This window comes from Lethenteron reissneri, chromosome 54 (assembly GCF_015708825.2).
Source record: "Lethenteron reissneri isolate LAM-NWPU_2019-01 chromosome 54, ASM1570882v1, whole genome shotgun sequence".
In the NCBI taxonomy this organism is placed as follows: domain Eukaryota; kingdom Metazoa; phylum Chordata; class Hyperoartia; order Petromyzontiformes; family Petromyzontidae; genus Lethenteron; species Lethenteron reissneri.
The window spans coordinates 9,863,412-10,131,682 of record NC_083832.1 but is presented as its reverse complement, the minus strand read 5'-3'; the positions used below and the strand labels follow the sequence as shown (position 1 = coordinate 10,131,682).

Below are 268,271 nucleotides of genomic sequence, written 5' to 3'. Positions count from 1 at the left end.
CTCGTCCCCCCCCTCGCCCCCCCCTCGCCCCTCCCACGCACCCCCCCCCCTTCTCCCCTTTGAACGCGTTGCTCCGTCACCCCCCTCGGCCCCCCCTGCCCGTCAGCCACCCCGCGCGACCCCGCCCACTTTTCTCGCGCTCGGCCAATAGGCGCGCGGGTTCGGGGGTGACGTCAAGCCCGTTGCCACGGTAACGTGGGGGGGTGTTGGGGTGGTAAGGGGGTGAGGAATTGGGGACTTGTTTTTTTTCGACATTTTTTAAAAAAAATTCCTCCCCCTCCACTAAATCCGGAAACTGTTTCGTTCTCAAATCGCAAAACGCCTCCGAGGCACCGAACGCGGCTTGTTATGTAACTCGACGGTGCCAGGGTAGCCGCCCTGCGGACGTTTAGTGAAAGTTGTGTGGCGCGCGTGGGTTTCTTGCGGTTCTAAGGAATGGGGGCGCGTGGGCGTTAGATTCTTGTGAATGGGACTTTCATCCTCAGCAGCAGCAGGCATTTGAGTGCTTAGTTTTAACTCTTGCACCGCACTTTATGTATTGTATAAATGTATTTACCCCCCTCCCATCCTCCTATGCCTCGTGTGTGTCCTGTCACCTCCTCCCGTACGGTAGACACGACACGGGAGAGAGGACAGTGCATGAATGGAGCGCGCCATTGTCAACAAAGTGGCCTTCAATGGGCGCTCAATGGCACGGTTATAGTAGAACGCATAGAAAGTACTGCACACAAAATGTACATTTAAGGTTGCCACTTAATGGTTAGAGACGAGGATGGAGCGTGTATGTGCATTGTTATCCCCAGGTCTTATTAAAATGTATCTGTGGTTTGTAATAGAATAAATAAATTAGCATAAATTGCATCTCTTATAATCTTGATTTGAAGCTTTCGTGACTGCAGGAACTCTGGTTCTTCGTGACTTTACCGAAAGAACCAAAGAATATGCATCTCTTATGTATATAAAACAACACACTCGACAACAACACTGCCTTGAAATAACAGATTCGACGTTTCAGGTACAACGGCAGCACTAGCAAATAAAATGTCCTATATATTAAAATCTCAGGTGGTCTTGATACTGTTAAACAAATCGATGCCCTCTTAGTGCAAACGGTCTAATTTTCGATTTCAAACAATAAAATATAATTATTATGTTATATTTTTAATTATTAATAAAATTATGTTTTATTTTTATGATTTTATTATTTCCCTTCTACGTGACTTTACCGAAACAACCAAGAAAATGTCTAATTTGGTCATGAAGTGGTTAAATAGGGTAATGACGTGAATACATTACACTCAACATTCCGTGTCAAATGCGTGGTGTAGGTGAACGTATAAAATGTGTACGTTTCCATTACAGTACTGTACACGTATTTGATCACCGTTCCAAGCTTACCTTTGTTATACATATCCCTGTTCAAATGTTACTGCCCGATCATTATATAAATCCATTCATTAATCCCATTCTTTAAACGAGGCGATAGCCCATTCATGAAATGTCAGTCAAACCGCGGGCGGTACTGTAATTGCCCACTGGTTCATATGTACCAAACACAAATAAAACCAACAAAGCCAGCTTTGGTACCACAATATTGCCCTTCTTCCTCATTTATTGTTCGTCATGTTTGTACAGACTGTGTGGCTTTATTTCCTCTTTAAAAGCAAACGCAGTTTAACCGGCGTTCAGAAAACCCACGTAAACGTATACAACGGCACTGGTGTTTTTTTATTTTAAATAAACATAACATAATGAGTACATTCGTGAATGCAACACCAAGGAAAACTCACGTAGGAAAGGAAGGCATACAAGCTTTACAGCGCTTGTGTGTGTGTGATAGCGCATGGCTGGAAAACCAAACAAAAGCACTGCGTCTCAAACAAGCTCAAGGGTATGAATGAAAATCAACAAATATCCAACTGGCCTAACATTGCATTAGGTCAGTGAAGGCTACAGCATGACTCCAGCGAAGAACATTTCATAGCTGTTACTGATCGCTGCTTTCAGTTAAACCTTGAGAAAGTTTATTTTATTTTATTTCAAAACGCTTTTATGAATGAAACACGTATTGACAAGAGGCCAGAATTCACACTCTCGAATGGATACATTACTTTTAGTATATATATACGCATACAGTAATTTCTGATTAATTATATGCTAGCACGTCAGCCAAATAAACAATGTACACGCAAGATCGGAAATTGCTGCAATCCTCAAAAGCGCTAAGACACCTATTAGCAACAGCAAGGATGAGCACCTTGAGCTTTTTCAACTAAAAAAATAGAAATGACAAAGTCATCCTTTCATCCGACAAGGGCAATGCCACTGTCATCATGGACAAAACCACTTACAATACAATTCAGGACCTACTTAATGATGGCAGCTATACCAAATTTAATAGAGATCCTATCAACCGCCTGGTTACGAAAACCAACATCACTGATTCGACATCTTTAATCGAACCAACCAAGCGGCTTTCCTTAAAACCCTCTGCTACTAGACCACCCTGATTTTATGGCTTACCAAAAATCCGTAAAAAAGGTACACCACTCCGTCCTATCGTCTCCACCATTAGCTCATCCACCGACAAACTGGCCCGATTTCTGTCTGAGACCTTGCAACCATTCACTTTTATCATTGTTTACCAAAGTTCCTGCGCCTGACACCATTGCAATAATTGAAGATTTGGTCCAACAAGGACTGAATGCTGGTGTACTGGCCCTGGTTAGACACTGCCTCACCAACACTTCACTTGGAATGGAACATTCTACAAACAAGTTGAAGGTACCCCAATGGGTTCTCCGTTATCTCCAGTTGTAGCCAATGTTTTTTACATGGAGAAATTCGAGACATATGCCATCCAGGCATCCACCCTATGTCCTTCCTTGTGGAAGAGATACGTAGATGATATGTTCGTCATCTGGCCACATGGCCTACCAGCTCTGGACCAATTCTTCAACCACATCAATTCCATACACCCAGCCATCAAATTCACCATGGAGGTGGAAAAGGATGGCAAGTTACCATTCTTGGATGTTGTCATCGAAAAGAGACCTGATGGCTCCATGGGACACTGTCTACTGGAAAGTCACCCATACGGATGCCTACCTAAAACCTGACTCTCACCACCATCCATCCCAGAAGAATTCCCTCATCAAAACGCTATACCATAGAGCTCGTATTTCCGACCATCACCACCGAGCCAGTGAACTGGAGCACGTACACCAAGCCCTCAAGAAGAATGGATATTCAGACTACACAATCCATAAAGATATCACCCCAACCGTTGGGAAAGAACCATCTGAGGACCCAATCAAAACCATCACCTTGCCATACATAGCAGGGGTCACCAAAATTATTTCCAAAATCATGAGCAAACACAAGATCCAGGTCCGATTCACACAGTACGTAAAATTCGTGATTTGATCCCATCTGTGAAGGATGTGATCCCTGACATGCAATACCCCGGCGTCTACAAACTACGCTGTGCCTATGTCTCGGACCGGGTTCGTGAACATTAGGCAGATCTGAAACACGGTAGGACCAATAACTCAGCTGTCGCTGATCATTATTTTAATGCGGTGGGAACACACAAAATGTATTTTGCCAAGACGAAGATACTCTGCAAAAACACTGGCAATCAGCAAAGATTCGTTCATGAAGCCATCCAGATGTATAAACACAGACACAATTTCAACTGAGTAATCATTGGAAGGACGTTATTAACCAGTTTAGGTCATAACTGGCTGTGATGTTCCCTCCCTCCCTACCCATGTTAGCAGTTATTTTCCACTCTCTGAGTTACATTCACTAACAGCCACCATTAGCTGTGTTAGTAAATGGCGGCTTGCCATCCTTTTCCACCTCTATGTGGTGATGGCTCTTTCCTAACTATATTCCAAGCTTACATTTACAAGCATCTCAAACCTTTGTCAACAGCTCTTTGATTGGGGTAGACCTACTGCCGGGTATGGAGACCTCTCCCACATTAACATTAGCTGCCCCGCCCATCTCTAAACCTTTATAAACAGCCTGCCTCAGCAGCTTTCCCCCTCTTTTTCACCTGATGACGATTGCTTGTGTTGCGATCGAAACGTCGTGACATTGTTATTATTTTTATTATTTTTTCTATCTACGTGGCTTTACCGAAAGACCCAAAGAATTAGAAAATGCACGCGCGTTATAGCATCATGTTGTACATTCCTGATACTTTATTGTTTAATGTATATTAGTAAGGTGATGCTGCAATAATTTTAACCAGTTTGTCGACTGGTAAAGCATACAAAAACGGCCACGCAAAAGACCATATGGTATCGAAGTCATCAAAACTGAAGGACATTTTCTGATATTTGTCAACTGCCTGATGATTTTGGCTGTAACTACCAGCGAAACGTCATATCAAAATGTTGTGAATTGTTCCAACACACCTGTGTGCTGAAGCAGTCGTATATTGGCGCGTGTGCTTACGTGATAACTTTATTCATTGGCTGTGTCGGCTTGAGAAGGGTAAACACAACTCAACATTTACATTTCACGATCTGACCCAAAAATCAGTTATGAATCATAAAATCGGTCGCGAAATCTTGTATGTTAAATACTGTAATATGTGATGCTTGCCCTGGTCACTAACTGCTGGAAGGGCCTCAACAATAGAGAGCTCTGGAGCGCAACCTTGGGTACACTTTACCCCACCATACGAGATACACATCGACCTAAACTGTGGTTGTACCTATTTGTACTGTTTGAAATTCTGTAATTATTTTTGGCTTCATTATTCTCATGATTTATAAACACCACTTGTTAAAGAAAAAAGATTTGTACACATGATGGTGTTCTAATGTTTTCAATCCATGGATACCACGCACCATGTATACCACTCACTGCTAATGTTTGCCAGGAATTTAACAGCCAATTGTCACTCTACTGCTGGATAAAAACCTGCCCACACCAGGGAGGTCTTCAACACACTGGTGGGCTAAAGTAGTGAACCATTTGTCTTTTGTCAACGTGACACTTTTTTGCTGATTGACCGTGTCGGGTGGTGGAGGGTTACGACACATTTATAAATAACACGATCAAACCCAAAAACGTTTATTATGAAGACACCATCTGTCACAAGTGTTAACCGCTGCATCACCACTGTTACCTCCCAAATCACAGAAGAACATATATCAATACAGGTGAACGCCTCTTTCCCATCTTCCGTCGTGTCGTTTGCTGCAGAATAGCAGACTTATTGTAGGGAAGCAGCAATTTAATACGTAAGTGGAAAGTGTATTCTTATGTCAATGGCTCTATTCAATTGATCTATTCTTTATATCTATATCCGTGATTATCCACTAGTTTCCCCCCAAAAAAAATAAGTGGAGTAAAATTGCGGATGATATGATCTCTGATAATGGTCCACCGCATCACTACTGATACGAGAAGCTATCCCTGTATTCCACCTCGGGTGCAACTTAATCTCCGTGAGCGTGACAGTGACACACGTATAACAAGAGGACAGGCTTTCAAGCCATCGAGGACAGTTAATCACGGATCAAGATCAATCAATTTGTCTTCCAAGAGAACGCTTGACAATTTTGATCAAGAGAACATCACTGCAGCTGAGTAGCCCATCAAATTGTAAAAGTATCTTCATTTAATAGCGTACAGCGATCCGCATATATATATAGATACATCTCTGAGTCAGAGACATTGTGAGTGGATCATGGATGGGGAGTTAATGGCCAAATTAAATAAGAAAGTATAAAGGCTTCCTGGGTTCAGGCTTGATAATGCCACTCCAGTGTTGATGCACGTGAGTCTGAGTGGATGTGCAGCCACCACTTTGTGGCATGAGACAACATTATTTTGAGACTACATTATTACATGGTATGACCAAAGAAGACTTGTCTCTTAAATACAATAAATTTAGAGTGATCTGTACAATAAGCATTACATTGTGTGCGTTTTAGCATATGACTCGTCGGTGTTTCTGTATTTTAAGAGTTCGATTCCCCAACCAAGGTTTACATCAGTGGCAAACGATATATAAATTGATCCTTGTCCCACCACACCCACCAACCAGCACTGAACTTTATTAGCCTGAATGTAACACCAGCAAAGCATTCGCATAAATACTTTCGCGAATTGTCAAATGATCAATTGTCACACGTTGAATCGTGCATCGCGAGCATACGATTGCGACGGATCGATGACTCCGTGTATCTTTAGATGCCTACGATTCTGTAGCACTTTAACATGACGCTTAAGTGAGTTCATCCATGTCATCTTGTTAGCTGCGTCACGATAACATCAATAATCTGACTCATGTTTGAGTCAGCAAAGAGATACGTGCAGTCTCATGGTTCCCAGAAAGTGAGCTTCAGGCAACTCAAACTAAGGTGCCTTCTTTTTGGCACATTTCAATTCCTTATGGACGAAATGAAAGTGTTTATTTGCCACATATCTCTCACAGGAATGCTAAGATTCCTGTGAGAGATATATGTTAAGATTCTGTTGTCAAGACACCATTGTCAATCCAATGAGTGTTCATTAAAAAAAAACATGCTGTGACGAATGTGATTTTTGTGTCTAAAATGTCTTTCATTATTTTCCAGAATTCAAACACAGAACGGGCAGCAGACCAGCAGGTATTTTTTTTTAATGAAACACAACTACAATAAACAGTGATTGTATAATATGTAAATTAATTTGCCCAGAGGTAACTGAAAAGAACACGGTGTTATTTTTTCATTAGGTAAAATTATATTATTCCCTTTCTCTCGAGCATAATATGTATGACGTCTTACTGCTTATGCAATCAGACCTGTTCATTTAACACGCAGTCAAGGCAGGTCTGCTTGACATAACTGCGATGGTTGCGTTCTGTTAATTTATTGGTAACTTAAACTGAGATGTTAATTGAATTGGTTTGGCAGTGCTTCATTTCTCACTCGATATTTTCTGGGATACTGCGAGGCTGGCTTTGAAAAATCGATTTTGGCGTAATGCAATGCCACTAGATAGGCATACAAGGTATGCAAGGTATGAACACGTTTTTTTCATGACAACAAGATGAGGTGTATATAGTGTGCCAATATAATTCACGGAACTGCGTTCTGAACTATTCTGGCTGCAATGATTAAGTTTATAACCCTAACTCCTTTGTAAGAGTGAATCTTCTATGCATCATTATTGGAGGCTTATTTACATATGCACACCACACGGCCATATATATATAAATAATGTGGGGAGGTGACATCGCCCAGAGGTAGCCCGTTCAAATTCAGCAGGCGGCCCTGGTTATTACTGCGAGTGTATTAACCGTAAACATATGATGCCTGCTTCGTTGCTAAACGAATGTATTATACTCGTAGGAACCTCCTGGTTACACCAGCCCACAGGGGATTATTGTGTCGGTCCGTCGTGCAGGGAGGGGCTGGGTGGGGAGGGGAGGGTCGGGAGGGGCTGGGTGGGGAGGGTGGGGCTGGGTGGGGAGGGGCTGGGTGGGGAGGGTGGGGAGGGGCTGGGTGGGGAGGGTGGGGCTGGGTGGGGGGTGGGAGGGATGGGACTGGGTGGGGAGGGGCTGGTCACCCCGTGGTGCCCTTATTAAACTCAACATTTAACCTACTCACGCCGGCTTGTGCCCGCCCTCACAGTCGGACATATTTGCGGAATACACCACGCCACTGTTGACCCTGGCCATTGACCGAGCAACCCAACGTTCCTACCAGCTCCCTCCGCAGGAATATGTTAAGGTCGCACATATTACACACAAAGTGCTTGCCACAAATGAACCAAGGAACATAAACCATGATGAGAACTCTGGTCATCCTTGCAGCAGCTGTTGGCTAGTAATCAAACAAAGACGGTCACTGCATCGCACACTTTCAAACGTGCTTCTGCGGCCGTCTGGAACACTCTTCCTTCCGATATTAGGAAGCCACTGGAGCTATGTACGTTTAAATATAGATTGAAAACTAATTTCTTCAAAACTGCTTTGTTTGCTTAGTTTTTAGTATTTCCCCTGCACCTCCAATTAGCACGGTTGGTTATGTACGGTGTGAAATAAGTTCAACATACACATATACATAGTGGACGTTATAGACCCCACTGACTGTCATTCGAATTTGAAAAATTACCTGCAATTACTCAGTTGGGATTACAGAGCACTATTCACCCTCCTACTGGCATGCTAATGCCTGTTTGTAGGCCAGGTGCTGAGTCACTGAAGCAGCGGTGCTGAGAGACACTGAACTACCCTAATTCAAATCAGGGTGTCAACTGCCCCATGATTAATCTGAGTTTTGAGGTGTGTTGAGTTGGTAACCATAGCTCACTCCAATATGACCAAAAACATCTCAGCACTTAAGTTATTGTAACTCAAGTTGGTTTATTACAACCTTACGTTCATGGGTTAATTGATGTGCATAAAAAATGTTTCGGTCATTTAATTGTGTGCCCCTATTGTGGTTAAAGAAGCCACATTAATGATTTCACAAGTATTTCTATATAATTATCCCCCGGAACAATTCTTCCGACACAATTTGACGTCCTGCCAGCTGAAAAGTTTAACACGAACATTAATTAGTCTCGAGGCTTAAGTTAAAACATCTGAAACAAAGGAACGGTTTGAGAAAATTGTTTTGGAATGATCACTGTACGATTTTATCTTGGAAGTTAAAGTCTCTAGAACATTCAGGAGGTCATCACAGCCAACAACGCCATCAAACCTCACCATCACTTCCTTTCTTCCGCAAGCTTCCCGCAGCTGTTGCAAAAGTCACCACCGAACTCCTTAGGTGTGGTCTTAGAATCTCATCAACAGCACTATTTAGCTATTGGCCCCCTTCCCCATGTTGCACAGTCAACACGTCCTTTATAGACTGCTCTTAGTCTGGTCATCACCATCACCAACACCATCTGCTTTTAGGTCTTCCCCTTGGCCGTTTGCCTCTGAATGCCACTTGAATACTGCATCGGTGACCTGCCTTCCTCCATCCTGCACGCGTGCCCCTTCCCGTCGATGTTTTTCTTGCCGCAAACTGTAACATCTATGAAAACAAATAAAACAAAATCCCATCTTTATGTGCACCATTCAAATTGCTAAATGCGATTCGTGGATCCTCCTGTACAGTCGTATGTACAGGTGCCTTGAGTTAATCTGAACAAATACACCGAATGAATTAATAGCGCCCTCCAGTAACATTTTAATTAGTGAAACAGATGCTCGTGACAGGCTCCCCCCCCGCCCCCCCCAGTTCCTTGCTGGTGTTTCATTAAAAAAAACCGTGAGCACTACATGCACATAGTGAGCAGAGAGGTATGCATAAAGTACTAAACAAAACCACGTCATTCATATTTTAAATATTAGAGGAATACTATTTGCTTCTAAAGCTCACAGCGCGTGCACCGAAGCATGCGTGTACAAATCAACATGTTTACCATTAAATCCACACAGATGGATTAGTTGAAGCGTCACCCACTGGTCACTTCGCCTGCCAGGAGGCTGAGAGACGCACGGAGAATGATAATCACTGCGTGAGCCACCAACTCCACTACCGTAGAGCTAGATTACATTCAAACGATGGACAACCGAAACTAAGTGTCATTCCGTTGTGCTGTAATATATGAAGTCAAATATCTATTTCGATAAATAAATAATAAATAAAAGCGGTGCTTCGTTTCCGTCGCGCCTTATCACGTCCTTCACGATGCCTCGTGGCCTGTGGTGGGGTGATTGTGCGAGGTGGCGCGCAATAAACCTTCGCAAACACTGCAGTGCTCCGGGTTACTAGATAATCACTTGAGGATTATTATTTTTGACGTGGGGTACGGTATATCGGGGCGACTGCCCTGGGCCCCGCTATTGGGGGGGGGTGGGGGCACGCTTTGACGTCACGGCGTCAGATGTAATATTGTAATTCCGTTTTCAGGCGTCCGGGGGCCCATGTACGGCCCTGGTTCTAGTGGTAGTGCCTTACGCCGATAACTTCAAGCCAGCCGAGCGCCGTTTCGGAAATTGCCGAGTGAGATTTGAAGCACCGAAAACGACGCGCGCATAAATTTGTGTGGTGGCCATCGCGCCGCCTTCAAATGCTACGCTTTTTTTATCATCGTTATTGAGGACGTCCTTGACCTTCTTGCGAATGCAAACAGTCGCGCTCTGTGTGTGTACCCAGTACAGTGCACCTGCCTTTAATGAGGCGAGACTAAGTGAGACTTTGGAACCATAGGCAACGACTATGGGTTCTCACCCTGCCCTAGATATCGCCTTAATGCCACAGCGGTGTGTCACTGGGGAGAGGTGACCCCAATAGTGAATGCGTTGTAAAGTAAGAGGCACGCTTTGCATGCACGCACGCACGGTGGGAGCAGGGGAGGCAGGCAGGCAGGCACACGTACAATCATCGACCACTGCCCAAGGGTTTGTAATTAGGGCCGCTGGAAATTGACTTAAAGAAGTTTTAGCTCAGGCTGGGGGGGGGAGGGAGGAACGGGGGAGATGCAATCAACTGGTGGCTCAGTGGTCGAGCGAGTGGCCCGAAATTCGGAAGGGAGCTGGGTTAGGGGCGACACGGTGGAGTGATGTGAATTACCTCGCCTGGTAAACAGGTCGTAGGTTCAATCTCGACGCTGAGGCCTGTATATTAGGAGGTTTAGATGTTTTCCCTGTGGTCTCGTCGAATTTTCTCTGAGTCGTCCGTTTTGTTCCCCCGTCTACATTTTAGAATCAACGTGCGTTTTGAATATTTGGCCGCTGTACATTTCCACGTGATAAGCCACTTCGTTGAGCTTATTTGTGGCCAGCTCGCTTCTGAAAAAGAGATATGTAGCTCAGTGAGCTTTACCTGGTAAAATAAATAGTTCATAGTTTAATTGTTAAGTTTAAAATGTGACCCGGTGGGGTTGACTTGGCAACGCTTTTTGTTGTTGTCAAAATCTCGCTGGCTCTTTAACATTTAGGTTTACTGAAGAACCCAAATCAATTCGCATTTTTGCCCACGTGACAACTTGAATTTCATTGGCTCTGTCGACTGGTGGAGGCTTACAGTAAAAAAAATGACATTATATCGACACAAGAAGCCAATTGTGAATAAAACGTCCGTATATTCTTGGTTCTTTCAGTAAAGTCACGTAGAAGGGAAAGAACCAAGAATATGAATCCCTGCAGTCACGAAAGCTTTAAATCGAAAACGTCCGTAACAAAGTATCAATCAACGAATCAGGTGTTTTTTATGTTTTTGTAAAAAAAAAACATTCTGAAACAATGATGCACGTTTATTTATTAACCGCCTGCCACCCCCCTCGCTCCCCGTTCTGTCCATCCAGCAGTACAAATGTGTACGCCAGAGTCAATCTGCAGATCGCGTGTGGTGGGGTAAAGTGTGGGTACTGCTCTATTTTGGTGATTTCGAAAAGTTTACTGGTTTGGCCATGTTTGTTTGTTGTAGTACGGAGTAAGACTGATGGCCTTAATTTAAGTTGTCTTGTGGTTGTTGTCGTTGTTTTGACTTGCATCCCACTGGGATTTTTGCACACAGCGTTGGTGTACGGTGTTTTTTCTGCAATATTTTGCTGTCTTTTCTTGGATTTTCTGTTTGCACTTAGTCACATATTCCCTTTAAGATGTTTTCTTGTTCATGTTTTTTGTTTTGTTTGTTGCGGTTGCACCCGATTCAAGAGCCGAATAGCTCACAGGGCTATACCTAATAAATGAACTTGAACTTCTTTCAAGATGCCGAGCCTGTGTGGAAGAGTGGGTCAAATGCCCACTTCATTGCAAGGGCCGCAGACCGCTGGCGGCCCCTGGTGGCCTTTGATGTGGCCCCCTGACGTGCGGCTCCCGACAGAACACAAATATGAAAACCTTCACACTGATTTTTAATGCGCGGGAAATGTGGCCCACCTCTAAAAATAATCGTGAATAACGCTGCTCTAGAGGGACTCCCTTGAGCTATCTCGAGCGGAGGTCCTTCTGCAAGCAGCGACGTGAGCAAGCAGTTGCAGGGCTGCGTCTTTATCTTTGTACATAGTGTAGATAATTCTACTCAAAATATAATTCTAGACAATATATATATATTTTCTATCTACGTGACTTTACCGAAAGAACCAAAGAGTATGAATTCCTGCAGTCACGAAAGCTTCAAATCAAGATGAGATAATTCTAGTTATCAAGTGCTTTGGAGGCAAGGGTTGGTGGATCAAGTTGAGATTTGTGAGGCTTCCAAACGTGGCAGGCTGCAAGGTGACCAGTAGATGGTAGTTCAGCAAGTGGACTTGTGTACAGGACATGTCTGTCTTGATCTTCGAGAGTTATTTTATTCTATTAAGTGGCTTTTCTCCGGGTTCTCCGGTTTCCTCCCTAGTGCCAACACTCCCAACAAAGGAATGGGCAAATATCCAAAAGAAGAATCCTCCTGAAAGTGATCCTTGCAACTCGAGCTCTGTCTAGAAAACTAACATTGCAGTAGTTTCACTGATGTCACCCATTCTTTACGCATTCTACAAACCGTTCCACATTCGTGCCCCGCTTTAAATTGTCACGAACCACCATTTATAAAAGGCTAAAGGAGGGATCAGCGTGTTTGGGATTTTTGCACGTTTATATTGTTGGATTTAAAAAGAAAACCTTAGCAACTATGAGGAGGCATTTTTTAGTTATATGTACATGCTTGTTCAGTCCCGGTTGCTGTAGAAATTGAGGTGCCTTCCTTATTATCTCTGCACAGATTCCCGTGTTTCATGCCACACACGTGGCAGAGAGCTTTTACGTAACGCACAGCACTGATGCAATTAGGGTACAAACTAGAAAAAAACCCTACTCCATTGTCCTTTATTTAACCAGGTTAGGGGTGCCCATTGAGATTCATTGCCCAGTTTTAAAGAGGGAACTGCGAGAAGGGCTGCGTGCAGAACGAGAGAGTGAGCGAGAGAGTGAGCGAGAGGTGGGGGTTTACATAAAGCAAAGTTTAAAAAAAATTACGAAATGATGAACGAAGCAAAGTGCCGACTATACCGAGCATTTTCTTGTTTCCACTGATCGTAAAAAAAGAGGGAGCTCTGACTCATCGTGCTCATGCTGCGGCAAGTGTTACGCGTTTAGCGATTCGTGGGGCAGTGTATAAGTTTGCGATCTGTACCCATGGCACTGTATGTTGAACTTCTTTGGCGCCGTACGGAGCCATCCGTGCTAATCGGAGTTGCGATTTGACGTTTAGACCAGGCGCAGGATAACCGAGTCATCATGCCAACTCACCACGTAATTTTTATTTTTTCATTTGAACACGGAGACACTTCGGCTCCAACTTCATAGCCCATCATCGCAACAGGGTAGATAAAATTTGACAATAACAATGGCTGTGTAACGGAGAGCCTGGCCTCGGAAAGTTTATTTTCTTTAAACCAATGTAAGGCATCATCAACACACGTGTCGTAACAAACCCGGACAACTCTATGCAGGCACATAGCAAATTAACTTAAACGTGTAACCAAGTGTTAATTGGAACGTTGCCGGGATATGACAAGTGCGGTGAAAGTGTGTAGGTGTGTTGAGCGTTTAGACGATTATTTATTTTTAATCTCAGTCATAAGTCACGAAACAATCTTCTTTGCCCGCAAGCGGTAGCAATGTAATCCAGATTCTCTGTGTGTGTGTGTCTCTCTCTGTCTCTCTGTGTCTAATGCACTCGGGTTCTGCTGACGGCCTAGCGAGGGGTATGTATTTGTTTTTGTTCCCGTGAAGGTGGTGTGCGTACGGCGACCCAAGACTGAGCTTGTGGTGAAAAACTTCAGAGTGGCTTTTAAGGGGCGTAATCCCCTCTCCCCTACCCAGTGAATAATCGTGATTCAAAGTCACATTCTCATTCAAGATTTTTTTATTTTAACACCGCGGTAAATGGTAGCAACATCTGAACAAGAAAATATTTTTTTGTTCGAATTCGATAAGAGACTCAATATTTGCAGAGCCGCGATGCATGTGAATACGAGACCGTGATCATTGATCAATGACGTCACGAAGCAGTCCTTTAAAGAGCCACAGGCTGCTCAGGAGCCGCAGCTTGCCAACTCCTGCCCGTGGTGAACTGGACTCCCATGGTAAACTGGACTCCCATGGTAAACTGGACTCCCACAGTGAACTGGACTCCCATGGTAAACTGGACTCCCATGGTAAACTGGACTCCCATGGTGAACTGGACTCCCATGGTAAACTGGACTCCCATGGTGAACTGGACTCCCATGGTAAACTGGACTCCCATGGTGAACTGGACTCCCATGGTAAACTGGACTCCCATGGTGAACTGGACTCCCATGGTAAACTGGACTCCCATGGTGAACTGGACTCCCATGGTAAACTGGACTCCCATGGTGAACTGGACTCCCACAGTGAACTGGACTCCCATGGTGAACTGGACTCCCATGGTAAACTGGACTCCCATGGTAAACTGGACTCCCACAGTAAACTGGACTCCCATAGTAAACTGGACTCCCACAGTGAACTGGACTCCCACAGTGAACTGGACTCCCATGGTAAACTGGACTCTCACAGTAAATTGGTCTCCCATGGTGAGCTGGACTCCCACAGTGAACTGGACTCCCACGGTAAATTGGTCTCCCATGGTGAACTGGATTCCCAAAGTAAACTGGACTTTCATGGTGAACTAGACTCCCACAGTAAACTGAACTCCCATGGTAAACTGGATCCCCACAGTAAACTGGACTCCCATGGTAAACTGGATTCCCACAGTAAACTGGACTCCCATGGTGAACTGGATTCCCACAGTAAACTGGACTCCCATGGTGAACTGGACTCCCACAGTAAACTGGACTCCCATGGTGAACTGGACTCCCACATACTCTTAGGTTTTTTCGGTAAAGTCACGTAGGTTAAAAATAAAATTAAAATTTATAAAAGTAAAATAAAAAAATTGGACTCCCACAGTAAACTGGACGTCCACGGACCGAATTGAATCGACGAATCAATGGGTGGTCACGTGCCCTGCGGTACGTTACATTCATTTGAATTCGTTTCATGTGTAATGCGGGCGTAAATGGGCGGGGCGGATATGACGATCCGAGAGGGAGGAGTCAGGGTGACGTGGGGGAGAAGTTATAGCGGGGAGACAGGAAGCTATCTGGGTCAGTCGGAGGAGTGAAGGGTGGTGAACACGTTGGGTGGTCGCCGTGCCTCAGCCTGGTGGCTGAGGGGCTCATGACGGCGCCAGCCAGCGGGGTGGAAGAGAGAGTGGAGGATTGAGGTAGGAAGTGGCGAGATAGCCACAGAGGCCACGAAGGGCTGAGGTAGGAAATGGCGAGATAGCCACAGAGGCCACGAAGGGCTGAGGTAGGAAATGGCGAGATAGCCATAGAGGCCACGAAGGGCTGACATTGGGAGGTGGCGAGATCGCCACGCACGGAGGAACAGGGAGCAGAGATGGAGCTGCTGGGGGAGCAGCCAGAGGGCTGTACCAAGAGCCTGCAGCGGAGCTGCAGGAGCGTGGAAGGCTACGGGAGCGAAGGCAGATGTGGGGCTGCCAGGGAGAGAGTCTCAGGAGGAGTGCCGGGTGGGAAGGAGAACGCGAACCCCAAATAAAGGACACGGAGTCAGAGAGAAGTGTCTGAGTCCTTTTATTACACTGGAGTCAGAAGTGAAACGGCATCTCCAAACAACTGAGAGAAAGAAGAAAAAAGAATATTCCTGCTACATCATCCGACGACGACGACCTTCCTCAGACGGTGGACCTGCCTGCGATGGAAGAGGAGATCCGTTCTGGAACGAGTACGGGTCCGGGTGAGCAAGGTGTCGCCGCGTCGGTGGACCTGTCTGTGCCGGAGGACGCCAACTTACGATGGAGACAGATGGTGATGCAGATGGGGACCTTGAAAATCGTGCTGGCGCGACTTTGTGAGTTCACCACGCCGAGGACGACGTCGGGGAGGCCCGGTGGTGATCCGCAGGCCTCTGCCTTTCCTGCGCTGCCAGCGCCATTGCCACGTGGCACGAAGACGCCATCTTGGGCGTGGCAGGGGAGAAACGGCGGGAAGCCGCCATCTTGTCTTCACCGCGGCGGGAGGACGCCGCCATCTTCAACATCGCGGCGGAGAGGCAGCCTTGCGCTGCCATCTGGAGGTGCCGCGGGGTGAGCAGCCTGTTGTGAGCTGCTGTTTTTCGAGGGGGTGCTGCGAGGAGAAGACGCCGATGCTGCAGCTGCTGGGGCGGGAGCTTCCCGTCCTGGTTCGGGTGCGTGACAACGGAGCCGTCAAGTCGCCGAACGAGTTCTGCGAGGCGTCTCAAGTTGCCACCCTGCCGTCCTCTTCTTGCTGCAGCCCCGGGCGAGTCATAACGATACGCACCCGGCCTTAACACACACCTCACTCATCTTTCGAGGGCCGGGGGGCTATTTTGGTTTTCTCTTATGACTCGATTGTGCGGAGCGCGGTTCGGACTGTGTGTATGTGTGTGTAATAACGATGAACGCGCTATCTGCTTGTTGCTTGGTGTCAATATAAGTGTGTGCGTGTGTTGAGAATGGACGGAGAGTCTGCTGTATTTGCTGAGTGTCAAATTGTGTGTGTGCGCTGCTGCGTGGAGATGTTATCTTGATGGTGAAGTTAATTATTAACTTGGGAGCGTCGGGTATCTTGCGCTGTTTTATTTGTGGGTTACCTTGTGTGATGGGCTTAATTGAAAAAAAAATTTTTTTTGGTGTATTGTGCTGCGAGGTGCTGTGTGCGATGCGATTGTTGCAAGAGAGAGAATAATTGTGGTGTTGCTGCAAAGTTACGACAGGATTAATGGTGTGTTGGTTGCCTGCAGATCTGCTTGCTATTGTGCTTAAATGTACGCGTGTGATCGCGATATGCTGATTGCATGTGCTGTTATACCGTTCTGTATGGTTATGGGGTGCGATGCAGTGGTTGACTATTGGAATTGAGATTGTTATTATATTGTGTGTACTTGTTGGAAATTGGTAACAAATTCGAGGGGGACCCAAATATTTGGTTGTATGGTTGTTGTGCACACGAGATTGCGCGTATATTATAGAGGGGGACCCAAAAATTTGGTTGTATGGGTGTTGTGCACACGAGATTGCGTGTATATTATAGGGGTAATTGAGCTTTTTGAGAATGAGGGTGCGCGATGACGCCGTTGTGGGTGGCTTAGATGTTAATGCTAATGGAATCGTAAATTGGCGCCAAGTGGCATCGCGTATTCGGTTGATCGCATGCAGCCACGAGTTGCTTTGCGAGTTGGGTTGTGTAACCAATGTGGTTGGTAAAATATTGGTTAAAAATTCCACGATATGACAGCTGTGCGCAGCAAGCTGGGGCTGTGCGTCTATCGTTGGTGGGGTTGTTATAACGTGACGGGGGATGCGTCTTGTGACCCCCAGCTAAGGGAAGCTGGGGTGCACTAATGGAGAAAACTGGCCACGTGTTCGCACGTTGGCCCGCCATTTTCTGGCCACGTGTTCGCACGTTGGGCCGCCATTTTGCGCGCACGCGGGGTATGGCGACGATGCGCTTTGCGGAAAGGGCCGCCATTTTGAGTGCGCGCGAGAGATTGCGCGAACGCGCTGGGCGAAGGGGGACGCCATTTTGAGCGCGCGGGAAAAACCGGGTGGGGCAAATATTCCATCTGTTATGCCTGCCATTGTTGATTGGGTGATGCACGAGTTGTGGTCACATCGGGCTATGGCTGATGGCTGACCTGACAGCCCGGAGGCGAAACCTCCGTGGTATGTCTTAAACTAATGGGCCATGTGCTCATATGGCTCGGGGAGTCATGGTTCAGTTGTGCGGTGGCAGACTGAACCTGGTGTGCCGGGGGCTCACGGGATCTGGGTTAGGGTGTTATTGTCTCTATAAGAGAACATTGCCCCGTGGGGGGAGTACATGGGGTCTGGCATTGCTGGGGGATGAACCTTCCCTGGGCTATAAAGCATCGGACTATACGAGGCTGGTGTGTGTCCATCTCTGATGGGATAGTAAGGGAGGAGCGTGGCCGAGTTGCTGCTCATCCCCGAAATTGCACTAGCTGAGAGTATGGTCAGTGGATGTTGCTGTGGGTTGACGACCACGGTGGGGGTTAGGGCGAGTTAAACATTACCGCTGGGGAGCGTGGCTCTCTCCACGCGAGGGTGTGCGATTAGGCGTTTTGTTGGGTTGCTGAGAGTGACCGTGGGTACATGCTGTGTACGTGCGATGTCTGTGCTGGTCCTCAAGGGAGGACTGCTGGTGGGTAAGAGCAGAACATTTTGTTGTTGTTGTTGTTGTCACGTGTAAATAATATTGTTGTTAAAATGTAAATACTGGGGCATCCATTGCGTTATTTTGGGTATTTATGGGGAGTTTTTTTTTTAAGCGGGCTGGATTTACATCATCTCCACTACCCTGAGGCCGGGTGGCTGTCGTGTACGACATGCGGATGTGCGTTGTTGTGCTGTGCCTCAGGGGATTGGATTCTCCTTCTCGTCACAGATTCTTCAGCTCCCGTCGCACTGGGTGTTACCTGGTGTGCTAGCTGGATGAGGACTTGAAGGAGCAATTGAGCGCCGTTCGTCATTCTGCTCTACCACTTGCTCTTTGACGTTGGACTTGAGCCGAGCGGATGGAACTGCAACATGGACACGCACTAAAACATCACATTTCTGGGTTGTGCGCGTTGGCCGTTCTTGCGTGTCAGTTGCCGTTTTTGTTCATTGTGCCATTCTTATTCTTGTTGTTGTTGTGCGGAGGACAGGCTGGTGTTCTGTTCCAGTTCCTGATACCTCCCCTTTCGTTGCTTGTGTTGTTGTTGTTATAATCTCCGTTGTGTCTGGGGGACTCCTGATTGTGATGCCTTCGCCCGCATTATTTTGTTCTGTTTCAGCCGAGGACGGCTGGGATTTTCTCTACGGGGGAGGGTAGTGTAATGCGGGCGTAAATGGGCGGGGCGGATATGACGATCCGAGAGGGAGGAGTCAGGGTGACGTGGGGGAGAAGTTATAGCGGGGAGACAGGAAGCTATCTGGGTCAGTCGGGGGAGTGAAGGGTGGTGAACACGTTGGGTGGTCGCCGTGCCTCAGCCTGGTGGCTGAGGGGCTCATGACGGCGCCAGCCAGCGGGGTGGAAGAGAGAGTGGAGGATTGAGGTTGGAGATGGCGAGATAGCCACAGAGGCCACGAAGGGCTGAGGTAGGAAATGGCGAGATAGCCACAGAGGCCACGAAGGGCTGAGGTAGGAAATGGCGAGATAGCCATAGAGGCCACGAAGGGCTGACATTGGGAGGTGGCGAGATCGCCACGCACGGAGGAACAGGGAGCAGAGATGGAGCTGCTGGGGGAGCAGCCAGAGGGCTGTACCAAGAGCCTGCAGCGGAGCTGCAGGAGCGTGGAAGGCTACGGGAGCGAAGGCAGATGTGGGGCTGCCAGGGAGAGAGTCTCAGGAGGAGTGCCGGGTGGGAAGGAGAACGCGAACCCCAAATAAAGGACACGGAGTCAGAGAGAAGTGTCTGAGTCCTTTTATTACACATGTATAATCACCAATCGCTTCCCACACGTGCTGCCATGGGTTTGTGCAGCGTCGAATGTTAGAAGCGTCTTGCTGAAGATGACGCCACAGAACTACTTGAGGAGCGGTCTCAATTGGCCTTCACTCAACCGACGCAATCCAACGATCCTTCACGCCGTATAAAAAGTGGTTCGCTGACAAAACAAGACCCAATAAGCACAACACACATTCATTACAGACAACGATGGACGATGCTGACATTTCGGGCAATGGGCCTTCAGGACAGCAGTGAGAAAGAAAAGGCAGTTTAACATTAATCTAGTATATAATTACAATAACCCCCCCCCCTCAAATCTTTGCAACTGATGAGTTAATGAGTTAATGATGACGTCACCCTGCTGCTGCTCTATATAAGAACGGGAGACACAGCAGAGCCTCACCATTCTGGCGAATTGCCCGATAATGCTTGATGCAATTACCAGCGAAACGTCGCACTCAAATTGTAAATGTTGTGGTTTCACGCTTCAACACACCGGTGGGCTAAAGCAGTGAACTATTTGTCTTTTTTCAACGTGACACTTTTTTACTGATTGGCCGTGTCGGGTGGTGGAGGGTTACGACACATTTACGACACATTTATAAATAACGCGATCTAAACCCAAAAACGTTGATTATGATTATGAAAGGAAAGGCAGATGCACTGCCTTGTAGTTGGAGATGGACATTTGTACTGAGGGACACTGAGAAAACAAACAATAAAGAAGCTAAGGATTTTTGGCAAATGAGCAGTTTTTAATGGACGTGCCAGCAGACTTCTACGACGGTGGGAGATATGAAATTTGAGACAAACGTTTCGCGAGTGAAACGTATGAAGACAAAGACGGTGATTGTGTTTTTGAGTTGTGCGTATGCACCAATTCGAACCCAGTTCCCGTACCTTCTCGTTGAATGAGCAGTGGCGCTGTGGTGGCATTAGAAATGGTGGCATTAGGGGGAACGTTCTGGCCTGGATCCCACTATAAAAAATAAACAACTTAACAATACCTATATTCACGTTTTTTTATTGTATGAAATGCACATTATGAAACGTTTTGCACCATACAAAGTACAATTTCGCACCTCCGATTAGTGAAGCTTTTTTTTTTTTTACAAATGTCCAGCATCGGCAGGTCGGCAAAGTTACAACAGCAAACAATAAAAAACGATAGAAGTGAAAAATAGAGAAGACGTATTCTTAGGTTTTTTCGGTAAAGTCACGTAGGTAAAACATTGATACAGCTATCGTGCTGTGACGGTTCCACCTGAAGACGGAAGCTTGTGTTGCCTCCGAAACGTCGTGATTTTTATTTAATTTTTATTTTACTTTTATACATTTTAATTTTTTACCTACGTGACTTTACCGAAAAAACCTAAGAATATGAATCCTTGCAGTCACGAAAGCTTCAAATCTAGAATAGAGAAGACGGTAAGGAAGTCACTACATATAAATACATTACTTAAGTCCGATTTATCAAGATTGCGCAAGGCAGCAAAAACGACAAGAACACAGTCCCAGACCAGACATTTGACGAAGCTGGCTGCTCCCAACCGGAATGCACACACAGTGACACTGCGTGTCAAACGCACAGCGCCGTTGGGCGTTAAGCTACAACAACAACAGATCCTGACTTAAAGCTTTCGTGACTGCAGGAATTCATATTCTGTGGGTCTTTCGGTAAAGTCACATATATGGGTTGTTATTTTCATTGAACTTTACCGAATGTCCCAAAGAATACCAACAACAACAACGATAATTGTTTTTTTTTGCATAGACCACAATACCTGCAGTAGAATTGCAATTCATGCGCAAGACGAACAAAAATCGCACATTATAAAAATAAAAACTATTCTGCAAATCTTCTTGGTTCTTTCGGTAAAGTCACGTAGAAGGGAAATAATAAAATAATACAAATTAAACATAATAAAATAATTCTCACGACGTTTCGGGAAAAACAGCTGTCTATCCGACAGCTCTGTTCTTCACCTGAGGACGGCTGCTTGCGTTGTGGCCGAAACGTCGTGATAATTATTTTATTATGTTTTATTTGTATTATTTTATTATTTCCCTTCTACGTGACTTTACCGAAAGAACCAAGCAGATGAATCCCTGCAGTCACGAAAGCTTTAAATCGAAATTTATTCTGCAAATTTTCTGCTCCGTCGCTTGTACTGCACGGTAACAGCGTCGTTAAACGGTGCGAGTTCATGATTTAACAGTAGTTGCATCTCTATTTATTTAATTCTGAGCGACCTCATTTCGTGAAGTGAAACCACACGTTATTCCGTGCCACCAAATCTCGCCCGCAACGGGCGAGATTAGGGGGGGGGAGTGGTTTGAAAGGGTATGAGTAATGCTACGATAAACACAATTCCACCCGGTAACAATGTACCCGCGCCGCTCATGAGCTCACCAACTCACGCCGCACCCATTGAGTGCAATTGCCCGAGGCTCGCAGCGCGAAAACCACGAATCTCAATAACAAACGACGACAACGAGAAACTTGTTATCATGCAGTCGATGTCAAAGTGTTTTTCGTTCTCCCGAGATGGTTACAGGTGGAAATCGTGCGGCTGGGACCAGTGGCTCCGTCACGTAACACCCACCGAGCTGTGCAAGAACACGTTGCTAGTCGGGATGATTGCCGGTGGTCGAGGCTAATGAGGGAGTGGCAGCCAAAGGAGAGAATGCGCTTGAGAGGAGGTCCACCGGAGTGACACATGGAGTGGTAAAATCGGCTCGTGTGCCGGTGCGAGAAGGATTGTGGCTTCCCGGGACCACGGGAGAATGGTGACGTCCTTGGGGGAAGGAGGCCTTCATCCAGCTGTGGATGTTGGTGCATGTGCAATTCCACGCAGCTGAGCAAGTGGTGGAAATTCCACATTTCTATGGGTCGTCACCGTTTACTACGTAGGACAAAGAAGTTGCGATTTTATTGACCTCGGAGGAAGGATGATAATGATGATGAGCCAATTCAACACTTTGGCCGGGATTTGAACTCGCGAACCCTCTAATTAGCAGTGTGGCTATCCACAACAGCACCACCCAGATAGATCGATAGATCGTGTAGATACATTGACGGATGGATATACTGTTTGTCTTTCAAAATGATGTTTTGATTGATTAAACTGCTATACACACACATTAAATTAACACACAGAAGCTCTGGTAGATGACAATGAGCAGGGAATTATAGACAGTGTTTATAAATATTTTAAGCGGGGAGTTCCTGCAGCCTCAATCATACACTCTAAGACATATAGATGCATTTAATTGGCAATTCCCTATGTGCGTGAATAGATTTTTTTGTTAAACAAAGCAATGAGGTTTTGCATAATGTAGCTGGAAATGTGGTCAGTTTAGTTAATTGGAACACACTCTAATATAATCCCATTATTATTGGCATGGGACTCATGGTAGACGGATAGGAATGCAAGGTACATGATTAATATTAATCCTAATTATTTTCCCAGGAAAGCCTCAATGAGTATCCAAACTCCGATTGGACAATTCCGTTAATGAGTGTTTGGCTTTGTGTGGGGATGAAACTGGACAATCCATGGGAGAAAACCCGCCGTGCATCCGAGGGGGTATCACTCAACACTGCCATCTCAGCCGCACGCCTACAACACCTGGCAAGCCCTGTTAGCGGTCATTCTTCCAAGCACTAGGCAGGCTCACACCTGCTTAGCTTTCCAGATACAATGAGACCAAGTGTGTTTGAGGATGATTTGGCCATTGATTAACCTGTTTGAAAGCGCAATTTGGTATTTACTGCCGCATTATTGATGAAGTTGTTGCTTGGAGTACACATTTAATGAATTACTCGACTTTACCTTAATAATTAATAAATATTTTTACATAATTATTTTACATTATATGGTATCTCAAGACCCACCACTACAAAGCAATTCACGGAAACATAAATGAAATGTAACTCAAAGTAATAAACAAAATAACTCTTTGCAGGTTACCACGGTTGTACTGCTTTGTAGCTCTTTCGGGTTGTGATGCACTTTGTTCGACACGATGTCCGACGTTTCGCTCCAACTACTGCAAGCTTCTTCAGGAACTACACAGTTTTGTGCTGCTATTTTAATTTCGCCCGCCCCTCCCCCAAAACAAGTGCTTGCAAAGCCTAGGACCGGTTCAGATATCAAATCGCCTTTAGTGTTAGCCATGCCCAGAAATCAATCTCACATGACCACATCCATAGTGCAATGGGATGACTAGTCTGTGCTACTGCAGCCCGAAATGTTAAGCCATGAAACAGGAACAAATATTGTTACGCTCTGCATGCTTATGCCATTGACGAACCTGGTGGCAAGCATTAAGCTCGCCGTCATTTCAGCTATTCCACTCTATCTAGCCGTCCAACAGCTGGCAAGTGTAAAAACCCCCCGCTTCCAGAAATGAATTGGACAGTTTCGCACTCAAGGCATTTAACACCGTCTCACAGTGAAGTTATTGCGTCGTAACGCGCACGGTACGGTTGCTGTTGGGAATAACAGGCAGGCCCGTTGGCAGGCGCTGTCTCATGTTCCTCCTCGAAGCATTCTCCCGTCACGTCAAGCCAGTGCCCCTGGAGCGTTCTCGACTTCTTCACTCGTGTGTAGTGACACAGCACCGTCTGCTGTCCAGCAGCGGCAACCACGGTGGACAGTTCGTGCACACGACGTCGACAATACACACGGTGGGCGTGCCGGCAGGGCGGAGGAACTGGGGCAAGGGTCATGGAAGACCTCATCGGGAAGCCGCTGGACGGAGCCAGGGCGGAGCCAGGGAGGAGCCAGGCCGCGCCGAGGAGGATAAAAGCAGGGGAGAGCGAGAGCTCCCGGCTGCCGATTCTGGGGAGTGGACTCGTCTAGTCTTCGCCGCCTTCGTGGCTGCCGCCTTCACTGGATCATTGCGCAGCCGGAGAGTTGTTGGCTGTCTCGGTCGACGCCGTCGGTGCTGCACGGTCAGGGTTGTGTCTAGGCTAGGCGACACGACTTGGGAGGAGCGAGGGCGAACCTGTGAACACCTGGAGGTGTTGAATAAAGAAGGTGCCTCCTCAAGAATCCTGTCTCCCGCCCCGTTGATACTACACATGTATAATTTTGCGTGGTTATGTAACAGCCTGCCACTCGTTTTCCAACGCCCGTCATTTCCCGAACTCTGCTTGGCCGTTGACTCTGACCAGTGGTTATTATGTGATGTTGGTCAAGCAATCGAAAAGTTCAGCGCTGAGCTGGCACCACCGAGATATTGGGTTCATGGTCACAGTTTCGGCCCACTTGTGGTTAAACCATAATAGACGTGGACATCGACGGAACGAGATGGAATAACAACGCGTAAGTGCACAAGGAGGCATGGAGATATACACGTGCTTGTTATTGCACTGAGTGACAGGCAGAGGATCACATGGATTAGAGAACACGTGTGTCTTGCGACCGAGAATTTAAAACTGTGGGTTTCGTCAGAGTCAGGGCTGGAGATAGAAACGTCTGGGCATTGATTGTTGTTGCTGTGTGTTTCTGGCAAGCTGCGTGGGGGGGGGGGGTGTGTTTTGTTGTTGCAGAGACTTGCCGTGGTCACAAAGCACCTCTTTATTTCATCTGTCTGTTTCTGCAAAGGCGCAACAACAACGCTCAGCCCCTCACGCTGGTTTTTTTGCCAAGACGCGGTTGGAATTCCGCTGGCGTGTCTTGCGGAATGTCAGCGGTTTTCTGTTTCTTTCTAAGTGCATCATTATTATTATTATTGTTGTTGTTGTTCATACTATTGGTACCACCAATCGGTGGCATTTATAATTTGTCACTCACTCCTTAATTCATGAGTCTTAAGCGCAAATCGCTACCTTCCGGCAGCGATTCACGTTGTGTGATTCCTTCATGAATTTCCCTACAGCCTTTGCCCGTTCCTGACTGACTGAATGGGGAGTTTGCCACCAGTTATGCAGGCCTTGATCATCTAACACCCAACACAGATCGTGTTCCTGCATCCTTGTATTCTCTTGTCAGAAAAAAAAACAATTGGCACATTCCCTCGGTCGTCTTGGACAGAATCAAGGCACCGATTGCCTCGCTCGTTGTGTCTCTACCTTTCCTTATCATTGCTGGCCTCACACATATATGTCACGCGTTGTTTAGGTGACAACTATTCACCGATTGAAATAGATGCTAACATCCATGACACATGCGTAGAATTGTTCATGATAGAATACTTGATGAATGTATGTTTATACTATCATACATTGCATATATATGCCACTTCAGATTCGTAAGTGCACTTCAGCAGGACATGTTACTCAAAGGGATGACGACCAGTGCTGGAGACTAATGAGAGATTGGCAAGCTGATGGTGTCCAACTACAGAGACAGACCGATAACAATCGGCTGACGTGCTGGAGGTAGATAGATGAGCTAGATTATGTAGCTGCTCTACATTTACAACGCGATAAGCCACTTCGTTAAGCTATCATTTGTGGCCAGGTCGCTTCTGAAAAATAAGTCAATACCTCGGCGGTCTTCACCTGGTAAGATAAATTAATTTAGTTTTGTTTGTATATATTGTTTTAAGTGATTTGTTTACCTTTCCTCGACTTTGCACTCCTGTCGTATTTTTGTATCGTTTGCTGTTGTAACGTTCTGACCCGCCCCGACTGGACATCTGTGGAAAAAGCGCTTTACAGCTCATCGGATTCCTCCTGTCAAAATAAATATTCTGATTCTGCGACAGTCGAATGGTGAGACGGCGACAGCTTTGGTAGGCCTTAATCCACCAGTGGATAGATCATGGCTACTGCCGGTGAGATGCTCCCTCCAACCGCGTGTGTCCTTGAGACCCACCGCGAAAGCGTTACATTACTTTGTACCAACCCTCCACGTGCGTGCAGCATGCAAATGGCGTCTCGGGTCACGGGGGAGCGATTGGTGAAAGTGAGATGTGCCCCATGTTGGGTGGGCTCTAAAAGCATTGAGTTTGAGTAAAAGCTTTCATTGAAGCACCACGGAGGCCCTTTGCCATAATACAGCAATACGTTTTTTCGCCCCTTGATAATAAATTAAATAGCGTCTCACTTTTTCAATGACGAACTCGTCTGTCTCGTCTCAGCGATTTTTCATTGTCTTCGCAATGCCTCTGCAAGCTCCCATGTTGATCGTGCGAGCCGGTCTCTCTCTCCCGTTTGCTTGTGCCCTCCGCAATCCTTTAATGACCCCTTTGGACACACGGCCATTCCCTTGGCCTCCCCGTCCCAGACCACCCATCCCCCCATCTCGAACGGCCCTCATTTCCCACTGTTGTGTTCATACTTTTGGTTGTTATGCCACAAATGAACCACAATACCTCGCTGATGTCGTCAAGGAGCATGAACCGTCACGTGAACGCCGGTCATCCTCGCAGCGGCTTTAGGATCAGCCATCGAACAAAGACTGTCACCGTATTGCGTTCTTTCAGATGCGCTTCTGTGGCCGTCTGGAACGCTCTTCCTTGCGATCTTCGGAAGCCACTGGAGCTATGCACTTTTAAATCTCGATTGAACACTCGTTTCTCTAGAACTGATTTTTGTGTTTAGTTTGTTGTCCTTCCCCAACTCCGATTAGCGCGGTTGGCTACGTACGGTGCAGTTGAACATACATGCATATAAATGGTTTCTATTCTCACATAGGAGATGAATCGAGCTCTATTTGTTTAAGCAAGCTAACTCTGGACGGAGTTTAACCCTCAGGGTATCATCAGCAGCATTGGGCTTGTTAGGCAAATACCAGACGTTATTGGCAAGAGGACTCCATGTAAACTATAGGATCCGATACAGCGCACAAAGAAACAACACAGCAACGCTTTGATATGCTGCTTGGTAATGAGCCAACAGGTCGATATACTATTATTATTACTACGTGTATGCGTACTCAAATTGTAAATGTTGTGGTTTCACGCTTCAACACACCGGTGGGCTAAAGCATTGAACTATTTGTCTTTTGTCAACGTGACACTTTTTTACTGATTGGCCGGTGTTGGGTGGTGTAGGGTTACGACACATTTATAAATAACGCGATCTAAACCCAAAAACGTTGATTATGGAGACACACACAACGGACTTTGCTTAAATGTGAATTGATCCGCAATGCTTCGCAGTCCGCTCTGTCTGCACTGTTGACCCTCCATCCTCCTGTTCAAGGCAAATGCTCAAGGCTAGCCTTGTCTCCTCCGCTTGTGATCGACAGCATCTCCAACGTCTGTTCGTACTTCCCTGCGGCCCTGCAATCATCTCTGTGGCAAACCTCCCAACGCAGTGCCTCGATCCTTACCTGCGTATCCATAAATTTCGATTTAAAGCTTTCGCGACTGCAGGGATTCATCTTCTTGGTTCTTTCGGTAAAGTCACGTAGAAGGGAAATAATAAAATAATACAAATAAAACATACTAAAATAATTCTCACTATTATTTTATTAATTTTATTGTTGTCTATTTTTATTATTTTATTATTTCCCTTCTACGTGACTTTACCGAAAGAACCAATAAGATGTGTATCCATAGTTCAATGTTCACGTGCCATTTTATTGAGGGACTCCGACTGTGTAGAGTTATCTTGGAGTGGTCTGGGGCTGATTTGTTGTCGTTTTGCTGCCTTGCCCAAGCTTGATACATCGGGCTGATATAGTTATAGTAACATGCATTTATTTAGTGACTTGCTTATCCCTTTCTCAATGTTGTACTCCGATCGCCTTGTTTTATATTGTTTGCTGTTGTAAACTTGCTGACCCGCCCTTACTGAACATCTGTGAAAAATAGAGCTTCATGGATCATCGGATTCCAGCAGTGCTAAATAAAGATTCTGATTTACCCACGGCCGGAGACCCCCATCTCCTGTGCGACGTCTTCGAGAAAGTTGTTCGCATTTAGACGGACGCTTTAGAAAATTAAAGCCGTGTTGCCTTTTCCTTGCCCAGGTTCCCTGGCAAATGCGAGCAGGAAATACGTGCGTGAAAAAACAAGGAGTTTCCAGAACAGGGCCACCTTATGCGGCTGGCATGGTGGCAACATCTGTTCCTTATTTCACGAGGCCCTGGGGTCCGAGAGAATGGGGCGGCTAAGAAAGGCGGCAGGAAAGGGAGTGAACGAGGGGAATGATTTAAGAGGCAGACTCGTGTGCGGACGGACAAATAAACGCGGATAAGTGAACTCGCAGGCGGACAGACAAAGGGATTTTGAAAAGACAAATGCATGCAGATTGGATTCTAGAGTTGCAGATGTACATGTGTAACAATTGTGCAATGTATTTCGTTCTAGATTTGAAGTTTAGTTATTTTCATTTTTTTTTCATCTACGTGACTTTACCGAAAGAACCAAGAAGATAAATGCATCATAAACAAATACAAAAAAGTTGACTGGCTAAGTTTAGAAAAGGCAGAACTTGCGTGTTTATGTTCATGTTTATTTATACACGTAGACAACATCATCATTGTCATCATAGTCAACCATTTTTTGTAAAGGATCTCATTCATTATAAGAATAATAATTTACAGGCCTTTTTTTATTCCATTGCTGGATGAAGGCCTTGCCGCGCCATATCGGTCATGGGTATTTGAACCATACTTCACCATCCTGGTCAGTATAGGCTGGTTTGGGGTTGGAGGTTGGGAGAGAACGTAACAGGAACAGTAGTTTCGAGAGCAGTCTCCACTGATTTTGTGCAATGAAGGGCCATTTATAGTTTTAGTTTGAAGGCCACACGATTATTGACGAATTTGTAGAGCTTTTTTCTATTTATTTACTTCCACCGATAACATTTGTTGCTGTAGCTGCGAATCAAACTCAGGCAGCATATAGCAAGGGGCACTCCACATCTGTGCTGGCGGTCTTCTGATATTCATGAAAGGATAATATAAGCGTTGACTGTAGATTAACACGGTGTTTTCCAAGGCACACATCTTGTGAAACTCGATGCACGATATGGCAGTGAATGTATTTCTCATTTATTTATATGGTTACACAAAATATTTACGTCTACGTGTTGGATTCTTTTTTTTTGTTACGTTGTCATGGGTAACCTGGCTGAGAAATGAATTCACTGCACATGAAAACTTGGCTTTAATTCAAGTGTGCATCTGGGATTTGAACCCAGGATCTCAGCAGTGGTGGGCTCAATGTTCTAACAAAGGCAAAGCATTAGTGCCATGATGTTACGCACGAGTTTCCTTCCTGATTTACTCAGTCCAGTGTCACTGTTGAGCTGCTAAGTGGATAGGGCGAAAGTCTCATTGAAGAAATCCATCCCGATATTTCAGTTTGCCATAGAAGCCACGAAAAAATATCTCCCTGCTGCTCAAGTGAGCAATGGAATTGGCTCATTCGTCTCTGTTGGAGACTCTGAACCACCATTGGAACCTCCTTTGCCAGTAACAAAATATGATAATTGGTTTTTTACCCTTTTATCTGGCAACAAAACTGACACCTCTGAACCAGTGTTGGAATTCCACATTCCCAAGGCGGGAGCCAGTCTACTCTTTAAAATGACTGCTGGTGGCTTCATGCAAAGGTATACTCACTTTATAATATTAATCATGGAGTGATGATAATGATGATTTGAACAAAATCATCAGGAGAGGATGCAAACGTGGCGTGACAGCCATATTTTAAGTATCAACAAAGTTGAGGCCTAGTGGCCCCCGGGGACCAGGCCTGCCTCTCTCCGTTTCCTGCCCGGTTCCCCGTGCCTCCCTGGGCAAGGGAATTGTAGGCGAGAATGGGTTTCGCAAGTTACTCATCATCAGCGAGTCACGCACGTGGCGTCAGTGGTCCTTATCACAATGATCCAAAAGGCCAGTCGATGTAATTCACAATGGGTAGGGTTTTTTTGTGCATAATTTTGCCAACACTTTGACATACCTTATCAGTGCCCTCCCTTATTACAGACCAATTCAGACATTATTGGTCACCCCGTGCCCCTTATACATCTCAACGTTCATCCTCCCGTCACAAGGGAGAAACACAAATAGACAAAAACATACTTTGTTTACCCGCATTGAAACGGCTGTATGCCCGTATGGACCTGAAACGTAAATTTCCCTGACACGAATACGGGTAAACCGTATGGGTTCACATGGTATTCTTTGACAAGTTTTACAGTTTTGGCTATTGGGGTGAGTCCCTTAAAAATGCGTTACCTTATGATGCACATTTTGTTCATGCTGAATGATATTTTACACGAGTTAGACCTGCTTTAAACACATAAGTGCAGAAGTCAATGCACGGACTCTTTCAGCCTTAATTCTAGATTTGAAGCTTTCGTGACTGCAAGGATTCATACTCTTAGTCTTTTTTTCAGTAAAGTCACATAGGTAAAAATAAAAATAAATAATACAAATAATAGAAATAATAATCGAAATAAAATAATAAATCACGACGTTTCGGAGGCAACACAAGCTTCCTTCATCAGGTGTAAAAAAGGCACAGCAAAATTACTGTAGTGGGCGTTATTTGTGATGGGGCATTAATATAATTGAAACGAGAACACACCGCGGTTAACTTCACGTTCTGGCATTGTGAGAAGGGATCTTAAGAAGGCGTTGAGTGTGGACGTGCGCCGTCCATGCAAACAGCAACTGATCCACACAGCACAACCATCTGTTTGGAATTAATGGTTGTGGCAAAAAAAACCCCTGCCCCGTACAACGGCAATGTCCTTTAAATAAGCCCCCCCCCGCCCCCACTCCTTCTATCCCAGCTCCATAGGGCTTAGGCAAGAGATAGCTTACATCCGGCCGAGGGTCATAATTGATCACAAATTGTTAAGGGGAGATAATTGTGGGTGGTGGCGGTGATGGGGGCGGCGGTGGATGTACGTTGAGAGCGGTGGTGCAGCGGTTAGCGTGCTGCGCTGTGAACCCCAGGAGGCATGAATTCGATTCCCGCTATGAACCGGTCCTGGGCATCCTCCTCTAGGTCGACTCAGCCTCAATTGAGTAACTGGTGCAGTGTGTTAACATCGCTATTAGGGGAGACAAAGTGCGGCCGTGGGTGGTGTTGGCCACCCACCCCCTCGTGTGCTGTGCCGGCCTTCATAGGTGCTCGCTAACAGCACTTGCCCCTACAGTCTGTTAAGGTTACACGGGGGATCTTCGTCTCTGTCCTTTTTTGTATGTTTAGAGCTTTGTTGTTGAGAGAGTCTGGTGATGGTAGCTGAGCTCACCACAAGTGTTTACCACCTCGCAGTTGTGTCAGCACCTGGTAACACTGGTAACAACAAATAACAAGATAACAATATACAACAACAAGAAGAAAAGTCAGTGATGTTATCTGAAGCAAAAACACGTTGGGCAATAACACCATGTGGCCGGGCCTAGAAGGAAAGACGTAATAGGCGACGTTTCGGGCAATGGTCCTCGTTCACAGCACATTAATGAAGACGGGAGATTGCCCAAAACATTTTGTTTTCCTTTTAAAGCCGCAGTGTTAATGACGAACGTATTGATTTTTGTTTGTTTCTTACGTGCGCTTGTTTGCCACTGATGCTATCCGGCCACCTCTGAACAGTGCATTTCTGTCGGGGTGTATTTGATAAGTAAATATGTAACTCCAACAGTAGGTTCGTGTGTCTGTGTAAGGGCATATTCGTTATTCAGAGGGGGTGGGTGGAATGATTCACTCTCACACCGGGGATTTCAGGCTCGCAATACAATTCAACATTGCCCTGCATGATCGCAAACATGAAATAGTAGTGGCTGCGAGCGTGGCAGGAACCCATTACATACAACAAATACCAATCGAAAAAAACCCCATTGATTCCCCCCATACACACAATAGGATGGATGATCATGAACTTAGGCATGGATCGAAAGAAATTGATGAATCGATGCTTCCTTGTTTTACCACGATTACTCGTTACATGTTTCTGGTAGCATCAAACCTTTTGTACGTCGTCCCAAATATTCCCGCAACCTCGCTAAAATTCACAATGTTATGAAGCCACCGCACTTAAAAGTTCAACCAAATTATCATAAGTTGGTGTTCTCTCACTGCTCTGAAGAAGGACCATTGGTTTGTTCGAAACATTATAGTTTATATATGTTATTTATTAATTTGTATTAATTTATTATTTCCCTTCTACGTGACTTTACCGAAAGAACCAAGAAGCTGAATCCCTGCAGTCACGAAAGCTTTAAATCTAAATATATATAATAGTTTATTAGATTTTATACAGTGTGGGGTAGCAGTTGTTAGCATGCTGCGCTTTGAACCCAGCGGACCTGAGCTGAATTCCCTGTGCACGGCAAACGTCAGTTACGAGTGGCCTACGGTAATCCCAGTCACCAACCTGTACTCGCCAGAGAGGTGAAGATGCACTTCTGCGGCCGTCTGGAATGTTCTTCTGTCTGATATTATGGAGCCACGGGAGCTAGGCACTATTAAATCTCGTTTGAAAATTCACCTCTTGTTTTTGTGTTTAGTTTGTTGTCCTTACACCCACACATCCGATTAGCATGGTTAGCTACGTACGGTGCGAAAGAAGTTCTACATACATACAACCCTCCAAGACTCACGGCACGGGGAGGCCTATTTCCGGTGGTGGATCCACGTAGGGCTGTGCATTCCACACAATAGGCTCAGGTTTCAAGTTGATTTAGTTTAACCAGGTGAGAACACAAGAGACCAGAATGAGTCTCTTTAGTAAGAGGGATCTGGGTCACCAAAAGCTAACTTGCTATCTAACATTTGTCGATACACTAAAACTAAACTATGTTCTTTTTACCAGCTAAGAGTTATAAAGCTCTATTTCAGAAGCGACCTGGCTATCACAAATGATATCTCAACAAAGTGGCTTATCACGTGGACATTTATAGGAGCCGAATACGCTATAAACACATGTTTCTAAATGTGGAGGGGAAAACCGGAGGCCCCGGAGAAAAATCCACGCGACCATGGGGAGAGAGCCATACACACTTCAAATATACAGTGGGCGTCAGGGTTGAGATCGAACTCACGACCTTCTGTATACCAGGCGAGGTAGTTAACATCTCGCCACTGTGGCCCCCCGTGACACAGCGAAACATACCCTGTTTAACATTCATTCTTTAACCTTTTTTTAAGAAATAACATCGGTTTTATATGGCTTTTTTATATACAGAATTTAAACCCACGCAAACCTAAGACGCACCACGACATTCCGAAGTCACGTGCTGAGAGTTAGCAACTCGAATTAGAGAATGTTCTCATCAAAGTCTTGACACTTCACGAGCCCAGAACAATACGACACCAACCCCTTACGTCTCAAACGGCTTTCTAACCATGAAATGGATGCAATGCACGGACAATCTGGAAAAAATTAGTTTTTATCATTGCCTTTGTACTTAATTTTCGTCGTATTTTTGCCTATGTTGTATACTGAAGTTGTGGTAAACATTTCTGTTGCGAAATATTCGCACTTCCGATTACCAGAGGTCGCCCCGGTTCCATTCAATCGCCCGTTCAATCCCCCACGACTCTGTCCACCCATCGGTGTCAATGAGTACCGCCACAATTAGTCGATCGGAAGTTTGCATGTGGTGGGGTGAAGTGTGGGTAACTCCCAACTCTTCTAAGATGTCTGGCCAGCGTAGAAGAGTAGGCCCAGAATACTGTCCAAGGCTAACTCAGTGGCAAGGTGCTAGCTACTTCGCCTGGTATACAGGAGGCCTTGGGTTCGATCCCGGCCCTGACACTTAGGCCTCGGCAAGGTAAGGTAAGAGTGTAAAAACAACGAGCCTACCTTTACCCTACCTTTTACCTTACCACAATACAATCACTCTACCCTACCTTTTACCCTTTAGCAGGTAAGGTGAAAGGTAAAAAGCAACGAGCCTACCTTTTACCCTACCCTTTACCCTTATCCCTTGGCATGTCGACACATTTACCTTTTACCCTTTTACCCGATAAAAAGGGTACAATTACCTTATCTTGCCGAGGCCTACTGACAATGCCTGTATATTCGGAGTCTGCAAGTTCTGTCTCTCCCCGTGGTCGCGTAGATTATCCCTCCCCGAGTCCTCCTGTTTTTCCCTTCACATTCAGAAACGCGCATTCAGAGTGTTTGGCTACTGCTATACATTTCCACGTCACGATAAGCCACTTCGTTGAGCAATCATTCGTGATAGCCAAGTCGCTTCTGCAAAAAGAGCTACATAGCTCAGTGGGGCGTTACCTGGTTGAAACAAAAAATAGCAGAGGCCCTCTCGCCACACTGCTGTGTTGTGAGCGAACACGTGCAGGGTGTCACTGTCACCTATTCACCTTTTTACTGATAAAAGCAATGGAAGGATGACGATGAGTATGGTGGTGGTGGTGGTGGTGCTGGGTATGTTCTATACACCGGGGGGCAAGTGATGTCAGGCTGAAGTGGAAACTGGAGATGAGTTTGTTATGTTTGCCTGGAAGGCTGCTCTCAGCCTGAGAATTGATTGTTTGTGGGGCGTGGTGGTGGTGGTGTGAGCTCGCGATCCATCGCTCTGGAGGTGGGGTTAGAGGATTACACAGATATAATTATTTCTAGATTTGAAGCTTTCGTGACTGCAAGAATTCATATTCTTAGGTTTTTTCGGTAAAGTCACGTAGGTAAAAAATTAAAATTAAAATTAATAAAAGTAAAATAAATAAAAAAAATCACGACGTTTCGGAGGCAACCTGAAGACGGAAGCTTGTGTTGCCTCCGAAACGTCGTGATTTTAATTTTATTTTATTTTACTTTTATTAATTTTATTTTTTTTACCTACATGACTTTACCGAAAAAACCTAAGAATATAGATATAATTATTGTTCGTTTCGGGCCTCCCAACCTTGCATGGTGGCTACGATTTGGTCAGTATGCGGCAGCACAGAGAGTAGGTCTCTCACTTAACTGTATGAACATTGGAGCTGTATCCCCTTGACGTCTCTTTCGGTACACTCTGAAATGCTCAGTAAGCAGATGTGGTAAAGCATCGGAGGCAGCACTTTCCTGTCTCCTCTAAAAAAAACTCTCAAGACCCGAGGAGGCTTTCTTCGATAACATAAACACACATGAGAAAAGTCAAAGGTGCAGCCCGTGCAATATCTTGCTCACACTACAACTCGGGGAAGCGCCCCGACTAGAGAGAGTTCTAGACAGCCACATTTAGACGGTATCTGACCTACTCTGTCGTGCCGGTCAGATGTCTTGGAAGAGGTGTGAGTATCCACACTATACTCCACCACAAAAAAGACTTTCCGATCGGCTGTGTTGTGTTCATTTATGCTGCTCGGTAGGCAGAGGCAGGGGAATCTAAGAAAATAGCACCATTGTTTCAGTTACCATGCCGGGATATGAAACCATCGTGCTCTGCACTGCGAGTCCAGCGTGATAACCATTACAGCAGCATGGTGGAACGATTTTTGTGTTTAGTTTCTTGTCCTTCCACCACACGCTTTGCTATGTGCGGTGCGAAAGAAGTTCAACATACATACATCAACAATATTAAAGGAACAAACAACTTATCAGCGATCCCCACCACCACCAAAACACCCAGGCTTCCATCTTCCATGGAAATAATGGGAAGCACTTTGACCGGATCCGCACGAATCACCAAAGATGCAGGAGACCTGATGCACAAGTGGAGAATCGGAGACTCCCTCCGTGCCTGTCACAGCGGCTACGAAGACCAAACCATGGACCACATAATGTCGCACTGCCCCAAGTATAAATTTGGCCGCCATACAGTTCACAAATTCTCAGATCAAGCAATTTAATGGCCATGTATGTATGTATGTTGGAATTCTTTTGCCAACCATGATAATCGGAGGTTCATTGCGTAATGCTGTAGTTGTTCTTCATTAGCCACACAACATAGTTGTGAAGAACATCATAATCGACAGGAAATTAATGACCGAGTAATGCGTCAACAAAGTCGGCGTGTCGACATTTTGCAATAAGCCATGCGGTGGCGCTTATCTCGATTGCAAGACGACGATTTAGTGGTGGAAATTCCACATCCCCATGGCTGGGGCTTTGTACTATAACATACAAATAACAACTAAAGCACCGCAGATTTTCACATGGGTGCTGTGTGGTTTTTAATTGCGCCCATTAGCCACTCATATTGTCAGATGCCTCCATCTCCTTCGCGACCTCTGGCGTGACCTCACCGTGACCTACGCCATATAGGTCAAACTATCCCCACTCCCTCCCCCGGCTGCTCTAACCCCCAACCCCGACCCCAGTCTCCTTTTGCCCCTCCTCCTCTTGCCCATCCTCCTCCTAACCCCCTTCACCACAATTCCGGGCTCCAAAAAAATACGGGGTGACCTTTGCTTCACCTCTCCAACCACCCCGTCGCACTCCCCGCTGGAAATGTGTCTGGTGGACGGAGCCAGCTGTTGTATTTCAGGAAGCTCTTTATTGCAGCCGGAGCCTGAAGTGCGGCTCAAGTGATCGCTGCCTTGGCCCTTAGGGGGCAGGCGGCGGGGGGGAGCAAATGCCATGTGACCACAATAGCATTCTTGCACTCAAATATAACGGGGGTGGGGGGGTGGGTGGGAGGCAAAGGCGGTGGCTTTCTCTCGTCTGCTGAAAAAGAACTGCTTAGCTGTATTAGCACAATTCAGAGCGTCTCCACGCTCAAACGGGAGCCCTAAATGGTAAAAGATGCGGCGCTCTGTGTGCTTGCCCACTCACGCCACGGCCGGTGCAAGGGCTTCAATTAGAGGGAACCCTAAGAGAGCCCCATCCGGAGGCTATTTTGGCCTACTTTTTTCACGCTGACCAGATGTCTATCGACGGGTCGCGCTGGCGAGATGTTAGCTAGATCGCCATGGCGTGCAAGGAGGTCGTGGGTTTCATCCCGACACTGACGCCTGCTGTATATTTGGCGTTTGCGTGTGCACCCGTTGGTCACGTGGGTTTTTCTACAGATAGTTCCTGTTTTTCCCCTCCACATTTAGTATCAACGTGCGCTTAGAGTATTTGTCTGCTATACATTTCTACGTGATTAGCCACTTCGTTGAGCTATCATTTGTGGCCAGATCACTTTGAAAAAGAGCTACATAGCTCAGAGGGCCTGGTAAAATAAAATAAAAATTGTAAATTTTTAGTCTTAGTTAATAGTGACGGTGGCGAATCCAATTACACCTCTGCTGGGTGAACAAAGGTGGCGTAGTGGAGATTTGATAAACTTGCCAAGTCGTTTCAACTGCCGCGCCGGGTGATAGAATCGACCCGCTGACCTTTTTACGGCAAAGCCAGCATGCCAACCACCACGCAGGTGAAGATGTCACTCGTACAAGGAGTTACAAAGAAGCCCGCAATACATTTTTAAATCCTTTATATTAAGTTCGCTTGCTTGCTTGCTTGCGTGCTTGCTTGCTTGCTTGCTTACGACCGTGCAAATCTTTCGGTCGTTTTGTAACCCACTTCCCGTGATCCAATCGAGCTGACATTTTCCACACAGACTCGTTGTGCGTGACAATTAATTTTCGTGAAAATTTTTTTCCAAAATTTTACACTGTATAGGGAAATTGTTTTCAATATTTAATTACCAATTGCTTAATGCTGGCAGACAATCATCTGACCCATAGGTGGCAGCCATCTCAAGCCAGAGGACGAGAGGACTCTAGCCGCCACGTATATAAAGGATTTAGAGTGAAAAACTTTGTTTTCACGGGTTAATTTTTTTTACCCTGAAACTAGGAGCCTCATCCACGTGATTATCTCCGTGTGATCATCAACCCCTACATTCAAAGCAACGAATTACAAACATCTAAAGCAGAACCCTAATGAAACATAGTCTTGAGTCTCATTAGGCTTTCCAGGGTAGATCAAAGACAACGTCGTGATGATGATGATGATAATTACTATAACTGTGTCCAGCTGAGTAGCAATGTACGTATACGAGTGCTTGACGCACAGTCGGAAAGGTTCCCCATTCAAAGCACGGTCGAGGGTCAACTCACACCGCCATCATCCGTCTGATAATGAACACCACTTTGCGAATATTATTTAAAAAAAAGCAGTCTTCCTCTGGTTCGGCTGGCCACCGCCAGTATGAATGTGGAATTTCCAACAATTGCTAAGGGCCGCCTATGGACAGCACAGTTGACTTGCAATCCACAGGTCGCCAGTTTGATCTCCTGGTGCAGTAGTTGTAACAATGGTGCAAGCTTCTTAAATCGTCCAGGCCTCTATCCACCCGCCAGTTTGAATGGGTACAACCGCAGTCGATCAACAGGTTGCGTGTGTAGATATTAATTGCGGGTACTGCGAACAATTCCACGACATCTAAACTGAACTAAACTTTTTTAATTTTACGAGGCAAGGCCCACTGAGCCTTGCCTATATAGCTCAGCGGGCCTTCCCTCATAGAATAAAAATAGTTTATAGTTTTTTTCGATTTAAAGCTTTCGTGACTGCAGGGATTCATCTTCTTGATTCTTTCGGTAAAGTCACGTAGAAGGGAAATAATAAAATTAAAATAATAATAAAAAATAAAACATAATAAAATAATATAATAATATATTTTTTATTATGTTTTATTTTTATTATTTTATTATTTCCCTTCTACGTGACTTTACCGAAAGAACCAAGAAGATTTATAGTTTTGTTTATATAGAGTGGTATCTGCACCAGTCCGAGGCCACCACCCGTTGCTAACCCACGCTGACGATTACGGTGAAGCATGACCAAGCAACATTCAGGACCGACGCTGCATGGGGAGGCCTTTATTAACCAGCGGATTGACATAGGGCCGCATGTTGTCGATGTATTAACCTCACGTTTTATTGACTTATCAATTGCAGCACACAGTAGCAATTGCAAGCAGCACGCAGAGGTCAATTCTTGCTAATGATTCCACAGGATCTTCAAAGTCCACTGTTAAGACGTGCCGCCCTCCGCAATGTACGTCCTTACGTAGAACTTCTTTCGCACCGTGGCCAAGCGTGCTAATCGGAGGTTCGGGGGAAGGACAACAAACTCAACACACAAAAGATGTTCTATTAACCCTTTCGTTTGCAGGGCCTCCCGCCACACCAGTCAATTTGGACCTCTGTGAAATCTCTGGATGCCCCAGGTCCTGTGGATCTCAACGTGGAACCCACGCGTTGTTTGTCACGTGCCCGCACACCGCAGCAAGCTCTGTCTGCACAGTGGCCACGGGCGTACGTGTGAGCGATCCGGCAACGCTCTTACAGCCTCCTTTTTTTGAACGCATTCCCAGCAACAGGTGTGCAGCAGCAGCAGCAGAGATGGTTTAGTGTTTCAGAGCACATTCCTAGCTCACCACTACCACCCCCCCACCGACCCCCCCCCTCCAATTCTGCCCACACCAACACAGACGCCCCGCCACCCCCAGCGTTCGGTTGGATTCTCCCAAATTAAACAATCCGCGCACCTGGTTGCCACGTCTGGGATGATTGAATTTTATATGGGGAAGAGAAAATGGTCGGCTGGCTCGCTCGTTTGGTTGGTTGGTTCCAGTGTGACCTCTGTCTAGAGGTCGCAAACGGGTTTTGATTCCTTACCCGTACCCGTACCCGGCCGCACCAGGGTCGAAAATGGGTACCCGTTCCCTAACCGTACCCATACCCTACCCGAAATGAGTGACAAACGGTTACTCACCAGTGACTCACGGCCTACCCGTACCCGTACCCGGCCGCACCAGGGTCGCAAACGGGTACCCGTACCCGTACCTGGCCGGGTACGGGTAGCCGGGTATCGGGTAGGGTACGGGTATCGGGTAGGGTACGGGTATCGGGTAGGGGTAGCCGGGTATCGGGTAGGGTACGGGTATCGGGTAGGGTACGGGTATCGGGTACCCGGTTGCGACCTCTGCCTCTGTCTGACCACTGGAAAACAACGTGACGCGGGGAGGTGGGGGGAACGTTTCACGAGATCATCGTGCCGATGGGGTAGTCTGTGTGAACGCAGTGAATTGTGTGATGTGTGCGAGTGTAAGTGACATTGTTTAACATAATTATCAATGTGTCTCGATTTAAAGCTTTCGTGACTGCAGGGATTCATCTTCTTGGATCTTTCGGTAAAGTCACGTAGAAGGGAAGTAATAAAATAATAAAAATATTATTACTTCCCTTCTACGTGACTTTACCGAAAGAACCAAGAAGATATCAACGTGTCATTACCCTATCAGCATTATCATCATCAACATCAACATTGTCGGTTTGGCATCATCATCATCATCCTACATCATCACGTAATCGTATCATCATCAACTGCGAATGAATGACATTATAAGCATCATAATCATGGTTTCATTATTTTAATACAGGGTGGTCGAAATGTCTTGTAACGTCCATTTACTTCTCTAAAACTTAATATTATTTTAAGTAAGGTTTATTTTAAACAGAAATGAATATGCAAATGAAAACAAATGTTAGGGGTCAACAAGTTTGGGGTCACAAGACATCTGCATATATATAACTATCAAATCATCGATCACTGTGAATAAGGACATCTTGTGTCAACATCATCAATCACTGATAATATCATCCTTGCATTGCCATCATCATCATTATCATCAATGATATTTATTCAGATATCTTGCATCATCTTCATCATCGCCAGTCACTGATGAACGACGACTTCCCTGTGTGATCATCATACGATAATCATGACATTATTATATCAAAACATCATCAACATTAGCCAGCGAAGAACAATCACTTCTTTATCATCAACATCAACATCATTATCATCATTTACCATCTCTCGCCACCAACAAGAAAAATTCTACCCCCCCCCCCACCCGTTGCCAGACACTGCCTGACCGCGATCCATCACACTCCAACACGCTCCGTTCTCTACTTTGATTTGTATCGTTTTACACACAGCCCCCCCCCCTCTCTCTCACGTTCTGCCCTCTACGGGGGGGAGGGGTGGCGATGCCAACGGCGGGGATGGAAATTGAACGGCGACTCTAATCTGTTGCCGTGTGCGAGGTGGGGGGGGGTCACACAGAGATTACAGTTTACGATGAGTCTTCCAACATTCTGAGCGCTGACAGAATTGATTTCAATGCTGCCAGGCGCGTGGTGCAGTGGTTCGGAGTGTGTGACTCGCGATCTGAAGGTTGTGAGTTCAAGTCCTGGTGATGATGATCGCCCCAGTCTGTTTTATTTGTTGTTAGCATTTGGTGGCCGATAAATTGAGCACTACTTTGTCAGGAAGTGAACACTTCTGTGCAGTCACTGGCTTCTGCTACACGAATGTGGAATTTCCATCAGCTGGCCTATCGGTCCAAGATTTTCACAGGGTGATGGACTTAGATCGTTTCTTTGGTGGTGGAACACACTCGTCCATTTTTACAAATTATTGGCCAAACTTCACCAAGATAGCACGTAATCAACTTCGTACAAACACTCCAGGAATAATTTAATTCGTAATAGATTTCAAATGAAACTATACCTTTATATTGTTTATGCAAACTCTGTGCACAGTACTTTTTAAAAATGATTTATCCATGAAAGTCTTGCCGAGTCTAAATAAGTATTTTTGTATTATCCAGGAAAGTCTTGCTCGGAACGTTTCGCTCATTGCCTTTCACAGAGGTTTTGATTTTCTTCCTTCAAATTTCCTTTCGTCCCTGAACCCTTAATTTTCTAACGTTCTCTTAATTTCTCTCCCCGTATTTGTAAGCAGCGGTTAAGCGCTGCACCGCACTATCAACCGAGGTTACCAGCGCTCGATATCGCAGCCAGCGCTAACCTCAACCGGTCCCGGGCCACCTCCTTCACCAACCCGTACTGCCCAGCGGTGGTGAGTCAGGAACAAACCACCCCCCATGACCGACGTGGCATGGGAAGGACTTCACCCAGCTGTGCATTGATTTAGGACTGTACATTTTTCCCCAGGTATTTAGACCAAAAAAATTATTTATAAACCAGCTAGAGTAAAAACTTAAAATTTCCTTTCACCATTCGAGAGCTTGCACAAACACAGTTTGTGCTTGAGTAAAAAAGAAAACTTGGAAGTCAGAGTTAAATAGTTACACTGATGGCGACAAAAAAACTGATTTTAACGAAACATCTCAGCGGTATTCCATTTGAACACATGTGGAGCAGTGCTCAATTTCTGCTCAGAGCTTTTAAGCTCGTGGTTAAAATTCCACATTCCCACGGCAGGGGCGGTTCGATCTTTTGAAAGGAAAAATCTACGGTCGACTTCCCGCAAAATGCTACGAATTTTCTCAACCCGTACGGACCGAGTGTAACCCCCAACTGGGTCTTGAACTCGCCACTTTCCGACTGCAAGCAAACCGCAGTCTGCCAATCGGCAAGACGATGACTTCTAGTGGCGTGTTAGATTAATCTCAGAAGGTCTTCTTGGCTGCCACAATCATAATAACAATACATTCAACAAGTCCCCTTTAAAAAAAATGAAGCAAGCTACAGCTGCCATGCAGTGGCTTGCGTTGCTTGGCAACTGCCACAATATTTTGGGAAAGAATTGGGGGGTCTGCAAGGGGCGGTGTGCTGGTGGAGGTATTGGTGGTGGTGGTGGAGGCAGTGGTTAGTGTAGCGGTTAGCGCGCTGCGCTACAAATCCGCCCACTTCAGTTCCATTCCCACTCACGATTATCTGAACCGGTCCTGGGCCTTCCACTAGGTCAACTCAGCCTCAAATAAGAGTACCTGGCGCGGTGTGTAAACAGCGCCACTGGGGAGACAAAGGCGGCCGGGCGTCATGCTGGCCACCTCACCCCCTCGTGTGCTGTTGCCTGGCCGTCATAGGTGCTCGCTAACAGCACTTGCCCCAACAGTCTATTGAGGCTATACACGGGGGAGGGAATCTTTGTCTTTGGTGGAGGGAGCTCTGCGCGTTGCCTGTTGCGTGAGTGAGTGAGCGCACGTGCTCGCGCGCGTGTCGTGACGCGCGCGTTTGTGCGGCGAGATGCGATCGGGAGTCTTGGGGAGGAGGCAGCAATCCAAGGCTCCGTATTACGCGCAGCCCTCATTATCCCACACCAAAAAATAAGTATAACCCGTAAAAACAAAGTTTTTCACTATACATCCTTTATATGCGTGGCGTCTAGAGTCCTCTCGTCCTCTGGGTCAGATGATTGTCTGCCAGTATTAAGCAATTGGTAATTAAATATTTAATTAGTTTTCCATAAACAGTGTAAAATTTTGGAATTTTTTTTTTCACGAACATTAATTGTCTCGCACAACGAGTCTGTGTGCAAAATGTCAGCTCGATTGGATCACGGGAAGTGGGTTAAAAAACGACCGAAAGATTTGCACGGTCCTAAGCAAGCAAGCAAGCACGCAAGCAAGCAAGCAAGCGAACTTAATATAAAGGATTTAAAAACCGGTCGCTTGAGCGTCGTCACACGTGCGAACGGCGCCGACAGATCGTGAATATTCCAAGTGGCAAGGCTGTCGCGGTTGCTTGCTGTCGATGTAGAGCCTGTGATTCCTACTCTTCCGTTCTTTCGGTAAAGTCACGGAGGTAGAAAAATGAAATAAAACAACAAAAAATAATATATCAGTGATTCCGAACGTGCGCTGTTCTTAAGGTGTGCTTCACTCCTTCGCTTCTCAATCGCTAGTAAAAAAAACAAATGCAAATCTGTCAACCCACACGGTTTGCACCCCGTATTCTTGTACAGGCAAATTGAGTTTTGCGGGTCCATACGGCGTGCAGCTGTTTCAATGCGGGCTTTGTCGTATGAGCGTCGAGATTTACAAAGGCTCGGGGATGACCACTGATGTCTGAATTGGTCTGTAAGAAGGTAGGCACCGATAATGGTTTGACAGTTATGAAAATACTCTTAGGTTTTTTCGGTAAAGTCACGTAGGAAAAAAATAAATAATAAAATTTATAATGAACAATAAAATATTTATATTAATTTATCATTTATTATAAAAATTTTACCTACGTGACTTTACCCAAAAAACCTAAGAGTATGAATCCTTGCAGTCACGAAAGCTTCAAATCTAGAAGTTATGAAAATGTAAAATGTTAATAGATACACACAGGGGTTTGATGAAACAAAGTAGTTGTCCTGACGTGCCCGTTCTTCATTTCTGTTCCGATGATTTACCTTCTAAAACAAACGAGAAGAACACAAATCCTGCACGTCTCGCAACCCCCACGGAAGGGCGTCTCGCACCCCGAGTGGGTGGCGTGCACCCGCAGGTGAAGAACCGCCTCTGTCGAGATGACTCCCGCGTGCCTTTGGGGTTATGGCGCTTTGCTTGCTGCTGTTGGACGGGGGGGGGGGGGGGTGTTCGTAGCCTCGTTCGAAAACTAAAGGAGCTCCGATGTCTTCTTGGTTCTTTCGGTAAAGGCACGTAGAAGGGAAATAATAAAATAATAAAACATAATAAAATAATTCTCACGACGTTTCGGCCACAACGCAAGCAGCCGTCCTCAGGTGAAGAACAGATCTGTCGAAAAGACAGCGTCTGAATGAACACCACCAAGCTTGGCAGCGTATATTTAAGCTGGGTCGGAGGGGGAAGAGCGCCTTGACAAAATAATTTACATATCAAGAGGAATTTAGCATATTTATGGGAAAAGCAGATATGGGATTAGTCACTACTTGTGGAATGCGTATTATGTTTTATTATTTTATTATTTCCCTTCTACGTGACTTTACCGAAAGAACCAAGAAGATGAATCCCTACAGTCACGAAAGCTTTAAATCGAAAGAGCTCCGGTGTGTTACACTCCACGTGCGTCATCTTGGACAACGCGCAGCCCGAAAACAGGTCGGGGAGAGGCGGATTTCGATGTTGATGAAAGTCGCGAGTGACACAAGCCCCCGTAGAGGCTTACAACAGACTGTTGGGGCAAGTGCTGTTAGCGAGCACCTATGAAGGCCGGCACAGCACGCGAGGGGGTGGGTGGCCAGCACCACGCCCGACCGCCTTCGTCTCCCCAGTGGCGATGTTTACACACCGCAGTGGATACTCGCTTGAGGCTTAGTCGACCTAGGGGAGGCCCAGAACCGGTTCAGATAACCGTCATTGGTATTGATGGCCGTGATCGGGAATCGAACTCGGTCGCCGGGGTTCGTAGCGTTGCGCGCGACCCTCTGCACCATCGCGAGCCGTGCACATGCAGACCGGCACTTTTTTGCCTGGGCAAACGCACGCGCCTACGAGACAGATTCCACACGTGCACACGAATGATCGCTGCCGCTCCGTCGCACACAGACGCACACAGTCGACCCAAGGACAAACAAGTCCGCTTGCGTAAAGCACACAGCAATGCAACATGCTCACATTGCTCATACACAGATGTGCTCAGTTGCAGCTCTCGCACAAAGACAAAAGACAAAAATACCCCATATAGCCTGTAACAGCCTGTTGGAGCTGGTGCTGTAAGCGAGCAGCACCTATGAACACCACGCCCGGCCGCCTTTGTCTCCCTCGTGGCAATGTTTATACGTTCGCCCCAAATACTAATTTGAGGCTGAGCCGACCTAGGGGATGAAGCCCCGGACCGGTTCAGATAATCGTCAGTGGTGTTGGCCGTGAGCGGGAATACGAACCCGGGTGGGTCAGGTTTGTAGAGCAGCGCGCTAACCGCTACACCACCGCTCCCCACACCCCAAGGCGCACACGCACACACATGGCATCATCATCATCATCATCGCCACACACAGCTTCCTCTGAGTCGTCTGTTTTGAGTTATCTGTCAATATAACTGAATGTTAAGCCTCCTGTTATTGTAGCAGCCACTGACTATATCCCCTTTCGTTAAGGCGTGTATGGATGGTCTCACTCACGAGCACAAACACACACACACATGCAAATACACAGGCGTGCTCGCACGTGTATTAAATACACTCGCACATTCAAACAAAAGACCAACACTCCCGTATAGCCTTCAAATGACTGTTGGGGCAAGTGCTGTTACCCAACATCTGTGAATGTCGGCACAGCACACGGGCGCAGTGGGGGTGGTTATCTAGCACCTCGGCCGGCCGCCTTTGTCTCCCAGAGTTCTCATGTTTACACACCGCACCAGGTACTCATTTCATACTGAGTCGACCTAAGGGGAGGCCCGGGTCCGGTTCAAACATAGGCACACTCACGCGTATGTACTCAAACAGAGGTGACTATTTGCTCCTCAGTTGGGGATGTCACCATCGCTTTCTTGTGCCAGGCGAGCTGCAGCACTTGGAGGGCATGTTAAGTGATGGCACAAGGTCACGGGGTACACACCGAGGGCTTCTGGGTTGACCCCCAGTGACGAGCGGCAAGATGCACCAACGGTGGTCCTCTCGGTGCCGCCTTGCTGCTCCCAGGTCTTCAGTCACCCTGATCTCAGCTCGCTGTTGTGAGCGTCGCTGCTCTGCCCTCTATTGATTCTGGAGCGCGACTGCCTCCGGACACTCGACAGGCTGTTGGGGCGAGTGCTGTTAGCGGGCATCTATTGATGCCGGTGCGGCACACGAGGGGGTGGGTGGCCAACAAAACGCGCGGTCGCCTTTGTCTCCCCAGTGCTGATTGTTTACAGACCGCACGAGGCACTTATTTTAGCTCACTCACACGTACGTACGCACACCCAAGCGCGGATATTCACCACTGAGCGGTGGTGATGTCACCGGTTCAGACATTCGCCACTGATGTTGGCCGTGAGTGGGAATCGAACTCTGGTCACGCTGGTTCTTTCGAGCAGGACGCAAACCCTGAAACGATCACACACGCATGGACACGCAGCCAGCGGACGCAAGTGACACCAAAGGTCCCCCGTATAACCTAGACAGACTGTTGTGGCAAGTGCTGGTCGCGAAAAAAATATTTTGAAGGCTCGACACAAGCACTGACACACATACACACACACACACGCAGAACCATTAATCTCTGTAGACAAACACTTGTTGCATTCGTAGAAAGGTATCGAAGACAAATATTTTCTTTTTGGCTTCGGATTTAATGGGTGGGGGTGGGTGCTGTTCGTGAACACCTTTTAAGGCTGCAGCAACAGCCACACAAACCAGGGGTTGAGGGCCTATGTGGGCCATGCGTAGCGTGGGTACTCGGGTCTTTAACCGCACGGGATATGGGGACGAATCTACGGGGGGGGGGGGGGGGGTAACGCGGATAACAGGGTGAATACAACTAGATGCGAAGCTTTCGTGACTGCAGGAATTACTCTTTGGTTCTTTCGGTAAAGTCACGTATAGAAAATAAAATAAAAAAATAATAGAATACGACGTTTCGGTTGCAACGCAAGCAACCATCATTATGTGTTATCACTCATTCTTACCTGATGATGGTTGCTTGTGTTGCAACCGAAACGTCGCATTCTATTGTTATTATTGATTTTATTTTCTACGTGACTTTACCGAAAGAAACAACGAGTAGGGTGAATTAACCTCCACTTCAGGGCGACTCTTGATTATCCACGAAAAATACGCAAGTCGGCCAAACATCCCATCGACCAATCATGAGTAAAAAGTCAAAATGACTTCCAAGTCAGATGATGATGAGCTCTGAGGAGGCGGTGCTCACCTCCTGTTTACATCACTGAGCCAGTGAAGGAAATTCCACATTCCTGTGGCAGAAGCGAGTCTATCCACAGGAAAAATCATTGTAAACAACCGCACGCTAATGGTACCTGTTTTACCGACCTCGGAGATATGATGGTGTAAAGTCAACCCCCAACCAGGATTTGAAGAGAGAGAGGAAACAGAGCATTCATAGGAAAGGTATTGCTATAATAATCATCATCATGTCAATAATAACCTGTACTGTCACATAATCACAGCATAATATTGGATCGTCATTGTCATTATCGAAAATTAAATGATCGTAGAATAACAACAATCGGAGTTTAATTTCTCACTCGATATTTTCTGGAATGCTGCTGGCTAGCTCGGAGCTTGTATTACAGACACAAGACGCTACTGCCACGAGAGAACAAGGTGTGGGTAGTCATTATCATATTTAATTGTATCCTGCAATCATATGAACTGCTTTAAAAAGTTCCATTGGGACAAAATAAGCCGAGATGGATGTGGCGTGGCAAAAATCATTTCCGCAACAATGTTCTGGGCTGATCCGGTTTAAATGACTCACTGTCATCATCCTGTCATTTCATCATATTTATCATCATAACATATCCATAAAATCACAATAATAATGATGATAATCACCAGGTAATATCACACCTTCACTTATAATCAAATGGAATCATGATGATCATCATAATGAGAGCCTTATGATGACGACGACGACGATGATGATTATAATGGCAACAGTGTTACTCGGCTCATTAAATTTGAGCGGGATACCAAATAGCAATTACAATACATTACAAAATCATCCTTGTCAGCATCACACATTTAAACAAATCAAAATATGATGCTGCGTTAAGCCCTAGCGCTCTAACGGGACATCACGAATCTCGCGACGGAATGAACGATCAATTAGGTAACATTTTCATGGCCATACAACGGAGTAATTGGGGAATGGCTTTGCCCCAAAACACATTATATTCGATGCATCATTTCCCGTAACGGCGGCACACGGCTTTCTGCTCCTCCACACCTGCACATCGCACGCCTCGGTACAGCAGCGACACGGGGACTGGGAGCGTAAATGATCAATTACGTGGAGCACTTGATGTGTCCTGAACCATCCGAGGGCGCCTCTCTCGGTCGACCAGCCCCCCCCCCAAACCACTCTCCCCAACACGAGCTTTTGTCACGGCTCTGCAAGTCCTAAGATGTGCTCTCAGAGAGGGAGGACACTTGCCAATTAGGCACCATTGAAACGGCTCCTTGGGTTCAAAGCAAAACAGCCGCTTGGTTCCCTGAAGCAGCAACGCAGCACATACACAAATATAATGTATATTAAAAGCCGCGTGCAATCTTTAAGAATTAAAATATTTTTTATTAAAATTGTGTTGTTATAATTCAAATATTGATTTCGCCGTTGTACTGCGCGCCTCACTCCCGCGTGTGTGTGTGTGGACCACGTAGCCTGTGTGCTCAGCCACCGCATGCCCGAGCAACTTCCGAGCAAACAGACGCAAGGCTAGCGAAGGGATGGGATCTGGATCTGAGTGGACTTGCTGACCGACTGGTAAACCAGCGGTGTCAAGACCGGCCTCTACGGAAGGGACCCGTGTAGGACGCCGCTACTGGGCAGTTTGGAGGCAGTCGCCCTCCAGCAACAACAGAGGGCAGAGGAGCGACGCTCACAACAAAGAGCGGAGCGGGCAAGGCACCCTACACGCCCCGAAGTGGAACGGTTCAGGGGGCACACGGCTGGGGCGTCTGTCAGTCATCTCAGCCGGTCGACCCACTACATGGCACGCGCTGGGTCTGTCATGTGACCTTTTGCCATGCGCGGTTCTTCGACACTTCACGCGTCCTCGTGGTGCACCTTGCCTGCGGTGACGTCACCGCCACTTAGTGGCGTTCGTTCGTTGTTATTGCGAACCAGAAGTCGCTTGTGAAAAGCGGTCTCGAGGGTAGATCTGTGGATTCCGCTTCACGTCACCACAGGCAAGTTGCACCACAAGGACGCGTGAAGTGTCGAATAACCGCGCATGGCAAAAGGTCACGGGACAGACCCAGCGCGTGCCATGTAGTGGGTCGACCGGCTAAGATGACTGACAGACGCCACCTCGTATAGCCTGAACAGACTGTTGGGGCAAGTGCCGTTAGCGAGCACCTATTAAGGCCGGCACGGCACACGAGGGGGTGGGTGTCCAACACCACGCCCGGCCGCCTTTGTCTCCATAGTGGCGATGTTTTACACACCGCACCAGGTACTCATTCGAGGCTAAGTCGACCTAGGGGAGGCCCAGGACCGGTTCAGATAATCTTGATTGGTGTTGGCCGTGAGCGGAAGTCGAACTCGGGCCGCCGGGTTCGTAGCGCAGCGCGCTAACCGCTACACCACCGCTCCCCACCACCACCACCACCACCAACAACAACAGCGGCTGTCATTTGTTTGCTAATTGTCACTTGTGCCAGGCTAGGTGCGCGCGCAGCCTCCTCGGAGCAGACGTTTGATGGCAGGAGGTCGTGGCGAGGAGAGGCGTTAGGCACGGAAAGTGGCACGTCACCTGTGCCACCCACTGCTGTCAACACAACGAAGGGTTGCCACCTCTCAGGGACAACCTGGACGGGACGTATCATGGGGAAGGAAAAAACGTTCTCACGACGCCACAAGAGGCGAAGCACTGCGCGTGCCCGTCACGGCATTGTCTCGCGCGGTGCATTAATGCGCAACTGACGAACGCGGGACTTTGAATGTCTCGGGTAGACTGACAGATTTCCCAGAACAGCTGCCTCACCCAGATGATGATGACGCCAGGAAAATAGGGGGCAGGTGGCAACCGTGAACACGACAGCTTTGCGCACCGCGGCAACTCATCGTGCTTTATCCGCCTGGCGTGCTGCGCTCATTGTTGTGGGTCTCGTTCGTCCGGCTGTCTGTCCGTTGTTGCTTGACCAGAGGTTGTGCTATCAGCCAAAGCCATGTATTATCGTTCACGAGCTTCCTCTGTAAACACACGGAGCTGAATGGCCTCCGTCTGGCTTCACAGATCATACGCGCTGTCAGCGAGCGCCTATTAGTGCCGAACAAATCGTTTGGTGGCATTGCATTGACAGGGATGGCACAGAAATAACAAAAAAAAAACTCAACAAGTTCCCCAAAAACAACACCGTGGCTTTTAAAAAAAGGATAAATATATCATAGGCAAACGTTTATTTGCTCATTTGGCTAACTCCCGAAACGTACACGTATATATATCTTTCCTTTCAAGGAAGTGTTTTTTGACCTTGGTAAGCCTCTGCTGCTGCTGCTGCACACGAGGGAGTGGTGTGGAGCAGAGGGTCGGCGAAATCTGCGGCTCGGGAACGGCGTCTCGGCTCTTGAAGGGGGACTGCTTCGTTGCGTTATTTATCAAGGGAACGCCGTCGCGACGTAAGTGGCCACATTGCATTGCGGCTCTTGAAATATTCAGTTGTTTTTTGGTTCTATTACTCAACAAAAATAAGAATCGTTTCATTTGAGAGAGCGCCATTCATGCAATTGCATCCCGCGACGCTGCGGCATAAATTAGCCTGTCCCTTACACAGACGATACAAAAAACAAAACCCCCACTTAGCAAATAAGAAAACTAAAGATTAATACGTAAAAAACAAAAAAAAATGTCTCTTCTTGTCATTTTGGTTGCCGAGCCCTGCGTGTGGCCGGGCCTGGCCAGCGCCGATGTTCCATGCACGACTGCAGGTGCTCATTGAACGTTGAGTGGACGTAGGACAAGACCCAGGACATTTTCATATGCCACTTGAGTACCACAGGCGGAGTTGGGGGGCGGGGGGGGTCGCTTTGTCCCTCACATTAGAAATGGCGGTTGCATCGAATAAATACATAAAACATCTCAATTATAAACTACTTAAAATAAATGAATAAATGTGTTCGCCCATGCACTGCTGGGAATCTACGATCAGTCGAAACATTAATCTACCCGAGCCGACTTACGTGACGAGAGAAATACGTTACTTATGTATTGGCAATAGAGCCTGCGGTGTGAGGGGACTAGTGGCCACGGGAGGTAATGACAGGGGAGTCAGTTGTGAGTGTGAAGGGACTGGTGGCCACGGGAGGTAATGGCAGGGGTATCAATGGTGAGTGTGAAGGGATTGGTGTCCACGGGAGGTAATGACACGGGAGTCAGTTGTGAGTGTGAAGGGACTGGTGGCCACGGGAGGTAATGACAGGGGTATCAATGGTGAGTGTGAAGGGATTGGTGGCCACGGGAGGTAATGACAGGGGAATCAGTTGTGAGTGTGAAGGGACTGGTGGCCACGGGAGGTAATGGCAGGGGTATCAATGGTGAGTGTGAAGGGATTGGTGGCCACGGGAGGTAATGACACGGGAGTCAGTTGTGAGTGTGAAGGGACTGGTGGCCACGGGAGGTAATGACAGGGGCATCAGCTGTAGGAGAGAGAGGGAGAGATGTCAGTGCAGTTTAGCTGTCCCTCTGTTTAAGGAGCGCAGACGATGGCGGTTTACTGTCGGGATCCATCGTTTGGGTTGCCTGGTCACATCTTCACTCATCAGACGTGTCTATTGCAGTATTGCTGCAACAACTTGTGGCTGTACATTTGTTTTAAGCAAATTAATCGGTAAGCGTCTTGAGTCGAGGTAACATTTAGATGCGAAAAATATATAATTTGAAATTGATTCAGGGACAGCGGTGGTGGTGTTTCAGAGCCGCTTCAACACCCCAATTATTACCGTGTGTTTTCTGGTCTCTGAATGAGCGGTCTCTTTGTCTTCTAAGTTTTTCCTCCTCTTGGCCCAATTGTATAATTTTGTTGATATACCGAGCCCTTGACTACCGTTTATAAATGTGCTTTATAAACGCAGAAGTGTGGTCGCCACATCTCCAAAAATCTGGCTGTCGCCTGATGAAGCTAGTCGTAATTACTGGCGAAACGTCGTTCTCAGATTGTAAATGTTGTGGCTTGGCTCTCCAACACACCGGTGTGTTGTACTAGTGACGAATTGGCACATTCTGTTTACGTGACAACCCTTACTAGTTGGCTGTGTCGGGTGGTGGAGGGTTTAACGACACATTTATATATTTATGCGATCTAACCCAAAAACAACCTCTATTATAAACGTGATTTATTATCATTGCATTGTGTTTTATGATATCACACTTCACGATAAGTATTTTAAGCATAAATTTAACCGCCTCTACGGAGAGGGTTTCCACATAACTTTGAGATCCTTCAACAAATTCCGGGATAAGAAGGCTCAGCTAATCGAGTCTCTCACCTTTCTGAAGAGATGCCGCGACTCTAAGCTTAAAATACGCTGCCAAGCTTAGTGGTTTTCTTTCGGACGCTGTCTTTCCGACAGCCCTGTTCTTCACCTGAAGACGGCTGCTTGCGTTGTGGCCGAAACGTCGTGAGAATTGCATTTTATTATGTTTTATTTTTTTATGTCCCTTCTACGTGACTTTACCGAAAGAACCAAGAAGATGAATCCCTGCAGTCACGAAAGCTTTAAATCGAAATAGAAAATTAGTTTTCAGCCTAGATTGAAAAGTGTATCTTAGCTCGCAGTGGCTTCCTCATATCGGAAGGGAGAGCGTTCCAGACGGCCGCAGGAGCGCACCTGCAAGCGCGCACGTGTCTTTATTTACCATTCACGTGAGCCAAGAGTAATGCGAGATGTTGTCCTTATCTTTGTCGTAGGTGGCTGAGACACGGCCCGCGGTGTCTTAATGTGCGACTAATTCCCCTGCGAGAATTTCTGATGTATCCGTTCTCATCCACTGCTTTGTTTCCACGATGCCCATTCCGGCGGCAGTCCCCGACTCGGCCTGTCAGCGAGCAATTCAGAAAAGGGAAGTTCTTTGCTCGATGTAATTGGAGACACACACCTCCCTCCGATACGTGTGTTGTGCGTGCACGCGTGGGGAGCGGTGGCGCAGCGGTTGACACTCTGCACGACGCTACGAACCTGGCCACCCGAGTTCGATTTCCGCTCACGGCCAACGCCAGTGACGAGTTTCTGAACCGGTCTTGGGCCTCCCCTAGGTCGACTCGACCTCAAATTAGTACCCAATGCGGTGTGTAAACATCGCCACTAGGGAGACAAAGGCGGTCGGGCGTGGTACTGGCCACCCACCCCCTCGTGCGCCGTACCGGATTTCATAGGTGCTGCTCGCTATCAGCACTTGCCCCTACAGCCTGCTAAGGCGATACGGGGGATCTTTGTCTTTGTGTATAATAAGCCAATTAAATTATTTACGGTGAATGAGGTGAGAGCCAATTATGAATGTGTTTCTCACACGACGACGCCGTCACATCGACCGTGTACGATGCGAGAGCGGGGGGATGGCTTCTTTGCTAACGGCTGGAACCTGTCCTGCGCGACACAGTTCAGCGGCCTCGTCCGATACTCTTCGTTAAAATCCATTCACAGCACCCAGCCTCATTCATTCAGAGACATGTTCGCTTCTCAATGGGCCAGATTTGCGTCTTGACACAAATGTGTTTTTTAAGCCGATTTCTGCCAATAAGCTCCCCCGCCCGCGACTCTGTTCATCGCTATTATTGGTGGGGGGGGGGGGGATTGTGTAGAGACGACGCATTTTGTTCATTTTGTTAACGTCCTAATCCAGCCCAATATGTGGCCCACATGGGAAACTCTTCACGTACCTTCAAAGCCGCTCAATTGTCACCTTCCTGCGAACATTCAAGTGCGTTCACACACACACCACACACACATGCTATGCCAGTCCTTTTGTCGCTATAATCTGAAGTAGGCCGATCGAGTGGAACATCAGCCCAGACACATTCGTCATTTGACGTTCCAAAGGCAGCGCTAATGATGAGCGTGATTTGAGTTGGTGAGATTCGTGCCTGCGGGGTTGGTTAAAGGAAGATGCTCACGATCGCGTACGATGCAACTCGCCACTGGAGTTCGCTGTGGCCAGCAAATGAATGCAGGACACCTGGTTCATCGGGCGGGGTACAAATCCACTGAACCACTGCTAAAATACAAGCAAAAAAAACCCATGAAGAACATAAAACAACATCATCCTGTTAATTTATAGGATTTTTATTCGATGGTTTTTCTGCTACACAATTCCACGTGATACGCCACTTTCGATTTAAAGCTTTTGTGACTGCAGGGATTCATCTTCTTGGTTCTTTCGGTAAAGTCAAGTGACTTTACCGAAAGAAACAAGAAGATAAGCCACTTTTGTTGAGCTATCATTTGTGGCCAGGTGATTTGTTTACTCAGAGACACCCCTGGCGGATACGTTTCGTGGGTTTTTGTCGTTTTTTCTCACTTCCTATTCGATGGATTCAGATTATTTCGTGGCTTCTTTCTCGATAAAACAAAATAATAACATAAAAACCCGACAAAGCTGGAAACAGCGTGTGCTCAGCTCACGCCGAAGCGCCGACTCATCCGTGGATTCCCCATCGGACGCTCGCACATTCAGAAAGAAATACATAATAACATCTCCAATAATGAAATGACACCCCGAGACTCACGTCCACGCGCCAGTAGCCCTCATTCGTCGCAAGCACGCGCGGTCAGCAAAATGCAGAGGCCCTGTTTGCTCGCTTCTTGTGTCTATTTATTGTCACGGGGGATTATTTTCAATCGATGCCCCGTCCTTTTATACGTCCGCGCCGTAGCCCACGTAGCGTGATGTGCGCTCGTTGCATGTAGCGGCTCGTGTGGGTGGAGAGAGGGAGGAAATAGATAGCACAGCGATTCATAAGTTTGGCGCATTGCTCGTAACGTCAATATTGGATTGATATGTACTGACCCGACATTCGGTCAGCGGGTAAAGACAAATGTAAAAGTGCGACCCTGCAATTCCTTGCTCGCAACACTGCCGGCGTAATGGCCGCAGCTACATGGCAGCTCGCTCGAGAGAATCCCTTCCAATGAGACATTGGCCGACTCATATACACTGGACAGATGTGGATCGGAAGAGCTGGGAGTGCACACCCGCGCTCCAATCCACGACGCCCAACCTGCTGATCGACTCGCTGTGGTCAACCCATTAATACCGCTGGGGATGTAGAGAGGTAGGGGTGTGTGGGTGGGTGGGTGGGGGAGGCGATTTTAGGTAACTCGCCACGTCGTTTCAACTGCAGCGCAGGGAGATAGAAGCGGCGACCTCTGTGGGCTAAGGTGACGTCACCGGGGCAGCTAGGGGTCAGTAGACTTGGCACATGAATATTCATAGGGGGGGATAGGGGGGCATCAGCCGCTGATTAGTTGATGTTACTGGACATCTGTGAACAAGAGCTTCATAGCTCATCGGATTTCCTCCAGTATCACCATCGCATGCCGCCACCGTCTCCTCCCGTTCGTGAACGTTCCGCAGCTGTTTGTGCAAAACGACGACCACCTGACCTCGACGTTACCCAGTTTTGTCGTCTCATCGATCGCCACCGCCGACGTCTGGACGCAGCTCTTCCCAATGACCCCCCCTGCCACCCCCCCCCCCCCCTGGTGAATCTGTCAGTCCTGTCAGGTCGCGAGATGATCTTGTGATTATGTTTGGTCAGGGATTGAACTTGGGGGGGTTTGAGGTTGTAGGACAGTGTCCTTGCCAGTGCTCAACACACGGCATACTGCAGTTGCTCTGTTCGCCACGAAGTGATGGTGATGTCACCGCAGCACTCGTGACAGGCTACGTGCACCACTGACAAACCACAAAGACATACACACAAACTAATGTCTTTTTATCGAACTGGGAAAGACTTACATTCGTGAGTCTAGTAGGTCACATTCTAAAACAATCATCTGCAAGCCAATGTGTTTACATACATACACACAAATACAAAGATCCCCCCGTGTAGCTTAAACAGACTGTAGGGGCAAGTGCTGTTAGCGAGCACCTATGAAGAGGGGCACGGCACACGAGGGGGTGGGTGGCCAGCACCACGCCCGGCCGCCTTTGCCTCCCCAGTGGCGATGTTTACACACTGCACTAGGTACTCATTTGAGACTGAGTCGACCTAGGGGAGGCCCAGGACCGGTTCAGATAATCGTCACTGGTATTGGTGGCCGTGAGCGGGAATCGAACAGCGACATTACCGCTCCCTGCAGTAACACTGGATCTCACACACACACACTTCAAACGCCCATCTTTTAACCTTAAAGTTCACCTTTCCAATCTTCAAAAGTGGTTCACGATGTGGATCCTTAAGCCCAGCCTGCCAACACTGTAATGTTAACTGGAGGAATGGATCGATAAGCGTGACATAATTTTTTTACAGTTGTGGAACTTCTAAATAAGGAACGAAACAGGTGGACTTCTCCACAATTCTGCCTGTCGCCTGATGAAGCTGGTTGAAATTGCTGGCGTAACGTCGTACTCAGTTCTAAATGTTGTGGCTTGGCTCTCCAACACACCGGTGTTGCTGTACTCGTAAATAATTGGCCACAGTTCGATTTACGTGACAACCCTTGCTAGTTGGCTGTGTCGGGTGGTGGTGGGTTTAACGACACATTTATAAATGTACGCGATCTAACCCCAACAACCTGTATTGTTGTGCGACTTCTATGTTCCTATGGTAGGAACAATTTCAACTACATGGTAAGAATGCTTGAAGTAATTGGGTTTGCAATTTATACTTATGTAGTTTATTTGTATTTATTTATGCATTTTTTTAGTGACTTGCTTACCTTTTCTCTATTTTGCACTCTTATCGTTAGGTATACTGTTTGTTGGTGTAACTCCCTGATCCCCCCCCCCCCCCTCTACGGGAAATCTGTGGGGAAGAGAGCTTCATGGCTCATCGGATTCCTCCTGTCTTGATAAGGAATTTGATTCCGATTCATGGGCTGGTTGAACCATTGCCTCCACGCAGGCCGTCAGCGGCGAGCCCTATAGAACTACCGGGCAACCCGCCCGATTGTACAAATACGGGGGTTGCGTAATTGGATCAGTGTCTCCCTGCTAGTGCTGTAATTCGGCGGCGCCGAGCCTCTTTGGACATCCGTGACGCTAAACAGAACGGGCGTTGAAAATGCCCTGCTCGTTCGTAGCAGCCACAATCACTTGTGACAAAAGCCAGACCGTCGTGCGCAATTTGTGTGTGTGTGTGCGCGTAATTACGTCGTACGTGTCAACAGACAAAGCTCCCCCATTCAATCGGAGAGGCTATTGGGGCAAGTGGTGCTAGCGAGCACCTATTGAGGCCGAAATGGCACAGGGGTGGGTGAGTGGTGTGGGCCACTGCGACTCCAACAAGCCCAGATGTTGGTTAACAGACGACGGGCTACAGAGATGTCCATGGCCAGGAATTGTACCCAGGTAATCGAGGATCATAGCACAGTGTATTAACTACTGTAACACCATTCCCCTATTACACACCAACACACACTAACACAATCGCACACGCATATTGCATCTCACTGTAGTATTTTATATTCTTAGGTTTTTTCGGTAAAGTCACGTAGGTAAAAAAATACAATTAAATGTATAAAAGTAAAATAAAAATAAAATATTTAATTTTTATTTTACTTAAGTCACGTAGGTAAAGATTTAATATAAAAATTAAGAAAAAAAATTACCTAATTGACTTTACCGAAAAAACCTAAGAATATGAATCCTTGCAGTCACGAAAGCTTCAAATCTAGAATGTAGTATTTTAGTCTGTTTGGGACAAGCGCTGTTTGCGAGCACCTGTTCAAGCTCACAAGGAGCAAAGCGCTGGTCTTGCCAACACCACGTCTGGCCAGCTTCGCCTGCCCAGTGCTGATGTCTCCTCACGGCACCAGGGCACATATTTGATGAAGAGTCAGCTCGGAGTAGGGCCACGGGACCGGTTCAGATAATCGTGACCGCTTTGGGGATTATGGGCTGTGATCGGGAATGGAACTCGGATCGGTGCGTTAACCACTGCACTACCGCTCCCAACTAAAGTATATATAAAACCAGATACTACAGTATGCGTAGATGTGTTTGATTGGTCACTGCTTTTCGTTGGTGAATGCGTGCAAAGGCAAAGACGTTGGCACGGAGCCAATGGGGCTGTTAAGAGGTTCATTGCTGGTCATGAACGTACAGAAGGCACACTCACACACATACACACTCACACACAAAGATCCTTGTTGTAGTCTGGGCAGACTTTGAGGGAAGCCCCTGTTAGCAAGCACCTATTAAGGCTGGCAAGGCACACGTGATTGGTGGGGCCACCACGACCACCATTCAGTTACATTGGCATTCCCCGTGCTGATGCTGACCATAGAACTGCTGAGTTAACCTAGGGGGGGTACAAGGCATGCTCATATTTCTTGTGATTATGTGTGGTCAGAGATTGAAGGTGGGGGTTTTTGAGGTTGTAGGACAATGTCCTTAACAGTGCTCCACACACGGCAAACAGCAGTTGCTCTGTTCGCCACGAAGTGATGGTGATGTCACCACAGCGCTCGTGACAGGCTACGTGCACCGCTGACAAGCCACAAAATTCTAGATTTGAAGCTTTCGTGACTGCAAGGATTCATACTCTTTGGTTTTTTCGGTAAAGTCACGTAGGTAAAAAAATAAAATAAAATAATGAATACAACTAAATTAAATGACGCGCCCGAAACGTCGTGATTTAATTTAGTTGTTTTCATTTATTTTTTTACGTGACTTTACTGAAAAAACCAAAGAGTTTGAAGCCACAAAGACATACACACAAACGAATGCCTTTTATTGCACTGTGAAATACTCACTTGTAGTCTCAAGACGTTTTCAGGAGGCCCCTGCTATCAATTGGTTGGCGAATTCCATTCGTGAGTCTAGTAGGCCACATACTAAAACAGTCATCTGCAAGCCAATGTCTTTACATACATACACACAAATACAAAGATCCCCCATATAGCCTTAATATACTGTTGGGGCAATTGCTGTTCGCGAGCACTTATGAAGGCCGGCACGGCACACGAGCAGGAGGGTTGGCGAACACCACGCCCGGCCGTCTTTATCTCCCTAGTGTCAATGTTTACACATCGTACCACAGGTACTAATTTGAGTCTGAGTCAACCTAGTGGAGACCCAGGTGTTGGCCGTGAGCGGGAATCGAACCCGGGTTGCCAGGTTCGTCGCTCAGCGCGGCGCTCATCGCTACACTACGTGCGTAACGAGCAAACCTCCATACATAAACATCCGCACACGAGGACGTAATAACACACGCATTATACATACACACACACACACCAGACACACACACACATATACACGCAAGCACAAACGATTGTACACATGAGTGCCCAAGCATGCAAACGCCCACACACGCGCGCAGGGAGAATATTGCATTGGGTCCAAAGCTCCGTAGCTCGGAGCTGATTTAATTCAGCAAGAATGTAAGCGTCAACACTCGGCACTTAGGCAGGCAAGTTTCGTATTTGCTCTCCTGCCTTCAGTCAAATCTTTCACCGTGTGCACGACGTATACATAGCATGCCCCGTGTACCTACTGAGTCTACGGAATTCGCAGCTTTGCACCGTGCGTATATTGTTTGGCGCTTGAGCCAGCCGTGGGGTGGCACTTGCTGGAAAGACGTTCGGCTTCACAGTCTGAAGGTCTTCTTGGTTCTTTCGGTAAAGTCACGTAGCAGGGAAGTAATAAAATAATAAAAATAAAACATTAAAAAATAAAATAATTCTACTTCCCTTCTACGTGACTTTACCGAAAGAACCAAGAAGATGAATCCCTGCAGTCACAAAAGATTTAAATCGAAATTTAAGTTCGAACGTCGTGAGTTCAAATCCCTCAAGTTTGGCGGCCCTCTTGGCCAATCGTCATCTCAATTCCACTCGGGTTGATACAATTAGTTCCACTTTGGAAGGAGTTCACAGCGGTTATCCTATCGATGAACTTGGCCCCGTCATGTGAACGTGTGCAAGTTTCGCCAGGGGCAGGTGCTATTCTTTTGTGGCTGTTGATGACCGTTGTTATTGTTGTTGTCGGGTTACCGGTGATTACGTTTAAAGGTGCGTTATGCCTAAGATGTTCATCCAGCGCGACAAATCCATGAAAATACCCTCGAGTTGAGGCTCTTCTATCAGTAGTAGCATTACCATTCATACGATGGTAAAATTCTGTAAAATGTAACTAAAATTATTTAAAAGCGATAATTGGCAAGTCCCCGTGTGTAACCTCACAAGGTGGAGATGTGTTGGTGGATCATGGTGAGATGGAGCCAGTGCGAGACATCTACCTGCAGAGCAAAGCAGTGATGCCTGCAGAAAGACAGTACAGCAAGTAGTTGTTGAGAGATGTATCCTTGCCGTCCGCGTGCTTTCTCCGGGCGCTTCGGTCCACTGATTGCATTTATTTCTTTTTACTGCAAAAAAAACATTGGTTGAAACAAAATTACCACGTAGGAACTTCCTGAGAATGAATCTTTAGCCGTAGGATAACAAACACATCGCCGCAAATTAGGCCAGGGCTGTGGACCTGTTTCCAAGAGTTCAAAACATCTGAATGTCGGACGGCCTATAGCAGTTGGTACGTTCGCTTTTGAAACGGAGGTTTCGTCGGCTCAAACCCCACTGTGTTCTCAATAAAAATGCACCACTTTGAGAACATGATGAAACGTCGACACAAAAGGATGCCACGTGGCTAAATTTTGAAAATTACCAGAAATTGCACGAAAATTGTCATGTCCCCTCAATGCTTTCCAGATTTAGTCCGCGTTGTGTTTATCTGACCCGTTCCGGTCAAAAAGCACCGCCAAAGGCAATGCTTGCGGACGGACAAAGAGAGAGATGATGACGATAATGGGCGTATCGAGTACACGTGTGTTTAAAAAAAAAGCACGTGTGTTATAGACGACAGAGCAACGCGTTATGTTTCCTCCGAATCGAATCATCCGTGGTTGCGGCACCGATCTGGCCGGATCGAGGGAGGCTGAAGCGAAGGGTTCACATCCGTGCTGCCCTACCCCGATGGGTGACCGCCACCCCAGGGGATTGTCATCACGCGCGGCGGGCGTTTTTGAGATACGAGTCGTGGCCAGCCGATGGCAATGCCGAATGTCACCGCTGTCGTCTGCGCGAGCATTGCCTTTGGAATATCTTTCTGGGGTTTCCATGTTTCCCCTCTCCCCCCACCTGCAAAGCACTCGTGGACCATATTGGACTAAACCAGTGGTTCTAAACCTTTACTGCAGCCTTGCACCCCTTTGGTTCTCGATCGTAAAAAAAATACAATGTTAATAAACACACAGGGTTTGATGAAACAAGGTCATTAAGCCCGTGCTTCATTTGTGTTTCGATGATTTACCTTCTTAAAAGAATGTGGCTGTGTCTCACACACCCAGAAAGGCCATCTCGCAACTCCAGGGGGTACAGCGTGTACCCCAGGTCAAGAACCACTGGCCTCGACTTAAGAACCACTGGCTTATACTTAAGAACCACTGGCTTAAACTTAAGAACCACTGGCCTCGACTTAAGAACGAAGTTTTCGTGCTCGATGAGGATTTCCGTGGCAGAATAATACTAAAGTGGTATTTATACGTCCGACTGATTTCCTACACATTTAGAAGTGTGCGTTTAGACGATTTAAATGCCGCTGCTATAAATGTCCAAGTCACCAGCCACTTTGTTGAACTGTCATTTGTAGTCAGGTTCGCTTTTGAAAAATAAGTAAATTCCTCTGTGGGCTTTGCCTGGTAGGATGTGTTTAGTTTTATTTGTCAGTGATTTGTTTACCTTTCTTGTACATGGCACTCTTAGAATGTTTTGTCTTGTTTGTTGTCGTAACATTCTTACCCCGTGCCCCGACAGGACATCTGTGAAAAATAGCTTCCCAGCTCATCGGATTCGTCCTCCAGTAGAAATATTCTGATTCTGATAGTCGTAACGTGACAGTTTCCAAAGCGGCAGCTCGCTTGTTATCTTTCTGGAACTCCTTCAGCCAGCAAAGCATCGACTCACGACATTTTTTGGGGAATGGAGCGAGAAGACAAAATGACAGCTGAACCACTCCAATAACAGCGACTTACATAGCTCAGTGGGCCTCTCAGGCGACAATGATACAGCGCTCCCTCAGGCTCTGAGTAAAGTGGCTTGCCATGTGTCCGCCATGTGATATGACGGTAGCCATTGTATCTTGGATACGTTGAATTAAATTGCAAGCTCATGTTCACGGTCTTTCTTTGTCGTGCAGTTATTGGTTACTGGGCTGAGACGAGAATAATTGCCTACATCTGAGAACCTAGATACAAGTAGCTGTTATCGGACTCTGCACAACACGTTCGCTATGTATATATATATCTGTTGGAACATCACAACTGGAAAACACAGCAAAATGTGTAGCTATGGCAGTTATTAAAGGCGGATCCGATATCAAAATTACGACATAAAACAGGCGTTTGAGAGCGGGTTCGGGAGCGCTTTTTGAAAAGCTGAGCCTAATAATGAAAGGTAAAAGCGGCGTTGTGTCTGAATGAGGATGTGTTTAATGAGCGCGCCGTTATCCGCTTTGACGTTTCGCATAAAACAAAAAACACGTGCGGACACCAAAGAACTAGAATGGAACACAAAGGTCACAAGTGCGCAAGGGAGGCAGGGAGGAGATGCACGCGTGGGATTTCACCGAGATGAAAAATAGGAGCACAGATTGCAGGAACGTATGCGAGTTAAATGCATTGCTGTTGATTGCTTAAGGACAGCCGGCTTGGGCAGGACACGTTTTTGGCAAGGACGACGACGATGATGATAATAACAACGATTTAAAGTTGTGACGCGCCACGCAGTGATCGCTCACTCGCGTCTAAAGAGGACGACTCCAAAGGCGCCACGAGGAGTGAACGACAGACGAGCGGGAACGGTAGCAGCCACGCGATGAGCCGACACCAATAATGAATTACTCAAGCTCTGCGGTCCTCTATATATCAGGGTGGTATCGGCCAATTAATGAGTGTTTACATGTGGGAGTATCACCGGAGCAGCCGGAGAAGACCCACGCGTGGAAAGGGGACAACGCGCTATCCCACACACGGGAAGCAGGTGGCGTTCATGTTTTTGTTGTTGTTGCTGTACTGCCTTCTCCTGGCAGAGCCAGGGTAGGGCACCTCCTGGGCGCTCACGGGCAGGGAGTGTTCACAACATCTGCGTGCACTCCGTCAACCCTCGCTGCTGCCTCCACGGGACTGCACTGACAGTCGTGCCTCGCCACCGATGACCAACGGGCGAAAGTAGCTTCTGACTGGCAGCCCAAGGAGAGAACGAGTCCGAGACGAGGTCCGGCACGCAGATGGAGTGTCCAGGGCACCGCGGTGGCTAGGAGATGTTAACTACCTCGCCCGGTATACAGGAGGTCGTCGGTTCGATCCCAACCCTGACGCCTGCTGTATATTGGGAGTTTACGGTGTCTCTCTCTCTCTGCAGTCGCATGGATTTTTCCTCCGGAATCAACATGCTTTTAGAGTGTTTGGCTGCTGTACAATTCTACGTGAGGATAAGCCACTTCGTTGAGCTATCATTTATGGACCAGATCGCTTCTGAGAAAGAGCTGTATAGCTCAGTGGGCATTACCTGGTAAAAAAAAAAAGTTTAGTTATAGTTTATAGATCGGCTCCTGTGCCGGTTCTTGGTGGATCATTATATCGCGCGATCCCGACGGATGGCACCGGCTGGGCTATCTGTTCATCCAGCAGTGGATTGCTCGTGGCCGATTATGAATGGAATAATAAATAATACACACGGCCTGATAATTGTTTTTTTTTACCCTTTTATCTGGCAACAAAACTGACACCTTTTTTTACAAGGAGTCATGTTGGCATTGACCACAATACCTGCAGTCGGAATGCAAACAAAAAACATAACTCTGATAATTTATGCACTGTCCTTGAAATTGATTGGTCCACACCCGAGACAGCTTTTCTTAGAGCCTAGTCTCACATGGTGTTGGACCAGATGACGCCAAAAGGCGCACAACTCAAGGACAATGCACCATCATAGTATGAGAGCTCATTTGCCAATAGCAAAATATGATAATTGTTGTTTTTACCCTTTTATCTGGCAACAAAACTGACACCTTTTTACAAGGAGTCATGATTACACAGGGCCCTTTGTCAATCCTCTGCTGGATGAGGTTGGTCAATAAGTGGTGACCCAGGATCGGTTCAGAAAGCAATTGCCGCTGCTGTTATCCCTGGTTTTGGGTCGAACTCAGCTCGCCATGTTCGCAGTGGCATTCGCTCACCACTCCACTATAATAATAATTATAATAAAAAAATAACATTTTCCTACGAAAGCGTCCCTAAGTGCGAATACTATTTTTTCAGGAGATGTTTAGTCTATTTCATATATGAGTGTTTGGCTCGGTGCCTCTGACATTATGAGTTCTATTCGCCAGCTGACCACTGATATTCAGCCTGTGTTTGACAGCGCCTAATGGTGGCATTGCAATAAGCCTGCAGTGATGGCAATGGGCTCTTCAGAATAACATTCCCAAATGCCGCTGCCACTCTGCCCTCTGCTGGTGAGCGGTAGTTTCAACGGTTCGTGCGTTGCCCTACGAACCCGGCCAACCGAGTTCGATTCCCGATCACGGCCAACACTGGTGACGATTATCTCAACCGGTCCTGGGCCTCTCCTAGGTTGACTCAGCCTTGAAAAGAGTACCTGTGCGATGTGTAAACATCGCCACTCAGGAGACAAAGGCGGTCGGGCGTGGTGCTGTTCACCTATTGCTCGTGTGCCGTGCCGGCCTTCATAGGTGCTGCTCGCTAACAGCACTTGCCCCAACATTTCGTTGAAGCTATCCGGGGGATCTTTGTCTTTGATGATATCAACCACAATCACAGCGATGTGTCCCAGTGCACTGAGTGTGTTTGTGCGGGCGCGCTAATGACAGGAAATACATAACACACATCGAGTTTAGACTTTCAAACACACAAGCTGAACTTTGTATTCCAAAGTACATATGGAACCCGCGTAGTCTGCAGATTCAGTGAGCTACAATTTGATCAAATTCTGAGTCTCCTTGCCCAGAATTTTGGGCGCCACGGTGGCGAGAAGTTAACTACCTCGCCTGGTATACAGGAGGCCGTGGGTTCGATCCAGACCCTGACGCCTGCTGCTGTATATTTGGAATTTGTGTGTCTCTCCCACCGTCGTCGCGTGAATTTTTCTCCCGGTTTTCCGGTTTTTTCCTCCACATTTAGAATCAACGTGCGTTCAGAGTATTTGGTTGATATACATGGACACATGATAAGCCACCTCGTTGAGCTATCATTCATGATAGCCAGGTCGCATCTGAAAAAGAGCTACATAGCTCAGTGGGCCTTAGTTGGTAAAAAAAAAAGAAACGTTTCAAACCAACAAGGCGTAGCACTCATCTCCATTGGCAAACGTAAACCATTGGTGGAATTCCACATTGCTTTAGCAATTCCACTCCATCCATAGGACACCCACCGCCGATTTACCATCATGCGCCTGAAGGAAGTCTGGCTTAGCTGACCTCAAGCCCAGTTTTGGAACTCACAACGTTCCATTTTGACCTCTACTATATCCTCCCCCTTCTCATTCTTTCCTCTTGGCAGTCCATCGAATGCCGATGATGACACTGCTCCTCTTGCGGATGGGGGGGGGGTCAGCGCTTTTGGCGATGGTTGCCTCCTCGTGTGGCCGTGGAGGCCGAGGGAGTATTCTTTCTCGCAGGGCTGATGTTGATGCAGAGCGGAAACTCTGATTTTACGATGAAATGGACGAGCCATCAGGGTGTAATAAGAATAATTCTAATGTATCATTCTCTCCCATGATCCCAATGCGGAATGTATGAAAAGCAGGAAACAAAAACAGAACCGGGGCAACCGACGAAACAGAAGACGGAACGCCACTTAAAAGAGATGGGTTTACAAAGCAGACTTCAATACATCTCATCGACTCTGCCTGACATCAAGTGGCAAGGCTTTCCATAGCTTGGGTGCCACGCAAACAAAAGCCGCGATCACCAAAAGAGCACAACCTCGACCTTGGGAGTGCTGAGCAGGTGGAGATGAGAAGATCTGAAGGACCTTGATGGACGAGCGTAATGGAGAGATAAGAGGACCGGTGTGATCTGCTTACGGAACGGTGCACGTGATGTGAGCACTCTAGCAGCCGCATTCGGAACTAGCTGGAGCCTGCCCAGTACTTTGCTCGGATATCCAAATAGCGTAGCGGAACGTATCGCTGTGATGGCGTCTACATCGTATTTGTGACTCGGGAATTAAGTCATTAGGAGGTGCGGGTATAGCAGTGGATGGAATCCATGTGCGTGGAGCTTTCGGTGATATCCCGTCATATGCGTGCGTTTTCTCCGTGTATTCCGGTTTCCTGTATGCACGTATGTTGAACTTCTTTCGTACCCTACGTAGTCAACCGTGCTAATCGGAGGTGCACGCACTAAACACGCATTACAAAAAAAGTTGCCATTCAATGGGGTTTTCCCGCGGAGATAAAATGCTTTATTATGACCCCCACAGGTTCAAAATCTGTATGGGGCTGCTGTGTTGACCACTGCCTCTTGGGTTGACGTGCTGAAGATTACGACACACACACACACACGCGAGTCCAAATAGCCAGGTGCGCTTGTCGAGAATAATCAAGAATTCATGTCCACGTTTCCCATGACAATAGCATTGTTGGCTATGATCAAGTCGACGGGAATGCTGCCCGTGTCCGCGGCGGCTTCGCGAGGCCCTTCGCTCTCGCCCACGTGGTCAGCGGGCGGCCAAAACGGGAGCCATCGGGCCCATGACCTGGGCAGACGGGCGTCCAAGCGGAACGGGAGGCCGTAGAACTTCTGCTCGCGCGCGAGGCGCTCGGCCCTGCTGGGCCCCACGTCGCCACCGTCTGCGGTCGAGTGGCCGGCGCTCCGCCACTTGAGCAGCCCTCGCTCCTCCTCGGTGCCTGCGGGAAACCACACATGCCTCGGCCATCTCGTCAGGGAGCGGAAACCACTATCATCATCGATTTAAAGCTTTCGTTACTGCAGGGATTCATCTTCTTGGTTCTTTCGGTAAAGTCACGTAGAATGGAAACAATAAAAATAATAAAAATAAAACATAATAAAATAATTCTCACGACGTTTCGGCCACAACGCAAGCAGCCATCATCAGGTGAAGAACAGGTCTGTCGGGAAGACAGCTACGTGACTTTACCGAAAGAACCAAGAAGATCATCATCATCATCATCACGCAAACTCCGGTCATCCTCACAGCAGCAGCAGCAGCAACAGCAGCGGCTTTTGGCTAGGTGCCGGATTAAGTTCGTGTGGGGCCTGTAGCATATGTTATAAAGTGGCCCTAACGTTTTAATAACGCAAAAATATAAAAACACTAATTTTTTACTTGCATAGTAAAGTTATTGTATTTTTTCATTTGCTATACAGCCAGATAATACGACAAATCGCTCACCTTAAACACCCAGTCGTTCATAAAAGTTGAAGGCGGTGTGGTACTATAGTAATAGAGCAAGTGCAGAATCACTGAACCGAAATTGATACTTTGGAAGCATTTAGCGCGGGGCCCTTGAAAGTGCGGGGCCCGTAGCTACAACATATGTAGCTACTACACATGAAGCTATTACATATGTAGCTACTACTACATATGTAGCTACTATATATGTAGCTACGACTACAGTGGATCGGTGGTGGAGTGACGAGCGAATGGCACCGTGAACACGGCGAGCCGAGCTCGACCCCGGCCAGAGATAACATCAACGGCGCTCAATTTTTGAACCGGTCCTGGGTTCCCACTTATTCATACTCTTAGTTTTTTCGGTAAAGTCACGTAGGTAAAAAATTAAATTAAAATTATTTTCTTTATTTTATTTAAATTTTTATAAATTTAAATTTCACTTTTTACCTACGTGACTTTACCGAAAAAACTAAGAGTATGAATCCTTGCAGTCACGAAAGCTTAAAACTAGAATTCCCACTTATTGACCGGCGAGAACCGACCAGCATTCCACTTCATCCAGCAGCGGATTGTCAGAAGGGCTGTGTGTATTGTTGATTGTACGATTCAGAATCTCTGACCTGGAATGGTGACGTCCAACAGCAACCCCAGGAAGCCACCGACGAACATGCTGGTGGTGAGCAACACCTGCAGGATCTGGTCAAGTTCTCGGACGCCTGCAAAGCGGAAGACGACAACTCCTCGCTTAACGCGCGGTCTGCACGCAAATCACAAGTTCGGAACCATGGGGTGTACGCGAGCGCATTGTCCGAATCCTCATTCACTCTATCTCGCTGGTCTCCTATTCACGTGCTATAAAGAAGGGATCATGCGCCACAAGTGTCACCTTTTTGTATATATCCCCCCCCCCCCTTAAGGCCACGGTGTTATTGAGGGATGCGTTGAGTTGTTGTTGTTTTGTTTGTTTGTGATTTACGCGTGCGCACCACTGCCAATGCGTCCGCGTTGCCATGTCCGTGAGAGGGGGCCTCACCGGTGCGGAGAATATCGGGGTTGTCCATGAGCCACCCAGGCACAGCCAGCCCAGCGAAGGTGGAGAAGCCAAAAATGAAGATGTTTCGCGTTGAGTTCATGTCCACAAACTGAAGGCGAACAAACACAACGGCATCACCACGACCACCACCAACCACACGTGCACACCAGTGCCGCATTATCCCAGTGTCGCTGTGGGCCCCGCACTTTCAAGGGCCCCACGCTAAATGCTAAATTAATTGTTGTACAGTACTGCACTTCTATGCTCCAATATTTATGCTACTCACATTGACCGGCGTGGTGAAGTAGAGTTAAAAAAAGACATGAACCACGTGTTGTGGGGAGGTCCTCGTTCAGCGGTGGACTGACGAAAGGGCATACAATGTAAAACTAAACATTCGTGTGAGATTCATAATATCTTTTTAGATTCGGGCCACATAAGCAAAATCAATAATGAGTCACAATATTGACTGCGAAAACCGAGCTGTTAAGTCAACACGTGTGGTTCAGGACAGGTCAAATGTGAACATGTCCAAAGATCAAAGTCATATTGAGCCAAGATATTATAGAAGAGCGATAACTCACCACATTTTTTTGTCGGGAGTAGTAATGAAGCCAGGATTGGAAAGTCACACGTAGTCATTTGTCATGAACTATTTTTGTTTAAATTGTGCGCCTTTTCACAACCAAGTCTTCAAAGGATTACAGCCAACTGGACGGCATGGTGCCAATCGTCACTCGCCACGACGATTGTAAAAGATGTACAAATGCAGAACCGTGCAACGCACCCTGGAAGCCTGCCTCAATGTTGCGAGCAATGCCCCCACAGGATCTTTAACAACCATTTCAGATGAATACGTGAGCACTTTGGTAACTGACTTCACGGTGGCGAGATGTTAACTACCTCCGGGGACTGAGGTCTATGGATTTTCTGTTAACCCCCCCCCCCCACCTCGTAGCACGGTTTGTGCTCTGTGCCGGGCTCCTAATTGAAATACAAAACAATATATGAAAAAATAACTTCCCCAGCCTGTGGAGCGAAACGTCGGACATCGTTCTGAACGCGGCGCGACCCAAACAAGTTCAAGTTAATTTATTAGGTATAGCCCTGTGAGCCATTCGGCTCTTGAATCGGGTGCAACCGCAACAAACAACAAGTATAACCCGTAAAAACAAAGTTTTTCACTATAAATCCTTTATATGCGTGGCGGCTAGAGTCCTCTCGTCCTCTGGCTTGAGATGGCTGCCACCTATGGGTCAGATGATTGCATGGCAGCATTAAGCAATTGGTAATTAAATATTATTTTTTTGTCCTAAAAAGTGTAAAATTTTGGATTTTTTTTTTCACGAACATTAATTGTCACGCACAAAGAGTCTGTGTGGAAAATGTCAGCTCGATTGGATCACGGGAAGTGGGTTAAAAAACGACCGAAAGATTTGCACGGTCCTAAGCAAGCAAGCAAGTGAACTTAATATAAAGGATTTAAATAAGTATAACCCGTAAAAACAAAGTTTTTCACTATAAATCCTTTATATGCGTGGCGGCTAGAGTCCTCTCGTCCTCTGGCTTGAGATGGCTGCCACCTATGGGTCAGATGATTGTCTGCCAGTATTAAGCAATTGGTAATTAAATATTTAATTCGTTTTCCCTAAACAGTGTAAAATTTTGGAAACATTAATTGTCTCGCACAACGAGTCTGTGTGCAAAATGTCAGCTCGATTGGATAACGGGAAGTGGGTTAAAAAACGACCGAAAGATTTGCACGGTCGTAAGCAAGCAAGCAAGCACGCAAGCACGCAAGCAAGCAAGCAAGCATGCGAACTTAATATAAAGGATTAAAAAAACTAAAACACGAACAAGTAAACATCTTAAAGTGAATATGTAATACATATACAACCACAGCGAGTAGCTGCGAGTCGCGCGCAGTGGGTCGCTCGCCTGGAGGTTGGACACGCCGATCGCGGTGATGATGCCGAACGTCACCATGAACATGCCGCCGATGACGGGCGTGGGGATGGTCACGAACACTGCGCCGACTTTACCCAGCATGCCCAGCAGCACCATCATGGCTCCGGCCGTCACGATGACCAAGCGGCTGCCCACCTGCAGACGAGACCGGAAAACGAGTTCATCGCTGAAGTCTCCAGATGGTGGCTCGCAGTGGCCGTGTCCTGAGAAGCAAAACATTTTGCTGAGATCTTGAGTTTACATCTGGGTTCTAGCCACCCATGACTGAACTGGGTTTCCTCAAGCAGACCTTGGTGATCTCTAAACACTTTGGTGAATCATTGATGGTCGTTATGCACCTTGGTGTGTACCCTGGTAGCCCTAAACGACTTTGTTAAATCCATGGCAGTTTCCGTGCACCCTGGTGCTTCTTAGTGGTTCCCATCCAGTTTGATAATCTTCAACAATCTTGATGAATCATTGGTGGCCACTATATATGATGGCGAGATGTTAACTAGCTCGCCTGGTATACAGGAGGTCGTGGATTCAACCCCGACCCTGACGCCTGTATATTTAGCGTCTGCATGTTCTCCCCGTGGTCGCGTGGATTTTTTCTCCAGATCCTCTGGTTGTTCCCTCCACATTTAGAATCAACATCCGTTTAGAGCATGTGACTGCTCTAAATGTCCACGTGATGATAAGCCACTTCGTTGAGCTATCATTAATGGCCAGGTCGCTTCTGAAAAAAGTGCTGTATAGCTCAGTGGGCCTTACCTGGTGAAAATAAAATGTTTAGTTTATACCTTGACATCGTCTGCTCAAAACGCCTCCGTCTGTTTGGCCACGTTACACGAATGGAGGACGTCCCTCCTGTACGCCGTACCCTGCCTCTCTTCATTACGGCATCGTCCAGTCGACCGCCGAAAGACCCGTGGGTTCGTGAGATTTATCGTGACACTGGCCTAACCCTGCCGTGCTTTCTACGGCACGGTGGAATGCGGTTCTGGCCTTCACGCCAACGCATTTCTGATGATAATGATGACGGTGATGATACATGTCAGGGGTGGAAGTGGGCCGGAAGTGGGCCGGAATAGGAGTGAACATTTGAATCCGACCGGGTTACGGAAAGAACCAGGGACAAATGCAGTGGAGGGTAGCCTCTGTGTGTTGAACTTCTTTTGCACCGTACGTAGCCAACTGCGCTAAACGGAGGTGCAGGGGAAGGACAACAAACTAAACACAATAAGCAGTTCTAAAGAAATAAGTTTTCAATCTAGATTTAAAAAGTGCACATCTCCAGTGGCTTACGAATATCGGAAGGAAGAGCGTTTCAGACGGCCGCAAAAGCGCATGTCAAAGCGTGCGATGTGGTGACTCTTTGTTTGATGGCTAGCCAAAATCTGCTGCTGCAGGCTGCTACGAGGATGACCGGAGTGCACGTGATGGTTTATGCGCCTTTACGAGATCATCATATTGTCGATCTATCCACACAAGATTTATAATATAATTCGAAGAAATCCGTCCGTCCCACTACGGATCTCCCAAACAGTACATGTCGGGAACACATAAACATACAATCGTGTATGAGGGTCTGCAAACACAGTACAGTATAGACAAAACAGACGTCTAATTTTGAATGAACGTGCTTGCTGAGACGCAACATCATTGTTTTATTTATCGGTCGATGCCCATGTCCCCCCCCCCCACCTCCTTGCGCTCAGGATAATTTGGCACGGTCCAGATCTATCGGGCTGGGCAGCGAAAACGCGTATTCATTCGTTCCCTCCACGAATCTTCCTCCCCATTCCCAACCCTATAGAAATATCCCTTGACGCGCCCTATATGGACCCTCGGCGATCTTTACAGGTTCAAAGTATGCCAAGTATGATCTGTGTTATGATTTAGTGTGCTGATCTTAAAGGTGCATTGAAAAATGTTGATACTCCGACTGATGCTCCTACTGTTGTGGAGTGACTCATGCAGCCAGCTATGGCTGCAGAGTTTGGTGGTACATGTTGTTTACGTCGTTTATTGTGAAAATTCGGTCACAGTTCCTATGATCACTGTTTCATTGCTTTTATGGCTTTATTTTGGTGATTTTCGAAAAGTTTTTTGATTTGGCCATGTTTGTTTGTTGTAGTACAGAGTTAGACTGATGGCCTAAATCTAAGTTGTCTTGTGGTTGTTGTTGTTGTTGTTTGATTTGCATCCCACTGGGATATTTGCACAGGGTTGGTGTACGGTGATTTTTTCTGCAATATTTTACTGTCTTTTCTTGGATTTTCTGTTTGCACTTAGTCACTTTAAGATGTTTCTTGTTAATGTTTTAGTTTTTTTGTTTGTTGCGGTTGCACCCGATTCAAGAGCCGAATGGCTCACAGGGCTATACCTACTAAATTAACTTTGAACTTTCTTGGTAAACCCTTGGCGAGCCCTCGCCCCATCCGCCCGCCCGCCCACCTTTGTGATGCCAATCGCGCCGATGTTCTCGCTGTACGAGGTGGTGCCGTTGCCCGTGCCCCAGGCGCCCGCGAGCAGACAGCCGATGCCCTCCATGCCGATGCCGCGGTTCACGGCGTGGCGCGGGGGTGGCGGCGCGCCCACGAGACGGGCACACGCGTAGTAGTCGCCCACCGACTCCACGATGGAGCTCACGATCCCCGCCAGGATGCCCAGCACCCCCGCGGCGCTCACGGTCGGTGCGCCCCACTGACCTGCGGAGTAACGAAGGCAAAGATCCCCCGTGTAGCCTTAACAGACCGTTGGGGCAAGTGCGGTTAGAGAGCACCTATGAATTCTTAGGTTTTTTTCGGTAAAGTCACTTGATACAGCACTTGATACAGCAATCGTGCTGTGACGGTTCCATCTGAAGACGGAAGCTTGTGTTGCCTCCGAAACGTCGTGATTTTTATTTTATTTTTATTTTATTTTACTTTTATTAATGTAAATGTTTTACCTACGTGACTTTACCGAAAAATCCTAAGAATATGAATCCTTGCAGTCACGAAAGCTTGACATCATCTTACTCTATTTAAAACCAGAAGCAGGAAGACTTCTTCACAATTCTTGCAAATCGCCTGATGAAGCTGGTTGTAATCGCCAGCGAAACGTCGTTACACAATTGTGAATGTTGGGAGTGGACACGCATCACACTGATGTGCTCAAGTAATCGCTAATTGGCACGTTTTGCTCACGTGATGAACCCGAATCAATTGTCTGTGTCGGGTGGTGGTGGGTTAAAGGACACATTCATATTTACGCGATCCAACCCCCCCCCCCCCAAAAAAAAAAAAGAGCCTTTAATATGAATGCAGCGGCCTGCGTGAACGCTGCGGCTCCGTCTCCACACCGGTTGCGATGAGCCCTCTAGCCCCGGGCTTCACCTGGGTAGGGGAATCGGAACCAGGGCGATTTCTGCAGGGCGGCTGCCCTCACGTCGGTGCGGGCCACGTGGCCGTAGGCTTGTGGGTCGCTGGGGAAGACGTCGCACACCGTGAGGATGTAGCAGAGGAGCCACGAGATGCCCATAGCCAGCAGCACCTACGTACGGTGTCAAAGAAGCTCAACAAACGTACGGATCACACAGCAGCTGCGGCGACCAGGCAAGCACAAATAAGTAATATAAAAAAAGACTTTAAAAAAAACACGCTTTAATGAAATGTATTAGTCATGGAAGAATTTCACGACTTCAGGAAGTGGGCCCGAAGCTTGCTACAACGTAAGGAACCGTGGTCGATTACAGGTAACGTCAGTTTACCGTGGACAATTAGACCCAAGCCGAAACATAACATATAAAAAAGATTGTTTAAAAGTATATATTTTTAATTTTTTGTCATCAGTATGACATAAGTATACCAAGTTTGCAGTCGATACCACATTGGGAAGTGGGTTAAAATTGAGTTACAATATTTGAGGATACAACAACAACGACGACAACAACAACAGACAGAGTGAGTTAATAGAAAGCGTGTAATAATAAAAAGCCGCCCGTCAGACACTTAGGCTCAAGGCCGACGCTAAGAGGGCGCCGGAATGGGCCATGCCCCACCAAATGTTCCCAAGTTTGGCCCAACCCAAGTTCACTCTCCCTCACTCTACTGCCCCCCCCACCCCTCGACCTGAGAGAATCTGTAGCTGGGACTGCTTAGGCCAAGGGTGGGCCACCCATCCAGGCTTTCCCAGAATCATCCTCTTTTTGAGGTAGCTGTCCTGGAACGTTGGGCATAGGCTCGAGATGGTCAGGGTTCAGCTTAGCCTACACACACATTCTGTCTGGGGTCAATACAACGAGGACCAACTAATGGAGAAATAAACAGCTGTCTTGAGAAAAAAGGTTGGAAATGTGGAATTCTCATCAGTGGTAGTCAGGAGAAACGTATCGAGTAGACTTTTTCTGAAACTCAGTTCTGATCTGGATAAAGGAAGACCAACTGCTATCATTCGGTGAGAGCAGTGGTAACAGTGGTCCGAATTATATTCCCCGCCACGTCTAACATCAGTATTGAATGATATCTCTCATCTGGTTCTAGCACCCCCCCCCCCTCACCAACCAACTTAGCCAGCGTGGTGAAGTGTAGTCAAATGACCCCCACGACCTAAAGGGTACGTGGAAGTCTTCATCGAGCAGAGGACTGAAACGGCTGTAATATTATTCTACGTACGAAATCACAATCAAGGCAGTATTCACGGGCAAGAACAAAAATACACAAACAATTTAAAACTTACCGGTAATAACTTGAATGCTTGGAACCATTTTATCCGACAGCCTTTGTTGTAGGTGGGGATTGGCAAAGCCAGATTCTTCATGTACTGTGAGAACAGCACGATGAGGAAAACGGTCCTGCATCCCGGCGGAGAGAAGGAAACAACAGCCACGTGGTTACGCCTAGTTCTCCATGGCTCGCTGATGTGTGCACGCGTCTCACCCCCCCTCCCCACTCCCCACAGCTTCCAACTTGCTCCCCCAAATTTTCCTGACTTGCATTCTCCTTCTAAGCCTCGCGAGAGAAGAACCCCCAAGACCCACGCCACGCTCCATGTGAATTTCCACTTTCCCTTCACTCGCAGTGCCCGACAACAAACTAGACGCCAAAAGCGGTTCTAAAGAAATTTATTTTTTCATTATAGATGTCAAAGTGCACTGCTTTAGTGGCTTCGTGAATATCGCGTGCACCTTACACCTCTTTCGCACCGTATACAGCCAACCGTGCTAATCGGAGGTGCTGCGGGAAGAGGACAACAAACGGATCGCAAAAAGCAGTTCCGAACAAATGAGCTTTCAATTTGGATGTTTTTTCAGTGCACAGCTCCCAACGGCTTCTTAATATCTGAAGGACAGAGCGTTCCAGCACGGCCGCACACGCGCACGTGAAAGCACGCGCGACGCGGTTGACCGTCCTTGCTCGATGGTTAGCCCAGAAGCTGCGAATGCCGCTGCTAGGATGATCCCCGTCGCGAGAACCGAGATCATCCGCGCGTGCTCACATCGCCGATATCCCCCAGTGCGTCCCGGCGTCGTTGCTCGCCACTTTGAAGAGCGAGAGTCCGATGAGGGACACGGTGGGCGCCACGCACAGCGGCCCCACGAAGCGCAGGACGAAGCCCACGAGGCCTGAGAAGCCCAGCACGATCTCCACGGTGGAGGCCACCAGCACGGCGCCCTGGACCTGCGGAAGGCAAAGGAATGACTGAACTGGACGTCGTGGAAAACTTCTATTTAAAGCTTTCGTGACTGCAGGGATTGCTATTCTTGGATCTTTCGGTAAAGTCACGTAGAAGGAAAATTATAAAATTATAAAAATTCAACAATAAAATTCTCACGATGTTTCGGCCACAACACAAGCAGCCGTCCTCAGGTGAAGAACATAGCTGTCGGAAAGACAGCGTCCTAAGCTGTCTTTCCGTTCTTCACATGGAAAACGTTGAGCGTTTTCTGTACTCCCCCCCCCCCCCGAATCTTTACTGAGAAATGCCAGTAGCCAGACAAATAGAAGGAACGGAATTACATATTAACCCTTCCCCGTTCCAAAATGTCTGCAAGTTGCATGGATGGGTCCCGTTCACCACTGAATCTCGGAACGCGCGTTAATTTTATTTAGAGAGGCGTGGCGCGCCTGTTTTATTTTAAAACATTGTAATCACCGCGGGTAACTGTCGTGACACCACCGCAATGTATGATAGCTGGCGCTCAGTTGTGCCACACGCCCTCCCATCAATGCCCTTTTATTTCCGAATCCGTTCCGATGACGTACGTGCACGCCACCGTGCACGTCATCAGAAATCTAAAGGGTTGACAATGTGTCAAAAGACGTCTTCTCGACTACAAAAGTACAATTCGATGTCTCGACGTGCTTGGCGTGTCAAGGTGACAGCACCGTTCTGACACCGTTCCCCAATGACCAGCCCCCACTGTGCTTGTGTATTAATGCACATGTGGGGAGCGGTGGTGCAGTGGTCGGCACGCCGCGCTACGAACCCGACGACCCGAGTTCGATTCCCACTCACGGCCAACGCCGGTGACGATCATCTGAACCCATCCTGGGTCTCCCCTAGGTCGACTCAGCCTCAAACGAGCGTACCTAGCGCGGCGTGTAAAACCATCACCGCGGGGAGACAAAGGCGGCCGGGCGTGGCACTGACCACTCACCCCCTCGTGTACCGTTCCGGCCTTCATAGGTGCTCGCTAACAGCACTTGCCCCTACAGTCTGTTAAGGCTACACGGGGGATCTTTGTCTTTGTGTGAGCGAGCGAGTGAACGTGCCTCCCGCATGCGCGAGTGCCAGTTCTCCTCGTGCTCGGGGCTCGTAATGTTGAGCGGCGTCTCGGGGCACTTCCACTCGGGCAGCGAGAGCAGCGCCACCGTGGGCGTCACGAACGCAAAGGTGCCACCCTGCAGGATGGGCAGCCTTCGAAAGGCGCCCGCGCACACACACAGGCAATGCAGCACACACACAGGCAATGCAGCACACACACATACACAGCCAATGCAGCACACACACAGGCAATGCAGCACACGAACACACACATACACAGCCAATGCAGCACACACACAGGCAATGCAGCGCACGAACACACTCATACACAGCCAATGCAGCACACACACACAGGCAATGCAGCACACACACAGCCAATGCAGCACACACACAGCCAATGCAGCACACACAAAGGCAATGCAGCACACACACAGCCAATGCAGCACACACACAGGCAATGCAGCACACTCACACACACACACAGCCAATGCAGCACACACACACAGGCAATGCAGCACACACACAGCGAATGCATTGCACACAGCCAATGGAGCGCACACGCATCGCACACACACGCCCAGCCAACGCAGCACAGATACAGTGCACACACACACAACCAGCCAATGTAGCTAACATGCAGTGCACACATACAGGCAGCCAATGCAGCACATACGCAGTGCACACACACACACAGCCAATGCAGCGCACACACAGCACACACGCACAACCTAATGCGGCACGCAAACACACGCAGCACACACGCACTCTAACGCGGTACAATTAAAGGCTGGATGTGTAATATTGAAATTATTTACAGGTGAGAGTGTGAATCGGGGGGGGGGGGGGGGTGGTCAGGTTTGCGTGTTTGCCAAGTGATGACGGAATCGATGAGCCTCGTTCATAGACGCATCGGCGGTGCAACAGCACTATGCTTCGAGTCAAATGTAACTCGCAGAGGGACAGGCGTGCGCTGAGGTTAATTGAGAACGCGTGATGGTGTAACGCGCGTGCATTGTTGTCTTCAGTACAGGTACAGAGGCATCATTTTACCGGGGAATTAAACAATGGACCGTGACGAATCCGGCCCAACTTTCGTATATAAGAGACCCCCCGCCCCCCTCCCACACACACGTGATTGAGATGCGGGGAAAGACACCAGCAGAAGGACATCAGCCACGAGCAGCTGTTCCAAACATCCAGCGAGCAGCGGAGAGAGGAGCGGACCGCGGGGAACAGCGTTGCTGAATGCTGTAGAAGTCACGTGGCATTGCGTCACAAAGAGGCCGGGGGTGGCCACGTGATTCTGAACTTGTGGGTTGTTATAGAGCACGCCAGGGTTGTGAATGAAGAGGCCCCCTGGTGTGTGGGTTTCGGTGGTCGTCTGGGCGCGGATGAGAGACGAGGCGAGGTCGGGACAGTTACAGCAGCTTGGGGTTAGTAGCCAATCGGTTAGGCGCGGTTGGCTACAGAGGGCGCAAACGTTCTACAATGAAGCTGGTGGCCTCTAGCTCCATCGTAGGGGGGGGGGGGGGGGTACAAGCGTTGTCACTGCTTGACTCGTGCCGTCAATAGTCCAACATTGTCCAGGGTGGTACAGATGTCTTGTGAACTCCAAATGAATTGACTCTCCAAAGTTTTTTTTACTTTGCATATTACATTTTTTAAATTTTAAATGAACCTTGCTTAAAAGTTTTAGAGCATTTTAAATGGGGAATTACAAGACAGCTGGGCCACCCTATACTGCCCAGCGTGGTCATTGTGGCACCTGTGAAATGAGAGAGGGGTGATCCAGCATTGCTGTGTGTACTGCATGCCGAGAGGAGCTAAACCCGTGCCGAGGTAGCTTCAAGGTTGCCTGAGAGGCCACGCACAGAGCTGGTGATGGCGAGGAGTGCCATCTACTGGAGTGGAAAGGTGACAAGCCATGGTCACCACTGTGCACCCGGTGGCATTACTGCCTTACGGGAGGAGCGTGTGTGATCGAAGAGGGTTTTGGAAGCCCAACGCTTCCCAAAAGTCTGGAGACTCGGCGAGAGCAGATGAGTGAAATCGTGAGTGTGAAACCTCGCGTGACTTTCACGACTGTCAGTTTAACACGTAGGCTTTCGCGACCAATATTATTCATAATCAACGTTTTTGGCGAATTGCCCGATGATGCTGGATGCAATTACCAGCTAAAAGTCGTACTCAAATTGTAAATTGTTGTGGTTTCACGCTTCAACACACCGGTGGGCTAAAGCAGTGAACTAATTGTCTTTTGTCAACGTGACACTTTTTTTACTGATTGGCCGTGTCGGGTGGTGGAGGGTTACGACACATTTATAAATAACGCGATTTAAACCCAAAAACGTTGATTATGAATTGCACGACTGTGGCGGATGGCGGATATCAGCGGGAACGTTCCTCCCCCCCCAATATCCGGATCGATGGGCAAAACGACCTCCAAGGGTCAACGATGGCCATGGCTGTGTTATCCGAGAGCGCGAGTTCAGGAAATGCGCTAGGACCAGAGGTGTGAGTGCTTTGGGTGCGAGTGTTTTGAGCTCCCTGTTCCCCCTACATTACTGGATGAGAGGTTCTTCTCGAGATGGTTTGCCCCTCTCCATCGGTGTGGATGAGGGGTTCTTCTAGAGCCATACTAGGAGTTTTTTTTAAATGTATAATAATGTTTTAGTAGGTGTGGTCATTTGCAGTTTGAACGGCGTGGTTGATGTGTTGGCCATTTCATTTGCTATAACAACTGTTCCTACCCCACGTCTCCTGTTCTGAAGTTGTCTACCACTAGGTGTCGGACGAGTACCCTCCAACAAAACGGCATCGTTGCAAGAGAAAGCAACGTGTATTATATTGCATGCGAGGCTAGATGTACATCAAGGCCGTAATTATAATATATATTGGGGGGCCACATCCCCCCCCAATATTCAAATATGCTAAAAATGTCCCCCCCAATATATTGCTATTAAATATTTTTAGTATGCTATGTAAATAAAAACAACAATTTGCTCAAACTTGACCACAATATCTGGACTTGTCTTCATATAAATCAATGCATAGATTTCTGTTCATATGATTGTGGTTATGGTTGTATTTTATTAATTCCTAATCTCTGCCATTACATACAATGAATCAATAAATGTTAAAAAAGTAAAAACAGAGCAATTATTGTAAAAAATGAATAAAAGGTCCATCCCATGTGTTAGTGAATTTTTTTTATATTTTAGGCAGGAAATAGTAGGAAATTAGTTTTCAAATTTAGATATTTTTCTGGGTTGGGCCCCCAGACACCTTGCAAGATTTGGTCCCCCCCAATGTTGACTCCATGGCTACGGCCTTGATGCACATTGTTATCTGCATGAAACGAGTGTCAAAGATCGTGTGGAAAAAACATTGGCTGGATCGCAGAGCATTCTGCACTGGTATTGTAATAAAAAATATGGGGGGAAAAAAACGCACGCTGGTTGTTTTGTGGAGAGATTTCTCTTCTGACACCACACGCTTTTGGCGCATTGGGCAGATCACCCGCGTACGCATTGCACATCTCCTTACAGTTCCCCCTTCATTGGCTATACTAGATCATCACCTGGTAGCCGGCAAAAGGTCCTTTTTCGGGGCCAAACCTCTCGTCAAATCGCGTCGGATGTGCGGATTTGTCAACTCGATCATTCGAGGGCCCTTACCCAGTGTGAAGTAACGAGCGTCAGGCGAAGATACTAAAGACGCACACATTTTGGCCACTTCCTTGCCCCCCCCCCCCCCCCCAGCAGAGTCCGTTTTGACGAAGAGCAAAGATGAGCGATGACCCCCCGCCCACCCCGCTCCGCCCGCCCCGCACCTGACGCCGAAGTTGACCTGCAGGAGAGTGCACAGGCCGGACACGAAGAAGATGGTGTTGATGAGGTACGCCTTCGCCACGTCGTCGTGGCTGATGCACAGGTGCTCCGACAGGATGAACGGGATCGCCACGATGGTGCCGAATGCCGTCAGGAATTGCTGCCACCATCGCCGCCCGTGATGCGAGGGGGAGGAGGTTACGGACAGCGCAGAACGTCACCTGTTTTTGCCATCAGTGTTATGTTCACTTCATTTGTGCGGGACCTCTTTGGCAGTATCCAAAATGACGAAAAATAACAACTGGGGTTTACCCTTTCTGGCAATAAAACGGGTGCTCAGATGTTCAAACACCAAATAGAGACCTTTTTGCAAAGCATTAAGTCCGCATTTATCACGCATACTCGTGGCAAAACATGCTCTGATAATGTAGGCATTAAATTTCGAGTTAAAGCTTTCGTGACTGCAGGGATTCATCTTCTTGGTTCTTTCGGTAAAGTCACATAGAAGGGAAATAATAAAATAATAAAAATAATAGGATCTTTCTAAAAGCCACCACCACTGCATGAGCATTTTTTTTGTATTTGCATATAAGTGTTCTTGAATATAAAAAAAACCTCGATTCTGACACAAATTATCATTTTCGATATTTCGCACTCCTTGCCCCTCTTACACTGAAGTAAACTTCCCCTTCGCATTAATCCAGTGGTTCTTAACCTGGGGTGCACGCACCCTCTGAGGTTGCGAGATGCCCTTTCTGGGGGTGCGAGACATGGTCGTGTTTTTTTTTAGAAGGTAATTCATCGAAACACATTTTAAGCACGGGCATACAAGTGCAACAACTTTGTTTCACCCAAACCCATGTATTTAGTCACATTCAACATGTTTAATGATTGAGAACCAAAGGGGTGCAGGGCTGCAGCAAAGGTTAAGAGCCATTGCATTAGGCAGCCCTCGCACCTTCCGTTCTTCATTTCAAAGCTGACCTCTTCGCTAGTGCCCATTCCCTCCCCTGATAATTTCTTGACACCTCACTCCTCCACGTGCCCCTCTTTCACGGTCACTCAACACCTCGTCCCTTGTCACCGTTTTCAAAACCACGTAAATCGCCTTGCGCTAAGACCGCTCTACACGAAGTACAAAATGCACACCAACCGGTGACCCCACAGAACTTCAATGCCGTGCTTCCACCCCCCCATATGAAAGATGCCGTGCCACTGGATTATGCACAACCCTGCAAAGCCAACCCCTCGCCTCCCCCAGTTGCCAGAATATTTCTCCCTGGACAGAAGCTCACTTCACTCTGCTGTCCGGATATGGAACTGCCTCCCTGGACACATTGTCGGCGAAATGACCGATTCTGGTCTCCAGGCCTTCAAATGCCGAGCACGTGAACATCGAACTCCACCGCACGCAATGTAGGGGCTGAGTCTTTGAGCTGCAATGCACCGATGATTATGCCGATAAGATGTTACTAATGTCGAATATGGCTATTGTTGACAATTGCACTCAAATTAAAACAAAATGCATCGTTGCACCGGCAGATTTCATCGCTAGTGCCACAGCAGTGTTGTGTGTTGTTTTTGTTTGGCTCACCTGTAGGCCAAGCACAATGCACAGGTACCACGGTGGGGTGTCGTAGACGCCGTACACCACGGCTCCTTTGTCCTTGGTCAACCCATCCCCTCCATCCGAGCATTCGTCGCACGCGCTTGATCCCATCTCGTCGACGTGAGAATCTTCCATTGGTCTGGTGTTTGAAAAATGCGTTGCTTTAACCAACGAGTTGCGTCTGCGAGGGCCAAATCATTGGGTACATTTTTAAATAAATTATTGTTTAGTAAGTGTAGTGGAATGTAGTTTTGTAATAAAGTGTGCAACTTCTACAGAAGACGAAAATACAACGGTCTCTGAAACAGACAATACATCTGCAAATTTTCCAAATAGTGCAGAAGAGTTTCCCTACCCTATGCGGTACCAAGCAATGCCCCCATCTGATGGTATATCAACAGGAGGTGATGTCGCTTGTTTTGCACAGCATGCTTGACAACAGTTTTGAGATAAGTAGCAACAAGGTGTTGACCAAGCAGCTTTATATTTTACAATCGGTCATTTCCACGATTACTGACGTACATTTCGGACGTCGTAAAGATGTCCAGTAACCACACGTGTCATCGTCACGAAGTGGCTTTACTTGGGCGACTTTCAGGACTGGAATTCAAATATCAACGCTCCACCTGTTTTAAGGGAGAACTGTTAAAACGCGGCCACTGTCAGACGTACCCAAACGGATGATTCCATCATATGCTGGCATGGTGACTGTGCAATCCATTTCATGTGCGTGTCAAGCCGTTGACCCATTCTCATAACTCAAAACAATTTGACGTCAACGCGATGTCCTGCTCAGTTGAGCATTGAGGCAGCGCCTCTCTCCTGTCGTACAGCCCTGAGGCCAGTCGTTGAAATTCCACTTTCCTCTCGTGGGTTTGAGTCTTTCTCCATTAGTCGGCCACTTGTTTACTTTGCCACAAAGTGCAACTCTTTGTTTTCTTCCCCATTTCACCCAGCTGGATCATGGGCCGACTCGACCCCCGCTCCAGGATTTGAACTCGTAACCTTCCCGTTGCAAGCCGCATGGCTTTACCATTGACCCATGATATAAATAAGCGCTATTTCCTAAATCATTAGCTAAACTCGCAAGTGACACCAGTTATTTATTACTGGGATGATTACGAACTTTTGACCTGCTAATTTGTGGAACTGCAAAATGTTTGAGACATTTCGACCATAAAGGCATTCATCGCCGCGTCACCGACACGGGATGCCTCCACCGTTGCGGATGGCCTGCGTTGGCACCAGGCCCATCGAGAGGAGCAATGAAACCCCTTGGCAGGTGTGTGTACAGCTCTGTCACAAACCCAGTCACCGGTGGCCCTGTGACTTACTTGTAAGTAATCATGCAAGCATTCGCGATGCTGTGTTTAATAGTCTTACATGGCGAGGAAGAGAGGGGGGGGGGGGATGTCATTATCACAATCTTATCTGATCTTAGAGAAAATGGCATGGCTGTTCATATAAGCGTTGATTGCACGATGAGGTTCCGTTTGATGTATGCACTACTTTTCAACCTCTGGTCTTTCGAAGTGTATATTTTTTTTTCTTACGCTCAGAATGCGTCACAGCAGATAACGCGCAACATGCACTCTAGACATGTCCACGTGAAGCGTAGAATAGCCATCCACCGGCTCGTGCATATCACGCGTACGAATTCTGCTGCACACTCGATGAGCGGCAGCCAGATGCATTGCCGTTGACTTGACCCGAGGCGGTTGTTGCAGTGGCACCGGGGAGAGGCTGGTGAACTCGAGGCGAGAGCCTGACGCTGGTGGTTGAGGAGACCCAAGAGGTTCATGGCGAGGCCAGAATTTGTGCAAATTATTCTGGTTACTCGACCTGCAGAAAGTGCAATCGTCCGATGGGTCGACACTGTTTTAAAAATCGCTCTCCTTTTTTTTTACAGGGGAGGATGTTGTGTTTGGTACAATGTCCAAGTGTAATCTTCTTTTCTTTAGCACGATTAGCCAAGTGCGCTCCTAATCTCACCTCCCCGATGATCACGAGTGGCTAAGTACGGTGCGAAGCGAGTTACAACATGCAATGATGCGACGTTTATCTCCCACGTGCCGGCGAGCTTCAGGAACGGAATGCGTGTTCCGGGTGATTATTGTGAGAAACATTTGCGTGGTTGTAAAAAAAATCCACTGCTGGATGAGATTTTCGCCGTGCCGCAAAAAGTCACCCCGGGACTTGTTTGCACAAACTTCACTCTGAGACATCTCTCGATTTAAAGCTTTCGTGACTGCAGGGATTCATCTTCTTGGTTCTTTCGGTAAAGTCACGTAGAAGGGAAGTAATACAATTATAAATATATTATTTTATTATGTTTAATTTGCATTATTTTATTATTTCCCTTCTACGTGACTTTACCGAAAGAACCAAGAAGAAAAGACATCTCCTTTACCAGTGGCAAAATATAGTAATAGGTTTTTTACCCTTTCAACTGGTACAAAAACTGACACCTTTATACAATTCATAATCAACGTTTTTGGGTTTAGATCGCGTTTATTTATAAATGTGTCGTAACCCTCCACCACCCGACACGGCCAATCAGTAAAAATGTGTCACGTTGACAAAGACAAATAGTTCACTGCTTTAGCCCACCGGTGTGTTGAAGCCACAACATTTACAATTTGAGTACCTTTATACAAGGCATCATGTTTGCAATAACCACAACACAAGCAATTCTTTGCACCAGTTGAAAGGGTAAAAACCTATTACTTCACTCTCAATGTTAGGTTGGCCAGGGGCGCGGGAGTGGGGGGTGAGCTCGGGGCTGGTTCCCACCTTGGCACTGCTGTCCTGCCCGTGGCCAGGCAGCAATCCCAGGTCAACGGGTGCTGAGCTAACCGGGCACGTGGTGCTGGCCACCCAACTCCTCGTGTGCCGTGTGCTGACCGTCATGGGCGCTACTCGCGAACAGCGCTTGCCCCAAACAGCCTCTTAAAGGCTTTACAGGGAGTGGGTGGTGTATAAATTCTAGATTTGAAGCTTTCGTGACTGCAAGGATTCATATTCTTAGGTTTTTTTCGGTAAAGTCACGTGGGTAAAAAAATTAAATTTATGAAAGTAAAATATAAATAAAATAAAAATCACGACGTTTCGGAGGCAACACAAGCTTTCGTCTTCAGGTGGAACAGTCACAGCACGATAGCTGTATCAAGTGAGAGAAATTACAAGAACCGTATTTTTTCTATAAATATATAAAAATACGGGTTTCTTGTAATTTCCATATATAAAAATACGGTTTTCTTGTAATTTCTCTCTTGATACAGCTATCGTGCTGTGACTGTTCCACCTGAAGACGGAAGCTTGTGTTGCCTCCGAAACGTCGTGATTTTAATTTTATTTTTATTTTACTTTTATAAATTAAATTTTTCCCACGTGACTTTACCAAAAAAAATCTAAGAATATGGGTGGTGTATCTTTAAGCTAACCACGACAGCCACACACACACAAACGTCACCTAGAGATATAATCAAATCGGTAACTTGTGTCAAGGCTTTTATTGATCAATCGGTGAAACGATTACTGTAAACGTCACTGGGAATTGGTCAAATGCGCAGGCGCTCTTCGTTTTTTTTTTTATAAATGACTTGCGGCGCTGGGGCATTGATAAACGCTCGGCTTATCTCATTTTCAGGGTTGACTCGACGTTACTGATTAATTAAAAGCAAAGTGGGCAAATAGTCCACGTACACCATTATCAGGGTGTTTATAAACGTGGCGATGAGCGCCTGTTGAGAGATACGGTTCGGTGCAGGAATGCTGGCGAGCTCATGTTTGCTCGACTACAATTACCCAATAGAACATCAGAATAGGCAATAGTTTATCATCTAGATCGCGTCTCCCATATGTATACAATTGTGCGGAACGTGTGTGTGTCTGCTCGCTAACAGCACTTGCCCCAACAGTCTATTAAAGGGTATAAGGGAGGTCTTATTGCCTTTGCTACTGCCCACCACCATCAGCTCTAAAAGATGCCCACGAACTGCACGTGTCCCAAACGTCTCTGAAGGTTGCTTAGACAGTGTTCGTGTACATGTGATGGGGAGCCGTGGCACTGTACATGTGCCAGGTGCAATGTGTGCCTACAAACAACCTAATTCGCTGCCAACATCGATTATCTGAACTGCTCCTGTGCCCTTTGCTACGTTTTTGCGCAGCATTTAAATGAGTACCCCCCCGCCCACTCATACGCCGTGCAGACCTTAACACGTGGTCATCAATGAGGTTGTATCCGAGTTTATATTGAGTGAACATGGAATTTAAGGCGGGCTAAAGCTAAATAGGTACAATGCAAGAGTTTGGATTTGCATAGATTGGAAATATTTTATGATATTTTTAAGAGGCTTTGCACCAACCTGGGGCACATTTACTTTACAATCATCAAGTTGGAGGCAGCAGTATAAAATAATACACTATAAGATAAGGTTTGGCCACATGGAATATTGAAACAATGACAGGAGAACAAGGAAAGTCGACATCAGATGCATCCAGGAAACAACATGGAAAGGCAGCAGTGCGAAAGCGATTGGCTGTGGTTTTAAATTGTTATACCATGGAACCACAGCAAGGCGAAATGGGGTTGGAGTTGTGCTGAGTGAGGAGATCAAGACAAAGGCGGTGGAAGTCGGAAAAGTGAATGGTAGACTGATCATACTCAGACTCTGAGGTTTTTTCGGTAAAGTCACGTAGGTTAAAAATAAAATTTAAATTAATAAAAGTAAAATAAAAAATAAAAAATCACGACGTTTCGGAGGCAACACAAGCTTCCGTCTTCAGGTGGAACCGTCACAGCACGATTGCTGTATCAAGTACGAAACGTCGTGATTTTTTTTATTTTACTTTTATAAATTTTAATTTTATTTTTTACCTACGTGACTTTACCGAAAAAACCTAAGAGTATGAATCCTTGCAGTCACGAAAGCTTCAAATCTAGAAATGATCATACTCAGACAAGTACTGGACAGTGGGGTTGTAAATGTGGAGTGTGCATATGCCCCGCGGATGGGCTGCAGTGGGCAAGAGAAGGATGAATTTTGGGACAGCTTAGACCAGGAGTTTCAGAGCTTACCGGTAAATTAAATAGTCGTGATGGGCGCAGACTTAAGCTGAAGAATGGGAAGAGTTTAGGATGGATATGAAAGAAACCATAGAGGATGCAGATATGGAAGTAGGAATGGGGGAGGAGAGGACATTCTTCGAATGGCCCAGGCAAATGCTCTTGCAGTGGTGACTGCCTACTTCCAGAAGCAGGAGGGACATCTGATGACCTACCAGAGTGGAGAGGTGAAGAGCCGGATAGATGTTAGTTTGGTGAGGAGGAAGCACCTGACAGGATTGAAGAATTGCAAAGTGATCCCTGGTGAGTGTGTGAGTGGACAACACAAACTACTGGTGGCAGATTGCGTAGTGAAAGGAGTCAGGGAGAGGAAGGTGAGACAAAATAACTGTAGCAGGGTGAAGTGGCGATTGAGAAAGAAAACGTCTGCAGGCAAGCTGTGGAGAACTTAAAGAAGCGTGAGGCCGAGGGGGAGCTCGAATGAAACGTGGGAACAACTGGCGAGTAGAAGACTGAAGCAGCAGGTAGTGGTAGAGTGGGAATGAGCAAACGAAGATTGATGAAACAGAAGGACGCATGGTGGTGGAGTGATCAAGCGAAAAAGGCAACAAGAGAAAAAAAGACAACGTTTAAGAAGTGGCAGAACACGCGAGAGAGATGGAACCATCCAGATGAATACCTGGCAGCGAGAAGAGAGGCAGAGCGAGTGGTAGCAATGGCAACGACAACACCGTTTGCACAACTCTGCCAGAAGCTTGACAGCAGATAAGGCGAGATGATGGAATACCGTTTGGCAAGAGCCGGAGAGAGAAAGACCAGGGACATCGACCGTTGGAATCTCGTTAAGAGCAGTGAAGGGCGAACAATCTTGGAGGAAATAAAGGTTAGAAAGAGATGGAAAGAGGACTTTGAGAAGTTGCTGAATGTGGAAAACCCAAGACGCGAAATGGTTGAGGAACAGCAAGTCGTTGCAAGATACTTTCACCACAGAAGAGGTAGTGGAAACTCTGGGGAGCAGGAAACATCAAAAGGCAGTGGGGCCAGATGAAATTCCAATTTATGCGCTTTAAATTAATTTGTGCACGCATTTGTACGGATGGTAATTTTATTTAATGAAAATACAGTTGAACAAAATATGTTCTCAAATGCACCCAAAAGATCTTACAAAACCTGGTACGTTAGGCTAATTCATCGACCAATCATATGTTATCAATCATCAGCCAAGATCGATCCACTGCTGGATGAAGGCCTCCCCAAGATGTCGCGTTCCTGCGATGCAACCCATCGAGCCGACATCTTCACTCCATTACCACGTGAGTCGTTCTCGCGCATTCCTTACTTTGGCTGCTGCTCCGTAATTAATCTTGACCCCCTCCCGATATATTACGAAAAGTTAAGTGTTCTGCCCAAACCACGTTTTCAGTCTATATGTTGTCTAACCTTTGCACGCGTCTTTTCTGTCCTATGCAATTCTAAGCGTGGCAATCTGTGCGCTTCTTTTGCACCAGGTTCAAAGTTTGGTCTTTTCTTTGCCGTATCAAAAGATACGGATTCAACTTACATTTGTGTTTGCGTTTTTAAGTTTAGTTTTCCAAAAGCGCTCCAACTTGTTCATCTGCCTGTCCCGTCATATCCATCCTGGTCTGTCCCCAATAACTGTCCTCGTAATCAGCTCTCTTTTCCTATCGCATCCCACAATCAGATGTCTTCAATTGGTAGCGAATTTGCTATCGCACGGAGTGATTTACGCTTGCGTTGCAGCATATAGTGCAAGCGACAGTGCAATCGAATGTTTGCGAGTTCTATAACTTGGTTGGGGATTGACCCAGCCTAGCCATCTCTTTTTTTGGGGGGGGGGAGGGGGGGTTCGTCTATAAAATGATCGTCACTTTGTGGGGAAGTCAACCGTGATTTTTTTCTAACAGAGACTCTCCCTTGCCATAGGAACGTGGAATTTCCACCGCTGATCCAGCAAGGCTGTAAACAAGTGACACGCACCGCCACAATGTTCATTCTAGCAGGAAGTCGCTTGCCTTTTTTTTATTCTCGAACGCTTTACATGATTTGTATTATGACATTGCCGCTGAGTTCCAAATATAGATTTAATTAACTAATAATAAACAAACAACTTTACCTGGTGTAGAAACTTCGTTGTGGGGCGATGCTTGACCAACAGCAGCAAGCTCGCAGGTAGATCGCCACGGACAATCCGCGCCCTTCTTGTGTTCACTTTGCTAGTGTCCACTTTGTTAATGTCCACACGTCCCCATCAAGGAAGCTGTCTCGACATTTGCAGCGGCGCTTTATGTTCACCCAGTTAATAATTGTTTCCCTGATAGCGATTGTGCTTGAAGGCGAACTAAATAAATAAATACAGGACTGAATTCTTATTAGGCGCCATGCGGATGGTTTAACGTTAACGAACGAACGAACGAGATAATTGACGCGTTACTCGGTGTTTGAGGAATCTATTCTACATGCAAAGCTTGACACTACGTGAGCACTCGAAGATTTACATTTGCCTTTTGAAGGGCAGATGACAAATGCGTGTTCAAAGATCGACTTAACCGCAATAAAATGTAGGTACAGTACAGTTGATGTCATTGAATACCACCTGGAAACTTTACAACCTAAATATTCCACCCTTGGAACCTCATTTGCCAGTAGCAAAATATGATCTTTGTTTTTTTACCCTTTTATCTGGCAACAAAACTGACACCTTTTTTACAAGGAGTCATTTTTTGCATTGACCACAATACCTGGACCAGATGACGCCAAAAGGCGCCTTTTGGCGTCATCTGGTCCAACACCATGTGAGACTAGGCTCTAATGCAAGCTGTCTCGGCTGTGGACCAATCAATTTCGAGGACAATGCATACATTATCAGAGTTATGTTTTTTTTTTGCATTCCGACTGCAGGTATTGTGGTCAATGCAAACATGACTTCTTGTAAAAAAGGTGTCAGTTTTGTTGCCTAGATAAAAGGGTAAAAAAACATTTAGCAAACTAAATATTGCTTCTGTTCTCGTGACCTGCATTTATTAGGTCAGGATCATTGTTTGCAAAGATTGAACGTAAACCTGTTTTGAACAGGTCAAATTGTGTGTGTGTGTGTGCAGAACTAATAAAGAAGCGATAAGTTATGGGTTTTTGGGTCGCAAAGGATGAAAAACACAATTCGCCTCTTTTAGGGTTTGTGCCACGTTTGTCAAGACGTCAAGCTTGCTCCGTGTGCCTCAAAGCTTATTCATCAGATATGTGCTGCTCGACCGCAAACCTGAGCACGAATGGGCTCAAAGGTTCCTGATTCAAGTGAGGGAATTTTGGGACCTGATCTTTTAGAAATATTGGTTTGTCCACCAGTTCTACATTCACTCGCATAATGTTCATTACACCAGTCGTTTAATGGCCCATGTTGATGGTTTGGGAACCAGGTATTCATTACTTCAACGCCGAGCTGTGTTTCTCATGCATTTTGTCCTAGATAATATAAAAATTGGACCGGGCAATTGTAAAGATGGATTTTTGGGATGGCGTGCGTTTTTTACTGCTTGTTGCACAAGCTGTGGTGTAAAGGATTTGCACTCCGGACTTGCATAACACCGGTGTTCGATTCGATGTTCTGGCATAGGATTTTAAACAGTTAGTGCAGGTTTCTTAAATCCCTGGCACGTGCACGTGCGTACACTGCCGTCAATCCGATGGGTCACGTGTGGTGGGGTATATTGTGGGTACTCTCACTACCTTCCAAAATACCTGAGCAGTGGAAGAGTAGGCCAAATACCCTCCAGTTTCCTCTGCTCCCTCTAGCAGAGTCTCTTCTGCCAATGTTTTGAGCAAACAATATTAAGCACAGGGCTCCACATTTACCTGTTGCCTTCTATTATAACGATTATAATGATCGCATTCGTCTCCCCATAGCTCCGTGAGATGGATTCAACTGGTACCCATTTGTACTAAATTGTTTTACTTTTAATTGGATTTTAAAGTCCAAGTGTATTCATGACCAATTGTGCTCCCACAAAATAACTGTTTTATAGACCATGAACTCCGAATTTTTTTTGAATAGGTGAGATAGTGGAGGTGTAACGTCCAATTCGATCTGTAACACTGCACCACCTGACATGGCCAAACAAATCAAATTGTCACGTGGGCAAATGTGTCGTTCAATTTAGTTTTTTTTTCCAGTAAACCATCATGCTAAGCAGCAAGTAACGGTTGTTCGGTTTTCTGCATTCTGATTTTTTGAATAAAAACATTAATAAATTGACACCCACGTGACCAACACGATTTGTCGGGTTGCAGAGGATTCTTGGCTCTGATGGACATTAGCCCGAAAATAACCCGATATTGAATTAAAATATTGGTCGTGAAAAGGAATCAAACCCTGGACAAACAATTTATGATTTCACCGTCCCCCTGCAGGATTTAAACGCACGTCCTTGTAATTGCGAGCATGAATTTACCACTGCCCCACCCAGCAGGGTAGAGGTATTTTACGAGTATTTGGCAGTAAAAAATAATAAAATAAAAACAATGCTAACCCAGTGTGTGGGTAATAACACATGTTTGTCCTACGTTGTATTGTTTTATTGGTCATAGCTTTACGTTCATAACCTTCGAATTGCGAAATGCTCACGTGAACTACAGCAATAATTTGCACTGGCACCTTTCCACAAGGTCTGCATCTGTGTATGAAAAGACAAAGTGAGGAACCATGTTCTACAGTATATAATAGCCAGAGGTACCCAAACACATTTGGAAACTTTTGTTTTAAATACTGGTTTTAAAGATATCAAACATTGACCAAGAGCCTAACCTCCACCCAAGTAGGTTCACAACCAGGACAGGGGGAGCAGCACTCGGCAGAGATTGCCACAGCTGAGTGACACAAGGTAGGGATTGCCACGACGCAGGATAGGTGTGCACCACAGTAAATGTCTGCCCCCACCCCTCCCTAGAATGCCACCAAGATCAAGGGTGATCCTAAATGGGGGCCACTATTGGTAGATCTGAAAGACCTTGCCAGGGGCATGATATACAATTAGGATTCTGCATGTATTGTGGAGCCAGATGCCCACGTCCCACCAACGCCTATACAAGGCCTTAAATACGAGCAACGAAATCTTAGATTCCACTCGATTTTCAGAGCAAGGAAGCGTGGTAACTGGAGCGATGTTCACACAGCGAAGGTTGTGGGATGGGGGAAGTACACTTAAACCAGTCAATCCGTGAGAAAATAAATGCTTTGGATCAGCCTCAATACATCGGTGGATGGAACAATGTGACAGTGGAGCATTGTTTCTCAGGTTGGGCATGCGGGGTCTTCACAACCCCAGATTGCCGATGGATAACATTGCTATGGAAGGCTAATACGCTGAATGGGAAACTGTTTTACCTGAATGTGGAGACGTATTGAAATTTTTTCACACGTGAGTGTAAATACAAGGCAATGTCATGCTTTCTGAACACATGACATTTTTATGCTTCATGAAGTAGGAATGAGTTCTTCCTTGAACAGCCGAGGGTGAATTGATCAGCACTGCAATATAGCAGAGTATATCCAGCAGCAAGAGATACTTGCAGGGATTCATCTTCTTGGTTTTTTCGGTAAAGTCACGTAGAAGGGAAGTAATAAAATAATAAAAATAAAACATAATAAAATGTTTTATTTTTATTTTTATTATTTTACTACTTCCCTTCTACGTGACTTTACCGAAAGAACTAAGAAGATGAATCCCTGCAGTCACGAAAGCTTTAAACCGAAATACTTGCAGGGCTTTACCTGCTCAAAGCTTCGCATGATAATGACATTGTTGGTAACGCGATAATACCAGGGGACTCACGAATCTCGAGTTTTAAAACGTCGGCAAAAAAAATCTACACACACGGAGAAACATGCCAACAGACTTGTGAAGATTAAGCGCTCGAGTTACATTTACCTATGTTCTGCTATTAACTTCATGAGCACTGTGTTTGCTTAGCGGCACGTGAACGCGTAAAATATATATTTGTAAGTTTAGAAACTGATCCGTATACACACACACGCGAAATGTTTCCATACCTGGATGGCCGTTGCCGCTTTACCATGCGTCGTTCACTCAGACTGCCGTGTGCCATCGCAGTTGTCAGAGAATTGCAGATGCCACTCGCGCATTGTAAGTGCTCGCACGCACTTGGCTCTTGAGGAGGGGCAAAGTGTTTGCGAATTCCGACGGCTTTTTACATCTTTCCTGTGGGTCACCACCGCCACCCATCTCTCAAAATTTCATCGCCATTTCCTTACAAAGCCCCCCAATCAATCTGTGCAACAGTCATGTGATGTAGCATCAGGACTGCAGCAATGGCGAGGGCTGGTGGCATGCCTTTAGCCACGACGACCTCTGGACTTTTAAATGAATATTCAGATACAACCGTACAGGGTACGGGCGTAGGGGGAATTTATTACCATGGCAAAGGCGCAGACCTGCAATTACATGTTTATTTTACTGCTGGGAACGGGGCCTCCTGCTTGGGAGTTCCTCCTGAAGCAGTGGTTATCAACCGGGGGTACGCGGATCGCTGGAGGTACGCGAGGTGATTGTGTAAATGTGACGTTATATTGGTAAAGAGTCATTGGTAAATAATCGTGTACGAGTCTGGTAGTATACAATAACCACGATAGAATTTGAATCCTCACGGTAACCTAAGACGATGTAAGAGACCGTTCTAAACTCAAAGATGGTAAACAATGTGGTTTCTAAGAGTAACCAGCGAGCGTAAGCGAATTACGTAACGCACACAAGAGCGCGCGTTTGTTTGCCGTTACCAGCTAGATGGGGATACCTCACAGCATTTAACCATTTTGGTTAAAATATTCACGTAACTTTTTGTATACATTTATTTCTCAAAACCATGTTGGATCAGAGGAGAGGGTGCTCGGTTGAAACGCAATTGAACAAAGGGATGCGGTAGCCCAAAAAAGTGTTGAACCACGGTTCTATAGAGTATCTTGCCTTCTCTCAACACCTGGTCAGACATCACGTAAGGAATTGGGAGCATCCCTACTTGACCCCCACCACCACGTGTGAACTGCCCATTCAAGTGTGGCCACCCAGTTTATAACGGCTAGGTGGACAGAGTCAGGGTTGAATTGAGGAACCAACGACCTCTGGATTGCAAGTCCAGTAAGCTAACCATTACATTGCCAGCATCTCCATGGCGAGCAATGGCGGAGCCAGTGGGGGAAGGGAGGGTGGGGTGGCACGTGCCCCTAATTTCGATCGGATCATTGGGGTTTATTAGTAATAAATCGGCATTTTGCGACCCCCACTGCCACTGTGTAGCATAGTAATACGTGCCAGGGACTCTATGAGATGATAGGACAATAGTCTGAATCCATAATTGGCAATAGGTAACGGCAACGCAGTTATAAGTGACTCACAGAATTGTGCGCAGTTGCGTATACAGTCCACGACTTCCCTGAAGGCAAACATCTTCAGCGAGCGCGATGCCGATCACGCGTTTCGAATTCGACCCTCGATCAATGGCTGCACCATCGCCGCACACGTGTCGTATAAAAAGCAAGGGACAAGTCCTTACTTACTAACAACTCCTTACTTACTCACAACTCCTTACTTCTTCTTGGTTCTTTCGGTAAAGTCACGTATAGGGGTCGGCACGGTTTGGCTCAAACCACCAAACCGCGGTTTGAACCGAACCAAATCGGTTTGGTTTGGCTTTGTTTAAACTGGTTCGGTTTGGTTTGGGGCTACGAAAACCGACTCGGTTTGGCTCGGACAGGGTGGAACCGGCTCAAACTAGTTTGGTTGGTTGTAAAGGCCGAGTACAGCAATATCAAGGACATGATGACGGACATTCTCAACCAGCGCTACCCAGCGTTGACGACGGACGCGGCGCCGAAGGCGGCGCCGCGTGGCGGCATTAAAATCCTCTTTGACATGGTCTACGCGCCCAACGCTCACGACGGCGCCGCCTCCGAGGTCGACCGCTTCCTGCTTGAGCCGACTCAGGACCTGAGCATGGACGTCGTCGAGTGGTGGAAGCTGTACGGCGGCAAGTGCCCGCGCCTGCGACGCGTGGCCCTCGACTATTTGCCTATCCCGGCGTCGTCCGTGCCCTCCGAGAGAGCAAACTCGGCCGCCAAGCGCTCCTTTCTCGACCGACCAAACCTGCACAAGTGCACGTTCAAGGCCGAGATGTGTGTGCGCTCGTGGGCGCGGATGTTGCCTAGTGTTGGCGTTTCACTGCCATTGAACTACCACTCTGCGTTCAAGGACATTGGGCGTGCCAAGCTTGAGGAGATGGCTGTGGACGACATCGTCGTCCAGTACTTGCTAGTGAATCTCAACATGAAGAAAGACTGCGTAGAAATTAGCGATTAATACACTTGATATTTGTATTGAATGCGAATATTGTTTGCCGCGCATCTTTTCGGTTCAAGCCAACTCAAGAGGTTTGGTTTAGCTTAGTTTGGTTTGGTTTTGGTTTGGTTTGGTTCAGTCGTCGCTGGTTTGGTTTCGTTTGGTTTGCTCAATTTGAAACCAGTTTGAGTCGGTTCAAACCGTGCCGACCCCTAGTCACGTAGAAGGGAAATAATAAAATAATAAAAATAAAACAATAAAATAAGTCGGGAAAACAGCGTCTGAATGTTCCGACGCTGCCTCCCCGACAGACCTGGTCTTCACCTGAGGACGGCTGCTTGCGTTGTGGCCGAAACGTCGTGAGAATTATTTTATTATGTTTTATTTGTATTATTTTATTATTTCCCTTCTACGTGACTTTACCGAAAGAACTAAGAAGATGAATCCCTGCAGTCACGAAAGCTTTAAATCGAAACTCCTTACTTACTCACAACTCCTTACTTACTCACAACTCCTTACTCACTAAGAACTCCTCTATCATTTTTCATTGCTGGAGGGGTTGCCCCCCCCCCTACCTGAAAATCCTGGCTCCGCCATTGATGGTGGTAATGATTAATTAACCCTCATTAAAACGACTTAGATTCAACAAATTGCGTCATTTGCGGTGAAGTCTGGAAAAGATTTCAACACGGCAAGCGTCTAAAGGGACCTGGTTTGTCAGTATCAAAATAATGAGGGGGTGGTGGTGGGGGGGAATGTACCCCTTTCTGGCAATAATACAGCTCTTAAGATGTTCGAACACCAACTAGACAACTTATTGTAAGGCATCAGGTCGCAACCGGGTATCCGATACCCGTACCCTACCCGATACCCGGCTACCCGTACCCGGCCGGGTACGGGTAGCCGTTTGCGACCCTGGTGCGGCCGGGAACGGGTACGGGTAGGCCGTGAGTCACTGGTGAGTAACCATTTGCCACTCATTTCGGGTCGGGTACGGGTAGGGAACGGGTACCCGTACCCGGCCGGGTACGGTTAAGGAATCAAAACCCGTTTGCGACCTCTGCCAGAAGGGCTGAAGCCTATTTGAACGTATTGACGATTAGCAACCCCCAGTCAGGAAAGCAGTTGTGATGTCGAAGCAGTCGGAAAACTGTTTGTTTTATTCGGACCGGTGTGTTTATACTGCACTGGTGTACCGCCAATATGTAAATGTTCTCATTTTGCGACGAGAAAGATCCCATAGATATAACTGCCCACGCTGTACTTTTAACGCTATGATATCAATACGTAGCACGATTTTTTTTTCTGGGTAGTCAGTGTTATTTTTTTTAATTGCTTATGCCTCAAAGGTATAAAAAATGGCTATTATTCCCCACAAACATTGCTTTTGTGACCAGGACTTTATGTGAAGGAATGACACAAATGCACACCACGTTTTCTCATTGAAAATAGGTAAATTTAAAAATATCACTGTCCTGGTCACAAAAGCAAAGTTTGTGAGAAATAATAGCCATTTTCTGTACTTTTGAGGCATAAGCAATTATAAAATAACATTTACTACCCAGGAACATTTTTTTTTTGTTAGGGGCCGTCCATAAATGACGTCACGCACCTAGGGGGGGGGTGGTCAGGCATATGTGACGATGTGTGACGAGGAGGGGGGTTTGAGAAATGTGACGTCACATCAATATGCGCAACTTTAAATAAATATTTAATTGTTATAACAACACTAATTGTTATAACAACACTCCTACAACATCAGACTGCAGCGCCACATTAAATACGCACTACAATGACAATAGTTTAAAGCGATTTGAAGCATGTTTTATTTTCAAAATGGAAATATGGTTTTGGGGGTGGGGGGCAGAGCTTTGGGACGTCATATTTGAGGGGGGGGGGGGTCAAAAATCGTCCAAAATCGCGTGACGTCATTTATGGACGGCCCCTTACACACTGTATTTGCATCGCCTTCTTTGCTGTTCACGTTTTGGCATTCTTTGGTCTAACGCCTGAGAGAAGGCCGTCTCTGTTATCGATTGGCCTACACCAAAGACGACAATGCAAACATTATCAAAGCTGTTTTATTTTACCACCAAGCATGTGTCGTTAATGCAGACGTGATGCCTTGTAATAGGTGTCTCTTTGGCGTTTGAACATGATTAATATCTCATGTATTATTGCTGGAAAGGATAGAGCTTGTTTTATTTTCATCGTAACAAAAATTATTAAAGTGTTTTTTATACGCTAATTGGACAGTGGGACAGACGTCTTTGACAGTCTTGTAGACCATGAGGCAGTGGTGGAAATTCCACATTCCTATGGTGGGAGTTCTCCCGGAGCAGAGCCACTGAAAATTATGAAAGCATTTGGCGATATTAGCGGGACGTTGCTTATTCCTGTCCCTTTTACCCAGACAAGCCTCCAGTTCAGCTTTTTTGTGTGGGAGGAAACGCGTAGCTGTGGAGTAGCCATGCATACAAGGTATTCAACTACAGATACAATTAAACAGATAGATCATTAACCTGCTTGATATAACCTTACAACTTTTTTTAAAAACAAAACCTGACCATCTTCTTGGTTCTTTCGGTAAAATCGCGTAGATTGGAAATAATAAAATAATAAAAATAAAACATATAAAAATAATTCTCACGACGTTTCGGCCAGGTCTCGACAGACCTGTTCTCCACCTGAGGACGGCTGCTTGCGTTGCGTTGTGGCTGAAACGTCGTGAGAAGAAGATGAATCCCTGCAGTCACGAAAGCTTTAAATGAAAACCTGACCATATAAATATAACGCTCCAATGCACGCTATGCTTTTGGCATGAAACGAGCAAGCATGTGGTCGAAAGCATTTGTCCTAACGTTTACTGGGTATTGCTTGAACAAATCTGATGGGACAAATGTTGGACTTGTAGCTGGAGAATACTTACAAAAAATAACGCTTCAATTCACTTAACTTTTCCTATGTTTGTTCAACCTAAAAGTGCATGTTAACTGTAAAAAGCCCCTCCATAATTGAAAATGCCATTTGCCCTGGAGTTGTACACTTGTAAGCATGGCGCGTTTTACAATCTTCAAGCTGTTGGAGCGTCCTCTTGACTTTTCAAGTGGCTGGGTAGTTTGTCGAAGCCTTGGCTCAAGAATTTTACGCGGATTCGATGGCTATTCTAATTGTACCTTTTATGCAAATGTGGGCATGCTCTGTCCTTGATCGACGACTCAAATGTGGTCTGAAGGTCCGAATTCCTCAACTAATCTCCTGGTGGCCCTGAGCCAGTGGTGATCAATGCATCCCCTACGCTTTTTAATATCTTTGTAGTGATCATTGGTTTTTTACCCTTCTATCTGGCAACAAAACTGACACCTTTTTTACAAGGAGTCATGTTTGCATAGACCACAATACCTGCAGCCATAATGCAAACAAAACACATAACTCTGATAATATGTATTATCAGAGTTATGTTTAATATATATTATCAGAGTTATGTTTTTTGTTTGCATTATGGCTGCAGGTATTGTGGTCTATGCAAACATGACTCCTTGTAAAAAAGGTGTCAGTTTTGCTGCCAGATAGAAGAGTAAAAAAACTATTATCATATTTTTTACTGGCAAATGAGGTTCCAATGGTGTAAATCTCTGTAGTGGTTCAACGCGCACATATTCGAGAACGACTGCATGTCCGCGCTCGGCAGCCAGAAGAGGCGGTTGGTGAGCATCATCATCATGGGAATGTGGAGAGCAGCCAGGGTCAGGATGACCGTTGGGGTAAACAAGGGGGGAGGTGGACTGGAATTCAAACGACCGGTATCTGTGAATCATAAAGGGATCTTCTGGAGAATGTTCTGGAAGGGTTCGTGAGGGATTTCTAAGATGGGCAAAAACGAGCCCGAGGAGGCAGTATGATGATGACAGATGACAAGAGAAGCTGAAGCCGGACCCGCCAAGCTAGTTAGAGTATTCGAAGTTTTTAAGAACGGTGCCACTTTGGTTGATCGGATGCTCAATTTACACAGTCGGTAATCGTAAGAGCAAAACGCTGTGTACAATGCTGCGCTGTTGGTGTGAGCAACAGCATGTTTAGACCACAGAGCATACGAGCTTTTCGTTGTCGTCATCCTCATCTATGTTATGTTCATATTAAACTGGGAGTGATGCATTCACTGGTTAAGTTTGACTCTTATGCTTGCAATACTCAAATAAAATTTCACTGACTCCATCATTTACAATGAATGCAAATTGTATGCAAACGATCTCGTATTGTCACAAACATTAACCAATTATTATTATTATTTTACTATCTACGTGACTTTACCGAAAGACCCAAAGAGTACAATTATCGATGATTATTACTATTGGATACCCTGGCACTCATTTGAATGCGGATTATATTTCCCTCAAAATACAGATTTATTCGCGGTAGATCGCGTAAATATCTAAATGTGTTGTTAAACCCACCACCACCCGACACAGCCAACTAGTAAGGGTTGTCACGTAAACAGAACATGCCAATTCGTCACTAGTACAGCACACCGGTGTGTTGGAGAGCCAAGCCACAAGATTTACAATCGGGTTTAACGACACATTTAGATATTTACGCGAAAGCCTACGTATTCAACTTTACATACCCACCCTCCCCTACCCAGCTATTAAGTGCCGTACATCACATCTCCCGTCAATCATTGCCAGGGTGACCCACTGTGGCAGCTGTTCCTTGTGCATCGCCGGCCTGCTAAGGGATGGTGGCGGTGGTGGTGGTGGTGGCATTGGCATGCCAATTTCTAGTCGTCGGCGGAAGCACGCGGAGGGTCGAGTGGTCGTGAGAACGCGGCAGCCGTCGCGAGCGGAGGGCGGCGCTCTTGAGCACGCGCCGACGGAAGTGAAGCCATCGCAGCTCGGTCTGCAGCGCGCTGCTCAGCTGCTCATGGCTGGGGTATGGGGAGACCTGGGGAAGAGAGGGGGGGGGGACAACGAGACAAGACCGTCTCGTTTATGGAACACAAGACGCGCTTTTTTTTTAAACCAGATGAGAACGCAAGAGACCCGGGATGATAAGTCTCGTTCGCAGCGTTGATCAGAGGCATTAGTCTGCCGGTAGTGGGTGGCGATTGTTAAATATATAACCTCAATTGAGTCTTCTTGGTTCTTTCGGTAAAGTCACGTAGAAGGGAAATAATACAATAATAAAAATAATAAATAATACAATTATTCTCACGACGTTCCGGCCACAACGCAAGCAGCCGTCCTCAGGTGAAGAACAGACAGATGAATCCCTGCAGTCACAAAAGCTTTAAATCGAAACTCAATTGAGTCATTCGCCGATTTAACTTTTGGCAAATTTGGACGCCGATGCCGGCAGCACCATGGTCTGCTCGTTGAGAATGTGTGTTTAACGTCCACCTGGAGCAGCCGGCGCGTAGTACCATGGTTATTCACCTGCAGTGATAACCAGGGAGGCCCGCTGGATTCGAATCGTGAACCTCGGCAACAAGTGGCGGACGCACTGCCCGCTGGGCTGTGTCGCCAATTGCTCGGGCACGTGATTTTAAATTGTACGGCAGTGTTTTTTTTTATGTTGTTACACATTTTTTTTCATTGTAAGTGTTTGCTAGATTGGTATTCGGTTAGGAAGAATGACAAAATGCCTTTCACCAACCCAACGTCCGAGAGAACGACGACGAAGCTGATGATGTCGCCCAGCGAGATTCCGTACTCTGGATTATAGCACACAGGCAACTTGAGACACACCAACTTGTGCCCGATGTCAAAGCTATACAAACCTTATATGGAAAATGGAGTAATAAAAAAAAAATTTCTAGTTTTTTTCCTCCAATGAATGTATAACAATGTTTCTCTACCATTGGAACCTCCTTTGCCAGTAGCAAAATATGATGATTGGGTTTTTACCCTTTTATCTGCCAGATAAAATGGTAAAAATCCAATCATCAATGTTTCTCTATTTCTGAGTTGTGATGGGAAAACTATTGATTGTGTTGCAATCGAAACATTGTAATCTATTTATATTTTTTATTATTTTCTACGTGACTTTACCGAAAGAACCAAAGAGAAAGTCAAACTAGATTATTGCCGCTACCTAATTTATGTAACGAAAGTCTCATCACGCTTCTATCGCTTATTATGGTTACTCTTTTGTGAACTTCACCCATTGATTCCTTCATCCATGTTGAGGACTCGGTCTAACAGACATTCAACTCATCCACACTTCCACCAACAACCACACTGCAGGTCACAACACCTGACTCTCCTGCCTCGCCAGCTCGCTCTACGACCCCACTCACGGCAGAGGTCGCAAACGGGTTTTGATTCCTTACCTGTACCCGTACCCGGCCGCACCAGGGTCGCAAATGGGTACCCGTACCCGTACCCTACCCGAAATGAGTGACAAACGGTTACTCACCAGTGACTCACGGCCTATCCGTAACCGTACCCGGCCGGGTACGGGTACGGGTAGCCGTTTGCGACCGGGTATCGGGTAGGGTACGGGTATCGGGTACCCGGTTGCGACCTCTGACTCACGGACTCGCTCGCCACACTGGAGGTCACACTTTTTAGTTCTTCCTAATTTCCTCAGGCACTTGCTCCACTTTGGAATCCCCTCTCACCCCAAGTTATTTTTTACTAACCTTGCTCAATTCAGGAAATGTGAACGTTTATCCATCGCAACCTCTGCTTGGTCACTGGTGAAATAAGTGAAGAGGACATTTAGATTTTTTTTATAAGAGATGTGATTTTTGCAGTCTCTTTTTTTGAGCGGTCACTTTGCTTTTAACTTGAGCCTGTGTGACTCGCGGAAACCCGGGTGTCTCCAACAATGAGCAGGCACGGGGGGGGGGGGGGGGGATTGTGGTGGCGGGGTCGGCGTCTCTTTGAACGACGAAGAGGGGAATCGAGAAACTGCGGTCGTCTATAAGCCACATTGGCCGCGTCTCACAAGGCTCTTTAAAAGGGGTTTAACAAGTCTCGCGTCTCCAGGCGACCGAGATCGTTTCGCGGGCCACATTTTAACGAGTAATGTAAAAGTCGAGGCAAAGTTACACAGCCCCACCACCCCACATCCCTTTTCTTTTATTTGAGCCGATTAGCCGCACATTTCAATTGCAATTCTGCCCACATACACGGCTGCTGCCTTTCGATTTTTTTTCCATCGAAGAGCTTTTGTTTTAGTTTCATTCATTGCTTTCTTTTTCCACTGGCACACTGCCTTAAAAAAAGATTTCATCTAAGTTTCCAACAAGAAGTAGGAGAAATTAAACCAGATTTTTCACTAGTTACACAAGTCGTCAGTGGGCATGATTTTATTTAACCAGGACATTGGATAAACCCACTGGGGCAAGTGACGAGCCATTGCACTTTTTTTGCAAGTGCAACCTGGGTTCGAGTAACTCCGTAATTTTGGAATAATTAAAAAAAAATTTGTATAGCAAATATTGTCTTCTTGGTTCTTTCGGTAAATTCACTTAGAAGGGAAATAATAAAATAAATAAATATACTTAATAAAATAATTCTCACGACGTTTCAGGCCACAACACAAGCAGCCGTCTTCAGGTGAAGAACAGGTCTGTCGGAAAGACAACGTCTGAATGAATCCCTGCAGTCACGAAAGCTTTAAATCGAAAAGCAAATATTGTCTTTGTATGTGGGCTGCCCACGTTTTTTTGGAACGTGTAACTGTTCCCAAGTTTGTGTATCGGGCCCGGGATCGCAAAGATTCGGTCGGCTAAGTATCAGCTTTGGTCCCTCTGGGATGTGGCTGGCACAGGCGGCGTGGTGACCTCCCCGTCACTGAGTGGCGAATGTCCGGTATTGGTATTATTGGTAGGGGATGACACGAACGCAGGGTGCATTGTCCGTGGCAGCTTACGATGGTTATTGCTACATGTTGTTTTTCAGAATTCAGAATTCAGAAACGGTTTTAATTGCCATGAAAGTTTGCACATACACGGAATTTACTATGGCCGGAAGGTGCATACTTTCAACATGTAGGAATCTTAAAAACTTAAATAGGTGATATACAGTCTAACTATACTAACGTTACAAAGTATAACTAATACAGGGTGACCCAAAAAAAACGGGCCCCGTGCACACGGGGCCTATTAGAGTTGGGGCCCGTTTTTTTTGGGTCACCCTGTACTAACGGGCTAAAGTATGTAAAATTATGAATAAGTAGACCATATAAAATGTGAAATGTAAAATGTGAATTAGCCGTAAAATACAATCTTAGAATACAAAAATACAAATAAGATAACAGGTAAGTATGACAAGGTGTAATTATGTAGATAAAATGTTATAGTAAGTGTAACTGGATAATTGGATAGAGCAGAGCTTATTTCGAATCACTTGTTACTTATTTCATGTAAGAAATGTATTAGCTGTATTTTAAAGAGGCTATTTTGTGAATAATCTAGTTTTGAAGTTTTCGTGACTGCAGGGATTCATACTCTTTGGTTCTTTCGGTAAAGTCACGTAGGTAGAAAATAAAACAGGCTACTTTGTGATTATATTCATAATGTATTATTAATTACACGGGCAGTTTTTACCCACTTGGTCTTTCGTACATGCAGAGCAACGATTTAAATTTCACATTCAGGTGGTTAAGTCCGATAACCGCATTGGGAGCAGCAGAGTGTGTCGCTGCGATGTCTCCATGGACCAGGTGTGACGTCGCTAAGTTGTGCGGTCTCTTCATAGATGACCAGTGGCACAGGTAGGTCCCGATTTCATGGCGGACCATAAGCTTCGTGACAGATCAAAACCCCGGGGATCTTCTGCCTCGGCTCTGTCACCAAGGCGTTTTTGAGTTATTTTGAACTCCATTTGGCTCTCCAAGCTTCAGAGTGATTCGGAGGCGTGGGAAATCGGACCAAAGCAGAGAGGCGGTGAGAATTGGCACCAACATGTTTTTGGAGAGTTTTCTATATACAGGTAGTCCCCGAGTTACGATGCGACAAAATTGCCAGCAACAACCTAACATCGTTCAAGTATGCAGACGACGGACAGAATCTTGGTTAGTACAGTACAATATGATACGTTACGATACGTTAAATGCATTTATGATACGTAGCTTTAGCGATTTCATTTTAAGGTTACCACGATTCGATACGTTCAATGCATGTTAAAAGTTTTTATAGCAGATAGGATTATTTCCTGAACAAACTTTCCATTAAATTGCAGTTCATGAAGTTAGGCTAAGAATTTACGTAGTTATTTTTTACTTCACATTTTACAGTGCAATAAAATATTGTAATTAATACATACAGTATATAGTTTATACAGTACGGTACTGTAAATTGCTCTTTTTTTCTAAATTATCACCATTCTTTAAGACTCCTGGGTAGGCTAGGCCATCTTCGACTTACGATATTTTCGACTTACGATGGGGTCGTCGTAATGCATCTCCATCGTAAGTAGAAGACTGCCTGTATATTGGTTGGCTTTTTGTCCTATATATAGTTGTATATATTTTCTAATTACCTATATATTTTTTTCATATATATAGGTTGGCATTTTTGTCCACCGGTTATCCCATACGCCGAATGATTATTTTCAACCCCCCACCCAATTACGGCCACTCGCCTCGCGCTTGAGCCTCTCCAGCAGGGCCGGGGGCGCGTGCCGCAAGAAGAGTTGCCGTGGGACGAGCAGACACTCGGCACCGTCGCTGACGAGCGCAAAGCCGCTCTGCGTTCCCAGCAGCGCGTCCACCAAGCCCTGGGCACGGCACACATTGTCATCGCTATTGTCGTCATGAATGCCGTCGTTGTCGCCGACGTCATTGGTATATTTTCAGCTTCTCGCGATCGTCTCTGTCATTATCTGTCATCGTTGCCATTATTGTCATTTAACAATTCCATTTGTGTTGGTACTATCAGCAGGCAGCGCCGCCATAATTGACACCATCATTGTCCTTATAGCAATTTTCGTCATTATCATGCATGTCATCTCATTGACGTTCATATACAGGGTGTCAAGAAGGTATGATCTATTGATTAATTCAAATGTGACCGTAGTTCCATTTGCATGGAATATGTATGTTCAATACTCCTTTTTTAAATCAAGTGTTTTGAACCGAATGACTCGAGTGATCTTTGACAGCACATACCAGACTTCTCCCCAAACGAGGAATGTCGAATTTCCACCATGACTTTGACTTGTGTTTTTAAATTATTTGGGAGCATTAATCCCTGTACTGTGCGCACATTCGTTTAGCACGGATGGATACATGCGGTGAGAAAGAGATTACCACATCTCATTGTTTTCAGTAGCTGCTTTCTAAAGTGCATTGAAGGCCAGTTGTAAATGACACCCTTTCCTGGCCACATTGCTTTAGAGTCCTGCATCTTCTGTGAAGTCGCCTAATGCACTGCAATCATTACGTGTCTCTTTAGGGATGGCCAACACGTGACTGTGTCTGGCTGTTCCCAAGCCAAATCATGAACCGAGTCGTCAAACTTTGCCGCTGAACTCACAAATTCGCGTCCTTCGTCGAGGGTGTCCACTCGGATAAAAAACGTCCTCGTGTGTTTTTCTTCGTGGGCTTTGCGAACTGTCAACGACATTACGCATGCAACAGCACATCGGCAACATTCATCGGTGACACGGGAAAGACACGATCTGCTGGAACTCGAATCAAAAGCCACGAGCCCCACATTTCTATCTAAATTACCCGCTTATTGTAAAACTATAAACTATATTCTTGGTTCTTTCGGTAAAGTTACGTAGAAGGGAAATAATAAAATTATAAAAATATAAAATAATATAAATTATTACGATATTTCGACTGCATCACGAGAAAATGTTCTTGCTGTGGATTTTCTTAGTGTAGATTTCACACCTGATGATGCTTGCTTGTGTTGCAGTCGAAACGTCGTGAGAATTTTTATTGTTTTATATTTTTATTGTTTTATTATTTCCCTTCTACGTGACTTTACAGAAAGAACCAATAATATGAATCCCTGCAGTCACGAAAGCTTTAAATCTACATTTAAACGATAAACTATTTATATTTTACCAGTTAAGGCCCACTGAGCTATATAGCTCTCTTTCAGGAACGATCTGGCCACAAATGATAGCTCAACGAAGTGGCTTATGTGGATATTTAGGGCAGCCAAACACTATGAACGCATGTTTCTGAACGTGGAGGGGAAAACCAGAGAACCTGGATAAAATTCCACGCGATCATGGGAAAACATGCAAACTCCAAATATACAGGCATCAGGGTTTGAATCGAACCCACGACCTCTATACCAGGCGTGGTAATTAACCTCTCACCACCGCGCCATGATGCGGTGTTCTACATTTGTAAGTAGATATGCTCCCTAATTGATGGCAATGTAAATGTGACACAACGCATAGTGCGACAACTTATAGCGGGCGACTGCTGTATATCAAACCAAACATCCCAGGCTGAGACCCTCCTGACAGTGATTGCTGAGACTCTTTCTGGCTTAACAAATATTGACACCCACTTTTTGTTGTTGTTCAAGAAGAGTTCTCTATTCCTGTATTGCATTGCATCACACTGTGTAAGACACCTCACCAGTATAAATTTCGATTTAAAGCTTCCGTGACTGCAGGGATTCATCTTCTTGGTTCTTTCGGTAAAGTCATCACGTAGAAGGGAAATAATAAAATAACAACGTCGTGATAATTATTCCACCTCCCCAGGTGTTGTACCTTTGCCCAGTGTCGGCAAGCGGTCCTTGGAGGCGATGGCTGGAAGGAGGTAGGCGCACTGCATCGGGGAGGGCATCTTCCTCATCCCTCCTCGCACATCAACCTCCTGGGCCGCCACCGTTCCACGCGCGGGATGGAGTCCGCTGGGGCTTTCGCAAGTTGCTCCATAGCCGCAGAGTCTTTCGCCGGACGATGCGTCCCCCTGGAAGCTCTCCCTGCCACTGTGCTGGCGGTTCTGACTTTGGCTGTTGATGGGCGCGTCGCTGGGGTCTGAACGGAGCCTGCGGCAGTGTTTGGACGAGAGGAGAGTCCGCCTCTTGCAGCCCTCTTCGGCACCTGCGGACGAACATTCGAAAGGTGAAAATTGCGACCCAAGCAAAGGTGTAGCAGTGTAGTTGTGGGACGGCCATGAATTCGTAATTCATCGCTATTTGTCAATGAGAGAACCAATCGCAACGAGTAAATGCGTGCAGGCTGGAAACAAATATGAATGACGGCACACGAAAGGTGTGCTGCTTGGAAACGTCAGGGCGGCACAATGGCCATCATGCCGTGCGTGCATCTCCAGAGGTGTGGACTCGAGTCATGTGACTTGGACTCGAGTCAGACTCGAGTCATGAATTTGATGACTTCAGACTCGACTTGGACTTGCATAACAATGACTTTGTCCCACCTCTGAGGTGTGGACTCGAGTCATGTGACTTGGACTCGAGTCAGACTCGAGTCATGAATTTGATGACTTCAGACTCGACTTGGACTTGCATAACAATGACTTTGTCCCACCTCTGAGGTGTGGACTCGAGTCATGTGACTTGGACTCGAGTCAGACTCGAGTCATGAATTTGATGACTTCAGACTCGACTTGGACTTGCATAACAATGACTTTGTCCCACCTCTGAGGTGTGGACTCGAGTCATGTGACTTGGACTCGAGTCAGACTCGAGTCATGAATTTGATGACTTCAGACTCGACTTGGACTTGCATAACAATGACTTTGTCCCACCTCTGAGGTGTGGACTCGAGTCATGTGACTTGGACTCGAGTCAGACTCGAGTCATGAATTTGATGACTTCAGACTCGACTTGGACTTGCATAACAATGACTTTGTCCCACCTCTGGGCATCTCACAATGCATGTGCAATGCTCTCATCTTTGGAAAGACAGCGTCTGAATTCAGACGCTGTCTTTCCGACAGACCTGTTCTTCACCTAAAGACGGCTGCTTGCGTTGTGGCCGAAACGTCGTGAGAATTGCATTTTATTATATTTAATTATTTATTATTTTATTATTTCCCTTCTACGTGACTTTACCGAAAGAACCAAGAAGATGAATCTCTGCAGTCACGAAAGCTTTAAATCGAAAGAGATGGGGAAAGACAAAACAGCTGGTACAATCGAGACGGACAGAAATGAGCAGACGGTAGAATCACGAAAAACGGGACATTTTAGAAATGAAAGGGGCAGTACAAACAAGACGGAACAAACGTGACCTTACAAACTTAGAGGTAAAAAAAAATTTCGAAATCTTAAAATCAAATTGCAATTCTAAATCCTATTAAGGGTGAGAACAGTTAAAATGTATTTGGCATATTGCCAGACCGACCACGTATCACATGACAACAGTGTTGTGTGCAAACGAAAACCGGTGTTTTTTTTACTGAAGCTCAACTCCACAGACACAGCATCCGCCTTGCTTTGTGCAGAACCTTTCCATTCGGCCTCTGCAGTCAGCTGCTCCGACAGCCTCTGCCTTTTAACGAGCACGTGCGGCCTATTCTACACGGCTCTATTTTTAGGGCGCCTTTTGTAAAATGGTCGAAAATTTGTGGCCTCTTTAATGTTTTTTTTTCCCACCCTCCTCCACCTCCCAACACAACCCAACCAAATAAACCACCGGGGCAGCTTCAATGAATGTCACCCACCCACAAGAAGAAGACGAGCGAGAGTTGCGCGGTTTGGTTTATTACGCTTCGCTCGCTCGCAATAAACCGTCCAGACGTCCCCACTCCTTGGTGATAACGACGCAAATGGTATTTGGGTGGCGTCGGAGAGAGAGAGAGAGGGGCCACGGGATGGACATTGATACATTCACTTGGAGGGTAACTCGGTTGTGGGGTAAGACGTGGCCTGCTTAGGTCTGGTTTTTGTTTCGGGGATGAACTCTTTAATTTGAGAGCCTTATCAGCAATGAGCACCGTTCCAGCAGACGGTGGCTTGTCGCAAGAATGTGCTGTAGAGCTGCAGAGATTGACTAGCGCACGGACAGGATTATTGCTCCCTGAAGTGAACCGTGCAGGTAAAGTGTCGCACCTTGGAGGATGTTCAGCGCACGCTCGCACGTGGTCACAATGCAATCGCGTTGGAAACGTTTTTTTTACGAAGTGGCATGGGGTGGGGGGTGGAAACTCCGTAGTCGCGATGAATCGTCCTGTCATGAAGCCTGTTTTATGTTAGTTTTGATCGGGATCGTTTCGTGAAACATTTCTCCTGGCGTAAGGACGTGGAGCCGTCCGTGGACGCTAACCTCGGGCTCGCCGAGAGGAGTCGGTCACGGGCTCCATGCCTCTCTCGTCTCCTCCCAACCGGCATTCCTTCAGCACAGAGCAGCTACCCTGAGGGTGGGAGGGGGGTGTAACGAGTTAACGCTTCATTTACGTCGGTCCATCGATTTTGCGTTCGCCAAAAGGACACCGCTGTTCATCAATCGCACTGCCGTTGACGAGCGGTTGTGTTTTTTAAATATTTAATTTGATTACAATTGTGCACCCGCTGCCAATGCGGCCGCAAGCATCGGCATCACCAGGTCGTCAACAACAATTAAATTCACGTTTCGGACTATGTGAACACAGTCAGAAGCCAGTTTAAACTTGAATTATGCCGATGGCACGCTTACCGATCTTATGATGTAGATCCAGTCTTCCTTGCTGCTGTCTTTTGTAATCACGGAGCCTCTCCTTTTTAGTAGAAACAGCAGGGGGTGAGGCGGGTCCAGTAAACCAGGGCAATGTTGGTGATTCTTAGGCATATCAAATAATTATATACAAATGCATCCAGGCAATTCTCAATCCAACAGTGCTTGAAGACCTCCCCTCACTCACGTCTTTGTGTTTTATGTTTTTGTAATCATAGTTGACCACGCGGGTTGGTGTGGGGTTGGTGTGGGGTTGGTGTGGGGTTGGTGTGGGGTTGGTGTGGGGTTGGTGTGGGGTTGGTGTGGGGTGGGTGAGCGCCATGCTCTTCACCGTTAGTCACGTTCAGCGATTGACCTCGGGTGGACCGGGTTAACAGCGCAGCACGCCGACACGTTGGCAGCTTTAAGGGAACTTAAACTGTGGCACATTATGAATGGATCACTCTTTTAATTATGTCCTTGTGCAGCAAGGGAGTAAAGTGTGGTTCTGTGAAAGTCCTGATGTGCTGTGCAGTACATCAATGCACGTGTGTACAGCAGCATGTGATGACTGAGTTGGGCCTGTAGGTGGCTGGCAGGGTTAATGAATAACCGCACGTGTATACAAGCTACATGGTTAATGGTGACTCGGAAGAATTGCTGCGTGTAACACGCGCTGTTGCATTTTACACAGTGACAGTGCTGTTCCTCACAAGATTAATATTAACCACAATAAATAAATGTGCTTGCCCACGTCCTTTCATTTCGAGTGTGCAACAAAACGTTGAGGCAAACGTTCAGTCCTGGAATTTATTGCTTTGTACAATTGCTGGCAGAAGGACCTCCACTGGGGCAGCCACTGGCGCGTATATTTGGTGTGTGCGGGCATACCCACACTTGAACCCACAAGATGGGACCTTCCCGACCAAGTAACTTGTGCAACCGTGTCTACTTACTCGTGGGTGGTCAAGAGGTTGGAGGGGAATTAAGAAGTTTGTTTCAACTCCCGTGCCGGGAGATGCAATTAATAATTACAGCACTGCAATTCCTTTAGGGAATGTTTATATTATACATCAGTATAGTTATAATAATAATGCCTATTCATATTCTTGGTTCTTTCGGTAAAGTCACGTAGAAGGGAAATAATTAAATAATTATAATTGAACAATCAAATTCTCACGACGTTTCGATTGCTACACAAGCAATTATCATCAATCACGAAAGCTTTACATTGAAAAATAATCATGCCCTTTGTTTATCTAGGAAAGACTCGCTGAGTCTCACCAATATTTGTTTACGGTGAGCGATTTCATTTTTTTTTCCTTTTTTTTTCCAAGATGCAGGTGGATATTGTCGCTCACCTGTGGTGGCTGACGAGGCATCTCCCAGGTTTCTCTTGCAAGAGGTGGATTGGCCAGCCCTTGAGAAATCCGAGGGAGCTGAAGCAACGAGTGAAACACACGAAACCTATCCATGTTGCACGGTCGTGCGAAATGTCACGCAGACAGTAATTCCAGCCGGAATCTATCCGGTGGCCAATGACCCGCAAAATATTTCTATGCCCGACACACAACCATCCAGTATACCTCCTGGCTGTGGCTGTTTGATAGTCACATGTCACTTACTCCAATCTACCGGAGACCCGGGGCAATATTCGGTGAGAAATGAAGCCCTTTGGGAGTATTGTATTCAGGAAAATAACTCAAATTAGTGCGTTTGGCTACGTTACATTGCGAAATAAAAGTATTCTCCCCATATAAGTTAGTCAGTAATCCCCCACCCACATTGCGCAAGAGCGCAGAAGCGTGGTCAACACATCTACGCCTCTATATAAGGAACGAAACAGTAAGAATTCTCCACAAATTTGGCTGTCGCCTGATGAAGCTAGTCGTAATTACTGGCGAAACGTCGTACTCGGATTGTAAATGTTGTGGCTTGGCTCTCCAACACACCGGTGTGCTGTACTAGTGACGAATTGGCACGTTCTGTTTACGTGACAACCCTTACTAGTTGGTTGTGTCGGGTGGTGGCGGGGTTTAACGACACATTTATATATTTACGCGATCTAACCCAAAAACTTCTATTATGGAGTGCCAAAGAAGTTCGGCATACGTGTCATTGATGCATTTTTAAGATCATGACACATGCAAATCGCATGTGTATTGGAATCAGTGTGGTTTTCTTTATTCCTACGTAATAAATTAGTCAACTTGATGTAACCAATAGTAAAACAATATACAACCAGTGCCATGACAATTGCTCAGTTTTACTTTGTATGCTGCGTTTGATGGCCCATGTTGAGCAGCGCTATTGAAGGGCAGTTTTGAACTCGGCTGTCCAGATTTGTGCGGCACTTTCGCTTTCACGTGGCCCCTGTCACCTGCTGCTGTCACAGCTTTTGCAAACGCGTTCTATTTTTAGAGCGCTTTATAAATTGAAAGCAATTTTTTGTCTCGGGGTGGCTGTGTGCGGAAGAGTCGTCATTACCTGTAGGCTTTCGCGAACAATCTTATCCATAGCGGTTATTTTTTGGTTGGATCGTGTGAAATATAAATGTGTCGTTAAACTGGTTGTGATCGCCAGTGAAACGTTACGGGTACCCGAATTGTGAATGTTGTGGTTTTACTCTCCAACACAACCGATAGGCAATTGCCACTTTTTGTTTAGGTGACAAACCTTACAAATTGGCTGCCGGGTGTTGGTAGGTTAGCGGCACGCTTATATTTACCCGATCGAACCCAAAAAACAAAAACCTTGATAAGAATCATGAGACCTGCACAGTAGTTGCCATGCTATTATGGTTATTTGACGATTCCACGTTGGCAGGTGGTGCAGAAGCACGGACAACTTGCGCTGTGGAGAAGGGCCATTGCCTGAAACGTCGTCTAATTTAATATTTTTTTATTTCACGGCCGCGGCGTTTATTGAGGGATGCGGGCTCGGCTACCGCACACCTTTTGTTAACCTTGCACTGTGCACTGCTATCATGTTTTTGTATTGTTTGTAACATTCTTACTCGCCCTGACTGGACATCTGGGAAAAATAGCTTTTCATAGCTGATTGGATTCCTCCCAGCGTTAAATATACTAGCGTAATTGCCCATCAGATGACGGCTTAATAAAAATGTAATTTAATGAAAAAAACTAAAATGTAAGGATTGTATTGGTTTTTATTAATTAAACATTTCTCTATATATCAGTTTGGTGTAAATTGACTTTCATGGTAAACATTTTATTTATTTTAAATTCCATGAAAATCCACAACCTATCCAGTTTACACACAGGCATTAGGCACGGATCACCATGATATTATATTCTGATTCTGACCTGAGGAAGGCGTGCTGATCTGGATCGCTCACAGTGCGGCTGGAGCCGGACAGGAAGATCTTCTCGAAGTCCTAAGTGTGGCGAACAATCGCAACAAGCGAGTGATTTGGGGGGAGGAAGGGGGGGGGGGACGTTTCATTCGAACAATCTCAATATTGTCCCCTCCCAAGGGGACACCCATCACACGTTTATTTAATTCAGATTCCAAAGAACACAGGATGAGATTGTACTATCCTTTGTGCAAGCACTTCCAAGAGTTCATGAACAGTGAGCCTGGTGAAATTTGGGGAGCGCATCGTCAGTAGTGAACCTTTGGTTCCTAGGGTGTTTCGGCCTTTCATACTATACACCCTCCTCAAAGGCGGCCAGCGACAGGGTGATCAATCCTACGCTTGCGTCCCATTCCCAATTAGTCATAGGAGTTGCCTTGTTGGGACTACATTTTAGATTTTTTTCATCAACAGCGGGAGAAAAAAATAACGGATCCGGAGTAGAGTTGTCAATTGAGAAGGTCGCCGCATCGCACAATATTTAATATGCGCTTCCGCGGCCGTCTGGAACGCTCTTCCTTCCAATTATTAGGAAGCCATTGGAGCTATGGACCTTTTAAAATTAGATTGAAATGTAATTTCTTTACAACTGCTTCTTCGTGCTTTTAATTTGTCCTTCTCCCGTACCTCCGATTTGAGCACGGTCGTCTATGTACGGTGCGAAAGAAGATCCACGTAAAAGCGGCGTTCCTATTGGATTATCTTTACGAGAATTATTGTAACTCCACGTGGTACGGCTTGGGCATTAATAATTCCCAGCTTGTTTGCAAACCAATTCGTCAAATAATTCAATGCAGGGGCCTCCTGAAGATGCATCTCTGGCCTCGGTGAGGCTTTGGTTGATTAGATAGATGAGTGTTATGGCAATTTAGAAAACAACTGCACTGGTTATGCCTCTTTGTGTTAAACGACTCACCTCCTTGAAGAGGCACAGAAACTCCGCGCTCTCCTCGATGATCACCGTGCACTGCCAATTTAAGCCACCCTACAATTTCCTTTTCCTGGAACGAACCAAAATAAATGACAACATAATTAGCTCTACTTACTCCACCGCTACATGCAGTGCGAGGCTGCTGCATGACTCAGAGGCTGGACACCGTGTTGCTGGAGCGATCCGCTTAACTGGCCAGTAAGCAAGAGTGAAATTGATTTTGGCATTGTGGGACCACGGTATGTAGCAACAGTGAAAGGAGCTGCCCTCTAATTGCTGGCCAATGCCTCTGATGGTGGAAGGGGCCTCCACTAGACGGGACTCAACGGAGCCCGCCTTGAGGGTTATTTTGCCTACTCTCCCATACCAGCCAGTCATCTTGGAAGAGGTACTGATGGCCACGGTTTGAACCCACCTCACCGTGACCTGCCGATGGACTAACTGTAGTGAATCCTTGACCTAAAGCTTTCGTGACTGCAGGAATTCATATTCTTTGGGTCTTTCGGTAACGTCACGTAGATAGGTTCAAAGAAAATAACAAAAAACTACGACGTCCAGATCGCAACGTCGTTATCAGGATGACGACCGCTTGTGTTGCGATCTAAACGTAGTTTTGTTATTTTCTTTGAACCTATCTACGTGACTTCACTGAAAGACCCAACGACTATGAAGTGAACCCATTTTATAGTGCGGGGTAGACGGAGGTAGGGCCGTAATTTAGGAAATTTGCCGCATTGTTTGAGCTGCCGTGCCGGGAGATCAGGTTGAACCCAGCGACCTTGGTTACAAGTCGAGAGCTGCCAACCGTTACACCACTGGCAGCATCCCAGAGTGAAATATGAAAACAATATATCTGGGTTTTTTTTCTTGCTCAAATGAGCATTGAGGCAGTGCTATAACCTCTTGTTTTAGATCCCTATGCTCGTGAAGGGACATTCCACATTTAAATGTTAGGGGGGTGAGTCAATCCATAGGACAACCGCTGAATACCCTTTTATCTGGCAACAAAACTGACACCTTTTTTAGAAGGAGTCATGTTTGCATTGACCACAATACCTGCGGTCGGAATGCAAACAAAAAACACAACTTTGCATAATGTATGCACTGCCCTTGAAATTGATTGGTCCACACCCTAGACAGCTTTTCTTAGAGACTAGTCTCACATGGAGTTGGACCAGATGACGCCAAAAGGCGCACAACTCAAAGGCAATGCACAGTTTTGTTGCCAGATAAAAGGGTAAAGAAACAATTATCATATTTTGCTACTGGCAAAGGAGGTGTAACATTTATTACACAGGTCAACACACTTTTTCTGGCATAAGGTATTTCAACGGTTTTAAGATAATTTTGGGGTGCTGATTACAAATCTGGCATCAGTTTTTGTCTATCACATCAGGTTTTTGAGATATCAAATATTGCATTTTCAATAAAAACAGAAGAAGAAAAATATTAAATAAATGTGGAAATCTACATAAAATGATATTATAAACACGCTATCCTAAAAATACAGCACCATATTTTAACACTAAAGCAGTCACTGACTATCAACAACTTGCAATCATAAGTGACAGAGTTAATTTCGGGTAAAATCAATGAAAATGGCGTATGCCGATAGCATAAAATGAGATGTGATAGAGCAAATCTGAGATCAAATTTGGAATCAGCACCCTGAAATTAGTCTAAAACAGCTGCAAAAGTCCAGGCCAGAAATGTTTTTGTTGTTGACCAGTGTTATTATTAAGATTGTGACACTCACCCCGAACTTGTCTCCTTGGCTCAGGAACCAGACGGGTCTTACGACCCCAGTCTCCGAGTCCCGCACGGTGACGATGGCTGAAACACACGGGGGCTGTGTCACTGTGTGTGAGTCATTCGGCCAGGTAGCCTGAGCCAAAGTCAACTTGTAGACGGCGGTTTAACAGAGCGGCGAGTCGCTGTCGTCATCGGCCGCGCTCAATCCACTGCTGGATGAAGGCCCTTTCCAAGCTGCTGTCACCTCTCATGACCCTGAAGCTGTAGCAATCCACCCGGCAGCCGCAGTAGCAGCTCACTGATTTCATTGCGTCATCGTCTCGCGGTGCAAGTCCCCAAGGATGTGTTCCATTTCCTGGCAGCAATTCGATTAATATTGGGCCAGCGACCATTATCTTATCAGCAGTGGGCGGTGTGTGTGTGTGAACACTCACGGATTATCACAGGGCAGGGAGTAAGCCCGTGATGACCATCGATGCTTATTTGAACGGGAAATCACGGACTTTTTAGATGACATAATAATCTGTATGAACAGTTAATATCCGTCTACTGCTACCTGGTTTAATGAAATGAAACACATCGGCACATGTGTTTTGAGTCTATCTGAATAGGCTGCATCTCTCTCTCTCTCTCAGTCCGTGTTCGTCAAACACAGCACATTCATTTCCCCTGGGCGATCTTTAATAAACAGTGCATTGAGCCGGAACTTTTATTTTCAAAAGGGGCTGTTGGCTTCGTTTGCTTAGGCGTGTGAATCACACATTCCCCGTGTCCTCCTCCTTGAATGCTCATTTGAAGATGGACTGGCGCAATGAACTCTTTCTATGCACAACCACGCACAAAGCCTTGGCAACAAACGTGCAGCAGTGGAGGGGGGGGGGGGAGAAACAACAAACTGAGCTGACGTTTGCGATAGATGTTTATAGTTATGTTATTTACGTAAAAAAACGCAATTACTTCGTCAATAAAGCCACTTTCTTGGTTCTTTCGGTAAAGTCACGTAGAAGGGAAGTAATAAAATAATAAAAAATAAAACATAATAAAACAATTCTCACGACGTTTCGGCCACAACGCAAGCAGCCGTCCTCAGGTGAAAACCAGGTCCGTCGAGGCGACAGAGTCTGAATGAAACAGCACACGAGCTTGGAGCATATATATATGTGATCACATTCCTGCATTTCCCATAAATATGCTAAATTCCTTTTGATATGCAAATTCCTTTGTCAATGCGCCCAGCTTATATATATGCTCCAAGCTCGTGTGCTGTTTCATTCAGACTCTGTCGCCTCGACGGACCTGGTTTTCACCTGAGGACGGCTGCTTGCGTTGTGGCCGAAACGTCGTGAGAATTGTTTTATTATGTTTTATTTTTTATTATTTTATTACTTCCCTTCTACGTGACTTTACCGAAAGAACCAAGAAGATGAATCCCTGCAGTCACGAAAGCTTTAAATCGAAATTTAAAGCCACTTTGTGTCGCCATTTAAAAGGACAATTTTTGATAGCCGACGTTTCAGGCAATGACCCTTCGCGTAAGTGCTATAAAGATGAGACCTTGCCCGAAACGTTGCCTATCAAATATGTATTCCTCCTCTAGGGCGGTGGTATTGACAGATGTGGTGACCATGCTTTGTCGTGTAAATATATGTATACATAAATACATGTATAAATAAAAACATGTATACATAAGCAAACCTGACTCTGCTAATGGGACACTGAATGTCGAAACCAGTCCAGAGTTTGCTTGTTTTAAACCAATGCCGCTGAAGATATATATTTACCAGACGGCTGTACGGCTGAGTGTTAAAATACGTAAGACGCATACAATTTATGTTGAGACAAATGTGCAACAGAGTTGTCATGACCTGCATTATTTAGTTTGTAAATGAAACATGATCCACAGTGAACGCCTTTAGGGCCGTATGCTTAGGCGCAGCTCGGTTCAGGCTTGGCTCTGGCTCAATAGAACCGGCTCCGAGCCTTCGGAAGCAATCGAGCGGTTCTAGATTTGACGCTTTCCGTGACTGCAATGATTTATACTCTTAGGTTTTTTCGGTAAAGTCACGTAGGTAAAAATTTAAATTAAAAGTTAATAAAAGTAATAATGGAAATATAATAATAAAAAATAAAAAAATCACGACTGTTCGGAGGCAACACAAGTCTCCGTCATCAGGTGGGGCCGTCACAGCTAAAATTACTGCATCAAGTGAGGAAAATTCCAAATCACCAGCCCTTAAATACAAGTTAAGGGGAATGAAACGTGGGGGTGGTGGGCGGGGCTACAAGAGAAATTGGTCAACGTCGTGTGCAAGAAAACAATCGGTGTACCTCGACCAATCGAGCGGTAGCACCAAGCCTGAGCTGAACCATTTTTAGATTCCAAAGCTCGAGCCGAGTTACGACTAACATCTACGGCACCTTCATCATGATGACGATGATGATATTGGGAGGGGTTGGGACTTACCCACGCCTCACCCCCACAATGCACGATCTGCCGATCGGCTGACCGTAAACGAGATGACATTGAAGGCAGTGTCCCAATGCGTGTCCCTCCCGTGTCGATGCTGATTGGGCTGCCGGTTTAAGTTTGTGGACATGCAAGGGACAAACGCCACGGCACGGGAGCCAACATACGCGCTGTTTGTAATTATGGATTATATTGGGTCGCGAAAGCCTACGTGTTGAACAGACGCGCTGCTGTTCTTAGGTCGGAATCTGCGACCGCGCGCGCGCCGATTATGGGTTTGTTGTTGTTCTGCCAAAAAAAGAGAGAAAATTCCACGTGCAAAACTCGCTGGAGACTCACGGATATATAAATAGATACACGTTGCCATGACGGCGTGGGGGGGGGGTCACGCATTGTTTTGACGAAGCAAACAACGCCGACAATGAACACACAGCGAGACGCGCGCACACACACACAAAACACCCTCTCGAAAGGCAACGAACGGGTGATGGAAAGCTTGTTTAAGCCACGATGGCTGTTTGAGCCGTGCCGCTTAAAGCCACGCGTAAACTTTCCGGAGAAAGCTCTGGAAAAAAAGAAAAAGTCCCGCTGGCTTGCTTCCTACAACAAAGGTGGGGGTGGCGCGGGGCTTGATTTATTTATCCATCCAACAGCTTGTAATTAAAGCTGTGTCTTTGCCGGTTTTTTGTCGCTATCAATTGACGCTTCACCGTAGCGGTTCTCAACCCACGTGGTTCTACCACCCCCCCCCCCAGGGATGCGGGGCAGGCAGTGCCATGGACAACGTGCGGGATACATTCTGAACGTGTGCCGCTCACGTCACTGAACTGTTGCAAGCGACACATTTGCAACAGGAAACAAGTGAGTGATGGTGGCACGGCTACAATTTGTCGCGAATGGGGGGGTTAGGGGGGGGGCTTCTGGAAAAGGATTGAGCACTGCCGTTTATTGCTGTGCTCGAGGCGATGCATGCAGTGTTTATTTTCACCGTGAAAAGGCAGTGGGATAAGTAGTTTGTCAAAACTGTACAGCGTCAGTATTCCCCCCCCCCTCTCCTCCCAACTTAACACTGACCAAACATCTTAAGTACGACCCTCCTGGAACAATGAGTCTTACGTTTCGGTGAGGCTTTGCTGGCTCAATAATGTCAATATACACCGTTGCTTACCTGATCCAGAGAGGCAAATGTAGAATATTTGTGGCATCTGTCCTTGTTGCACCAGAACTCGCTTGGATGGGTACCTGATTTTGTTTTTCGTAAACGGAACAGCACACCAGACACCCAGACCCGAGGATTGAACTCGGAACATTCGAGTTGCTCGCTTAGTACCCTGCCATTGGGCATTGGCATCTTGAAAGACACCCAAACCCAGGACTTTGGGGGAACAAAAAAAAATGATAACATCTACACTGCTGAGGGCTCATCTCCAATGACAACCCCGAGCCAGTTGAGGAAATTCCACATTCCCATGACAGGTGCCATTTATATCAATGGGAGAGGCACTGTCATTGATATCCAGCGCTATCTGTAAATTATGAGAAACCCAATTGCGTGTGGGTTAGAAACAAATGTAAATATCAACACGCAAAGAACAGGGAGGCACATCTCCCAACATGCCTTGCATGCATGTCATGTGACCACCAATTTGGGTGTCCAAGGTTCTCAGCCTGGTCTAGATCACCAGCTCAAAACCCTGGAAATGTGGCTATCCTATCAGGTGGCACTCAAACAGAGAAACAACATCTGTAGATGAGTTTTCGTATTGGAACTCTTAAGCACAGTACAATCATCAATATTCGGTGCTGTTTTATGCCTTCAGGAGCCCATATTAGGGGACGGCTGACCTCTAACACTGTGGGAACCCGTTTAATACACTTTGGGGGCATGGTATAAATTGTCGAAATAAAATAGTGGTCAGTGATTAATTTAAACTAGGGCTGATCTCCGGAAAAGATCTCCATGTAGCTCATTAAAAAAATAACTAAACACATTCGGCAATAACATTGTGGCATTACGAGGAAGAAAATAGAAACAATACGTGACGTTTCGGGCATTGACCCTTCAGAGCACACATAAAGATTGGTGATTGCCTAAAAATTTGTGTATGATACATATTTCCCCTTTTTAAGGCGCTATTGACTGACGGTGGTGTTGTATTTTTGCGTTTTAAAAATATGTTTCAGAATCGACTTTGCCGCAAATGACCGCACGAGCAAGGCGACGCACCGCACCCGGGCCGCGCGGGCGCACGGTCACGTACGCACGGTCACGCGCACGCACGCGCGCACGGTCACGCGCACGCACGCGCGCACGGTCACGCGCGCGCACGCACGCACGGTCACGCGCGCACGCGCTCACTGACCGCGCGAGCCACGCGGCGCGCGCCACGCGGCGCTGCTGAGCGCCCGAGAGGCATCGCAGGGCGGGCACGGGGCGCAGAGCCCACACGAGGAGGCGGACTTCGCGGTCCGTGCGCCCGCCGTGGCGCGGCTCGGCGAGCAGGCGGCGAGCGCGGCACGGCAGCGCGTCCTGCGGGCGAAGAAAGGAAAACAGAAACGGAAAACCGCGAAGGGGAACAATTGCAAGGAAAACGTCGACGACATTTTGATAATTCGGTGCAACACGTGGGCGGTGTTTTTGTGTTTGCTTTGTCGTGCTCGGATTTTAAATGCCCTTGTGGGTTGAACTCTCCCAACAACAGCGGTGTGCTGAGGTGGTCACTGATTGGCACGTTTGTGTTTTCGTGACAAGACTTGCTAATTGACTTTGGCGGATTTAAAGACACTTTTATATTTACGCGATATCACCAAAAACAAACTTCATTGGGTATTGATAATGACGTCGTTTATGACGACAATAATGACCACAGCAACGTCAAAGACAATGGCATCGACACGAACGTTGACAAATGCAGTGACAACGTCTACAATGGAAATGACAACAGCAACTTCAACAACAATAGCAACTTCAACAACAATAGCAACTTCAACAACAATAGCAACTTCAACAACAATAGCAACTTCAACAACAACAGCAACTTCAACAACAATAGCAACTTCAACAACAACAGCAACTTCAACAACAAAAGCAACTTCAACAACAATAGCAACTTCAACAACAATAGCAACTTCAACAACAACAGCAACTTCAACAACAATAGCAACTTCAACAACAATAGCAACTTCAACAACAACAGCAACTTCAACAACAATAGATTCAACAACAATAGCAACTTCAACAACAATAGCAACTTCAACAACAACTAGCAACTTCAACAACAACAGCAACTTCAACAACAATAGCAACTTCAACAACAATAGCAACTTCAACAACAATAGCAACTTCAACAACAATAGCAACTTCAACAACAATAGCAACTTCAACAACAATAGCAACTTCAACAACAATAGCAACTTCAACAACAATAGCAACTTCAACAACAATAGCAACTTCAACAACAATAGCAACTTCAACAACAATAGCAACTTCAACAACAACAGCAACTTCAACAACAATAGCAACTTCAACAACAATAGCAACTTCAACAACAATAGCAACTTCAACAACAATAGCAACTTCAACAACAATAGCAACTTCAACAACAATAGCAACTTCAACAACAATAGCAACTTCAACAACAATAGCAACTTCAACAACAACAGCAACTTCAACAACAACAGCAACTTCAACAACAATAGCAACTTCAACAACAATAGCAACTTCAACAACAATAGCAACTTCAACAACAATAGCAACTTCAACAACAATAGCAACTTCAACAACAATAGCAACTTCAACAACAATAGCAACTTCAACAACAACAGCAACTTCAACAACAAAGCAACTTCAACAACAATAGCAACTTCAACAACAATAGCAACTTCAACAACAATAGCAACTTCAACAACAATAGCAACTTCAACAACAATAGCAACTTCAACAACAATAGCAACTTCAACAACAATAGCAACTTCAACAACAATAGCAACTTCAACAACAATAGCAACTTCAACAACAACAGCAACTTCTACAACAATAGCAACTTCAACAACAATAGCAACTTCAACAACAATAGCAACTTCAACAACAACAGCAACTTCAACAACAATAGCAACTTCAACAACAATAGCAACTTCAACAACAACAGCAACTTCAACAACAATAGTAACCGTAACTAAGGACATCAATAAAATCTACAACAGCGGCTACAATACAGGGTGTTCAAAAAGATGGACCCGTTTTGAAATCGCTATATCTCTGCAACAACGAACCACCCATGAATTAAACTCTTAACACTTGAAATGGCGGGGATACGTAAAAGAACGTGCTTTTGTGCCACCATTAGCGACTAATCTGAATGACCTCAAAAACAGAATCACGGCAGCGGTGACTTGAGTGGAAGAAGACACTTTGAGAGGCGTTTGGGACGAATTCAACTATCGTCTCGATGTTATCCGTACAGCAGGTGGAGGGCACATAGAGCATTTATAAAATGGTTAGTAAAACTTGATAACTCATCATTAAACCGTTTGTAACCTTTCGTGTAATTGTAACACGTTGCCATCGTGAAATATACTGCTTTGAAATTGGGTCCATCGTTTTGAAACACCCTGTATGCTACAACAAATACAATTCACAGCAGCGGCAACAACAATAGCAACAACTACACCAACAAGTGCAACTACAGCAGCAGCAGCAGCAACGTATGGCGACCACAACAGTAAATTACAAGCCAAGAACACATTTCAAGTTGTGGGAAAATAACAGTGGCATTTCTACCGAGTGACCTGGCCCCTGCTACGAGGGTGTGGAATTTCCACTCCTGGCCAAGGGCTGTCAACAGCAAATGAGTGCTGTCCGATTGCTTGTTAGTGCAGAGAAACTCCTTAGCGTCTAGAGTCTCCACAACAACAACAACACTCGACTTCCCGCACCACACCCAAGCACCACCAAGTTGCCCAACGACAAGAACACCAACGACGAGACGTTAACTACCTCGGCGAGATGTTAACTACCTCGCCTGCTATACATGAGGCCGTGGAGTTTGCATGTTTTTCCCTGTGGTCACGTGATTATTTTTTTCCTCCGGGTTTTCCCTTCCGCATGTTAGAAAATTGCTGTTAAGAGTAGTTTGACCAAGATACACCTGGACAACATACGCCGCTTCGTTGAGCTATCGTTTGTGGGCAGGTCTCTTCTGTAAAAGCGCTACGGAGCCCAGTGGGCCGCAACCGGTCAAATAGAAATAAAGTCCAGCAGCAATACACCAGCTCACGCAGTGCTGTTTTGAAACGTGATCATTGGAGTCCATGGGCCGGAGCAAAATGTGACACCGCTAGACGTATTAAATACGTAGGCTTTCGCGACCAATATCATCCATAAGAGGTGTTGTGGGTTAGATCACGTAAATATAAGTGTGTCGTTAAACCCGCCACCACCCGATACAGCCAATTAGTAAGGTTTGTCCAATTTAATACTGGTAGTAACCTCCTGGTTACACCAACTGACAGGGCATTATTTTGTCCGTCGTGCAGGGAGGGGCTGGGTGGGGAGGAAGGGGCTGGGTGGGGAGGGGAGGGTGGGGAGGGGCTGGGTGGGGAGGGGCTGGGTGGCGAGGGTGGGGCTGGGTGGGGGGTGGGAGGGGTGGGGCTGGGTGGGGAGGGGCTGGTCACCCCGTGGTGCCCTTATAAAACTCAACGTTTAACCTACTCACGCCGGCTTGTGCCCGCTCTCACAGTCGGGCATATTTGCGGAATACACCACGCCGCCGTTGACCCTGGCCATTGACCGAGCAACCTAACGTCCCTACCAGCTCCCTCCGCAGGAATGTGTTGTGTCGCGTGGTGGCAGGTTTAACGACACATTCCTATTTACGCGATCTAACCCAAAAAATACTATATTATGGACGTATTAAATACTCTATTCAGTTATACCAGTTGATGTACGTGGCTTGTCTGTTCGTGGATTATGTGATGTACATACCTATTAAGTAAGGTTATTGCATGGGTCACTTGTTATTGGGGCACCGCAGTGGCGAAGATGTTATCTCCCTCGCCTGGTACACAGGAGGTCCCGGATTTGATGTCGCCTGTAAATTTGGAGTTTAAAAGTTATCCCCGTGGTCGCGCGAACATCTCGGGGTCCTCCGGTTGCACCCTCCACGTTTAGGAACGTGTTCGGATTATGCGTCTGCTACTATAAATTCCCACGTGTGGATGGTAATACACGCCATTTCGACGAGTTGTCGTCAAGCATGGCCAGGTTGCCTCTGAAACCAGAGCTCATAGCTCGGTGGGCTCTTGGCTGTAGTCGTCAAATCGTTCCTCTCAAGTGTTGTCAGCTCAGGTGGTACCAACAAGTGCACTTTCTTAGTCTGGGCCCACAGACTATATGAGCAGCCGTCGTGATTCCAACCGCACCTGCTGCTTTGCTTTGAACGTTGAGACGTCAAAGAGAATGTCGGCCCCATCGCCTCGCTGTGCGCCGGAGCCCGCGGCGATCCCCCTCTCCACGGTGTAGCCACGCGGAGCCCTGTCCGGCACGCGGCACAAAGGGAACGTCCCTGTGTGTGTGTGTGGTAGACCTGGTGGGAGTGCAGTTCGCGAGCGGCACACGCGGCTCCAAGGGGCGGTTTGGCCAGAAACTCGCCCGCCCGCTCGCCCTCATCTCGCAATTGCCGGTGTTTTGACCACGCCGCAGTAGATATGGTACTCGTGTGTAGGCTGCGTTGATCGAGAGGTAGTTTATACACCGCACATATGATGTGAGCCTGCCTCGATAGGCTAACGTACATCCGCGTGGTTGTACTCTCTTGGTGAGACACCCACCTATTGTCAAGCTGGTAGGTGCTGGTAACATCGGCAACGTTGATGGCAAGTATTCTAAATGATGGTTAATACTTTAAATTTTTTAAAATAAAAACTCTTCAGAACAGTTTTTTTGCGTTTAGTTTGTCCTTCACCCGCACATACACACAATGCCGTATCTGGATTATAAGATGCTCCGTTTTTTTCCTTGAACGAAAGTTGAGTGCGTGTGTGACCAAGTTTGAAATTGGGCACACGTTTGGGACGTGTCTTACTTTCTTGAGGGTATAATTACCCAAGTGATAGGGTAATTAATAGTACGGAAATGGCTTTGGAGGTGGCACGATGGCAATTGTACTTAGCTGCTGATCAAATTACGGTAATACAAATGGGCAGTAAATGAACCGAATTAATTGTCGCAAGCTGAATGGTTCGGCTAGAATTTCCAGATATTTTAAAGCCGGATCAAGTTGAGTGTGATTGAAGCTAATTGTGTAAATACGACCCACAAAAGTGTTCTTTTATTCTCGCAGAGTTAAAGTTCCACTTTGCATATTGGTCGGTCACACGAGATGGCCCTATCCTTTGTCGGAAGTTTCCATACCAGCTTTGAGCCATTAAGTTCCTTAATTGGTGCACACTTACAGCCATGTACGAAGGCTATTGCTTGTGGCTGTTCTTTGGTTCTAGAGAGCTGAGATTGGTCTGTGGTTGCGGGTTGCAGAATATCTCGCTGCTTTTTACTTTGAAAAGGGGACTTCTCCTGACACGGCCGCAGGTTTCTTAAGTTGTGTTCTGTAGTGCGACAGCGTGAATAATAATACTAATACATGTGGGAATTCGTTTCGGATATTTGTGACTACACCACTACCAACACGTTTCGGTGAGTTTTTTTTTGCACGTTTGAAATTATGTATGGGTTTAGCCTCCCGAGTCTGGCAGTTTGTCCATAGGATCATACATCTCCCCGAGGTGCATCAGCGGTTAGTCGCTTCCTCATCACTCGTCTATCCCTAACCACCATAGTTGATGTTCCATCGAATGTAAACTCGTTTGCTTCGAGGACTTTGCCTACCGGAATATTTCGTCTCTTCCCCCTCATCCCACGCCACTGGTCAACTTCCACCCTGCAGGTCACGTGGACCCTTTCTAAGTCTTCCCTCGCACCGCTCGACTCGAAAATTCCCTCCACTCGCATCCCCCTCCCCTCCCCTCTGCCCCAAGTTCTGTTCATCTCGCTCGACACAAGAAGACATCAACTATCACAACTGCAGCAGCGCTCTGAGTTGCTGGCTGCTTGGCATGCTGGTGTCATTGGGTGTTTGTTCATCCCACTGTCATAAAAAAAAAACTTCGTGTCGTGTTTTTTTGGGTTTTCCATGAGCGAGGAATGAAAGGAGAGTGAGTCATAATTTAAGAGGGAGGGAGTTGTGTGTGTGTGTGTGCGTTGTTGTTGGAGGCAGTCGCCCTCCAACAATAACGGAGGGCGGAGAAGCGACGCTCACAATAACGAGCGGAGCGCCGGGTGGCTAAAGCACAGCAAGTTGGCACAGTAGGGGGCACAGGTGGTGCATCAGCCAGTAATCTAAGTGAACTCAGTCGACCCGTGGCACCTGCTGGGTCTGCCCCGTGACCTGCCAGCGGGCGTTCGACACTTCACGTGGCCTCAAGGTGCACATGGCCTGGCACAAGCGTCGTGGTGACGTCACCCCCACTTAGTGGCGAATACAGGTTGTTGTTGTGTTCAGGATATACACGATGGCTCTAAAAACAATGGGGCCGATACGTGGATCGCAAAAATATTTTGCCGTGGATTATCTGCACAAATCGAAACAAACGCTATCCATAAGCACAGGACATTGCTTCGTTAAGGCTGATGGAAAATAAAAATAAATATCACACGTAACAATGCGGACATTGCAAACGTACTAACTTCTACCAATAGCTTGCCTGAGTGCTGTACTTGGCATGACTATATTATCGTCAATAATTGTCTTGCGAATGACAAGGCAATACACGTGTTCAGGAGACAGATGCCACTGTCGAGGAAGTTTGCTCGCCGCGAGCGGGGAACAGGAGAGATGGAGAAGTCAGTATATTCATTACAGGGTTCATTCCGTCCGCGTGAGTGGTGCCGACAGCTTTCTGGTGGATCGCCCAGGGACCCACATTGATGTCCACCAGAACGGGATTATTCTGGCCACCTCTGCTCTAAGAACAACCGCGGGAGGAATCTCGATGAGCTATGAAGCCCTTTTTTTCCCTTATACATGTCCAGATTGGATGGATTCGCAAGTGTGTGCGTGGTATCTCTGTGGTCTTGGGAGCGGTAGTGTCACAGTTAACCCCTCTTGCGTTGCGAACCCGGCGACCCGAGTTCGATTCCCGCTCACGGCCACCAACACCAGGTGACGATTATCTGAACCGGTCCTGGCCGTCCCCCAGGTCGACTCAACCTCAATTGAATACCTGGTTCCGTGTGTAAAAACGTCGCCACTGGGGAGACGAAGGCGGTCGGGCTTGGTGCTGGCCACCCACCCCCTTGTGTACCGTGCCGGTCTTTCACAGGTGCCCCTCGCTAACAGCACTTGCCCCAACATTCTGTTAAGGCTATACGGGGGATCTTTGTCTTGGGTACGTTTCTTGCTGGGTTTTTATTAAACTTGCGCGTGTGAGACCGCCCGCCCCCCTACCTTTACTTTGTCCGCGTGTGCCCCCTGATCCGATTAGAAATCGGATTTTAAGAGATCAATTTAGCACGGGCGCAAATGCACGTCAAGGCACACTAACATTCCAAAGCAAATTGTCACACATTAAAATGTGCGTTCGCAACTTCAGTGAAGACATTACATCGAATAAAACTGTCTACATACTGTAAACATTACGTTATAGTGCAAATTAAAGGGGTGTATACAACATAACTCGGAATATTTGTCGGTGTTAAGTACAAGTACACTACTGATGCAATGCCAATGCGTGAGAGTACACACTTATACATGTCAATTCCCTAAAATTAAATATTGCATCTTGCATATTTTTTCGACAACATTACAGTATCACTAACATATAGTCTTTATATTATATACGAGTGTTAAATGTTACGTAATTACAATATACTCGAGATCCGTATGTATGTTGATCTTCTTTTGCACCGTACGTAGCTAACCGCGCAACAAACTAAACGCAAAAATCTGTTCTAACGAAGTTAGTTTTCAATCTAGCTTCAACAGTGCATAGCGCCAGTGGCTTCCTAATATCGGAAGGAAGAGCGTTCCAGACGGCCGCAGAAGCGCGTCTGAAAGCATCGCCACTCGATGGTTCGCCAACAAGCCGTGCGTCATCAGATGAGCCGAACAAAACATTGATACGAATAGGCCAGTAGGAAGGAACTGCTGGCAATGTCACAGCCGTTCCGAGGTGCCGTGGCTACGGCGATGGTGCTAGCTCCCGTTGCGCCCACCACTCACGTGAGCGAGTGGGCCCCGAGGAGGCGATGCAGAAGCACCACGACTCTCGCTGCCCGGCGAAATCTCTGCAGGGGCCCCAGCTACGAGGAAGCACAAACCAGACAAGAAATAAATGTTTCTCATTTTGTTAAAAAACAAAAATTACGTGGAGATATATAAATATCGTCTTATTTAGCCCTTCATATTCTCCGCGATATTATATTTCATCCAACTAGGGAACCCCCCCACCCACCCATTGTGTGAATAGAAGGTTGTTGCCAGTTAAGATCGGCACTTTACGAGCATTGCTTCCAGCGAGCCTGACTGCTGACGAGACACCTGCATGTCGAAACAGGTCCAGAGTTTTTCTCGTCTTGAAATCAATGCCGCTGAAATGTCGGCCGTGTCGCTCGCGGGTTGGGTACGACGAGATGCATTGTGCAGAATGGATGGATGCGTGAAGGGGATATCGCTGATTTATTTCGATACAGGTAACGCTCAGATTCACCTTGAAAGCAGCATGTTATCACCCACCCGTGCTTGCGAAAATGATCATTGAAATTAGCTTTCTTATTCAACCGTGATTTTGTGGACATCCGTTTTTATATATATATAAATTCCGTTCCCTTGTACGTGGCCAGAATTCCGAGCCTCTTCTTTCCAGCTCCTGGCTTCGATGAAGTTTCTTGCTGCTTTTTTTTATGAATTTACGCCAAGTGTAGATTTCTCGCGTGCGTTAAATGACATGCGTCCCCCCCACCCACCCAACCCCCCTTCGTCTTTGAAAAGTTAATTCGTTTGTTTTATTTGTCAACGTTAAAACTTGCAACGTTAAATGCATCAGAATATATCATTTTAGGGAATTCGTAATAGCAAGGGTTATTCTAGCTAGTTGTAAAGTGGCATTTCGAAGGTAATGACAGGCAGATCTTCCTGGCCATCGATATTTTTGTCCTCGATTTGATGGTCTTTCAGACTCCCTCCTTTTATTTGTTCCCTCCCCCCCTTCCCTTTCTCTGTTCCTCCAATTCACTCACGTTTCCGCCTTTCGTATTTCTCTGCTCATATGAAGTGTGATACGTTTACGGGTCCATTAGAGATGCAAGCTGTTTAAGCAGGCGAGGGGTCGGTTATCGGCAGCTGCTCAACTTGTGTCAGTGACTCAGTGCCCATGTGACTTGCAAACGTGACAAGAAAGTCAACCGATTACTTTAAGAAACAATTAACAGGACGATGTAATCCACATCACTCCCATTTTACACAGGCAGACAGGACATTTGCGTAGTCTAATTTAAATGTGTATCTGTGCCTTTGGACGACCACTTTATTTTCTACAGTGGTGATACTTCGTTTTATTGACCGCATAAAACAAAGATGTGTGTTTTAGTGGTGGTGCAATGGGTTATCGCATTGCGCTATGAACACAATCACCCTGAATTGTATTCCCTGCCAGGCGCGAGCATCGGTTGCGAGTTGATATCAGAACCGGTTCTAAGCCCTCCCTTTTAGCAACCCCACCCTCACCAGCGTGGTCAAGGATGGTCAAACAACACTCGTGACCAATAAGGGAATGCATGGGAAGGTTGTCATACAGAGGCGAAATTGACAAGCGGCTGTCAAATAAAAAAGAAAGTGACCTGCAACCGGCATTGGAACTCACGACTCTGTGAGCTGAGCGCCCAGTTCTCGAACAGCAACAGAACGCCGATCGGAACGTCGAGCAAAAAAAAAATCCAGCGCGATCGACCGGCGAACCTACTTGCTGTGCTCCCACGCTCTGGCCACCTGGCAGCTGTCCGCAGGACGACGTCGGCTCCAGCTTGCATCGCCGCTCCGTGAGCTCGTGGCCACGGGGGTGGGCGGCCCGCGTGTACCCCGTGGCCCCAGGGTGAGCGGGTCCTGTTCCCTGGAGGTCGTGGGTCCGAGGTTCGCTCTGCACCGCGACTCGCGTCTCCGGCTTCCCCATCGCCTTGCACGTGGGCAGAATTCTGAGCCTCCTCTCTCTGACTTCTGGCATCGGCGAAGTGCCGTCAAGCTCGGTGTGGATTTCCCTTGCGTGAAATGACGGTGTCCCCCTCCTCCTTCGAGGAGCTAATTTTACGTGAGATGATTTTTGTTGTAAGTATCACATTACGCTATTACGTACTGTGCTGTCGCTCCACGAATGCGATTTTTGTAACACAGCATCAACGCATACGTCGGTTACGCAATCAAAAGTAATAGCAACTTTCGCGTTCAATTAATTGCTCTCTGCCGAGAAGTCATCTTGCGCGCAAATTTCGTAGCCACGTGTGGCATCGAGCTCTCGTTGAGTTCGTCATTCAACTGAACTCGGGCGATCGTGCGCTCGCTCCGGTAGGAGACCCCCAGCCGCTCCGCAGATCGTGCTCTCGTGGTCGTATCCAAGACGAGCGGTCGCACAAAGCGCACGCAGCCGAACGCTTGGCAGCGGTCGGCTCCGTTTTCAAAGCAGCCCGGTCTTCTGGATGTTGTTATAAGCCGAGGGGGGAAGCGGCGGCGGTGGTGGTGGTGGGGGTTATTAGGGTGTGAAGAATGAGGGGGGGGGAGAGGAAAAAAACTCCGAATGGAAACTGGAGCCGTGCTTGTGAGGACGGGGTGGGCAGGCGGGGTTGAGTCACACTACGAAACGCTCGGCGTCTATAATTTTAGTGATGATCCGGTCTCTTTGACCGCTGCCTTCCCGAGACAATGCTGTCCGGGCTGTGCGCGACCTCTGTTCTCTGCCAAAGGGCAGGCCCATGGCTCTAGTTCCATACATTCCATGTAGCCTGCCCCCCATGTCCACCCCCATGCCCCCCCCCCCCTGCGCTCTTCATCTTGATGATTCACATTCCCTGCTCGGGTTCTCGAGCACATTTCCGGGAAAGGGCAATTGCGTTTGTATTCCCCTTGCTTTTCTCAACGCAGTTTGTGTTTTTGTTGGCATGGGATGCGATTTAATGTCATACCCAGGACAAAAATGCAGACCACCAAAATCGTCCAACAATGTCAACTTGCAACGCTCCGCACGGTATTTGCTCGCTCTCGAAGAGAGACAGAGAGAGAGAGCCACTCGGAGGCAGTCGGAGGCACCACGGAGAAGTGGGAACTCCGTCATCCAGCAATGGGCCTGCGCCAAATCCCGCCCCCCCCCCCCCCAACACCCAAGCTCTGTGCTCCTCTAGGTATGAAGGTCAGTTTAACATGTAGGCTTTCGCGACCAATATTTTTCGTAATAAAGTGTTTTGGGTTAGATCGCTGTAAGTACAAATGTGTCGTCACCCTCCACCACCCGACACAACCAGCAAGGGATTTGTCACGTAAACAACGCGCGCCAATTTGTTTACTACTTCAGCCCACCGTTGTGGTGGAGAGTAAAACCACAACATTTACAATTTGAGTTCGACGTTTGCGGTTATCACGCAGCTCAGCAGTGAGTCTGACATAGTCTAGCGGGCTGCTCCATGGACTGATCACACGCCCTTCAACCCGGCCTCACTGCAGACTGCCGCTGGCTCAAGGTTCTAGCTGCCGCGGTGCTCTGTTCGTGCTGCTGCTGCTGACCCCCGGGACTTCAGCACTAACACTGCTCTGTACGTCGGGCGACTGCTACAGCAGATGTTCAGTCGACGTACTTTATATAGAGACGAGTTCACCGAGTTTTAATTGTTTCAAGATCATAATAGACGTGTTTTTAATAACCAGTCAGGATGGATAACACGATCAAGTATGACTGTTTGTACAAAGCTGTGTGTGGCCGATATTTAATCTGCGTGGATTAAATATCGGCCGTTCTATAGGATTCGGTGGTGGGGGGGGGGGGGGTGTGCGTCAGGCGTACGTACGCAAGTGGGGGGTGTAAAAAGTCCGCGTGCGTAGAGGGAGGAGGGGAGAGGTCAAGTTTTGACAGATTTTTGCGTACCTACTCAATGGATGCCCCCCTGAGTGCTTGGATGATGGGCGACCACCAGGGCTTGCCGGGTTAGGTAGGCGTGGGGTAGGGGGGGGCAGGAATTTGCGGTATCGATCGTGGGGGGCGGGAGAGGGGGGGGGCTCCAACCCCATCCCCACCTCGCGCGTCTGGGTATATTGCGGGCATCCCCCGGGTTTGCTCTCGCACGAGGCCGACCTCTGATTCGTGGGATGAGACCCAAACGTGCCCGAGCGCAGTGAAGGCTCGAGACCCAGCGAGGCTCTCCTCGGTAAATAATTCATCGTGATGGCGCCTTGACCTCACGCTGATGTCGGGGAATTTATATTTCACGAAGCCACGTTTAAGTAAAACCGAACCCAGCAATGCCGCGTGCAATTACTGCAAAGGGAAATATGTTTCATTTTTTCCATCTGTTTTTATTCATTGTGTAGTTTGCGGAGACAATGAGCAGTGTTTGTGTGATGTTTTATTTTTTACATTTGTAGTGCTCTTGCCATTTATCGGTTAATGAACACCGAGTTGAACGTTGTGTTCAAGAAAAAGGCGACTCTAGTGTTCCCTTCATCCAAGCTGGCCTAGAATGAAACTCAGAATGCATTGCTATCGGTAGTAAAATAAATATAATCAGACCTTTAACTCTCAACAGCAAAATAACATATGCGTTAGTCGTCCTAGTTACGGCCTTTATTTTAATGACTATGATATAATAGTTCAAACATGCTCAATGTTTGTTTTATTCCTCTATCTCCCCTCTGTGTCGGTTATTACACAGAAATCCATCTGGCTCCTGCACAATATTCTTGGGTTTTTTCGGTAAAGTCACGTAGGTAAAAAATGATCTCAGCCACACCCATTTCTACGGCGGTGATATCTTCTCGAGCGCTCTCTGCTTTAGCTGCCATTCTGTCACCATTCTTGTCATTATGGTACGATACATACTGCGTATATAGGTGCTGGTAACTGATGTGTGTGTTTAAAATAACTGTATGCCTACGGTGGATGTGTGAGCAATACACTTTACTACAATTCTCGTGACCCCAGGACGATTCCTGGCAGGGACGCATGTTGTCACGCATGTTGTCACTCATGTTGTCACTCACAACCAGCATCCTCCGTGGGGACTCACCAGAGGTCGCAAACGGGGTTTGATTCCTTACCCGTACCCGTACCCGGCCGCACCAGGGTCGCAAACAGCTACTCGTACCCGTACCCGGGTACGGGTAGCCGGGTATCGGGTAGGGTACGGGTATCGGGTACCCGGTTGCGACCTCTGGGACTCACTCCTGCCCACCTCCTTCCCCTCTCAGACTCACTATACTGCCCTCCATGCACTCGCTGCTTCACCAACAAAAACCTCCTGCTGAAGCTCCCCGGTCAACCTTATCTCTGTGGGAGGTCGCTGATTCTCCTTTGCCGCCTTCCTCCTGCCACCGTGCTGTAGCACCCCCTATACAAGGAGGCCAGACTCGAGACCTTTTTTTAATTTTCGAATTCCGACTGCCTCTGTCCAAACAAGCCTAGTTTCGCGACTGCGTCTCGAGATGGGATCGCATTCGGACGCTGCACAGATCGACATTTTGCGCTGCGTTTTGTATCGAACTGGTCCCCCTGGCCTCCATCCCCCAGGTTCACGTCGCCTAAACATGAACACATTACGCGGCGGTGTGGCCAGAAAACTCAGCACCGCCGACCGAACTTGAGCGGCGGGTGGCCGCAACCGCCACCGTCTTGCGCTCCGAGTTGCTCCCGGCCTTCCACGATTTGTCGCCAGCGCTCGATTCACTTCCGCAGCGCACTCGAGGCGCAAGGCTGTGTTCTGTAGGCCATTACTACGCGCATCCGCGAGAGATCGCCTTCCGTGCCGTACTGATGGTTGCAAATACCGAAATGTGCTCGTGGATGAGTTTATTTAAAAGGTTCTCGCTTAACAAAACTTATCCCCAACGGGTTTATCCCGATCACAAATGTTAGGCTCGTGTGGCTGCCGGTTGGCTGTCTAGCCCCATGCACTGGCAGGGTTGACTCATTGGCACTGCACCCTGGACGTGTGGTCTAAATAAAAGCCACCATGGCTCGAGACCCTGACCTCTGGACCTACCCATTCATCCCGCTGAAGTCTAACCTGTTGTATGTATTCACAAAGCACTGATAATGAAGGCAAAGCATTGTATAGAATGTGTGCAAAGTAGATCACTCTGGATTAGCAACGTGTATATGCGTGCATTGTAAATAAAAGCAAATAAACAAAAAGCATCACTAAGGCTGGCTTCTGGGTCCACTGAGGGTCCGTGGATCATTCATCTGAAACGCAGAGAGAGAGATGCAGACACAAATTAGGTTCCAGACAGTAGTGGTGCTGGTCGTACGAAAATTAAGCCAATGCTTGGAGGACCAAGCGGCTGAAGAACCCCAAATGGGAAAAAAAATTTGGGTCAACCAAATATCATCTTGAATTCAGTTCCCAAGAAAAGCATAACAAAAAAAATTCACATAAACCAGTTAATTCATGACGCATAGTTGTATTGTAGGTTAGGTTGTGTGGGTATGATGTCAATATTTTAACCATAACCCTGTATCTAATGAAATACATATCACAGAAACAGAGATCTAATGTGAAAGCATGATCACAAAATAAATTTAAACCGCGTTTTAAGTAAGTGTTGTTCTTTTACACTGTTGAAAATGTCTCATGGTGGTTGTTAAGGGGGGGTCCCCCACTCGTAGCTTTGGCCATCAGACGGGGCCAAGGCACGACTTGCCCACATGCTAGTTAGGCATTTGAACATCGCACAATGCAACCCAAAATAAACTAACCAGCGACGTCTATTCGTGAGCGTTGGGGCATTTGCTTGGTTCTTTCGGTAAAGTCACGTAGAAGGGAAAAAATCAAATAATGAAAATAAAACATAAAATAATTCTCACGACGTTTCGGCCACAACGCAAGCATCCATCCTGAGGTGAAGAACAAGTCTGTCGGGGAGACAGCGTCTTCAGTCTTGAGAATTATTTTATTTTGTTCTATTTGTATTATTTTATTATTTCCCTTCTACGTGACTTTACCGAAAGAACCAAGAAGATGAATCCCTGCAGTTACGAAAGCTTTAAATCGAAATTTAACCAAGGAGTAAATCCTGCACTCACGAAAGCTCCAAATTAAGTTTCAACAATACCAAGTTTCAAGGCCCGCACGCGTCAAACCTCGCGGTGAACGCCCTCATTGTGATGCTCGCCCGCCCTCTTCTGGACGTGGGTGGCAACTCCTCCCGCGATTTCTCCGAACTCCGCCTCGCGTCTCCCCGCCGATGCCCGCGCTTGATCCACTGCTGCCCCCTGCCGGGCAGAAGAGCGCGCGCGTGTTTCGGTGACAGTGCAAAGGGGGTCGGTGTCCCATTGCCCCATTGAGCTCTTCGTGTCTTCTGAAGCCAAAGGTCAGCCGCACGCACAACTTGGACATCGATTTAATCAGGAGTTGTCAGTCAATAAATACCCGTGTTGAAAGAGCGAGAGAAAGTTCGGAATAAATAGACAAAATAACTTTTATATGGACGTGTTTTACAATTTTAGGATCAGGCCAATATAGGAAATATCAGATGATCTGAATGTATCGGATTGATTTGAAATTATTACACCACGTGAATTCTGGATTTGAAGCTTTCGTGACTGCAAGGATTAGGTTTTTTCGGTAAGTGTCACGTAGGTAAAAATGGTAATTTATTATTTTATTTCTATTATTATTTCTATTATTTGTATTTTTATTATTTATTTTTACCTACGTGACTTTACCGAAAAAAACCCGAGTACACCACGTGAAGTTGCATTACTTTCATGAAGCCACTGCTGTGCTTGTTCTCATCATGAGTGAAGTCATATATTTTCAGATCGTCAACAGTACAACTACTAGTGTACGACTGTACGTGTGGATGTAAACTGAGACAGAGTCGGAATTGTAAGAAAAAATCCGAAAGAAACTTAAATTATATTTTCTTTAAAACCTGGAACTCATCCCTACAATTTCATAATCCGTGAAAACTTCCAAACAAGACACGTCAAAATGTCTCCACAATCAAGCGAGGTAGCAGTGTCTGTTGGCGTCTCTGAGTCAGTGGTGGAATATTCTTAGGTTTTTTCTCGGTAAAGTGCTTCAGCCGCACCGAACCTCACAATAATAATATCCAGGGCCTACCTTGGCTCCTCCCACCCTCAACTAGTATATATACAAGGACTGTTTTCTTGGAATTTCTCTTACTTGATACAGCTATCGTGATGTGACGGTTCCACCTGAAGACGGAAGCTTGTTATGCCTCTGAAACGTCGTGATTTTTATTTTATTTTTACTTTTATTAATTTTAATTAAATTTTTTACCTACATGACTTTACCGAAAAAACCTAAGAATATGAATCATTGCAGTCACGAAAGCTTCAAATCTAGAACCAGTGGTGGAAATTTCACGCTCCTATGGCAGGGTCGGCCCCTCTATAAGCACACATGCGGTTGAGTTCTTGCAAAGTGGCACTCGTTTTAATGACACAGAACACGATGGTACCTTTTTGAGCAGGAACACGGGCTCTTCCATGGACTGGATGTCCCCTCCATAAAAGATGGATTTCTTCTGTTGGGTGAATAACATTTCGACGTGCATGATGAATACTATGCAAGGCACATTTGATTCACGTTAGCCAAAGAGTATACGGGTGAAGTGGTGGTGCAGTGATTAGCAAGCTGCACTATGAACCCAGTGACCCGAGATATATATCCCAGCCACGGCAAACAACAGTGGCAACCGATCTGGCTCTCCTAACCTTTGACCTACCGGCACTGACCGGCGTGGTGAAGTATGGTAAGAGGAGAGGGAGGTCTTCGTCCATTGGTGGATTGAGAATGACCGGTAGTTATAATTTGTTATTTATTTTTTACAAATGAACGCTTGTCATCATCACTGTCATCAGGCTGTTCATGAGAAACGATTTGAAATAACATTCGTAACAGTTCATATTCTTGGTTCTTTCGGTAAAGTCACGTAGAAGGGAAATAATAAAATAATAAAAATAAAACATAATAAGATACAATTCTCACGACGTTTCGGCCACAACGCAAGCAGCTGTCCTCAGATGAAGAACATGTCTGTCGGAGAGACAGAGACTTAATGAAGACGCTGTTGTGAGAATTTCATTTTATTATGTTAAATTTTTATTATTTTATTATTTCCCTTCTACGTGACTTCACCGAAAGAACCAAGAATATACAAGCATCGTCAGGGTCGAACCCACGATCTCCTGCATACCAGGCGAGCGACTTAACATCTCGCCACCACTGCCCACGGGCATGCGGAGGAGGCCGTTCCTCGAGCACTGCTGCTCCAGTGTGCCAATCATCAACTCCGCGGGCGGCACGATCACGTGACCTATCTACGCGGCTCCTTCATCCACCTGAGATTGACGCGTGTCGCCGTCGTCGCGAGATCCTGGCGGGGGGAAAAAGGTGGTGACTCCACCCTGGGCCTCGTCGGCTCCCAGGGCCACGAGCAGAGCCCCCAGGGCACAGAGACACACGCACGCGCCCCGCAGAGACATCTTCCTCCTGATCTGTAGGGGCAGATAAGGGGCCACGCGCGCACATCGCAATGGGTATGATTCGCAAGTTTTTTTTGCTCTCGCCAAAAACTAATTTTCCTCTCCTCCCGCCGTGAAACTTCACGAGTTGATTCCTCAAACCCACGTTGAGGACTCGGTCACTCAGACACGGACCGTTGCGTCTCATCCACACCGAATTGAAAACTCATGTATTGTTTAGAATTGCTCCTTGTGATTAGGGTCCGTCCATAAATTTTGGACGATTTTTGACTCTCGCCACAAAACGTCAGACCCCCCCCCCCCCTCAAATATGACGTCACAAAGCTCTGCCCCGCCCCCCCCCAAAAAAAAAAACATGCCTATTGTCATTGCAGTGCTTAATGTGCCGCTGCACTCTGATGTTGTAAGAGAAAAAATATATTAAAAAGTCTATTTAATTAAGTAGAACGTGTTGTCTATATTTATTTAAAGTTGCGCATTTTCATGTGACGTCAAATTTCTCACCCCCCCCCCCCGTCACACATCGTCACAAATGTCTGACCCCCCTCCCCAGGTGCGTGACGTCATTTATGGACGGCCCCTTAGTTTGTTTGTCCTTCCGCCGCACCTCCCGATTAGCACGTTTGGCTACGTACGGTACGAACAAAGTTCAAAATGCTTGTACATACATAGTGTGTTCAACCCCCACCACACTGCAGGTCACAACGACGAACTCAATCACTTACCCATTCACTAACCCAGTCACTCACTCGTTTACTCACTCACACAGTCACTAACCTAGCCACTCAATCACCCATTCACTCACTCACTCACTCACCCAATCACTAACCTAGTCACTCACTCGTTTACTCACTCACCCAGTCATTAATCCACTCACTCGCTCACCCACTCACTCGCTCACCCAGTCATTAATCCAGTCACTCACTCACCCATTCACTCACTAACCTAGTCACTCACTCGTTTACTCACTCACCCAGTCATTAACCCACCCACTCACTCACCCACTCACTCACTCATCACACTGCAACACTTATCTTTGTGCTTCTTTCCTCGCATTGCCCCGCTATGAAATTTTCTTTCATTGTCGCATTTGCCAAATTCTTACAATCTTTACTCAATTCAAGAAACATTAACTCATGTCAATAACGACCTTTCTGTTTGTTTCTGGCCGCTAGCCACGTTTTGGCCTTTTGGGCCTCTTGAAGGCTGATGTGACATGTGCACACACACACAGAACAGTTGTTGTTTATTTCATTAATTGGTTGTACATCATATATAAAAGCATTTTCTTTATTACTTATCACATTAATGAAATCTCGTGGTATAGCAACATACTAAACCTTGAGCAAATGTACGTTTCAATGAATGCCTCTCGTAATTGATATCGCCGTGCATTTAGACACGACATTATAATTAATCTGATAATTATCATTACGAACGAACACAGACAAAGATTCGGGCAAGGCAGGCAGGCTCACCAAATCTTGACTTGGCGGGCTGGAAAAAAAGCGGTATCACCCAAGCTGATGTTCTTCGGGGAGCGTTGGTGGCCTTGGCATTTATATACTCTGGCGAAATGTCTCACCGATTTGTGCCTTCTTTCTTATCGCAGGCTCCATCGCATGACGCAAGTCACGCACTTTTACCGCAAGAGTGTTAATAAAAAAAAACATCCAGCAATACGCGTCTCACATCTCAAATTGCTGTTTTCCTGCACTTGTCCAAAGCCATAAACAGCTGCTGTTGATGATGTTACCACAGCAGCAGTAGCAGCAAAACCTCTGGCAGCAAAGTGCTGTGGCCATCATAGTTTGATATGCCATCCGAGCCACTGTTGTCGAATAATTATAATCCCCAGACGGTGTTCGATCGCACCGTGTTTTTTTATCTTGATGGCTGTATACAATACATATGTATCTCCAGAAAACTCCCGATACTTAAATGTTACCGTTGAGTTTGCGAATTCGTTACACGTTTTCTGTATGTCTGTTTTGTATGTATGTACGTACGTATGATTTCGGTATTATCATTTTGTGCTAATTAATAAAAACATAATTTATTTTACTGTTGCTGCAGTGTGTCCTGCATTTATTTACCCACATGCCCCCTTTGAGTACTTTTGTGTTTATTCAGGCACATTGGCACGCTGCTTTCTAAAAACACACATACTTGTATATTTCAGACTGTGATATATAAACGATATATATATATAAACAGGACACATTGATCTAAGAAACTTTGCCTAATGGCCATGAATAGTGACGGACACGGCCAGGTAATAGAACCGAATTCAAAGGACATCCACGAGTGAGATGGACACTGATGAACTACCCACGTGTGCAGGTGGAGTATTACATCACAGAGCGGAGGGATGGTGACCCTTTATCCAGCAGTGGATTGACCATGGCCGATTGACGATCGCGATGCGAGTTCTATCAAAATGCTGCGCGCACCAAACAATTCCCATCGCTGCCTTCAGCTCTGTGTGGCCTGCGTTCAAACGCTCGTGTGCGTCAATTGATGTTTTGTGTGTTACTCGACCTGATACTAAAAGCGCAAAAAGGGCCTGGTGCATGACATATATAAGTTTCCTCCGTCACTGGCTGACACGCGCACACATCGCACACACCGTACACACACACACGTGACGTCGGAATCAAAACAACATTCTCCGTTGCCCCAACATAAAACTGGTGCCTGCTGTCCAACTCTGCGTTTCGCTCGCTCGGCCTGCGCAACGCGCTTACAGACCCCCCCCGCCAGCCCTCTGTTGACTCTGAAAGGCACACGGTGTGGGGGATGGGAAAGAAAAAATAAACTACAACAGGTACAATCGGTACCGGATGGCATCAATAAATGTTTTGCTCGCCGAGTGTAAAGACACCTCGCCCCTTGCAAAACAAACAAATTCAGTTTCCAAATGGATTCGCTCTGCGACCTCGAACGTCAACATTGCTGCGTTGTGTGTGCGCCCAGGATTAGGTTGACATTGGAACATTGTTTTCGTGCGCATCAGGGGGATGACAATGGGTGGACCCAGCCTGGGGCAATGTTTTGGAGACGACAGCTCGCTTGCAGGCCTTTGGGTCTGGTCCGGTTAGATGAGGTTGCTTCGTTGCTTAGTTTTAGCTGGAATAGTCCGGGTACGCCATTCCAGGAAAATATTTGAGCATGCCACATCTCTCTCTTTCTCTCGCCTTATTTTGCCTGTAACATTGATAAACATTTTTCATAGCATTGTAGGAGTATAGGGTACAAAATAACGTGGGTATATTATGGATAAGGCTTACCGTGTAGTCAGGAGCGTTCCACAACATATTGAGTAAGACATTAAGCCAGTTGCATGCTGCATAATTGCTTGAACAACAAAACAACATACTCTTAGGTTTTTTCGGTAAAGTCATGTAGATAAAAATAAAAAAATATTAAAAATAAAAAAGAATAATAGAAATAAAAAAGATTATTTTATTTCTATTAGGTTTAATTATTTATTATTTATTTATTTTTCCCTACGTGACTTTACCGAAAAAACCTATGAGTATGAATCATTGCAGTCACGAAAGCTTCAAATCTAGTAGAAAACAACAATCAATGCATGTTTATAAAGCAGCTAAATGTTTATAAAGCACCTAAACGTGACTACGTGGAGCATAATGTGCACTTCACGGGCTCATGGAGGGAGGATAGATTTTATCAGTTATTTTTAATGTCCTTCTACCACTCTTCTGCACATACAACGCCTAATTTTCCGTCAACATCAACAGCCGTGATCTATCCACTGCTGTATGAAGGCTTCCTCATGTAGTCCACTACGCACTCATGGTCCTGTGCTGCCATAACCCATCTCACCGCTGCACATGGGCGAGTTTCATCACCCCGTTTCTGTGGTGGTCATCTTCTTGAACGCGTTCCATCCTTTGGCTGCAATTCTGTCACAAGTCTTGTCGACGTTTCCTAAATCCCTCCGCCTCTGTCCACCTCGGGGTATAGAGGTGCACACCACAGCCACTCGATTTCCGCATGCATACCTGGAGAAGCTCAAAGCAGCTTGAGAGGAAACGCCGTCGCATGCTGGTGTTAAATTCAGTCGTGAAACTCCTTAAGCCACACCGTGAGGGTCTCTAATTGGTCACAATGTTACCAATGCGTTGTCACGAATAAATACACTCTCCTGTAAACGTGACCATCTACTGCGTCGCTTAACGCAAGATATAAAAACCGATCGGCAAGACACGGTGTGAACGGTTCAACATACATACACTGAACAAAATATATATATACTTTTTTTATTTAACCAGGTAAGGCCCACTGAGCTATATAGCTCTTTTTCAGAAGCGACATGGCCACAAATGATTGCTCAACGAAGTGGTTTATCTTTGTGGACATTTATAGTAGCCAAATACTCTAAATGCAATGCACGTCTATTCTAAATGTGGAGGGGAAGAACCGGAGGACCCAGAGAAAAATACATCCACTCGACCGTGGGGAGAGAGAAGCAAGCAAACTCGAAATATTCAGCAGGCATCAGGGTCCAAATCGAACCCACGGCCTCCTACTCTTAGTTATTTCGGTAAAGTCACGCAGGTAAAAAATAAAATAAAAATTAATAAAAAATAAAATAATAAAAATCACGACATTTCGGAGGCAACACAAGTCTCCGTCACCAGGTGGGACCGTCACAGCCAGATTTGCTGCATCAAGTGAGGCAGGGATTCCAAGATGCAAGTTCTTAAATACAAGTTAAGGGGGAGGAGAGGGGGGGGGAGCTTATCAGAATGTGGTAGCCAATGAATGGAAACGTATCGGGAGGGGGGGGCGGGGCTAAAAGAGAGCACGGGTGCACGTGTACGGCCTCCTGTATACCAGGCGAGGGAGTTAACATCTCGCGCCCAACACGTGCAACATGCATAGACCCTGGACCACGTCTTGCAAGACGTCTGGCCAGTGTGGGATATGAGACCAGCAACCGTCTCAAGAAGTTCTCCTTTAGGGCCTTCTGACGGAGAGATGGCGACAGCTTGTGGAACCCTTCACCCAGCAGTGGATGATGATAATATAGAGCAGTGGTTCTTAACCATTACTGCAGCCTTGCACCCCTTTGGTTCTCAATCGTAAAAATGTATAATGTTAATAATTACATAGGGTTTGATGAAACAAAGTAATTGTACTTACGTGCCCCTGTTTAAGAAAGTTTTGATGATTTACCTTGGAAAAATATCTGCCCATGTCTCGCACTCCCAGAAGGGGCATCTGGCATCGCCAGGAGGTGCAGCGTGCACCCCAGGTTAAGAGCCACTGGTGTAGACAATGTCAAAATAATGCAACAAAATACAGGGTGTTTTAAAATTAGGAACCCGATTTGAAATCGCTATATCTCTGCAACCACGAACCGCCCATGAATGAAACTCTTACCACTTGAAAGGGCGGGGCATAGAGAGGGCGGGGTATAGAGAGGGCGGGGCATAGAGTTTCAAATGATTACCGCAAGATGCCTCTCCCAGCGCACAAACAGCCCCTAGCCTCAGTCATTCGCTAGACAAACCGCCTCAACGTTGGATAGGTCGCACGGGACCCCAAGACTTGGCGCTACACTCTTGGCCATCAAGATCACCCCAGACATCTCACCCTGCGACTTTTTCTTGTGTGATACGTCAAAGAATGTGTTTTTGTGCCACCATTAGCGACTAATCTGGATGACCTCAAAAACAGAATCACGGCAGCGGTGACTTCAGTGGAAGAAGACACTTTGAGAGGCGTTTGGGATGAATTCAACTATCGTCTCGATGTTGTCCGTACAGCAGGTGGAGGGCACATAGAGCATTTATAAAATGGTTAGTAAAACTTGATAACTCATGAAACCTCTTGTAACTTTTTATGTAATTGTAACATGTTGCCATCGTGAAATATACTGCTTTGAAATTGCGTCAATTCTTTTTAAACACCCTGTATTTAGATTGTTCCATTAATTATGGGCAGCCTGTGTTCAAACGTGATCAGTGGGTGGCGCGAGCAAGAGATGGTAGTTTACCTATGAACAAAATCAAGTAGACGATCGATTAAAATATTCCATCCAGTTATCTTTATTGTAAAAGTTCTTTTTTTTGAACAGCACCAAACAAAAAATAATAATGCGAACACAATTATTTTTTGCAACGGCCAGAGATGAAATAATATTCATGATAACAACAATGACGACGACGATAATAATAATAATAATACTACGAGTACAGTAATGCGTTACAACAACAACAAAAATTTAATTCGGAACATATGCAGCATACACATCTGAGCGGGGATAGCAGGAGGAGCTTTGTCGTAAATTGTTGCGCAAAAGAAAACTACGGCACTGCCCTTTCTTACCTCCACCCCCCTCTCAATGCAGCAAACAAAACACGAGCTGCCCCTCTTCACTCCACGTCACGTGAGCCACGAGGTTTCGAGCAACATCTGCGACGCCTGTAGTGGCCAGCCACCAACGAATGAGAGAGAGAGAGAAAAAAGCGTACCTAGTCCTGTCATCAATGTACAGCATGATGGAACCGCGGAGATAAATTAAAGAGACGGATTATATCGAACAAATAATAAAGTTATAAAGATAAGCGTGTGCGGGTGTGTGGTGTGTGTGTGTATATAATACAGACCGTGATTTGAGACGTGTAACACTCGCACACATATGTACACGCACACTTTGTTGGGAATGGGGCACATGTTTTTTTGTTTTTTAAAGAGTAGGCATACTCATCGCACAGACACAATCAATTTTGCCCACATTGTTAACGGAGCAACGCCGTGAAAGTGACCGATGTCGCCATATGTACAAGGGGTGGTCAAGGGGATGTTTTTTTAAATCCTAAAACTTGATCTTAACATTGACCTCTCAAACTTCATAGTCACACGCAAAATATCAGCGCATTAAGACGTGGGGGGGGGGGGAGGTCTTTGACATCGACATAAACGACAGGCGCGGACGGAATATTTCCTGAAGGCATTTAAAACCCTGGACTACCTCAGCGATAATTCGCCACGCACAGCGCTGCCTCGCCCTAGATCCCCATCATTTTACTGTCGCAACTATCCCAGGTCCGCTGCTATGCACAGCCACGGTACAAACTATAGGCTCGCGAAAAATGTTGGCTTGAAGTCTCCTATAACATGAGCCAACAATGGCAAGACGTTTGTCCGGTCGATATTCAAACGTGAAATTATACACATAAAACACTGTCGCCTATTACCTCCGACCCAAAACAGTTGTTTTGGCCGTCGACTCATTCAGGAGTAGGCTCTGCAGAGTTTGAATTAATTTCCAACCAATCAATAGCATCGTAGTTAAAAAAAAATATCACAACACATTGGTCCTCCGCTGGCATGCATTGCATTGGCTAGAGATATAAACAAGTGGAATACCTGTGTGTGACCGGCTCGTCACCATCCTGTTCAAGTCTTGTTGATAATCACGTGTAGGTGATTGCAGTGACGGTAGCAGTGGGAATTGGCAATGGCTGTGTGTCCACGTCTTGTTTCGTAAAATCTGGAAGTGTCCAGACTGTCCATTGGTTCACGGCTTCCGTGGCCAGCATTCCACATGTTATATTCGCATCGTGTCTGCGATACTGTGCTGCTGTCACCGGTCAGAAGCTTTGAGTCGTCAAGTCCTGGGTCAAGCCAGGACAAATTTGTGCTATAAATACTCACAATGTATCATCAGAAAAATAATAGCGGTATCGCGAGGGAGCGACTTCATGAAAAGTCAGTAAAAATTCGTTTTACTGGGAAATTAACTGCTAGAACTAAAATCCATTTAAATAAAAACGTATCAAGATGTAGTATCGATATATTTGATAATTATGGGAAATAATTGAAAGTTGTGAAGATGATTTCAAATGATCTCAAATCAATAATGTATGATTATTGACAATTATCCTGAAAATGTTTGGTCATAATGCAGCGAATGTAAATTTCAAAAATGCTCATTTAAACAATCTCACAACTTTCGTGGAATTTCCAGCACAAATTGCTGTATTTGTCTAACGTTGGCACATGACAGAGGGAAGTGGAAACTAGCGACAAGAATTTCAGTGGATACCCATGGGCTCTCTGCCCATGGAGTTTGATGATGATGATGATGTCTATCGCATTCACTTTATTTCATGTTATCTTTTTGGTCTAAAATGCACTCGGTTTCTGTATAGAACTTGTTGTGTTAATCATTCATCGAGTAATTAAGAAATTAATTGTGTTTCAACCCTTCATAGATGTTGCTTCCTAAGGCATTTCACTCCAGTATCACGGCGACTGCTGCTGTCTGTTCTTTATGTAATCCGCTCTTCCGAGCTCCATGCTTACCTCACTGACCATTATCACTAACACACCCACCCACGACTGCTTTTCTTTCAGGTAGAACTGCAGCCAAACAGAAGTATTACCATCTTTTGTTTAAATTTCGATTTAAAGCTTTCGTGACTGCAGGGATTCATCTTCTTGGTTCTTTCGGTAAAGTCACGTAGAATGGAAATAATAAAATAATAAAAATAAAACATAATAAAATAATTCTTACGACGTTTCGGCCACAACGCAAGCAGCCGTCCTCAGGTGAAAAACAGGTCTGTCGAAAAGACAGAGTTTTATCATGCTTTATTTTTATTATTTTATTATTTCAATTCTACGTGACTTTACCGAAAGAACCAAGAAGATGAATCTTTTGTTTAACTTTCGTGAATTCTTCTTGAGCGTTCTCTTTAAAAAAAAGAGAGTAGAGATTACGTCACCTCTCGACAAAATGCGGTCACTTTGTTCGCAAAAGGAGGTGTAAATGTCAACAAAGACAATCCCTAACGAATCGGACGTCTTCCTCAATCCGGTTTCTAAAAGCGGATCAGAAAACCCCGACAAATGTATCTCCGTGTCGTGACGCGGAATTGAAAAAATATCTGTAAAGCATGGTCCACGATACAACCACGACTAATACAACGAACGTTATGCAAAACTTAAATATAATAATGTTGAGAGGAAAGTACGTAAAAAACCAGTGCCATATCACAAGGAGGATGAGGGTTCTGATTTTGCCTCTAGTGGTAATACAAGAAGTAGGAATGGCACCACTGTATGTACAAATGCATTCTACAATGAAATCAATCTCCCAATGTCACATCCAGGAGTTGGACTCTGCAAATGCCAAGGGTGATGTTTGTGCTCTGTTGTCCGAATGACCTCCTTTAGCTGTTTCATCGGGGAGTGGAAATGTGTTCTCATTTCCTCCATGATCAGGGATTTATGCCGTTTGGAAATGGCCAAACGCAAGCTTTTTGCTCTGAGGAATGTCCCGAAATTGTATTTATTTATAACCTGACCTTTTCTGGGAGCTCTGAGAATGATGTGGTCCCTGATATTTTGACACTAACAATCACTTGGTAACAAAAGCTATGAGCGAAAACCGAAAAAAATACAAAGGGCAATCAAATTCTGCCTCCAAAAGTGCACCCATTTTCTAATTATACTGTGTATAAAAGTACAATGCAGATATTTACACATATTAACTCAAATGTGTTGGCAACAGCAACAAAATCACTGTGGGGTCTTCATGGATATAATGTTTGCGTTAATAATGTCCACTGTCAAAACAGCTGCGTTTTACTAGGCCACAAATTCGGCTTTAATGAGTGCCACAATTATTTTGGGTGGAAAATAAATAAATGAGTTTGTACATAGCCGTACAATTCGTTTGCTTTTCCCTAAACGTATTATCACAGGTTCGATGTAGCTTAGGCTTAGATAATTTGTCATTTTTTTTCGTAAGAGAGATCTTCCATCTGCATTTTTATTTTATTGTAATTTTACATTTTGACCTAAAATTACGTCCGCAATCTTAAAAAACCAATAGGGGCCTCGCAAAAGCAGGCCTCAACCGTCCGTCTTCGTTACTACGGTGTGCAGGCATGCTTTTTAATAAAAAAAGGTATCATCCATGTTAAAAACCTCACAGTTTGAAAAATCCTGCCATGTTTCGTGAGCGTGATATTATAACTTTGGGGGGGGGGGGGGGGGGTGCAGGCGGTCTAATATTTGACACGAGGAAAAATGGCGGCACACGCAACGTCTCGTGTGTTGAGCAAATGCTATTCGAACGTCCGTTCCTGCTCCCCGGGAGGGTTGCCACCTCTGAGGGACAAAACCCCCAGGGACATCGACAAAAGAAGAAGAATATCTCACAATAGTGGTAGAGGGGATCCACATGTAAACGCATTGTCCCGAGTGGTATATTACTACGAAACTGACAACAGACAGGACTCTTGACATGCCGGTAAGACCTAGAGATTTTCAGGGAACGGCTACCCCAAAAAGAGAACGTTCAGAAAAAACCAGGACAGGTGGCAACCCTCGTCCCCTACAATCAGTCCTCTGCAGACTGAGCACATTTCTACCCGATGGCATGATAGACAGATGTCACACATGTCCTGTTTTGTGCCTCACACAACCGTAGCTTATAAAACATTACAACTACTTGTTTCGTAATTTTAAGAAGAATAGCAGTGCTTACACGCCCCCCCCTCACCGCCCCCACCCCCCTTTCCTTAAATGAATCCTTTGCAAGCCATTGAACAGTTGCAAGTGCAAACCGAACGCACTCATTCTTGACGTGCAGCACTGTGCTTGCCACTCCAAGGCGAGGGAACACGAGGCCAACTTCGGCGAGGAGACTGATGGACAACGCTTGCTTTTGATTAGTCTCCGTTTACTTAAGGCCACTTTTGTGGATAGAAAGAGTTTGCATTTAAATGAAGTCGGGCTTCGCTGGAATTTGAAGTGGGAAGAAACAGGCAGTTACGACTTTCGTCCGAGTCGAAATCGATTTGTTTTTACGTTCCCTCAGCCTTTCGTGTGTAAGGCCTCAGGGGCTCTAAATATTTGTGCCATCCCTTTCTGCTCGTTTAACAAAAAATACATCTGCACACACAGATGACCGAAGGTGAACCAATCACAGTTCAAAATGGCCACTCGGGGAAGTGATTTGCGTGGCAAGTTTTTAGGCCCAAAACATACAAATATGGCTGCATTCTTTCCAACTGGAGACTATTATCGTATTTAGTTCACTTTGACTGCAGTTAGACTGCATGCTATTGGCCGTTTTGCATAACACGGGGATTTCACGAGATAAGATCATGAATGGTGTACAGCTGTTTTGTTTATACACTGCTAGATGAAGGTCTTCCTACACTGTGCTGGTCACAGGAGTTATACTATACCGCACTGTCCTGGTCAGTACAGATTGGTGAGGGAAAGGCCCTGAACCTGTCCAATTATCACTCACTCCTGATGTTAGCCATGGCTGGGAATTGATCTCGAGTCCGCTAGGTTTGTAGCGCAGTGTGCTGACTACTGCGCTACCGGTCCACGTCATCGGAACAAAGCATGAGGGTAAACTATCAGTGCAGAATCCCTAGCTTTGTAGTGCACATGGGCAGTGTCAATGGCATGCAGAAACCATCCAATTATATACTTTAGCTTATTATGGATTCAACAGGAAGTAAAATGATCTCTTTTCTTTAAGAGGGACTTTCCTGATTTGGTAAAATCCTACAATGACCTGACTCAAGTTTGTTTATAAAATGTTACCATAAATTACATTTGTGATATACAATTGTATTTGTAAAAAAAAATGTTAAAACAAAATATATTCTTTTACCTCCGGACTATTAAGCATCGTCAAACATTTTCGTGATTGGCAACTTTGATTTTGTTTTTAACCTGCCGGTTTGAATATATTCCACTGGATCGACCACGCAGCCCTTAGGTTTGCCGCAGTTTTGAAAGCAGGCCATCTTATTGCACAATTCGCCTTTGGGACATCCGAATTTTCAATTAGTTTTTTGAAAAAAAGAAAATAATCAGCTTTCCCATTTTTCCCCCCACAGAAATCTTTCCTTTCACAACCAACAAAAAGAAACCAAAGTGTCCTCGAAACCCTCAAGGTATCACAACACAAGTCCGTAAAAAGAACTCAAAACCGACACCGACACTGACGGCGACGACGACGACACAACGCGAACGAATAACGCGACTCAGCAGTGACCGCGTAGCCTTCTACTATGAAGCACTGGTGTCCAGGATGCTGTCCGACTGAGTCGAGGACTCGTCGTTTTGTTCGGCGCCCTCTTCGGGGATGGAGCCCTGCTTGCTGATGACGCTGGGCGACGGGGGGCACGACGGCACCTCGCCGATCGCCGCCAAGGCCAGGTATCCCATCCACCGCCGCTGGCTCTCCTCCCCGTCCGTGGCGAAGTAGAGCGTCTGCCGCGACTGGGTCATCTTGAAGGCGTGGCGCGCCTCGTGCGGGTCGCTCGCCTCCAGGGGGCTGATGGCGTAGCCCGGCAGCGGGATCGTCCGCAGAGGCTTGGCGTCCTTGCGGGTCACGCGGGAAGAGGTGTTGATGCACGTGGGAAGGTGGGGTGTGTTAAAAAAAACACAGGAAGATGCCGCTGCTGTTTTTCTATTATTATTACCATTGCCATCATTAACTATGGCTGCAAGTTTGATCGGACATGTTATGTATATCGTTTATTGTTACATTTGAATCACAGTTCCTATGATTACTGTTGTTACATTGTTTTTATAGCTTTATTTTGGTGATTTCGAAAACATACGGTTAAGCCGTGTTTCTTGCAGAAGTGCGGAGTTGGCCTGATAACTTTATCTGAATTGTCTTTTGGTTGTTATTGTTTGACTTGCATCACACTGGAAATTTTGCAAACAGCGTTGTAATACGTTTCTTTTTTCTGAAAGGTTTTCTGGTTTATCCAGGATGTTTCTGTTGCGCATCGTCACTTTAAGATGTTCTCTGTTCATGTTTTTGTTTGTTGCGGTTGCACCCGACTCAAGAGCCGCATGGCTCACAGGACTACACCGAATATATGAAACTTGAAAACTCATTAGAAAATTACCTAAATACTATTAAATTGTAATTGTACGTAGTAATCATGATTCGCCTACCGGCAGAATAATGCCCATTTGTAGGCCACGTGCTGGAGTCACCTTGTGCCACCACAGGTCTGCACGTCTGTGTGTTTGTATGTACGTCGATCTGGGAGCGGTGGTGTAGCGGTGAGTGCAGTGCGCTGATATCCCGGCGATCAGAGTTCGAATCCCGCTCGTGGCCACGATCGGTAGCGGTTGTCTGAGCCCGTCCTAGGCTTCCACTGGGTCGATCCAGCCTTAAAAGTCAGTACCTGGCATGTGTGGTCATCAGCACTGGGGAGACAGATGCGACCGGGCATGGTGCTGGCCCCCCCCACCCCCTCGTGTGTCATGTCGGCCTTCACAGGTGCTGCTACTTGCTAACGGCACTTGCCTCGATGCTCTGTTGAGGCTATGCGAGGGATCTTCGTGTTTGTGCGTCCGTACCTTTGCGGTCTCGTACATGTAGAGGACGAGGGGCTCTGAGCGTGGCACGGTGAACCAGGCGCGGTGCGACGCCTTCACTCCGCGCTCCGACAGACTCAGGAATCCACACAGAATGCTGCCCGCCGGATCCGCCGAGGCACGCCGCTACAAAGACAAAGATCCCCCCCGCCAGGATGGCCTTAACAAGACTGTTGGGTCGAGTGCTGTTAGCGAGTTCTAACGAAGGCCGGCACGGCACGCGAAGGGGGTGGGTTCGTTTCTGGCCCTTAAAAAAAACTTTTTTTTTTGACATTTAGGTCTCGTGATCATATCTGGCTTCGAATTACCGACGTCCATTCTTCCCAGACGACGGCATGAGTTGTGCGTTAAGGTGCCAGCAAGACACGTGACGGGTGGAACTGCGAGGAGGCCACCGTCTCTTCCGACCCAAATGAAAACAGCCGACGACTCTTGAGTCTCGAGAGAAAAAAAAACTCGGCTCGCACCACGGCCCGAAAAATAAACCGCGGCGAGCGGAGGAGGGAGCGCCGGCTCTCTCCACGCACCTCGGTGACGGCGGCGACTCGGGCTCGTCGCACGTCATCAGGCAGCTCCTCCGTCTCCTGCTGCTGCTGCTGCTGCTGCTGCTGAGGCCTCAGGACCCCGTAGCAGTCGTGGCACACGCGGCCCAGCTTGCCGCCCTCGTACTCCAGCTGCGCCTTGTACTCGGAGCACTTGCCGCACACGACCTGCGCGGCAGAGCAAATCATCATCATCATCATCATCATCATCAAATGTAATAGATACAAAACTATGTTGTTTTACTCGTAACTTACTCTTTGTTTCTTTCGGTAAAGTCACGTACAAATCGCGACGTTTCGATCGCAACACAAGCGGTCGAAACGTCGTGATTTGTTTTATTTTATTTCTAACTACGTGACTTTATCTTCTTGGTTCTGGTATAGACACATACCAGTTAATGATCATTCTTCACCTGAGGACGGCTGCTTGCGTTGTGGCCGAAACGTCGTGAGAATTATTTTATAATTTGTATTATTTTATTACTTCCCTTCTACGTGACTTTACCGAAAGAACCAAGAAGATGAATCCCTGCAGTCACAAAAGCTTTAAATCGAAATTTAACCGCCACTACGTGACTTTACCGAAAGAACCAAAGAGTATAGATTCCTGCAGTCACGAAAGCTTCAAATCAAGATTGAACCTCCTCATAACTTATTATGAATTTATTGTAGTCATTGTTATTTTACATTTACCATCCTCCCCCCATCCCGATTATGTTCACTCATGCCTGGAACGTTGAGCAAAGCTTCTGCATTCGCGAGCCTTCCCCAGAACGTACCGCTCGCGGGTCGAAAATAGCTTCTGCTGTACTCACGTGGCCGCAGGCACGGCAGTGGTGCTTCCTGCGCGTGAGGGCGTTGAAGGGCTCCGAGCAGCTCATGCACTCGGACACGCTGCGCTCGCGCACAAGGTGAGGCGCCCGTCGCCCCAGCTCCGTGGCCTGCAGGTGGAGACATGCGGGAAGTGGGGGGGGGGCGGGCGGTCAGAAACGGCGTGGGCTTTCACGCGCGGGGGAGGAGAGGCATTCGATTCCCGCATCGGAAGGGGGATAGTCAGATGTTCGTTCAGAGAGGTGGACGATAAGAGAAACGTTTAGATATTCAATCCAGGAGGTGGATCATAAGAAAAATACTTATTCAGATGTTCAATCACAGAGGTGCATGCATGCATGTTTGTTGAAGTTCGTTTGCACTGCATGTTGCCAATTTACGACGCATCGTCCGACACGACTCAGAACACATCTGAACAAAGTTGGGTCTGGTTTCTGAAGCGACTTGGTGCGGAGCTTTTGTTTTTCTGAGTTTTTTTTTTTACGGGATGCTTACCTATAAAACCCCTGTTAAATATGACAGATAGAAGGAAAAAAACACATCGGCAAGTGATGTTTGACCATACCTGTCAACCTCTTATCAGTGCCCTTCTTGTTACAGACGAATTCAAACCTTATTGGTCACCCCGTGCCCTTATAAATCTCAACGTTCATCCTACAAAGTCCCATCACAAGAGAGAAACACAAACAAATAAGCAAAACAAATTGCCCGCATTGAAACGGCTGTACGCCGTATGGACCTGAAAACTAAAATTCCCTGTACAAGAATTTGGGGTGACAGGTAATGTGTTTCTACTTTGGGAAAACAGGGTCCGATTTCACGACGATTCGATTTACGATGCGGTGTTCAGCAACGCTTTGTGCAGCAAAAGCGGGGACTGCCTACATGCAAATGAGCCGTGACTTGGGCCTTGAGCGATTCCAATAACAGCCGAGGACGGTGCAGCTACAAAGGCACTCTGCAGATGGCAGCACAGCTCAACGTATCGCAATATCACCCCCCACAAAACCTCCCGCACGACACGAATCCTCTCGCCCACCCTCGATCCGACAAATTCCACTGCGGGGATGCACAGAGAGGAGGATTATGGCGAGCTGCGTTCAAACAAAAATACTCCCGCAGCACCGTCTTCGCGCTCGATATCTGGCGCCATTCTCGGTGAGCGAATATATCTTTGAACGAGTGGCTGGCTGGTAAAATATGAAGGCGGAAGCATTAAACGACAGGCACAAGGACCCCCCCCCTCCCCGCTTAACACGTGTCTTGCCTTCATATGCACACGCCACGAGTCACAGTTTCCACTTTAGGGATTCGAGCGAGCGAAGGAAAGTCTGTAACAGGATGTGTTCCCAACAAGGACAATACAAAGGTGCATTAGGGACAGCTTGCGAACATGCGCGCAAGCGGTTTTAAAATAAAATAAAAAGTATTTTATATATTAATATACGAAAAACAAACAAACATTTGCGAGCACGTCTTGAAAGAAAAGGGAAGGAGGTTGCTTTGTGACCTTCTGCCGAGGCCATTATTTAGGCAGCTGTATGGCTCAGAGTTTAGCCCGGGGCATCCTGGTGGGTCCGACTAACGCCGCATTCGCCGGACGTCAACAAGGTGCGCAAACTGCTGCAACAAGTGGAGTGAACCCCAAAGGCTCTGTTATATCGCAGTGCAGCAACATTCAATCTAAACTATGAACTAAACATTATTAGTTTTATATCCCCAGGTAAGGCCCACCGAGCTGTGTAGCTCTAAATTACGATTTAAAGCTTGTTGACTAAAGACAAATAGTTCACTGCTTTAGCGCACCGGTGTGTTGAAGCGTGAAACCACAACATTTTAAATTTTTTGAGTAGTACGACGTTTCGCTGGTAATTGCATCCAGCATCATCGGGCAATTCGCCAGAATGGGGAGGGGCTCTGCTCTTGCTCCCGGTCTTAAATAGAGCAGCAGCAGCAGCAGGGTGACGTCATCATTTAACTCATCAGGTGCATGGCCTGGCGAGGCCCTCATCCAGCGGTGGATTGGCAAAGGGTTGCTTATCTAAGCGGTGATGTTGTTTGTAAGAGCAGGTTCAATGTTTTACAGCGGATTGCAGCTGTTTTGAAGTCACAATTTAGGTCACGAAATCCCACCAAGCGCTTGCCCAGAATAGAGATTTGCTAAACAACAAAACGGAAGGGGGGCTTTCAACTTGTTTTTCCTGCCGAACTTCCGCAAAAAAACTGTCGCCAAGACGCAAGGCAGCCGTGCCGTGCCGTTGGCCTGCGACAACGCGATGAGAAACACGCATTGAGAATATGATCGATTATTTTTTTGGTGCTATAAATGTCCAAATGATAGGCCACTCTGTTGAGCTGTCATTTGTGGCCAGGTCGCTTCTGAAAAATAAGTTATCATCTCAGTGGGCTTAGGATGGGGATGGTTTGGTTTTATTTGTATGCGTTTGGGTTAATTGTTTACTTTACTTGGACTTTGAACTGCTATCATGTTCTTGATTCTTTCGGTAAAGTCACGTAGAAGGGAAATAATAAAATAATAAAAATAAAACATAATTAAATAATTCTCACGACGTTTCGGCCACAACGCAAGCAGCCGTCCTCAGGTGAAGAACAGGTCTGTCGGGAAGACAGCGTCTGAATGTCGTGAGAATTATTTTATTGTTGTATTTTTATTATTTTATTACTTCCCTTCTACGTGACTTTACCGAAAGAACCAAGAAGATGAATCCCTGCAGTCACGAAAGCTTTAAATCGAAATTTGCTATCATGTTATTGTACTGGTTGTGGTTGTAACGTGTTTACCCGCCTCTACTGGTCATCTGAGAAAGGGAGCTTAAAAGCTCACCGGATTCCTCCAGTAAAAATAAAAAAAAACTGATTTTGAAAAAAAGTATTCCGATTCTGAGCTGTGAATTAACGTTTGAGCAGCACAACGAGTTTAGTGGCTACGCTGTAAAAATATGTTTTCTCAGCTTGGGATAATAACAATCGTAACATTCTAGATTGTGGGAATCTTGACTTCAGGATGTCCTCCTGGTTTAACACTGAGTCGCGTTCGGATGGGAGTTTTACGATCGTCGTTCAATGCTTTGTGGACAATGGGACAAGTAGATTATCTGAACTTCCTGGAGGTATTAATAAAAACAAAAACTTATATAATACCGTATCTTATAGATAGATAGATACACACCTCGGATCTGTGCCCCAAACTGTCTTGACACATTTTACTGAGAAAAAAAGGTGTTCATAATATGGCAAAGCTAGCCTTCTATACACAATCAAGTTCATGATCATCTAACCTACAAACTTCTGGCATCTTCTTGGTTCTTTCAGTAAAGTTTTTATTATGTTTTATTTGCATTATTTTAGTTCTTTCGGTAGTCACGTAGAATAGAAATAATAAAGTAATAAAAATAAAACATAATAAAAAAATTATTTTATTATGTGGTGCCGGCGGTGGTGGTAAAAAAATTATTTTATTATGTTTCATTTTTATTATTTTATTATTTCCATTCTACGTGACTTTACCGAAAGAACCAAGAAGATGAATCCCTGCAGTCACGAAAGCTTTAAATCGAAATTTAAACTACTGGCAGTTCGCCAACATTGGTTTACGCTCACCTGACTATGCCGGTTACACTGAATGTCATAAACCAGTCCAAAAGTAGAGGTTTGGGTCTAAAATCTGAGGCCCTGGGCACTGCGTTCCAAACTGATTTTTTTGTTTATTTTGTCAGGTAAGGCCCACTGAGCTGTGTAGCTCTATTTTAGAAGTGACCTGGCCAAAGAAGTTGGCTCATCATGTGGAATTTTAAGGCAGTCAAGTACTCTAAACACACGTTGATTCTAAATGAGGAGGTTGAAAAAATAGAGGGCCTGTATAACTCCAAATATACAGGCATCGTCAGGGTTGGGATAGAACTCACGACCTCCTGCATACCAGGTGAGGGAGTTAACATCTCATCAATGTGGTGCACCCGTTCACTGCCAACACCACCGCCACCACCACTACCGTCACCACCACCGCCACCACTGCCACCACCACTACCAACACCACCGCCACCATCACCACCGCTACTGCCATCACTACTGCCACCGTCACCACCGCCGGCACCACCATCACCGCCACCCCCGCCACCACCGCCACCATCATCACCGCCACCACCGCCACCACCACCACCGCCACCGCCACCACTAACACCACCACCACCACCATCACCGCCACCACCGTCACTACCGCTACCACCGCTTCAACCGCCACCACCACCATTGATGCTGCCGCCGCGCGAGCACCATTCACCATCCGTCCTCTGCAGGCCGAACAGCCGACGACCGAGGACAGGGCCGCGTTAATGAGGTTTGGCGGGGGGCTCACCGAGAACTCTCCGTCGTCATCGCGCGTGAAGGAGCTGTTGAACGCCTTGAAGCTCTCGCTGTTCTTCTCGTGCTTCTCTATCGTGTCGCGGATCGCCTGCGAGAGCGAGCGCAAGGCGGCGGGGGGGGTGTGGGGGCGGGCACAGGAGACGCGACTCGCGTTAATCACGGAAACCCGCACGCCGCTCGCTATGCGATCCGGCGAGCACGTCGACTCGGCTTGATTCATCGCAATCGCGGCCCTCCTTTGCGCCCCGGCTCGCAGCGATTAATGCCGACTCTAATGGAACCATCAACCACTGTCGCTTGCGAGCCCCTGCGCCGCTTTTCACGTTTCCGAAGCGGGCCGTGCTCGCTAAAAACTCGCGGCTCTATGGAGCCCAATTAACCGCTCGCAAAGTGGAAAAATCCGGCCGAGATTAAACGTACTCCCAATGGGAACTTAAGCATGCTGTGCACTGCTTATGTACATATACACGCACGCTTAACGATGAGATACTGTAGTGTGTAGCTCAGGAGCATAGTGTTCAGGGTCCTTGGGGTTAGAGTTTGGCAGATTGAATCTCCACCCCGGCCGGGTAATGGCAACTGAAAATGTAAATGCCGTCCTGAAAAAAGTGAATATCTACAAGACTCTATCGTTAACAAGGTCAACATTTGATTGTGAGCTGAGTGGCTTTCCCACTGGGGACACCCAGCCAGCTATCACTTGTAGCCTACATTACCAGTCATGTTCTATCTGCTGCTGGATCAACGCCCTCCCCAAGCCGCCCTCATCTCTCCCAGTCCTGCACAGCAGCTGATTTCATCACTCACTCCACCGGCGCATTTCCTCTCGGGCGTGTTCCTTCCTTTTTGCCGGGCACTTGGTCGTAACTCTCGACCGGTTACAATACCGAAGTGTTCGTATGGTGCGATTTTCACATTCAACAATGGTTCACTTTTCTTAAATGCCCCCCCCCGCCTCCCCCACTTCCGTTGACCCAGCAGCTATAAATGGTTTCACGGCGGTCGGTCGAGCGGCGGGTCGCGGGCGGTGAGGGTTAAGTGGCCAGACAACGCGGCCAGCGTGGAAGAGAAGAGCTCTCGAGGGTATCCGCTGATGTAGGCATTTTCGGCAGCAAGTAATCGCAGGGCTGCACCTTGACTTAAACTAAACCGAAACTGTTTTGTTTACCAGGTGAGGCCCACTGAGCTCTATATCTATTTTTCAGAAGCGACCTGGCCGCAGACTGAAAACGTATTTCTTTGGAGCTGCATTTTGTGTTTAGTTTGTCCTTCCCGGCAGCTGCGATTAGCACGGTTGGCGATGTACGGTGTAAAGTTCAACTGACATACACAGACGATACCTGAACAAAGTGGCTTATAGTGACCACTTATAGCAGCCAAATGCTCTAAATGAATGTTTACAAACGTGGAGGGGAAAAAAACGGAGGACTCGGAGAAAAAATCTACGCAGCCACGGGGAAAGCGAAATGCAAACTACAAAATATACAGCAGGCGTCAGGATTCGGGATCGAACCCACGACCTCCTGTATACCAGGCGAGGTAGTTAACGTCTCTCCCACCGCGGCACCGGGGTCTGTAAAAGCGAAACAACACCCCCTCGACGACGTGGGAATCGCGTTTTTTACGCAGAGCAGCGTCCCACCCACCACTCCCCACCGCCACCGCTCCACGTCGCTCGCAATCATTGTGCGGTAAATAGCGCGGCATCGGCACAATCGGCACGCGCGTGGCTTGGGACCGCGACGCACTCGCGCGTGCGTCTGGGAGAGGAAGCGTTAACAATGGACCCTGGGCTCCAAATGTCTTTCTGCTTTTTACGTTTTCGCTCGCAAAGATCATATCGCCGTTTCCAACCCCTCGCGTTTATACATTATTTATAGCCTAATCAGATTGACGCTATAATGTGTCGGGAGCATGGGAAAGGCAATAAAGCGGCCGTTTATAAAGGAAACCGGTGGTATATAAATTTTAAAAACCGAACAGCGGCAGCTTTAAAAGTTGTCACACAAAGCTATCATCTGTTCATTAAGGAATTATAATAATTATACAGCAGTGTGAATTGTGAGGCTGAAATGTTGGCAACACGTTCCTTGTACACTTAAGTCCATCTTGAGGGCATTTGACCAATTATACCACGCTGGCCAGACATCATGCAAGAGGCAGAGTTTCATGCAGTTGGCTGAGATTGCCATCGAATTGTAACGATTTAATAATGGATGATACGTGTATGGAAACCCTCTGGTAACAATATTTTTACAAATATGATTCAGGGGGGTTTATAGGGATGTCGGACAAGTCGGACATCAACTTAAATATTTTGGAATCATTTGCTTTCGACTGGCCGAAAGTGTTTTCCCTCCACGTTTAGAAACACGCGTTTAGAGTCTCTAGCTGCTCTATATTTCAACACGATAAGCCACTTCGTCGAGCTATCATTAGTGGCCAGGTCGCTGCTGAGAAATAGCTGCATAGTCCAGTGGGCCTTGCCTGGTAAAATAAAAAAAATAGCAAACGAAAATAGTTACTTGCATCTGTGCACCAATACAAAAGCATCACCAAAGAACACAATTCGAATGGCAAGGCCTCCACCAATAGGAAAGGGTGTGACTGTTTTTCTCTCTCTCTCAAGAGAGAGAAGCATTGTGGACAAATTCAGCGAGTGGTGTTATTGGCGTACCTTGACCCACTCTTTCTTCTCAGCTTCTGATCTGTAACAAGAAATAGAACGATGAAGTCACAATAAAGCAAACGAAGAAATGAGCAAGCCCAGTCTCGTCTCACTACAGCAGGGATGGCCAACCCGTTACAGACGAAGAGCTAAACAGTGCCCATGAGTTCGACACAGAGCAAAGTGCGTGTATATATTGACAGTTTTCAGCACAGCACGGGAGTCATTCACTATTCTTTGCTACTACTACTGTGATAGCGCGTTCTACTTTACATTGTGGATTAAAGAGCCACATGCAGGTCAGAAGACGCAGGTTGGGCCACTGCTGCACTCACCAAAGTGCTCTACAATGCACTGGGATTACTGAAGCCACAGCTGATTTAATGTAATTTTTTACACGCTTTGTTAAGCATCACCTGGTTAAAGAACGGAACCTAAATTTACACGTTTTCATCCAGGAAATGTAAAATTTCTTCTGGCAGTTTTTTTTTTATTCACACAGTACTAGTTGGCTGTGTCAGGTGCTGGCGGGTTTAACGACACATTTATATATTTACGCGATCTAACCCAAAACACCTCTATTATGGATCATATTGGTCGTGAAAGCCTACGTGTTAAACTAAAACAATAATAAGTATACAGCAAAACCCCTCTGAACGACCACCCCTGTTAACAGCTTACGACGTGCCTCCACAGAGCCCAATGTCTTCGCTTACCGACCATTCCCCCTGCTAACGACGGGATTATGACGAGCACGTGACCGCCAATGTCGGCCAAACGGCGAGCTCCAAAATGGTCTGACCAGGCCTCGGCCAATCAGCGACCTCCATTCACGAGTGTTGAGCATTGTTTACATTCGATGCTATCGGAACGAATAAAGCCTTAAACATGTATTTCCTATACTCACTTTAACAACCAAATCATTTCACGACCTGTTTCGTGGAACCAATTACCGTCGTTAAGAGGGGTGCTACTGTATTGTTAAAATAGTTTCTATGGGAATTACAATCAATCCCACAAACAAGTTGGCGAATAAACCTTCAGCACAGGCTTGGTGAAGGGAGCTAAGCAGGGCGGCACTAGTTCGCGTATAATCACTCGCCACTGATGTTGGCCATGGCCAGGATTGAAACTCAAATCGCTGGCGTTTAGAGTCCAATGCTCCCGCCATATTCAAGTTTAAAATCTCGTGGCCGGGAATGAAACTGGCGTCGGGGGGTTCGTATGGCAGTGAGATATCTGCCGCTGCTCTGCCGCCCTTATCGTAATAACAACACCAATGCGGCGCATCGGCCTTCCTTCAGAGCACTTGCATTTGTCCCAATATGAAATCCTGCAGGACATCCTGCACTTCCGTAACAAGGTTCCCCACCAATCGCGACTTGGACCACTTCGGACCCAAGGGAGCAGCGCGCGGAGGCGTTGCGGTGGGATTTGCGTGGGAGGAAGTGATGGCCGGGAGGGGGTGGGCAAGTGAGAAGGAGGTTTGTGTGGGGGGTGGCTGGGAGGGAGGAAGGGAAGAGGAGATGGTGTGTGCGGAGGGGGAGGGGGGATGGTGCATGGGGTGAAGGAGGGAGGGAGGTTTGTGGGGTGGGATGGCGGGTGGGTGGGCGCGAGGAGTTACCGTGCTCGGATGACCAAGGCCCTCTGCTTCCCTGAGACGCTGAACGTGTACGGCTGCCCTTGGGACTCGACCTCCTGCAGCTGTTGGGCGGGAAGAGCGCGTCGCGTGTCAGCACGCACCGCGCCGCGTGTCGGCACGCGTGCCGGAACGCACGCTGGGATGAGCCGGGGACTCGTTGTTTAGACACGCATCCTTTATTCAGGAACCACAAGACCGGGCGGCTGATGAGGTCAGAGACACTGAGCTAGCACCGTTGACATCCACGGTTTGAGTCCGGATTACGGATGCCAGTGGTTCAACGGGGTTCTCCAGTGGAGGGAGCTGATGATCTTTGCCCGGTTGCCGACGGCTGCACAAACACCGCTGTGTTGAATTTTTTTTTTTTTTTACTTGATTTGACAAAATGTAAGCACCGATCGCTACAAATATTGGTGCGATGTTACGAACATCTCTACACCAGGCTTTGAGGGTAAGTTCAGTTCCCCTGGTGTGGATAAGCGAGGTCACACTCAGGAAGTCGGTAAGCCACAGCCTTCTGCGGCTTACTGTTCTGACGCAGGCACCAATTCCTGACCAAAGAGACACCCAGTCCCAAGGGCTTGAACCCCCGGCCATGTCTCTATCAATAAAGTCATCAGCATCCTTAGAAACACCCAGCACCCCGACGGCTTGAGCCCAGAACCTAAGAGGTTGTTGCTCCATTATCCTGACATGAACATCGGCATCTGAAAGACGGCAGCCACAGCCCGTTGGGGCTTACAGCACAAAACCCCTCGGATGTGCGGTGCTCAAACAACGATGCAATTGAGCCGTCGCGGCCAGCAACACGAGTGGCAAAGACGCGTGGGGTTTGTGTGGAGGTGAATGGGGGGGGGGCTGGCGCTTGCAGCACCTGCATGCCGTCGATGTTGAGCCTCGTGCGCACGCTGAAACGCTGCTGCCCCATGAGTCGCAGCTTGGGCACGCAGTAGAGGAGCATGTTGTTGAACTGGGGTTGGAGGGGTAGGCGAACACACGCACACATAGAGCGCAAATTAAACGTTGTGTCTCTCGGCTTACATCTTGGATTTTTTTTGTTTGTTGCCATGCTCAGCTGCTGCTGCTGTGACAAAGGCCTCGCCAAGTTGCCACCGTTGCATCGTTTATTACATGTCGCTTGGTTAGAGAAGTGACGCAGTGATTAGCTGTGAACCCGCCAGCCTGACGATGATTATAATCATTCACGGCTAATATCAGTGGCGGATGCCACCGGAAACCAGGACTGGGCCCCTACCCCATGGCTTCACCAACTGAGCCAGTGCGTGAAGCTCAGCCAGACGTATAACTCATTGTTAATAATGTCTGAGGCTCAACGAGCCTGAGGAAGGCAAGTTCAGAATGACCAGAGTTCAGTGCAAATTCATGAACATTCGAGAGTCAGACTAAGGCACCTATAGAATCTATTTTTCCATTGTTCAACCAATCTGCACCGGAGCTATCCCATGTCAGCTTGGTGCAGCTTAGGAGGTGCCAGGTTGTTTTCACACTGCAGAAGCTGAGCTGTGCCAATGGCACCAATGCTATAATCGCAAGTTTCGTTGGAAGGACAACAAACTAAACGCAGTGTAATCGCTGGTCTCACAAGCAATGAACCCGTAATTAGCCTCGTCAGTCAAGTTGATCACGGTTTGGTTTTGGCTTGGCACGGCAAATATCCTGTGAAAATGCCACCCGTACCGTCACAGTCCTGCGCTGGCTCAGCTCGGATGTGCCAGTGGAAAAGGGGTAAAATATTCCCAGGCAGGGTACATTGATGAAATTCAAGGCTCGGAGAGAGCGAGCGCAATCGGCGAAGCCACAGCCAGCACCTCAGAAGCCGCGTGGCGTTCAGAGCCAAGGCGGGTGTTTGTTGTGAAACGGTGACAGGCCTTGGCGTCACAGGCCCGGCCCCGGGGCTCCTACCAGGAACAGGTGCCTCTCCTGAGCGGTGCCGTTCTTCGCCGACAACTTGAGGATCTGGCCCTCCTTGATGAGCTCGTTAGACGGGTGGACGATGTCTTCCTCACCGTCCAGCATCTCGTACACCTCCAGCAGCTTGTGCATTTTCTCCTGCGTCGAACCAGGCACAAGACGGGAATCGGAATATTTGTTAAGACTGCAGGAGGGGGAATCCGATGAGCCGTCAAGCTCTTTTTTTTTTAGATGTCCAGTATGGTCGGGTCAGTCCAACAACAACAACAAATGACGACAGTTACTATAAATAATGTTTTCAATAAGTAAAGTTATGTTTTTATTTTGTATATACTTTTACATAACCTGTTACTTGGAGGAGCACGGGCAATTTGCTCCCAGCTAGCCGGGAATGGATCGGAAAGGTTGAATGATTGGCATTAACAAAATAAGAATCTGTAGCGAACAGAAAAATAACTTAAGTACAGTCGATATAGCAAGTTTTAGTTTTTCTTTATTACGCACTGCAATGCAACGTGCATTTGGAGTCTTATGGCTGCTATACATTTCCACATGGTAAGCCACTTCGTTGAGCTATCAATTGTGGCTTCTGAAAAAATTGCTACATAGCTCAGTGGGCCCTACATGGTAAAACAAATAAAAAGAGTTTGGATTTAGTGCATTCTTTAGTGGTCCATTAATACGTTGCATTGTATTCATTGGCAGGTCGCGTGTACAGTAGTAATATATGTACGTGTGTCGATAATTTCTTCGCACCGTATGTAGCCAACCGTGATAATCGAAAGGTACCGGGAAGAACAACAAAGCTCAACCCAAAAAGCAATTATAAAGAAATTCGTTTTCAATCTAGATTTAAAAGTACATAGCTCGAGTGTCTTTCTATTATCGTAAGGAAGAGCGTTCCAGAAGGCCGCCAAAGCACATCTGTGACCGTCTTCGATGGCCAGCCAAAGACCGCTGCTGCGAGGATGACCGGAGTTTCCGTGGAATGACCAGGAACATTCGTGGTGGATATTTTTAAAGTTCTTGATCGTGAATGCATTTATAAATGGTTCTCACCATTTTCCTGATGGCGGCATTGGAATGGTTTGCAGCTGTGGAGATGATTTCCAAGGATTCTGAAAATGGAAAAGTAAGACGATTACTCATTGGTGCATTATTTTGCAACACTTCAAAAAGGCGGTTTTGCTGAATCAGAAAAACAAACAAGGTCATCTTTCTTTGCAATGCACGTTTTAATTTGCTCACAGATATTAAAACGGTGATGATAATGGTTGCAATCGTTATGTTTCTACTTGTTTGCCTCATTTCCATCTTGGTCGATAGACTTTTACTCTTGTGGTATTTTCACATGTGTATAACATTACGTGACACAATTTTTGTTCTTGAGTACTGAGTGTTATTTTTTATTGCTTATGCCTAAGAAGTATAGAAAATGGCTATTATTCTCCACAAACTTTTGCTTTTGTGACCAGGACTTTATGTGAACGAAAAACACAAATGCACAGGTTTTCTCATTGAAAATAGGTAAATTTCAAATATCAATGTCCTGGTCACAAAAGCAAAGTTTGTGGGGAATAATAGCCATTTTTCATACTTTTCAGGCAGACACAATTAGGAAATAACACTTACTACCCAGGAACATGTTTTTGTTACACAGTGTCATTAAAGGAAAGTATTATTCCTATTATTAACGTTATTACTTAAACATTAATGGCAACTGTATTGAATGACAACCACAATCTCTAGAAAACAAATGATTGGGAACATGGCTCTCGTCGCTGTTTTGCGTTCGGTAGCCTAAAAAAAGCAGGGCCCAGACACCCATCGGGAGTTGAATGTCGATGGTGGCAAGAGGTCACTGGTGGGGCAATGAAATAAACAATTCGGTGCACAACTGACAGCGGCGTGCCAGACAGCGCTGGCGAAAGATGTCAGGGCTGGTCACGATCACAAGCGTCGCGCTGGGCAGAAAAAAATCGGTAAGGTTGAAGTTGACGAGAAATATGAAGACCGTTGCGATGACGCGGAGGGAAACCAGGACCCACGCGGGTACACGCGCAGACCGTTGGGGCAAGCACTGTTAGCGAGAACCTATTCAGGGCCTGTACGACGGTACGGTGCATCCGTCGATGGCACGTGGTAGGGCCAGGACCATGCACACAATCCTGACCTCTTTTGCCTCCTCAAACATCACGTTTACCACAACACTGCATCAGGGGATCTTTTCAGGCTAAGTTGACCTACTTGCGCTGGTCGCTTCATTTAACCCCATCACGTGAATTGTTTCCTCGTTGATTTAAAGCATAGTGACCTGTCTTCTCTCAATGTACACTGTGTTATTACACTCATTCTCATTCTTTGCACTGCTTACAAAATAAAAAAAGGTTCTTTTTTAATTCCCTGGTCAATCTTGTGCCGCTGTGGATTCTGCCACCACTTCATTTTGTTTTATCCGTCCCCAAATTATTTCGCAGTCGTGCTATCGACATCACGGTGAGTGGTGAGCATCCTGAGAACATGGTATCCCAGAACTAGTTCTGAAGTCGCTTCAAATAGACCTCTTTATAACACCGTTTGAACTCCCAGCAGACAAAACTGTGTTTCGCCGCGTGTCAAACGAACTCAATATTTTACTTTGCAGAGGAGGATTGCGTTAAAACACGCAACTATAAATATGACGACGCGACCCTTTGTGCGGTCGTCGGTGAACCAGCTGAGACCATGAACTCGTCACACGTGAGAAACCCGCGTTCACCGTGGGTGACTGCAAAGCCCAGATTTGAAGCCAAAATCTCAGTGGTGGCTGGCTTGGTGCCCTGGCATAGGATTAGCCTCTAAGCCACTCAGCCAACTCCTGTTTTTATTTACAACGAGTCTCCCTCCGCCTTCCGCGTGCAACTCTCCGTGAGCGGTCGAGCGAGCGGCTCGCCATCAGAAAGGGCGCGAGTATTAAATCCCCCGGTTGGGTGCCGATTCAGCTAATCATGCCTCCGAGGGTCGATAAGCCGAGCACCACTTGAGCGTGGAAGTTAACAGCGGTTGTCCTGTGCAGAGACTCGTTTCCGTCACAAGACCGTGGAACCTCCACCACTCGCTTCGGAAGGAGACGAACACTGCATCAATGCTCGTTTGCGTAGAAGATTACTTTGACCATTTGGAAAGTGCCGCCGCGCGACATGAGAGACGGGTGCCAGAAATAAGTGGCGCTACTTCGGCACAAGACAGAGGAAAGTGGAAACAAATGACAAAATGTGCGCTGGACACCTACGGGCTATCTGCCCGTGGATCATGATGATGATGATCTGGGTTTGCGCAAACAACAGACACGCGGCACGATGCCGCACGCACACGTGTGCGGCGAGCAAAAACGCGTGCAGATTCGCGCAGGACGCGTGCCGGGGCCAAAGGCGGGATGTGTGACGCTCACTCTCCGCGTCCTTGCGATCGACCGCGTCCTCGGGCAGCCGCTTGAGGTAGTCGCGCAGCAGCAGCTCGTACCGCGGGATCCTCTGCACCGGCTCCAGCATGTGGTGCTGCAGCGTCAGGTTGTGGCAGATGTCCCGCTTCTGTTTCATTCAAGGTGGGGGCGTGGCGGCGGGGGGAGGGGGAAAGATAAATGAACGAATGCAAATAATGAATATTGGCTCGGTGTGGTTTGCGGCGATTCACACGGTTGGGTGGGTTTGCCCCGTAGTGGGGCAAAGTGTGGGTACGTCCACGTCTCCCGGGACATTTGGCCAGCGTGGAAGAGTCGGGCAAAATACCCCTCGCGAGCAGCGGTGGCCCAACTGGCGTCTCCCGAGCTCTTTAAATCCACCACGTGTGGCTCTGTCGAAGGGGCATGACGTAGAACACACTGCTATCACAGGAGCAAAGAATAATTAAATGTCTCCCGTGCTGTGCCAACAAGTGTCAGTATATACACACTTAGATATACACACTCGGCTCTGTGCAGAACTCATGGGTACCTGTTGGCTTTTTGTCTCATTGTCTGTGATGGGTTGGCCACCCCTGCTCTAGAGGGGGGCCTCTCTAGAGCTCCCTATGGTGAAGGCCCTCCCGCCAGCGGCGGCGTGAGCGAGACACTGCAGGGTTGCACATTTCACCTTTTTTTTTAACAACAAAGAATCAGGGGAATTGGCTTTCATCAAACATTGATGGCTCTGAGCCCAAGGTGGAAATTCCACATCATTCTGGTGGGATGGCAGTGAAGAAAACTGGGGTGGGTGAACCCATCCGTGTGAGCCTCTTGGTGATATCCTCCTCAAATGTGTAGGTTTTGTATGTACATTGAACTCCTACATAGCCACCCGTGCTAATGGTGCTCATTGGAGGTTTTAATACTCGTATTCTTAGGTTTTTTCGGTAAAGTCACGTAGGTAAAAAATTAAAATTAATAAAACTTTCATTAATTTTTAATTTTTTACCTACGTGACTTTACCGAAAAAAACCTAAGAATATGAATCCTTGCAGTCACGAAAGCTTCAAATCTAGAAGTTTTAATACTCGGCCAGACAAGCTTTTGTGCCCGTTCACCTACAGCTTCGAGAGGTGACCAAGAGATATCAGCGCTGTCGTGAATTCTTGATTCGATCTGTGCAGAACTTTTTTTGAGTATTTCCCCCATCCCCCCCCGGTGGGGGCCAATCGGGTTCCCGTCACGCGTGCAGGACGCTCCCACACGAAAGCGCGGGGTGTGCTAAATTCATTTGAATCGGCCGAAACATTCCACACAAGGCAGATGTCCATGAGGATCTCTCGAAAATAGATGCCTGAACCACCAAGCCAGCAGCCACCCCCGAAAGCGCCACTTCACAGAGTTCATCTGGTTTCTTTTTAATTATTATTTTCCCACTCGAGAGAACAGACGGACTTGGCACGCTCTTGGAAGCCAGCAATAATAGCAAACACACGCTTTGAGCTCCCCTACATTTAAACAGACGGGCCCTCCGTTGGGTGTTCAACAGATGCTGCAAACTTAATAATTTTTTTACCTGTTTCTTCCATATTTATTATATACGCTGCCAAATCTCTCTCCGCCTGATGTTGATTTGTAAAAAAAAAAAAAGCTTTTGTCCGAAAAGACAATTATTTCATCATGGTACTGATGCGGTATGGAATGTATTTCCTGGATTATTATTTTTTTCAAAAGAGTCAAAGAGGCACTTCTATGGCTGTTGTCCACATCTTATCGAGTGAATGAATGCAACAACTTTTGGCAGGGCCGTCCTGAAAAAGAATCACGCAACTCAGCGAGGCTTTCCTTGCATAAACAATCACCGTGACAATATAACGCAACATTTTATCAATAACGAGCGTTTATACATGATGATGATGATGATACAGCACCTGTATCTCCTGGATGATGGCCTTGAACGGAGAAGACTTCTCCATCCACGTGTTGAGAAGGTCCATAGCTCGGTCAAAGTTCTTGACGTACTCCCCATACATCTTGAGGAAGGGAGCCAGCTTCTGCAGGACATCTCCGATGCGGGGATTCTCGTGCCTGTACAGCAGACGGGGAGGGTCAAACAAACGGACGTGCCTTGTAGAGACCGGCCCTGTCACGGGAATGAGGAATCTCCACCACTGGCTCAGGTCGGAGAGTGGAGGTGAATTGCCTGCCACGTTGCTCGCTTTGAGTGGAATTGAGAAAATCTGACCTGATGTTCGCAATTATTTATTATGCGCACGGATGGAGTCCTGCCTTGGATATAGAAAGATTCTCTATTTTATTTTCAAGAAGCCGCAGTGGTGTCATGGTGAAAACGCCGGCTCAGTTCTCACTCCCGACACGGCAGCTGAAACGATGGCGCGAGTTTCTTAAATCCCCACGCCCACTGCCACCTTTATCCACCCAGCAGTCTCAAGGTGTTCACGACAATTAAGTCGATCGGTAGGTCGCACACAGTGGGGTAAAGTGTGAGTACTCCCCAGTACGTTCAGCCAGTGTGGAAGAGTAAATACCACCCAGAGGGCCTTTCTATAGATTTCTCTGGTGGAAGCCCTTCTTACTAATTGGCTGTGTCGGGTGGTGGCGGCTTTAACGACACATTTATATTTACGCGATCTAATCTAAAAACCTCTATTATGGATGCCTCGTTACTTTTCAACACTTCACGCTTTCTGTTGCCCCCCACCCCCGCCCAGCTACGACCAGGCCTATCCCGACACCTCCTTGTCAAGCCCTCTTGTTCTGTTGCCAACAAAACCTCACCACAAAAACCCACTTCTTCATTTCAAACCATTATCATCCTGTGTACATTTTTGCAATCAATGTAAAGCACCTCGGTGATAGGCTCTATATACATCTTCATAGGATGAGCGGCTGAATTTCCATTGTGAACAACTTTGCAAGCAATGTTTAAGCAGACAAAACAATTCCCCTCCCATCCCCAGAGCCACTTAGGCAACACTGTGCTAAACGCTGATCAGTAATTTAGTTTTTTCCCTCCAAAGTAATTTGGGGTTTTATTTGTGTCGCAAAAAAAAAATAACAAAGCCAAGCAAAGCCTTGATGCGGATTAACCCCAAATTACAAAATCCCATCTGTACGCCCCGCTTCCGTGAGCACAAACGACATCAGATTCGACATTTATTTATAAACTGCTCCTCCTGCAGCTGCAGAGAACTGCGTGTTACACACCGCCAGCGGAAGCCACGTTCGCCGTCAGGAGGATTGGCGCAGGGGGCTATCCCCCTCCTCTCACTAATTACGCACACTGGGGGAAGGAGAGATTAATGAATAAAATAAGACTGTGGGGGCGCAAGCCAATTGATGGCATTTCAACCAAAAGAAAAGAGGCGTTATTTTTTACAGCAGGAATGCCATCATGGTGCGATGGGTCGCACGCTGGGGACGTGCAATCCACGATTTGCTGGTTTCATTCGACCTCCTGGCATGGTAGTTGACATGCGGGGTGAGTTTCTTGCATCTCTTCACCCTCTTCCAAGGTGTCCAAGCAGCAGGGTGGAGGGGGACCAAGAGGGGCACTTAAGAGCTCCGTCTAGCAGATGCCCTTCCGCCAGCAGTGTCGTGAGCATGCAATTGCAGGACTGCACCTTTACCTTTCTGCATCTATCTGCACTTCCGATTAGCTCGTTTCTGCGTCTGTCCACATGGTTGGCTAAATACGGCGTCGAAAGAAGTTCAACCTATGTACCTAACATATCCACGGAGAACCACGCGGATTGCAGGGGCAACTGTGAAAATAAACATGAAACTATTTTTCTTTATTTTACCAGGTAAGGGTCACTGAGCTATATAGCTCTTTTTCAGAATCGACTTGGCAACAAATGATAGCTCAATGAAGTGGCTTATCACGTGTAAATTTATAGCTGCCAAATGCTCTAAACGCGTGTTTCAAAATGTGGAGGGAAAAAACAGAGGACCCGGAAAAAAATACGTGACCATGGGAAGGACACGCAAATTCCAAATATACAGGCGTCAGGGTCGGGATCGAACCCACGACCTCCTGTGTACCAAGTGAGGTAGTTAACATCTCACCACTGTGTCGGATAACAGGATCCACCTAGAGCACCCCACGCATCGCGATAGATGCAAGGAACGTGACCGCGCGCGAGCGTAGACTCACCACTCCTGCATGCGTTTCTCAAGCTCGGGCAGCAGGAACTCCTGGTGGAACAAGTGAATCGTGGAGGTGTTTGAGAAGATGCCCGTCACCACGTCGGCCGGGAAGGCGCTCTTGATGCAAGACTCCTCGAGCAGTCGGGCGCAGAAGACCTGCTCGCAGGCAGGGCACGCGACGGAGAGACGCACACATGTACGTATGTACGTTGAACTTCTTTCGCACCGTACGTAGCCGGCCGCGCTAACTGGAGATGCGGCGGAAGGACAGCAAACTAAACACACAAAGCAGTTGTAAAGAAATGAACATTCAATCGAGATGATTTTAAAGTCCATAACTCCAGTGCCTTCCTAATATTGGAAGGAAGAGCGTTCCAGGCGGCCACAGAAGCGCGATGTGAAAGCGCGAGCGACGCGGTGAGCGTCTTAGTTCGATGGCTCGCCAAAACAGCCGCTCGCGAAACAGGGACCCTAGGGGTCATCGCCACGGTGATGAACACCTGCCAGATAAGCAAGTCGACATGACGTCAAGTTTATTTTGTTGAACCAGGTGGGACCTAAAGGAGAGCAGGACAGCCTCATTTGCAAGAGACCTGTGCCACCGAAACGACAGAAGCATACCCGCTAAAATAAAGGACAGCGATTAAGCAAGTAGAAATCAGCGAATGAACAACTGCGTCGTCGTACGAGAAATGGGAAATATTCTACGAATATGATTCGATGTGAAATTATCAATTATCCGTCGACTAGTGCGGGAGTCGACTCAGGAAGACTATTTCTTGCCTGTGCGCACGACTACGTCGTGTCTCGCCAAACGTTATCGTCACGTTCCCTGCGGAGAAGCCGTCTCCGCTCCACGCGGTTTTCGCTTTACGCGCCACTTTTCCAGGCAACGCGTCTGCAGCCGCGTCGAACCTTTCGTGGCGCGAGCCGCAGACGCTCTCGCGCCCAACGGCAGATCACGTTTTGAAAACACACGTCGGAGAACCGTGACCAGATCTCCGCCGCGCGTTTACTGTTTATTTCGAGTCGCTGCCACGAGATGACAAAGCGCCACGATAATTCCCTCGCAGCTGAGTTGTTGCGCCGCATCGCCAAGAGAGGCCCTCGTAAACCGGAGTCGCACACTTCGCCAACGAATCTGCGTTCGGGAATGTTGCCTTCAAGAGAATTATGACCGCGAAACCTGACTTATTCCAAACCCGCAGCGACAAGCAACGGTGCGACGCGGCTGCACATTGACTCATGGGATTTTACGACGTCGGTGCCACCGGTCATTGCCGCCCACCGAACGCTACCTTCCCTCTCAGATCCTGCATCTACAATGAGCTTGGGAGCAAAGGAGGGAGCGGGGCGGGGGTAAACCCAAACCGAACGTTTGAATCGGGACTTGAGCCACACGCTCTCTGTCCCCCTAAATGCCTTTGCTGTTCGACACGAGGGGTGGGGGGATGGGCGTGGATTCTTGCTCCCTTGACTTCACAAATATTTCCCATGCCCCCTGCGCTATCGTTGGGAGGTCGACACCCGAACTCCGAGGACTCCCCACACCCCCATCATATCGTCTCAGCATCTGGCTCGAGGTCTTTCCCGTTGGCCAACGATCTCCGGTGGCCAACCCCAGTGCATATTTCGTTACTGTGCACACACACGCACACTCACACACTCTCACACGGTCACCGATGAGCTACGAAGCTATTTTTCACAGAGGTCCAGCAAGGGGCGGGAAAGGATGTTACAACAACGAACAACACGAGACACACGAGAGCAGTGCGAAGAATAAGAAGGGTAAACACATCACCCAAACGAATGCAAATACAACTAAACCATCCACATCCTACCAGACATTGCCGACTGAGGTATGAACTTATCTTTCAAAAGTGACCTGGCCACAAATGAGAGCTCAACAAAAGGTCTATAGCAGCCAAATAAGTTTTCAACGCATTTTCGAAGTGTGGAGGGAAGAACCGAAGGACCCGGAGAAAAATCCACGTGACCACGGGGAGAACTTGCAAGCTCCGAATATACAGGCGTCAGTGCCGGTATCAAACCCACGACCACCTGTATACCTAGAAAGGTAGTTAACAACTCGCCATCGTGGCAGCAAAAAAGCCTACTGTATATGCCATCTGTTGTATAGACCAGGGACGTGCGGTCAGGGGAGGCAGGGGAGGCAGAGCCTCGCCTGTCATACTCCAATGAAAATAGCTGTTACGAAAAGTGTAAAAAAAAAGAATAATCAAATAAAATAAATATTAAGATTTTTCCACTGATCTGTGTTCTAAATGTCATTTCTGTACAATTCCAATCATTTTTATAGTAAAAATCGCCAAATTTGCGGAGCTCCGCTGCAAATACAGGAAGAGCCGAGAGGTGAGGCAGCGACGAGCTCAGCCTCCCCTCTGATTGCGCAACCCCTCAGTAACTGGATGGAGCCCGGGCAATAAGCGCGTGCCTGTTACTATCTCAGTGTGTCACCAACGTAATGTTTGTAGACCGCTTCATTACATGCTCCAGGTAACTTATTTCACGTATATGTCTCGTCATGAAACTGCAATGAAAAAGCACCAGGGGAGGCAGCTATCACATCTGCCTCACTGAGGGGGACGTGTCTAACACGCACCCCTCCGTGAGGCCACGCCCCCCTCAGTGTTTGAATCTGGCTCTGACACTAGCCAGTGCCTCCCCTGCCATTGACCTCACCGCACATCACTGGTATAGACACTAAGTTTTTATTTTCGTCTTCCGTAGATAGTGTGTTTCACAATTTGTTTCCAAACCAAAATGCTCCATCGAACACACAACTGGAATCCGTTAACGATATTTTTCTCATATACTGCTGCCACGTTGATGTGATCTCAAGGTAAAATCCTCGCGCACGCCCTGGGTGATATTGATCGGCCACTTCTGGGCCAAAGGCTTAAAGGCAAATGCTGCCTATATGCTTACATTCTTGTATGAATACCAAACGGAATTTGTCAAGCTGCTGCTTCAGTAAACTCATAGAGGAAATGAAGGCCAGTCAGTTGAAATGTCAAGATTTTCATTTTCATGACGGTGTATATATGTAACTCCTGTTATTAATTTTAATTTGCCAGTAATTTAGTTTTTTGCACAGTCGCTGAGCATTGGCTCAAAGGGTACAATGGTGGCAAGATGTTAACTACCTCGCCTGGTATACAGGAGGTCGTAGCTTCTATCCCAACCCTGACACCTGCTGTATATTTGGAGTTTGCATGTTCTCTCCGTGGTCGCGTGGATTTTGTTTCCGGGTCCTCCGTTTTTTCCCCTCCACATTTTTGAATCAACACGCGTTTAGAGTATTTGGCTGCTATAAATTTCCACACGATGATAAGCCAATTCGTTGTGCTATCATTTGTGGCCAGGTCGCTTCGGAAAAAAGAGCTACATAGCTCAGTGGGCCTTAGCTGGTAAAATGAAAAATTTGTTTGGTTTGAGTTTATTTTAATTCTCTCCCACGAGATCTCACGAGCTCTACGAGTCTGTGGACATATTTCAAACACATCTTAAAATCTATGTATACACTTCTGTTCAACTATGAGTCAATTCAGAAAATGGCGTTAAGCATTTATTTAATTATTGTTGTGATCAAAATATATTTTTCGTTTCACGATTTATTTGTTTACGCTGAGTGTCTCCCTGCTGTGTTTTGTACAGCGCTTTGAGATCCTCGATTAAACGCGCGATATAAATTGTAGCATTAATATACTGGTTATATATAAGTCATTTCGCATTTGTGGTCCGAGTGAGAGAGCTGAGAGCCACACAGAGAGACGTGGTTACCTTGTCCAGGAGGTGAAGTCTCGTGACGTAAGCCCTCTCGGTCTGCAGAAGCTCATCAGCAATTTTGTACAACTTCTCCTTGGGATGCTCCTGAAAGGCCACCACACATGGCAGCACAACGGTTAAACGCCGACCTCGGTTGGTGTTCAGTACGGAAACGACAACGAAAAAAGAAGAAAAAAACGATGTAGAAAGATGCCGCATGTTTCTTGTCTGCTGCCCCATTAGCCATCCGCACCTCCGATTACGCACGGTTGGTTATGTACGGCGCGAAAGAAGTTCAACATGCATACATACATACGTACTGCCGAGTTTCAAGTTGATTTCGTCTAACGAGGTGAAAACTTCAAAAGACCAGGACAGAGTCTCATTTGCAAGATCGACCCGGCAGTAGAAAGGGCAATGATCGTCTTGTATAATATCTAATGGAGTAATTTGTGGTGCTGATTTTTTAAAATAAATTGGCAAATTCGGACCAACGACGCCAGCACTGAATGGTCCACTCTTCCGAGATGACGTCAGGGGATCTTTAACGTCCACTGTGAAGCAGGCGGCGTGTAGTTAGTGGTAGTAGTAGTGGTCATATTATTGAAGTTGTTACACACCGGAGGAATAATCAGGGCAGTCGCCTTATTCGAACCCCGTGGGACCTCTTGCAAAAACGAGCGGCGAACGCTCACCACAGCGAAGCCATGGTGGCTGTTGTCAAGTGGACAATGAGGTCACGGAGACAAGGCTTTAAATATAAATCGGTGGGGGCAACCCAACTTTCAGATTATCCTACCAGGAATTTGGCTCCCTTTGGTTTGTATTGGACGTTATCTTTAAAAAAAAATTTTCAGAAAGGCGACAATTTTGCGGACACGTCCTCACCACTATACCCTGTGCGAGGCACAGAGTGCGACGGACTATACACCGACGGGTGAGTGCGGGAGCGAACCCAGCGATGCGTGAGCTCGTGAGTTTAGCGGTGCAGTTGCTGGGTGACCGTCCCAATGCGACGACGAAACGAGGACGGTTGACGAGCGGGTGGGGGCCTTGCAACGAGCGAGCGAATCGACGAGCAAGCGAGCGAGCCGGCGAGTCCCCTACGGCTGTGCGTGACTGCTCGCGCTCCCCCCCTACCACCCCCCCCAACAAACTCACGGCCGTTTGCGAGTCTCCTCCGAGCTCGGGCGCCGTGTGTCTCGTCGGCTCCGCGTTGTCGTCGCTGCTCCCCTCCTCGAGGTCGCTCTCGAACTCCTCGAGCGTCTCTCTCCTGCGGCTGTCGCGCGCCAACTTCCGCCGCTCGGCAGCGCCGCCCGTCTCTCCCGGCGCCGGTGGGATGGCCTCCGACCGCACGCCACACTGCATGGCAAATTGGCGAGGAGATGATCAACTATTAATATATGTATTTTTTTAACCAGGTAAGGCCCACTGTTCTGCGTAGTTCTTTCTCAGAAGCGACCTGGCCACCGCAAATGGTGGCTCAACGATGTGGATTGTCGCGTGGACATTTATAGCACGTTGTTGATTCTCAGTGTGGGAAGGAAAAAACGGAGGACCCAGAGAAAAATCCCTGCGACAGCGGGGAGAACGTGCAATCTACAAAAATACAGGGTGAGGATTGAACCCACAACCTCCTGTATACTAGGCGAGGTAGTTAACGTATCGCTGGTGGTGAGTCAAAGGTCAATGCAATTATTATATGCAAGTGTAGAGGCTTGTGATTTAGGTATGTAACAATTAATGCCTCCTTCGATTCGATGATTCGAGATCATGATTTGATTCAATCACACGTGTTTTTGCCATTCAGGTGAATGTCGCGCCTATGGTAAACGAACCATCTTGAGCGGCAACAAGGTTTATGTTCGCAGTGCGGAATCTTTTCCTAACCGAGGGCCGAATAGGACTTTCATATATACCTTCGGCGAGCTACAGATCAATACACGGATCAGTGACGTCCAATAATAATTACACTTGTATATCCAGGACAATCGTGCATAACGCACATGCAAATCGAAACTACTCTATCATTATACGCACGACTTGACGTGTGTGTGTGTGTGTCTGTGTGGGGAGCGCAGCGGTTCGCTACGCTGCGCTACGAACCCGGCGACCCGAAATCGATTCCCGCTCACGGCCAACACCAGTGACGATTATCTCAGCCGGTCCTCGGCCTCCCCTAGGTTGCTGCAGACTCAAATGAGCACGCGGTGCGATGCGTAAACATCGGGGAGACAAAGGCAACCGGGCGTGGTGCTGGCCACCCACCCCCTCGTGTTGCCGTGCTGACCTTCATAGACGCTCGCTAGCAGCACTTGCCCCAACAGACTGTGACAAGCTACACGGGTGATCTTCACCTTTGTGTGTCAACCGCTCGCCACTCACCTGGCAGTCCCGATCGTCATCCCTCACGTCGTCGACGCCTTCCCTGCTCTCGGCATCGTCCGCAGGGAACGCCGAGCTCAGGCTCTCGATTCCGCTGTCGCGGTTGGGAATCTTGCCCGGCCCAAAGCCGCCCGGCCCAGCACCCGGGGCGCCGCCGGCCGTGGCGGCCGTGGTGGTGGCAGCGCCGGAGGAGGAATCCTCTTCCTCCTCCTCCTCGTCCAGATTGGCGTCGTCCTTCCCGCGCGCGCTCGCCTTCTCGTCGTCCGCGTCTTCGCGAGCCGCGTCCCGCGCCGGCGGCGGTGTCGGCGTCGCCGCCGCCGCCGCGGTCGTCCCGGGCCCCGTCTCAGAATCGGAGTCCGTGCGGCACGAGTCACGGCGTTCTCCTGCCGGTACGGCTGATGTTGTCGTGCTGACGGCAGCAGCAGCAGCCATGTCCCCTTTGTCCGGCGCTGGGTTGCGCCTCTGTATGTTCGGACTGCGGAGCATTTGTCACGTACGTTCGTAAGCATGTTGAAGCTTCTTTCCCACCGTACGTAGCCGGCCGCGCTCGTCAGAGTTGCGGGTGGAAGGACAACGGACTAAGCGCAAAAATAAAACTGTTATGACCAAATGAGTTTTCAATCGAGATGATTTAAAAGTGCATAGCTCCGGTGGCTTCCCAAGATTTGAAGGAAGAGCATCTCTGTCCGGTGGTTAGCCAAAAGCCGCCGCAGAGAGCCACCACTCTGTTAGGATTGCGGCGATCTTGTTTTGCCGCAGCGGAGTAATGGTTCGCACACCGGAACTTGCGTTCCAAAGGTGGCCGGTTCAATCTGCTGGCACCGCGGTTGAAACAATGAGGCAAGTTTCTAAATAACCTCCCAGCCCCCCACACGGGCCTCTGTCCACTCAGCAGTGTGAATGGGTGCACAGGCCGCGTGTGATGGGGTAAAGCGTGGGCATTCCGCCTCTTACAAAAGTTGTAAAAAAACTTAAATATTTAAAGGAGATCCTTCAGAACTCCCATTAGTGGAGGACGTTCTGCCGGCGGTGGTGTAAACAAGCAATTGTCGGGCTGCACCTTCACCGCAATATAGCCATATGAACCTGATGGCGGGACCCCGGGGTCCCATAAGCCCCGGCTCTCGCATAAACTGCCTTGCGACGTCATTTTATGTCTGTTGAAGGCGAACGACATGGAAATCTATTCCTCTGGACGAACTCTACACTTACGGAGGATAACGCTGAAAGGAACCACCAGCCTGCTTTCTCCCCTGCCTTCAACAGGCTTGTACCTCCATGTTTGGACACACAGTGATCTCTGTCTGACCCGTCTAACTCACCTCCACAGTCGTCATGAGTCATGGTCAATCCCCTGCTGGACTAATGACTCCCCCAAGCCGCCGCCACCTCTCGCATCACGCGACGTTAAAGGCTCCACCGAGCACCTGCCCCGCACGCGAACCGATTTCATAGCTCCATCTCCCCGGTGGCTGTTCCTGCCGGCAGTGTTCCGATCCTTGGCTACCACTTCGTTATTGTTCCTGATCATCGTTCGACGTCCCTCCTAGCGACGCGCCCCACCGAAGGCCGCTTTAATGTTCTCACTCTGGCAGCAGAGCGGGTAACCGTTACGCAAGAGGACAATTCTGGAACAAGTTGCCGCAGGATCTGTGCCAGTGTTTAGTTTGTTGTCACCCCCCACCCTGCACCTCTGATTAGCACGGTTGGCTATGTACGGAGCGAAATAATTTGAATATAAATATGTACATAGGTACGGTGAGTCGGACCGGTTGACAACTCTCACCTGCACCAGCGAAGGGCGCCACGATTCACGCCAACAAGACGCAAGGGCACCGCGCACGCCACCACGTTCCCAGAACGTGCCCGTACAGACAACCGAGGAGGATGTGGCTTCTTGGGCAATCGCCCATGGCTCACTTGCCTGAAGGCGTGCAGACACCACAGCCCCCCTATCCGCTCAGTGCTCTTCCCCCCTGTACCTAAATCTTGATTTAAAGCTTTCGTGACTGCAGGAATTCAACACAAGCAATCGTCTTACCTGAAGACGACTGCTTGTGTTGCGATCAAAACATCGTGATCTATTATTTTCTATTTACGTGACTTTACAGAAATAACCAAAGAGTATAAACCCCTGTACCTCTTCGCTTCGTGCATTTTAATAAGGGATCTTTTTGCTGACTTGTTAAGTTACATATATACGGAGCGTTGAAATGCTTCGCCGTTTTGTTTTTCTTTCAGATAAAGCGTTTCCTTCATGGGTGCAGCGGTGGCACTGTGGATAGCAGCACGCTGCACTGTGAACCTGGCCAGCTTACGTTTGATTCCTGGCTACGTCTAACATCATCCTAACTTGGCTGACCCGCATTGACCAGTGAGGTGAAGTATGGTCAAACAACCTCTATGACCGATACGGTCCAGGGAGAACCTTCAATCAACAGTGACTTGACTGTATTTAAAAATTATTATTTACTACTAATAATACCACTTGGTGTACAAATGGAAAACACAAGTCCGAACCCTCAATCTCGGTTCCCCAACATTATGTCTGCACGTCGATCTTCCTTCGCACCGCACGTGGCCAACCGCGCCGGTCGGAGCGAGAGATTCCCTCTTCTCGCACACACGGCGCTGCCGCACGCGACACCCCCGGATGGCACGAAATAACCAGCGCCGTTGTGGGGGAACGTTCACGGCAAAAGCGAGCGACGCCTCTTTCCCACACTCGCCTCTCGACCCTGGGAAGGAGGCGTTCTTGTTTTCCGCTGCGACGTATCTCTGCTGTGCACGGTACGGCCCGAGCACCCAGTTGCACAAACTGCAGTCCGTGCTGCGTGAGCAGCGTTTTTTGTCCAGGGGGGGTGGGGGGGGGAAGCTACGTCGACATTTTGTTCACTGCATTCTCGCAGTGAATACGGTCGGTCACGTGGCAGCGTTGCCAGGGGTCGCGGCGATGGGGAGTGGGCGCTGGTTGTTTTTGTTGTTGTGTGCACCGACTCACCCCACACGAACGTGCAACTTCTGCCAGCGGTATAGGGATGAAAGCACCTTGCCATGTTCATTTAAACAAGTAAACTTCTTCCACTTTAACTCTTCACAGAGGTTTACAGTCAGAAACGTGTAACAACGTCTTCCCTATATTGTTTAAATATATCCACCCCTTATTCGCGTACCCGAGGGAAAGAAAAAAAAACACTCGACGCATTCGTCAACGGCACTGCCCATGAACAACGTTTTGGGCAACGGCCCTTCCAAACAGAACCCAGGCCGGAGGGGTGAGTGGCGAAGTGGCCCCTTCACCCAGCGCCCGCCCGACTGAACCGCGGGGCACGCAAGCCAGACTCTGCTGTCACGACTGTCCCGGTTAACTACGTGCGTATGGTGCGAAAGAAGGTCAACGTACGTACATACATACGGCGTTTTCCGGCGCTCCCGTTAATTTCCCAGCGATGTTTCGTTGGCGCCGCACGTGCCGCGCGTTGAGTGATGCTGTATTGACGGAGCTAGTAGCTTTAGAAAAATACCGTGCGGTGTGTTTTTTTTATCTTCTTCTTTTTTTTGTAATGCATGCGGATGTGTGGTGGCTATGTGGCAATCTCCTGAGCAGTTCTCTATCAGACTCGCAGTTCCTCTTAAGGAGCAATGGATGTGCTCTCACAGCAAATGCGTCGCCATATTATATTCGTGAATAACGTTCTAGATTGCAATTACTGTGTCGCACTTAGGCCAGGGTACTTTAAAATCTAGATTGAAGGATTGATTTCCTTCGATCAGATTTTTTACGTTTAGTTTGTTGTCCTTCCCACGCACGTCTGATTAAGCACGGTTGGCTACATACGGTGCGAAAGAAGACCAACATACGTACAGGTTCACGCACACCTGAGCTGGCATCATCCTGTCGATTGCGCGGGGGGGGAGGGGGCTTATCTCCAGGTGATCGGACTTCCTCCGACAAAGTGCTCATTGAGCCAACGTCCCAAGCGGAATATCCTCCTTAACATGCAGACGACCTGTGAGTGAAGTACGCTTCCCAACAGTCTTCCTTACCCACATGGCATGTGGTGGCATTCGGTAAATTACAGATCAACACAGGGCTGTAAATTATTATCATTATTAATCTCATTACTAAACGCTATTAATTTAATCAAGGGGTATTTTTTTTGCTGAAGTTAAATCGATAGAAATGCCCTATCGTGCAATTCTGATAACACCGATGAAGGCTCAATATTGCGGTCTTTTATTTGCTACATGGAATAGGTTGCCAGAATAAGAAGGTTGTCATCATCGCAATCGAAAGATCTCAGTCCAACTTGGTGAAGTGGTACAAAATGTGCGAGATAGCATTGGGGATGAAACCAGCGTTCCGTTAAACGTCATCTATGCGATGACGTCACAGCCGCCCACCGCTGTTGTTGCGCCCGCCACCGCTGTGCGAAACAGCGGGGGTCAATAAAAGTTTACCTCCGGCATCTGAGCACAAGCCCCGTATCGCGCCCCTGACGTGCGTGCGTGGAAGGAGATGGCCCCGCCGATTTGCGCGTGTGAACGCGTGCGCCTTGCGCGCGATTTAAAGGTACAATCTTAAATCGACCGCGCCGAAAATGAAAAGAAAAGTAGAGCACAGCATTTCAGCACAAGTGCTAAAACGTTTTCTTTTCATGAACTTTAACATGTAACTGGTGTTGTTCATGTCCAGCACTCAAAGTCAATAGTTCTATTAATACCATGGGTTAGAAGACCTCCTTGTCATCGGTCAGTAGACCTCCAAAGGTATTGCTAAATCACTCCAAACAGCAAATGCAGTTGACTGCCTTTTAATATTATATCACTCTCTGGTCCACCAACCCCAACTTCAAGTCTGCTATAACTATAGGCCCAGTAAATACATTTCAAATTTTTCACCTAACCAGCGCAGTTGACCTCCCTGATGACATTGTCATTTAAAGCGTGGAGCTGCCTTGATTCCATACCCAAGTTCAAGCAAAACGATACAGAGATTCAGATTCACATGTTGATGAAATGACCTATAAACTATTAAACTTTTATTTTGTATTCATAAAGCTCTTTTTCAGAAGTGACCTGGCCACAAATGATATCTAAACGAAGTGGCTTACCAAGTGGTAATTTATAGCAGCCAAATACCATTAACACGTTTATTCTATATGTGGAGGGAGAAACTGGAGGACCTAGAGAAAAATCCACTCGACCAAGGAGAGAACATGCAAACTCCAAATAAACAGGCATTAGGGTCAAGATTGAACCCACTAACCGATGACCTCCTGTATATCAGGCGAGGTAGTTAACATCTTGCCACCACAGCGCCCCCTGAATGACACATTGCAATTATTTTTTTGTTACATGTAAAAGCGTTGCTAGAATAAGAAGGTTGCCATAATCACAATCAAAAGTACTCAGTCCATCTTGGTGAAGTGTTTAGTACCGTGCGCGATTGTATTGGAAGCGAAACCAGGGTTTCGTTAACCGTCATCTCTGTGCCGCCACCGCATTACATCGGGGGTCAAGACAAGTTGAACTCTGGTGTCTGAGCACTGCCCCGTATTGCTCTCCTGACGCGCGCGCGAACACGTGTGTCCTGCGCGCGACTTAATGGTACGGCAGCACAGCGGTACATTCCCTGGCGCTTTCCTACATCGTTCATGATGGAGGCAACCGGGCAAGGTTTTCCCCGTGAAAGCGGAAAAAAAAATATATATATATATAAATCTGTTGGTCCTGCAGCCATCTCTCTGTCCCCCACCCCCGCTATGAATCGTCACGATTCAGGGTCGAGCATCAGTACAACACGTGCAGGATTGTGGCGAACGCATCGTCTCATGTAGACACAGAGGTCATCACGCGAGCCCCAAGGCAAACAGGAAACATAAACAAACAAAAGTATCACTTCTCCTCACGCACGGTCCGATGCGTGTGTACCAGGTGTAGGGCAAAAGGTTAAGTTGCAGCCATGGAACTGGCATACTCACGGCACTGCCGGCAGAAGGAACTCTGCTTGTAAGACCTCTATAGGGGGATTTGGCCTCCTCTTCCACGTTTTGCAGACATCTTTGAAAGAGGCAGGAGTACCCACAATTTGCCCCACTGCACGTGACCTGCGGACCGACTAACCACGGTTCGCCGATGTACACTGCTGGGCGGAAGTGGAATCGAACCGGTGACCTCTGGATTGCAAGTACAGTGTTTGAAAATCAGCAAAGAGCCCAATCTTCCCCCCCTCCTCTAACCTCAGGGAGCACAGCCTTCAAAACTTCTGTCCGCAAAGTTTCTGTAACCCCCCCCCCTCCCCCACCGGTGTTCTGCACTGGGCTCCAAAAATATAATTTAAAATATTTAAAAGACGGATTGATCGAACAATGCATCATTGCATAGCCAACACATTACCGCTTAAACCGCCCCAACTGTGGTGAGAACGGCATGGAAGCGGCGTGTGGAGAGAGGCACACATGGGCTCACCTGGCACCACCGAACTTGTTGATCAGCTGCATGACGGTGGAGCTCTCCTTCGACTGCGACTCCATCCTTTGCCTGGGGTCAGGGGGCAGAGGTCGGTTGGGCGGAGGGGGGATGACCCTTGGCGGGGGATCGTCCGGTGGTGGCGGCGACGACCTCTGGAACGCGGCCGGTTTCGGAGGAACTGCGCAGAATTCGGAACGGAGCGCAGGGCCCGCGCGTGAAAGGCTGCATCTCGCGACCGTGGCAAATTGAGACTTTGGGAGTAAAAAATAAAAAAGTAAAAAATTAATACCAAAACATTTCATTGCAAAAACAAATGCTGATTCCAGCGCGTTCCATGACTTCCCAGTTTTGCAAACAAGTGCGCAGCCGAAATTAACAATTAACCACCCATATCCTGCAGCTAGCGTTTCACATTTTGCAAATTTTTGTACTTTTTTTTTAGTTTTGGCAATGATTATTATTTATTATAATATTAGAATACAGTATTTCTTTTTCAGTAAAAGTAATACAACGCTCAGGCTTTTAAGTAACAGGGTGAGTGGTTTGATGCAAATGCTAGGTGTCCGGCTCAATAGCGGAGGGTCACTCTCTGTACAATGAGGAAGCATGGCATGGAGTGATTACATTGTGGTTGTGGAAGGCCATGGCGATTGGTTGGGCCGTTGGGAGGTGCATTTAAATGTTTACAGTGCCAGCAGCCACAGGTGCTGTGGAGAACATTTTCATTTTGGAAAAAAAAATGCGTTCTTGGTGGTGTACGGTGTTAATTGTTCACCCAGAGGGTGTGCGCGCATTAGAGAAGGGTCCGTTGTGCTTAGCACGGTGGTGACATTTAAAACTGAACTCGGCAAGGTGCTCAGCTTTGTTGATGGCTCCTAAGGAAGTGGTGGAAATTACACATTCCTCTGATGGGGACCCGCCACAACAATAGCGCTAAATGAATTTAAACAAATGGAGCTGATTGCAGTACAAACGCACAAAGACAAACGCACCTGGCATTATCACAGCCGCTGACAGCGTATTCCTTTCCTTTAACTCGAAGACGACCCGTGTCGCTTCAACCCAAGTCCACCGGCGTATCTTTACTCGCATATTCCCCATTTTTTTACGTCCATTTTACGAAAGTATTCTCAACTCGCGACTCAATAAAATGTCTAAAGCGAACTTTTCTAAGACTGCCGTACGTTTAGCCTTGGACACGTGTTTCGGTCATCGTGATGTAAATGTATTGCTTGCGTTTTTATACTTAGGTCAAAGGTCATAAAGAGGTCATCGTCAATACCATAGGTCCCTGGTTCCTTTCGACCACAGTGAAGCTTTACCAAACTCTCGTGGAAAATTGCCGAAGAGAAAAAAAACGTGATTGACAGGCTCAACTCACAGAAAAGACAAGTGACCTTTCTTGTACACGTTTCCCTCACGCACATTTGGCTCAAAGGATTATAAAACATGGAACGTTGGGCTAACGTGAGACCAACGGTTCTGATCACATGCCAACGTTGCATGTGTCCAGGGAATGCTGCACATCTCTTGGGAGACATGCTGCATTATATTTTACACACACACACTGAAACACACAATTCATTACATTTCGTGTAGGCATACGCGTAATGTATATGTACATTATTCTGTAACTTATAAATACAGAAGTGTATATAATCATATAAATCCACCACATGGCAAGGCGAGATAACACTTTTTTGCTGAATTTATGGAAATTCATTCGCAGCGCGTTCACGGCCACTGTCCTTCGATGCTGCGTGGTGTCGAGAGAAACGATGAAAACAACAAGAATAGCGTTTACGCTTTATGGCAATAAAACAGATGCTAAGATGTTCAAACATCCAAATGGACACCTATTGCAAAAGTCATCAAGTCTGCATTCAACGCACGTACCTATGCCAAAACATGCCAGCAAACGTGCTCCCTGATAATAAACGCATTGTCTTTGAAACCGAAGACTCCCTATGATTGGCTGCAGGGTTTTGGTAGTACATGTTGTTTGTTATTCATTGTGAAAATTCCGTCACAGTTCCTATGATCACTGTTTCATTGCTTTATTTTGGTGATTTCGAAAAGTTTACTGGTTTGGCCATGTTTGTTTGTTGTAGTACGGAGTAAGACCGATGGCCTTAATCTAAGTTGTCTTGTGGTTGTTGTTGTTGTTTGACTTGCATACCACTGGGATTTTTGCACACAGCGTTGGTGTACGGTGTTTTTTCTGCAATATTTTGCTGTCTTTTCTTGGATTTTCTGTTTGCACTTAGTCACATATTCCCTTTAAGATGTTTTCTTGTTCATGTTTTTGTTTTTTGTTTGTTGCGGTTGCACCCAATTCAAGAGCCTTGAACTTGAACTTGATTGGCCAACACCAGAGACGGCCATCTTTCTGGCCTTGCCTCACAAGTGTTAGACCAGAGAATGCCACAAGGCGAACAGCGCCAAGGCAACGCAAGTATCAAAGTGTCAATAGGTCGGGTTGAGAAGTTATATCTTCTACCCTATACGATACGATTTGTGATGGTCTACAGGAAATGAAAGTTACACCGCCGACGGGTGTGTTGGCGGTGAATTGGACAGGAGAGACACGTGACGGTCGGATGTGCGACATCGTGATGAACTCCGGGTCGTCCGTTGCAGCGAGGAGTCTTGATCTCGTGCACCTGGTTACTCTCGCAACACAGACGGCTGATTCAAGAGCTTTACCTATGAGGAGGCCGTTGATGCATTTTATTAATACATTTTTTTAAAACTCGGCAATGTGTGGAATGCATGAATGCCAACCCGTGCTGAATCATTGTCAATTTACCCTCCCCCCCCCGAATGTTTAGAGTGGCCTCATGCCTTTCCAGCTGGCTCTTGCACGTAACACGCAGGCACACAAAGTGGCAACCATCCATGGCATGCTGATGAGTCCAAAAGGCACGAAACCAGATCACGTTTTATGTGTTTCACAGTTACATTTATATTTTGCTTTACTCAAATGAGCGTGAAGGAATTGGTGCTCCACTCCAGTTTACAGCCATTAGCCAGTGGTGTAAATTCCACATTCCTCTTAAGGCTGAAACAAAATGGGTTTGTCTGTGACTGCCAACGGCACTCATTTAAGGCCGAGATGACTGAGGGGAAGCCCAAAACAAGTGGAAATATGACTTCTCACTGACATTATTTGCAGCTGGGAATCGCACCCTGGACAACTAGACTAAAACGCAATGTGTAACCACGCATTAACATATGCACCCACAGTGGTGTGTCATACAATGTTTGCAGGCAGTATCTAAAGGAAGTTGTCGTTTCCGAATGTGATTCCTACTGTGGTATCGGTGCCGTGCGATGATGCAAACCGTTCATTCGGAAAAGTTGCATGGCAAATGCACCATGCCAAGTTAGAGAACGGCTTGCAGAAGGGGAGGTCGTAGAACTGCTTCTGAAATTCCTTTGACCACGACCTCTTACCCACACTTAACGTGCCCACTATAGATATTATTTTGGCAATGCCGCTCCGTTGGCAGTGGTGCGCAAACACAAATAACAACAAAACCCCTCAAAGGCATTCATCAGTAACGCCGTGTTGGACTTAAAAGGAAACATACAAATAGGCGACGTTTCAGGCAATGGCCCTTCTTCAGAACACATTGCTTGAAATGTTACTGCTTATAGTTTTAATAGTTCTTCCTTTTCAGACCAAGCGCTGTTATTTACGAATGTGTTGGAGATTTTATCCCCACTACAGATATGCTCATCAGATGGCGGCAGTCAAACTGAAATTACTTTTTTCGTCAAAAAATGATATCCGTATAATTCTCCAATTATACTTTTTTCTTTTACCATACAAAGTGAAAACCTAACTTCCGCATTGCGACGGTGTTTTTTGCAGGAACCGGCAAGTCGCCCCACGAGATAACTCAGGTGGCCCCTGGGCTCGAACCCAGGATTCCGCAGTGCTGGTGAAATTCTCTGACCGCTAGCTTTCAGCTACCTCCAGCGACATTTACTTGAATAAACAGATGAGGTATCCAGCAAATAAGCAGGGCTCTTCTTTTGTACATGCACACATCCCGTATATATGTCTTTGGCTGTCCTGCATACATTTTAAGGTTCATTGTAGAAATATTTATTTGAATTTTAAGCGACTGCCAGGCATGCTTCAATGAAAACGCTGTGGTGTGAACGCTGTACTTCAGTCGATATGATGAGTCAATTTAAAGTTTTGTTTTCATTATTAAATGAAACCGCGCGTGGACAAACCTAGACAGTCTATTTGTGTACCAGAAAAGAGATGATTCCGAAATAAATTTTTGGCTAGGCGAAGGAACCCAAAAACCTATTCTGAATCATAACATAGGCTTCAAAATCCTAGGTGTGAAAATACGAGCTGTTTGTTTCATGGGTTGTGTCTCAATTTTAACCCATTATCGTATGCAATTACATACTCCTTTTTAATATAAATTACATTTCGGCCTCTCTGTAAATCCTCTGCTGGTTGCATGACTGCTTCCCCACTCCACGATGGCCTTGTCGGTTGTTTGACCATACTTCACCACGCTGGTCAGTGCGGGTTCATGTAAGATACGGGGTGGGGGGGGGCGAAACAGGTTAATATTTCACTTGCCACTATTGTTAGCTGTTTGCTGTGGCCTAGCCAGGTTTGCAGTGCAACGCAGTGCGCTAACCTAACCGCCGCACGACTGCACCTCCATTCCTTTTTTTGACGTGCCACCATGAACGGCCTTCGAGTCTGCAGATATTCACTCCGTCCCTTTGGATGCGTCAAACATATCCCCGACGCATCGCAAGTGGGGGGAGTGCCACCCGAGGGCAAGTACAGGATTTACATAATGGTCGCCTGGGTTGCCATGGAAACCCCTCTTGTACCACCATTAGCGTTGCCAAGGGGACCTGCGTACGTGCGTGGGTGCGCAAAAAAATGTCTGTGGATTGCTGTGTGCCTGCGAGGGGATGCGTGAACTGTGAGGTTGTGTGAGCTCGTGTGTTTACGGCCTTGTAAAGGATTTGTGTGCTTGTGTGTGAAGAAAGTGGTTGTGAGGAGCGGTGGTGTAGCGGTTAGCGTTACGAACCGGATGACCAGGGTTCGATTCCCGCTCACGGCCAACACCTAGTGACGATTATCTAAACCGGTCCTGCGCCTCCCCTAGGTCGACTCTGCATGAAATTTGTACCTGTTGCGGTGTGTACACATCACCACTTGGGAGACAAAGGCGGCCGGGCGTGGTGCTGGCCACCCACCCGCTTGCGTGCCGTGCCGGCCTTCATAGGTGCTCGCTAACAGCACTTGCCCCTACCATCTGCCAAGGCTATACGGGGGATCTTTTTTCAGTTGTATATGTGGTAGCATTTTTGTGTCTGTGGCCTTGTGATGGTACGTCTGTGTCTGCATTTTGTTATCATATGCGTGCATCTGTGTGACCTTGTGATCGCGTGTGTGTGTGATTCTGGGGGAGCGGTGGTGCAGTGGTTTGGGAACAGCGCTACGAAACCGGCCACCTGAGTTTGAAGCTCTGCTGTGGTTAACAACAGTGGCGAGTGGAATCGGAACTGGTCCTGGAGCCTCTTTGATCAACTTAAACTCAACTGAGTACCTTGTGCAGTGTGTAATCATCAGCACTAGGGGGAGGGAGGGGGGGAGATGGCCAGGCATGGTGCAGGTCACTTGGTAGGCGCTCGCAAACAGCACTTGCCCCGGTGGTCTCTAAAGCTATATGGGGAATCTCTGTCCTTGTGTGCAAGTGTGTGTGTGTGTGTGTATCTCTGCATGTCTTGTGATGGCGTGTGGTTTCACACAGTGCTCACTCAGCTAAATGCCTCTCTCTATTTAAGAGGGAATTTTGATGACCATGACATTTGACCCCATCACAAATCTGTTCATGGATGCATACAACTGCTGGTTGGACGCATGTGCAATCGATGATACCGAAGGTTTAAATCGTCTGCCAGTACGTAGCAATTGGGTGGAGTGGTGGTATGGTAATCCCAGTGATCCGAGTTTGATTCCTGGCCATGGTTAACATTCGTGACGAGTGACATCTCTATGGATCCCCCCCCCCCCACAAACTCCCACAGTTCCTCCACCTTCCTAACCAACACCGACCTGCATGGTGAAGTATGGTCAAACAACGCCCATGACCAACACGGTGTGGGGAGGCCTTCACCCAGTAGTGCGTATTGACAAACGGATGTAAATGACAATACATCCATTTTCGTTTTAAGCAACACAGAAACATTACAACAGAGGACATTTCATCGCAGTGGTCGTGCCCCGCGTGAATTTGTAATTTCCACAGGAGCGTGGAACTCTCACCACTGGCTGTGGGCCAAATAAATGTCGCATCCCTTTGTCTGGGTTTCTCCCTAACCACATCTCACGGTGCTGGTCAATGCGCGTTAGCGAAGGGAGTGCCCTGAACTCAGGTCGTTAAGTTCACAGGGGAGTGCGCTCACCGCTGCACCACCACTCTGCCTTGCTGGCCAATAACTGAACCTTATGGCGGGGTCCCGGGGTCCCGGGGTCCCATAAGCCCCCGGCTCTCGCATAAACTGCCTTGTGACATCATTTGATGTCTGTTGAAGGCGAACGATACGGCAATCTATTCCTATCGACGAGTTCTACACGATGCGCTAATCAAAGTTTCAAAGTTTTGCTTCTTCTGCGCATCCGTCCTCGCCGCTGCGCTTGGACGACGCGACAACAGAATGATCCGTGCCAGGCGGGTCGCAGCGTTGTGTGCGCGGTGGGACGGAGTCGGCAATAATAATTAATTAATTACGATTTCTAACCCGTTTATTCGGGACCCCGGGGTCCCACCATGAGGTTCTTTATTGAGAACTGCGAAACGCTTGCTTGAGCGGGGAGATTCTTTGCATTTATTAACTCTAATTAAAGCATGGCCTTTCCAATAGACTGTGGCACATGAACATTGTCTGTAGTTTGTAGTCTTGTACGTGCGTGTGTGTCTGTCCTTGGCTTCATAATCATATGTGTGTGTGTATGTAGTGTAGCGGTTAGCGCGTTGCGCTACGAACCCGGCGACCCGAGTATCGCACCCAACGCCAGTGACGAGTATCTGTCTTTGTCTGTGTGCTCACGACGGTGGAAGAATATTTCCTGCGTTCATGTGGCTTCATAATGACGTAAGTGTGTGTGTGTGTAACTGTGATCTTGTCAATTATGCATGTGCGTGAGATGGTAATGATTGTGTGCGCGTGTGTGCCCTGCTAATTGTGCATGTGCAGTGTGCGCATGTGTGTGGCTTCAATTGTATACGCGTACGTGTCTGTGATCTTATAATTATTACGTGAGTGTGTGTATCTAGTGTGAGCGGTAGTGTAGGGGTTAGCACGCTGTGCTATGAACCTGGCTACCCAGGTTCGATTCCCGCTCACGGCCAACACCATTGACGATTATTTGAACAGGTCCAGGGCCTCTCCTAGGTCGACTCAGCCTCAAATGAGTATCCTGGCAGGTGTGTAAACATTGTCACTAGGGAGACAAAGGCGGTCGGGCATGGTGCTGGCCACACACCCCCTCGTGTACCCTTCCGGCCTTCATAGGTGCTCACAAATATCACTTTCCCCAACAGTCTTTTAAGGCAATATGGGTGATCTTTGTATCTCGTGTACCATTCCAACCTTTGAAGGCGCTCACAAACAGCACTTTCCCCAACAGTCTGTTAAGACTATAAGAGGGATCTTTGTGTCTTAGTTATCGATAACCTATTGGTTATCGGACTGCGCAAATTAACCCGGTGACCCGAGTTCAATTCCTGGCCGCGGCTAATGTCAGCGTCAATTATCTGAACTGGTCCTTCCTGGTACGGGAGACAGTCAAGCCGAGCTTGTGCATTGTGTCGGCCTTTAATAGGCGCTCATAACAGCACTCGCCCCTACAGCCCCTGGAAGGCTACGTGGGGGGACATTTGTCTTTGGGCGTCCGCGGCTGCACGGCTCTGCCCATTATTTCCGCTTCTGCAGGACTCCGCATGCGTGTGCCAGCCAGGTGCAAAGTTTTTATTCCATTGGCCAAAACACCCATATGCGTACGTACGTCTCATTTTTTTTTCACAATGCAAATGGCACAAGGAATATTCCACTGTCCCAGAATGTTGCCGCTTGCCTGCGGCAGAGATGAATAGGAAGGCTCCCTCCTGCCAGATAGTATTTTTTTTTGGGGGGGGGGGGATCGATTTGGGCCGTGGATAGCAGGAGTCGAGGGTGAAAGGGAGTCGCAGACAAGGTGAGATGAGAGGCATTCTACTGAATCCACTGCAGCAGGTTGTGGGGTAAACATATCGGCATCCTCGGTCATCCAGTCTCATTTGGTCTGAACGTAAGACGTACATTTAGCCAGGCGGTGGTGGCTATACACGCCTATACTTGAGCGCTGTGGAGGCAACGAGGGTTGGTGGCTCATACAAATGTTGTGACACTACTTTCCGTAGGCACACAAGTACCATAACATGGCTTGCCAGGAAAAGGCGGTACGGCAAAATGTGGACTCCACCTGCTCCATCCGTATGGGGTACAATGTTGCCCCCTCGCACATGTTCATTGCTTGACCAATACCACCTTAATTTACAGAGGACTGCAGAGCTTGGAGGGGAATATTGCACTGGCTCATTTCCTGCCCGTCTGTGGGTCCTCGCGCCTCAGAGTCATTCGCTCTCTTTCAGAGCGCAGCAAAATGCTGTGCGGCACGTTACAGATGATAATTATTACTTATTAAATTATACATATAAATGCCTGCTGGATGCCAAATGCCTCCTTGAAAGAGAAGAAGGCCTCAGGCACAGCCAATCGCCGTGTCCGGCCGTGCGCCTAACCGTCAGCGCACACACACACACACACACGTGTTGTCCCTCCGCGTACGGAAATCGTACCGCAGCCTTGCGCCTTTGTGTACAAAGGAAGTTCTTCGTGCGTGCGTGCGTGCACGCCGCCACTGCCGCTGCTGCCGGTGGAACCACAAACACGCAGAGCTCCCTTCCTCTCTTTCCACAGCGCGGCGCACGACAACGTGGGCCGCACACTTCCTCTCGAGCGGCGCCGCTCGGTTTGTTCGCGCGAGCGGCACAGTGCGTCTGGGGCGAAGGGATGCGCGAGACTGGGCCTCGTCTTCGAGACACGATCAACCGGTCCGATTGATCGATGCCCGTCGCGCGAGGCTCCGTGAGAGAGCCGCGGTGTTCGTTATCCCCTTTTGCGAAGGGGAGAGACCTAGGGTGCATGAGACACAACCGCAGGCCGGGTGGCAGACAGGTTTCGTGAAGTTTGCACCCCCACTGTCATTGATTAAATGGAGTTCTGCTTTTCTGTATTTTGCACTCCTATCGGTTTTTTGTTATTGTTTGTTGTTGTTGTTGGAACTTGCTGACCCATGCCTACTGGACATCTGTGGAAAAAAATCGCTTCATAGCTCAACAGTTTCCTGTTGCAGTCTAAATATAGATTGTGATCGTGAGTCTGATAAATTAAACCTATGCAACTTGCTGACTCCTGGCTCAGGACTGAGCCAACTGCCTTTGCACCACCGTGCCATTTAAAGGTCCCGCCAGTCAGCGCAATCAGCGTTTATGACACCTTGGTGAAGGGGACAAAAAAAATGCTGACTCAAAAATACCGTGATTTGCTGTGCGCAATTTTGGTGGATGTCAATTCTCTTGGCCGCATGCAAAACCGTGCAAACGTGTGTACAGACTCGCACGACACCTACGGCGGCTGTGACCCTGCCTGCATGGCCATTGCTGTATAGGAGCAGCCCCTGGCAGGTGTTTTGCGAGTGCGACACAGCACCAATGCACGACAGCTGGTCCCTGTGCTTAACTGAATGGACTTTCCCCATTAACATGGGCGAGGAACGGTCTATCCTTGGAGCAAATGCCGGCAGGCAGAATCGCCCTCCGATAGGGTTCCAGCTGGCAAGCTTCTGATCCCGAGCTGAGCGTTTTTGCCACTGTGGCTCCCAGCTGAATAAATAATTTACCCCCTGAGTCATGAATAATTTCACAACTTGGGTTGGGTCTATAACACTGGCACGCAACGTGAACTTCAAAAAACATCCCTGCAGAAATTGCCCCGGAGTGACCGCGGCAGGACTCTTGGCATGGATTGATGCATGGATTCTTCATCGGCCACGATCTGTTCACTGCTGGATGAAAGCCGTCGCTATCTCTCGTGGTGCCGCGGTGGACCGATCCGTCTTGCTCCCGCACATCGGCTGAATTACGTCACTTCATATCCACGGCGAACATTCCGTTTGGGGGCAACGTTTCCATCGCTTCAGCTGCTGCTCCGTCGTTGGTCTCAACCATGGGCCAGCGTCACTTCTCGTGGCATGTGCGGCCCAAACCCAATCTCTGAGCTCAACAATCAATGTGTGCTCTCATCAGCACGTTCTTCTTTCCGTGTCTCAGTCCAATTGCAAGTATGCATCCTCCCCCTCTGCTTGGTTGCACACCCTGTGTCCATTTTTTTAATGCCTTTGCGATCGTCCACGTTTCTGATCTCGATGTCACAAGTCAGGGCAACAAACACTTACAAACAATATAGACATAGCAGATGGCACTATACATATAACCAAGGTGAGAGATAGTACAGATGATGCTATGCAGATGGTAATTATGAACAGTAGAGATAAGCCGACAGTACAGATAATATGAATTATATTATATGTATAATACGTGTGGGATTTTACAGACAAACCCGGGTTTGGTGATCGATTTGCCCGTGGCCCTGGGTGACATTCACAGACTCCTTCCCATACGTTCTTGCTGTACGCAACCCGCGTACACGCGCCTACACGCAATTCTGCCGCTGGACAGAGCAGACGGCACAGACTCAAAGGCGCTAAACAAGGCAGGACGGAACTGAATTAATGCTTCTAAATTTCAATCGCTTGCGCCATCTCATGACGATCGAATTTACTCCGGGAGAGGAATGGTGCAGTCGCTGTGCGCTTAGTCGCTTAGTCGACCACGTTGTCGTCTAGAGCCGGGCAATCCCTGTGGCAAACGTATAATGTATATCCAACCCTAAGGATGGAAGCGCGATTCCAGGTTTAGGAATCGCAAGAGCATCCGCCAAGCTTCAAGGTTTATTGAAAGTATTTTTTGGGGGGGGGGGGTTGGCGAAGCCCTCTCCAAGCACTCGACTTTCTGGCTGCGGAGAAGAGGTAAACACATTGTGGGTCACGCGTCCTCCCCGGGGGAGATCGGTGGGAGGGGAGGGGCACTCGGCACGTCTAAAAAAATTCCTTCCCGTGGCCCACGGGGGAATTGCGTTTATTAAGAATGTCAGGAGCCCTGCAGGCTCCGACGCTTACGTTCAAGAACGCTAGCCAGAGCTGCGAGCCCGATCTGCCGCATCCTCCGAATCCAGGAGCACAACGCTCGGGGAACTTGTGCCCACGGAATATCTGCACCCCACCCCCCGCCACCCCACGTAACAGTTTGTGCTCTGTATCAGGCTCCTATATAATGCTAACCGGCTTCATCCAACACCTCTCACCCCTCTGCATGTGATCACGTCGCAGAGTGGCGCGTCGCAAAGTGGCGCGGAGGTTTTATTCGCGGGCTCTTCGGCAGCGTCCTCGCTCACCTTGTGGCTTGGCTCTCGGCGCCCGGTCCGGTGTTGCAGCGGCTACCCCCTGAGTCCGGCCCGTCCGGGCTTGAGCAGCGGCCTGGCTGGGCTGACTGGTGACGGTCGCCTTGGTCGCTCCGCTCTCGTCGCTGGCGCAAGCACGACCGCTGCCGAGCGGCGATCTCACCGAGGTCACCGGCGGAACTGTGGGTAGACGGCGAGATCGGTCAAGGTCACGAGGTCGGCTCGGACAATTTTGTTGTAGATGCCCCTGCGCGTCACCGTTGCCTTCTTCCTTCTGTGAGATCAATTTGCGCGGATGACCCCTGACCCCTCAAGGTCTGTTCTTAAGTGTCATCAACACCGTTGTGGCTTTGGCCAACGACCTCTGGGCGCCGCTCGAGTGCCTGCCTTGGTAAGCCATCATCATCGTTAATATCATTAATCACGGTCCAATCTTCATCATCGCAGCACTTGCTCTATCTACTGCTAGATGAAGACCTCTCCCAAGTAACGAAATCACAACGATCTATCCAGCTCCTGCACATGGACAGATTTCCTTGCTCCACCTCAAAAACTGATTTAAAAATACAGAACCATTAGCACCCTATGGCACCCATTTATAAAATGTTCACTATGGGCATTTAGAACAGAATACTTCACAATTACGAGACCAACAAACCGTGTGAGCCGGTCGAAATTATGAAAGGTTTCTCTACTATCGACCACATACAGACTATCAATCAGCCTTGGAAAAGACTACTCAACATTGAAATCATTATGACTATCATTTGTCCACGACGAGAAGCCATTTGACTCAATATTCAGTCTAATTTTTAAAAATTAAAATATGAATCAGAAAACAAGTTTGCTCTACTGCCATCTCCTGGTCACCTTATAGCCCAACACTTTGCGAATATTGGCACACATCTATGACTGCCATCCACCAACCTCCACATTCCAAGCACTGCATTCGGAGGCAAGCGCCATCACACACCTGCCGAATATTCATCGGTTTTTATATTTAATGTGACGCGAAGAAAAAACGCTTAAACAAAGGGTTTTCCAGGTGAGCCAGGAGACTTGTCAGACCATGTAGCCAAATCTGGCTGTCGCCTGATGAAGCTAGTTGTAATTACTGGTGAAAGTCGTACTCAGATTGTATGTTGTGGATTTACTCTCTAACACACCGGTGTGCTGTACGAGTAACGAATTGGCACGTTCTGTTTACGTGACAAACCTTACTAATTGGCTGTGTTGGGTAGTGGCGGGGTTAGCGACACATTTATATTTACGCGATCTAACCAATAATAATAATAAAAGCTATATTCCGGATAATATTGGTCGCGAAAGTCTGCGTATTAAACTAACATTTAGCCGACACCGCTGAAATTGTGGGTTGCAATCTGAGAACCGTGATTAATCCGTACTCTCAACGTAGATAACGTAGTAGTCTGAGGCCGGTCATCAATGACTGACTGCATGCCCATAAAATGGTGTTCAAAGTAAACACAAGGTGCTCTACTCAATTATGTCTTGGTCAGTTTTGGAATTAATGTAAATGCATTACGTAATTATGTGTAAACGACAATATTTTGATGTTACATTTTCTAAATGCATCGTTAATAAAGATACGGACTTAAAAACGTGTCTTCTTGGATGGAGGTAGGGGTGAGGGTAGATTTGAACTAATGAACGAGTAAACCTGCCGTGCAGGGGTTATTGGTCATACCACAAGGCTACAATTGCAGCACAGTATTCACACACAATACACAAACGCGCGCATGTATACATTCACAGGCACATTTAATGCTAATGATACCAAATTTAACGTATTTCTTGAGGAAAGCCTCACTAAACCACAATCCCCTTTTTTTGCAGGAGACTTGCATCTAATCGGGATGATTGGCCAATTCCATTAATCAGCGTTTGGCCTCTTGTGGGGAGAAAATCAAAGTACATGGAGAAAACCCAAGCAAACGAGGAGGTAACACTCAAAACTGCACTAAGATGAATTAAAACCAACCTGGCCACCTTGCATTGCAAGCTCACAACGCCTGGTCTCTCCACACAGCCTCCTGTGTACGTACTAACAAGGCTCAACCCCGGTGAGCTTCTGAGATGTGGTGATATTTTTTCATGTTACGCATTAATGGACATATATATATATACATTCATCGCACACTCCCATTATACACGTGCAGACGCGCATTTAAGCACGTCGTGTATACATACGCAAGTACATTTATTTATTCATATATGCAACACACACACACAACGCAATCGAAGAGGAGCAAATGATCTCTGCAAACTGGCAAGGGAGTCCATCCAGGGAGCCTTGCATTTTGGCCAGAGATTTGACTGCACGGAAACACCCTATTATTGAATTGCCAACATCCAGTTGCAGGCATTGGTGTCGGTAAGATACGCGGCATAGCTGTGCGGCAGCGCATCTTCTGCTCGTTCATGAGTGAATCCCAAAGGCTGACCTGGTTAATACTGCTGTGGGTGTATCAGCAATTAATGTGCACACTGTCCCCTTCGCGGTTGACGCGGATGGTCACGTGACGTGCACCCTGGCTGGCGTCACAGTCCCAATTTGTGAAAATTGAAAAATTCCCGCAACTATTAGAGACCATACCCACGTGACAGCCTTGCCCGATAAGAACGGGCGCGTATACCAAATGTACGGACGATTTGATGTGATATGTTCTGCAGTGGTTGCTGTTGTACAGGAAATGTATTACGTGTCCTTGGATGGATGGGCAGTCGTATTGGCAGACCAACAGGTAGCCCATCATTCCCTTGAACACTGGTATTTGATCATCATGCTCGTGGTTACATGTAACGTTTCACGTTAATTGTTTTCGCGGAAATGAAACAGTCGCCGCTAAATGTAACGCGAGGCCTTAAATCATCGGCTTCTAGACTATGAATGTGACATTTGTACGTAGGCCTCCGTTGTACAGATATTGAATTATTCAAAACTGTCTGTAATGAAGTGTACCCATTCCATCTTCTGACAATACAGACTTGGAGATAGATTTTTTAAAAAGAATACTACTGGCATCTCTATACTCCTCACTTTAATTAGCATGCAAGGCAATCCATTTTACAGAGCAAAGAGTGATCACATAGCCACAAATATTTGCAGTGCGGGTCCTTGATTAATGGAATGGAATGCTCTGCACAGATATTCATACTCAAATCAACATGTGCCCCATTTTGTAGAGTGCGTGAATAATATTTCACTTGCATGAGTTCATGCGGGAAAAAAACTCCAGGAAATAGTAAAAAAAGATAAACAAAGATACGGATTACTCTATGGTTCTTTCGGTAAAGTTACGTAGAGAATAGAATACGACGTTTCGATTGCAACACAATCAACCATCATCAGGTAAGCATGAATGAGAAAAAACAAACCTAGTAAACTTAGAAACACAATGCAACACAACGCAGAGAGCCGGCCAACACAACAGCCAACACGCCACCTGGCTGACCACGCTCCTCCAAAGAATGACAAACAGAAAGACAGCAGTCACGAAAGCTTTGAATCTAAAGATACGGATGTTCAAACGCTTTGTGTTTTGCTGGCTGGAATGTGATCTTGCTAACAGAAACAAACTATAAAAGCTACTCCTGATAATATTAGTGCTGAAACAATCAACAGATCAGTTTGACAGAATTTGCTTGCATTGAAACAATGCTGCTGAAATGATGCACTCCCAGAAGGCTGTGCGGCATATGGGTTGTGAAATACGCACATTTGTTTATTTACGTGGACAGATGGATACGTGAAGGAGACATATCTCCTGCTCATTAAACGTTGCTATTAATTCAATTGTTGATAGTTGCAGCTTTTTGCCTAATATTTACGAGGAAAAGGTGCCTTCAACGGCAGGATACGACAACAATCCCATGAGGCTTTGGGTATCCAAATTGAAATCGCCATTCTTGCATGTAGTCTGTACTGGGGTAAACTTCAAACAACACACGGTCTGTGTTTGTATATATATTATTTATATGTTCACAACATGATAGCTGTCTGCCTGTCGGTCTTCATGAGTGTGCAAATTCGCATTTCTGCAGAGAGTGATCGTTTAACATTAAATGTGGTCCTTTGAAGCCACAATTAATTATAAAACATTGACATCGGTTGGCCAACGTTATACTCAACAATTGAACAAACAGGATCCGTTTCATCTGTATTCGCTGTACAGCTTGATTTCCATTAGGGCTGACTTGGCTAACTGGCTTCTTGTCGGTATATCTTTGTTAATTAGTCTACAAGTGTACGAATCAGCATTTGTCACCAGTGAGTCAACTCCGCATGGGGTGTTGTGACATCCCAACTCGCACGACGTCACAAAAGCCTGGCAGCATTACGATGTCACCGCTTGTTTAGAATTGAAATGACTGGATATAGACACCTAAACAAGCGTGCAAAAACACGAGCGCGCGTGCACACGTGAACGCAATAGAACGGAATAAGGCTCGCAGAAACCCAGACTAAATCGGCACAATTGAGGATTCTTAGCGTTCAACAACAATTTCCGAAACCCAGAAAGCCAGTGGTCAAGAGTGACACGGCCGCGGGAAAGCTGCGAGATTTAAAACGACAAAGCGTCCGCTGCCACCGTGCGCGCTCGCGACCGTAGACATCCCGTCAGGTTCAATCGCCACCAACAGCAGCAGGAGCTGCTGTTGTACAGCAGAGTGACGGCAGAAACCGGAGCCGCTGCGTTTCGGACCGCGTGGCCGTTACCAGAAATACCCAATTCGTGAGTCTGCAGAGGCTCATTTGATGCCTTAAAGCAATGAGCTTGAAGAGCAATTTTCTTCTCGTGTTTTTTTTTCTTTTCTGCCCCCCCCCCTCCCCACTTTTTGCTCCGGTGAAATTCAACCCTGTCGCAGCTGCCTTCAAAGCTGCTGAGCTAAAACCCATTAGGAATGGTCTTGGTCGGTGGCTGGCGTGCAAAACCTTGGGTCACAAGTCATCATCGCCGGCCTCCAACGCACGTTATTAGAGCGTTAAAAATTACAATTACTAATTGCGAAAAATCTGTTATAAATTCAGAATGTATGTCAATCTTTTAATTCTAGATTTGAAGCTTTCGTGACTGCAAGGATTCATATTCTTAGGTTTTTTCCGGTAAAGTCACGTAGGTAAAACATTAAAATTAATAAAAGTAAAATATTATAAAAATCACGATGTTTCGTAGGCAACACAAGCTTCCATCTTCAGGTGGAACCGTCACAGCCACGACAGCTGTATCAAGTAAATTAATTTTAATGTTTTACCTACGTGACTTTATCGAAAAAACCTAAGAATATAATGTCAATCTTTTAGTCCGGCATGAATGTCACTATGCATTCGATGATGATGGTGAGTATTATTATTATTGTTGTTTCAAGACATTAATCTGCTGCATCCTGCTTAATTGTTCCCAAGTGTCTCCTTGGGAACATTTTATCCCATCCCCCGCTTGCTTGAATGAATCAAATCGCATAATCTGCTTGCCAACTGTTGCCTTGCAGCAGTTTGGTCCAGAGTGATGCACCGCACCAAGGGGGTTTCACGTTCCGAGCGATCAAAAAAACTAACAAAAGAGGATTCATCTTCTTTGGTTCTTTCGGTAAAGTCACGTAGAAGGGAAATAATAAAATAATAAAAATAAAACATAATTAAATAATTCTCACGACGTTTCGGCCACAACGCAAGCAGCCGTCCTCAGGTGAAGAACAGGTCTGTCAGAAAGACAGCGTCTTCTTCACCTGAGGACGGCTGCTTGCGTTGTGGCCGAAACGTCGTGAGAATTATTTTATTATGTTTTATTTGTATTATTTTATTACTTCCCTTCTACGTGACTTTACTGAAAGAACCAAGAAGATGAATCCCTGCAGTCACGAAAGCTTTAAATCGAAAAGGAATCATATTCTTGTTTTTTCGGTAAAGTCACGTAGAAGGGAAACAATAAAATAAAAAAATATATAAAACAATTAAATTCTCACGACGTTTCGACTGCAACACAAGCAATCATCACCAGGTGTCAAAAACACAAAAAACACAGCAAGAACATTTTCTTGCTGTGTTTTTCCTGATGATGATTGCTTGTGTTGCAGTCAAAACGTCGTGAGAATTTTATTGTTTTATATTTTCATTATTTTATTGTTTCCCTTCTACGTGACTTTACCGAAAGAACCAAGAATATGAATCCCTGCAGTCACGAAAGCTTTTAATCAAAAATAAAAGAACAATCGTTTGTAAACTCGCCAGTTGTCTCCAATTGGCCAGAGCCGAGCAAAGCGGACGGCGAATTACGTTGCCAAAGGGCCACCTCTTGCCTTCCGTGTAACCCCAATTTCGCCCGCATTTGCCAGAGAAATTGTACCCGGTGGATCCAAATTCTTTAATTATCTGCGTTCATCACGAGACAGGGAGGACAGTGACTGGCGAGACAGCCTTCGGTGGCAGGACTTGTACAGCGCAGTGGCTCTTCCCTGTTCCAACGGCAATAACGGAAACGCTCGCGTGTTTTTTAAGTCAAGTGTGTATTGCGTTTACAAGCCGGCGTCCTGAGATATATTGTATATTCTCTGTTTGTTATCGCTTACGCGCGTGTGTTTGGCCGGGTGATCTCACAGCTGTCGTGTGTCATAGGTGAGAGCGGCGAGAGTGTTCCCTGCGAGCATGGCTTTGGAATCCGCCGGCGTTCGCGACGGCGCCCGATTGACTCTGCACTTGAACCGCAGTGGCCCCACTTACCATTGATTTATTAATTAATAAATATGAAATAAATCGTCACCATTGATTACAATTCCATAAATCGCGGTGTTATTATTTAAAAAAGACTCCATTAAAAACGTTTACAACGGAGGACCTCAATAAAAACTTCGACCCATGATCATAATCAATCAATAATAATTGCATATATTGTATAGAGTTGTTGCTTCAGTCAACTAGCTCTTAATATATGTGAACATAAGGAACAGTTTTGTACTTTCCGCGGAGAGGAAGAGAGGATTTAGATTTTCAGGCGATTGGCTTTCAGGAAATGTCACTCGAAATGCCAAAACCATCACCATCATTTACTGCTCCCATTCATCGTATTGTTTTATTTTAATTATGTTCCAAAACATAATGTCCAATTTGTGATTAGTTTATTGGTCGTACTGTGTGTTCATTGGCATGGTGTCTAAAGACAGCCGCTATCACCACCACCACCATCACCATTGCTATCAACATCATCGTCGGCATTTCAGCCAGTACCATCATCACCTGGAGTACCGGTACCATCATCACCATGAATACCAGTACCATCATCACCATGGTTACCAGTACCATCATCACCATGACTACCAGTACCATCATCACCATGGGTAGCAGTGCCATCATCACCATGAGTACCAGTACCATCATCACCATGACTACCAGTACCATCATCACCATGACTACCAGTACCATCATCACTATGACTACCAGTACCATCATCACCATGACTACCATTACCATCATCACCATGAGTAACAGTACCATCATCACCATGGGTACCAGTACCATCATCATCATGGGTACCAGTACCATCATCACCATGACTACCAGTACCATCATCACCATGCATTCACAAGAGTAGTCCATTGTGTGCCAGCATGGTGAAGTATGGTCAACCATCCCACAGCGGATTGAGAAAGGGGCCTGCGACCCATTATTTATGTAATTTTAATGATCATGTTAATGGTCATGTTAATGATCATGTTAACGAGTGTACTGCAACAATAATAGTTCACGTAATTAAGGGGCTGCGCTGTCACAAAACCACCTTGACCCTTTGACCTATACAGTGTGATATCGCACAGCAGCCTGAGGCAGCAGGCCACATCAATTGTGGATGTGACAAATATTGACAGCACAATAGACAATTGCACTGGGCTAGTCATTTATTAATAAATACTGTTCCTATATAACATAATGCGTTTTTTGTTAAAGTGAAAAAAAATCAATTGTAATTATTATTAAATGTAACAGAGATGCACTGTTAATTACAGTCGTATTTCGCTGGCAATCATGCAGACGTGGAAATATTTTTAAAAATATATATTTGCTCGTCCCTTAGCCAGTTTTATCTCAAATATTGTATCGCCCTATAGTCGTGAGATAAAACGCACATTTAGAAATATTGCGGGGAATTGTGATAATCCCATGTTCGGGAATGGCCTCAAGAATGTGATATCATAGAACCACTTCCGAGGTACATTCGAGTTGGAACCCTTATCCACGCTGTGGATGTTTTACTTTCTCATGTCCCTTGCTGTCAAGGTACCTGTCACGTGTCAGTCAAATCCACATTTTAGAGACATTGGGGTGTGAAGTCCAAAGTGGAGCAGTGCGAGGAAAGAAGCCGAAAAAGAAGCGCTGTGACCTGGATGAGTGTGGTGGTAGAACAATTATAGACAAGACAAAACAGTCAACCATGGGTGGAGTAATGGGTGATAATCAACGGGCGAAGTTTCATGGCAACATTGACAGTGGTAGCAGCAACAGAAGAGCGACGAGCAGGCGACTGACCACTGTCTACCCGAGGGACCGGAGCAGATGGGCGTGTTGTTGGATCGTCAATTGACCCGATTGCTCTACGTTGCATTCTATCGAGTCCAAGGAAGTAGAAGCTCTATGCTCCACCACCAGCCGGCTGGGATCGCAACTGACCGAAGTTTGCGCATCGCGCAGCAACGCTGAATTGCCCGGTGCTTGAGAAGGCTCCATTGGCACCGTGGCCGAAACCCATCTATTATTTTAGTTTGTTGTCCTTCTCCATTCACCTCCAATTCGCACGGTTGGCTACGTACGGTACAAAAGAAGTTTAAATTACACACATTTGTCCTGCCCGACAGTGCCCCGGCACGGCAGCGCGTTCGCCTCCGGCGCTGGTAGCGTTGACACGCGCCGAGCGTGGCGGCGTTTATTTTTTTTACGGAATTTGCGCGCCGGTTCTCCCCCCCCCCCCCCCGTCTCTCCCCGGCGGCTGCGGGTAGACTCGTGCCCATTGTGTGCAAGGCGTTGCGGGACGTGGCTCGGGTCCATCGTGCCCTAGATTTTTCCGCACCCTCCGATTAGCAACGGTTGGCTACGTACGTGCATTCGTACACACATTCACGTACGTACACACACGCGGCGTCCGACGCGCATCTCCGCCTCCACGCTCACACCCGAAACGAGGCAGTCCACGAGCCGGCACCACGGTGGCGAGATGTTAATGCTCTCGCCTGGCATGCAGGAGGTCGTGGGTTCGATCCCAACCCTGGCGCCTGCCTGTATATTTGGAGTTTGCGTGTTCTCTCCACGTGGTTTGAATCGTGCGTGAATAATATGCGGCTGCTGCTATTATAAATTTCCATGCGATAAACCACTTGGTTGAGCTATCATTTGTGACCAGGTCACTGTTGAAAAAATTGCTTAATAGCTCAGTTGGCCTTACCGGGTAAAATAAAAATAATTTAGTTTGTCATAAGATGCACTCAACTCTGGCCAGTGTCTTCAGTCCATATTCACCACCTTTGACTAATAGAAAAAGTAAATGTTCAGCCCTGCGATTGCTTGCTTGTGTGCTACTGCTGGAGGAAGGGCCCGCCCACTAGCAGAGACGCTAGAGAGAATCACGCTCATAGGGTATGTATAACCAACAGAGGTAACACAAAAAACACAACCACAAATTCGTTTCTGGAAGACTTCATGAGAGTTTTCAGCATCGGCCATCGTTGTGCCACCGCAGTGGCTGTGAATCGAAATTCAGCCACAGCAATGCTATGACTTTGAAAGAGAATTTCGTTTTTCTTTTTAAGCTTTGGCTGAGGCCCTCCTTTTTAATGTCTGGCGACGTTTTTGCTCACAGCAGACACACACTTGCACGCAAAGACCGTCCCTTGCACGCGTTTAGCATTCAGTGCACACGAGCCTCACTGGCATTTACGAAGAATGTAAGGTCACCCAGACTTTCTAAAGGATGGGCTTGCAACAGGCATAGCGACAGACAACCACCCAGCGAAGTAAGAAACGTACGTACAGACAGACGCAGAAACATACAGGAAGATATGCAGACAACAGCCCGAGATGTGAGATTATAGACAGACAGGGAGACAGACAAGCAGACAAGATAGAAAGACAGACAGGCAGACACAAACACAGCCAAGGAGACTGAGAAGCAGAGATATATGAACAGGCTGATATTGCCCTGCTCTGATCACTCCAAGGTAATAATCATCCAGCATTATAGAGTACGCAATTTGATTCTTGCTGAAGCTCCTGCAGCAGAAGGATTGCACGAACATTTTACAAAGAGGATAAGCAAAGCAACCAAGAGGGTGGAATTATTTCCGTTGACCGTTATTATTTGCTGCACCGCATGCGTACGTATGTTTTGTTAAACGTACACGCATGGCACACGTGCCGAGGCTGTCCATCGTTTATTCTCCGATAATCCTGCTGGCACAGTTTAAATATCTGTCCTCAGGGCCACCTATGGCCCAGTTTTCAGTTTTTACCACCAGGCAGCTGTCTGCATTGCCCCCGCTATTACACTGAGTATGCACGTGGCTGGAGAAAATAGGGAGACTCGGATGGGCCTACACAAACATTTTGAGAGAGTATGATTATCCTGAAAACTCAAACTACTCTTTAGAGGGCATATATATAATACATGTTATTTTTAATCATTTTTTTTCAGGAAACCAGTGTCCAACGAAATGTTAACCAACAATTGTATTTTATTTTACCAGGTAAGGCCAACTAGCTATGTAGCTCGTTTTCAGAAGCGACCTGGCCACAAATGATAGCTCAATGAAAGGGCTTATCACGTGGACATTTATAGCAGCCAAATGCTCTCAAAGCCTACGCGTGCGTAGAAAACCCCACGCATGCCAGGGAAGAATGCTAAAGGTGTGAATAAATAGGTCAGCAACCTATTTGCTGTACTGCCTCATGCAGGCACCTCGCTGCCTATATGCTCCCGAGTGTCTATGGCAGATGGTGTTTTATCAGCGATTCATCGACCCTGCCTCGCAGTATTTTGGGGTTATAGGCGCTGCACCACCACGTAAAAATACCAACGCTTGGTATTTGCACGTTGAAAAGTAGTCAACATGTGGCTTTGCATTTCCCTATGAAGTCTCCTTAATAAAAAGACAAACTGACAGTCCTTTACACACACACACGTAGAACTGGCTGGGAACGCACGGAAACCCCGAGTGATTTGTAATATGAAGGGATTTACTTTTTGTCCGTTTGAAAATTCCCAGAGTGAAAATTGCAGAGAATATCCACTCGTGCTTTAAAGATTATGAGCTCAAACCCGTCACGTGATGACGAACTCGTGCCACGGAACAACAAAAAACCTCGTATACCATGCTGCCTCTGGATTTGGAAGTCTATTGCACGCGTGTGCGCGTGCAGAAGTGTGCGCAAGTGTGTGTACGTGCGATGGGGAGTGGTTAGCGCGCTGCGCTCCGAACCCCGCGACCCGGGTTCGATTCCCACTCACGGCCAACACCAGTGACGAATATCTGAACTCATCCTGGGCCTCCCCTAGGTCGACTCAACCTCAACCGAGTACCTAGTGTGGTGTGTAAACATCGGGCAAAATGCTGGCCACCCTCCGCCTCGTGTGCCGTGCCAGACTTAATAGGTGCTCGCTAACAGCACTTGCTCCAAAAAAGTATGTGGAGGCTATCTTTGTCTTTGTCGCGTGCTCGCGTATGCACGGGTCGTTATCAGTGGCGGAGGGCGGCGGTGGCCGTTAGCGGCGTGCCGAGTCGCAGGTCACCCCAGCTGGATAATAACGACGACAGAGCACCGACTTTCCATCTGCCTTTGCACCTAGAAACACGGCAAGCCTGCGGCTCATCCTCCCACGTCTCTGTCCGGACAGCACGGATGAACTCACGTGCTCTTGAGTTACGTCCCGTCGATTGCTTTCATCAGGCGTGCAGCCCTGCACATTGGTTGCTCATGCCCCACTGCCGGTGGAAGACTTTCCCGCTCAAGCGAGCTCCACAGAACCTCTCTCAGAGAGCATCTTGGCCTACCGTTCAATGCCGGCTAGCGATGGTGGGAGTACCCACTCTTTACCTAACCATATGCGACCCGCCAAACGATCAATTCTGGTGCACACATTCATGCTGCTGTGTGGACGAAGGCAATGTGATTACATAAATTCGCCCTTTTTTCGATTTAAAGCTTTCGTGTCTGCAGGGATTCATCTTCTTGGTTCTTTCGGTAAAGTCACGTAGAAGGGAAATAATAATATAAGAAAAATAAAACTTCATAAAATGCAATTCTCACGGCGTTTCGGCCACAACGCAAGCAGCCGTCCTAAGGTGAAGAACTTTACCGAAAGAACCAAGAATATTCGCCATTTTTGTTTTCACTCCCACGCTGGGAGATCGGCAATCGAAGCGATGGAGAATGCATACAAGTTAAGGCTTGCGACGCCCAACTCTGCAGTGAGGGTCAAGAAAGGAGGGCCTGAGTCATCAGTAGGGGGGGGGGGACTCGGTCACCCCCAGTGCCCCCTGACGTTACGGGGCTGAATAAGTAGCCGAGTAGAAGAATTATTTGTCATTTTACATGTGGTGACTATGTGTTCAGATAATCCATGGAGGAGATGATAATGAATCCACGTGGGACAAAACGAAGGCCGCAGACTATTTTATTTTGTGGAAGAGTCAATATATCGGAAGGTGTGAACGAGGTTTTGGAAAATGAGTATTAGAACGGTGGGATTTTGCCTGGAAAATTTGTCAGCTCGCAGTCATTTAAAACGGGGCCACATTGATTTTCGCCGCAGGCATGCAACCTAGCATTTCAATGAATCAACCGAAGTAATCATTTTAGTGCGGGCTGATTTGCTCGTCTTTGGCCCTTCCACTTAACTGCAGTTTACCTGGGTATATCCACACTGGGATTGTCTTCACGTGTAATCTCTGTAATATGTGAGTGTGGCTGGGGTCAGTCTGGTCAGTTGGTTCATCAGCAGGGATCTCGATCATTTGACTGTGAGTTCAAATGCCCCAAAATTGTATCACTGTAATTTTGAGTTATTATTGTTACCATCATAATCAGCAAATACCATCATCAAAATTACCACCACCACCATCATCAACAACGCCATCATCATCATCGTAATTTATAATTCTGCATCATCATGTATGTATGTATGTTGAACTTCTTTCGCATAGTACATAACCAAACGTGCTAATCAGAAGTGCGAAATCATCATCATCATCTCTCCATCATCATCTCTTCAGATCATTATCATCATCTCTCCAGAGTGTGTAAACTGAGTACCACTTGAGGCTGCACTGCTTGGTGAGAAGCCAACGGTAGTTGTCCTCTGGAGGTACCGGCCCCTGCCATAGGAACGTGGTGTTTCTACCTTTGACTCAGGACCACCCCCGGAGATGGGATCCACCCAAACAATCGTACGAGCAGCAAGGGGACTCTTTTGGTTGGCCTGTGACCATCACGGTGCCATCCCTCTCTACGGTGGCTGCTTGCATTGATCAGACTCAACCCCGCCAGTCCAATGCGCCCTCTCCCTCGGGGGAGAAATACTCGGCACGGTCTAAACAACACAGCAACGGGTCATTCACACAAACAAACCGTGAATCATAATGGCAATGCAATCAATTATAGGCTAATTCCACAGTGACCTTCTCTGCTCTGCCCCTCCGATAATCATATTTCGAATGCAAGAAGACACACTGAGCAGCCATGTGATGGAGCACCCTATAACAGTGGGTGAACCTCTGCCACTTGTACAAATATAAAAGTGCAGCCCTGAAATGTCTTGCTCACGTCACTGCTGGTGGGAGGGCCTCTGCTAGAGGCAGATCTAGAGAGCAATTCTTGAGGCTATGTTTGGCCTATGCAACCGCGCTGGCCAGATATCTTGGAAAGGGTGGAAGTTCCCGCACTTTTCCCCACCACCGTACCGGGCGAGAGACTTAACATCTCGCCATCGCTATGGTCAGTCGTGCACTTAATTTCGAGAAGGCAACCTTGGTTACCATTTTCCATTTAATTTTACATGGCTACATTGTGCTATTGAAGACCATAGAGAATAACCCATCGTTGATTTTGTCAGCTGAGACACAACACTTTTAGATTTTTCTACCATCGTAAGATAAAAAATGTTTCCCATTTCTAGCATCAGTGGAAAGGAAATACAATCACCCAGTGCAATCATTTCCAATGCAGCATTTGAATGCCCTGATTGAGAATTCGTTTGTTGTCACATTTCCCAACAGCTAGCGATTAAGTCGGGCGAAAGTGCAAAGGCGCCATTCTAATTTGAATTCAGGCTATTACAGCATGAAACACATAACACGTGCGATGTTATCCCAGTTGCAGCTAAAAAAATGCATATTCTGAGCCCGGTTGTACAGATGTCTGCCGAGTGTTATTCCAGAAGCGCCAATTTTCTCTCTTGCTTTGTCCGTAGCTTTGAAAAACTAATTTAAATCCTAGTCTCCTAACAATGTTCTGTGCCCTGCCTTGGATGTACGATTAAAATGCGTTGAACATACAGAACAGGTACAAGGGAAATTGAATATTTGTACGTGCACACGTGCCGTATCCACTCTCCCAAGACGTCTGGCCGCTGTGGAAGAGTAGGCCAACAAATACCCGCTAGTGGGCCTCTGTACTTTCGTCTTCCAGCAGCGGTGGTGTGAAGAAGAATTTTTCAGAGCTGCACCGTTACATTTTTTGCCATGTTTACCTTCACACACTTCGTCATCTACCACGAATGCGCAAGCGTTTGCGTTCTCGTCTGAGAGATAGGTTTTCGTACTTAAATGGCCATAAGTTGATTAAAACAAATGTGATACATGTTGGTTTTCTCCTGGCACTGAGCTTGCATGGGACTAAGCAGAACCCCCCTGAAAAAAGATGATATTGAAGCTGAGAGACGTTTTCCTGGGTAAAATGAGAAACCGATTAACTTGCACTGATAAATATTTCAATAAAAATGTGTTAAATAAAACATATATACACACGTGTAGCTCTATAATCATTACCATCATCATTTAGATCAATTGCTCTGTTGTTGTCTACAAAATTATTACTGGGTTAATTCCACAGAAGCGACATTTTAAGAATGCTGGTCATCATGCAAATTTGAGACAGGCAAACAATCGCTTTTACAAACAGTGGGTCAAATCATTGACTCATTGCCAAAATATGGCACTTGCCGTGCTATTCATGCAGCAAAATCTTATCAGACGCTGATGCTGGCTATGAAGCGATGAACCTCAGACGTTCGATAAACACACACACACATTCCTGCTGAGAAAGGCATTCCCATTATCAAACCCGAATGCCGCCTCCCGAAAACGAATCGCGTGGAATACACGGAATCGGTTTGCTTATTAAAATTCCGCACGAGCCTTCCGCAATTTTCATTTTGCGGCGGCAGGTGTAACAAGAACCCGCAACGTTTGCCTTGAGCAGTGCCCCGTGGTTACTCCCCACCCCTTGAACTCACGCAAAGCCTGGCGTGTGCACGCACGTCGTCGTTGTTGTTGTTCGGACGCGCGCACGTACCTCTGGCTCCCGTAGCCTAGGGCTCCGAGATCGCTTCGGTATCGGCCGTCGCATGCGGCGCAAGCTCTGCATCCGAGACGCCTCTCCGACTGGCCGCCCGCTTCCCGACACCGACGGACGCCAGTAGCAGTCGGCAATCCGGCCCCGGGCGCGGAGTCATCGAGTATTCTTTGGACGGCTTCACCACGGGCTCGCGGCTAGCTTGCACCGCTTTTCTTGTTCGCCCCCTCGCCCGCTCGTTCGCTCAGCCGTGAGACTAATGTACGAATTAACGCAGCCCGGACACCGGCAGTGCAACGGCCATGAATGGCACCCGGCGCTCAGGAATCCCGCAAGAGGGCAAGTCGTTCTCTTTTGGCCACCGTGCAATGTCTTGACGCTCAAGGGCCTCGTATCGCGGTGCGGAGAATGTTATATCTCTCTCTGTCTCTCTCTCTCTGTCTTATATCACCAATTGGGAAGCGGTGGGGGCGGGTTTATATTCTTTTTTGTCGTTTTGCTCACACGCGGTATATAGAGAGAAATCTTTTTTTGTTAATCGCGACGCTACCGGCGGCACCGGGTTTTCTTAACGGGAATTAGCACGCTCGATTTTGCAGGCAGCGGTGCCTGCGCACGCGCGCGCTCGCACGCAATGGAGCCCGAGCCAGCCCTGTCACGCACATAGCTCTGCCACCACCACCACCACCGCTGCTGCTCACAACCGCCCCCCCCACTAGCCCCCTTTTGCTGCAAGGTTTTTTTTTTTCACGCCGCATGCATTCTAACCCGAGTCGCTTTCAGCATCGCGAGCCGGGGGTGAAGGACGGAATAGGCGAATAAATAAATAAACAAACAAACAAACCCGCCGGCCACTAGGGCAAATCCACCGCCCCGGCTATCTGAACGAACGAACGGGCGGACGAATGAGCTCTCCCTTCAGCACCGCCAAACACCACGCGCCCGCCCGTCCGAGAAATACAACGAGCAGAAATCTTCAACGGTTGTTAAATTTTCATTGCGCGATAATGCGACGGACAAAGACCGGTTTCCGAGACGAAGCACAGCGGAGCGAAGGGTGAGAGGGTGGAGAAAAAAATCAAAAGGCGGAGTGGAGGAGAGAGAAGAGGGGAGGGGGGGGGAGAGAGACACACGAGGGTTGGAGGGATTGGGATTGTGGGGGAAGAGGTAGCCATGGAAACGAGTATCAGCAGATTTAGACGACAGTTGCTTACAGCTGCCCATTGCCTGGGAAAGAGGATCTGGTTAAACATTCTCTCTTCCCCATTGAAACAAAACATTTTTTTCCCTTAATCGCTCTTCTCATTTAGACGGTGTTTTTTCTCTGCTTCTAAAAAAACCCCGTTGGTTGTTCCACTGACTGGGCTCACGGAGCGCTTGCGTCCGTACCCAGGCACACGCGCGTGCCATGTCAGTGCCTGTGCATATCGCCTCGTGCCAAATCATCTACGGAACGACGCAACCCACCCACGTGTACACAAACGCCTGCAGCGCCCAAGAGGGCATTCTGAGCAAACGTGGACGTTATACGGTACAGCGATAGTGCATGCATATGCACGGCAATGTGCTCAAATACAAACGCATGGATTTTGTGTAGAATACGCATCGCACACACACACACACCACACACGTGTGTGTGCACACATACATACAACGCGTGTGTAAAGATCATCTACCATTGCGGACATAACGGCTGTCTGGAGATGCTCAGGGTGGCACAGGACTGTACGCAGATAGTGTGGACAGCAACACACACACCCAGCCGCCTTTGTCTCCCCACCGCTGGTGTTTGCCAACGGCGCATCAAGTACTCACGTTCGGCCGAGTCGACCTCGGCTCATTCGAGGCTCTCAGACACCACTTGCATTTCCAAAATGTTACAAATATACACGCACCAAACGTACGTACCGCACGGCCTGTAGAATTAACACGCACGTACAAATCGCGTGCAATGAACGCGCAATATCGCCCAACAGGAACCGCAATGCATCAAGGTTGCTTCTCGTTTGGAAATGGCTTCAGGCTTTTGGAGTCTAACCGGAGGATGAGGAGCAGAGGAAGCAGTGGGTCAACGAGGCAGCCGCCTTTGATGAGGGGGGATGGGTGCGTGTGGATTCAGGGTCATTGAGGTCATTTGCTATAAGGTCAGCCGCCAAACCCTACATGGAAACAATTATAATTTCGCATTGCTTGATCGTAGTGCAATTTATTACGTTGCAAATATTTACACTTATCGATGATGCTCACGGTGACGATGATGTTGGTGTCGATGATGATGATGATCATTGCGGTAATAATTTAACCATTGGCGCAAAATAAGTGCTTGATTAAATTCACAGCCGGAGACTCTGCGGGGTCGATGCCTCACCACCGTCATCATCAGCCAAGCTCAATCCACTGCTGGATAAAGGCCTTCCCAAGCCACCGCCACCCTATGTCACCCGCCGATATTCCCAGCCACTCACCAACCAGAGATGTGCATGTCTAAGACAAACCAGCTGACCCTGCCCAACCCAAACCCCACACAAAACAAGTGCCCGGCACATTAAAAGCAGGCACATATCAGCAGAGCGCCAAAAAGGGGTGGGGGAAATGCATACTTTTGCTGGCTGGCATATTTGGCATTTCACAGTCGTAATCGCCGCTCGTTTCCCCCTCCCAGCAACGCTAGGATCACGTTCGCTCTCTCTCGCAAGCAGCCAGCATGACCATTATGCAAATTGTAAAGCGTGGAATTCCACGTGTTTGGCTGAATGTGCAATTTTTTTGCCCATCCTCCAAGCGACCCCCCCCCCCTACCGCCCCCAACCCCCCCCACCCAAACACACAATGAATGCAGTGGACGATGTGTCGCCCGTGTCAATACTTTAGCACTTCCAGCAGCAGGGTGATGGTTGGAGGATTCGGAATTTTCCTGAGTGTTGTGCATCCTGTGTGTGTTTTTTTCTTAACACGTTCGGTGGGCAGGGACATACACAGACACGAACGAGAGATACAGATCCTCCAAGTAGCCTTCAACAGACTTTTCGGGGCAAGTGCCGTTCGTGTGCACGTATTAAGGCCGGAACGGTACACGAGGGGGTGGGTGGCAAGCACCTTTACCGGCAGTCTTTGTCTCCCCAGTGCTGGTGCTTATACACCACACCAGGTACTCAGTTAGGGCTGAGTCGTCCTAGGGGAGGCCCAGGACCGATTCAGAAATTAGATGTTGGCTGTGAGTGGGAATCGAACTTAGGTCTCTGGGTCTGTAGCGCAGTGCACAAACTACTCAGCAATGCAAATACACAACATAACTGCCTAAAACCAGACACTGCTTACGTTGAATAAGAAAACAATGCGTCAAATCTGCTATCTTTATATTTTTTATCGGCTGCTTATTTTGTTGTCCCCAATTATAATACAATTGTGTGTATCATGTCGCGATATCAGGAAATGTCTCTTTGGAACTCTGTAGCGAGCAGTGCACTACTCAGTGTTAGAAAATATCCCCACTTGCGACACCCCATGTACATGCCCTACAAAGAGCGTTCTTCGCATGTCAATCACAGTAATAGTTTTCAAACTATTAACATCAGATTTTTTCCCCGTCCAAATTTAAGCGAAAAGCCGAATATAATATGATCTGTTAAAATGCAATAATTGGTGACTGACACAGAACTCATCAACTCGCCACACTTGAAAAGCCAATTTAAGCAAGGCAGGCAGTACATTATGACCTGAATACGTGAATCAGTGGGTCATAATGTACTATAATGCTTAAGGGAGAGTACGATGTGTTAAAACTTTTACCAGCAAGACACTGGAAATGTTGACCCAAAGGACAAAATCTGGTGCAATCTGTAAATATTAATCTTTGTGTGGGAATAACTTACGGTTATAACGTCTACTCTTGAGGTAGTGGACCGCAAGTGTCTGTGGGACCCAACAAATTAAATTTTAATTATTCCTATTTTGTTTTATCAGGCAAGGCCCACTGAACTATACAGCTCTTTTTTAAATCCTTTATATTAAGTTCACTTGCTTGCTTGCTTGCGCGCTTACGACCGTGCAAATCTTTCGGTCGTTTTTTAACCCACTTCCCGTGATCCAATCGAGCTGACATTTTGCACACAGACTTGTTGTGCGTGACAATGTATTTTCGTGAAATTTTTTTCCAAAATTTTACACTTTTTAGGAAAAAATAAATTATATTTAATTACCAATTGCTTAATGATGGCAGGTAATCATCTGACCCATAGGTGGCAGCCATCTCAAGCCAGAGGACGAGAGGACTCTAGCCGCCACGCATATAAAGGATTTATAGTGAAAAACTTTGTTTTTACGGGTTAATTTTTCAGAAGCGAACTGGCCACAAATGAAAGCTCAACAAAGTGGCTTATCACGTGGAAATGTCTAGCAACCAAACACTCTAAACGCACGTTTCTAAATGTACAGCGAAAAACCCCGGAGGACCGGAGAAAAAATACACGGGGAAAGAGACATGCAACCTCCAAATATACAGGCGTCAGGGTCTCGGGATCGAACCATCAACGTCATGCATACCAGGCGAGGGAGTTAACATCTCACCACTGCTGTGCCTGGTTGGCAATTGACAGTCTCTACACATGCTCATAAACACTTGCAGATATTGCAATTAAATAACAACCCACATCCCTTTGAGATCCCACAGGATTGTTTTTTTATATCTTTAGAATTTTATCGAAATCCCCGCAGGATCCCATAGTGTCGAGTGCATGTTAGTGGTGTTCTTTTTGGATATCATCCAGAAGGATGCATTATCACAATAAACGCTGTACGCCAACAGGGTTTGAATCTGCACGTGATGAATGTACTATCTGTAGACACTGAGTGTCAAGAGGAACTTTTTAAAATATGTTAGCGAACTAATTTCATTTTAAAAATAAAATTATCAAACGTCAGAGCAAAGCTACATGATGAGAAGTGCCATACTTCCCACGATAAAATTAGTTTCACACAAAATAAGTGAAAATGTTTATAGTTGTTTCGTATAAATATTTATTTCCATCATTATCATCAGCCATGGTGAACCCACTGCTGGATGACGGCCTTCCGATGCCGCTGTCACCTCTCACGACCCTACAATGTAATGATCCGGGCAACTTTGTTCTGTCACGGTGAGACGTTGTCCACTCACTCGACGCAACCAGCAGCCACGACCGGAAACTCCCAAAGCGTTATTCGGGATTTCACGACCGCGTCCGTACACCGAACCCTGCATTCGTCGAGGTGGCAGACAATGGGCCCACGCACATTCATTCGCGCGTTTGTAAAATGTTCATCACAAAACACCGATTGAACCGTATGCCGTCATGCAAGCGATAAAGTGCAACCCGTCGGCCTCGCCGGCGAAAACAAAAAACTAAAAACGAAGTCCGACAAAGGGGTGCGTGGAGCGGTGGAGTGAGTGAGTGAGTGTACAATCGAGATCCAAACGGTCTGGATGCATAATTTAGACCGACGGCAGGCTCACAATTGTGTTTGTACGCAAATAGGGCTTTGGGGGGCTACGGAGGATGGGCGGACGTGGAGGAAAAGGGGGGTGGGGGGGTGAGTGTTGGGCAAGCACAAAAGGATGCTAGAGGCAACTGGGAAAGTCAGCTGGCACGCGGTAGTGGCGGCGGCAGCAGCGGCACAAGCGGCGGCTCCCAACAAAGAAAAAAAAGTTGTTTTTTTGTTTTCATTGCAACTCAGAAACAGCAACCCCGATTTCGGCACGAAAGGATCTTAAGAAGGGGGTGGGGGGGGAATGGGCTCACTGTCCTATCCAAGTGGGGACCACCTGCAGGGGTATGAAGATGTTATATGGGGAAGGGGTAAGGGGTAATGTAACTAACATACTGGGGGAAGAAAAGGAACAGGGGGAGGGAGCAGGGGGGGAAACCAGTGGGGGGTAAACTAACTACTGTATTTTAAATACTTCAACAATTTTTATTTCACCACGTAAGGCCCACTGAGCTATGTGGCTCCTTTTCAAAAGCGACCTGGCCACAAATGATGGCCCAATGAAGTGGCTTATCACGCGGAAACTGAGAGTAGCAAAATCCTCTTAACGCACGTTGATTATAATCAATGTGGAGGTGAACAAACTGGAGGGCCCGAAGAAAGAACATCCAGGCGACCACGGAGTGAGAGGGAGAGAGAGACGCAAACCCCAAATACACAGAAGGCGTCACGGTCGGGATCGAACTCACGACCTCCTGCACACCAGGCGAGGTCGTTAACATCTCACCATCGGGAGAGAGAGAACACGCAAACTCCAAATATACAGGAGGTGTCAGGGTGGGGATCAAACTCACAACCTCCTGCATACCAGGCGAGGCATTTAACATCTCACCACGGAGAGAGAGAGAACATTCAAACTCCAAATACACAGAAGGCGTCAGGGTCGGGATCGAACTCACGACCTCCTGCACACCAGGCGAGGCATTTAACATCTCACCACGGGGAGAGAGAGAACATTCCAACTCCAAATATACAGGAGGCGTCAGGGTCGGGATCGAACTCACGACCTCCTGCACACCAGGCGAGGTCGTTAACATCTCACCATGGGGAGAGAGAGAACACGCAAACTCCAAATACACAGAAGGCGTCAGGGTCGGGATCGAACTCACGACCTCCTGCGTACCAGGCGAGGCATTTAACATCTCGTCAACCACGGCGCCCTCCGCTGAGCCACCGCTCGCTACGAAAAGCCACACATTGGGGTTCAAACGGCCACCAATGGTGGCGGTGGTGGCCGGGTCACACGCTTGCCTGCCACGCCGATGGCACCGAACCAACCGCCTGTGTCTCGCCGCCATCGCTGAAAGGTTGTCCACCTTTTCCCTCCAGGAAGCCAAACCCAAAGCGTATTTCTCCGGCAGCCAAGATCCATCGTAACCGCGCTGTACGACGCGATGCATTTCGACGCGTCGGACCTTGCCACGTAAGCGATTCCTGCCGCCCAAACGCAACTGCTGATTGCCGGGCTGTCCAGGTCAAACGCGGGCGGGTGGTCAAACCGAGTGCCACCCCCCTGATCAGGGTCGGTAATGTGGTTGGAGGTCGCCTCTCCTCTTCTGCTGCCCTCATTTTCTCGAACTCCCTTCCCTCGACTTCACACAGTGCACACCGACGTCGTGTCAGTTGCTCTTCAAACGCCACGCGAAAGCGAGACAGAGAGAGAGGATGTGAAGTGGAACGCATCTGGCTGACTGACGTGACTCTATGTCAGAGGGTCGTGACTTCCAATGGCGATCAAGGCGCCACTCGGCCCTTCTACCGTCATCCCTACAGAGGCCGCAACGATTTGTGGTAAAGCTGACAGTCGTTGTGCTGCTGGAGAGACTGTCCTCCGTCAAACGAACGTGGAATTTCCACCACTGGCTCAGGACCGTCAAAACATATGAACAGTGCCCCAAATATTGTTTTCTAAAATATTTTTTTACTCGTCATTTAAGAACCCAGAATACATCCATAATACATGTTTTTTTGGGGGGGAGGAGGGGGGGGGGGGTTAGATTTCGTGAATATTTAAATGTGTCATTAAATACAGTTGTGAATTTCGACAAGGAGGGACAAAATTATCGGACAGCGCGTGTTCCAAGCTCGGCGTCATGCACCCTCCAAAGAACGATTGAGGGCGTCCGGGCTTGCTGCCCTTCCCTGATGATCGGGAGCAGTGAATTTAAGGGGGGGCGGGGCGGGGTGGAAGGAACAATTTAACCAAAGTAAAATACCGTGAAAGCGATGTCCGAGTTTGTAATTATTTTTTTCTCCCAGCAGCAACGGTTACCTTGCGTTAACGAAGGTGGTGCCGTATGCAGAGTCCATCCCTTGTCCCCGAGCAGCGAGACATTTAGACTTGACAGTTGCCTACGTTCGCACGGTACTACTGACGTAACCTAATTCCTCCTTCCTCTCCTCCCAACCCGCTCACCGCGACTCTCCCGAACTCAGGAAGGCCGCAACGAGTCTCAAGACTCTCCCGCAGGAAGACCCTGCTTTGGGGAGGTGAGGATTTCCGCGTTCGGGAGGAAATCGCAAGCATCCGGAGAAAACGCGCCCGGCGCGAGAGGGGCACCACGCAGCGCGGTGCGTTGGAAAAGCGCCGATTCTGCAGCAGCGAGAGGGAGGCTGCCAATTTGCCAGATTATCAGCGGCGAGCAGGCTCGCGCGTACGGCCCATACAGCGGCGGCGCACACGCGCATCTCCGATTAGCCACGCGCCCGCGATTAGAACGGTTGGCTACGTGCGGTGCGAAAATAAGTTCAACGTACGTGCACGTAGTCATCTGAAGGTCGGCAGCCTGACATCGCACTGGGCGTTCATTGCTTTCTATCCTGGGCATAGGAAGCACGCCGACACGACGAGAGTCCCCCGTGTAGCCTTTAACAGACTGTTGGATGCAAGTGCTGTTAGCGAGCACCTATGAAGGACTGCACAGCAACACGAGGGGCTGGGCGGCCAGCACCACGCCCGGCCGCCTTTGTCTCCCCAGTGGTGATGTTTATACACCACACCAGGTATTCATTTGAGGCTGAGTTGACCTAGGGGAGGCCCAAGACCGGTTCAGATTATAGTCACTGATGTTGTTGGCCGTGAGCAGAAATCGAACTCGGGTAGCCGGGTTCATGGTGCAGTACGCGACCGTTCCCCACCATCACACATACACACAATGACACATTAACGTACAGCCTTAGCGTACAGGCTTTTGCCAATCCACCGCTGTATGAAAACCTCCCCACACAATGTAAGCTTGTGGGTTTTTTAATTGCCATACTTCACCACAAAGAAGAAGACCACAAAGGTAAGTTTGGATTGGTGCAAGATCGTTAGGGGGGGTGGGAGTGTGAGGGTGGATGGGATGAAGTGAGCACCCAGACTGATTGCAGCTGGTATGCATTGATGGCTGAGTAGACCTAGGAGAGACCACAGCCAGCTTCAGATATCACCTACCACGATTGTTAATGACGGCTGGGAATAGAATCTGGGTCAATTGATTCCGAGTGCAATGTGCCACAAAGACAAAGATCCCCCGTATAGCCTTAACAGACTGTAGGGGCAAGTGCTGTTAGCGAGCACCTATGAAGGCCGGAACGGTACACGAGGGGGTGGGTGGCCAGCACCACGCCCGACCGCCTTTGTCTCCCTAGCGGCGATGTTTACACACCGCACCAGGTACTCATTTGAGGCTGAGTCGACCTAGGCGAGGCCCAGGACCGGTTCAGATAATCGTCACTGGTGTTTGCCATGAGCGGGAATCGAACCCGGGTCGCCAAGTTCGTAGTGCAGCGCGCTAACCGCTACACCACCGCTCCCCAATGTGCCACACACACACTGTGCCACCACCGCTCCTCACTGCCACATGCGCCGGTCGTCAATGAGCTTGCACAAGCGAACACAGCCGCACGCGATGCACGCCCGTGCCGAGACTCCGCCGTTCAGTGGCCTTCCCTGCAAAGCGGTGTTTCTTCACTCATTTTCAGAGGCGGGGGCGGTGGCTACTTTCGCTGATAATTACATCAGTGTGAGTGCCGCCACACATTTGAAACCATTCGGGGTTTGACAGCAGCACGATGATGATGATGGGGGTTGTTTTCGCATGTTCTGTATTGTCCGAGGGGGGGGGGGGGCACGTCAGGGGCCACACAGAAGGCCACCATGGGGACCCCAGTGGCTTTCGGGGCCTTGACATTAAAAGCACCGCGTCACCGTGGCTTGCATTGCCAGCACGCCGACAACCGTGAAGCTTCTGCAGAAATTTGGCTTCGTCCGTCCGTCCCAAAGTTCTCCTGCACCATTCCCACTCGTCGGTCACGAGCAGCCGCGCTACGCCCCCAACCCCCCCCCCCCCCCCCTGTCGCCTTACATGGCAGCGAGCAGTGAACCCCACACCTGCTTGCAGGCTGAACATATGTTGCCACTGCAATCGTTAACAACAACAACCACACGTTGTGGTTCGAGCGAATGAAATATATAAGCTAATTCAGTACTCGCCTTGAAAAAGGTACATTCTCGACGTTCACGCACGGCGCGGTGTTTGATGTAGTGACGTAGGTCAAAGGTGCAGCCCTGCAACTGCTCGCTCGCACCACTGTGGGCAGAAGGGCCACCACTAGAGGGAGCTCGAGGGGATATTTTTACCCGACTCATCCACTCTGGCCAGACATGGTGTTGGGAGTGCCCACACTTTTCCCAACCACACACTCCTGGGTGGACAGTGTTGGAGGAGAAATTAAGAAACTTGCCCCATTGTTTGTAACTTGCCCTCAATGGAAGAGGTAACACAACGTTGATTTAGCAGTGCTCAATACTAATTTCCCAGGGCGGTTGAAGATAACATTATTATCATTATTATTCAGAAAATCACATTGGCTTGTGTTGCAATTTCGAGGCAATTCAAGTTAATTCCACTCACACATATAAAAAAAAACTCAATTTTCTACGATAAGTTGTGTGCAGTTGATCTGTACTGTAATCACAAAAAAACAATTTTGCAGAATTACTCGGGTCCATTGTAAATCTGTAGGGCCTGGGGGCAGTCACAAAACGATGGTGCACAAGTGACAAGACGATGTTGCCGGCATCGAGTTCAAAAGTGAAATGCCCTGAGCACAAAATCTTGTTATCTACGATACCAGTGGCTGCTTGCTTTTCAAATGCAGTGAACTGGCCAAGCATTTTTTCTTCTTTTCTCGAGCAGCATCAGAAATGATTTCGTAATTGCGAAGATTGATGTTACAGTTATTTTTTTTGCGTGTGAAAAATGTCTCAGACTGATGGGTACATTTGCGCTGACAAATAGCGTATAAACATTGCCGACATTGTTCAGAAATTCCCGAAACACAATATTAGCCATACGTGTGAAATGTTGCAAATATAAAAAAAAACCTACCGTCCTTTCTTCTCTTCGCTCGCACAAAACCACTACAGTCTTGACTGCCGTATAAAAACAAACGAGAATAATAATTCAGCGCGCGCGAAAAAAGATGCCCAAACCCGAAAACCAACAGCGCAAACACTTCACCTACGCGGCGCCACAATTGGCCGCATTCTCTCCGCTCTGTCAGTTGTCGCTAGACAGCAGCAGCAGCAGTCGGGTGCGGCGGGTGTACGATGTCGCGCTGATTCGCGACGACAGCCGCGCGTGAGAAACCCAGCGGCTCTTGACTCTGCCGAGCCTCCGGACACCCAGAATAGCAGGTAACAGGATAGGCCCCTTCCACTGGGAGGCTGTGGCGGATCTGCAGCTGTAAACAGCCCAGGTCCCCGTCTCTCCCGTGGGTGTTAACGCTTGCTCATGTACGTACGTATGTTGAACTTCTTTCGCACCGTACATAGCCAACCGTGGGGGGGAAGGACAGCAAACTAAACACAACAAGTAGTTCTAAATAAATTGATTTTCAATATCGATTTCAAAGTGCATAGCTCCAAGTGGCTTCCTAACATCGGTAGGAAGAACGTTCCAGACGGTCACCGAAGCGCATCTGAAAGCGCACGATGCAGTGACTTTCTTTACTCGATGGGCAGCCAAAATGTGCTTTGGCTGAACGCTTGCCACCCACGATGAACTTCACCCTCAGCCGATGATGGGTTCTTTATAAAATGCACAATTTCGTGCCGCTATTCCCCAGATTTCAAATGTACCATCGGCGTAATTTCACGGGACAAAAGTGGCAATGTGGAAGGCGTGCGGAGCCAGAGTGGCACTTCGTCACCCTGCGTGGTAGCGAACGGTCCGCGGGAGGAAGACGACACAGAACTGAGTTTCTTTAATCCTTTCAAGTGACGTCATTAGAGTGCACAACAGGGGTCGATGTGCTTTCACCCGCACGCCATTCAATGCAGAGCTGTTCGTCAGATGAGAGTCAAACAGATATTGGTATTTTCTCCGAGAGCTGGAATTTAGATAAATTAAGTGGGAAAAATATATATTAACGTCATTTTGTTCTGTGTCTTCATTGGTGATCGGGCATGAACTCACTACACGTGAGAATCCGGCCTAGAATCCAGCCCAAATTCGCACCCAGGATCTGAGCAATTCATTGTCTGACATCTGAGCAACACGGTGACCTCAATCGGGATTTATTTTAAATTTGTCAAACATTGCAACACCAAAACAAGGTCCAGAGTCTTCTGACTGAAATGAGTCACAGAGCACTGATCCTCTTCATTGGTCACCCTCGGCCAGTGGTGGAAATTCCACATTCCCCATGGTAGGGCCCAGTCTCTCCATGGGATGACCACACTTTACTTCACCCAGAGAGGGACGATTGGCTGAGTTGATGCCCTCCCGATATATTTGAACGTGTGGACGTTTGTGACTCGAGTGCTCTCACCAGAACACGTGGCAATTATGGGGAGAAAATCAATAAGGCAAAGGCGGTGCATGCAAACAGAGTCGATCACAGGTTGTAATTCAGCACCTTGTGGAGGGTTAGTAAATTGCATAGATTTTACGTGACTGGACCCCCCCCCCCACTGAGCTATGAAATGGTTTCTAGATGACAAAATAGCAAATTGGTACTGACAAATATGTATTACCTCCTCATATGGCCAGGACTCTTCCATCTCCTCTCTCGTGCAACGAAAAGCACTCGCTGAGGAAGTGAAATGGTCATCCCAAAGCACCCAAGCAGTACATTCCTTTACAAAGCCTTGAGACTCAGCGAGGCTCTCCTGGTTAGAACATTAATTACCGTTTCTATTGCATGGGGAATTCTTAAAAAAAAACATGACTTATTTGATGTAGTTACTGATATTCATATATATATTTTTTTACCATAATATTTTGAGGTTGAAACTGACAAATACTTTCCATGTGGATATTAACGCCCACTCTTACAGGAGACGGCCGGGTTTAGCAGCGACTGAGCCACTACTGGCATCAACTGCAAAGCTGCACAGCCTCCTTAAACTAACAGCACTGCAGTGCGTTGCCATACTGAAATGATTGCCATGCACAACGCCCTGCGGCGACACTCACTGCAGCTCCCTCTTGTGCTTGCGTGCGTGTACGCTGAGCCTCTCCCGCACCTGCCTCAAGACACAGACCAAGGCGAGGTCACGTGACAGCACAAGGTCAGGGGTCGAGAATTCCACGGACGAGTTGGGAGCAGTTGCGTCACCGAGCACTCGGCTGGGCCGCGGAAAAAACCCTCCAGCTCAATAGCTGTGAAACTAAACATTTATTATTATTATTGTTTACTACCAGGCAAGGCCCATTGAGCTATATAACTATTTTTCAGAAGCTCCATCTCCTCGCTTGACGTCCTCTCGGAAGCGCTCACTGCTTGGCTGCCGCTCCGCGACTACTTTTTTTGGCCACCGTCCATCATCTCTTCTCGCGCCGTGTCCCCTGCCCAAGCCCACCGACTTCTCTGAATATTTTTATCGATGCGATTCACCTGCGTGTGTCTCAATGCTCAATAAGGAAACTGCTTGCCCTTTTTAAAATAATCATTCACATTATCGTGGTGATGCCGCCTGTTTATGAATCGGGATAACGATGTGTCATTTTGATAATTGTTTTTTTTTACCTTTTTATCTGGCAACAAAACTGACACCTTTTTTTACAAGGAGTCATGTTTGCATTGACCACAATGCAAATTGAGCTCGGGGTAAGCATTGACACCATTGGAGCCTCCTTTGCCAGTAGAAAAATCTGAGGGTTAAAAAAACAATTATCATATTTTGCTACTGGCAAAGGAGGTTCCAATGGTGTAAATGCTTACCCCGAGCTCTCATACTCTGATGGTGAATTGTCTTTGAGTTGTGTGCCTTTTGGCGTCATCTGGTCCAACACCATGTGAGACTAGGCTCTAAGAAAAGCTGTCTCGGGTGTGAACCAATCAATTTCAAGGACAGTGCATACATTATCAGAGTTTTTTTTTGTATTCCGACCACAGGTATTGTGATCAATGCAAACATGACACTTTGTAAAAAAGGGTGTCAGTTTTGTTGCCAGATAAAAGGGTAATAACAACAATTATCATATTTTGCTGCTGGCAAAGGAGGTTCCAATGTTGATGTGTCATTTGATTAACAGATTATTGGTAGGTCACGGACAATTACATGTAAAAAAAAACACAACTTTTTTAAAGCAATGTAAAAGTTGAATGCTAAACTAATGAGCATGAACAACATAAAGGTTTTTTTTTAATCGACGGTCAATAATTAGCGACTCTCCCGTGCATTTTCAATCACCGTGATACCGGTCCACAATCGAGTAAGACCGATTGCCTGTGGACAACTCTGCTGTCGTCTTAGGCCCTCTAGTGGAGAAATTAAGATCACTCGCGTGGCAGCGGTCAGAACCACACGTGTCCCTCTCCACTTGGCTGGGTTCGTTAATTTACAAACAGATCAACCTTGGAGATTCAAAATCGTTGGGGGGGGGGGGGGGGGGGGGGAGAGGACACGGCTCTCAACATTAAACACAATTTTAACTGATGTTCAACGCCACAGGGAATGGGAAATGCCCGCTGTGCTTTCCGCACAAGCTCTGATCCGCTGTTTCTACGAGGAAAGTCTGCGGATGCCCATCGCTTTCATGCCACCTGCGGTAATTATTGTGTAAATTTGTTTATTTTTAATGCTCAGAATGTAGAAGCGGGGTCTGAGTCCTTAGTCCTTAGCAGGGCGACTGAACCCCCTTAACTTCACCCTCCTGCTCCCAGCCACAAATTGTTTAGAATTATTTCCGTATTCCAATTGTTTAAATTTCGATTTAAAGCTTTCGTGACTGCATGGATTCATCGGCTACAACGGACGGCTGCTTGCGTTGTGGCCGAAACGTCGTGAGAATTATTTTATTATGTTTTATTTTTATTATTTTATTATTTCCCTTCTACGTGACTTTACCGAAAGAACCAAGAAAATGCTTAACATTCTCCCTTGGGCACGAACGTTTGTAAGCAAGCAGTGACTTCTCGAACATACCGCTGAGTCCCGGCAAGTATGACCCCGGTAAACAGTTTCATTTTTGTCTTTCTGCCGCCTAAGGTGTAACGTTCCGCGGTCTCGGCCGTGTCGAGCCGGCGAGCGTCAATCGTCACCGAGCGGCGTGCAGAATGTGCTGAAGTAGGGGTCAGCGTCATCTCGACGGGCAATGTGTGCTCCGGTTCCTGCTACGCCTCCGCTGGCGGAGGTCACGCTTCTGCATATGTGTTATCAACAGAGACTCGGTCGACGGAACTAAAAATACTAACTGTCATCATGGCACCTGATATTATCAGACTGTGAGCAGATTTAGAAAGGTAATACATGTTGCAATGTATTTGAAGACTGTTGTAAAACAAGTTTGTGTACATTTTTTGCAGGAAACCGACAATTTACCCATTATACTAAACTCAACTATGTTTTATTTTTATTTTACCAGGTAAGGCCCACTGAGCTATATCTAGCTATTTTTCAGAAGCGACCTGGCCACAAATGGTAGCTCAACGAAGCGGCTCATTGCGTGGAAGTTCACAGCAGCAGCCAAATACTCTCAACGCATGATGCTTCTAAACGCGAAGGGAAAACCCGGAGGACGTGGAGAAAAATCCACGCAACCACGGGGAGAGAAAACATGAAAACTTCGAATAGACAGCAGGCGTCAGGGTCGGGATCGAACCCACGACCTCCTGTATACCAGGCGAGGCCGTTAACATCTCGCCACCGATGCTGGTTTTCCTAAGATCGCCCTCCTTTTTGAGACACTGCATAGCTGTCCCGAGAAATCTGAAATTCTTCCTGAGGAAGTAGAAGTCCCAGTTTCTTTGTCACATGCCCAATAACACACGGCCCATGACAGTGATATATTCTTCTTCCCACGGACATTGCCCCGGTTTTGTTTTATATCCCCAAAGTCAGAACCCCCCCACCCCCCCTACAACAACACCACTGTCAATTGCGTCTTCAACAGGAAATAAGCAGTGCCACTTTATACAGAGTAAAATCTCAGACATCATTGTGATGTCCGTGACCGAGCAAACACCGGCAACCTGGATGGTGTCTTCCATCTGGACGTTTTTCTCGTGACTCTAGTTCACAAACTCGCAATATATAAATATTTTTTTACACGTCGTGCCTTTTTAAAATTCCCACAAAAGCCTGGAAGTATAAACAGCATTTAATATATTTTGTGCCACCTCGTAAATCCGACCAGGTGGATCTCAGCGGTTGAGCAAGCGGCTCGCAATCCGAAGGCTTGCGAGGTTCAAATCCTGTTTTTTGGGGGGTGTTGACCCCCCCCCACTGCCCCCTCCGCCACCCAGGGTCAGTAAAATGAGAACCACTTTGTGTGTGACGTCAAGGGTAGTTGTTCAGCTGGATAGACTTGGCTGCCACCATAGGAATGTGAAACCTCTGTGTGTACCCCATTCTCATGAGTGCCACCCCATATTCTTGTTTTTGGCAGTAACCACTGCGATGTTTGATGAAGGTTGATGTTGCTTATATATACATTACACGTGGTATCGATATTCTATAATCGTTTTGAATATCCCTCATCTAAAACCGTAAAGTAGGTGCACATATTTGATCATATACCTGAATAAAGTATCATACGCGATATTCCGAAAGTGAAGAATATGATCCAGAAAGAAAGCATTACTCGCATACTTGTGAGATATGAGAAGTAATATTTAACAATCCAAAGGAATTTCCCAATCTCATGCGCCTCCATACCATGTGCGCGCTGTTACAAAAATCCCGGGATGTTTTACTTTGTCAAAATATTCTTTCCTACTTCAAGTATGGGATGAAACTTCGCTCAAACTTTTCATAAGTCGGTATTTTAAAAGCCTCAATTATAAGAAAAAAAAAGCATGTAAAAAAATCCACATTGCAGATGGCTTTTTTTTGGGGAGGCTTTTGCTATCGGGCCCTGTCGGCTCCTTTGTTTGAAGGTCCCGCACACAGTACAGTAACACAGCTGGTCGTGAACAGAGCCAAGCATGCTCTCTGCGTTCACGAGTTCCCAAAACCCAAACACACCGAGGGGAAAATGCCGTTCCGTTCACCGCAGTGTGTCCGCACGCTCGCGTGTTTCCACGTGCGGGCGCGTGTAACTCCGTTCGCATGCTCGTCTCAGCGAGAACACATGCGGCAGATTCGATTGCCAAACGCGTTTGGCGCTTTCACGCAGACACGTGCGGGGCGACTGGTGCGGCATGTAAATTTGGCGTAATTTCACGCGCGCGCTTTGCCGTTCAAACGACAAGAGAGCGCGCAGAAACTGTGTTTCACATGAGTATTTGTTTACAGGAGCGTTGAGAGGGGGGGGGGGGTGAGGGGGTGCACACGGACTGCGCTGTGAACCCTGCGGCCTACATTCGATTCCCATCCACGGCCAACATCCCTGGCCGAGTGGTATCTGAACCGGTCCGGAGCCTCCCTTCGTCGGATGCGCCCGATCTCCAGGGATCTCCAGGGATCTCCAGATGCTGATGGTTCGCCAATCTGGGTGTCCATGTTGACGGCCGTACTCAACGAGATTAACAACGTAGGCTTTCGCGACCCATGTCATCCACAATACAGGTGTTTTTGGGGTTATATTGCGTAAATGTATAAATGTGTCGTTAAACCCGCCACCACCCGACACAGACAATTAGTAAGGTTTGTCACGTAAATAGAACGTGCCAATTCGTTACTAGTACAGCACATCGGTGTGTTGGAGAGCAGAGCCACAACATTTTAAATCTAGGTACGACGTTCACCAGTAAGTACGACAGCCAGATTATTATTTAGCCATCCACTCGTTGAGTACGATTGGAATTACATTCATACAGCGCTTTTCATCAAGGATCTCAAAGTGCCGTACAGGACACAGCGGCAGCAGACATTCAGCATAAAAATAATATCATAAATACATTTAAAAAAGCATTCACTAAATGATTGAAAAGTTTAATAAACGCAAGCGTATAAATAGGTTTTAAGGCGCATTTAAAAAATGTCCACAGACTCAGAGATCCTGATGTCTTGTGGCATAGCGGTCCATAGATGTGTGCGGCAATTGACTGACGTTTCGGGCAATGACTCTTCCTTAGGACAAAAGAAGGGGCGGACACATTGTGGTCGGCATATTGAACTTTGCACTCTGGCGCCTTGTAAAGACCGGGAAATTCTAACAAGACTGACACAGCTTTCTTGAATGAGCACGTGAACTGTTTACCGCACAGGCGTTCACAGTGGTGCTTGCGCAGCCCTCTGATGCATTGACATTGAACCTACTTGCTGTATTGCCTTTCATAGGCCGTACGTCTGTCACGCGAGTGGAGCTTATTGCACGTGACCTTTCTCTGATCCGCCAACCCCGCTCCATACGAGTCCCGCTAAGCTCAGCAATTCTGTGCTCAATACAAGCGTGGCGCTGGACTCGACTGCGCTGACGGTTGCCTGGCAAAGGGTGACGACGGCGATGATGATGGTGATGAATGTGGCTCATATGAAACATCTTACCCATTGATGTGTGTCCAGCTACATCAGGATCCTTTCTAGCTTTTTGAGAAACACTTGTAATCGCCAGGCAGTCGAATTGCCTCTGCCAGATGTGCAGTCAAAGATATATATATATAATGGCGCAATGGAACGCCCGCTGACTGCCATGTGTCTTTGCCGTGCGTCTAACATACTTGTCTCTTCTGCGGGACCGTTTTAAAACTAAGATGCTGCATCTATTTATCGATCCTGAAAAGTTTGACGCGAACGATTGTACGTGTGACCATTTGCAGCTAATAACGTTCCCCACACTTAAAAAAAGAAAAACTCTATTATGGAATTCATACTCTTGGGTCTTTAGGTCAAGTATTTTAACACCAGGATTTGCAGTATCAACCTCACAACTGCAGCAGTGTGAGTAGTTCAATAGAGCGCTGACTTGTCAGACATATTGAGAATATTACAATTCTATTGAGGCTTCCTGCAATTGGTTGGTCGTGGCGTTGACCAGGATGTGGAATTGGGAGTGCTCTTGCCAATATCGTCGGGAAACGCAGCAGTATTTGTTTAACCAAGCCTGCCTGCCTGCCTGCTGATGAGACCCTGAAGGGCGAAACGGGCATCAGAGTTATCTGGGTGAAGCACATTGAACGATATTGGTCCAGAACGGAAAGTGCCTATGTGTACACAAATGTACGCGTAACATTTACAAAGCATTTGTTATCTCGGCCATATCTTGCACAGTGCATTGTGTTTGTATATAAGCGTGCTCGCTAACAGCTAGCAGCACTTACCCCAACAGTTTGTTGAGGCTATACGGGGGATTTATTTACAGTTTTACGGGGGGGGGGGGGGGGGTTAAAAACAACAAAACGGTATTTTAATTCCACAACAAAATCTTATCGAATCTTCGGATTATTAATGACCATCCTGCTTCGGTAAGTTTGACCCAATTCATCCCTGGCTCTTCCGTTTCTTTTTCTTTGCAAATGGAAAACCCCGAGGACTCGGAGAAAGCGCAGATTCAGCACCTTAGAGGAGAGCAGCGTACCCATTCGCAGGAAACGTGGGCGTGCGCTCACGACCGTGTAACCGTTCCGGCTACCATAGCCGAGCAGCCGTGCAATTATGCCAGTGATGCCAAATGTCTCTCAGCCACTGTGCGTGCTTGTGCGTGTGGCCCGGGTTTGATGCTCGCTCAGGGCCAACACCAGTGACGATTATCTGCACCGGTCCTGGGCCTCCCCTATGGTCAGCTCAGTCTCAAATGAGTACTTGCTGCGGTGTGTAAACATCACCATTGGGGAGACAAAGGCGGCCGGGCGCGGTGCTGGCCAGCCAACCCCTCGTGCGCCGTGTCGGCCTTCAAGAGGTGCTCGCTAACAGCACTTGCCCCAAAAAAGTATGTGGAGGCCATATGGGGTGTCTTTGTCTTTGTCTTGTGTGTGTGTCTGGCAGGGCGGGTATGCGGGTGGAAAAATGACAGGGCCCCACTTGCTGTTGGCTCGACGCGATGCTCCGACGTGATGGATCACAGTGACAGTGTTGTTCGCATGACGCTCCCACAATAGCCTGGCCAAATTTACATTTTTGCATCCCAGCGTGCATAATAACCCGCAGCAAGGCGATGAATTCCACGTTGGCCGCAACAGTAATTTTCTGCGCAATGCTGACAGAAGACTTCCCAGCGCCGATTTTTTTCATTTCATTTTTCCTTTTTCTCCCTCTCGCTCTTTTGTTCTCTTCAGCCAATTTCGTTCTGATCGTGCGATTGCCGCTGTCATGACAAAAAGAACTTGCCATTTGTAACGCTGTCAGGGAGCGGTGCGGCATCACCGCCCCCTCCCCCCGGTGGGAAGGAGACTTCGCAGAACTACTTCAGAGGCCAGCGATGATCAAGCTGCCGTGGCTTCACGTTCAACACACTGGATGTCAAAACCAGGGGCCATCGCTTGGATTCGATCGCCGAAAACGCGGTAGTTGAAACGATGGGGCGAGTCTCTTAAATTCACCACCACACCACCTCTGTCAACCCACCAATGTACATTGGTATACGAGGTGACCATGTGGTGGGCCAAAGTGTGCGTACCCCTCCCCCCCTCCACCCCTTCCAAGCCATCTGGCTAGCGTCGACGAGTAGGCTTCATAACCGCGTAGAAGAGGAGGAGGCCCTCTAAGAGCTCCCTCCGGTGCAAGCCCTTCTGCCAGCAGTGGCATGGGCGGGCACTTTCAGGTCTGCACCTTTACGTGTCCCCTGAGCGCTCCGTTTCAGTCACCTCGTGGCTACCCCGTGTGATGACAGCGCCTTCTCCCTCGCCCTGCGGTGTAGAGGTGAACACAAGCGAAGCAGCTTCCCGCCGTATCTGAGCGTGTATGTGTGTGTATGCTGCGGGCACGCTGGCCTCCTCGCACAAGCAGAAATGCCAAATTGACATTGTGGCTATGCCAGCGAGATAGAGAGAGAGAGACAAAAGCCATAGTTTCTCACCCAGTATCTCAGAAGTCTTGCCTTGCCCCAGCGAAACACTGCCAATAAACAGTCGCGGAGATTTTTCCACCCACGCCTTCGGATTAAAGGGTCCACCATTAACACCAAGTCCAATTTCCCCGTAACTGCTAAGGATGTTGCGCGAATGAGACATCAAACCAGCCGGCCCCCCTCTCTCTGCGTCGATGACTGCGATGAATAATTCTGGCAAGGGCGGAGATGAGAGCGGGAAGGCTAGGAACGAAATTAAAGGCAATCGCGCAGTAAAGCTCGCGAACCCATCGATCCGTGACCTCGTTAGACGTGGCAGCCGATCTCGTTACCGGGATGTTACGATACAGAGCTTGATTAATTATATCTTTTAATTAAACCGTTTGGTGCTCTCATGCGTGCCATTGGAATGTATCACCTACACCTGCATTTGCAGCAGATGTTAAATATGTTGTACTGTATACGATATTTTAAATTATATATTTTTGGATAATATGTATACGCGAGAGTATAGCAAGCATTTCACGTATGGATTCCCTGATGCGTATGCACAATATCATGAAACTTGTTTTTGCCTTGTGAGGACTCAGGGTGCTGTCTGTTATCTAGCTATGAATGTGAACGAATTGTCTCCCTCCATCAATCATCATCGGTGGGGGGGGGGGGCTCATCTCTGTTGGTGGTGCTGAAAAAGTAATGATGATGACAATGCTGCCGCTGCTCTTACTATTGGTACCGATGCTTTTTCTGCAATTGATGATGATGATAATGAATCATGATGATCAATTTGGGTCAACTTTAGCCACGATTTGTACTTGCATTCTTCACAAGATTGGGTAGCTCTGCTTGCTTCAGCAGCCGAGCCCTCTCTGTGACTCGCATCTATAATCTCCCTACTCATTTCTCATCTGCTCTGCCCCGCTCCTATTTCAACTGGGGCCCGAACAGAAAAATACGCACAAAACGTTTCCCGTCGTTTTGTCTCGTGCGCTATCGTCGGATCCACATAGTTTGGCTTACGACGCGGAACGAAATGCTCGGCGAAATGTACCGGACACTTAATTTGCGTGTGTCGGTCAGCATGATCGTGGCTCACGATGGCCTTGAAGGAAGTGAAGGCACACGGGTGTGACGGAGCTCATGCTCAAGGCATAACCTCCATTCATTACCACCCCTGTGACAGATGTTCGGCTGCCCAACCCTAAATGACCGAAAGACGAACATGCACACACACAAAGCAATACAAAAGATCCCCCATATAGCCTTCAACCGACTGTTTGGAGGAGTGCTGTTAGCGAGCACCTATTTAAAGCCTGCGTGGCATATTAATGGGGTTGGGTGGACAGCACTATACCCAGTGCCGGATTATCCAAGGAGCAAAAGTAGCTACATATGCTAGGGGCCCCACACTTCCAAGGGCCCCGCGCTAAATGATTTCAAGCTATCAATTCCGGTTCAGTTATTCTGCACTTGCTCTATTACTATAGTACTATACTGCCTTCAACTTTTATGAACGACTGGGTGTTTAAGGTCAGCGATTTGTCGTATTATCTGGCTGTATAGCAACTGTAAAAATACGATAACTTTACTATGCAAGTAAAAAATTCGTGTTTTAATATGTTTTATTTTTTATTTAGGGCCACTTTATAACATATGCTACAGGCTCCCGCACTAGCTTAATTCGGCACTGACTACACCCGGCCTCCTTTCTCTCCCTAGTGTTGATGTACTTAATATTTGAGGCTAAGTCGACCTATGGGAGTAAAAAATATTGGTTCAGATATTTGTCACCGATGATGGCTGTGAGTGGAAATTGAACTCGGGTCGCTGGGTTCGTAGTGCAGTGTGCTAACTACTATACTACCACACCCACACAAAGACCAAGATCCCCCATTTATCCTTGAATAGACTGTTGGGGCAATTGCTGTGAGCGAACACCTTTGAAGGTTGGCATGGCACACGAGGAGGTGGGTGGCTAGTACAACGCTCGGCCACCTTTGTCTCCCCAATGCTGATGCTTTACACAAACGGCGACAGATACTCATTTAAAGATAAGGTGTTGACCGCGGATGGAAATAAATTCAGATATTTTGATTCATACCGCAGTGTGCTAACCACTATGCCACCGCTCCCCACACACATGAGCAGAGGCACGCATGCACAGACAAACAAGCGTACGCATATATCACATAAGTGGACTTAAGTCAGATGCATGACTGGCAAAGGATGACAATTCATGGGGGAATGCACAGAAGGAATTGCAGCCAAGAGAAAGAACATATGTGTGTGGGAGGGGAAACCAAAGAGGAGATGTAGCCATGATATGTGCCCCCGTGTGGGAGTGTCGTGCGGAGGAGCGGCACGCGTGTCAACAAGAGGATTGAGAGGGAGGTTGATTTATAAACGTGTAGTGGTGGGTGCTGTGGTGGTGAAGTGTTCACTACCTCGCCCGGTATACAGGAGGTCGTGGGTTCGATTCCGACCCTTGATGCCTGCTGTATATTTGGAGTTTGCATGTTTCTCTCCCCGTGGTTTTTGTCCGGTCCTGTGGTTTTCCCCTCCACAATTATAAACATGAGTATTTGGCTGATATAAATTTCCACGTGATAAGCCACTTCGTTGAGCTAACATTTGTGGCCATGTCGCTTCTGAAAAAGAAGCGACTAGCTCAGTGGGCCATACTTGGTAAAATAAAAAAAGCTAAGATTTGTAATAGTGTATACGTTACCGCAGGATATGAACAAGTTAATCATTCATATTTGCTCTAGTTGTTTAATTAGCAAGCCCATACATATATAATGTGCAAACCACACTAACATGCTATTTTATTCATAATAACAACGTCCTTCATGTCGAGGAAAATGTTCAATGAGTTTCCAAATTAATTTTCAGGAGGCTTCTGCGATGGGATTGTGTGGCCAATTTCATAAACGAGTTTTTTTGGTGTGTGGGACGAAACCAAAGCACGCGAAGACAAGCAATGCACACGAGCGGGTAACACTCGAAGCTCCGCACAGACAGATTCAATAATCGCATCTTACGCCGCCGTATTCTGGCCGTCTGACACAATTATTTTTCGCGCGTATCCTCTTCACACATTAACGCGCACAATGAAACCCTGGGAGCATTTGCTTCATCCACGCTCAGGTGAACGCACTCACACAGACCATACTGCTCTCATTCAGGCGAGGTAGACGGTACTGGATCTAAATTGCCTCCTGTGGAAAGCCCCTTTTGCCAAAGCATCAAACATGCAAGCACAGACTGCCAAAACACACACGAATGCCAACGTCCCTAATCCAGCCTTCCAGAACGCAAGGACGTGCGCTGTTAGCGAGCGCCTATTAAGGCTGACACAGCACGCGAGGGACAGGCATGGCCCGAGGCCATGCCCTAACCGCCTTTGTCTCACTAGCACCGATGTTACACATCACAGCCAGTAGTCAAAGTATTGTTGACTCTAAGACTGGGTGTGATGTGTAAACCTCGGGGAGGTTCAGAACCGGTTCACGCAGCCACTTCCCGCTGATGTTACCTACGTCTGGGAACCGAAGCTAGTTTGCCGAGATCGCAGTGCAGAACGCAACCCACTAAAACACTGCAACCCCCGCTCCAAAGTCAAAGATCCACCCGTGTAGCCTCAACAGACCGTCGGGGCAAGTGCTGTTAAGCGAGCAGCACCTATGAAGGCCGGCACGGGGCACGAGGGGGTGGGTAGGCAGCACCACGCTCCCCCCCCAACCCCCCCCCCCCCCCCACCACCAGCCCCCCACCAAGTGGTGATGCTTTCACATTGCACCAGGAACTCATTTGAGGCTGAGTCGACCTAGGAGGAGGCCCGGCCTTGAGCGGGAGTCGAACTCGGATCACCGGGTTCGCAGCGCTGAGCGCTAACCGCTGCACCACCGCTCCCCACAACCTCCCCCCCCCCACTCCAACACACGTGAAGGGCAGATGGATGCATACGTAATTGCACAGATGGACACACAAAGCCTTGGCAGACAAAAGGGATCTCAATAATCTGCGTGCAATTTAAACATTTCTAATGAAACGCTCAGGCTCTGTTTGCACAACAGTCCTGACGCCAATGCTTTCGTTTGTTCGTGGATTGTAACCGATCAAACAAATCCATTGCAATGTACAGCTTTAGTGCCATTGGTTGTCATGTTAATTTGATCCGACTGAAGATTTAGATTTACGTATTGGTAACTGTGAATGTATTGCAATGATCACAATCGCCGTCCAAGAATGTCGCTGCCGCTCTTTGGTTTGGGTCGTTAATTAAAGTATTGCTATATTTAATGTAACACATCTGACTTGTGAGTGGACTGGGTAGTCGTTGTGTTAACTTTAAGATGTTTCTTGTTCATGTTTTTTTTGTTACGGTTGCACCCGAGTCAAGAGCCGCATGGTTCACAGGGCTATACCTAATACATGAAACTGAAAAACTGAAACACACAATGTGACATTCAACTGTTTTTGGACATCACAGAGTCCAAAAAGTCAGATTTTGAAAATTCACCACAACTTTGGTGTCAGATGCGCATCTATCTAAATTGTCACGTCCTTCAATTTGTGATCAGATATGATATTGAACGTCTTATCGTGCTTGCATACATACATACTGTTCACTGTATGGGTTAACTGCAATTCCGAGTTGGCCATGCACCCACATGGAGTGTTAAACCAGCCCCTTCACCACTGTTTATAATACGAATTATAATAAATATACATCCATTAGTCCACCAACTGCTTCATTAACGCCTACCTGAGCACTGCAATATCCATGGGGTTTGTCTGACCATACTTCACCGCGCTGTTCAATGTGGGATGGTGAAGGTGTCCTCAAGACTAGTTCAGATATTACTCGCCACTGATGTTAGCCGTGGCTGGGAATTTAACTTAGATCTTCGGGTTTGTAGGACAGTGCACCAAGCAACATTTGTACAATTCATTAAATCACAGCCTCATTTAGTGGCATTGTATATACATCGGTATATATATTGCTTAACATATTTAAAAATAAATAATAAAACAGATCTATACCAAAGCGATGTGCAAACAATATGCACGTGTGACAATGTACAAATATATTAGAATTATAAAAGAAATGCATATCAACAAATGTCTAATTCCACAGAGTAAGTTGTTATATATGTCATTATTCGAATACAAAATAAATAATACCATCTCATGTACGATTTATAGCAAAAATAATCATTAGCGTCTAACATACTTTTATTTTTAAGTGGAGAGACAGATACATGAATGAGGCATTGCTTATTTAAAATGTGTACAATTACGCTAATGACAGCCTTACTCCAGAGACCATTATATTATATATATTTTTTCCTCTTAGCAGGACGTAGAAAAAAAACGCGAAACATTATTATCGTTACTCGACCCGGTGGTCACTGCTTAAGTCCGCTCAAGTGGCAGCATGTTAATTACTGTGTATACACGACATTATTTGGGTTTCAAGGTCACAACATTGGGGGCACACAAATCATGGGCGTGTGCGTCTGTGCACAGAGGAAGTCGTAAACTGTAAATTTTAAATTAAGGATGTTGCCCCTTTCGACGTAAAGTCGATTTATTTATTTTCTGACGGGCTGCAGTTCGTGTTTTCTTTCCCACTCCGCCGGGCATTTTTATTTTGGTTGTCGCCAAAAGTTGATTAAAGGGGCTAAGGCTCTGGTTGTGTTGACAGATGTTTCCTGGTGAATGGTGCACAATGGGCTGCGTTCCAGAGCCTTTAAGACAAGTTCCGGAGCAGAAGGCAGTCTCCCCTTAATGCAATTACAAATGAGTGAGCGAGAGAGACCAACTGAGACAGCATGTGAGTGACTGTTTGCCAATCCACATCACGGTTGTTTGGTGGGGCTCTTAATCAGCTACCTGTTTTGGTTTCGATGGCAAAAAAATATTTATCATAGAAGAACAGGGTGGCCAGGATACTTAGAGGGTAACAGTGCCGGTCAGCACCAATGAGATCCTGGATTATAAGCTGAGTTTCAGACGTCCCAAGTGCAGTGAGATTGTGATCTCGGGACAGTTTCCGACGAGTGTACAAAGCTTCAAACTATTTAAATTCATTCGACCTCTAAGATTTAAAACATTCTGTTTAAGTGGCATGTGACAGAGACACGGTTGCACCCGATTGCACCCGGTTGCACCCGATTCAAGAGCCGAATGGCTCACAGGGCTATACCTAATAAATGAAACTTGAAACTTGAAAACACTCTGCGCAGGGCATACCAAAAGGTGTGCCACTATTGTGGATGAAGAGGTGTACGAACTAGTTCTGTGGCATCATCTTCCAGGGCCAGTTTCTCACACAGGGTGATACACTCCTAGCTGCGAGATCTCCAAATGCTAATTTATTCATTGCGTGAAATTAAACCGATAGCACAAGTGGAATACCATTGGAATTTATTGTTTTATTTTTGCATTTTACAAATATAAAAAAGGATATATTCTTTAAAAATTCACACCAATTTTTGCGGACGCATGTTACAGAGTGCATCATACTTATTGTGGGCCCTGAAGTCTGACACATCTCATCTCACTTGCACGGCTTAGACAACTCCACATTGCTATGGCAAAGACATGAGTCAGCACGTACAACATAGCAGTACTATTTGAGGCAGACACGAATAGATAAAAGCAATGCTTATACCGCACGTAAAATTGATTACATCTACAGCAGTAGTAACCTTATTACAATGACTCAAAATGCGGGTTGTCAGGCATGGCTTTGCGATGAATTTAAAATGAATTTATTGCGGCATGCCTCGGTGCTCATGACATTGAGCTGAAATAGTTTACGCAATTGTATATGTTGTGCTTCGTATTTGACACGTTCAATGCCACAAACGTCAATGTTCGATCTAATACACTGCAGCGTTGGTCAAGCTTTGCTTCATTGTAGAGGTGAGGGAATCAAGCACGAAATATATCATCATACGCACTCACGCCATGCACGCATTCAACAAAACACTTTCTACACGCTGTCGGTGACGTGCTGCTGATGGGAAGGGGATGTGTCAAGGCACGCAAATAAGTCACCGCGCTAAGCCGAACCTAAATGCTCACTTAACCGCGTGCCGGCGCGGTCCATATTTCGGAGCGACCGGCGCCCACCACGGCCGTGTGGAAAGCCACTCCACCACGAAAGTCAGGACCAGCGACGGCAATTCGTGCCACATCCTGTGGAGCAACGAGGGGCTTTCATTCAACGGTGACCTTCGGTAAAAGTGCTCGGGACAGAATGCACTTCGAGATGAAATGGGCAGCACCACGAAAGTTAATTTATTGTTCTTAAAGCGAATAAGATTCAACATTCTTTCCAAAGTATTCTAGTGGAGGGCGTTAGGGAGGTACATTAGATAGGATTCAACATTATTTTCCAAAGTATTCTAGTGGCGGGCTTTAGGGAGGTACATTAGATAGGATTCAACATTATTTTACAAAGTATTCTAGTGGAGGGCTTGAGGGAGGTAAATGAGACTCAACATATGTTATTACAGTGACGATGCGTGTTTTGTTCGTGGAGTGCAAAGAATTGCTGATCCTTGCGAGCCACTGTTTTCCATAACTCAAATGCAATTCAAAAAAATCCCTGCGAGATGCTCGAAAGCTTTTGAACATTGTTTGAGATAAATCGAGGTAAACATGGGACATGCAAAAACTATTTGCAATAACTATGCAAGAATTTAGAATATTGCAAAGCAGCAGATAACATGAACATTGCTTGCTTTTTCGTCCAGCAGTGCAGCAGCCAATGTGAAAAATATCCCGAGGAACTCATCAGCAAGTTTAGCTGTGTGGTCAGTGCAAGCACTGCATAATACTTTTTTTTAAATAAAAAGCAGACAGTTTTTTCAAGAGGATACGACTTCTGATGCTAGGTTAAATCCTTTATGGGTACGCTTACAGTAATGTGCTTATAAAGCCAGAGTGCCCGGATAAATCCTACATGCGCGGAGAGATAACAGCGCTCACATCTCTACGAAAACACTCGAGCACATTCGTGAACGCCAACTGGCTTGCAAAGAAAACACATCAAGTCGGCAAACATTTCAGGGAACGACTCTCACTTCGCAGCACATCAATAGAGAGGCCAGATCGTCCCAGACAAATCAATAGCCTACTTGCTGTACTGCAGCACTGCCATGCTCACCAGCTCTTTACTGAACCTCCCCCCTATAACCCCTGCAGGTAACTTGATGGAGTGGGCGAGAAGTGAAATAAGAAAACGCGCTTCGACATCACGCAACACGCTCATCCAAGAATGAGTTGGCTGTCAAATAATGAAACGACAACAACACGAAATAATTCTAGATTTGAAGCTTTCGTGACTGCAAGGATTAATATTCTTAGGTTGTTTCGGTAAAGTCACGTAGGTAAAAATTTTAAATTAAAATTAATAAAAGTAAAATTAAATTAAAATTAAATAAAAATCACGACGTTTCGGAGGCCTCATTTATTTGATTACAGCAATCGTGCTGTGACGGTTCCACTTGAAGACAGAAGCATGTGTTGCCTCCGAAACGTCGTGATTTTTATTTTATTTTTATTTTATTTTACTTTTATAAATTTAAATTTTAAATTTTTACCTACGTGACTTTACCGAAAAAACCTAAGAATATGAACACGAAATAACACCTGGCGTTCGCTAACGGTGTGAATGTGGGGCAGACGTTTGAACTTCACCGAGTAGCCCTCTTCGACGGTGACTGCTGCAGGCTCGGGCTTGTCAGCACTGCCGTCACTTAATTTGCTGAGTGTCACAAACGACTACACCCACGTCAGATCTGAGGAGGCTGCTGCCGCAGCAGCGGAGTGATAGTCAGCACACAAGTCCAGAGGGGGTTAGCGGTTCCGATTCCATCTCCCGGCGCGGCAGTTTCTTAAATCCACCCCTCCTCCCCGCAGGCCCCCAAATCAGTCCACATTGAATCGCTTGAAAGATCAGAATCAGAATTCTTATTTGGGCTGGAGGAGGAATGGGATGACCGACGAAGCTCTTTCTCATGGATGTCCAGTACGAGCAGGTCAGCGAGGAAGTGGCATGTGATAGGACAAAGCGTGGTTACCCCCAGCCCTTCCAAGACAGGCGTCGGGCCAGCGTGGATGCGTGGGCCAAGCTACCCTCTCATGCGGCTTTCTCGAGCGACCTCGGGTGGAGGCCCTTCTGACAGCGGGGTGGCGTGAGCAGGCAGTAGCAGGGCTGCGCTTTTGCCTTGGCCACCTGTAGGCACTGCCTCGTGACCGTCGTTTATCAAGGGACCGCCGTCTTGTGTTCACCACAACAGTGCATTGCGGCTCTTGAAATATTGATTTGTTTTTATTTGACCGAATTCGAAAAAAAATGTCTCCTTTTGTTCTATTGGTTTCTGACCCCTGGCCCAGATAGACGGAGCTAGAAGACAGATCCAGTGGCTTCCGTTCTGTACGATGAACCACATCACAACCTACGTGGAGCAACAAAGACATTAAACTTAACGATTGTGCATTAACTTACCACACCGGTTACTGAAAGCTTTTAGTTTGGTGGCTGTAAACAATAGTGCGATGTGTATAATACTTTACAACAGTTTGGTGTTAGTTTTTTTCCCTTTGAACGGAATGGGGTGCTACAATTGGCGAGATGTTAACCACCTCGCCTGTTACGCATGAGGTCGTGGGTTCGATCCTGACTCTGGCGGTGCCAGTATATGTGGAGTTTGCGTGTTCTCCCCGGAGTCACGTGGACTTTTCTATGGGTCGTCCAGTGTTTCCCTCCACATTTAGAAGCACGCGTTCAGAATATTTGGCTGCTATAAATGTCCACATGATAAGCCCCTTCGTTGAGCTATCATTTGTGGCCAGGCCACTTCTGAAGACGAGCTATATAGGTCAATGGGCTTTTGCTGGTAAAATAAATATAGTTTAGTTTCGTGTGGTGGCTAAATCCTTTAAATTAACATGAGGCAACACTTGGAACATTGATGATGATGGCAATTCTGAGGCTAATAATGGATTGTGACGTTATGATGATAATGAGGGTGATGGTTTACGACCATTAAACTGATAATGACGGATCATGACCCTGGTAGTAATGGAGTTCTTTGTGGTGGTGGTATTGATCATGACAACAATGAGAATGGCTTATTCATGATAGTCATCTTGATGATAATGATGGCAATGGAATGGTGGTCAATGGAAAACCCATGACCACCACAGCGAAGATGGAACCAAGAATTCGTATTACGCACAGGAACGAAATGGATCATGGCTCTGCAGGGCCCTAACGGCAGCAACGGGGAAAGGCCTTCATCCAGCAGTGGATAGAACACGGCTGCTATTAATGATGTGTTACGACTCTGAGAACGGTGAGGATGCATGCCGATAGGCTGACGAGCACGAAGGGCAGCTTCTAAGATTGTTCCCAAGCAGATGGGATGTCACGGCCTCGGCAAGAATGGAACAGCTGGTGTCCCTTTTCGAGAGTGCACTTAGATGACACAGCGATGGATTGTGCGCTGTGTTGAAATGAATCAGACCTCATTGCCCTGTCCAGCTGCTCTACTGCTTGTGATGAAGTGTGAACGTACGATGCCCGTACAGGAAAAGCCCCCTTATCCGCAACCCTATCACTCATGACTCCTGTTATCCACGATAGCCGTTGCATCTGCAAGAACCCTTATCCACGCGCCACCGTGTCTATTATCAGCGACTCTCCACGGATTTTCCATCATACTTCTTGTGCCGGCTTCCTGTTATCCGCAAGATTTTCCAAGGATAGGAGTCATCCTGCAGATTACTCCTACAATCCGCAATTATCCACAAGCGTTGCTCGTAGATGAGTGGACTACATGCACGGATAACCAAGCTGGTTAAACAGATCCCCAGACTTTAGTGTCCGGCATCCCCGCCGATAGGAGAAGTCCACCTCTGCATAAGTACTTGTAACCGGTAGTGCTCTTTCCCCGCTTTCTTTGGCCCTCAGCCTCACACTCTTCCAAAGAGTGGCCAGAAATGTATCTGAAAGAGCGGTTCTTAAACTGGGATGCACGCTGCACCCCCTTGGGATCGAGGCCCTTTCTGGGGTTGTGAGACGTGGCCAGATTTTTTGTTAGAAGCTAAATAATCGAAAATGAAAATTAAGCATGGGCAAGTATGTACAATTACTTTGTTTCATCAAACTTATGTATTTATTAATACGATGCATGTGTTTACGATTGAGAACCAAAGGGGTGCAAGGTTGCAGTAAAGGTTCAGAACCCGTGATCTAAAATATTACGTCGTATTCAGTTCCGGCCCCCTTTGAAACCTCCAGATACAAGCATTTGAAGACCTACGTGAAAACACACAAGTAAACAATTGACCTGTTAGATATTGACGTGAGCTCAGAGGTAACTGCATCTGCACACTGCCTGTGGGGGGCTAGACTCAGGGAAAGGCCCATGGATCAGCATCAGAATATGTATTTTTTCCTGCAGGAGGAATCCGATGAGCTATGAAGCTCTTTCTCTTTGCACACAGGTGTCCAGTCGATGGCGGGTTACAAAGTTACAACAACAAACAAACAGAAAACACGATCGGAGTGCAAAGTAGAGGAAAGGTAAGCCAATAGCAAACAAATACATAGTTTTACTTTACCAGGTAAAACCTACTGATGAATAGTTATCCTAGAAAATGTGGCAGCCGATGTTACGTTGCATCTTCCAAAGATCTCCCACGAGTCGAGGCCCTTCCAACGGCATTGGCATGAGCACGTGATCGCAAGGCTGTAACGCCTTCTTAATGTCAGTTATCAAGAGAAACCTTTTCCATAATCGGCCTGCACTCAGAGAGGGGCACAGGGATCGCTCTTGCACAGTGGTCTGTCTTGCACCAAGGTCGCCTTTGCAAAACATAAAGCGGCGATGGATATTTCAAGTGCCTCGATGGGTTCACGTCGTTCTCCTGGTCAAACAAATGGCACTGTCTGGGAGCTTTTTGGCCAATTCCATTTTGAGGAGCGCGCTTTGGAAAGTGTCAATTTCCCCGAATTCACCCCCGGCGAAAGCCTGCGGACAGCAGTGTCAAGTTTCCATCGGTGCGAACCGGCTTCTCCATAGCAGCAGCAGCGCAAACCCACCTCCACTACTGTACCTGGTTTGGCCAGGGGCGAGGGGTAGGGGGTTGGGACTGGGGTGGGTGGTCATTAAAGGGCATTTGTCTTGGCCACGATCAGGTTTTTCCAGACGTTGGTTGCGCGCTCGTCTGCGGTGTACACTTCGGGATCCCGGCTGCCACCCAGGCTCTGTGCGTCACCGTCATCCGCCGTTGTGGTCGCCACATTGGCGGGATGTTAACTACGTCGCCTGGTACACAGGAGGTCGTGGATTCGATCCCGACTCTGACGCCTGCTGCTTTTTATTTGGAGTTTGCGTGTTTCTCTCTCTCTCCCCGTGGTCGTGTGGATTTTTCTCCGGGTCCTACGGTTTTCCTCCTTCACATTTCGAGTATTTCGGCTGCTATAAATTTCCACGTGACGATAAGCCACTTTTGTTGAGCTATCAATTGTGGCCAGGTCAACTTATGCAATCGAGCTAAGCAGCTCAAGTGGTGGGCCTTACTTTGTGAAATATTAAAAAAAAGTTACGTTTTTAGTTCAGTGTGCCTCCCATCGCGAGCGCTAACAGCGGCGTTTGGCGTTTCTGCCATCACCACGTTGGGCGAGACGGCAGCTTGCCCGGTGGTGTCGAAGCGCCCGGGAGCAAACGATCCACAAGTGGCAGGGCCAGGGACAGATTTTAGCTGAACTCAAGGCCACGTGTCGTGCCGGCTCTTCAGCTTACGGTCAAAAAGTTAGCCTCCTCCCCGCTCACGCGAGCAGGGTGATGTCAAGCCGGTGGGCCCTCGAGCAATTGGATGAAATTGTATATTATTATGGCCGGGGCCCAGTCTCACCTGCTGTTGTTTGTTGTTGTTCAGAGAGCAATGCAGGGAACATGAAACCGTGATATTTGCTTCTCCGGCTGTCGCAAGTGATATACGGTGGACCATTGTTGGGCCTCAAGAGCTGACCTGAAACAAACCTCTAGTGCAGTTCTATGTAGGTCGTTATAGAGTGGGTGTGTTTGGGGAGCAGGGGAGGAGTGGGTCAATTAAGGCCACTCCTTTCTGGGTTCAATCCCAAACTCAGAACAATAGGGGTGGAATGATGCATTGATTCATCGATGAATATTGTTTTTTTTATCAACTCCTAATGAATACACACGAGTGGCATTTTTATCTCGAAAAGAGGTCAACACCGTTTTAAATGTCTTCCTATTGTAGCACTGAGGGAGACAAACGTGGTTCGACGTGATTCTCTCCACGGTGGCGAGATGTTCACTTCCTCGCCTGATATGGAGGAGGTCGTGGGTTCTATCCCGACCCTGACGCCTGATGTAAATGTGGAGTTTGCATGTCTCTCTCTCTCCGTGGTCGTTGCGGATTTTTCTCCGGGTCCTCCGATTTTTCCTCCACATTTAGAATCAACACGCGTGGCTGCTATACATTTCCACATGTCGCCAGGTCAGTTTCTAAAATCTAACTATACAGCTCAAGTGATACCTAGTAAAATATATATTTTTAATAGTTTCATAGTTTCAAGGTTGAAGAAGGCCGCACCACGTTTATGGTAAACGTGGAGCACAACTTCGGTTTCAGATGAGTGCAATGCAAAGCCGGTGCGCTACATTCATTATCACTGGGTCAAATTCCATATATAGGTCCAATATACCTGGTGTACCCCATGCGTGGCATGCTGCCACCACGGTGTAATGGTTAACGAACTGGGCTTGCGATCTAGAGGTCCCGCACCTCCAACTAACACGGTTGGCTATGTATGGCAGTGAAAGAAGCCAAACATACGTACAGCTCGCCTGTTCGATTCCATCTCCCGGCACGGCCACTTAAACAGTGGAGAAACTTTATTCAGAATCAAGACTTTCTTTATAGAGGAGGAATCCGATTAGCTATAAAGCTCTTTTTTTAAAAGCCCCCACCTCCTATCCGCCACTGCCCACCTATGCGTGGGTGCAGCAGCATCTATCGGCAGGTAGCGAGCGGTGGGGTCAAGCGTGGGTACTTCAGCTGACTACCAAAAGTTTGGCACTGCGTGGAAGATTCGCCCAAAGACCCGTTTAAAGGGGCCCTATTGAACTCTCCCGAGTGGAGCAGGCAATTTCAGGGCTGGACATTTACCTTTCCCCACATTTTTCGTCCCATATTTATTATATATACACCGATCTCTAGCGTTTGAGCATCGCCGCAGGCAAGCAAAGTTATTGCATTGTACGTTTTTTTCCACTGTTTGTGTATTTAAGTGTACAATGTGTACGTAAACACATGCGATCCCTGTTATTGTTGAGTGGTAAGAAACATTTTTATTATTATTAAATGTTATATATTTTGATTCCCTTCAGGCCAGTTGTCTAAATTATACATTCCTTCCCTACTGCTTGTCAAAATACAGTCACGTTTGAACATCTAATTACATTCCATGGGCAGAATTTGTATGAGTGTTTGCGTCACGGAGTAAGGGCATAGCGTGATCACGGCAATATAAAATGTCTTACCATCTTTAAAACCTGGGTTTGATTCCTGCCCATGACCCACACCAGCAGTAAGTTCTATACGAACCTGGCCTGGGCCTCCTGCAGGTTAACTCAGACTTAAATATTTGACAGTTTCGGGGACAAATTTTGCCAGCCAAACCTTCCGCTTGCAGTAATAGGCACTCGCCGTTATCACCTGCGTCAACAATCAGGCTCAGAGGGGCATCTTTGTGTATATTGTGTTTGTAGCTATGCACACGCTATTCCATAACATATACGCTGAACTGCATAACGTGAATTTAATTGTAGCAATAAAGAGGTCTACTTCGACACCGTTACAATTCACACGTTTTGTTCCTTAAATGCCACTCGGCCTACACACACGAAGCAGAACTCCCATTGTCCACAACCATGTTTCTTGCAACTATACTGCCTGAATACATTATAAAAATCAGTTATTTGCATGTAATTATTTTTCCCATTGTCTTGCATTTTTTTGTGGATTATAGAAGCAATCTGGAAGTTGCGTCACATATCACGATATTATCCACGTTGAGGCAGTCAAAATGTCAAGCTATTATCCACGTTTCAGTCACAGAAAAGAGGAACCCTGCAGAAGTGGTGGTACATTAATTCCATATAAATGAACAAGTCACCCAGAATAGATTTTCCATAAGTAGCAAGCACTGTAACGCTTTTATTTGTGTATTTTTGGTGGATAAGAGTGGGCAGTAATTTCGTCGTATTTCCGCAAATATCCAGCCAAAACAGTGCAAGAATCACAAGGAGTTGTTTATTTCCCACGAATGAGAAAGCAATATTAATTAACCACTAGCAGTGCCACCTGAAATCAACATAGATAAAAGGTGCTTACTGTACAGTGAGTTCACTACACACAATGAACGTGAAATGAATGCCACACACTGTTGCTCACGAATTAGATTGTGCTCAGTTAATGCATATCATCAAAGAGCTCCATTGAAACGCGTGGCTAAACAGAACGCTCCTTTCTCAGAGCCACGCCGCCGCTATACGCCGATGTCACCTCCAGCGGTCGGTCCGACGGTCGTAAAGCGAGCGTTTACACCGATCGTCGAAGCAAAATATGATCACGTTGTCGGCATCGTCGTCACCGGCGGACATGATCGATCCACTGCTGGGTGAAGACTTCCTCCCTATGCCGTTTAAAAAAGAAAAAATCTGACTATTATTGTTATTTACCAGGTAAGGCCCGCTGAGCTAGACAGATTTTTTCAGAAGCGACCTGGTCGCAAATGATAACACAACGAAGTGCCTTATGATGTGGAAATGTATAGCAGCCAAATACTCTTAAACACGTGTTGATCCTAAACGTGGAGGGAAAAAACCGAAGGACCCATAGAAAAGTCCACGTGATCACGGGGAGACAGAAACGCAAACTGAATATACAGCAGGCTAAATTTCGATTTAAAGCTTTCGTGACTGCAGGGATTCATCTTCTTGGTTCTTTCGGTAAAGTCACGTAGAAGGGAAGTAATATGTTTTATTTTTATTATTTTATTACTTCCCTTCTACGTGACTTTACCGAAAGAACCAAGACGATATACAGCAGGCGTCAACAGTCGGGATCGAACCTACGACCTCCTGCATATCAGGCGAGGTAGTTAACATCTCGCCACCGACGCCATCGTTCACGGCCTCGCGACGCAGCGATCCATCGAGCTTTGTCCACTCGAAGCGAGCGTATCTTGACGACGGACGACCTCTCAGTTTCGTTTTCTTCGTTTGGCTGCCACTCACTCATCGGCTCACCGACCACCCACGGAACCCTTCCAGCGAAGCCTCCTTCCCAAGCCCACAGCGTGTCCCTTAATCGCCACCACGACATCTCTGCACTGGATGCCCGTCCAGTACTTGCCGAGCAGTGTTGGTTTCCGGTTGCCGAACGAATAGGTTATAAGGTCACGCTCACTGCACACAAAGTGCTTGCCACAAATGAACCACAATATCTTGCCGATCTCGTCAAGGAGCATCAACCATCACGCAAAGTGCGGTCATTCTCACAGCGGCGCCTTTTGGCGAGCCGTCAAACAATTGCAGTCATCGCAGGTGCACTTCTGCGGCCATCTGGAATGCTCTTCCTTCCGATGTTAGGAAGTTAACCGGAGCTGATGCACTTTTAAATCTCGATCGAAAACTCACAGTGCTATTTGTGTTTAGTTTGTTGTCCTTTCCCCGCACCTCTAATTAACACGGTTCACTACGTATGGTGCGAAAGAAGTTCAATGTACATTTGTACTGCGGTGTAGGGTTTAAAAGATTGTGTCATTCGTTAGAGATGTCCAGTTTGCAATGTAGCACATGAAGTAGGTTAGGTTTCATTATCTGTCCGTGTTGTGTCTTTCTGTGTTCTTGCATCACACTTGCAGCTTTTCTCAGGGTCCTCCCAATTTGAATCCCGTTCACCAACAACAACAAATAAATCAGAACAAACATCCCTGGCAGGACCCCTCTGAAAAGGATTCGTGAGACTCGGCGAGGCTTCCCATGTGTACATAAATTTTCATTATTGTACACCTCTATACATGGACATGTCTAGAAACTGTGAGTGTCAAACATGGTTTTGTACAAATGTGCCAAACACTGGGGCTTCTGTTGTGAATGGAACAGCTGTTGGCGGGATGGCCAGGCGGTGTGTACAATGGCTTTAAAAGGGCCTTCTCTGTAAATGGCTAACAGCCACTCACTCACCATACTCGCATTGCCCACAAGGCTGTTTAAGCAGTACAATCCACACCACTGTGCCGTCTTCTCGGATGGAAATGTGGTAAGTACGAACACGAAATAATTCGTCTAAGAATCCGGAGATAAACTAAATGGCGTGCCTCATTGGAACTAACTTGCTTTTATTTATTCAAGAAAATGCATAAGCAGGACTCCAATCTGCGTGTCCACGTATAACACAGATCTATATCGGTCCGTCAGACTAGTGCCTTCGCGGGCCGAGATTTTCCAGCGGCATTTGTTCACTTCAACACCGTCTGGCAATCCGGCCACATTTGTTGAAACAGCCGAGACTCGGGTCCAGAGTTTGCTTGGCTCAAACGAAATTCTGCTTGAAAATAACGGTCTGCAAAGCATATAGGCTGACAGCCTTAAGTGATCTAATTATATATGTGTACAAAACAGAGCAGTGTTCTGATTTTATTTCCCTTGTACCCCCGCTGTGCCATAGTAACCGGCAATGACTCTCACAGTCATTACTCCGAGTGCATTCAAGTTATTTCACTTGCGCTGTTTCTATTGGACCGAGGCGCACGACCGAGTCCCCTTAAGGTAACACAAAATGGGTTGGCCTCTTCGACAAGCCGAGGCTTGACATTTGTGTTTGACAGGTCCCGAGTGTTAAGAAAACAGCCGTGGTTTTTTCGTTGTTGCGAGCGATGGGTTTGATGGGATTGGCCGGCCTTCCCCTGGAGAACAGTGCAGGGTTGCATGTTAGGGGATCCTGCCGAGCGTGTGAGCTCGTTGTACGACAAACACAGAAAAAGATCCTCCCCCACATATCGCCTTTAACACACTGGCGGAGGGCAAGCGCTTTCAGCGAGCACCTATTAAGGACGGCGCGGTACACAAGACAGGGGAGGTGGGTAACCGGCACCAGACCTGACCACCTTTGTCTCCCCAGTGCTTGTGTTTACACACCGCGCCAAGGTTCTCATTTAAGGCCGAGTCGACTCAGAGGAGGCCCAGGACCGGTTCATATTTTTCACCATGGACGTTGCCGTGAGCAGCAGGGAATGGAACTCGGCTCGCCTGCCTGTCGCAGCGGATCGGCAGACGTCCCGAAGCTCGCGGTGACATTTTTGTCTCGAATTCAACCTCGAGGCGTGAACGTCGCCTTGGCAGTTGGCCGACTCGAGTGGAGGAGCGCGGAGCCACTTTGCCGCAATAAATTTAATCAATCGCTTTCCCTGCCATATTCACCCATGCAAAATAAAATGTCACTCGGCCACACGGGGGTGGGGGGGGGGGGTTCCGCAGTAATTGCCCCGCAAGTCTTAACGTTGAAGGCAGCGGCATTGGTGCGTTTGAACACGCAACGGCGTGGAACGATTTGTGTCCTTTTGAAGCTCATCAGCAGAGTTGGATGTGCCAAACAAACACCGCTTGTCCACAATAGTTTTTTTTTTTGGGTTAGATCGCGTCAATATATAAATGTGTCGTTAAACCCGCCACCACCCGACACAGCCAACTAGTAAGGTTTGTCACGTAAACAGAACGTGGCCAATTCGTCACTAGTACAGCACTAACCGGTGTGTTGGAGAGCCAAGCCACAACATTTACAATCTGAGTACGTTTCGTTAGTTGTAATTATTGGCGAAACGTCGTACTCAGTTTGTAAATGTTGTGACTTGGCTCTCCAACACACCGGTGTGCTGTACTAGTATACTACACTATACACTACAACACTATTCACTATACACTACACTATACACTACACTATACACTACACTACACACTAGTGCTGTACTTGTGACGAATTTGCACGTTCTGTTTACGTGACAACCCTTACTAGTTGGTGTGTCTGGTGGTGGCGGGTTTTAACGACACATTCATATATTTACGCGATCGAACCCAAAAAAACCTCTGTTGTGGATGATATTGGTCGCGAAAATTTCGTCCGTGTTAAACAAACATCGCTTGGTTTACCGAGGGTTACCGGTTAGTGGCCCCTCTGTCTCTCTTTAGTTTTTGCGCCGTCTGAGTTCACTCCTTGTCATCGACGGGGTCGCTTCCCACGTGAGCAAGGCGTGGCCACAGCCGCGCCTGTTCATGAAGCGTGAGAGTTAGCGAAGTGAGAGACAGCGAGAGACAGAATCAGACGGCAGAGCAAAGTGACACGCGCACGGCTGATTGTGTTAAATGCATCCAAGTGTGCAAACAATGCAAGAAAGCGCATTGGGCGGTCGGGGTTTATTTCAAATGATTCGGGCAGGTTCAAGAATAGCTTGGCTCTTGCTCGTGTTCCAACCCCCCCCCTCCTCAAGCACCAATGCGGGTACAGTGTCGGCGAAAAAACACTTTCAGGCAGAGCAGTGCGGTTTTCTCTACCCCCCCTCCTCGCCTCCACTCCCCCCCCCAACCTCAATTCGTGTCACGGGAGCTTGAACAATAACTTGACTGTTGCATCGTCGGCCTAGAAGGGCAGGAAGAAGAGAGCAAGACGTTGAGGTTTTTCTTGAAACAAAAGAAAGTTACAAAAAAGTTTGGGAAACGTTTGTTGTTTCCTTTGAGTCAACATTCGGAAAAGCCAGCGGCGGGGAGTTTCTGGACTGCCGAGGACAAAAAAAAATCCTTTGCTATTGATTCATTTGTTTGCTTGCTTTCTCGTGTTTTTAATAGCGGAATGTTTGAAGCAAAGCCGCAATGCAGCACGATGTAAAAGCGTCGTCGGGGCTGACAAAGGGCCCGAGTATGAAGTGAGCAGTGGAACGTAGTTGGCTTTCTTCCAGAGGGCACAACTGTACACTTGGTGAGCCATTTGAAGGCAATAATAATAATACAAATTACAAAACCCCATTTGCAGGATGCATTCACGACGTCCTTTTACGCAGCGTGCTCCTTTCCTTGTTTTTGTATTCATACGAACGCTTTGCTGACGGCGTGAACTTGCGTGTCACGGTACAGTCGTAACATCGGTGAACATCGCAAACACTTTTTTGTAGAAACAATCTTTTTTTTTTTGCAGAAGAACCTCTCCAGCGACGAGTGGTGGGACGACTGCACTCGTCCCCACGGGCGAGTGTCGTTGCGAGTAATCACACATCGCAACACGCTTATTGAAAGTCAACGCGCCTTCAAAAAAGCGATGGTGGTGGGGGGGGGGGGGGACATTTATCCGTTCAGCTCCGAGTCAGTGGTGGAAATTATACATTGCCATGGCAAGGGCCGGTTGATGTGCAGGGACTCCTCTACTTACGAACGAGTTAGGTTCCAGACGTCTGTTCGTAAGTCCAACTTTACTCCTGTCGATTCCAAACATGTTGCACGGCGTGGCTTTAAAAGTTGAATTATCTCCTGGAGATGTAGATGCCACTGGTAGATGCTACCACCGCGCGACGCCTGAACTTACATATCTTGGTCCGAATAGGCAACTGGACATATGGACAGATTTGTTCGTATCTCTGAAAGTTTGTTAGTCAAGTGTTCGTAAGTAGAGGAGTTTACGTGTAAGATAACCACTGTTTACTGCACCCACAAATTGGTACTTGATTTACTGGCCTGGAAGGATGATAGAATGGCCGCATGACAGACTGGCAAGAAATCCGTGTGGTGTATGCCACACTTGGTTCACCGATGGGTTATTATAAAGCCGTATTAATTACGCTAAATCACTTCCTTTGTAAAGCCACAGACGGATGAACGCCTCCCCGCGTCCTGTTGGTCATGCAGATCGTTGAGCTATCCTTTGTGGCCAGTTCGCTTCTGAAAAAGAGCTGTATAGCTCAGTAAGCCTTACCTGCTAAAATTGGCCAGAATTTATCACCCTGGTTAGTGCGGCTTCGTGATCAAAACCAGTTCCGATGTCACTCACCACTCATGTTAGCCACGGTCGGGAATCGAACTCGGCTCGCCTGCTTCATGCTGCATAGCACAGTGCACTAACCACACAGGAAATGATAATTAAGGAAGCCAAAGACCTTATGCCCCCGTGTGTCTATATCGTATGCAGGAGGTCGTGGGTTCAATCCCGACTCTGATGCATATACATCTGGAGTTTGCGTGTCTCTCTCCCCGTGGTCGCGTGGATTTTTATCCGGGTCCTTCGGTTTTTCCCTCCACAATTAGAATCAACGCGTGTTTAGATTATTTTCTGCAGGACATTTCCGCATAAGCCACTTAGTTGAGCTATCATTTTTTGGCCAGGTCACTTCTGAAATAGATGCTAAATATTCTTGGTTCTTTTGGTAAAGTCACATAGAAGGGAAATAATAAAATAATAAAAATGAAACGTAATAAGATCAAATTCTCACGACGTTTTGGCCACAACGCAAACAGCCGTCCTCAGGTGAAGAACAGGGCTGTCAGAAAGATGACTCATTAGGATACTGTCTTTCCGACAGCCCTGTTCTTCACCTGAGGACGGCTGCTTGCGTTGTGGCCGAAACGTCGTGAGAATTTGATCTTATTATGTTTTATTTTTATTATTTTATTATTTCCATTCTACGTGACTTTACCGAAACAACCAAGAATATGAATCCAGGCAGTCACGAAAGCTTTAAAATCGAAAGATGCTAAATAGCTCAGTGGCCCTTACCTGCTAAAATTGACCATATATCATCATGCTGGTGAGTGCGACTTGGTGAGTGGGAAGAGGAAACCCAAAACCTGTTCCGATGTCACTCCCCGCTCGCGTTCGCCACGGTCTGGAAACCAACTCGAGTTTCCTGCTTCATAGTACTTAGAACAGTGCAATAAACCCCACAGGAAATTATAATTAAGGAACCCATAGACCTTTAAGCCCTCGTGTGTCTGTGTTGATAATTATTCCCTAACACAGAAACGCCTCGCTGAATTTCAAAGGCTTTTTTTTCAGGTGAGTTTTCTTTGAAGTGGTCACTTGTGCTTTTGTTTGGCCAAATCTGATTTATTTTTACGCGAGGGATGAAGTAACTCTTCCTCCCTCCCGTAAAAATGTCATGAGAAAAAAAATCAACACATGCAAAAGGGATACAACTCTCAAACGCCGGTAATATAAACACGATAGTCTATCCACAACCTACTTGCCATACTCCCGTCTACAGGCCCTGTAGGTGGTTGCATCCTGAATTTAGTGGGTTGACTGCAAATTAAGATGCATTTATAATTGTTTCGTATTCTGTGCTAATGTAAAAAAAGTCAACGTGAGCGTTTCTCACTTGAGCATTGAGGAATGAATCCCCTGTTTGTTATGGAAATTACACATTCCTATGGCGGGGTCCGAGTTTATCCAAAGCACAATGACTATTGACTTCTCTACAAAGTGGTACTATTTTATGGACACCAGTGGGATGATGAGCTGAATCAAAACCCACTTATGATTTTAACTTGCAACCTTCCAAAACGGAGGCACTCGCTCCACCTCTGAGCCACCCAGCCTAGCCAACCAGCCTAGCCACCCGGCCAATTCAATTGTTTCTTTCGTACTCAATTAACATGACGTCACAAATTAATGATTGATCGTCCAACACTTATTGGCATCCTTCCACTCATCCGCTCGGTTTGATGTAACTTCCCAATGTCATCGCCCGTGTCCTGCTAGAGGCAGGTACGGTTTGCTAAATAACATGATGCGCTGTTGAAACATCTTCCGTTCCAATATCACAAATCCCGCGGTGCCATTTCTCCCACTCCCATCTGGACACAGTCGGGGTTCTCGGGTTTTAATTCAACTATGGCCTCGAGGTAATGGACTGGGTGCATGCTGGGGGGGGGGGGGGATGGGGGGGATGACGGGTGGGGAGAGACATTATAAAAGTCTGCTCATTTGCCTGGCTGTAAATAGCGAGATAATTTCTCGTGTGTACAGGCCCACTGCATGCAGGGCTTTAGGAAACATTTACCCGCAATGTCCATATGCAGACAATTACCAGGGCCGTGCACTCCTGCGCTGAGCTGAGACAATTGCCCTTCGTGGAGAGACATGTCTTTTGGGTGGCCATTCGTCTCCATTCGGTGACAATGGTGGAAATTCCCCATTCCTATGGTGGGTGCCCGTATATCCAAATGACAACCAACCACTGTTGACATCCCGCACACAAATGCAAACCCATTTCATTGACGCCGGAGAGATCACGGGGGTTGAACACACACTCATCCCCAAACGGTATTTGAACTCGCAAAACCTTCCAACTCTGGGTCAAGTGCTCTGACCACAGTGTCACCTTGCCGGATGTTGTGAATAAACACGTGCGAGCAATACGTGGATATATGTTAACATAAATATACAAAGACAAAGACGCTTCGTATAGCCTGAACAGACTGTTGGGGCAAGTGCTGCGAGCGGGCACCTATGAAGGCCGGCACAGCACATGAGGGGGTGGGTGGCCAGCATCACACCCGGCCGCCTTTGTCTCCCTAGCGACGATGCTTCTATACACCGCATCATGTACTTATTTGAGGCTGAGTCGACCTAGGGGAGGCCCAGGACCGGTTCAGAGAATCGTGACTGGTATTCGCCGTGAGCGGGAATCGGACACGTGTCGCCAGGTTTGCAGCACAGCGCGCTAACCGCTACCCATTTATAGACACAGATATATATACATGCGAAAGATGAGTGCTGAAAGACACGCAAATAAACGTATCAGATGCGAGCATTCGTAACGAAACATCCTGCGACACGCGCCACCCTCGTGGTTACGTTACGCCCGTACTCCGCGAGCCGTAGACACGTTGTACTGCGAGTACCACGGGCTGACAAGCAGCCAAGGCACACACGCAGCAAGGCACACACGTAGCAAGCAGCGCCGCTTGCTTGATAAGGGTTCATCCCACGCCCGCCATGAGAAATAAACCTTCCCTGGACTTTGAGCAAGAGTGAGTTTGAATTCTGCCGAGTGCACGGATCGAATGAGCATGGACTAGATTACGCAGTATACTGTAATGACATTTCATCATATATCGGATGATGAAACCTGATCGTCATCATCTCTTTCATAGTCATCTCTTTCATCGCTGCTTACACAAGCATGCCAAGCCCACTCAGACTGCGATTTAGCTCTGATGGCCCGCACAGAGCCCCGTGAATCATTTCAACTGCACGACTCTAAAGACGTGGCTTCAATACATTAACTTCCTAAGGAATTAGGTCCAAGTTAAGAAGCTATAACTCTGGCTGCAAACTTTTTTTTTACGTAATTGGGACCTAACCTATGAGCATGCTTTATGTTGCTGGTCTGAAAGTGATTTTGTAATAGAGCCCTCGTTCTCATAACCACGTGTCATGTGTTACTCTGATTATCGTAGTTGTTTCTCTGAATCTACATCAGCCATACGAGAGAAGATTACCACGTGTGTGTGTGTGTGTCTGTGTGTGTGTCTGTGCTCACGGCTAACACCAGTGACGATTATCTGAACCGGTCCTGGGCCTCCCCTAGGTCGACTCAGCCTTAAATGAGTACCTGGTGCGGTGTGTAAACATCGCCACTGGGGAGACAAAGGCGGTCGGGCGTGGTGCTGGCCACCCACCCCCTCGTGTACCGTTCCGGCCTTCATAGGTGCTCGCTAACAGCACTTGCCCCTACAGTCTGTTAAGGCTATACGGGGGATCTTTGTCTGTGTGTGCGGTGGTGCCACACAGCGCTAGTGTAACGGATGAGCACACTGCGCTAAGAACCCGGCGAGCCGAGTTCGATTCCGGCTCACGTCCACCAACACCAGTGACGATTATCTGAACCGGTCCTGGGCCACCCTCATGTCAACTCAGCCTCAAATGAGTACCCGGTGCGGTGTGCTAACATCGCCACTCGGGAGACAAAGGCGGCCGGGCGTGGTGGCTGGCCGCCCAGCCCCCTCGTATGCCATGCCGGTCTTCATAGGTGCTCGCTAACAGCACTTGCACTTGCCCCAACAATGTTAAAGGCTACACGGGGGGGAAGGGGGGGGGGGTCTTTGTCTTTGCCGCACAGCGTCTAGACTTTGTACAATTCAGAGCGTGCGTATATGCACGTGTACACACACACATCCGCATGCTGAGCCGAGCTTCGAGCATTTTTAAACATCAAGTCTAGCCCTCATAAACACGGGGTGTTTATGAGTGCAGGACGCACAATGCTTATGCAAATCTATAAACAATGTGGATGTGTACGTGTCCGGGGCACGTGCTTGCCTCCCGCAGTTGGGAGCGGTGGCGTAGTTGGATATCGCCCTGCGCAACTAACGAGACCAACAACAGTTTATTTAAACCGGCCCTGGGCCTCCCCTAGGTCGACTCAGCAGTAAATCACTACACGGGGGCTGTGTGTAAGCATCACCACCGCACCTCCGATGAGTACTGGGAAGACAAAAGCGGCTGGGCGTGGTGCTGGCCATCTACCACCCCTCGTGTGCCGTACCAGCATTCATACGTGTTCACGAACAGCACTTGCCCCTAGAATATGCTAAAGGCTACACGGGGCATATTTGTCTTTGTGTCAGGGGTGAGTGGGAATCGTTGCGGAGTGGTTGACGCACTGCACTGCACATGTGCTTTAGGTTCACTTCCCATCCACAGAGAAAACCAGTGGCACATCATATCTGATTTTTTTCAGGGGGGTCCTGTCAAGCTTTTTGTTTTCCCAGTAGGGGGCGATGTTGCTGCTCTGTCATCCCCATTCATTAAGATGCAGGTCATATTCGGATTGTTGGTAAACACCAATGACGTCGTATGCTGTTGATTTGTTCAGCTATTTGGGAGGAAACCAGATAAACTCGCTGGATAATTTTCACATCCTCCCCCTGTTCTGCATGGGTGGACGTACAAACTCCACACAGCAAGGCATCTGAGGTGGGAATTTAACCCAGGTCCTTCATTCTGTGAAGCACAGGTGTCCGTACCACGTGGTCACCCTGCCACCTATGCCAGTGATGAGGGGTTGCCACCTCTCCGGGAATTGGCATCTGTGTTTCGGGTGGCAGTTATTGACTCGTACCGAGACCTGGTCAGCGGTATTGAGTCGAACTGTATTACAGTTTTGAGAGACTTAGGCTGGCTGAGAATACGTCTTGGGGGATTGGGCTGTTGGAAAGGTGGCATCCCTTCCATCGCTGCATCCTGTTTAATCCAATTGTGCTTTGTGTGTGCACGCTTGCTTCATACGTGCCTGTGTGCATGGTAGTGTAGCGGTTAGCGCGCTGCGGTACGAAGCCGAACCACCCGAGTTCGATTCCCGCTCACGGCCAGCACCAGTGATGATTATCTGAACTGGTTCTGGGCCTCCCCTAGGTCGACTCAGCCTCAAATTAGTACCTGGTGCGATGTGTAAACATCGCCACTGGGGAGACAAAAGCGGTCAGGCGTGGTGCTGGCCATCCACCCCCTCGTGTGCTGTGCCGTCCTTCATAGGTGCTCGCTAACAGCATTTGCCCCATCATTCTGTTAAGGCTATACGGGGGGTCTTTGTCTTTGTTTGTAACTGCTACACTCAACCTGAAATAATGACCTCCTGCTGTGTCCACAAACATACGCATCGGGGAGACAAAGGTGGGCGGGTGTGTACGCTGGCCACGTCGCACCTTAACCGTCTACAGGGTAAGACTAAACATATACTGGAGGCTAATCTTGATCCCATAAGTTGTTTGGACTCGTGCAAGAGGCAGCGCGCGTGGTTATTTGGTAGTTGTGTTGTAAAAGATGAGCAACGCGATGAACCAATCTGCACTATTAAACCAGGTGCAATCCGATTGAGGTTCATTATCCTCTTTCGCAAGGGACAGACAGACTTGCAGGCAGCCTCGGCGTGACCACAGCCATACTCTCGTCAGAAGCACAATATTTATTTGTACTGCAGGACGAGTCCGATGAGCTACATACAGTAGTTCTTTTTGCTCAAAGATGTCCATTCGGGGCAGGTGAGAAGGTTACAAGAATAGTACAAAACACGATAGGAGTGCAAAGTATAGGAGACTAAACAATAAACAAATACAACTCATAGTAGTAGGTGTTTACCCTTTCAACTGGTACAACACACTGGTACAACACAAGCAGTCAAAATGCATTTTGACTGCTTGTGTTGTGGTTATTGCAAACATGATGCCTTGTATAAAGGTGTCAGTTTTTGTACCAGTTGAAAGGGTAAAAACCTACTACTATATTTTGCCACTGGCAAATGAGGTTGCATAGTGTAAATACAACTCATCCACGCTTTAACTAACCAGGTAAGGCCCACTGAGCGGTTCGGCTCATTTTGAAGAAGCGACCTGGCCACAAATGATAGGTCAACGAAGTGGCTCATCACGTGGACAGTCACAGCAGCAAAATGATCACAATAATCCAAACGCATGTTTCTAAATGTGTAATGGGAACAAACAAACAATAAAATACCGGAGTGACCCGCGCGTGCTGTATGTGCATGTGCTCGTGTGTCAACGCGCAATTGTCTGCTGAGTGTTGTGAGCAGCGGTCTGTGCAAGTGGCACGACACAGTGGCGAGGCTTGTGCTTGCGGCACGCAGAGTTCGCAGAGACAAGGGACCTCGTGTGAAGAAGCCCCGCCACAGTACAAGTGAGCTCATGCGACGGCACAACAAGCCCCGAGCAAAGTGAAAGCTCTGCCCTCGTAACGTTAAAGTCTTCAGTGGTCGCACAACACGGCAAGCAAAGCTCAAGCTGAGATTAATGAGGCCGTTGTAAGAGCCATATAATGATCGTGTGTGTCTGTGTGTTCCTGTGTGTGTGAGCGACAGTGCAGCGGTTAGCGCGCTGCGCTTCGAACCCGGCGACCCGAGTTCGATTCCCGCTCGCGGCCAACACCGGTGACCAATACCTGAAACGGTCCTGGGCGTCCCCTAGGTCGACTCGGCCTGAGTACTTAGTGCGGCGTGTTACACATCGCCACTCGAGAGACAAAAGCGGTCAGGCGTGGGGCCAGACACCCACTCACCTCGTGTGCCGTTCCGGCCTTCATAGGTGCTCACTAACCGCACTTGCTCCAAATATCTGTTAAGCCTCTACGGGGCGAGATGCGTCTTTGTAGGATTCTGCAGATGCTATAACGCACTTGAATTTTCTTATCCATTTCCATTCATTGGTGGCGCACAAAAGCAAAAGCTGGGATGAATATAAGCCCATAATTAAGGACCGGATTTGAAGTAGGGGGAACGTGTGCGGCTGTGTCTTTTGTGTGTGGATCTGGGGAGCGGTGGTGCAGCAGCTGCTTCACGCAATGTCCTACGAACGCAGAGAGAAACTGGAGTTCAATTCCTAACGTCGGTGACCGGTGATATCGCAACGTGTCCTGAAACCTCAAGTGCGATCCGTCCACTCAGTCTCAAACGAGACACTCGTGCGGTGTGTAAATCAGCAGACCTAGAGAGAGACAAAGGTGGCCAGGAAATGGTTCTGGCCACACCACCTCCACACCCCCTCGCTCATGTTTGCATTAATGTTGAACTCACTTCGTGTCGGCAGTAATAGGTGTTCGCTAACAGCGCAGGGGTCTGTACGGATCGTTGTGTTCTCTATATGCGCTTGTGGGTACATTTATCTCGTGTTCGTGTGATATTAGCATATTTATGACTTCGGATGCAGAGTCTGTTTGCGCATTCATATTAATGGCTATTGATGGGCAATACACGCTCACTTCACGGGCAGTACAACAACACAATTTGCATATGCAAAGATATTTGCATGTATCTGCATAAATAGGAACCATAAAGACACGCGCTGAGCAAGCGGCTTACAGAGGGAGAGAGAGAGAGAGAGGGCTCGTGAGCACAGCGGGCGTGAGTGGTGGCAGTTCGCAGCAAACAACATTTACACACACAGATCATGGAAACAATGCAAAGTGTCTCACCTGCTCAAACCAGAACTCGGAGGGAGGTTCGTATCTGGTCCTAAGCCAGTGGTGAAAATCCCCCCGATTCCTATGGTGGTGACCAGTCATGGACATTGAGAGTCACACACCCACAACTTGCAAAGAGTTGCTCAATATTTTATTATTATTGAATCCGGAATCGATCTCCGGTGGTGATCTGGATCGATCTGCTCCAAAACCAGGATTTTAACTCACAATTCATCCACTTGTGAGCCCCTTGCTCTCGAACCAAAAATGCCAAGCGAAAACAAAGCTACGAACACGACAAAGGTTCCACAGCTTCACGCGTGTATATACAACGATTCATATCGCCCACAAAACCTCTTCAGGTTGTTGGGGCAAGTGCCATTAGCGAGCAACCACTGAAGGTCAGCAGACAGCATGCATGGGCTGCGTGGACAGCCTCAACCCCCAAAGAGCTGATGTTTACACGCCATACCAGGTACTCATTTAGGGCTGAGTTGACCTCGGTGTGGCCCACGACCAATTCGGATATTCACCGCTGATGACGACTTATCAGCAAGAATCGAACTCAGATCACTGGGGTTCCTATCAGCGCATGCTAACCACGACAACTACAGTTCCCCCACACGTATACAAACAAAGACAAAGGTCCCCGTATTGAATTAGCAGACTGTTACGGGCAAGTGCTGTTAGCGAGCACCTATGAAGGCCGGCACGGCACGCGAGGAGTGGCCAGCACCACCGCCTTTGTCTCCCCAGCGGCGATGTGTACACACTGCAACCAGCTACTCATTTGAGTCTGAGTCGACGCAGGGGAGAGGCCCGGCACCGGTTCAAATAATCGTCACCGTTGTTGGGAATCGAACTCGGGTCACCGAAATTCACGCGTAAAAACGCACGCACGCGCGCGCGTCCACAGAGGGCACGCCGGCAAACTGCGCGGCGGCTCGGTCTCGTGTCTTCCCGACTGGAACTCACCGCCGTTGCACTCCTTCCTGAGCGCAAGCCTCCGACGCCTTCCCTTCGCAGAGACGCTCACGTCCTCCCGCCCGTTCATCGCCAGGCTCCGCGCCGCCGCCGCGGGCTCGGACTGCATCGCCTCTCTCGCGTCCGCAGCGGCTCAACGAGGACGGAGCGCGACTCAAAGAGCACAAGTCCCCCAGCAGCCGTTGTGCTCCTCGCAAGCAGCGACGATCTCGTGCGCGATGCTGTGAGCTTCCAGCGTGCGGCGGAGGGTGGGGTGGATGCCTCTTATCTTCCCCTCGTCCGGCGCAGTCCTTCCTTTGTTTTAAAGTTTGGTGTCATGATCTCCCTGCTGCTGCTGCTGCAGCAGCGAGATGCAAAAGTCCAGCATCTCCATCTCCCAGCGGATATAAACTTGGGTCGCACGACACCCACCCCCCCGCCGCCGCCTGCCCTGTGCCACAGTTACACTTAGAGAGAGAAAGCCAGGGAGAAGTGAGTGAGTGAGCGAGAGAGAGAGAGAGGAAAATAAACATACAGTACAACGGCAGTGGACACAAAAGGAGCGAGTAGTTTGTTGGCAGGAGGCGGAGGGAGGAGGAGGAGGGAGGGAGGGCTTAGAGGAAGGCTCGGGGATTGGGGTGGGAGGGATATGGGTTACAGAGAGGATGTGCGATGTGTGTGTGTGTTTGGAGACTGGGTCACTCAGCCTCGTGTGTCTGGCACAGATAATGCAAGTCAGATGGCTTCTGCTAGAGAGAGTGGCAAGCTCGGCCCATCCACTTTCTCTTGTAAAGGGTGCTCAGGCAGGCTTGCTAGACCGCATGGAGTTGACTGCGACTCTGCACGACTGCTTCTGGAATAAATCATTCCTTAGATGGGGAGGAGGGGGGGTGCATATGCGTGTCAAGTCAGGGGGTGTGTTTCATGTTCTCAGTGGGAGGTGTCTAGGAAAGTTCAGCCCACCACTCATTTGTGCAATGAATGTACAGCTTCGTTGGGTCTTTCGCTAAAGTCACGTAGATAGGTTCGGTAAAGTCACGTAGATAGATTAAAATAACCTATCAAATAACCTATTTACGTGGCTTATAAAGAACCTATCTTCGTGACTTTACCGTAAGACCCAAAGAATATGAATTCCTGCAGAGACGAAAGCTTTAAGTCAAGAATGTACAGCTGTTGGAGGCAGCAGAGCTGCTGCTGTGCATGCGTACGTGCGGTGCTGGTCACCTAACCCCCCCCCCCCCCCTCGTGTGCCGTGTCGGCCTTCATAGGTGCTCGCTAACAGCATCTTGCCACAGTAGTCTATTAAGGCTACACGGGGGATCTTTGTCTTTGTACCGACCCGAGTTAGATTCCCGCTCACGGCCAACACCATTGGCGATTATCTGAATTTGGTCCTGGGCGCCCCTAAGTCTACTCAGCCTCAAATGAGTACCTGGTGCGATGTGTAAATGCCGCCACTGGGGAGACAAAGGCGGCCGGGCGTGGTGCTGACCACCCACCCCCTCACGTGCCGACCCGGCCTTCATCGGTGCTGCTCGCTAACAGCACTTGCCCCAACCGTCTGTACAGGCTAGACGGGGGGTGAGAGATCTTTGTCTGTGTACATTATACACAGACCAGAACACGCCTACGATTGGTCGAGTTGCCTTCCCATCTGCTAAGGAGCTGGGGAGGGGATTAGAGGGCTGTAGGGGTGGAGGGAGGTGAAGAAATTATCCTTCAGATTGGAGGCTTCCCCCGATCACATTTAAAAAAAGGTTTCCCGTGGCACTTTCAGGGAATTGTGCGATGAGAAATTGGGCCATACACGCAGGTGTCCGAGTGTGTCCATATCTCTTGACTGTAAACAGCCAGAAACGACACAAAACAAAAACCCGCTTGCGTAACTCGTCGTTCCATGGGGTCTGCCAGTCTGCTCTTGTTACCGTTGCGGTTATGGTTAATGTCGATGCGAGCGTTCAATATTAATGTCAATGCGTTCACTGGCAAAGGATAAGAATCCGGCTGGCTTCCTGTGGGTGGGAGTTGGTCAATTCCGTGACACGTTGGAGATTTATATATTTATTTAATCACACCTCTAAACTAAATTTTATTCAAATTTTACCAGGTAAAGCCAACTGAGCTATTAGCTCATGATAGTTCTTCTACTGGACATCTACTGGACATCTCCTGGAGATCTACTGGACATATGTGAAAAATGCTTCATTGCTCATCCGATTCCTCCAGTATAAATACATTGTCTGATTCTGAAGTGGCCTATAATCAAAACGTGGCAATTTATAGCGGACAAACAATCTGTACGCACGTTGTTTCCCAATGTGGAGGGTGCGAAAGTGGAGAATCCCGGAGAAAGATCCACGCGACCAGGGGAAGAACGTGCAAACACCACATATACGACAGGGACGGAATCGAGTCCACGACCTCCTGCCACCACTGCGGCAGTAACATTCACGAACATTCACCGTGACAAAATTGTAGCGGTGCGTGCAATCGAAGCGACGCCCATTAAAGCGCTGACTTTAGAACGAATACGGCATCGTGTCGGACGAATTCGAGGAGAGAAACGAAGAAGTAACGTTGAAAAAATATATTATTTGACCTTTTGCCAAGCCATGCCTTTATACTGAGGCTGTGGAATATTGTGTGGAAACATGAGACCACATTGCCTCTCTTAAACTTGCAGTTTCCGTAGTCAGCACTTTCCTGTTAAAAATAACAATCTGGCTATAACAATATGGCAGCATCTCCACCCACACACCTCCCAGACAAATCACATCATAGCAATGGCTTTGCACATGCGCGTTATGTTAAAACAATAACAGTGTTTCAGCCCTCCGTTGAATAATGCCTCCACAAAACCGCGTCAGTCACGGTGGCCGTTTGATCATTCGTTATCACACTCAAAATAATCGTTCGCGTCGTTGTGGATAATTTAAACAACAAAATAAATAAGCGGACGGGCACGTCTGCTTCACGCACCCGTCTATCCACGTTACTACAAAAAAATATAATTATTCACGACACAACCCATGAGCCGCACGGCGTTCTGAAAGTGCATGATTTCACAGCAGCATTGCTTTCAAGACATGTATGCGACACATTGTCCCATCGGCCGAGTCGGGCTTGCTCTACCACACTTGTCGTCTGTGTTTTTGTTGAACTTATATTGCACCGTTCGTAGCCAACCGTACTAACTGGATGTGCGGGGGAAGGACAACAAACTAAACACAACAAGCAGTTAGGGGCCGTACATAAATGACGTCATGCGACGATTTTTGACCCCTCCCCCTTCGTCACACGGCTTCACAAAAAGTCAGACCCCCCCTCAAATATGGCGCGACAAAGCTCTGCCCCCCCCCCCCCCCAAAAATATATAAAACATGCTTCAAATCGCTTTAAACGATTGTCATTGTAGTGCGCGTTTAATGTGGCGCTGCACTCTGATGTTGTAGGAGAAAACATTTATAAAAAAAAGTATATTTAATTAAGTAGAACGTGTTGTATATATTTATTTAAAGTTGCGCATTTTGATGTGACGTCACAATCTCTCAACACCCCCCCCCTCCTCGTCACACATCGTCACAAATGTCTGACCCCCCCCCCCCCCCCAGGTGCGTGACATCATTTGTGGGATCTGGTCACTCCGTGGTGCCCTTATAAAACTCAACGTTTAACCTACTCACGCCGGCTCGTGCCCGCCCTCGCAGTCGGGCATATTTGCGGAATACACCACGCCGCCGTTGACCCTGGCCATTGACCGAGCAACCCAACGTCCCTACCAGCTCCCTCCGCAGGAATGTGTTAGGCCCAAGTGCTTGCTGCCGGGATGCCACTGGACCCGTTCTACTGGGGGATGGGTGGGGGGGAGAGATGCGTGGATTCATTTATTGGTTAGAAAACCTGGGGCGGATCTCCCCGCTCGACCTGAACCAGAGAGACAGACAACACGCCCGTGTAAGAATGGAACAAAACAACGTGTCATTAAGGCAGACGTTGTTCTTAGCGGGTCGTTTAACCCCCTGGGCTCGCGTGGATCGAGACAGCCGAGTTTCGTCTGCGTGTTCCCACCCATGGACACAATACGCGCGATGTTTTAAAACTCGCCAGAGGTTATGCACGAGCCCTTGCCAGTGGCAACACGGGCTGTAAACCATACCCGGGACCTTTTTTTTTAAAAGAGGTATGTTTTTTTTTACACTCACGATAACAACGCTGGGTGATCTTTCGCCCCCACTTGGATCGTTTTGTGGGAAGTCGGTAGTAGCTGTCCTTTGTAAAGATAAAAAAAACTCCTGCCATACGAATGTGGAATTTACACTGATGTCTCAAAAAGGTAAAACAACTCAGTGTCTCCTTATTCACACTTGCATTGTGGGCAATGTTCGTGCCATCAGCGGCCCTGAGCCAGTGGTGGAAATTCCACATTCATATGACAGGAACTTGTGTTTTTATAGAGGAGAGCAACTGGTAACTGCCAGAAAGCAAATAACAACAATTCCTGCTATGACTCCAGTTAAGGCTCACTTGAGTCTCAATGACATTTTTAAAGAGGGTCCTGCCCTGGGATATTCGTGCCAATTTAATTAAAGATGTGTCTGATAAGCAGAAGAAAATTCTAGAACTCGGAGAAAACCCCACCGTGTAT

At 47.1% G+C, this 268,271-nt stretch overlaps 3 protein-coding genes across 9 annotated transcripts; all 3 read right to left on the bottom strand.

Annotated features, from left to right (window-relative positions):
* Positions 1 to 65,031: 65,031 nt before the first annotated feature.
* On the bottom strand, positions 65,032 to 97,210 carry LOC133356609 (solute carrier family 23 member 1-like). 6 transcript variants are annotated; one of them, XM_061574236.1, is made up of 12 exons: positions 90,747 to 91,521; positions 83,527 to 83,680; positions 81,935 to 82,092; positions 78,111 to 78,255; positions 76,834 to 77,015; positions 76,075 to 76,189; positions 74,733 to 74,889; positions 73,810 to 74,063; positions 71,341 to 71,505; positions 69,403 to 69,511; positions 68,990 to 69,085; positions 65,035 to 67,860 (listed from the first exon to the last, which is right to left on the bottom strand). In XM_061574236.1, exons 2-12 carry the CDS (start codon positions 83,674 to 83,676, stop codon positions 67,553 to 67,555), a joined length of 1,839 nt encoding a protein of 612 aa, XP_061430220.1. In that variant the 5' UTR covers positions 83,677 to 83,680; positions 90,747 to 91,521; the 3' UTR covers positions 65,035 to 67,552. The 6 variants fall into 6 exon arrangements, with proteins under 6 accessions (XP_061430225.1, XP_061430223.1, XP_061430224.1 ...); XM_061574237.1 differs by lacking the exon at positions 90,747 to 91,521 and adding an exon at positions 84,064 to 84,628; XM_061574235.1 differs by lacking the exon at positions 90,747 to 91,521 and adding an exon at positions 94,677 to 97,209 and having other exon boundaries at positions 65,036 to 67,860.
* Positions 97,211 to 108,949: 11,739 nt separating this feature from the next.
* Positions 108,950 to 132,842, bottom strand: LOC133356610 (uncharacterized). Its single transcript, XM_061574242.1, has 12 exons — positions 132,093 to 132,842; positions 130,355 to 130,434; positions 126,501 to 126,612; positions 122,444 to 122,610; positions 121,249 to 121,322; positions 117,618 to 117,694; positions 115,847 to 115,931; positions 114,881 to 114,951; positions 112,916 to 112,993; positions 111,558 to 111,618; positions 111,189 to 111,276; positions 108,950 to 109,001 (listed from the first exon to the last, which is right to left on the bottom strand). Exons 1-11 carry the CDS (start codon positions 132,348 to 132,350, stop codon positions 111,272 to 111,274), a joined length of 1,068 nt encoding a protein of 355 aa, XP_061430226.1. The 5' UTR covers positions 132,351 to 132,842; the 3' UTR covers positions 108,950 to 109,001; positions 111,189 to 111,271.
* Positions 132,843 to 145,900: 13,058 nt separating this feature from the next.
* LOC133356390 (FYVE, RhoGEF and PH domain-containing protein 1-like) lies at positions 145,901 to 264,325 on the bottom strand. 2 transcript variants are annotated; one of them, XM_061573888.1, is made up of 19 exons: positions 263,636 to 264,325; positions 197,099 to 197,284; positions 185,486 to 185,666; positions 179,015 to 179,489; positions 177,791 to 177,991; positions 176,645 to 176,734; positions 172,848 to 172,996; positions 170,602 to 170,758; positions 168,680 to 168,818; positions 166,309 to 166,367; positions 165,241 to 165,387; positions 164,192 to 164,287; positions 163,300 to 163,379; positions 161,685 to 161,715; positions 159,000 to 159,095; positions 154,609 to 154,734; positions 153,779 to 153,961; positions 153,234 to 153,377; positions 145,901 to 152,234 (listed from the first exon to the last, which is right to left on the bottom strand). In XM_061573888.1, the coding sequence occupies exons 1-19, from the start codon at positions 263,751 to 263,753 to the stop codon at positions 151,920 to 151,922; spliced, it is 2,973 nt and encodes a 990-aa protein (XP_061429872.1). In that variant the 5' UTR covers positions 263,754 to 264,325; the 3' UTR covers positions 145,901 to 151,919. The 2 variants fall into 2 exon arrangements, with proteins under 2 accessions (XP_061429872.1, XP_061429874.1); XM_061573890.1 differs by lacking the exon at positions 263,636 to 264,325 and adding an exon at positions 212,679 to 213,735.
* Between the last annotated feature and the right edge of the window lie 3,946 nt (positions 264,326 to 268,271).

Coding starts and splice junctions, on each gene's coding strand:
- LOC133356609 (XM_061574235.1), bottom strand. CDS start 94,732: ATGGCACACGGCAGTCTGAGTGAACGACGCATGGTAAAGCGGCAACGG. Junction 77,016..78,110: donor GGCACTCGCGCATGCGGGAG/GCACGTTCACTC, acceptor TGCCTTCCGCAG/GTCCAGGGCGCCGTGCTGGT. Junction 71,506..73,809: donor GCGCGATTGGCATCACAAAG/GTGGGCGGGCGG, acceptor TCTCGTCTGCAG/GTGGGCAGCCGCTTGGTCAT.
- LOC133356610 (XM_061574242.1), bottom strand. CDS start 132,350: ATGCCAGAAGTCAGAGAGAGGAGGCTCAGAATTCTGCCCACGTGCAAG. Junction 115,932..117,617: donor GCCAAGGAGACAAGTTCGGG/GTGAGTGTCACA, acceptor GGTTCGTTCCAG/GAAAAGGAAATTGTAGGGTG. Junction 114,952..115,846: donor TTCTGTGCCTCTTCAAGGAG/GTGAGTCGTTTA, acceptor CGCCACACTTAG/GACTTCGAGAAGATCTTCCT.
- LOC133356390 (XM_061573888.1), bottom strand. CDS start 263,753: ATGCAGTCCGAGCCCGCGGCGGCGGCGCGGAGCCTGGCGATGAACGGG. Junction 164,288..165,240: donor AGGAGAGGCACCTGTTCCTG/GTAGGAGCCCCG, acceptor CTCCAACCCCAG/TTCAACAACATGCTCCTCTA. Junction 153,962..154,608: donor ACTGCCGTGCCTGCGGCCAC/GTGAGTACAGCA, acceptor TCTGCCGCGCAG/GTCGTGTGCGGCAAGTGCTC.